The 256,418-nt window shown below is 37.4% G+C and overlaps 12 protein-coding genes across 25 annotated transcripts; 5 read left to right on the forward strand and 7 right to left on the reverse strand.

Annotated features, from left to right (window-relative positions):
- Positions 1-40,088: 40,088 nt before the first annotated feature.
- LOC116731499 (adhesion G protein-coupled receptor B1-like) lies at positions 40,089-57,936 on the forward strand. The gene is made up of 32 exons (XM_032581278.1): positions 40,089-40,616; positions 43,189-44,064; positions 44,882-45,031; positions 45,122-45,220; positions 45,313-45,474; positions 45,602-45,766; positions 46,826-46,990; positions 47,070-47,234; positions 47,332-47,433; positions 47,524-47,630; positions 47,723-47,917; positions 48,038-48,106; positions 49,040-49,148; positions 49,291-49,434; positions 49,525-49,594; positions 49,704-49,806; positions 50,209-50,252; positions 51,538-51,664; positions 54,431-54,534; positions 54,637-54,739; positions 54,837-54,987; positions 55,105-55,174; positions 55,265-55,331; positions 55,423-55,508; positions 55,618-55,789; positions 55,923-56,018; positions 56,128-56,167; positions 56,276-56,892; positions 56,992-57,027; positions 57,153-57,257; positions 57,478-57,528; positions 57,739-57,936. The coding sequence occupies exons 2-32, from the start codon at positions 43,362-43,364 to the stop codon at positions 57,934-57,936; spliced, it is 4,575 nt and encodes a 1,524-aa protein (XP_032437169.1). The 5' UTR covers positions 40,089-40,616; positions 43,189-43,361.
- A 10,923-nt stretch (positions 57,937-68,859) lies between these two features.
- LOC116731122 (ATPase inhibitor A, mitochondrial-like) lies at positions 68,860-72,454 on the forward strand. The gene is made up of 3 exons (XM_032580651.1): positions 68,860-69,061; positions 71,960-72,072; positions 72,159-72,454. Exons 1-3 carry the CDS (start codon positions 68,990-68,992, stop codon positions 72,298-72,300), a joined length of 327 nt encoding a protein of 108 aa, XP_032436542.1. The 5' UTR covers positions 68,860-68,989; the 3' UTR covers positions 72,301-72,454.
- Positions 72,455-73,321: 867 nt separating this feature from the next.
- LOC116731121 (heterogeneous nuclear ribonucleoprotein R) lies at positions 73,322-78,449 on the forward strand. The gene is made up of 11 exons (XM_032580650.1): positions 73,322-73,497; positions 74,187-74,347; positions 74,436-74,554; positions 74,653-74,760; positions 74,862-74,975; positions 75,205-75,381; positions 75,601-75,736; positions 75,850-76,055; positions 76,131-76,280; positions 76,366-76,487; positions 77,018-78,449. Exons 2-11 carry the CDS (start codon positions 74,191-74,193, stop codon positions 77,622-77,624), a joined length of 1,896 nt encoding a protein of 631 aa, XP_032436541.1. The 5' UTR covers positions 73,322-73,497; positions 74,187-74,190; the 3' UTR covers positions 77,625-78,449.
- A 4,321-nt stretch (positions 78,450-82,770) lies between these two features.
- dnajc8 (DnaJ (Hsp40) homolog, subfamily C, member 8) lies at positions 82,771-85,259 on the forward strand. The gene is made up of 9 exons (XM_032580150.1): positions 82,771-82,897; positions 83,261-83,362; positions 83,741-83,797; positions 83,956-84,022; positions 84,189-84,283; positions 84,370-84,441; positions 84,539-84,630; positions 84,741-84,816; positions 84,899-85,259. Exons 1-9 carry the CDS (start codon positions 82,826-82,828, stop codon positions 85,016-85,018), a joined length of 753 nt encoding a protein of 250 aa, XP_032436041.1. The 5' UTR covers positions 82,771-82,825; the 3' UTR covers positions 85,019-85,259.
- A 2,004-nt stretch (positions 85,260-87,263) lies between these two features.
- Positions 87,264-100,174, reverse strand: clk2a (CDC-like kinase 2a). 7 transcript variants are annotated; one of them, XR_004341399.1, is made up of 15 exons: positions 100,013-100,174; positions 97,920-98,107; positions 96,506-96,818; positions 95,342-95,432; positions 94,517-94,583; positions 93,702-93,818; positions 93,289-93,455; positions 92,336-92,430; positions 91,963-92,092; positions 91,454-91,536; positions 90,762-90,841; positions 90,059-90,149; positions 89,321-89,945; positions 88,266-88,349; positions 87,264-87,375 (listed from the first exon to the last, which is right to left on the reverse strand). XR_004341399.1 is itself a non-coding variant. In XM_032580148.1 (13 exons), the coding sequence occupies exons 2-13, from the start codon at positions 98,105-98,107 to the stop codon at positions 89,757-89,759; spliced, it is 1,578 nt and encodes a 525-aa protein (XP_032436039.1). In that variant the 5' UTR covers positions 100,013-100,174; the 3' UTR covers positions 88,677-89,756. The 7 variants fall into 7 exon arrangements, 3 of the variants coding, with proteins under 3 accessions (XP_032436039.1, XP_032436038.1, XP_032436040.1); XR_004341398.1 differs by having other exon boundaries at positions 88,266-88,352; XR_004341397.1 differs by lacking the exon at positions 87,264-87,375 and having other exon boundaries at positions 88,068-88,349.
- A 1,174-nt stretch (positions 100,175-101,348) lies between these two features.
- On the reverse strand, positions 101,349-109,056 carry LOC116731899 (histone-lysine N-methyltransferase SETDB1-A-like). Of its 2 annotated transcripts, XM_032581788.1 has the most exons (10): positions 108,989-109,056; positions 107,410-107,593; positions 105,570-105,679; positions 104,551-105,465; positions 104,102-104,248; positions 103,516-103,717; positions 103,331-103,404; positions 102,186-102,376; positions 101,983-102,105; positions 101,349-101,883 (listed from the first exon to the last, which is right to left on the reverse strand). In XM_032581788.1, the coding sequence occupies exons 2-9, from the start codon at positions 107,577-107,579 to the stop codon at positions 101,989-101,991; spliced, it is 1,926 nt and encodes a 641-aa protein (XP_032437679.1). In that variant the 5' UTR covers positions 107,580-107,593; positions 108,989-109,056; the 3' UTR covers positions 101,349-101,883; positions 101,983-101,988. The 2 variants fall into 2 exon arrangements, with proteins under 2 accessions (XP_032437679.1, XP_032437680.1); XM_032581789.1 differs by lacking the exon at positions 107,410-107,593 and having other exon boundaries at positions 108,989-109,034.
- A 987-nt stretch (positions 109,057-110,043) lies between these two features.
- On the reverse strand, positions 110,044-120,802 carry LOC116730842 (histone-lysine N-methyltransferase SETDB1-B-like). Of its 2 annotated transcripts, none has more exons than XM_032580357.1 (8): positions 120,519-120,802; positions 118,541-118,642; positions 118,075-118,419; positions 117,802-117,936; positions 115,786-115,987; positions 115,609-115,682; positions 113,493-113,683; positions 110,044-112,973 (listed from the first exon to the last, which is right to left on the reverse strand). In XM_032580357.1, exons 1-8 carry the CDS (start codon positions 120,523-120,525, stop codon positions 112,860-112,862), a joined length of 1,170 nt encoding a protein of 389 aa, XP_032436248.1. In that variant the 5' UTR covers positions 120,526-120,802; the 3' UTR covers positions 110,044-112,859. The 2 variants fall into 2 exon arrangements, with proteins under 2 accessions (XP_032436248.1, XP_032436247.1); XM_032580356.1 differs by having other exon boundaries at positions 118,541-118,645.
- A 4,656-nt stretch (positions 120,803-125,458) lies between these two features.
- On the reverse strand, positions 125,459-142,968 carry cers2a (ceramide synthase 2a). 2 transcript variants are annotated; one of them, XR_004341424.1, is made up of 12 exons: positions 142,523-142,968; positions 134,601-134,774; positions 134,410-134,527; positions 133,838-133,956; positions 132,621-132,678; positions 131,513-131,563; positions 131,334-131,426; positions 130,577-130,705; positions 129,030-129,136; positions 128,087-128,240; positions 126,787-126,969; positions 125,459-126,699 (listed from the first exon to the last, which is right to left on the reverse strand). XR_004341424.1 is itself a non-coding variant. In XM_032580358.1 (11 exons), exons 2-11 carry the CDS (start codon positions 134,771-134,773, stop codon positions 126,838-126,840), a joined length of 1,134 nt encoding a protein of 377 aa, XP_032436249.1. In that variant the 5' UTR covers position 134,774; positions 142,523-142,968; the 3' UTR covers positions 125,459-126,837. The 2 variants fall into 2 exon arrangements, 1 of the variants encoding a protein (XP_032436249.1); XM_032580358.1 differs by having other exon boundaries at positions 125,459-126,969.
- A 2,701-nt stretch (positions 142,969-145,669) lies between these two features.
- celf3a (cugbp, Elav-like family member 3a) lies at positions 145,670-215,481 on the reverse strand. 5 transcript variants are annotated; one of them, XR_004341547.1, is made up of 15 exons: positions 188,631-189,098; positions 186,541-186,693; positions 184,050-184,132; positions 165,430-165,478; positions 160,881-161,009; positions 159,159-159,238; positions 157,173-157,316; positions 153,518-153,662; positions 152,000-152,149; positions 151,707-151,766; positions 151,466-151,570; positions 149,789-149,932; positions 149,565-149,697; positions 149,074-149,175; positions 145,670-146,284 (listed from the first exon to the last, which is right to left on the reverse strand). XR_004341547.1 is itself a non-coding variant. In XM_032580764.1 (15 exons), exons 3-14 carry the CDS (start codon positions 186,683-186,685, stop codon positions 149,570-149,572), a joined length of 1,362 nt encoding a protein of 453 aa, XP_032436655.1. In that variant the 5' UTR covers positions 186,686-186,693; positions 193,501-193,724; positions 197,665-197,850; the 3' UTR covers positions 145,670-146,284; positions 149,565-149,569. The 5 variants fall into 5 exon arrangements, 3 of the variants coding, with proteins under 3 accessions (XP_032436655.1, XP_032436656.1, XP_032436654.1); XM_032580764.1 differs by lacking the exons at positions 149,074-149,175; positions 188,631-189,098 and adding exons at positions 193,501-193,724; positions 197,665-197,850; XM_032580765.1 differs by lacking the exon at positions 149,074-149,175 and having other exon boundaries at positions 160,881-161,006; positions 188,631-189,096.
- A 553-nt stretch (positions 215,482-216,034) lies between these two features.
- On the reverse strand, positions 216,035-224,189 carry ciarta (circadian associated repressor of transcription a). The gene is made up of 6 exons (XM_032581568.1): positions 223,958-224,189; positions 220,623-220,874; positions 220,467-220,542; positions 220,314-220,392; positions 220,066-220,219; positions 216,035-218,587 (listed from the first exon to the last, which is right to left on the reverse strand). Exons 2-6 carry the CDS (start codon positions 220,872-220,874, stop codon positions 218,210-218,212), a joined length of 939 nt encoding a protein of 312 aa, XP_032437459.1. The 5' UTR covers positions 223,958-224,189; the 3' UTR covers positions 216,035-218,209.
- A 5,799-nt stretch (positions 224,190-229,988) lies between these two features.
- mrps21 (mitochondrial ribosomal protein S21) lies at positions 229,989-231,637 on the reverse strand. The gene is made up of 2 exons (XM_032581847.1): positions 231,501-231,637; positions 229,989-230,532 (listed from the first exon to the last, which is right to left on the reverse strand). Exons 1-2 carry the CDS (start codon positions 231,581-231,583, stop codon positions 230,352-230,354), a joined length of 264 nt encoding a protein of 87 aa, XP_032437738.1. The 5' UTR covers positions 231,584-231,637; the 3' UTR covers positions 229,989-230,351.
- An 8,634-nt stretch (positions 231,638-240,271) lies between these two features.
- Positions 240,272-251,815, forward strand: crabp2b (cellular retinoic acid binding protein 2, b). The gene is made up of 4 exons (XM_032581838.1): positions 240,272-240,520; positions 248,593-248,771; positions 250,268-250,384; positions 251,487-251,815. Exons 1-4 carry the CDS (start codon positions 240,439-240,441, stop codon positions 251,535-251,537), a joined length of 429 nt encoding a protein of 142 aa, XP_032437729.1. The 5' UTR covers positions 240,272-240,438; the 3' UTR covers positions 251,538-251,815.
- Positions 251,816-256,418: the final 4,603 nt, after the last annotated feature.

A 256,418-nucleotide genomic window follows, 5' to 3' on the forward strand; every position in this document is an offset into this window, starting at 1 on the left:
TACCAAGTTAAAAACACTGATTGTACACCTTACAGAAATACATTTAAAATATTCATCTCTTTTCAACATCTATTAAGCTAAATGTTTAAAATCTGGGGATGACATTTAATTTGAACCTCACTCGCCTTTGCCTAACATACATAAATCAATGTTATGCTCTTGCTTTTTACATTTAAAGAACATTACCAATCTAAAATATGTTGTACCATCTTCTGAACTAGAAAAATCTTTTGGATTAATTAATTTCCTGCTCAGTAAAATAGACAAAGTTTCTCTCAAACATTTTACAAGTTATGCAGGAAGCTGCAGTGAAGTTATTAACACGTTCAGATAAGTGATGACATAACTCCTGTTTTAATATTCATTTCACTGCCCTACGTCTGAGTTCAGAATTCATTTTAAAGTATTGGTCCTGCTTCATTTCTACACATAAAGCAATGGATGGATGGTCATACATCCATTTAACTGTTTCATCTTTTTTGTAAATATCCTGTTTCTCATTCTCTCCATCTACAAATTCAACATTTGTTCTTTCTGCACAAGATCTACAACTACATACATTTTAGACAACCATCCACCTCAGACTCACTGAATCCTCCATACTGATATCTAAAATCACCCACATCTGTTATTTTACTGTTTAGAGCCTTTACATTAATGTTTTTAAATCCTTTATTTCTTATGATTTTTTGTTGTTGTTGTTGTAACTTCCACATCGCTTCTTTTTACATTTGTGTGTGAAGAGTGCTTTATACACAAATATTACATTACTTCATTCAACCTTGCAACAGCTCCGTTGGATGAAGTGGGTAAAAAAATTCGGAAGCACTACCTTCAAATGCTTCACCTCAAGTGAAACATAAATGGTTGAAATGTAGAAACTGTTTTGCATCGCAACAGGGTAGCAATACCAAACACTTAAAAACTGATTTTAGAATAGCTAAGCCAACGTAAATAAACTTCAATGCAATTGAAAATCAGTGGATCAAGTTTATAAATGCAAGCCAACAGTTTGAATTCACTTTACCTGTTTTAATAGGAAGAGTGTCAAAATAATGCTAGACCTTATCAAGGCTAGATAATCCACAATACATTCTGGAAGAAAATTCACTATTTTTTTTTAGAAATCATTGACATTTTGTTGTACCCAGCAAATAAAACAACTTAAATGCATTCTTCATCCCCAAAATATATTCATCATCTAATCCTACAGTAAATTGTGGTAAATGTCTGACAACAACTGTATACAGCACACAACTAAAACTTCATGCACTGAATTATCTTTCTATTCTCCTAGCAACATTGTAGTGAATTAATTTACATGTTACAGGAAATCCTCTGGATTCTACTTGTGAATAAATTAAATGTTTTGCTATTGCAATTTTTCTCTTCCTAACCAGGTTTTCACTCCCATCCTCCAGTACATCATTTTCTACCATTTACACTGAGAGATTCTTATGTTCTGCTTTAGCCATGAGCTCTTGTCTCCGTCTCTATTCAACAGTCTGAACCGGCTTTGCAGTGATTAACATTTTAAATAATAAACAAGTTGTGATGTGCAAACCACAAAAATCTGCGCTCAGACCGACGAGCACATATGTGCCTGACAGAAAGCACAGAGGTCTGCTGAGTCACAGACGAGGTGTGGAAATGAAGAGACCATGACGGTCTGCAAATTAGAGAATGACATTTTAAATCATCCACAGACGAGAATGAGGGGAACCTGAACTATGAGATCAACCTGTTAATCTGAGGGTGGAAGGGTGTTGGTTTCACAAGTCACTGTGAAGGATGAGTAGGGTGAATATTTAGTGCAGTACGAGTCACTGGTGTGAAGGTCTTGTGGGAGTTTACAGATGTTACTAGAAAAGACACATGCCACCTCCCGTTGCGTTTGACATTTTCTAGAAACAGGATCTTACATTATCATCGACATCTCCAATGGAGATTTCTCAGGAATGGAAGCTAAAATGACTGGAATATAATCGTATTAAAAATTATGTGCAGGAAACCAAAAAGGATGAAAGATGCAAGCTCCATTTCCACCAAGGTGCTTCAGAGAACTGGTAATTATCGTGCACACAGTAGTGAGAAAGCAGGTTGGAAGACCGGCAGCCTCTTTTCTGTGAAGCAATATTAAAAAGAAATGTTTAAGGTTCTGCTTCCTTTTAACACTGTCTGCCCTTGAATAGAGCAAAATGTAATGACTATTGAATTCAGTTAAAGAGATTAAGAAAAAATGAGACTCATTTTATGAGGATGAATCCATAAATTAAGCTTTTTGCTGACCAGAGTTATTTGCTATTGATTTTAACCACAGATGCAACCTGATGGGTCACATTAATTTTCCATATATCATTATGTGGTCGTTCAAAGCTACAAAACTCAGCCTCTGTTATTTCCGGTTTCTAATAGCGAGAACATAATATGACTCAAGCTGAAGGGCAAGCTTTTCTCTAAAATGCAGGGAGCGAGTATTGCTATGAGGCTCAGGGACTTGGCTGACGCCATTCATACGAAGGTGCATGGCGTTGTCATGGTGATTAAGGGATTTCCTGTTCTCCACTAAGAGCTCGGCCAACTCATGACCACCGCATTACCACAGGTGATCCCCAAAAAGTCACTTCTGACACTTTACTACAGGAAATAGCACTCAGAAAGTGTGGAAAATTCATAGTTTGTTGCAAATGACGTGAATCTTATAACATGAATTTGTCAGGGTGCAGGAACTCTCACCCTCTCTTTGTTGTCTGCATCCATTCTACTCTACTTTTGTGCTTTAAAAGAAACAAAATGCATATTATAAACCACTCTGCTTTCCATGTTGCTTATACGATATCTTTTATTCTCACAGTTGCAAAAATCACCAAAACATTAATTAGTTAGTTGTTTTGTCTCAACTTCTCTTGCAGCAAGTTGTGGAAAATAACTTGAATCAAAATCATTCACCAATTTTTGCACTAAAAAAAATAATTTGACTTCAGTCCCACTTTGTCCTAAATACAAATACTGTATAAGAGTTTTTCTTGCAGATATGTGTACATAATCAGTTATTACAAAAGAAGAAGGCGAGGCTGAATTAGTGCAAATGTGCATGGAATTGATCTTGGGACTGTTTTCAGTGACTTATTGTTCATTTATCTGTGCTGGTGGCCTCAGCTTGCATTTCTTTGTCAACAAAAGTGTCACCAGTTATGGCTGAAGCAATCTCCTACCAGGTTTAGCATATTATGTGGGTTAAATATTGATATTCTACATAGGAGTGGGCATTTATTATATTCATGTCATGTTAAATGTTTTGATTTCTTATGATAAAGAAACATTCCAATTGACCATGTTTAAAAATTCTAAATTCTTTATGATTTTGAATATTGAGAAACACAAAACTAGGATTAAATTCTGTTACTGTGCAGCTTTGTGATAAAAACCACATTTCTTTATGTAAATGATTGTACCTGCAAAAATAGGTATGTTTTTCAAGACCAGTATGGTGTTTGTGGGTTGTGATTGCTGTGACATCCAGTCACAGTCATATAGATACCTAAAACAATTGCAAATAAGTAATGAATAGGTTTTTATTATCACTTTTATTGTTTTTACAATGTTACCATTACCAGGTTTGAACCTTTCTGTCATCTCAGAAAGGTTCAAGGTTCTGTCATCTCAAACCAGGATACCCAGTTTCCTATGACCTCTGAAATCACCACCGCATCTTAGCTGCCCATTTCTAGACATGCAACTCTGGAAAAAAATTAAGAGGCCACTTAAAATGATCAGTTTCTCTGATTTTACTCTTTATAGGTATATGTTTTCAGTAAAATGAACTTTGTTCTTTTATTTTATGAACTACTGACAACATGCCTCTGAAATTCCAAGCAAAAATTTAGTATTTACTTGCAGAAAATGAGAAATTGTCAACAAAAAAGATGCAGAGCTTCCAGACCTCAAGTAACACAAAGAAAATAAGTTCATATTCATCTAGAAACAACAATACTAATGTTTTAACTGAGGAGGAGTTCAGATATTTGGTGGAATAACCAGGAGGTTTTCACTGGGGTTCCCTGCTGTGGACTCTTAAGATTCTCCTGAGCTATATCTTATCTTTTCTGGATCACTCTCCCAAGACTAAGTGACAAGTAAGAACCAATCAATTTATTGGTGTACTAATAAAGTGGCTGACTGGAGCCTATTTCAGGTAATCAGGTTTTTGTTTGACAAAAAAGTTCCTTTAAAAAATGTCCCAACCATTTTCATCCAGCTTTCTCTCTAATTGTGCATCCCCACTGATTGCCTCATAAGCCCTCTTGTGTCTGATTTACTTGTGACTGATTGCACTTCCCTCACCTCTCCTCCTTGTCAGTCTACCTGGTCTTCACAGCTATGGATGCAGTGAAGTCCTCTTTTGTTGCGTTTTTACCCTTCATGCTCAGGCTCAAGTATTTATGCTCAAGTTCTTTACTTTCTCATCATTCTGTCAGGAATGATCACTTGTACATTGCAGCTCTTGCTACTGTTCTTTAGTGGTTATTACATGCAAGTTGAAAACAATTGTCACTGCATGCATTCTGTGTTTTATGAATCATTTGTTATTGGGAGTTAATGACAAATTATTTCATTACTTTCTTGCTTCTACAAAGATTTAAGCCTCTTGATTGGACTTGCTGCTGTGTTATTATGTTATTACAGATCATTTTTGGCTGTTTAGCACAATCTTAATTTACCTTTTCTTCTGTTGTTGGTCTGAAAGCTGTAAGATCAGACTGCAGAGGGAGTCTGTTTTCTTTAGATGGACACTTTAAGGGAGAAGCTGTCAAGATTCCTCCGTCTGCGCCTGCAGGCCTAGTCAGAACCCATATAATATTGCTTAAATTTTACGACAAAACATATATCTAGAATATTTACGTTTCTTTATTGCAAGTGGTAAAAGCATCAAATGTGATCTGATGCTTGCAGCACAGAAATATTTCTGACAGGTTTTATTTTGTTAAAGAATAATCTTCCTTTTTCGATTGCTATGTTAAGATAGTTGCATTATGATGCTGTGAGTTCGGCTTGTTCACAAATACATCTCAGCAAATAATAACCAATTATCCAGGAGTGCTTTTAAGCTCGGCCAATTAAACTTGGCCCCCTAAAGAAAGATAGAATATAAAAAGAGTTAATAGAATGTTAATATGATGTTAAACAGTCGCCTGTTTAATGTCTGACCCATAGCATCCTGCCCATAAATCCCTGATGGAGGTAAAGAAGATAAAATAGAGGAATCTATTATCTTAAGGGTGTAAAAGATAGAGAATATTTAGTATTCTGGTTGAAGTGATTTTAATTTTATTAGGTTATGAAACAGACATTTCTCTCAGAATTGCAAAGTACGTCTTTTTTTTTTAAGATTCATCCTTTTATTCTGGGAAGAGCTTTTTATCATTATTGCTCCGCTAACCAGACAGTTGTTGAGTAAAGGCAAATCTTCCAGACAGATGACAAAATCTTTATTCTGATTCTCTGTCTCTGAGGACTAAGTCTTCCCAGAAGACACAAAACCATTCATTGATTAATAGGCATTGTGAATCCTAAAAATGGAAATATTGAATTGAATATTCAAATCCATCTGTTGGATCATGTTACATATGGTAACCAGGCCTTGTAATTACCATTTCTAATCATACATCCTTTTTTTTAACCCCCTGCTGTCTTCATTTTGGAATTTGCTCCTACATTTTACTGGGCGGAAAAAAAAGCCTCTTCTGATATGAGATTGCATAACTCAGAGGTCTGCAACCTTTAGAGACTAAAAAGATGTTTACACCCTCAGTCCAGCAAAATAAAACATTTTTACAGCTGCAAATGTTGCATAATATTTTGGAAAAATCAACTTAAAGTTGCTTTAGCAAACATCAGTAGGAAAGCTGTGGTCATTTTTAAAGAACTACCATTTTATCTGTATTTTTAAAATAAAAAAAGCCTAAAACATTTACAAAAAGAGGATAAATGCATTTTCTTTGATGTGATATTGATTTCAGGAAATAATTTAAACCAAATAAAACACTCTGTTTTCAATGTAATGAGATACTTGTGTCATTCTGTTGTGGAAATTTAATGCACGATTTATTCCATACAAAAAAACGTTCTAAAACTGGTGTATACTTTTAAGTATTTGTTGGTTCTGCAGCCAAATTAGCTAAATTATTAAGAGGCATTGTAAAAGATCCAAAGAGCCACTTGTGGCTCCGGAGACGCAGGTTCTTGACTCCTTGGCATAACTAGATAAAGAGACTACAGGAGGTGTTGCTGTGGAGGGCATTTAAAAAGATGTTTACTTTGTGGCTGTCAGGGCGTAGGTGTCAGTGTATCATCAGAAAAAGCTACGTTAAAACAAAAACTCTTGTGACAGCAGACATTTATTTGTGAACCCTAACACAGACAGCAAACACAAGAGCTGCTAATGACTTGGCAGGAGCAAAATGTGCCGTCTGCCTGGTGTGCTCATTAAAATGTCTGTCTAGGCTTTTTACGGTTTTTCAGACCTTTGTTCTTTCCCTTGAACAGTAAGCCTTGTTGCAGCATTTTTGACTGACAAGAGAAATTCCTATTCAGAAAATTGGCTTTTCAGTCACAAACCACTTTATGATATGATTGTTTGTGTTCGTTCTTTAGCTTTCTGAGTGTTGCTTATTTTACAAACTTAAAGTATAGCTTGTTTTAAAATTCAAAAACTGTTCCACTTACATTTTCATTGAAATGGAAGATGTTTCAAATAACTAAGCAGTTCAAAAGTGTTTTGTTTTTTTTTATTCTACTGCATTGAACAATTTAAAAAATTTAACTTAGGCTATCTGACCTGAAACAGGAAATGTTTAGTCTGATTTAACAGTAAGCTGTGAAACATGTCTCTTTATATGGTATATGTGAACATCTGGTTTTCTCCTTTTTATGAATAGGCCAAGCAAGTTTATAGCTTTTTTTCAGATTAAAAGCAATTCAAAGTTCTTTACGTGATAAAATTATAAAAGATTAGACGAACATTACATTGCAGTAGTATGATAAGGGAAAGTAAGGAAAAGTTGGAGTACAGACTACAGTAATGATGCTTCCTTTTTTATAAATCAAAAATAACTTTTAAAAATGAGCTTTTAGCCTTGATTTAAACTCAGTATTTCAGCATTTGGAAGTTTGTTCAAGATTTCTGAAGCATGGAAACTGAAAACTGTATCTCCATGTCTTTCCTCTTTGGGTCCAAAAACTATGACTTCAGGTTTGTTTCTGTCCAGCTGGGGAAAGTAAACATTGATTTGTTCTAATCTGTTCAGCACTTGAATGAAAATAACACTGTTCCTCCCATTTTAGATTATTTACAGCTCCAAAAATTATTTTGATTTCTTAAGTATGAGAAAACAGAAAGAAGGTTATTTTTTATTGTTGTAGTTTTCTTTACAAAAAAACATTTGCATACTTGAGCCATGGTTTTAGGTAATTGTTGGATCCTCACTCGGGACACTGATACTGGTTTTTGCAACTTTAAATTAAGAAAATGGAAACAAAATGTTCATACTAGTTACCTAGAGGCTTCAAGTTCACAGCGGTAATATTTTGAAGTTGCATTCACAAATGATGTCAACCTGTAGACATATTGTGGGTTGAGATGCATACGTATCCAATGAAGGAGGCCTTAAACTTCTTGAAGTTGCACCTGATCTGTCAGTAGGAATGGGCCAGATTTTCAGCAAACTATTATGAGAAGCTTATTGGAGGACTTCTCACAATATTTTATGCAAGTTACTGTTTAAAACTTATGCAAACAGTGGTTTTCGAAATATTTCCTGAGTTTTGAAAGTTAAGTAAATAAATGTAAACGTTTTAATTTTAAGATAATCCCTATAAAAACATAGTTGACTGTGTTATGTGAAATTTGAACTTTCCAAAGCAGTGACTTTGCTGTTTCTTGTATCTCTTCCTGTTTGCACATTTGATGTGTATTAATAGATTTTGTTTTTAATGCTGCAGCCTATTTCACCAAATATCCAATCTCTTCACCAAATGCGTAAGCCTCAATTTTATTTGCTGAATATTTTTCGAAGGTCCCACGGAAACGACAATATGAGCCTTTTTTTCTATTTTTGACGAAGTTAACTTTGCTGTTCAAGGAAGCTCTCCCGCTGGCGCACTTCGTCATCAAGTTTTATTTTTACATTATTTTTGAACCAGTTGGCCTGGCAACTGAGCATGAATAACATCCAGGCAGATATTTTTAATGGACTTACCCCAATGGTATTATCATGTTGCCTAGCAAGCTCTTATAAAAGAGCAGGGAAATCATATTTCGCACACAAGATGAGATCTCTCAAGAGTCTCCAGTCTCCAATTGATAAATCTTTTGTGTCAACCAGTGTGTCTGTTAATGGAAAACTCTTCGTAATGGTACTTTCCGGGGACCCATTTTTAAGTCCAATAAACATTTACGCAAAGACCAAATTTACACAGTTTATTTAATTATATTGGTACAAAACGGTCAGACGGTGGCTCATAAACTGTCCTCCCAGCAGGGAAGGCTGAGTCAAAAGCTCCAAGGCTTATTGTGACGTGAAGATGCTTTTTTTATTGCATGAGGCCAGTCAGTTTGGTTTTACAATGGCTGCAGGCTGCGCATAGGGATCTGAGATTAAATATAATGTAAAGCAAAAGGTTTAAGATCCCATTACAAATTATTAATAGTAGTTATGTCAAACTCGTTGCACAAATAAAAAATACATCTGTTGTGACAGGAATTTGTAAGTTTTCTGTGAAAGCTATAGGATTTATATTTTCTTAAGGTTTTATTTATTGGTATTCAGAAAGAGAAACTCAAAGTACTGGCAATAAAACCTCCAGATCAAGTAACAAACCTAGACATCATGTTTGATAAATATCTGGATTTCTTAAATTATATTAAAAAAGCATAAAATAATGTATTTTATCATCTGAAAGAGGGTTTAACTTTTTCTCTCTTAGTCCAATTCAGAGATGCTAATAAATAATTTTAACAAAATGCCACAATGATTACCATAATGTTCATCTAAAAGGAACATGTATGCAATTAACAAACTCATCTGCAAGAACATTCAAGATCATTTTAACTTTGTTTTTGCTATTTTTCTGATTTCTTTCTGTCAGTAACTAAAGACAAAACTAAAGCTCTTTGTGGCAGATCATTTTCTTATTACTCTTTTAGCACATTCTTACTAAAGACCATAACAGACCTGAGGGCAGTGATGTTTCTAAAATGATCTTTTTAGACTAAATTAAGTTTAAACTTCAGAAGAACAAACCCAAATTTGATTTTATTTCATTTGCAAATTTTAGTGTAGTACTATTTTGGTACTCAGCGATCATCATAACTTGAATTTAACTTTGGGATTTTTTTCTATTTGTCTTGAGGTTACAGCATTTTTATTGTTTTTTTATTTTTTTATTTTTTTAGTATTTTAGAATTTCACAATTTCATTCCTTCATACTGCTTAAATCTGCCAATCCTTTAATATTCATCTCATGGTCGACTTTTTGAAGTTGCGGTTAATGAGGTTTAAAATCAATAACATAGCAGGACACTGGAATATTCTAATGCTTCACGCTGAGAACTAACAGTCATATCAGCGAAGAAGGTTATTAGGAATGGATGATTCATCAGGAAGCTCCCATTCTGTTGTTGTTCACAGTGTTCCAGTTTCTGTGGGAGCTCACTGTGACGTTTCTAAAGGAGGTAACGTCATCAGGCGACTCCATGGCGAAGCAGACAGTTGTCTGACTCTCCCACTGTCTTTAGTAGTGGTGTCGTGTTACTTCTTCTTCTTCTCCTCCTCCTCCCCACACCCTGCTAGATAAGATCAGAGTCACTACGTGGTCTGCATGTTGGCAGCAATTTAATCGCCCACATCAGTTTTGCTATTTTAGTTTCTAATTACCGAAACATTTATTATTAGAATAAAGTTCAGACAGTTCATGACCCTGACAAAGAAACAGTGTATTAGTTGTTTTTTTTGTTTTTTTGAGCATCCAAAAGATGCCTGATCTTGCAGCCTGCACCAGCTGACCTCAACACTTGCCCTGCTTCTTCCTCTACACCCACCTTCCGCTTCAGACCTGGAGAGCCTCTTGGCCGCCCCTACACCGCGCAGTGGGCATCGCATGAAGGAGGCCCACATCGAATATAAAAGGCACACGTCTATGACGAATCGCAGAACATACCTAAAGACTCATGTGAAATGTATGAACGGAGGAGGATGAGTGGAGAGAAAGATTCATCATCCTGGATCTGATAAGAATTTTTTCCGGATATCTCTTTGAATGGCTGGGTCTCCTACACACATTCTGTTTCTGAAAACAGAACGGCTCTCGTGCTCGTGTGAGTGGGGAGGGATTCCTAAGAGATTATTCTGGGTTTCAGATAAATCATCAAGTGCTCCATGTGAAGTTATAAAACACACATTCTGTGGTATTTTATGTAATCGATTTGCTGACCTGTGTGCCACGACAGTTACAGATGCAATGAACAAAGATTCAGAAAGCAGTTTTTATTTCACTTAAAATCTTAATATCTTTCATCGATGAAGGATGTAAGGATGGAAAACATTTTTCACTTACATGGCTTGATACTTGGGCCTGTCCCAGGGGCTGATATGCAAAATGGGATGAAAACATTCAGATATTCTGCACCTCACTGATCTGATACTTCATCTTAATTTAAAGCTTCAGATGAAACATTTGGTGGTTTTGATTGATAATTTTGTAAAAGATCAGCTGTTCTATGGTGACTTGTGTGTTTTAGTGCTGATTTGGTCATTACACTGTTGTAAATTAGGTTTTAGGTCTTTGAAGGTTAGATAAATTAACTAATTATTGTCATTTTTATATTTTTAGAGCATATTTCTATTTTTATTTACTTAACTAAACTCTTCAGTCCACGCAAATGCTTATTTGGCTTTTGGATCCAGATGTTTGACATTTGAGCAACCTTTTTTAACAAATGTTTTGATGAATAATTTTGACTATGATGCACTGAGCCGGTAGTCATTTTGAGCAATGCACTCGTTGCATGTGGATCAGGTGCTACTTTTTCAGGCACCGATTAATTCAAACTCTAAGCTTTTGTTAAATGAGTGACACATAAGTGTTGTGGTTATGACACATTTTGAAGTTAAGTACATGAGGAAACTTTTACTGTAGGAACTGCTCCTGGTGTTCTCAACAGGCTACATGAGAGTATAAAGGTGTACTCATGTTTTTTAATTTTCTATTTATCTGACGGGGCTTTTATTATAAACAGTGAAGTGATAAAAGTGTCCTCCACATACTTGTTCAGACCTTTTTAGTTCCATTTCTCAATAAGTTATAGACAAAGAGAAATGCAGCACAATTCAATCGTTAAAATGTGCATGTTCTTTTGTGCTATCATAAAATTACAGTTTTAATATCGATAGGTACAAAACAAAATTACAGAAGCCACTCCAAAACAGAAAAAGTATAAATATTTCTTTTTGGTAAAGGAAATTAGATTTTTCTCAGTTAAACTATAGAATTACAACATTTTACATCATTACTTCGATCAAAAGTTTGTGGCAAGGACCCTTTAATTAGTACTCCACATGAATTTACATTGTGGTGTTGAGGAAAACTTGATACATTTAGGTATCCAGACACGGTGGAAGTAACTCATTGAAATTCAAACCAGAATGTGGAACGAAAAGAGATTTAAGTGATTGAAAGTGGCACAGTTTGTTGATCCCTGATAGGCTGTTTTCAGTTTTATCTACTTGGATTTTCACCAACAAGCATCTCTGGGATTTACAAAAAACAATCCAAAAAAGGTCAGAGGAGAAGTACAGACGTGCAACAACAGTTCACCACTTGTTGTAATCAAAGTATTCAAAATACTATCTCTGAACAAGTCAAACATTAAAGCTGCAGTCTGTCACTTTGACAAATTATGTGATTTTTACATATTTGTTAAAAGTGCCACCATGTTGTGAGAGTAACATAAGACAGATTACACTGGGTTACAAAAAATATTTTTTGGAAGTTGTCTATGTTTTTGTAACTGAATTACGACTATTTTACACCGCTAAATCCAAAAATAGCATCCATTTTCTCAATCAGGTCAGGTTTTTCTTCTAATTTTATTTAGAGAAATCTGATCTTCTGACTAAATTGATGACATTTTTGTGACATTATCAGTTCATTTCTGTTAATATTTCTCATGCAAAAAAAGGTTTTAGGAGAATCTTTTTTTCTTCTAACGGAGTGTATTAATTAACTGTTACAAACGTGGGTTTCTGTAAATAATAAACACTGATAAGGGTAAATTGAACATTACGTCTTCATTGTGCAAAATTCTCCATCTCTTTTCTGTCCTGACAGAATCTCTCCTCTGACTCATCAATCATTGATCCCAGATTCTCAGGAAACTGATCCATATGTGAGAATAAGTCATGCATTTTGATGCTCATGTTGCATCCATAGTTCAGAAAATTGACCTGACTGAGTAAAACCAATGTGTGATTTTTGGATTCAGCACATCAAAATGACCCTAAAACTGTTGGAAAAACCCCAGATAACTTTTTGGCTGCTGACCAGTGTAATTTTTGAAAAAGTCAAGCTCCTCCACCTCCAAATCAAACCTAAATCTTTTTGACATAAAGTTGAGAAACTATAATACAAAAATAAAGCAAAATTTTGAGGGAATCAAGAAACTAAAGTATCAATTGAACACTGATACCAACTTGCTATTGATATTATCAATGTTTTGGATTAATAAATCCAACAACATTCAGTTTTTTCCAATACCTTGTTGAATCTAAGCAACATAATCAAGATCCTCAAGTAAATAAGATCCAACCTGATACAATGACCCTTGAGCATTTCTTTGATTATTTGTCAACATCACTTTGAACCCAGAAAGTTTTCAGTATGTTAATTGATTTAATTTATTTATATTTCAGATCCCTACCAGATATGTACAAATTATCGATTAAAACCGGAATAACTAACTTACTGGAGTCAAATATATATATATGATCAAATCAGTGAAGACATTATCAAACTGTGGGAGGGGAAAAAAGTAACACCTTCAAAGTTAAATTTGATATTTCATCTTGTGAGTCACATCGATTGAATTATATGAGCAGATGATTGCACAGATTTATTACCCTTAAACCAGAACAGAAGTCAAAGTGAGTCAAGGTGGCAGCAGATGTGAATGAGTCAGACTCCTCAGCGCATTATCATATCTGCTGCTCCTGCATTTGGCATGCTCATTAGCTCATGTTAGAACAGACTTGTTTGGTCGCTTGGACAGATCACGCCACAGCACAATGACAGGACTGTACGTCACACATTAAGGCTGGGCAGGTGGTTTGGTCGCGCATTGATCTGGAAAAATACAAATGAAAAAGTCGGACAGATGGGTGGCACCAACACCTGTCCTATGAAAGGCCGAACCATCACCATATGGATCCTGTATTTTTATGTTGTTTACTGGGGAAGACCGTCTACTGTGCATCTTTAAAAAGAAATGTCAATGGAGTATGTTCTCCAGGAAAAAATAAAGATTGTTTTATTTCCATTGAAGAATATGCAACCATTTTCAGAGCTCCAGAGGAAAAGAGGGTCGTAATTCCCGTTGAGAAATAAACACGTCCATTATCCAAAAGGAGCATCACAATAAGAAAGAAGTCACGAGTCGAGGACAGAGTAGGTACCTGGATATCATGTCATTACAGGTTCTGATATTAGCACCCAGTACATGTAATTCAAGCACACAAAAGCCTGAAATCATTACAGGTAATCTAGCCACAAAGCATTGGCAGTCGCCTTGCACAAGACCTAAATCCACAGATTTATGCTTCTTGTTCAGCTGAGAAATAACAATAATTATTAGAATTATTAGTACAGAAATTATTTGATGCAGTAGGGATCTTTTAATACTGAAACTTACCTGAAAAGGATGTAATTTAGGACACGGTTTTGCAAGTTGCTTCATGTTCAGTTTGTTAAAAAAGTGCTTGAAAGTGCTAGTTGAGGTAATCATAATTTATTTCCAGCAACTTGTAAATATTTACCAGGCCAAGTTATATTCTTTTATGAATCTACAACACAATAATCCATCACAATTTTAAAATTATCTTATTAAAATGCTTGAATTAAGAGGAAAAACAGTAAATCAGAGACCAAAGATGGAGCAAGAACATCAGACAGAGGGAATAAGAGTAGCAAGCTATGCAAGAAGCTGGCAGGATTAAGAGGATTATATTCTGCAAGATGAGTCCAACTGGTTCTTCTCGCAATGAAAACAATAGAATCAAAGCTAAGTCAATCCAGTGATGCCCTTTTAATGTCTGCTGCAGCATTTGTTTGAGTTTACTCAGCGCTCAGCGTGCAGCTGGTTTGAAGAGCAAAAGTGGGTGAATCGTGTAAACACCAATGAGTTTGGAGATGTGCTCAGGTGTGGGTGTGAAGGTGGGCAGCTTAGCATGTAGTGCCTACCTTATCACGACAAGTGCCAAAAATATTGTTGCTCAGCAATCTCGAACAGGTTGTAACACTGAATGCTTTCTTACAGTGGAAGGTACTTCAATAGAATCAGATTGTATGCATTTTAATTCTGGACATATGTCAACTAGTTTCTATGGACTAGAAACTAGATTAGGTGTATGTGCAGCAAATCAGTGTAACAAATTATTTATGACTGTTCTCAGAAATTTGTCACATCATTTTGTTTTATTTTCAGAAAAGCTAATTTGAATCTGTTTTTTTATTTTATTAAATCTTCATCCAAAGTTCTCCAAATGACAAAATGTGAAAGATTATCAGCTGGTATCAGCTGACTGGCCTCCTTCTTCACGAGAAACTCCGTCAGTGAAATTAAAGCATAGTAACAAAAATAAAACCAAAACTTTTATTTTTAGTTTTTTTTAATTATTTGAATGCAGGTTGTTTGATTGAGACCCAAGAGCTAATTTACAAGATAAACCTCTTTTGGTAACACAAACAAAACACAGCAACAAATCAAGGAATTAAGAAATTTGAATCAATTAAATAAACTAAGAAAATGAGCTAAAAACAAGAGGAAGTTTCAAGGATCTATTGAAGATTTTCTAAAACACCCTAGTAGATTTTGATTCATAATTATCAGGTATATGTTTGTTAATATTACTTCCAGGTTGCCAAGTTGTCAAGTCAGAGGACTCCAAAGTGTTTTACACTACAATCAACCATTCATCTACTCATCCATACACACATTCACACACTGATGGCAGTAAACTACATCATAGCCTGAGTCTGAGGCAGACAGAAGCAAGAAGAATAAGTACATATTTTTAAAATTAAAAGATTGCAATAAACCTTAATCTGCAAGGAGTATAAATAATTTGTAAGTTGTATATAAAGATGCACTTCCTTATTTTTTTATGTAAGCATTCAAATGTTTGTGAAATCTCATCCTACGTCTTTGGTGGCTGTGTGTAGTTTCAGCTGCAACAGGAAATAGTTTTCTTTTCTCTTTTATCTGATTATCATGTTGTGCAACGAGAGAAGGGAACAAATTCGGCTGTTTGGGTCTAAAATCGAGGTCAGATTGTTTACGCTGAGTTACCAGGAATCATCACAGCTCTTTAATGTTCTGCCGTCATTTTTTTAAAAAACTGTTGCAGTCAAAGACAAAAACAAAAAACATTTCCAATGGTTCAGGGCAGAAGGAACTGAATCATTCTGTGCGCTTATTTCTCAAACATGGTGATTTTCCTTGAAAGTGCTACTTGAGATAAATTGTTTTATCCAGAGAATATTAAAAATCGAGCTCAGTGACAAGACCAGCAAGTCATCAACATTGCATCTCTGTGTTACAAACACATAAGGGAGCAACACAATCCCAGCGTTAGTACAAACACTTCAATTAGCAATTCTTCACACCTTAATACTTCACACTCTGAATGATGCAAACGATTGTTAAGACTTTAAGGTTAAGTAAAATGCCCACGTCACTTCTTTCTTTGAAGCCCTCTTTGCAGACATTTGAAGTGACTATTGCATTTATTTCAATGCGGCTTTCATCATTCTTCCATGACAGACGCATTAAGTCACATTGCAAATTAATTCGTAACACATCCCTCATTCAGACTTCAAGGAAAAAATGAAAAAACGAAGAATGTTAATAATACTTTTAATAGAAGACACGTTTGCCAAAGCACAGTCATCTTAGTTTACATTTTTAAACCAAGACTGAACATTTAGCGGTGTGTTCTGGGGATAAGGTCACCTGGAGTGTCTCACAGTTTGGCTACTGGAAACTTTAATTGTCCCAACCAAATCAGCAGCCCCAGCCTTACGCACATGGCACAGCTCAAACACCAGCTTGTTTGTGAAATTAAATCAATCACTGAGCTATTACTACATTTTCTCATCCAATTTGAATTTCAGTTTGTGCCAGAGTGACTCCAGCCACAGGTCTCTGTTCTGCATCCCTGTCGTTTGCAGTCAGCAGTGCTGTGTTCAATGAAACTAATTAAATGTTCCCTTTTAAGAAGGAAGCTACATGTGAGGACATACATTTTTTAAAACATGCTTCTGAGGAGGAAGCAATTATTAAATGATTTTATGTTTGTTGCAAGCCAGTATAGCGTCACTAACAACAGAAAAACAAAAAAAATCTACGTCTGTCTTCAGTGTGTTTTTATATATACCAGTAAATAAAGTGATAATTATGCATTCCTCTAACACAATGAACAAAATAATCCTTAGAAATTAACTTGTGGATACTCTTGCTGTGGTGTTGGCCCTTGTTCAGCTCTGTTCAGAATCCCGCCACTTAAATTATCTAACCTCCCATCAATAAAATGCAGCAAATAAATTGTCTCACAACCCTTTTAGCCAGGCATCTCATTTTATTCAAATGGAAATATGCTCATTCTCATTTACATAATAGCTAGCTTGGAATACTTTTTACTCATTTCAAGCTTGAAAAAAGTCAGATGCTCTCTTGTAGGTTCTTGCAAGATCAAGATGTTTAACAAGATCTTAGAATATTTAGGCAAAATAATTATCCATTCAGAAAGTTATTATATGCCCTCCGGGTCACTTATTCTTTTTGTTCTTTTTCTCTCTCAATAACGGAGAAGTACAGCCAGGGCAGACATTATCAGAAACTGCTCTGTCAGCTTTTTAGGATGTCATTGTTGGCAACAAACTTCTACTTTTGCATATAAGCTCTCTGCTGATCTAAAGACACTCGACTAGTCACTTGCAACATGTTTGTCTTTCTCTGTAAATCTTTATTGCAGCTGAATTTATATATAGGTGCAAGCTGTTCTGTGTAGGCCTGGCAGGTGTGTTAGAGAAAAAACACCTGAAAGGTCAGTGATGAAGTCATGGAGAGGTGTTAAATAGTTATGTTATAAAACAATATCCTACGCTTTGAACATCTTGCAGAGAATTGTTGGACAGGTTGAGTAGAGATCTGCAGATTAAGTGGGAGTATAAGTTTACAGGATGACTCTCATTGGAGAACTCCACAAATCTGGCCTTTATGGAAGAATTGCAACAAGAAAGTCACTGTTGAAAGAGAGCCATAAGAAGTTCATTGAGCAGTTTTCTACAAACCACATGAAGGACGCAGCAGAAGAAAGAAAACATTCTGATCAGAAAATGGGAAAATATAGCTTTTTTCCAATGTGCAAAATGCTGGGAAAATGTTCCACCACAGTGGAAACAAATGTCTTCTCAGAAGAAACCCTGCTAGAAGCTACAGAAAACTTATGAAAAAATATATAAAATAAAATAAAATATATAAATAACAATGCTGCAGAAAACTTAAAACAGAGATTCAACCCTAAAATTGTACACTACAGCTACAATGGAAGGGTTTAGATCTATTTATATTCATGCATCAGAATGGTCCAGTTAAAGTCCAGAACTAGACACAATTTAGAATCTGTTAGAAGACTTGATACACTTTCATTTGTTCTTCTGTACCGATAGATTTCTTCCATGTCAAAGGGAAAGCTGAAGGAAGCTGCTTCAAACACATAAAGAAGCTGACAGATTTCTGACTTCACAAAGTTGAAGGCTCGACGGAGCTTTTTCAAAACATTCATCTCATTCACATTAATGTATTTAAGGTTGACTTGTGTTGCGTGAAGTTTTAGCATTTCATTGTGAATTATTAATGTCAAATCTCAGCAGTTTCTGCAAATAGAAAAAAATAAAAAAGAGGGCTTTGCTAGTTCATGCATTCTGAAGAGGACTGAGGACATCAACTCTTACCAGCCTGAACCACAAATACTAATAAATGAGCATCTTTTCCTTCCACTGATTCCTCTTTCTCACTGATTTACTTTCTTCTTTTTATTATTCTTAATGTTTTCTGGAGAAAGAGAGCCACATTCACCTTTAACAGCCCAATATAATTATTACTACTATTCAGATGAGCTAAGAAGGAGATTAATTTCACTACCCAGCTGTGTCTCAGCAAGATCAAAACTAAATGTGAGAAACGTGCATCAGAAACTCCATCACATCTCATCAAGGACTGACCGCGTAATTAACAAAGGTAAAGTTAAATGCTCTTCTCTGTAACTCTTAACAGAAACTGCAAATGTTTAAAAATCTTGATGAACTTTATCATGGACTAACCTTTATCAAATGCAAGATTTTTTGTTGTGTATGTGTGGAAAGATAAAGAGACTAAAAACCTCTTTTACAAGAAATTTAGATGAAAATGACCAGAATCGACACAGATGTGTCAGGCTTTTGAGGGGAAAAATCGGGAACAGCAAATTAAATCTAAACACTTTTATTACCATCAATTTAATAAAATACTCATGCTGTTTTTTTCCACATTTTGTTTGGAAATAGCTGGTATCCTCCTGTTATCCTGCAATGGTGTAGTTTGAGTCATAATTTCTCAGAAGATATAGAAATAAAAAAATTAACGCTGCAACTTAAAACCATTGTGTTCTCAAGTGCAGGAGGAAGAAGTCATTTTTCCAATGTCAGTCAGTAAACCGGTTTAATGTCTTAACTCAGGGGGGCAAAAGAAAAGGAAAGGGTAGTTTATACTGTTACTCATCTTTCTCAACAACTAACCAAATCTGATGCATCCAGTCACGGAAAGCTGAACTCTCTGTAAAAAAGACAAATGTATAAATCTTGCTTTTTCTTAATAAATCAGGAAGAAAATGGAGACCTAAATATCACAGTCCATGTATGTTCATCTGTGCAAGCTAAGAAAGATGTTTAACATGAATGAAGTATGGTTTGAATTAGATCATTCAGTGCATAAATACAGGGACTGGCAAACATATTCACAACTTTTCTGCATTTTGGAAGATTATAACCCAAAACTTTCATGCGTTTTATTGGGATTTTATAAAACAGACCAACACTAAGTTGCGGTTAATTGAAAATGATACATGATTTAGTTTGACAGTAACCAGGACAACACTTACCTGACCAAACAATGTCATGTGGGAAGTTTAGGACAGAAGGGTTTATGATGAATAAAAAACTCCTAATGCTTCATCAAATAAAATCAGTTTCAATATGTGCACTCTTCCAAATCTTTGGCAAAGTCCACAAACACATGATGAGTGAGTTTGGTATGGAAGAACCTGACTGCCCTGCACAGAGTCCTGAGGTAAACTTTATAAAACACCTTAGGGATGAATTAGAGTGGAGATTGTGAGCTAAGCATTTCTGAAAGAATGATTAAACATTTCCCAACACACTCTTAACACCGTAGGAAAAGTTGAAGATGTTATAAGCTGCAAAAGAAGGGCTGACCTCATGGACTAAGTTTGGGCGGTCGCTTAAGTTTATACGTGTTTCACGGCAGATACACAAGTACTTTCAGCAACATAGTGCAAATAGTTTCAGCTGTATCATAAATGAATTAAGCACAATGCTTTTACTTATTTTTATTATTATTTTTGATGTACTGTTCTTCTGATAAGCATGATTAACTATGATGCATCACTGCTGAAAACTGCTGACTCTGCTCTTTACATTGTGCTGTGAGTCTTTTGAACACATCTGTCTGTATGATTTACTTTCCCTGCTTTTCTGCAAATAAAATCATCTTTGTTGTTTCAGCCTGTGGCTCCAGTCTGCATTGAGAGTTCAGTGACTTTCCTTCTGTCTTTGTCAGTCCATCTGCTCGTTCTTCCTGTTTTGTATTCATAGAAGCTTGTCAGCTGCTTAGACTCCCTGCAGTGTTTTTTTTTTTTTTCCAGCAACAATAATTAAAGACTTTCAGTCCGTCCGCCAGCCTCCGGGGTCTTCTTGTGTCCTCATCATCTGCCACTTTGCACCTGCGTGATATTAACGCATCAGTTTTGTGAATACGCCAATTTCAGTTGTTTTTTTTAACATGAATGATGAATTATTTACTACCTACTGATGGAGTTGTTATTGTTTGCAGGGCAGTCAAAACTCCTTCAGGAATAAGTCATTACAAAACAATTAAAGGGTTTTGCATAAAAAAATAAATAAATAATTGAGTGCGCTGCGTAAACAGGTTTAACTTAAAAGCATTAGGAAACAGATTTTGACAACTAAATATGAGGTCAAACGTAAGCAAAAGACTCCACAGCACCTCTGTAATAACTGTGATACACATATCCTTTTATTTTTAATAAGTAATAATGGTGTTCAAAACCTTTAAAGGAACTTTATAGATGTAGTACCATATTTTATAATCTTCCCAAGAAATAACAGTGACTGCTTATAAGTTGGCGATTCTAATTAAATTATTATTTTAATTAATACATGCAAAATTGAAGTAGATACTGTTAACAAAAACAGGAAAAAAAACTAATTATTGACTTAATCCCGCTCATTTCAGTGGGACTTAATGTGTCAGCGTCTCAGTGTCCTGCCTGTTTGTTCCTCTTCTTTCCTCTTGTTTTTGTTTGTGCAGTATGTAAATGGAATATCCTTCTGTCACAGCCTAAAATAACAACATGCCCATGCTGGGAGATGTTGTTCAGAAAAACCAGTGACGAAGACGTCTGCCCCGAGAGGCTCTACAGTGATGAAACCAACAGCAGGGAGTTGATGACGATTTATTTGACACCTCTTCCCACACGGCCCGAGGCTCAGGCCTAACTGTTGCTGTCCATCCACAATCTACACAATCACTTCCATCATGACATGATGGATGGGTCCATACACGTTTTTAATGACTGGTGCGTTGGCCATTTGCCCAGAACAGAATGGCGACAGCTGATAGGTCTCCTGTGGAAGGGGGACAGAGCTCAACTTAGTCTTCCTTCTTGCCAAAAAGTGCCATTAGGTCTGAATCACCAGTCAGTTCTGGCAAACTACAGCAGGGCTTCCCACCCACATGGTCACTATGAGTGGCTATGAACTCATACGAGCGGAGAGGATCTCACGGGGTGCCTCCTACTGTTCTTTCTATGCTTTATTGTGATTTTATTAGCTTTAGTCACGTATCGGAAACAGAAGATGTGGAAACATGCAGACTTGCAGCTCGTGGATCTTGAAGGGGTTTTGTCAACTTGATACTGTTTCCACTTCTGGATGCAAGCAGATGTGCTAGTGAAGGTCACAGACACTTTTATTAAGAGACATTTAAAGGAATTAATTTAATAAAGGGGGGAAACACCTACTTATTTTCAGCATCAATGTTATGCTTAAAATTGAGGTCAATGGACGCAAAGACATTTAAGACATATCCAATGGAAAATTAAGTAATTTTTGTAAAATATTAAGAAATATCTGGAGTTTATTCAGGCAGCAAAAGCATGAGACAGAGCAGGACTTATGGCAGATAACAGGAAGGCTTAATGGAGTACAAACAACTTGATTTGTTTTGTAATTTGAGCTTCTGTGTGTTGTGGCAGCCTTTTGCAAATCTCAAAATTAAAGTAGGATCTACATTCTGCAATAAATTTCTCTAATACAGCTAACAGTGTGCAAAGTAGCATCGCACCCAGTTATTTCTGCTTCCTAAGCTGCATTTTCTTTTAAATATGTTTAAAATTCCCATCGAACTTAGTCACTCTTGACAGAAATATCTACAAATGGGTGAATCCACAAATACTGGACCACAGACGGGTGGGGGTCCACTGCTGGTTGAAACTGATATCAGCTTGTCAAATCTTTACAAAAGTTGGAGGTGATAAATTGGCAGCAAAATTCTGACCAGTACTTTTTGAGTTAACAACCATAAAAACAAGCAGATGCTACACATAACCTATGGTAAAGTTTAGATGTAGTACAGTATGAATCCCTGGCATCTCTTGAAGTAAAGACTCTCCCAAGTTGATCTTTATGTATAAAAAAAAGAACTAGTTATTTAGATAAGTTAACATTTTACCAATGTCTCAAAAACTATCAAAACTCTGACCTTTAGACTAAAAGTGGTTCAGGGACAATTCAAGAACAGCTAAAGTTGCATCTCATATGGGACAGAAATTTGTAAACCTGATCAACTAAATGACTTCCAACTTTCAGGCGTGGCAGAGACATTGTCATGTCATTTTACTCATTATTAACAATCAATTTCAATGAACTCTACCAGACTGACAGAAATAGTAAAATATAAAATGAAAATCATGTTAGAGGTTTCTTAATGTTACCAAAAACAAGTGGTTGAAGTCTAACTTGTATAGTGACATTTTGGACAAAATGTTAGTTCAGGCATTCATATATATTTGGGCCTATATGTATAAATTTGTTTAAGTGCAAATCAATTCAAATTCATAGATTAATTCAAACCTGAGCATAAAGATGGGTAATATAAAGCATTCCCCTGAGGAAGAAAAAAAAAAAAGACTTCAAATCAATCTTTGAAAGGCCAGATTTAATTTTAGATTTATGCCTATAGCAAGTGTATTTAGTCGTCTAACCAGAAGCATAAATCATTTTTCTGCTCATTTATTCATGTGCTACTTGCTCTGACTCAGTAGAGGGGGTTGTGTCGTGTGTAAATGTGTCTTACTGTATAAGCTTGCGTCATGGTAAAGTGTCAAAAGGAAGGACTTGGTAACACAAACCCGTGGTTTAGGGATTAAAAGCAAAGCTATCCTATCATATTAAGCCAAATATATGTAGAAATGTAGATAAATTCATTATCTTCTGAAAACTTGAGGCATTGATTCAGCTGTGAGATAAAGGAGGTTTCTGATGTGTAATCAATCAAGATAAAAGACAGCAAATTTAAATTAAGTTTTGCTGAATGGAGGCAAATATACTGCTTCTACTCAGAGGAATGAAAAACAATTAGATGTTGCAGAGTTTACAGTTCTTGATTCCAATTTATCGGGAAAACCATCTACATGTAATTGTGATATATTTTATTTTACAGTCCATGAATTTGCTGCTCTGCATGACTTCATCTCAGATTGCAGCCTTTTTAAAATAAATTATTTAAATGACCCCGTTGTGCAAGCTTGTGTATAACGTCAACTTTATTATTAGGAGTAAAATGCAGTTGTTTTCAATAATAAAAGCGCTTGTTAAGATTTTTTAAAAAGATTTAATTTAGAAGGTTTTTTGTGATACTTTTTTCCAATAATTTTACTGACCCCAATCAGCTGATTACAATCCCAATGTTTGAACAATCACTTTAAATGTCAAATTTACAGAATTGCTTTAAATGTAGAAACCAATGGACTGAATCAAGTTTATAAGATGTTTAAGTTTGTTTTGTCTTTTTGCATGTTTGTCTTGCAGGTTCCAAAGTCCCTGTTACTATATTTTCACTGCTTAATCTTACATTTAGGTGCATTTTAGTAAATTAGAGAATCATTGAAAAGTTAATTTAGTTCAGCAATTTAATGAAAAAGTGAACATAAAGATTTTTTGCATATACGCAGCTTTCAAGTAACTATTTCTATTAATTTGATCATGCCTGAATATTGATTAGAGAAAATAAAAACCCAAAATTCAAAAATAGCAATATTAGATTAGACCAATAAAAGGTTGTTGTTTTTTTAATACAGCTGTACTGTGCTGTTGATGTGACCTATTTTCTGGGAAATTACTTCTCCAGTATAATAAGGAAGACTGCTGGCTTGACAGCTGTCCAATAGTCACTAACACCCAAAACCACAAAAGATGAATGCTTGTTAATCCGGCTGCTTAAAGGAAGCTTGTATCAAAGAAACAGAAAGGTGAGTGAAAGGGAAAGGTGTGGTAAAATAAAAAAAATGAACAAGCAATAGGGATATTTGCAGCCTTGAGAGTATCGTGAAGTAACACTTATTTGACCATTTGCAGTGAATCCACTGCAGTGTGATCTGGAGCTGGAATCACTGCCTTATGAACAAGCAGACATAAGCTTAAAACTGTCACTTTACTTCTGTTATGTCCCCCAAAGGCCTCTTTTAAAATAAACTGTACTGTATTCTGATGAAAAGTGTATTGAAATAGAGTCTTTTGAAATTATATTTTAATCTATAGAGTTGAACCTTTATACTTGCCTGTATTTAATACAATAGGAAGAAGAAGAGTTACTAAATTAATTGTAAATGGTTTTTCTTCATCCCATTTAGTCTACATCAAGTTCTAAAGAACGATTTTTGGTGGCTTTTTTCACGCTGTCATTCAGCAAAGTGCTCTTCTGCTATTAGGAGTTAAGCGTTTTGGACCCATCGACACCGGAAGCAGGTGGATAAATCATGCCTGCAATCTTAAAATCCTTGCAAAACTCACTGAATCACCTGGGTTTGCTGTGCTGAACTAAACACTACCGAGACTAAGATTTGCTGAATTCAGCCATTTTGACCATTTCTGATTTATTGTTATCTCTGCTACAAAGCTTGTATGACTTTATGCAAACAGGAAGAATCTCCAAAGCAACCTCATTAAGTTTCTCTTTCTGTAAGATTAAATCTTATTTTACAAATATGTTGCGAAATAAAACTGAAAAAAATGACTTGAGTGTGAAAGTAACCCTGGGTTGATTCAGTTTTAACTTCCCACTGTTAAAACTTGATGAGTGGACCATCAAACGTCGATTAATTATGAAAATAAGACATGTCAACTTGAGGTAATGTGGTTAAAAAGTAAATTTTATGGGTGTAACTTCTGTTGGAGAGAAGCCCACACAATTTGACAGAAAGACAAAATTAAAATAGGAGGCTTAGTTCATTGTGTGCAAATTAATTTTGTTCATTTTTCCCTCTGTGGTTAATCTGGGAGGGAACGCAAAGCTTCAGTCTGTACCAACACGTTAAAGCACTCAGAGGCTTTTGGGACTTTTTAACTAACTCAACCTTCAGTGTGCACTGTAAAAGAAACAGGGGAGTCTGGATTCAAATCGGAGAAAATAATTTCATTCTTTTAAGATGCATAGTATTCATTTTTCAGGGATGTTTTTTTATTGTTGTTGTTGATGTTTTCTTTTATCCAACACAGATTTATTTAGCTCAGTCTTCATGCAGGGCAATGGTTATGGAAGCTTTCAGAAACCAGTATCACTTCATCTAATGTTGCTGACAGTGTTATGTGTGTGTGCAGACGTGTGTGGGCGTGGGCGTGGGTAGGGGTGTGTGTGTGTGTGTGTGTAGGGGTGCGCACGTGTGTGTGTGTGTCCGTGTCGGTTTCTGCCAATCTCAGTAGTTGCAGCTGTCTCCTCCACTTCTGGCTTTCACAGCAGCAGCTTTCCTGTGAGTATGACAGAAACATCTAGAAGAGGATGACTTGCACAAAATCGAGCAAACCTGCTGAGATACCATACTGATGGAAAGGAAGAAGCGTCATTGTGAGATAATATCCTGCGCAGTGGATATAAGAAATACAAATGCACCACACATATGCAGTAATTACCTTAGGCTTGAGGAATATGTTCAATTTGAAAAGGAAAGACTGCTGTGAGAGTGTATGTTATATAAAATAATAGGAAGTCATGCTGTGCATGCAGTTACTGTACTCCTGTTTGAGTAAGAAACATTCTGATTGTTAACAACTTGAAAAAAATTTATTTTTCAGAAGGTTAAAGGACATATATCATCATTTTTACAATATACTTTTCTGATTTGAGTTCACAGTCAAGGCATTTTCATTTCCGTGACAGAAAATATACAAAACAGAGTGAAAGAAATTGTGGAAAAAGGTCTGGTACAAGAAGCCAACAGATATTGAAAAGTGATCACATGTAAACCAAACTCTCCAAAATCAATACATAAAATGATAACACCTCAGAAAATGTAGTGGTGAAAATAAAGTCTCTGACTTCAATTTATGCTTTCTTTTATTTATTTATTTAGTTACTTTTCAGAGCAAAGTATTACTCCTAGAACATTTTTTCACACCACTCAAACTATGTAAGTTTGTCTATAGTTACTTTCTCCACATCATGTTTGTTCTTGAGGTAAACCATGAACACTTTGCTTGGCATCTAAGAAGTTATTTAAACTTTTGCTACATGGATGAAAGGGAAGTTAAGACAAATATGCAAAAGTTAATTTTGCTCAGATACTGAGCAAAATTAACACTGTCAAAGATTATTATCATCAGTGAACATATATTTCAAACATATAGAGAGAGTTGCTTTGCTTTAATCTAACACAGTAATGTGTAGCAGTTATATATATTTTCGTGTTTGGGAAACATTATGCTCACAAACGCTCTGTGGCAATCTCTGTAGAGTGTTTGCCACAGAAGGTTCAGATGTGTTGAGTCTTCAGCTCTCAGTTTTGGATTCTTCTTTTCTGTAAAGTCTACATCTCAGTTGTTTTATCACCCTGGGCAAAGTCACGTTTCTTTAAGATAATGCTCAAGAACAAATAAGTATTTTTTTGCATGTGGCTTGAGTCAAATGATGGTAAGCTCTGTGATTACATATCCAATTGTGATCATCAGAGTTAGGCTCAGGAAATGGGAACAGAATAATAAAATAAGAATAAAAAATTTATAATTAAAAAACAAATTGATTAAAAAAATATTTGCACAGGAATAGACTGTGAGTTTCTTCTTTTATTTAGGGCAGAAAATTCAGTTTTGAAGAATTAGCTGCCATGAATGTTCTCATTGCCAGCATCAATATTACATGCACTTTGTACTGAAGGCTGGCTTAGTCTAATCAATGTCTGGTATTTGTGTGCTTTCATCCTTACACACAGTTTCTATGAAAACAGCAGATCTGCTGGCAAAAGAACAGATAAGAAGTCTTCAGAAAGTAAATCTGAGGTCATATAGAAAATTGTATGATTGGTCACGCTCTTACCATTTTCAGTGCTTTATTTATTCTTTTTGTAGAGATGTATGACCTTAGTGATAATCTTCCACTATGAGTCACAAAAAATAATTTATGAGCTAGCATTTGCTTAGACAATGCTTTCATAAAGGAGGCTTAGCTGTCTTTCTGTCTACATCCAGACAGAAAGACAAATTCAGAGCAAAAAACATGTTTTGTTTGTTTTTTTGTTAAAACTGCTCATTTTTTAGGTAGCCATCAATCTGCTTGGATAAATATTTAGAGTGAAAGTAGTATTAGAAGATATAAGATGCCAATTAATAATGAAATGGGCTTTAAGAGAAGTATGCTGAGAAAGACTTTGTTTACTCTTTCCATGACTGTGCAGCAGAGTGGATTATTTTATATGGGTTCTGCTTGAATCATGGTGAAGAAAATTTGAAGTTCTCTGAATAGATAAAGCATTGAAGAGCATTCTGAGAGATGATACAACTGCTGTTCTGGTCATGAAGAAACCTCTGTACTTTAATCAAAGGGCCTTGATCTGAGAATATCGCAGAAGAAAAGAGAAAGTAGGAAAAGAGCTCATCAAGTTGTTTCTGCAGTGCCTGCTCCTCTCCACCAGACAAGAGCAAAAAAATAAATAAAAAATGGATTTCCGGGAAGCCCAAATATGGTCGACTGATGATGAGGTGTGCAACAGATGAGTCATCCTACCAGACTCCCACACTCCCCCCAGCCTTACATGTGTGCAAGAAATGAAGAGCGAGAGACACGGGAGACTGCAAGAGAATAAGGAAATAAACGTGCTGCAGAAATTGTGTAAAGCAAATATTTAAACCAGGTAATGCTGTTCACATTAGTACTTCCCCACTTTTCCACAGAATAATAACGCCAGCAGAAGTGTCAGCATTGCATTAGTCTCTGCTTTCTGTGATAAGAGCTTTTTCCCCTGCATAAAAAGCCCTCGCTCTGTTGCACCTGAAAATGTTGGCTTTATAGAAGCCTTGCTCAGTGTGCCTGTTTGTATGCATTGTGTAATGCAATAAAACAGAGTGGAAAAGGGTCTGACTACCTGTGTACATGCATATTGCTGTTTTGTAACTAATGCACATTTCAGGGTTATTGTAAACATATTTGCATTATTTTATCAGCAGTTTTTGCAAAAGCATGCCAACAGACTGATTCTCCATCTGCATTAAAATATATTGCAGGAAGAAAATTCTGGGGCAAGACTGTAATATATTGAATAAGTGAAGCATGTAGAGGGAATTTAAGGAACTAAGCTTTTATCATTTATCATTATTTTATAGATATTACTTGTTAGACTTTAATATGGTCATATCATTTGATCTTAGATTTGTAGAATCCCCCATAAAACCTAAAATTGCAACTCTTCATATAGCAAGGCTGATATTTTTCATAATATGACTGCATGCTTCCTAAGGATCAAATTCAGCTCATTTCCTCAACTGTAGAGTTAAACTGTTGCACCTGCAACTGTTTTGTATTAGCAAAACAGTAATATTGTTATGGCCACATGCATTCAGTTAGCATGTGTATGAATAATTTTCTTCTTTTTTTTGACAATAAGTGGATAAAGCAACCAAAAGGTGGATAACCATATGCTCTTGTGCCTTAGGTTTACTCAAACTGATGTTTTCCGGACTGGTGACGACACAACAACGTCAAAAATTAAGAACATGTGTCCAAAACTGTGCAACATCTATGCAAAAAAAATAGAAATTTGGGTTCTCTGAAAATCTCATTTGACAGAAATTTGAGAACATAAGCAACAAACTATTTCTGATCTTTGATTCCTCTTTTAAATGACAGCAGAATACTTAAATTGCTCCGACTATTACCCACAGATGAACCAATATTGACATATTATGCTCAAAGGATGAGGATTGCCACAGAATATAGAATTTAAATGTTTACCACACACCTTGGAGCAGCATAGAGTAGCTAAGTATATTATTATCTGAAATGAGTAACATTTGGAAACAAGTGGAGTGACAGAATGCCTCTCTCGCAATTATGGCAGCAGTCATAGAAAACAAATAGTTGTTCAGAGTAAATACATTTAAAGTTTGCTTTGTTAAGTGTCTGCTGCCTGCAGCTCTCTAATGCAAACCACCAATCATAAAAGATAAATAATGGTTTTGTTTGATAGCCATTCGGTCCAATATAACAAAGAGTTTTAGTCAGCTACATCACCTTTATGAGTACCCAAAAATAGTCAAAATAAAATAAACAGTCAGAATCTTGGGTTGTTTGAGTTTGTTTTGGATTTTGTTATTATTTGTGTGCCATCGTTCTTTCTATTAGTTCTGAATTGTTTCTGTTTTTACTTCAGTTCCTTCTTAGTGACTCTAGTTATGTTTATTTCTTGTGTCTAGTCCTTTTCTTAGTTACTCTAGTTTTTATTATGTTCTTGTATCCAGTTATATTTTTAGATTAATTTCAAGGAATGCTCTCCCTCACCCCTTGTGTTACTTCCCCTTTCTTTCTTTCTTTCTACCCCCAGTTTGCTGTCTGCTCCCTCCACACACTTGCAACCAGTTAGCTCATCAATCCAGGTGTTTTGTTCAGCATTCACCCTCCCAGTACTAAAGCACCTCAATGTCAGTTCCTTCTTGCTTTTTCCTCCAGTCTAATCCTATTTAACCTGCCTAATTTTGTCACCTCCTTGTTGTTACTGGCTGCCTGTGTTTCTTGTAAGTTTTTATTTAATCATTTTTCATTAAATATTCAAAATCACCTGCTGCCTCGACCTCTCCAACTCTACACACATTATGACCTAATTTTTTTATTGCACTGTTAACCATAAATCTTAGTGCTTTTGTCAGATGAGGCTAAGTTTGAGTTTATCTGCAACATCGGCTGCATGTGGGTTTAACATGAAACAAAGTTTTTAAAAAAAGTGTGGAAAACCAGTTCATGAGAAGCAGGAGGCTTAGTCTAATCTAAGAACTACAGAGATTGTACAAAGAGGGATTCTCAAAGATCTCCAACTAAAACAGTTTAAAATCTGTCCATCCATTTTCTATGGGGAGGCTGGTACCTACATCCAGTTATTATTAGGAAAGAGGCAGAAAACACACTGGACATGTTGGTAATTCATTACTGGTCAACGCAGACACATAAGGAAAATCATGCATGCACTCACTCCTAATTACAACTTAGAGGAGTCAATTAGTCAATGAGGAGAACAGAATACCTTTAGAGAACCGATTCTTGCAAGAAAAGAGCCAGTAAATTCCCCAGATATGTAAAGTGATTCCAATCTACGACCTTTTTGAATAGAGGCGACAGTATTGATCACTGCTCCACAGTGCAACCCAATCAAAACCTAATTTCTTGTAATTATAATTGATAGCTGTTATGAAGTATCCACAAAACCCAAAAGAAAGCATTACACAATCAAGAATTGTCCCTGCATTTCTTGGCGAGTTTACTTGTGCAGGATTTGACTCTTGTTGGGAACAGAATGAACGTAATCCCCTTTTTAAGCCTGAACAGCTCATCACTCTGCTGTTTGTGTACAGAAAGACAGAATGTTATACTGTTATCATACTGGGACGTATGTCTGTCACAGAACTGCTTCCCAAAAAGAAAAAAAAACTACCAACACATGCATTATATTTTCATATATTTGCAACACCCATTTAGCTATAATTATAGTGACTTTTATACACCTGCACCCTGAGGATGATGATATCACTTCTTTTCTTGTCGTGTCTACATGCGGGAACAGCCAAGACAGCCTAGAGACAAGGTGCTATCTTGAGTGTTTGCTGGCTGGGAAATCTAATAGCATTCGTGTTTCACATTTACACCTTGACTTTATATCTGTTCCTTTATATTTAGCCTGTTCCAACCTTAAAATAGGAGCCACAGTTATTTCCATGAACATGTCACTGATTTATTTTCTGAAATGTAATACAAAAAGTCAAATAAATTCGAATTTAGATGTCATCTTTGAGAGTGACTTCTTTCTCACTTGATGTTTCTTTTGTCTGATTATTAATTAATAAAGAAAAATATAGGGGGGTTAAAATTATTCATTGATTTGAAATAAATTTGGGAGTTGTACTACATTCATGTGTAACACTATCAAAGCCTGCAGTAATTTTGTCTCATGGTTTGTGAGTTTCACATTCTTTGTATGCTGATCTTATCTTATCTTTTTAAAAACATTCATTAATTGTATCCCTCAATTTATTTTACCACTAGATTTAGTTTTAAGCCTTATGAAGCTTCCTATAATCTTTAAACCAAATATTTATCCAAAGACTAGCCCTCATTTTGCATATTTTTCTTAATATTCTTACTGAGAAGAGGATCCAAGAACATAATCTTTTACTCTCTTATGTCTGCTTTCAGATGTAGAAGTAGAATAAATAAAGCTATCCCTGATTAACACACATTCTTAATAATAAGCTTGGCTTCATAATCGATTAGAAAGGGAGACAATTTGTTAAAGACCCAAGAAACTCTAAGGATTCAATGTAATTTGCTTTGTTAACTTTGCATTTTAAAAGCTAATTTCCTGTAATCACCACTTTACAGTATCAGGATTTCATTATATCTGAATTTTAAATTAGAATCTACATTCTCAAATGTGGAAAGAGAAAAGGCAGCACAAGGATGTTGAACAAAATGATGTTTTAAAAACAAAACAGTGACAGTGCAATTCATTTCAGTTTCAAATTCTGTCCAAATTCAGTTAAAATCAACAAGATTATTTTTGTTCAACTTATATATTATTCGATTTAGGTTTAACATTTTGTTTCTTGTAACTGATTGTAATGAATAAATGAATCTGCAGCAATGTATTCAGCTCATTCCCATAATAAGTTTAATTTCTCTATAAGGCTCTTTTTTAAACATGAATCATTTTAGTTTTCCAGTTCGTACATGTTGTCCTCACGTCAACAGAGAAAATTATTGCACTATTTTCTTAGTTTGCAGCAAATTATGTAATTTGTCAGTAATTTGACTTGAAGTTAGTCACAGCCTCAAGGCCAGCTCTGTTTTGTGCAGGTTTCTACTTCTCTCTCGCTCTCTCGTTGTTTGGGGTTTACCAACACACTTACCAACAGGTAACACCATTTATGTCTTTCCTGCAGCTGAATCATTTTCCTTCACAAGACCCTGTTCTGGAGAGGCCTTCCTCTGGCACTCAGAGCTGTAAAACTACCGTGACTCATTCTGCTACATGCCCACAGATATTCCTCTATCTGTATGCCTCTCTCTTTTTCTCTCTCGTGTTTATTAAATTCACACCACCTGTCCCATCAACACCTAATGAAGCTAAGTCCTTTCATAGGCATGACGATGACTAAGATCAGTTTGGTTTGTGCTGTTTGCTCCTTGTGTTTGCTGTTGTTGTTGTTTTCACTGAAAGTGACAAACAGCAGGGGAGCTTCAGCTGGATTAAACAGGATGTTTTGTCCTTGGCAAATTACTATGTCTATCTTATGCGGATCAGCATGAAAAAGATCTGTGCACTTCTGCAAACGGCACACACGAACCATGCTCCTCTGTGAAGCGAGAGAAAAGAAAAAGGGATTCATTGCTGCTCTGCAGGATGTTTAACAAAAAAAAAATCTATTTCCTGTGGCAAAACTTCTTTCCTTTTTCTTCTCAGTGTCCAAATTGATCAGGAACGCCCAGGATGTTTGGCAAATGCAGCAATAAGCGGAAATTGAAGAGGGCAACAGGGTTTATGACCGGCTGATGAGCACAGTGGGATATTGATTACAAGGAGAGAAGCCGTTCCTCACAGACTGCCCTGCTGACTGCATTGTGTGAAAAAAGTAGACTTTGTATCTTCAAAATGTATATAAAACACTTCATTTATGCTGACACTGTCTTTCAAAACAAAAGCTGTTCACTTCTTTTACCCAAGTTTCCTAAAGGTTTAATTTTTTTTTTTACATTTCTTTTTGTTTTTACTATATTTGTCTGTAGTTCAATAGTTATATTCATTTTCTTTTCTAAAGTTGAGAGATATGTAACAATGCATAAAAAGAAGCCAAGTGTCATGATCTGTTGTAGATTATTTTTGCTGAATTCTGTGGTTTGGTTGTTGTGTTTTGACTCATTTAGCTTTCTCTGTTTCACAGTCTTACTGGAATTATAGTTATTGTTTCCCTCTTGTTGATTTTGCTCGATTCAGCTCTCCGTGTCTCTCACCTGTTCTACATCAGTATAACTTTTATTTATTTATTTCAAACAGGTTTTTAAAAACAAGAAGACAAACCATCAGTAGGACAGAGAAAACATGTGCATACATAACCAAGAGCAAAATATTTTACCACTACATTTCTGTTTGAAAAGGAGTAGGAAGAAGTGAAATCTTATTTAATCCTACCCCTTATCTCAATTTAATGAAATATATTCCTTACCAAATTATGTAATCAGACTAATCTCTTCCATGCAAGAAAATCACGCCCTTAGTCTGGCTGCTGACCTTACACCTGTTGTGGCAGTAGCAGGATTAGATTTGGGTTGCTGCTTCAAATGAGGCCAAATTTCAGAGTTTCCAATTATTTCATATTCCAGAAACAATTTTTTTTTTTAATGGAGGGATATTTGGTTGCAGAGGGAAGAGAAATCCATTTCAATGACTTACCAAAACTTCATCACTGGAACAGAAGCACAATATCTCTGTCAGTCCAACAGTAACAATGGTGTGCAATAATGGGAGCGTGTGCCTGCAAGTTGTTGCTCAAAATTACCTGTCAGTCTGTCTGTTTGTATTATGTGGATTAAGTTTAGTTAAAATAGATGGAATTGTTTTGAAATGACTCAATTTACTGACAGCAGGAAGTCTTCCTGTTTTATAGGTATAAACAAGAAAAATAGCTCGGAGAGCAAACAACAAACGAGGACGAAGAGGAAAGAAAAAAAAGTGTGGCAGGTCATAGGGAAGTTCTTGTCTTTAATAGGTCTCCTCTTTGTCTCCTTTCCAGTATTTCCCCACTTTAGTGCATGACAAATTTACTATTTGTAACCAAGTGGCTCCCCTATTCTTTCTTGTTCAGCCAATTTGTCTATGTCAGATCCTATAGCCTATCCTGATGCTCTTCTCTGTTCTCCATTTTTAGAAGGGCTCTTATCCTGGAGTGGAGGGACAGGGCACCCTGTGCTCCCACCAAAGCTCAACCTATTACTGTGTCTTCAACCACACATGAAGTATGGTGGCAGCTGGTCAGCACACAAAACATGGAGGCAGGAACCAAAAGCAGGAAGTCCTTTTATTGTAAAAGACCTTTTGCCTCAGTTAAGAATAATATTTATTATTATTCTTAGTGAAACCTCTGAAATTTACTTCTGGGGTTTCAAACGCTCAGTTTCAAAATAAAAATTGCTAAATCATTCTTAAAAGAATATTCTGCATCAAGAGCCATGATCAAATATATTCTGATTCTATTTTAAATTCATGTCATGCAAAGAACTTGGAAGACTTAAGCCTTGCGCAAACACCCACCATGGTTTCTGTTTTTGACTTTTCTTTCATGCTAACTTAGCCGACAGAGAACACAAGAAACACTTTAATACATGTGAAATCTTACTCTGTTTACATATAAACCTAAACATTTTCACATTTTGAAACATTTAAAGTACTTTGTATGTAATAGACCAATAGTGTGTAAGAAGAACAATATGTGTGTTGTAAATTTGTTTTAAATGTGAAAATTATTGAATGAACACACTAGCACACAATCCCCTATGAAACACAGTGGTGGCAGCATCATGCTGTGGGACCCATATCTTCATATGGGTCAGGAAAGTTGGTCAGAGCTGATGGAAAAGTGAACAGAACATTATTTTTACGAGGCATACAAGTCATTCAAGAGCCAATTTTGTGCCTTTTTCCAAAAGGCTTACCACTCTTTGTTCTTTGCACTTTAGTTAACAATCCAATATTACAGGTCATTATTTGTCCTGGTTCCTGTGTGGCTACAAGAACCTACTGAAACTTATGTATGCTTCATCACACCCAAATCATCCATATTTTAAAAAATCTATTCTGTTCAGTCATTTTATTCAAGTGTGGCACCCTTTGTTTATGTCAAAACATAGTGGTGTATTAGAACGGCCCAGTCAAATTCTAGGGCTAAATCTGATTGAGAATTTGGAACATGAGCTGAAAATTGATGCTCACAGATGCTTTCCATCCGATCTATAAAAGCTGAGCAATTTTGCAAAGAAGAATGTGTGAAATTATCAGTTTCTACAAGTGCAAAGTTTCTTGAGATCCCATCATTTTGCTGATTTCAGGAACTACTTGTTGCCTGCAAAACTGCACTATAGTTTGCTCCTCTTCTGTCTGAAAAAGCCACAAGACCTATTTTATTCAACACCTTTCATCCTGCAGGTCTTTCTCTTTCAGGCATATTAGAAAAAGGATGAAACTGCTGCACTTTATCTGCACTGTGCAGTTAGGAAGACTCAGACCCTTTTCAATTGAGTGACATATTGCTTCTTTTGTGAGAAATGGTTTGCAGGCACGGGACTTTGTAATTGGCTTTGGAGAAGCTCTTTTTCTTTTCTTGCCTTGTCCCTGTGCATGCCCTACTTCTGCTTCTGATTGTAGAAAAATGAAAATACTCACAGTAGCAGAAGATTGCATTTAAGATCAGGGCAACCTTTATTTTAAAAATGTCTCTTCTTCTCTTCCTCTTGTTTGTTTTTGTCAGTCATACTGAAACGAAGCACAATGTGAACAGCATTTTAAAACCTTTTAAGTCTTCCAATTCAGTATTTAATCACCTGCAGGAAATTAATTCTAAGGATCATTTTTCTATAGACTGAAAGCAAATGTGATTGAAGATGTAAAACATTGCATGATTATAGAACTGAACACAAAGCCTTGAGCTCCAGCACAAACTGCAGCAAAACTAACAACATCAACATGCAAACATCAGAGTGAAAGGTGTTTGGATCGAAATCAAGCAAAAATCAGCGCCTTCTTCATTTATGCAAATTACAGCCCCTGTTCACTAAAAGCAAACACAAAAACGGTGCATAACAGTGAAAAGAAATTCACCCTCATTTTCCAATAACAAGGGGAGAACATAATATTTCCTTCTTAAGGAGTTTTCTGCCATTTTAATGAAGAAATATTTTTTTCTTCTAACATGGCTTTTGATTGAGTGTTGCACCAGCACAGCCTGGGGCAGCTTCATCTAAGAACAGCTCCATCTAGAGTTCAGATAACAACATAACTACAACCTGAAGTGCAAGAGAAAGAAACATGTCGAGCTCAAAGTTACATCACTTTAACCTTTGCAGGGTTTGATTTAACAGAGCAAGCATAAGGGAGCAAATGCTAAAGGCTTTTAATCCTCCGTAATAACAGGTTGTCATGAGTTGTACATGTTGCAGCTTTCGGAACATCAAAGCAGAAGTACAGAGAAAGCACACCCACTTTATGCAGAAAACTCCATCCTGTGAGTAGGCCGTACGTGGGGATTTTCTGGCCCCTGAGAGTGGTTCACACAACCTAAAAACTACCTCTATTTCAAGAGGGCTGTCCTGGAAAAAAAGTGTGGAGGCATAAGGTCCTGCAGGTCCAATGGTAATTCCTCAAACTTTTGTTTTTTTCATTCCTCTCTCACATTGTCTTTTATGGACATTTGTTTATATAACTGTGCCCACAGCGGCCCACGCCTCCCTTGCAAACGAGCGCAGACACAAACTGCGCGGCCTCACAGAGCCCTCATCCAGATCTGCAACAATTCGGCCTTGCTCAGATGAACATCAGAGTGTTCGTGTTTTAATTACTCCCACATTAGCTGCATGCATAGGCACAGGTCGGTAAGGTTGTATTTGTGGCTGATTAGCAGTTCTGGGTTAGCAGCTGGAAGTTGAACAAACTTATGTAAGGTCAGTCCAGCAGTAAACAGTAAACAAGCACTCTCTCGGTGTGCTTTGGTGGCTACTCTGCGACTGTGCAGTGTTTTTCCAAAAGGCTTACCACTGTTTGTTCTTTGTACTTCAGTTAACAATCCAATATTACAGGTCATTATTTCTCCTGGCTCCTGTGTGGCTACAAGAACCCACTGAAAATTTGGTCATATAGGACAAATATCTCTCCTCAAATGCCCAGATGTTCTTTGGAACCTTTTGATTCTTCTAAATATATCAAAAAGAGAAACATGTGGCAATTTAAAGGGTTATTTGCAATATTCCTGTATGCTGAGCCAATTAACATTGTTTCAGACAGAATATTTTGGACATTTTTATATAAAAAGACGTTGCTGAGCTGATGTCAAAAGGCTTTTACTTGGAATCCGAAACCTACTTTACAATAATTAAATCCTCAAAAATGTAAACTTATTATTTCAACAAGTTTCCATGACCTTTTAGTGGCTAACAGCATTTTTTATCATTCATTAAGATCCATTTATAATGTACAATGTTTATTTGTAATAAAATACTCTATGACATCTTGGGGCTTTTATTTTGAAGAGTACATGTGCTCTTTATTTTGAAAATCTAAATTAATCCCTTGTTGATCACTTTAGTTAGTAATGAAAAGGCTATTATTGCAATAACTTTTGAAATAGTGGGTCAATTTGATTAGCAACGACTTCCATTTCAATAATAATAATAATAATAATAATCAATAATCCATTTAAATTATCTGTTAATAATTATGGTAGGTACCAGTGTCTTTGTTTTACAGTACAGTGAGCAGAAGTGTGTAGGATCCCATGCGTAATTTTTATTATCGGGCCGTATGGGGAGGACATTGTTTCGTGTGGTGACACATTTTCACTTTTGCGCATGTGTGGAAAAGTACAAATGCTGTTGTCTTTTACTCTTGTGGCCGACGTCATAAGCCCACTTGCTGACTTCAGTTCGAGCGACAAACACATTTTTCTGCTTTTTCATTACTTTCCTGCAGGTTTTCCCCACAACGGTCTGAGAGGTTATTACGTTTAACTCACAGCGGAGTTGTTTGTCTTTCCTGGCGATGAAAGAACACAATGCGGGTGCTAAAAGGAAATAACTTCAAAGAACAGTGACGCAAAATAACTTTTTCTCGTATAAATGTAAAGATGCGTTGGAAGAACAGGCACTGACACGTGAAAAGAAGGTTCAAAACGCTAAAAACCCATGCAAATCTATAGCAGATGTTAATTACTCAATTTAAATGTTTTAATAATAGAGGCCCAACTTTCCAAATAAGCAGTGGCGCCATCAAGGGGGGAGAACCAAACTCTCTTATTTGTATAATATTGCTAATTTATTGGAACTGAAGATAGCGGAGTGCAACAATATTTGGTTATTTAGTCAGATCAGATGTCCAGAACTTATGATGCTGACCTGCGAGTCTAATTGACAAGTTCCCGTATTAAACGTAATCCTCTTTGTGTCCAATTCTGGAATAGGAAATTACATATTCTTATGTGTAGTTTTGTGAAGTTTGTGATTATTCTGCCATGGGAGTGACTCCTCACTCCCACATCGCTTGAGTAAACCGAGAAACAGTGTTGACAAAAGAACACGGCTGATGATCATTGCTTTATTAACGTCCATGTTCTACGCTCCCTGACTCATGCATGCTGCTTGGCTTGGATTGTCTTTTTTTTTTTCATTCTAATTAGATTTTTGTTTTTCCACACGTGGATCTTGAGCTAGAGGAATTGAGCCAGCATTACACAAACAGTCAGACACCCACGTCAGGTTATCCCTTTCACACTTCGAGAACTACCCAGATCCGCCCACAAACCCCGGAGAGGGAGAGAAACCAACCAGAAAGGCAATGAAGGGAGGAGCGCCTGTTCCTGTGTGCACAAGCCTTGTTGTGTATGTGAGTGGGGGTTTCAGGGAGAAACAACTGAGTGAGAGACAGACAGGTTTGCATCATAGCACTCCCTAACGAGACCCAAAAGTGCCTGTATTACAATAAATGAATAGTTTATCGTGTATATATGTTATAGGTTGAATAAAACTAAGATATCATTATAGAAATGGGCCTGGAACTTATTAAATGCAGAACAAATAATTGAGTTAAATAAATTAATCACTTGTATTCACCAACATATATAATATTTTTGGTATTTATTTTCTTTTTTTTTTTGTGCATTTTCAAACAAGTTAAAATGCCACTGTAGTTTATCAAATGTAGACTAACTTTTTCCTGATTGATCTGCACAGCAGACCAATCATCTTGTCTGTATGACTTTGACTAGGTAAGTGCAACAGATTAAATAAATGTGCAGCAGGTGTTATATTATTCCTATTATATTTTTATACATTTAAATAATTATCATTTTGCATTTATTTAATAATTTCCTATTTTATTTATGTAATGTAATTTTCTCATCTGTAAAGAGGGAGTCATACATTAAGTCGCACACATAAAGCCATAAATGCATGCTTTGGAAGCCGGATCAATAAACATGTCGCATGTCTCTGTGCAAATGTTTGCAATGACATTCAGAAGTGTCGCATTGCCATTCATCTGAGAAAACAATTGATTTCTCTTCATTGCGTCCCCTGCTGCCTGCTGCACACCTATTCCGTTGATCCTCTTTCCGGTACCTTTGGCTGTGCGTTCATATCTGCGTAGTTTGCTCTTCATTATCGTTTGTCTCCCTGCATAGATCCCGCCCCTCCTCGCTCGGTCCAGCTCCCTCCCTCCTCCGTGCGCTGACACACTGCAGCTCTCACACGTCCACGCGCACGCCTGCGCACGCGCTCGCACACACACAGCCGCGTCTCCTCCGCACACTAGCCACACACTCTCCTCCCGCCCCTCCCTTCCCTCTCCGATGATGCTGTCTCATTCACTTCGCTACTCCATCCACGCACTGACTCCCAACTTCAAGCCAAGGGAGGGGCGGGGTGGGATATATAGCTCCGAGTGGAGGCCACAAGCTACACTGAGACTGGACCCACTTGCAGTGCAAAGACCACAAGCAAGAAGACTCCGAAGCCGGGAGTAGAAGTACCAACATTTTTGATTCTGGAGCTTAGAGAGAAACAAAGACAAACGAGAACGGACTTTCTGCTGGAGCTCCGACAACAACCAATTTGTCCCTTCGCTATACGCCGCTTCCTTCTTCTTGGATAGGCTATAGCAGCTAAACAAAGTTGGTAGTAAACTCTTTGGAGTTTGGTAAGAGTCGCATTCAATTTTTCTTTGCTTGTGAGAGTGGACTGCACTGAAACTTGGGATCGATCCCCGCTCTGGGGTTCGAGTGTTTGGACCTGGCGCATCCTTTCGGCGATCTCCACAGAACTGCGAAAGTTTTTGGCCAGGAGCGCAGATCTCAAGACTTTGAGGTCTAGTCAGACTTTTTCGAGAGACGAACTCAGCAGCTGCTGCCAGATCCGAACCGAGACGATTGGACCGGACCGGTTAGAGAGCCGCTGATAAAGACTTCAAAGAAGAATTTTCGAGGTAAGGAGAAAGTGGAAAGTATTTGATGAATCGTCTGAAAGTGTTTTATCTTCATGGTAAAGTCCTAAAGTGAGGATGAGTGATGCGAATGCGAATGCTTCCTCTGATTTTAAAGTTGGTGTGTCGCTGTCCGCGGTGCTGAAACTCTGAAACTTTGTCTGAACTGCCTCACATTGAGATCTGCTCCACTGATTTTGAATGTTTCAGCTCCTGTATGCATCAACCTAACAACAGCTTCTCATTTTAATGCAGTTTTGAATTGTTTTAAACCTGCACTCACACAATGTCACTATTAAAGTAGTACCGTGCTTCCCATTGTGTAGACAGATGCGGCAGAAGAAAGTTGTACTGAGGCAACAGGCTGCTTCATTGAACTTTATGGTTTTCCTTTCATTTTTGATTAAGTGTTGTTGCAGAAGACTGACACTGATTAGCTACAATGGAACAATATTAATACTAAGTCTTTAAGTTTAAAGAGGTATATTTCTCAGTCATCTGGATTGGATTTGCATGACTTATTCAGTTCATTTCATAGCTGAGCAACAAGTCAGCTTTGATGCAAACATCTTATTAAACCTACACACTCAGGTATTTTCTGCAGTATGCAATGAATTGCTTTGCCTTTGCTGAAAATGTTGGGTTTTTTCCTGCAGAGCCTTAAAGTGTACGTTCATGCACATGTGCAGATTTTTTGCAACGGCTGGAGCAAAAAAAGAAATACGAGCTTTTCTTCAGAGTAAAAATACATTACTAGGTGCAAAAACTGCTTCTGTTAAAGCTTTTTCAAGAGCAAGAAGCATGCTTGATCCAGACATTCTCAGTCTTTTTGCTGCACTGAACTGATATTATATCAAATGAACAGTCAGTAAAGAAAGTATAACACCTCGTACAACATTCAGGCAGTATTTTACTAACAGAACAACCCATACTGACTTTGAAGGTGCATTGATAGTACAAAGTTTGACTCTCAAAACTCAGTCTGTAAGATTTCACCTGTCACTTCAGTAATGACACATCCAAGCACTTTCTTTATTCTTTTACAGTGATTTGCTGTTTTACTTCTTCATCCCTTCATCTGTAGCTTCTAGAAAATGTGCACGTCACCAAGGACAGAAAGCATGTCACAGATGGCAAATGTGGAGATTTTCACACTATTCTGCAGAAAATAAGCTCTGTCTCCATAACAACAAACTGCCCGCTCTTTAGGCAGCCTGCTATGCACACAATGTGTTGTTGACGACAGCAAATGGACAAGCGAGAGGACCGAGGTAGATAGGTGTGGGGAGGGTGGAAGCAGTTGGGGAGGGGAGGGAGAGTTCTCCCGCCACAGCTGGACTTTTCTTTTCAAAGTCTTTCTCATCAGATACCCATTCATGGAGCTTCCGGTTGCCAAAAGGGTTGGGAGGGGGTAGAGGAGAGAAAGACAGCCACTGACACAAGGCAAAGGTCTCTACTGCATTGCTCATAGAAATGAGACGAGCTGAGAGAAGGGGTGGGGCGAGAGCAAGGCAGGGAGGCGGGAGAGATGAGATGGATGTAATTATGAGTACTTAACTTGAGTAGTGCAGGTGCTTATGACAGTCGCCGCATATGCATTCAGCGTGCTGCCGCTGCTTTATCTTTACGATGAACCCACATTTAAATACAGGTTTCTGCAGCAGACTCTGAAATAGCAATTAATTTGTCTCTAATAATCCATTTCCTGTTTCATAAACTGCAGAAACTGCCATAAACTGTGAAGCGAATAGTATAATAAAGACTAAGACGGAAAACATGATAAAGCAGAAAACTAGCTCTGTCTGAAAGTAAAACTTGTTGCTGAGCAACAGCTTTACTCTCTTCTGAGAGCCAATGAGTGTCTCCTTTATCCTGCTTTGCTTCAGTAATGCTGGGATTTAGACGGAGACTCTGCAGACCCTTATGTCTAGAAGAAGCATATTTGCAAGACAAAAACAAAAAAAACGATGAATTACTCATAAGCATAACAACCTTCTGCAGAATTGTAGAAAATGCATGCATTAAACATATTTTCTTTGAATGCATTCAACATAATGTGCAAAAGTCATAGTAATTAAGATCATTTTGCTTCATTCCCCCCTAAGCAATGCTGGAAATATTCCCCATCCAATTTCTGAAATGCCAGGGCAGGGTATGTAAATACCCCTCACCATGGCTGCAGATGATTATTTTATTTTTTTTCCCGCCTGTTTACTGCTTAATAAGAGGAGTGAATTGCACAAATAAGTTGCCAGTGGCGAAGCTTGCATGGACGTCAGACTGACGCACACAGTTAGGTGTGTGGGAGGAAAGAGCAAGAGCTCGGAGATACCACCTCGCTGTGAAGGACTGTAATTGCTCCGCCGCAGCAATTATTTTCCAGACAACCAGGCATTTTAGATCATTCAGCGTAGCCTGAAACACTGTGATACAGATCAGACAACAATCTCTGCTGCATAAATATTAGCTTAACAATGGCTCCAATTAAAATGCATTGTATTCTGCAGTTCGTACCAATAACTGTCAACATGAAAGCAGTCTAACAGACTTTTTTTATGTTTTTTGTTTCCAACAGATCCCTCTCTGAGATAACAAATAGTCTGATGCATTAAAGCAAAGCTAATCTTCAGAAGGGTTTGCGAAGATAATCAAGAGATCTGAATCAAGTGCAGTAACTTGCAACAAAGAAATCGAAGAATCAACAAAGTTAAACCCAGATTTCACCAATACCAAACCTAAGCCGACCCAATGGCGTGGTCAGCTCTCACCGGCCCCTGCGTGGCCCTAATCCTGCTCTTCTTCGGTTTGACCTCCTGCACTCCCTCTGGACCGGCCTCTGCAACCTGTGCCACCTTGGAGCAGAGTCGCTTCTTTGGCGTGTTCTCCTCTACGACCACCCTGCCTTCCGCTCCTTGCTCCTGGACCCTGCAGAACCCCGATCCACGCCGCTACAATGTCTACATGAAAATCACCAAGCCCACCGACTCCTGCGTGCCCCGCCAGATCAAGACCTTCCAGTTCGACTCCTTCATCGAGACTTCTCGCACCTACCTGGGTATGGAGAGCTTCGACGAGGTTGTCAGGCTTTGTGACGCTTCCACTGCCGTCACCTACCTGGAGTCAAGCAAGCAATTCCTGCAGATCCGCAAGGTGGCCGCAAGGAATGCGCTGGAGGTTGTTGGGCAAGAGCAAGGTGTCAGCGAGTTCAAGGCAGAGTTTCTGGTTGTGGGAAAGAGGAACCCAAGCATGCCCGCCTGCCAGATGCTGTGCCAGTGGTTGGAGAAGTGCCTGAACAGCAGCACCCATGATTATCCCTGTGGCATCATGAACACCCCCTGCCAGTGCTGGGAGGCCCCAAAGAGGAAGCCAGGAAGCTGCTACCGGGGCGGCGTCTACGTGGAAAAATGCACTCCTGTTCCCAAAGACAACGGACGTGATGCTGAGATTATCAGTAAGTGTGGTTTGGGTTATAAACTTTGAAAAGTGCAAAGGAAAAACACAGAAAACACAAGTCTCATGATCAAAACAGTTAAATTAACTGAGTAAAGGAGTCAAGTTCTCCAAAACTAAACAGCTCTGCAGGTTGCAATCTCCCACTGCTTCAGCGGTGTGTCTAAACAGCTGCTGAGAGCAATGATCCATGCCTGCAGAGCCAGAGTTCTTGCTCTACAACCGCACAAGATAATGAGAAGTAAATCAAGGCTGTTAGGGATATTTGATGTTGCATCCTTAGAGCTAAGTAGCATCACCTGCTGCACCTCACACATTGCTCAGCTTTGCACCAAGACTTGCACAGAGAGCCTGTTTGTATGTCAGGCTAGAAAGGAACACAAAGACCTCATAGTCGGCTGCCAGCAGAAATCGAAGATCTGCACTTGCTGTATCCATAGCAACAGGCACTCACTCTCTCACACACACACACACACCCACACGCACACGCACGCCCACACACACACACACACACCCCCACACACCGTGTGACAGAGGTTCACACCAAGTGGACAAAAGCAAACAGATGTTTTCAAATAAAACATCTATCCACTAGATAGCACCATTCTGCTGACAAAGAAACGTCCTTGCTCATTTCCTACACATAAAGAAAATATTACTCACTTCCTCCTCTTAAACCTGAAGTTAGACAACTGAATCAGGCTTTACACAAAGGCAGTAATAATGTTTCCAACTGCTGTAATTTTTTCTCAGCTCTTGTAGTTTCCAACTCTTCTTAACAAGTATCTTCTTGTTCTTTTTTTTATGTCTTCCTGCAGAGAGCTGGGCAGGCTGGGGCCGCTGGTCCGTATGCAGCCAGGAGTGTGGCGGCGGAGTCCAGGTGCGCAGCCGAACCTGCCAGCCCGAGGATGGAGTGTGTGAAGGAACAGTGGAGGAAGGCCGTGCCTGCAACCCTCAGCTCTGCATTGGTAAGCTATAATTTTGTCATTAAACCAAAACACTGCTGCAGGTGGCTGGGCTTTCAATCCATAATTATGCAATTCATTTAACTCTCACAGGCAAAGAGAGGAACAGAAGCCAAGGTTTGCGTGCCATTATTGGTCTGAAAAGAGACAACCCTGATGAGTCCAACCCAGGAGCTGTAGCAACTCAAACAGGTGAGATAACAACAAGGTACTGCAACAAATAGATGACTAAAGTGAAGCAATGCAATCCCCTAACCTTAGAGTGTTTAATGTTCTCATAACAGATGCAAAGACAGATGAGTGGGCCACTTGGAGCCCATGCTCAGTCAGCTGTGGGGAGGGCTCGCAGAGCCGTTCCCGCCTCTGTGCCACTTCTTCCTTCACCACCCAGTGCACCGGAGCCCTGCGTGAGAACCGACCATGCAACAACTCAGTTGTCTGCCCTGGTGAGTCTTTGGATCCTAGTATGAGCACGGCAGAAACTCTGAATGATGCCTGCAGAAGTTAGAAACTTTTCAAGTTTTCAAAGATAAAATAAATCATAAATTAAGTATATTTCTCACATGTTTGCAGTGAATGGTGCTTGGGATGAGTGGACCCCCTGGAGCCTGTGCTCCTCCACATGTGGCCGCGGTTACCGTGACCGAACCCGCACCTGCAAGCAGCCCCAGAATGGAGGACAGCCTTGCCGCGGCCCCACAAGACAAACCAAGTTCTGCAACATCGCTGTCTGCCCAGGTGAGCTGCATTTCTTGATGTATTACTTAAAAAAAAAATCTAAATATTCTCTTCAAAGCCTAGATTGTTCGGTTAAAAGTTCTCAATAACAAGCGCAGGATGTGATGCTTAACCCTTCATCTGACTGATTCATTTATGAGAGCCTAATTAAGTCACCTAATTGTGTCTGCATCATCACAACGGCAAAGGCAGGTTGCTATTTCATCTGACTCACCAGAATAAAAGCGTCTGTGGATGTTAGTCAGTGGCCTCCTAACAGCTGCCTGTGACTCACTCTGTGCTCATGGTCACTTGACCAAGTTTAAGTCGCTCTCCCATTGAGCCACCTACTCATGTGCAGAAAAGTTTTACCTCTGAAGTTACTGCAGCGCCGAGTAGATTTTTTTCCCGTGTCTAATTGTCGTCATTTACACGTGTTTTTTATGTAAGTGTATCTTTTTAAAATGGGTATGGATTTGTTGCAGTTTCACCTCATCACCACCAGGTGTCTCTGTTTAACAAAATAAAAAAGAAACCGGGAAAAAGCGAAAAGCAATTACTACAAGATGATTGTGTATTTTAGTTGAAACTCAAAGGAAATTAAGTTTGTGATTACCAACAGATTTGGCTGTAATAGAAACGTTATGTCAACATTCACTTTGGCTTAGTAATAAATGTAATTAAATTGTTTTTACATGTATTTTAATATGTCCTGAGCTTGTAGCAAGGATCAAATATAAATGACCAATTTATTTATCATTAAATGAATATTATTTTTTTCCTATTAATCTGTCACTCAGTTTAATTAAAAACTCAAAACTGTAATTGCATCCATAAATTGTCTGAAATGATTATCCAGTTTAAACTTCCAAATTGCTAATTAGAGTTTGAACTTGATAGTTGAAGGGCGCATAACAGAGATCCAACTTTCTGTTCTGCTTACGCTCAGCTTAACTGGGTCATGCGAGATGTTAATAGCATCAGTGAGTTTGTCAAGATGTCTGGTGTGGCCCGAGGGTCTGTCTTGTCCTTGCCATCCTCATAACTCTTCTTCATACACGCTCCTCTGCTTCCCTCTAGTGGACGGATCCTGGAATGAGTGGTCCGCCTGGAGTTCCTGCTCTGCCTCTTGTTCCAATGGCACCATGCAGAGAACCAGGGAGTGCAACGGGCCATCTTATGGCGGCTCAGAGTGCCATGGAGGCTGGAAAGAGACAGCAAACTGTTTCCTGAAGGATTGCCCCGGTGAGTTATAAAGTACATCCCAGATCCCAGTTTCGCTTTTTACTTAACAGGATCAGAATTAATGGTGTTTTGTCTATAGTTAATGGAACCTGGCATCCATGGAGCTCATGGGGAAGCTGCAGCAAGACCTGTGGTGGAGGCATCCAGCAGAGACAGAGAGTCTGTGAGGGGCCTTTCTTTGGAGGAGAGCCTTGCCCCGGTGACACCAGAGAGCAGAAGCGCTGCAATGAGAAGAGATGCCCTGGTTAGTGTCTGCGGCACAATAGATTAATGCCATCGTTTCACAAATCCAAAAGCAAACAGGAAACTCATCATGCAACAACTGGTTGTGATTTTTTTAGAGCCCCATGAGATCTGTCCTGAGCAGAACACCGGAGACATTGTTTGGAAGAAAACCCCCGCTGGAGATGTCGCTGCTGTTTCCTGCCCTGCTGATGCATCAGGTACTTTAACAGCCTGGAAGCTAACTTTATACTTCAGACTTTCAAATATCTATTTAAAACTAAACTAAGAGTTCTTCATCTCATCAACAGGTCTTATTCTGCGTCGCTGCACCCTTGCTGATGGACGTCTTGCTTCCTGGGAGAACCCCACTTACACCCAATGTGTTTCTAAGAACTACGAGAACATTCAGATGCTGGTATGCCCCCTAAAATTATCAATAAAGTCCTACTCATTGGATTTAATGTGAAGTAAAATATTAGAAATAACCTTTTAACTCTATCTCTGTAGTCAAGGGACTACACCTCCAAAGCGCAGATCGGGCAAAGCGTTGATGGCGTTGCCGAGGTGATTTCCCGCTTGAGATTTTCCTCTGATGAAAAAGCCAAGTACAGCGGTGACCTTTTGGCCATAATGGAGATCCTGAAGAACACCACAGAGTTGTACAAGGCAACCAGACTGAGGCTGAGCAGCGCTGACATTGAGGTAAGCTCCAACTGAGATCCATAAATTTGAAGTTAAACATTTTTAAGGAACAAATTGCATCTAAACAAGATGGACTCGGTGTCTTCTCACACCTCTACCTTTGTATTTGATGATCTGCAGAACTACGTCCAGACCATCAGCAACCTACTGAAGGAGGAACATCATGACAAATGGGAAGAGGCACAACTGGTATGTGATATCAAGGTGTGACTGTAAGAGTGCACAAAGGGAAAAGGGGAAAAATAAGTCTATTTTATTGAAGTTGCCTAAATAGGATAAGCAGGGTGGAGAATAAATCTCAGAAAATACTTACAAGAGATTGTACAAGTACCAACAAAATCAGGACATGGACTACACATACAGTGGAAATATTTATTCATTCAAACGTTTTAATTTAAGCAGAAGTTTCAAAACAAAAGTGTTAGATGAGATGTGCAGACATTTACTCATCCAGTTTGTTAAACTCAGATTAGACCGAACAGAACTTTGTCACGTTTGGCCAACTGTCGACAAACCACCTCCGCGCTCCAATGACGCTTGTAATGTTCCTGCAAGTTTCCCAAGAAAGACCAGCCTCCAAAAAAAAGTTGTAATAAACACACACTGTTATGCACAAACTGATCTGAGAGCAGGAGAGCGAGTTACCGAGGCCACTGCCTCTCTGAATCAGGGAAAATCACTACTCCCACTCTGCAATCTGTGCGTCTCCGTGCCATCCCACCTACTGACGGCTACTGCTGTATAGAAACACAGACAGAACATTGCATGCAGATGCACACGCGCCCACATCGCTGCTTCTCTGCGTCAGAGACACGCAAGTCAGGTGGCCCTCCCTTTTCACTGAGAGAAAAAGAGAAAGGACAAAAAAAATAGAGTATGAATCAACAGCCTGCCCTTTTATGGCGGTACGGAAGTTCTGGAGTTGCATAGCAGCAAGAATTGTGTGTTTTCCATGCTTTTTTATGTCAGCCTCAGTGCGCTTTGAAATAATAAGTACTGGCTGGAACCTGCACATCCATAAATAATCATTAAACTCGCTATGCTTGACTGAGCAAATAAACCAGATTTATATGCTGCCATATTTTAATGTTCTTCTTTTTGTCTCCATTTTCTCTCACTTAGATGGGTGCCAATATCAAGGGGTTCCTACGCCTTGTTGAGGAGTTTGTGAACATGATCGGAGTACAAATGAGCGGCTTTCAGGACATTTACGAAGTCACTGAGAATTTAGGTGAGCCCAGTTAATTTGTCTTCTTTTTGTTGTTCAATCAACACCTGAATGCATTAGTTATTCAAGTCCATCAGCTGCTAGAACCAATGAGTGCTTTCTGCTAACAAAGTTCCCTTTGTATATTATCATTTGTGCCTTTCAGTGCTGAGCATCCACAAGCGCCCAACAACCACAAGCTCCAACTTCACCTTCCCTGTGAAGGGCTGGAGAGGGCGACCGGACTGGGTCAGTACCTCAGAGGAGAAGATCTCAGTTTCCCGCGATGCTCTGTCCCTCAAATCCGCTGGTAAGATCATACAAACGTAACATTTTGTCAAACAATAAACCAGTGGTGGGTTTAGCTTGAAGACTGAGCGAGATTGTTTTCTTTTTTCAGATGCCAATGATGCTTTTGTGACCGGCATTGTCTTGTACAGAAACCTTTCTTCAATGATGTCCTTCCAGAGGTAACATTTCTCTGTTTAAGCATTAACACTCTATCTTCCTGCAGTCTAATTCACAGTCTCACACGTCTAAGATCAAGTTTTTACAGCGAGATGTGCTCTTCCTCCACAGCAACACCACCCTGTTCAACTCCAAGGTGGTGACCGTGATTGTCAGCCCCACCCCGACTCTCCTGTCAACCCCTGTCGAGATCGAGTTCCCCCACCTGCGCAACGTGAGTCCCTAATGATCAACCTAATGGAAAAATATCAGCCTCCCTGTGGGTGTTTGTGCAGCACAATGCAGAGAGACTGACATTTTCCTGACATTTGCTGCGACACTTTGACTTTTGCGTCGGCTTGTGGCAGCTGAAGCCCAGAGAAAATCTCATAAGCGACCAAACGGTCCCTCGATGATGAGAAATCATGTGCAATAATTAGAGTCTGCAGCTGATAAGTGGCTGCTTTTGGTTTCATTAATGCATCACAAAGCAAGGGGGTGAAAAAATGTGGGCATGTGGCTACCAGCAAGCTGTTGCATCTCACACGTTTGTAGTAAGGTGTCCCAGCCTACATGCTTTCCTTTTCTACAGAGAGATTCCTCACACTAACCTTCTCCATCTGCCTCTTCCTTGCAGGACACCATCAATGAAACATGCCTTTCATGGGATGAGAGTGAAACGTAAGTGTTAACTGATGTTTTTTTCCCTTGAATGTGCATCTGACCATCACTTTCATCTATTTTTTTCTTGTGAAAGGGATGGCCTTTCCAGTTAAAATGCACACATCTGTCACCATTTACACAAACTTGTAAAAGGGAAGGCAATGGTCATTCCAGCTTTTTCATGTCAGTCCTTTATGACAAGGCAAAGAAAAACCAGTACACGTGCAAGCTGACCCCTCAGTCTCAGACTTAATCACCTGTCTGACACACTTACAGACAGCCAGAGAGTCAAGAAATAAAAGCCCCAGTTACCCACAGAGGGTGGCTTCAAACTCATTTCAATCTTCACAGTTTCCAACAGTTTAAATCATCCGATTTCAAACTATTACAAAGGTAGACTTCTTGAGCTCTGAAAGATATATGCAAGAACAATAAGAGATAAAAATGCACAACAACCAGCCCTTGTCATACAGCAGCCAGAGCTGAGGTAAGCAAGATTAGGAAAGAAAATGTAATTACCTCGTAAACTTTCAGAGGGGGGCCCATACGCCTTCAGTCAAATTAGATTCAATTTAAACAGCAAATGTGATTAATGCACCAATAGAGACAGGATGAAGCACTGGCTAACAGCAGAGTTTGGGGGATGGGGACTCTTCATCTGAAGAGCTCCATTCCCAGAACCACTGAACTGCATCCTACTAATATATGCAAAACTCTGCAACTTTCTATGGGAATTATACAGATATGCATGCACTATGCAGTTTTACTCAGATGCTACTATAGATAATAGCCTGAACCTGCTGACTGTATGATGCCAATCAGATAGCAGATGCAACAAACAAATGCATTTGTTGCATATTGTGAGCTCTCAGATGAGGGAAAATGTCCATAATTTATAATCCATGCTCTCCTTGAGGGGACACCCTGTTCCTTCCTTACCATGAGCCTGATTTAAATATAACAAGGAAAGAGTGTGATAAGGATTATGCTCATTGTGGCATTTGTTAAGATCTGTCACTATTATTTACGATGAACATTCCAGTTAATCACATGCACATGGATCATGCATCCCAAGCTGATTAAAAACATGTATTATTTTAGCTTAGAAATTATTCTTACTATCCCTTTATGTTAATGGATTACAAAAAAATCTAGCTAATTTCTTCTTATTATTTATTTTTTGTAGATTCACCCTATTTTCTCATCACGCATATTTGTTTAAAAAGCCATAAGGAAAACGCTCAAATCAGAGATTTGTCAGAGCTCTCCTCTCCTAACTCCCCCTCTCCTCTCTCCTGTGCAGCTCCTCTCTTCTTGGCTCGTGGTCTGCTCGGAGCTGCAGAGCGGTGCCCGTTCATTCACACAGAACCAAATGCGTGTGTGACAGCCTCTCCACCTTCGCCATTTTAGCGCGCGTCAACTCCGACTCGGTAAGTCTCCCGTCTGTTCCCTATAAGGGCTTTTTTTTTTCTTTTTTCTCCCCCTTTTTCTTTGCATTGACACGATGTGCATGCTAAATGTCTTCTGCAGTGTGAATGCGGAGCAGCGGGTGAGCTGATAGGGACTTGTTGTTTTCTAGTGAGGGGCTTTCCGCAGCAGCGCTCCTTTGTCTCCGCGCAGGTGCCGCGGATCGGAGAACCTGCTTGTTTTTCCTACTGATAAAACACAATCGGGCAACATGTTGCTATTATATTTTCTACTAAAAGGTTAATGTTTACAGAAGAATGATAACGTTATGCGTACAGTAACAAGACATGCAGAAGTCACTTTAATCTTGCCAAAAGAAAAAGAAAATAGGCAGTTTCTAATAATTACTATTTTGGCCATATTGCATGACTGTATGCCATGCGCAAACACAATATAGACTGTGCAGCCTCTATCCGCTGTCATCTTGAGGCATGAAAACCGCCAAGCAGAGAAAAATACTCAGCTGAAATCTTCTCAACAAATATATTTTCTTTGATTTCCTCATTAATTTGCAGATCAACGCATAACATTGCACTGCGGTCTTTTAACTGCTAAAACCTTTGTGTTTTTATGCTCCAACTTGTTTGTGTGCATCCCAGATTTGACTTGACTTGCTGTTGCCAATCTGAACAACACCTCCCTCCACCTCTCATCACAGTAGAAAAGAAATTGAAAAAAAGGCAGCTGAGGCAATCATTCCCTCTGCCAATATCTCTGAATTCTCAATTACATGCACCCCACCCTCCTCCTTCTCCTGCTTCGACTTCGCCTTCTTTGGACACAGCAGCAAGATTTAAAATGCCAGAGAGGCAGACCAATGAGAAACAGACATCTGGTCGTGCACTGATGGCAATGCACTCCTTTCTTTTTCTTTTTCTTCTTCTTATCCCCACCACCACCCGCACATTGCCTGCCTCTTTATCTATCCTTTGATGTGCACTGTGGGCATTTTCAATAACAGCGTCTTCCATGAAGAACACCAGTGAGATTTGAGTAACAGAAACAGGAAAGAGGGGGGCGAGCATTGGAGGGAAAAAAAACAACCAGATGTTGCAGAGTGTTAGTTAGCTCTTATTTGGTGTACTTGAAACATAATGGCCCCATAAAAGCACCCCATATTCTTATAAGAGCAGGTACCCGTGACTACTCTTGATATATAATTTTAAAGTATAGGGGGGTCACTTAACACACTATTCAAAATGGGAGCACACGATCCGGTCAAGGACGTGCTTCATATCTAGGTCCAACTAGCTGTGTGGAGCTCACTTAGCTAAGGGAGCAAGATTCGACCCAGATACATAAAGAAAGGAAACAGTATCAACTGTATTACACCCCAGATTCCCTGCAAACCCAGGCGGTACGACAACTTACCCCTCTGCTAACTGCCATCTGGTCGGGAATGCTACTCATGTAGAGTTTGAAACAAATTTACCACACTAAATTAAATCTCATTCTGCCACAGGCAAAATTCCCCATCTGTGCTTTGATATTCGGGAAGCATCTTCACATTATGCTCATAAACTGAGATGCTCCAACCAGACTTTTCATGACCAGTATTTGTGATTTTTCTTGAAGGTTTAACCTGCCAGTTATGATTTTCTTCCTAAGGACCATAACACAAAAAATAGAAACAAATTCAAAAAAATTGGAAGTTTTCAGCAAAAAAAAAAAAAAAAAGTAGACTATCACTGTTTATCCATCAACCATAACAAAAACAACCATAAATGGTTCTTAGATTTAATGCATTTAATAAATATGAAAAATTTTTACTCCAGAACCAATGAAAAAAAAATTCAATTTTGAATTTTTGCCAACAGACTGCTGCATTTCTACGTGTAATGCTTAAACAAGCTAAAACAAAACCCTGCTAGTATATTTCCTACATATATTCTCTTTTCTAGGATATTTTATTAGTCACTTTTTAAGGACACATCACTGGTTTTCCATCTTTTCTCCCTGTTATAGTGCTATAATTACAGCAAGGATGGAGCCTTAATATTTCTCATCCTGCTCACACTTTGAGGTGATGACAACTGCATCAGAGGTGTGAGCTTAGCTCAAAGCCTCATTAAAAGCCTGGAGAGTAAGTGCGAGACGCACAAGCATGGGGAACCAGCAATTAGTCGCCGAGAGGGTTTTGTGAAGCTGAGATTTGTGCATCCAGGAGTGACCCGCTGGCACGTGCAGCAAGGCAGTGAAACAACCCCTGGCTCTGTCTAATCCAAACTAAACTCTGCGCCAGGAGCCATGTCGAAGCACAGAACGGGTCAGCGCCGCTGGCTGCAGGAGCAGGCGCTAAGTTGCTGTCAGAGATCAGAGGGGGCTGCTGGTGGCGGATTAATGCACAGGTGATAATGGTCCACCTGTTCCCCTGCAGTCCCCTGGAGGGGTAGAAGAGAAGCAGGTTGACATCAAAATATGTCCATTGAGGACATGCCAAACAGCATCTTCTCATCCCCTCCAAAGCTGACCGTTCGTTAGTTAGCCTTCCATCTTTCTGACACGTTCACCTTGGGGTCACCTTGCCTGAGCCGTGGCCCAATTGTGCCATTCAGCTGTTTGCCTTCAGGGAGCTGTCTGCTCTTCCAGATAGCGCTCTTCCAGAGGCATCCTATTCATTCCAGTGTTTGTGTGCGCGTGTAGCTGGTGTGCCTGGTGCGTGACTGCCTATGTGTGTTTGTAATCATCGCTAAGAGGCTTTTTTTTTTCTGTTTTTCTTCCCTCTACAGAACATGGATAGAGCAAACCTCCCGTCCGTTACCCTCATCGTCGGCTGTGGGGTCTCTTCCCTCACCTTGCTGCTCCTCATCATCATCTATGTCTCGGTTTGGAAGTAAGCACGCCTTCGAGCAAATCAACCTCTGATATTACATGATACGTAGTGATTTATCATCCAACCCCTAAACCTTTTTCATATTTTTTTTTTCATTTGCAGGTACATTCGCTCAGAGCGCTCTGTTATCCTCATCAACTTCTGCCTCTCCATTATCTGCTCCAATGCCCTCATTCTCGTCGGACAAACCCAGGCTCGCAACAAGGTAAGCCGCAATCCAAATCTAACCCACAGCATCAAGATCTCTTGGAAACAGGTTTCTAACCGTTTCTCTCGCTCTGCTTCATCCCGGTCCCTTGCAGGTGATGTGCACTCTTGTTGCTGCCCTGCTCCACTTCTTTTTCCTCTCCTCTTTCTGCTGGGTCCTGACAGAAGCTTGGCAGTCCTACATGGCTGTCACTGGTCGTCTGCGCAACCGCATCATCCGCAAGCGCTTCCTGTGCTTAGGCTGGGGTACGAGGACAAGTCTCCTATTGCATCTCATTTCTTATCAGCTCTGCATAACTTTTTCTGGTATAGCCTTTATCCTAATGGCACTAATTGTAATGCTTTATCTTTTTTGCATTACAGGACTTCCTGCTCTGGTAGTTGCTGTGTCCGTGGGTTTCACTAAAGCTAAGGGATATGGCACTGTCAGCTAGTAAGTTCCTATTCTCGCTTCATAGTTTTCTTCTTCTGTTTATTATTTGATGAAACAATAATTAACATCATCAATCCTTCTCTCTCATAGCTGCTGGTTGTCTCTTGAGGGTGGACTTCTCTACTCTTTTGTTGGTCCCGCTGCTGCTGTTGTTTTGGTTCGTATTAAAGACCTTAATTTCCAAGTTTTAATGTATTTCCTATCGTTAAACAGTTTTATTAACACATTTTGTTTTTTTATTCAAACAGGTGAATATGGTCATTGGTATTCTAGTCTTTAACAAGCTCGTTTCCAAGGACGGCATCACCGACGTGAAACTGAAGGAGAGAGCTGGGTAGGTCTTTTTGGTCTTCACCATTCATGCCGTTTTTACACTCAGCAATCTGGGAATGAGCCTTAATTACTAATCTGATGTTTTTTTTGTCTTTTTCTACATCCTCCAGGGCCTCACTGTGGAGCTCTTGCGTGGTTCTCCCCCTCCTTGCCCTCACCTGGATGTCTGCCGTCCTGGCCATCACCGACCGTCGCTCCGCCCTTTTCCAGATCCTCTTTGCCGTTTTCGACTCTTTAGAGGGTTTCATCATTGTCATGGTCCACTGCATCCTGCGTAGAGAGGTAAGAAGGCAATAAAACCAAATGAATTGAAAGGAATAAAGATAAAAATGAAAGTTAATTTTATTGTTTTTTATCAGGTTAAATGAGCTGGAATATTGTTAACAATTTCCTGAATTGTCTGTGTTTCCATTAGGTTCAGGAGGCTGTGAAGTGCAGAGTAGTTGACCGCAAAGACGATGGGAATGGAGACTCTGGCAGTTCTCATCACAATGGCCATCCTCAGCACATGGTGAATATCTTGGCCGATTGCCTTTTTAATGTCTTGAGTGCTTTTTGAATTTATTCCTAAATGAAAATATGCATGCATTAAGCTAATAGGATTTTTGTTCTTTTATCAGCAGTCTGATAATGAAAAGGATGGGGACTCAAACAGACAAGGTAAGCCCAGCACCTAAAACGTCTCGGCTTGAAACGAATTGATTTAGCGTTTCATTCAAGGAATTGTTCCGTATTTTTTTAAAACTGTTCTATCGTTTTTCCTTAAAGGCATGAAGAGCTCTTCTGAAGAAAAGATGCCTCCCCCTCAGATGCCACTTCCCATGGGCTCCAACTTCCACACCCTACCATCCAAGGGCAGCCACATGCAGGCCGTTCCCGAGTACTCCAGCCACACGCTCACCCTGAAGAGAGAGAAAAGCCGCTTGGCCGGTGGAGTCGACCCATCCTGCGGGAACCCCGTCTATGTCTGCGAGGGGGAGCTCTTTAAGCAGCTGGACGCGGACCTTGCTCTGGCTCAGGCCGAGGGCAGCATGTCCGACGGCAGCGGCTACGTCCTGATGCCCAACACTACATCCACCCTGAGGTCCAAGCCCAAAGACGACCCCACAAAGTACAACATCAGCGTGGACCAGCTACCACAGGCCAGGCTTATGCACCTCGGCGGACCCTTCGCTGAACCCCAGGCCGCCTTTGTGATGGGCTCGATCCCGCCCGACCAGGTCAGCGTGTCCTACTCGGAGAGGGACTCACCCATCCAGAACATCCACAACATGTCCAGCGAGTCGCACATCACCCACAGCAGCCTGGAGAACACCTTCGAGTCCATGAACTCAATGATGTCGAAGAGCGAGACCATTTCCACTCTGTCCATGAGCTCCCTGGAGGTAGGAAGAGAAAAGCTGCTGATTTATGCATTTTCTAAAACATTATCAACATGTTTCAAAGTCTAAACTCCATTTTTGTTCTCTGTTATTGATTTACAGCGACAGAAATCCCGTTATGCAGAGCTGGACTTTGAGGTAAATATACATTTTATTGTTATTATTATAGTAGAACTTGCTAATTAATAATTTCTTCCTCACGATTCACAACTCACATTTCTGGAGGTGTTAATTTTGGGAATATTGCTTTTTGTCTTCTCTAGAAAATCATGCACACCAAGAAGCGCCACCAGAACATGTTCCAGGACCTGAACAGGAAGTTGCATCACACTGAGAAAGACAGAGAGTCTCCTCCATCTGACAGCAAGGTAAGACCTCATCAGACTACTGTCTCCATCTGCTTCCACTGTCATTTGCAGGAAATAATGAACTCAATACTCAACAAAAGAGGCAATATTCCCAGAAAAAAAGAAGACATTAAGAAAAGAAAAATGACCTTATAAATAAAGAGCAACATAGTGTATTGAACTAATGTTGTTGGTACCTGGAGGTCATTTGAATAAGGATGTATTTTCTTCCTTCTTTCAGTCTGTGAGATGGAGTGTGTCTTCGGGAGGAAGTGACAAAACAAACCACAGCGTGAGTGTTTATATACAACCTCACATTCTCTAAATGTCTTCCCTGTAGATGAGACACACCTTCAGATAGTTCAATGCCTCAAAGCGGGAGTTATTTCTCCGACTCCCTTCATTAGAAGCTCATTTCACTTTTTAAAATAACATAATGGATTTGCTCCAGCTTGATGAAGTGACACCAGTCCTAAACGCTCCTCTCTTTCTGCTCCAACAGGACAAACAGCAGGCTGCAATGGAGAGGTCGTGGGAAGGAGTCCGGGGAATTCCTCAGTCGCCCCCTGCATGGGTACGCAAAGACATGGAGCCTCTCGCCGCCTCGCCTCTGGAGCTTCACTCTGTGGAGTGGGAGAAGACGAGCACCACCATCCCACTGGTGGGGCAGGACATTATTGACCTGCAAACAGAGGTCTGAGGGGGAGTAGGGGGGCCAAGCGAAGCCGCCTTGTTTCACCTCAGTCACCTTTTTTGGTTTTTGGAATGGCATCCTTTCATGGATGAAGGTAGCACAACCAAAAAAGGGAGGAAATGGGTCCCAGAATCATTGTCTTCAAACCCTCAGCCAGAGTGGGAAGGGTAGGAAGAGTGGTGAATGAGAGCGGGGCTGATGGCGATGGGAATGTTTAATGTAGCTTCTCGGTGCGGACTCTCATCAGAGCTCCTAAAGCTCGAAGAAGGGGTTGGCGGAGCGGTCAGTGGCGTCCACCGGCTGGATTGTCTGTGGCTCCATAGACGCTTCCTCCAGGGAGTTTTCCTGGACCCCCGCAGCCTGGGGTTTTCAGAAGATGTGCTCGACATGTCTGTGCTTCTCTTTTTTTCCTTCAAATCGACTTTGGAGAAAAAAACTAAGTAACATTGAAAATTTTAAAAGCGGCGTGTGTCCTCCCTGCTTCTCGGGAGGCACAGTCGGGACTCTCTTCCAAAACAAGAGAAAGGCAAAAGAAAGAAAAGGGATCTCAAAACTCCAATACTGTGCACTTTGATAGATGGGCGCACACTTTTTTTTGGTTTTTGTGCAGTGGGCTTTTTTTCCTCATATTGAGTTTGTTAGCACCTGAATCCAACAATTTCGAGCAGAAAATGAGACTCTTTGATGAGACTGAAACATTTCTGTCAAACTGGTTGTGCTAGTCATTGTGTTCGTCATTACTATTATTGATTATTTCCAGTGCGATGTCTATGTTTTTTATTTATCTCCCCTTTTAGTCATTACTATTGTTTTCTGTTACCTACAATACAAAAAAAACTGAATTTAGTGCATCCATAATGTGTTGTGAGCCCATATGGACTGCATCGGGAAAAACATACTGAGTGGTGATGGAGGCGCTGGTTGGTTGAATTTCCTGGTTTCTACAGTATTCCGCTTTGATACCAAAACACCAGCACAGGAATGAACACGGACTCTCGCACGGAAAGAGCAGTGCTTCTCTTGGGATTTGCTGGATGAATAACTGGCATAAAGACGCAGGCTCTTCCATGTCGTACATGCGGATTTTAAAAAGCCTTTTCATCATCGCCCTTTTTTGTTTCTCAGCCTTGCAGGACTCTTGGACTGAGCAGAGACTTCAACACATTTTGTGTTTTCAGCCATCAGTGTGTTACAGTGCAATATGATGGGCGCTTGATGCTCAAGCAATGACTGATATTATGATCTAGGCAGAGTTTTTTCCTACCGATATTTCGAAACTTTTATACCATCTTCCATATATATTTACAGAGCACATAGATGCTTTATGAGAATATTGTATTAGGAATTTATTCACTATAGATTTGTTTGCACAAGACTCCATATTTGGAGTTCTCTGTGAAAGTTGATTATACTTCTATATTTTAAAAAAAAAGGTAATACAGAGTGAATAAGCCTCTGATTATCTCCTAACTGTTCTTCAGGATATTTGTTATTACTCTCAGCTGTAAAGCAGTGAATAATAGAACCTCATGTCTTCTGTAACAATGTGTTACTATAACTCGACTGTATGTTCTACCAGCCAATTCCTAACGTACTTTTTTGTTTTGATTTATTTTTTTCTTTTTCAATTTTCTTGTCCTGCCTAAAACCCAATTTCAGTTACCTTTGTTGAGTATTTTCTTGTCAAGATTTCTGTTTTAAACTGTGTCAATGTACAGTTTTCACAGCACAATAATGAATGTGAATTATTTCTAATAAAACACATCTATATCAAATAATATAAACATTTTTCCCTTTTATTATTTCTTCATCTTTAAACCTAAAGAGAAAAAAAATACTTGTGTTTTAGAGTCTAATTGACTCACAAGTTAATGGCAATAATTTAGAATGGCTAATTCATTTAACTTAAATCAAAAAGTAAAACTTGCATTTTAATGAAAAGACAAAAATCAAAGTACTTAAAACAGGATAGTAAATAATGCTGCAATTCAGCATTTTTAATGTAGAAATCTTGTGATATGGCCATGAAAAATCATTCAGATGAATGCTGATACTCACTGACTCCTTCTACAAGAAGGGTAAGACACAAAATGTTATTGCTAAAGAATCTGAATGCTAGCAGAGTGCACCATCCAAGAAATTCAAAAAAGCTTAGTGTAAGGAGAAAATGCCAAAGAATTGCACAAGCAACAGAGATAACCTTAAACATGAGAGGATTGTGAAGCACATAAAAACGTGCATTATTTGGTCTCACATGACTGAAGCCCATTTCTTAGAGTTATCCCTGACCCTGTTGATCATCTCCCCATCCAATAGCAATTTATCAGATAATTAAATATTTTGTTGAGAAATGGGCATTCCTTCTCCACAGACAGTAGCAATAACCAAAGGAAAAAGTATGTAGCTTTCCAGAAACTAATTAACTCAACATGCATGCACATCTACAAGAGAAGAAAGCCAGATTACCTACAGATAACCCATGCAATGTGATATCCACATAGACAAAAAGTACAAGAACTAATACCTAAAAGCACAACTCCATGCTCAAGTAACACAAAAAAATGCCACTGTAAGATGTTGAACTCCAGCAGCATTAAAGCTTGAGGCGAACATGTCGCTCTGTAAATAGAGGTGTTATTTTCAGGTGCATAAAACAGCAGTCATTTAAGATGATGAAAGTGTAATTCTCTTCTGTTCTATTTCCATCCTTCGAAAGGCGGCACATCATTACCAAGAGAGAAACAACTTGTGATGTTGAGTAATGAGAATAAAGAATTAACAAGGGCCAGAATCGTTTCTAAAATTAGGAGTTGGCTCAAACTTAGATTTTCCTGCTTCACCTTCAATATTGTCTGATCCCGCTCTCGTTGCTCTCTGTAATCACTTCTTGTCCTTTTTTCTTAATTCAGGCATGATGTGGCTGCGAGGCATAAGCAGAAAGGAGATTTACATGATGCCTTTTAGCAGCTCTGCTCATTTTTATGAGGTCAATCAGAGAGCAGATCGGTCTGATTAAAAATGGTGCTTCACCTCATACGTTTTATTTTCACAGCTACCACATCATCACATGACACACACCATTTTCCTCTGGTTTCGTTTGCATAACTTTGGAGACTGTTTGAACATTTTGTGCTAATTTATTTCCCCACCACAAGTCGTCAATGTGAAACTCGGCACAGGCTGCTAATGATGATGACAATCAGCAACCTAATGTTGGAGAGAATTCTACAGTTTTTTTGCTTTGTCGCCTATCGTTTTTGTTTCTTTGGTGTCATGAGGTGCAGACTGTCACAATCAGCCAGCAAAAGAACAGAATGGCTGAAAATACAAAGAGGTATTAAAAAGCAGGGGGGGAATGGATGATGGTCTCACTTGAATTTATGTCTGCATCCCTGAAATGTTCTCATCCTCATAAATAAAAAGAACATGCATGTGGCAAACCATAGTAAAGAGTCATTTCTGAAACTAGGAGGCAAAGAAGCTAAGTAGATCACAAGAGAATTTAGCCAATCTAAAACTCAAGAAAAGACTAAAAACCAAGCTTAAAATACCTAAAGTCCTGAGTACTCATAATAGATTTGGGTTTTACCAGATCTGCAATAAATGTGGAAATCACTGTCAGTAAATATAGAAGAAATTTGCACATTTCAAGCTATTTTGCTTATTTCAGTCCCAGCGTTAATTCAATTGCAGTCACAGTAATTATAAGCAAATTCATACAGTCCCTGTATGCATGTTTGTTTACATCAAAATCTGAATCCCAAAGCTGATGACATCCCCAAGCCTCATTACTGAAACATGTGCACGCAATTCCCAATTCAACACCCAAACAACATGAATCCCAATTTTAATTAGCACCTTGGTGGAAAACAACAAGACTGAAGCGGCCTCTTAATCGGGTATTTTAGCAATGCATCATTAGACCCTAAAAAACATCAGGCTGGGGGGAAAAACAAGATTAATCGCTACTATTAGAACAACAAAACCAATGCGTGATAAAAAGAATAGCATCTTATCTGCAGACCATACAGTGTACAAAAAAGTAAGCAGAAAGCCGACATAGTGAGACATGTCCCACTATGTCGTTAGCATGATGTAAAGAGGTGACTTTAAGTCTAACGTAGTAGAAAGGCAGAATAATTTGGTAACGTAAGTAACATTACGGCTGCACATACAAATGAACTAACCTGTCAATTAGCATCTCTGCAACCTGGCAACTTGCTGTGCTGCAATGTAGATGCACCACATGCATGTCTATGCAGGAGGAAAGTACCACCTACTCCTCATTCACTTCATATCTACCCGGTGACATACCCTGTCCTACAAGCAAAAATGCTGAACTAATTCTCAGGGATTTCTTTTATTTGTTTTTTGAAAGACCAATAGCAACAAGGTGGTTTACATCTGGGAGCAAATGGTTAATGTCACAACAACTCAAATAATAACTTAACCATAGCTACAAATCAATAATAAGTTGAAAAAGATGTGATGTGAATCCAGAGTGGGAGTAAAGAGGAAGTTCAAACCATATCTTCTGTCTATCATAATCGGAAATGTGAGATTCCAAACAAGTTTAATGCTGTGGAACCTCTGGAGATTTGAATTTTTGACTTTCATTGCTTTCATAAAAATTATCAAAATGTTTCAAAATCAACAATGACATTCAGGTGTTTCTGTATTTTATATTTTGCTCTGTGAAGGTCAACAAACTTACTGTGGGTGAAGATTTCACCTGACCAAACACATTATTTCAATATGAGTAGCATCAGTTTTCTAATGCGCATTTGTGAAACTGTCTTAAAGGAGCATTTATCACTCAATAAAAATAAAAGTTAGCTCCTTACTAAAAATTTCTGACAGTACCTAAGCTGCTGGTACATTTTTCTTTCTTTTTTGTTAAACTGTGCATAATCGGAGAACGAAGCAGCATGAACTTGAAAATTATCATCTCCAGCTCAGCAAGTTTTAGATGAAGCTCAACTGTCAAAGTGTAACAAATACAAAACAAGACTTTATAACGCCTAAGCTTCTGTTGGTCCATTGCTGATGCAGGAACTCTTTGTCTTTGAGGCAATCACATAATCTTGTGAGAAAATACTCAAGTGCAAACTTGATAAGAGGAGATGCAGAGGAAATAAGTGGTCTCTTGCTGACCTTAAAAAGTAATGCATACATACTCACACTGACATATTCTCTTTTGCCCACACATCTTTTGATTTCCTTGCACTTTCCCTAGTGATTAGAAGAACTAAAGCGCCGGTGTGCATTTAGAAATGGACCTCCTTCTTATGTGGGTCTTTCTCTGAAAGGCAAGAAGTCAGCTGTGTTGGATTACAGCTGTGTTTGTGCGTCACACCGAAATGCCGACATGCTCTTGAGAGCTGGAATCCTGCTGTGCATTACTTCGTTCCCATGGTACGCTAACCCCATGGGCTGACTGCCCTTATGGAATCAAATGACTATCTTCAGTATTATTAGCCATGCAATTTAAAGTGATATTTTGCACCATAGAAATCCCCTGAACGGCCTATAGTTAGGCCATGAAAGTTGAAAATAAAACAAAATCATTCAGGAAGGAAAACGGACATATAATTTACATGATTTGGGTTACTTGCACCCACAAGGGTTTTGTTTTCAAAGAAAGTGAGCTAAGTTATTCCTTTATTTAGATATATGCATACATACGTTTTATGGGCCTTTTGTTGGCTTACCATCTGATTACAGAACCTCCGATTTGTTTGAGCCTTAGATGAATGGGTAGCATACAGAACAATACTCTCCATCAGAGGGTGAAATGATGGTTTTCCTCAGTTGCCTTGGTACATTTCTCATGTCACTATTAACATTTGCACAAGAGCTAGTGCATTTCTCTAAACAATTAATGCAACCTGCAAAACCTAGCTGCCAAAGCATGTCATTTAATTACAATAGTTAAATCCTCCAAAGCAAGTTTGTTTTCATATCTGAGTTTCTGTCATCTAAATGAAGAGTCTGACACCTTATTTATGAACAAAGGGGTCAAATTGTGGATTGTGCAGTAGGTAGCACTGTTGCCTTGCAGCAAAAAGGTCCTGGGTTCGATTCCCGGCCCGGGGTCTTTCTGCATTGAGTTTACATCTTCTCCTTGTGCATGCATGGGTTCTTTCCAGGTACTCCAGCTTCCTCCCACAGTCCAAAAACATGATTAGGTTAATTGGTCTCTCTAAATTCTCGTTTGGTGTGTGTGCTGAGCATAACTGTAAAGGTTGAGATTCACCTGAGAGAAAATGTTCAATTTAGGAGGCATTTTCAGGAAAGAATAATAAGAAACACATAGAATATAACTTTGGTATTCCCAGTATGAATAATTCCTTTAAAAAAGCAATGCATCTGTAAAAGCAGTTAGTGCCTGTAGAATGAATGCAACTTTTTAAAATGATTACAACCTGCAGTAAAATCTGTTTTGATTCAAAAATATGTGTTATAAAAATAAAAAGCCTTTACATTTCCTTTTTTTTTTTTTTTTTGCAAAATTCTCTTTTTTACAGTTTTCTCAGTTGCTTTGTCTGTCTCTCAGATGTTGGATAAAGCTACTTGTTCAGTCTTCAAATCACTGTGTCACATGCATGTCAAAAAGTTTTTTCACTTTTTTTGAAAATGTTGCATCAGATTTGGCACGTCCATGCAAGTAATGATGTGAAATTCTCTGCTGTTTCCTACATTTTCAATTGCATATGTCATGTTGATAAAATGTTGATGTCAGGAGGAACAGAACGACTGGACTGTAATTCTTACAGCACTGCAAGGAAGATGTCTTATGTTCCCATTTTTGCTGCAGTGCTGTCTTTTCCTTTCTGTATCATATTGACGTTTTCTGTCCACACCTTACAGTTTAAATGTGAATCTTGCCATTGATCTCCCAGAATTACAACTGACAAAACTTGTCATCAAAACTTTAGCCATAGTTGACATGCGAACATCCCACCAGAGTACACTGTTATGTTGATGACACACTAATCCATTTGACTGTCTTTTCCGTACACAAAGAAAGAAGGACTTGTCATTCTGATTTGCTGACATGTTCACTGACACAGATTTTCACTTTTGAGGAATGAACTAAGGATTTTGAGAAAGAGATTAGTTATGCAGGTAGTCGGTGGCGTTTTGCCGTTTGAATGAACTGTTTTGAGAAATGCACTTACTGTTTTGTAATTGTCATGGATGATTCGAGAAAACTTGTAATGTTCTCAGACAGCCAGCAGGTTCAGCATGTAATATCTGAGCTGCAACTCCATCGAAAGGACCTTGTATGCAGAGAACATAAAGAATCTGGACCCCCTCCTCCTTTGTCAGTCCTGGTAGTTGCCATAGCAACAGAGGCAGCAAACAGGCAGCTCATGAGAGCTATTAACACCAATGTATTTCAGCTCCAGCAGACCCTGAGAAAGACAAAGCCGAACGCACATGAAGCAAAGCAAGTTGAGAACTGAGCAGGGTTTATTCTCCAGATTTAAATGCTTACTGAATTATTCATCTTGGTGCAATTAAGTTTGCTGGATTAAATCCCTCGAATGTAGGTCTCGTATTATCAGAGGAAACATGCTGCTGTGGCTACTGATAGTTTTAGGAAACAGGCTGGACAAATAATACTCCACTTACAATGTGGAAAATGTTTAATTGAGATTATCCAAATGCGTTAAATGGCAGATTTTCATGCGTGAAGAGTGTAATTTTGAAAGATTATTACAATTATGCATTTTAAGAAACAATGCATTCCAAGATCTCCACACCAGCACAATCTAATTATCTCTTTCTACGTGTGTTAAAGTCCTGAACAGAGCAAAATGTATCAGCCTGCCTTTATCCTGCAGGTTTGACTGCTGAGATGTTCTTTGAAATTATTGATGCTCTGGCAAAGGAAAGCAGACTACAAGCTTTATCCATGACAAACATGTGAATTTCTAAAGCCTGCAGCAATAAAAAGCTCTGCTGATGGAATCATGCAAATTAAATTCAAAATGCTAGAAACAAGCTTTTTAAATTATTTAAATGATCATCCTTGCAGGCAGAAATTATGAAACAGGACCTTGGCATTGTACCCCTCTATCTCATCTGTATAACCTTACTCTGTCTTTGCTCAGGTTAGCGCTGCTGGCAGCATACAATTTCCTCTTGCAACACTTGAGCGCGCAGCTCAGACAGCATTTAGGTAACTGGCTGCTGTGCATCCGGTGGACCGGAAGCCCATATATGGTCATGGATAGAAAAGAAGAGCAAAGAAACATGGAAAAAGGTTGCAGAAACAAACTTTATTTAGTAGATATACAACACAGATTGTAACACATGTAAAACTAATGCAGCCACATACAATATGCAATTATACATTAGGTAAATTATGCAAAAATTATACATTTGCTGTCTTTTTGTTTTGCATCCAAAATAAACTGAAATTGAAATATTTCTCTCATTTCCATGCATTTATCAAATGCATCTGGAATTTTGTTTCATATGTAGACATCATGTCTTCATGTTTGGTCTCTCGCTCTGCACATAATGTTCTGCAAACGTGAAAAAAAAATCAATCTGCTTTTGTAACAAAATGAGAACGCTCTCTGTGATATGTGGCAGAGAAGGACAATATTGTTTAATTTGATTACTGTAATAAGCACTTGATGTTTTCATCATGACTGCACAAGTTAAAATGGAAAAACCTGGATGTGCATGTGTGACAACGCAAAATACATTTTGGCTGCAGGGTTTACAACAAGAATAAAGCATGACTAAACATATAGACATACAGTCAATATTTTAGTTTACTTTCTATGCATTTCACAGTAGATGCTCTCTGCTTGCACAAGTGCACACTGCCACCAATTGTTGCAGAGCTGCTACTGCCTCAGTTGGGCTGCTTCCTGTCACATCTGAGAAAAAGATGTCACTCAATAATCAGAAATAAATGTCGGAAAAGAAGCTAACAGCACAAGTATTTCTTCAGCTGCCCGCTCCTTTTATCCCGCTCTATTTCTAAGACCCAAGCCGGCCTTCAACCTTTCGGTCTTTTGTGTTTCTCCTTTCTTTATTTACAGACCAAGGATGCTGCACAAAACGGTGGGGCAGCAAAGCGCTTCCACATCATCAGGGTCATCTCTGGGCTCAATAGAATGACACAGTGCAGCACGTCATCAGCATAAAACCCCACGCCAGCACTGGCTCGTCGACCTTCACCTCCCGTGGATTCAGACGATGAAACTGGCTCGTCAGTGATGGTGAGCTCATGCGGCTCTGTGCTGGGCTGAGCTCTGTTGGGCTTTGGGGTGCTCTTCATCAATGGAACTCCAACATGACTCATCTGTACTGAACACCCACCTCCTGTCCTCGCAGAGCGAAGCCTGCCTTTGTGGTGCTGAGAGTGTCTCATCCAGCACTTGAGAGACGAGCACCCTCCGTATATAATTTGTATTGCTTCAAACGTCAGTAAAATGACATCAGACAGAGGGACAAATCTGTGAAAAGAAACAGAAGGCTGTTTTCCCACTTATCTGCGTTAGATTTGAAGGAATTCTTCCTGTGTGAATAGAAAAGATTTAATCGCCTCCACAATGGTCCGGAAGCTGAATTATTGCTTGGAAAGAAGAAAAAAATGTCAATTTCTTTGTTTTACCTGAGATGTAAATATTATTTCAAATTAAATCTCTGTGCAAACTAAGAAGGAATGTGCAATTATGAAAATATTCAGAAATTGTGTCCATCGGGAAAAGATAGTACCTTGCTAAAGTATTCATACTTCTTTACTGTTGTCTTTCTCAAAGGCTCTAACAAGTTTTCCTCCAGTATTTAGTATTGTCCATCTTCCCTGTTCCTTTGTAGAGGAATGTAGACTTTAGCTATCAAAAAATTGACAATCAGGAACATGTACAGTGGTGGCTAGTTTTACATTTTGCCACATTAAATTGAAACATTTGGTTAAATGATGTTTGGACTTTAGGAGATCGCCCACTGCAAAATAATGCATGTTTTTGAAGCAGAAGGAAAGGCATGAATGATTTTCTAAAGGTTTTGTAACAAACAATCTTTACAGTGCAGTGCATGTGCACTGTAGAATGAAAGTAGGGTTCTTCAGTTAAACAATATCACAAGTTTTATCTCTGAGCATTGTTCAATCAAAAAGAATGTGCCACAACTAGAAACTTTAAAAGTTGCAAAACAGGTTACCAGCCAATGGCAGGGCAGGGTAACACAGAGACATACAGAACAAACAACCATGCATGCACACACTTATATGTTACAATAATTTACAGAGACCAATTAGCCTAACAGTCTTGTTTTTGGAAGGTGTGAGGAAGACGGAGTATGCATGCATGGGGACAACATGCAAACTCCTTGCAGGTCGGAATTTGACCCCAGGAGCTTCTTGTTTAACAAGATAATGGGTAACTACCAACTATACCACCGTGCAACCTGCAATAAACCCGATTAAATACAATTAATTTTATGAAAAGTTCAAGGAGTATAATTATTTTTTTCTGCACTATTTATTTTCTTGATGATCCATGATGTTATGGTCACATGTTCCTGCAAGGCGCTATGTTATCATGCTGTTCATTATATACAATATAGTGACAGTTGGGTCAGGCACATGTACAGTGGCTAGTTTTACATTTAGCCACTGTACGAAATGAAACAAAAAATAAAAATGAACTGAGTTTGGAAATAACCTGATTCGTTAAAATCATGCATCTATTAACAAAACAGTGTTGTTTATTTTTTGGTATTATTTGGGTTTGGGTTTTTTTTTTTTTTATTAAAACATAATCAAGCACATCTAAATGTGTGTAAGTGCTCTCCATTACACAAATCTTTGCAACATTTTCAACATAAATTCCTCCACTGTAGTTCTCCCCCTCGCTATGTGGTGGCAGCGCTGAGCAAACACGCTCCTCTCTCAGTTGGAGTTTCTCCACGCCCAGTTTAGAGACGTTTACTTCAAATTTCCGCTTTTCTGACCCGAAGTTGTTGGGGTTGGAAGGTGGCCCAGGTTTTGCACCTTTTGAGGCGGAATTTAGTTGTATCTGACAGGTTCATGGCGCGACTGTTTCTGAGGGGAAGTCTGCAGAGGTGCATCGCCACCCAGATCAGGATGTCATCTGACCAGGTAAATGGGGAGAACTTGTTCCAGGAGGTTAGCATTAGCTCGCCTAGTTTACCTGTCACTCGACAACAAAGTCGATTTGCTGCTTTGACACTTGCTTTACACTGTACTTGTTATATTATTTGCGTCATGAGTGTTTGAAGTAGATTTTTTACAAGGATTTTACTTTTTAGCCAGTGCGTAAAAACCAATTACTTTTGCATTAAAAATATAAAATGAAATTAAAACATTTGAGCAATCTCTCCTATCTTTGCTTATTATTATTTAAAATAGCCGTTTTTGTATCCATAATTCAGTCCTGTTTGCCCAGCAGTCGATTGTTGCATCTTTTGTAGAGAGTACCTTCAAGTTTTCTCACACTGTGTTTGAACAGCCACTTTGGTCAGCAATCGATGCAAATCTGTTTGTTTATTACTAAATATAGTAAAACCAACAATAGTAAAGGCTGCATGCATGACTTTGGTTTAGCCTCCCCACCTCTGACACACATTTCAGCAGCATTACCGTAACTATCGGAACACAGACGCGCTTTAAATGTAATGACTTTTAACTTGACCAAGTAAATATGGTTATTGACCAAAATGCATGCTGTTGCGTTTACTCAGACATGAATCTTAAGATTGGGGGAGAGGGAAGAACCAAGTTGGACTTTGACCAAATAAGTCACACTTTAAACATGTATGCAGCCAATGTAAGAGGTATCCACCAAGACAGAAAAAACTGGACTGGAGCACATCTAACTGTGCAGAACTGTTCTATATGCATGCCCACTGCATATAAAATAGCAGTGCTCCTCCTGTCTGCAAAAGTAACAAGCTACAGGTTGTGAAAAGTCCACCTGTCTCCCTTCACCTTCATGACTTCGGCCCTCAGGAGAGGCCAGCATATGTTGCACTTTAATGATTTGTCCGCTGTTGTCAATGCAAGTAGTGCACGGAAATGCAAAATGACCCAAAAAAAGGATTTATCTGGTTAGTTTAACAAGGAATATTAACTGGTGTCTGGGATCATAGACTTAACAATAAGATCTACTAAAATAATTTATAGATACAGATTTGATTCTTCTTCATGCTACATTTTGTTAGCCTAAGCATTCGAATAATTTTTACTTAAGTTTTACTTATTACACCAAATTTCAATAATTGTTATTTCAAGGCACTGCACAAATGGAATGGTTGAGTTTGCAGAAATTCGTCGTTGTGTCCAATAATATGGCAGTAGTGAAGAATATCAGCTCCATTTTAACAAGAATGATAAAGCTCCATAAATGTTGTTGCTCTTGGATTCGCTGGTAGGCTGGGCAACATTTACCCTCAGACGTGGAAACTCTGGTTTACGGCATCTTGCTTACAAGTGAGAAACTCTGTATCTTTTGTTTGTCGTTTTGCACACTGATGAGGCTAACTAACATACTATAATCAACAAAATTATAGTATAGTCTACTGCACTCATATGTGAGTTGAAATGGACCATTCACATGCATCATTATTATAGTTTCTCTCTAATTACTGCAGGGAGCATTTGTAGGTTTCTTGAAATTGGGTGTTTGAAAGCAGGAAAAGCAAAATAATTGTGGCACCAGGTGATTGATGGCTTTTTTTAGGGGTACTTCTCTCTTGCCTATTAAAAAGTGCTGCATAGACAAGAGTCCAGCCTAATCTGCAAACCTCCACATGTAAGTCTCTCACACTGCTTTGAAGCATGCTGCTTTCTAGAGGACATTGTTTTTCTGATGATTTTGGGATCCTATTGAACTACAAATTTGATTTATTAAATCTCATAATATGCACAAGGTATGGGAAGATTGTATTTGTAAATGCTCTCACTAATTCAAGCCAACTGAGGACTTGAAGTAGTTGAGCAAAAACTGGGTCAGTGAGTAGCGCTTTTGTGCTCACAGTTCACAAGAAGCAGCTGCAGGTGGGAGCTATTCTTCATCATAATCCATTTTTTTCAGGTTTCTTCTGATTGATAATAGAGAAAGAAGGTCAGCTTTTCTTTTTAAACCAGAGAGGATAATTTCTATTTTTTAATCAATATTTTGGTATAAAGTTGGACAAGAGTCACAGATTACCTAAAGACAGTTTAAAAATCCACTAGAAAAATACAGAAGTAAGTCTTAATCTAACTTTTAAAGGGGCAGTATTACGTAAAATCCTCCTTTTTGAGATTTTACTTTGTGTTATAATGTTATTCCCTAATCATAAACATATCTAGAGTGTTGCTTTGATTCTTTAATGTATGTTTGAGAAATCCTTTTAATCTCCCGTGGCAACCATTCAGCTCCACTTTCAAGACAAAGCTCCTCAGCTTAAAAGCTGCAGTTTCCAAGCTTCTAAGTCACCACTTCTCCACAATTTCCCCACTCAGCTCCTTCAGACTAGCCAGCAGCGATTAGCAATCACCTGGTGGAATTGGGCATCTGCTGAGCTCATTGTACAAACTACTTCTCAGTGCAATGCTGGTAAAACATTGTTAAAGGATTAACAGAGGAGTTATCTTGCGATGACTTCCTGAAGGCGAAGTTTCAGAAAAAGCAGGAGTTTTTGAAGAGACAGAGACCCAATTTCAGGGTGTTAAGCTACAAAATAAAATTTCTTATGTCATATTTCATGTGTACAGCATTTTTATAACAAATGAAGGTAACATCGGTACTTATGAAATGGCACCATGCCCCTAGAAAATACATAATAATGTCCCTTTAATAGAGAACACTTGAGTTTTAAAAAACTTATCCATAACACAAAGTGTCAACTGCATAAAAGATTTGTTCTTTGAAAGGTAATATTAACTACTCATCTGAGAGGGACGTTTTATTTGTAATAGAATTAAGCCCCTATGGATTGTGAGACTCAAATAATCTAACAAATGATTTAACTGAATGCTTTTTGTGTCCATCAGCTTGGTGAGCTGGGCAAAGGTGCAGGGAAAGGTGGAGGAGGTGGAGGATCTGTGAGGTCGGCAGGAGGCGCGTTCGGAAAGCGGGAAGCGGCAGAAGAGGAGCGGTACTTCAGGTGAGCCACTAGTTATCCTTGCAGTAACTGCACTAACCTATGTGCCAGGTGAGCCTTTTAACCCTCTGAATTTTGTTTACTTGCAGGGAGAGGGAGAAGGAGCAGATGGAGGCTCTGAGGAAGCACCACGGAGAGGAGATTGAACATCATAAAAAGGAGATTGAGCGACTACAAAGAGAGATCGACCGCCATAAGGGCAAAATCAGAAAGCTGTCGCATGACGACTGAGGCAGAGAATCCTACTCTGACTTATTACCCGAGTGCCACCACTCGTTGAATTTCACTTGTTTCCTCTCCTGGTCAAGGCAGACCTTGTGATCATTAGTTGTTATACTGACCTCATTCTAAGGGCTGAAACAATAAAGTGATTCATCTTCCTGAATTGTCAAGTTGTCAGCTTATTTAGTGTTGTTAGTATTAGAGAAAACTCCAGAGCTGAGCTGCTAATCATCCATTGTCTATTCCCACTTATCAAAGATCTGGTGCACATCTCCATCAGTCATTGGTGAGAGGCTGGATACCCTGTGGCCAGTCTATCAGAGATGCAGGATGAACTACAGAGTACACATATAATCACCACTAAGGGCCATTTAGAGAGACCAATTAACCTAACATGCATGTTTAATGTATGTTTGAGAAACTACAGAAAACATGGTCTCCTTGCCAAGCTGTGTCATAGTTCGTCCCTTTTATTAAGGCCTTAATAATGAAACCCAGCTTTTAGCTTTTCCACAACTTTATCTCTGTCCTGTCTGCTGTGTTCCTTGGTCTTTGTGAAGTTGTTTGTTTACTATTGTTCAGTTTAGTTCATAAAGCAACTGTATTTGTATTGAGATTAAACTACAGATTTTACTAATGAGGTGATTTGTAAATTTTTTTAAGGGATACAAGAGTAAAGGAGGCTGAATACATTCATGCTGCATGTTTTAGATTTTTGTAAAAAAAAAAAAATTATCACAATACAATTTTTTCATTTTGATAAAATTTGCTTCTATTTGTGTCTTGGTTTAAATGTTTAATGCACAGAAAAAGTGTAAGAATGCACCCGTTTTAATTTTTACTTTTAAAATTGCCAATGTTTGTAGACGAGTGCTTCCGTTTAACGGCCACTTTCTTTGCTGCTGCTGTTTCATTTAAAGATGTTCAGTTTAATTCTTCGCCGCATGAGGGCGCCTGTATTCGCTTTCGATAAAATTCGAACCCACCATACACTCATTGCCCTTCATCAAGTCTCGTTCAATGTCTCGCGATGGTTGATGAGCGGCTGCGTTGTTCGGGCGAGCCGACGACGAGACCGTTGGTGTCTGGAAAATTGTCTCGTGGGTTCAGCACAAACACTCGTCCTTCTGCTGATTTACTCCGTAAGAGATTAAAAAAAAATTCACGTCCTGAAGTGCGTTGCAGTTGACTGCCTGAATTTGACCCGTAAGTTTTGCTAACTACCTGTTTCTGCGCCCTTTGTCTGTTTGGCTTGTGGACGGTGTCTCTCGGCACGGTGAGGCCTGTTAGCTTCCATACCTAGCTAGGAGGCTAGCGACTGGTCCTGCTCTCGGAGGGAAGATGGACACGTACTTGAACGCTGCTAATGTGCTGAAATATGATAAATAAATAATTCGATCGTTTGTATTTATAATCTAGGTTATATAGTATCGTATGCTGGGTAGATCTTGCATAAGAAACATGTTCGTTTAGCTTAGTAGCTGGCTTGCATGTGAAGGGGGCGGGACTGTAGGTGCCGATGGTTTCTCTGAGAGCCCGGGCTATTTTAACTCGAAACGGAAACCATACCACGTTGCTTACAGTTATTAAAACTATTTGAAGAGTTTGCTTTAAAGGTTGCTCCAACTTTCTTATTCCACACTTCTATTATAATTAAGAAATTCCAGATTAAAATATGGATTTTTGATAATTGGGTTCTTATAGCCATAAGCTGAAATTGTATTATAAAAATAAATTCTCTCTATTTTAAAGAAAATCATAAGACTTTTCTGAACCAGAATTTAAGATTTTTTTTACTACTACTGTCTTGTTTTTATTTTTAGGAATTTCTGATTCTACATTGTTTAGACCAGAATAAGATTTAATCACTTGTTTTTATTTTATTTTCCTTGCAGAAGAATGGCCGCCGCTGAGGTGAATGGCAGTTCTGCTCCAACAAAGGAAGAAGAGGAACCCATGGATGTGACAACAACACATACAGAAAATTATCAAACTCTGCTTGATGCTGGGCTGCCTCAGAAAGTGGCTGAAAGTTTAGATAACATCTTTCAGACAGGTGGATATTTAAAACTGAACAAAAGAAGAATACAAACATTCAAGTGTGTTTCATTTGATTGTAGCTAATATATAATTTTTTTCTGCAGGGTTGGTGGCATATGCTGATCTGGATGAAAGGGCTATTGATGCTCTGCGAGAGTTCAATGAAGAAGGAGCACTTACCGTTCTGCAGCAATTTAAAGAAAGTGACTTATCCCACGTTCAGGTACCTGCTTAGTTTCAGAGTTTTGCTTCAGCAACAGTTTTTTTACTTACTTTTTATTGCTATCTGTACTAATTTGTGTGGATATTTTTTCTTGGTAGAATAAAAGTGCTTTCCTTTGTGGAGTCATGAAGACATACAGGCAGCGAGAAAAACAAGGAAGCAAGGTCCAAGAGTCAACTAAAGGTCCAGATGAAGCAAAAATAAAGGTAACCTAAATGGAATTTATAGCGTAGAACCCCAAGAGTAAATGTTTACGTCACATTCCCCTGCAAACATAGTTTTATTATTCTTTTGTATGTACGTTTAGGCTCTGTTGGAACGGACAGGCTATACTCTGGATGTGACGACAGGGCAGAGGAAGTATGGCGGTCCTCCCCCTGAGAGCGTGTTCACCGGCACGCAGCCAGGGATCGGAACTGAGGTCAGTAGTTGGTCTAAAGAAATAACATCTGTATTGTAGCCATTATTGAAAGAAAAATTCTAATTAATTCAAACTTGAATTATCTATAACTAAAAATATTTCTCTTCTGTCAGACGGATAAGGAGAAACTAAGAAATCTGAAACCAACACTGTTAACCTCTGCCTGATAATAGATTCATCATAGATTTCAATATTAAAGCTTTAAACTTGTATTTTTGTTCTCATTCAGGTGTTTGTTGGAAAGATCCCCAGGGATTTATATGAAGATGAGCTTGTGCCACTGTTTGAATCTGCTGGTCCCATCTGGGACCTGAGGTTAATGATGGACCCCCTATCTGGTCAGAACAGGGGTTACGCTTTCATCACTTACTGTAACAAAGATGATGCGCAAAAGGCTGTGAAGCTTGTAAGTAGTTGTTGTGCAATCAAACAGAGTGATTTTTGTCGTTCAGCTATAACTAAACTGATGCTATTTTTTTCTAATAGGATGAGCAATGGCCATTTATATTTCTTTATTTTATTTTATTTTTTTTAGCCTTTAAACATTTTTGAAAAACTGCTTTGACTCAATCTCCTCTACGGGAGATTTTCTGTTAAGATTTTGCACATGTGTTTTTGTTTCCAGTGTGATAACCACGAAATTCGCCCTGGGAAGTATTTGGGAGTGTGTATATCTGTTGCAAACAATCGCCTGTTTGTTGGATCGATTCCAAAGAACAAGACAAGAGACAGTATATTAGAAGACTTTGGCAAAGTCACAGGTTTGTTCAGTTGTAAAGAATCAATTGTCTTTTAAAACCTCATAAGTTTGCAGTTGGTAATAATGATAGGCATTTGTGTTTGTAACAAAATATGTTTTTGAATTATGTTACAGAGGGGCTACAAGATGTGATCTTGTATCACCAGCCAGATGACAAGAAGAAGAACCGGGGCTTTTGTTTCCTCGAGTACGAGGATCACAAATCCGCAGCTCAGGCGCGCCGCCGCCTAATGAGTGGAAAGGTCAAAGTTTGGGGGAACCCAGTCACCGTGGAGTGGGCTGACCCTGTTGCTGAACCTGACCCAGAAGTCATGGCAAAAGTGAGCGGTTCACATTTAAAATCCATTCCCAGTCTTATGTTTTCCAGGAACTTACCATACTTACTGTAATCACAGGTGAAAGTGCTCTTTGTGAGAAAACTGGCTACATCTGTGACAGAAGAGCTTCTGGAGAAAACCTTCTCTCAGTTCGGGAAACTAGAACGAGTGAAAAAGCTGAAAGATTACGCTTTTGTCCATTTTGAAGATAGGGATGCTGCTGTAAAGGTAGGAATTTTTTTGGGTTTTGTTTGAAGGATTTTTGTGTATTTGATTCTGTTTAAATTAGTAATTAATTGTTAATTGTGTTCAGGCTATGGAGGAAATGAATGGTAAGGAGCTTGGAGGGGAAGAAATCGAGATCGTCCTGGCGAAGCCCCCAGATAAGAAGAGGAAAGAGCGCCAAGCAGCCCGTCAAACCACCAGGGGTGGCGGGTGAGTCAATCACATGATTGATGGGGCTTCAGCTAATGATTACTTCAGTAATCAATTACTCTGATGATTAATGGAATTTTAAAAAACTGGCAAATTCTGCACATTTAGCATTGAAGCACTTATTTTGTACAATACTAGAAATACATTAAAATAAATAATTCAAGTTTAAAAAAAAATATTTTATTGCCTAAAATGCAATAGCGTAGCATTGCTTCTGTGTATGCTAACCAGGTGAAGCAAAAACTGCCACTTGAGGAGTTCTGAGTAAACCATATTTACAGACAAAGCAGTTTTTTTTGTTTTGTTTTTATCTTTAATGCCCAACCTGAAACTTCCTTGCATCATTTTTGCTTAATTTCTACTCTGAGACTATTTTTCGTGCAGCAAATGGTCTTTTTTTTTTTTTTTTTTTTTTAAGTCTGTTTGCTCCAGTTAGCAATTAATCAATTACTAAACTAGTTGACGATTAACTGTTTCAGCCCTAATGATTGGTCAGTTGTTTACAGATCTAATATTTATGTCCCCCACAGGTATGATGACTATTACTACTACCCACCTCCTCGCATGCCACCACCCAGCCGAGGTAGGGGCCGTGGTGGCCGAGGGGGCTATGCTTATCCCCCTGATTACTATGGCTATGAGGACTACTATGATGACTACTATGGCTATGACTATCATGATTACCGTGGTGGCTATGAAGACCCTTACTACGGCTATGAAGACATGTACAGCATGAGGAGCCGTGGTACCCGCCCTACCAGGGGTGGGCCTCCTCCTCCAAGAGCCCGTGGCGCTCCTCCAACACGAGGCCGGGGCGGCTTTGCCCAGAGAGGGCCACCCCTCGGTGGCCCGCGCGGCGCTCGAGGAGGACGAGGAGCGCCCTTCCAGCCTCAGAGGGGCCGTGGTCCTCGCGGTGCCAGAGGCAATCGCGGGGGCAACGTTGGCGGAAAGAGGAAGGCCGACGTATTTAACCAACCTGACTCCAAGCGCCGTCAGACCAACAACCAACAGAACTGGGGGTCCCAGCCCATCGCCCAGCAGCCCCTGCAGCAAGGGGCCGACTATTCCGGTAACTATGGTTACAGTAATGACACCATGGAGTTTTCACAGGATTCTTATGGGCAACAGTGGAAGTAGATGCACCTAAAGGTATTTGGCAACAACAAAAAAAAGAGGAAAACTACAAAAGAAAAAAAAAGGAGATTGGCCACAATTTTTTGATTGACTTTTTATTCTTCTTATTCTTCATCCCTCATGAAAAAAAATCTGTATATACATATATCTCAGAAAAATGGACAGACTGCAGAATTGGCTCAAGACGATTGGCTGGAAATCCTTTTGGCTGAAGAAATGAACGTAACCGTTGTGGTCATTTCTTACTCCTGCGGTTACATTGGGACACATCTTTAAAAATAAGTACAATTTTATTGGAAATTTTTGTGCCTGGTCCTTTTAAAGCCAACAAAGAACACTGACAAAAAAAGCGGACGTTCATTCTCAAAAATTTGGTTGGACATTAAATACAACACATGGCCTTGCAGGAAGTTTCTTGTCCATGCTCCCATTTTTCTTCCCCTTCTTGTACTCCTTTTAATTTGTGGTTTATTATAGTAGTTTAGGATCATGCTTGTAAATAAATGCATATGGTTAGAGCTTCGTATTCATTTCTTTTGCAGTGGTGGAGAAAAGAATCCACCAAAGGAAAAAAAATAATAAAAGTTTTGTAATGTCCAAAGTGTACGCCTAGCATTTCTAGAGATAGATAAATTGTGTTTTCTTTCTTTTTTTAAACTGATAACATAACTTCCATGTTTTATTTCAACTTGCCCCGTAGGAATTGGTTTGGCTTACCTTAAGAGCCATAGCAGTTTGTTCTCTGATGTTATTTGTATTTATAACTTTTACGTTTGTTCCGTTTCAATAAAACTCAGATGAGCATCAGTCCATTGTCAGAACCTCAAACTCAGTGTTGTGATTTGATCTATAACTTCAATTCTTTGATTCAAAAGAAGAATTTTCTTTTTCCCAAGTCAAAATTTTTTTCCCCTCTAGGGAGAACCGCAAATAAACTTGAATTGCAAGAGTCCAACAGAACAGGAGACCTTGTCTGGATTAAACAGGGTTTTAACTTCTATCCTTCAAATGTTTGTTCAGTAACACTGCTGCATTTCCTGCACACACCGTTGTTGATGGTGAAATTAACAATTCACACAAACATTCCCCAAAATTGTTCCCATTTCTCAAACTGTTCTCTTAAACCTATTGTCATCTACCTTCTTCAAATGTTTTCTTCTGCGATTCGAGACACAGGAAGAAGCAGCATTTATCCCTCTGAAGAATATGTGCTGCTTATCAGGTGACCTAATCACATTTTCCAGCTGCAATTCCTAACTGACTTGATGGAAAAAAAAAAGACTTTTCCAACAGGTTTGTATTTTCTTTAAACTCCCTAGTTGTACACATTTGTTTCAAATATGAAGTTGGTTGCAGATGAACTCATATTTATTTTATGTGCACCGTAAAATAAATTAAAAGCTGAGAACAAGTTTGAGTAATGGTGAGCACTTAAAACTCTTCAATTCAAAGTGTGACGCACACTGACTTGGAATAGATCTTCTACATTGATTTGACTTGATCTTGTTGCTTTCTGAGAATCTATTGTCTCCTGTTAAAGATGCCAAGGATCTGGCCATCTTGAGGTTTATCATTGTTTAAACATAATCTCACTCACAGAACGCTCCACCTGAGAGAATGTGTTTACCACGACAAATAACAATTCTCTAGCCTTTACCTGTTGGTGTCATTGTTTTGTATTTTGTTTCATGTGTCTGTCCTCTTATTCCAACCTGCCTAGGTGGAGAAGCAAAGTGAGCGGCACCACTAGAGTGAGGAACTCACCTGAACGGTACTTGAGGGTGAGCCAGCCTTGCACAGAGTACTGCCTCCTCTCCTGTAGTTGACTATAATCACTTCAGAAGCTTGAGCATAAATTTAGTTCTTTGTTTTTTTTTTTTGTTTGTTTGTTTATATAATCTGTAGTTAAAGAAGACTTTTTCTGTTATTGATATTGCTGTGCAAAAAATTGAAACACTAAATCATAATTTGTTCCAATGCAGCTCAGACTTTCTTGCCATCTTTCAAAAGTCGTTTTGATCAACAGTTCTCCTGTCCTACCGAAGGATGCCTTGGAGTTGCTGTTTTTTTTTTTTTCTTTCATTCACTTTTAGAATCACATGAACATAGACTAGTAGAGAACAAAACGATTATCAGGCACTCAAAGACAGATTAACAGCATCTGAGAGTCATTAAAAAAAATGGGGAAAAATCCTGCAAACATTTGAAACCTGACGGATACTGTGTTTGGGTTGATTACCCAAGTCAAATTTTTGTCCGTCTGAAAACCTTAGGATAAGTACAGTTAGAGATACTAAACGGTTCTTCTGGACAGTTGCAACAGAATACATAAAGTTCCTTTTTAAATTAGGTTATTTTCCAAGTTGGAGTAGGGAAAAAAAAACATTCATTTGTTGAGTTTAGGAGCCTTTTTGTTAGTAATTCATCAATCATTTGGTCATTAATCAAAAATCAGCTAATTTTCCTTTGATCATGTCTGATATCCAAAACCAGAAATGAGTTATCAGAACACGAAGAAAACAAGACATTGGTACCTTGATAGATGTCTGTTTTTGTCTAAATTATTGGTAGAATCATGGACAAACAAAGCAGCAAAGCTATGAAGAAAGCTTTACAAGACCACCAGAAAGTCTGAAGAACTATCTCTTAAGACCACTTTAAAAGCCTATAAGAAAGTCTGGCTTCTTTGAAACGTTTTTGTTTTTAAAGATTATGCACTAAAATCTTTTGCACAGTAGAGTACCTTTTTATCAGGGTTCAAAGAGGACGAGTCCAAGTTTTCTATGTTTAGGCTATTTATAGAACATACCACCATTTCTTTGAATCTACTAATGTTTTCACATTAAAACAAAAACAAGTTTGAGAACAATTTTTAGGAATTAAATTGCCCTTGGTTCAGACTCTAATAAAAACCAACATGGCATACTGTCTTGGGTGTGGTAACCAGAATGCCACTGAAATCATGCATACATGTGTTGCATATCTTGGCTCACTGCACCAAAATCACTGCAGCTGTCTGCAAAGGCTTTCTGCAAGTAGGAGGAGCTGGACATTTATCCTTCTTGGCCACTAGGGGTCGCAGCTCGAATGCAACGTGACTAGTGATCCCTTTCTTTGTCCGAGGCAACTTTTATGAGATTGAGTTAATTATCAGCTCTGTTCGAAGCAGAGAGCCTTATTATCAGTTTTTTTTAGCATCATTGGAGAAACGGATTTAAATATTTCAGAGATTGACTGATTGCAGAACAATGACTGCACATAAAAATAGGTGTAATTAGCTTTCAACACCACCAGATGGCAGTATGTGGGCTGCATTAATTCACTGGTAAAAGTGGGGTGCGGGATGTGTGGAGAAATGCAACAAAAGAAGGCTAGTTGTTAATGCTGCGGTGTCCTTAAAGCACATTTTCATATCAGAACTGTGTGTTTATGTTGCCTCTTGTCACCAGGCAGTAAAGGAGCTGCCCACACCCATGTGAATGAGTTCACAGAATTGGAAAGAAGTGATTGGTAAGGCTTCATTATTAACTAATTCTCAGAAAAATCAAACATGTGCCATTTAAACTAATTTTAGATGTTTGTTATAAAGGGTTTGCCTTAGAGAAATAGAATCCAAAAGGGACAACTCCTCTTTCTGCACATGATCTGGTATTGATGCTCATGCTGATTCATCAGCATCTTTCTGTCTGTGTGGCCATGTCTTAGTTCCAGGTCTGAGAAGCGATTTCCACCTGGTGAAAGCCAGATCCATTGCAGGTTTTCACCCACCTCAAGATGCATCTAACAGAGCTCCAGAGTATTGGGTAACCAGATTTCCTAAAGGTAAGGGACAAGGGCGAACAACCTAAAAGCACTTATTCAGAGCAAGATTTACCTTTTTATCTATGTGTATATAGAATGAAAATAAAATATAAGCTTTAGTTTTAGAGAATGGGTCATAATAATAATGAGTTTTCATCTCTATATTTAAGGGAGAAAGGAGGACAAGCAGAGCCATCAACATGAAGAAATCTATGCTCCTTATCCAGATTCAAAAATTACTCTTAAAAGGAAAATCTATGGTTTTAATTGTACTGTATTTGTCTAAATTGTGTAATTTTTTTTTTTACTTCAACCTACATTATTTTTGTAACAATTATTTTTTTTATTTTAGAACAAAAGGGGAAATAACTCCCTTCACAATAACTATTCCCAACTTCAACCTAAATTTTAATACATGAAGGCATGAAATAGTCCTAAGTAATCAGTTGCACCTTTTTTTTTTAATTAAAAAAACTACTTAACATGGGTTGTCTATGGGATAAATATTGCCTTGTAGAAAGTGAAATAAAAATGAATTGTGCATCAAATTGTAAATACATGTTTCCTTCTGTATTACCGTGTTGTAATATTTTATGTTTATAAATTAAAAACCTTTTTTAAGACATGACTGTAACCTGATACTGGTATTTAGATATCTTTTTTTTTCTTTTTTTTTGACCAGTTAGCAATAATATTTGTCTTCTTTGATTATTGCAATTCGATGTAAATATAAGTAGGTATTTGGGTTGTATTGGAAAGACCAAGTGTGGATGTTTTGGCTTGCATAAAGCCATATATTAACTGAAAACATTACAACTCTGAGCATCCTCTTCAGTCAGAGGCTACTTCCTGGAAGACTGACTGCTACAGGGGAGCCTTCCTTCCCAAATCTCTTTGAACAAACCTTGGTAACTTAAATAACATTTAATGCCCTTTTGGGTTTCATAGTTTTTTGTTGTTTGAGTTGGCACTATGTAAAAATGATAAGCATTATAATGAGCATTCTCACAGAGTAGCTATAGATTTGTAAATGTTGCAGAACGTTCCAGTAAATTAGGAAAAAGGCAAAATAAACTGGTCAGTATACACGGGGAAGTGTTATGGCAACTAAAACATCTTATGAAACCAACTGCGACTTCTGTATTTTAGCATTTTCAGGCGTTAGACGTAAATATTTTTTTACACCAATGTGCAACTTTGTTTTGGAGACGGATATATGCAACAGAACAGTTTGTCAGAAGTTCAGAGAGGACTCGTATTTCGTCGTAAATCACAAGAAAAAACCTGAACTACGAACTGCGCTGTACCCGTATCATCTGACGTCATCGGACATTCGACGCCTTGCCCCTGGAAGGTTTTGCGAATCACGTGACCCACTACGTCACATGTAAACCGGAGCGAAAATGGCGGCCGCTGGAGGAGAGTCTTCCTCTCAGAGTGTGTCGGATGAATTATTTCAAAACTTTTACACCGAGGTATGAAATATTAAAACATTTTCAAAGCTTGCTGCTTTATTTGATTTCTACAAAATCCTGTGTCGATAACTCGATTGTTCAGGTCATATTAGGCCTAGTAGGAGTGAGCATCAGCTAACGACTAAAGCTAACACTTACTGATGGATTGTTTTATCTGCAAACTACTACTACACATTTGTATTATTTCGTACTTGTTTAAAGTAGAGCCGTCATTTAAGGTGAACATTTAGTGTTTCACCTTAGTTCTGTGTTAAAAGACTTTTCTCCATAGCAAACATAAACACAAACATGGTGATTTAAAAAAAAAATATATATATATATATATATTATGATGGTTTGTGCTGTGCATATGTTTTTCGATAGGTGAAGCAGATTGAGAAGAGGGACTCTGTGTTAACGTCTAAGCAGCAGATTGACAGGTTGCTAAGACCTGGATCATCGTACTTCAACCTCAACCCTTTTGAGGTAACACAGATATTTTCTTGTGTGATATTTCATGTTTTTACCGATTTTTTTAAAGCATATGATTTGTATTGTTTGATTCGTGTCAAATATTACCTTTGAGTCTAAAGAGTTTTGATTTGTTGGAAACAATATGACTGTGTTGGCTCACCTTTTGAATGCAATTTATTGAAAGGTTCAGTAAACGTGGTTCCTTACTTGGAGTTTAAAAATGATCTTAAATTACTTTTTGTACATTTGTAGAGCTGATTTTGAATTAATCATTTTTTGGGGTCTTATTCTGCCTTAAATCCAACCTCAACTTTATTAGGTTTTTTCTTTCTTTTTTTGTTATTTTGCCAAATGCACAGTAAGTGTGATTAGCTATTGGTTTTATTTCAGGTATTGCAGATTGATCCAGAAGCAACAGACGAAGAGCTGAAGAAAAGATTTAGGGCGGTAAGAAAAGATTAGTTTTTTATTTGTAAATTTTAAATGGAGTGAACTTGTATACCACTTTTCCAGCCATACTGACCACTCAAAGTACTTGACACCAGATGGATAATCAGGTATAGACTGGATGTTTTAACCTCTATCTTCCTCTTTTTATTGCATAGTTATCCATTTTGGTCCATCCAGACAAAAATCAGGATGACCCAGACAGATCACAGAAAGCCTTTGAAGGTACAAATACTCCTGTCCAGATATTGCTTGCTAAAGATTGTAGCATTATTCAGCTTTATCCTGCTGTTTGCTTTAAACTCTGCTGTCTCATTAACGTGTCTGTAAAAACAACAATTTTTGTCGGTGAAGCAGGTGACCCACACAGCTATATCTTATTGTTTCCCAGTTGTGGACAAATCATACAAACTCTTACTGGATCCTGAGCAGAAGAAGCGAGCAGTTGATGTGATCCAAGCAGGAAAAGAATATGTGGAGCATATGGTGAGTGGCGTCTGTCAGCTTTACCTGCAGACACATTCCATCAGTTCCCTTTTTGCATCTGCTCCATAACATTCTGTCATTAACAGGTAAAGCAGAAAAAAAAGCAACTAAAGAAAGATGGGAAACCGCAGGATGTGGAGGAGGACGACCCTGACATGGTAAGTCAGTCAACTTCTAAGGGAATATTACCTGGTTGACCAATTATAAATACAATATATAGATATTTTGTTATGCTTTTTTGTTTGTTTCTTCCAGTTCAGACAAGCTGTGTACAAACAAACCATGAAGCTGTTTGCTGAGCTTGAAATAAAAAGGAAGGAAAGGGAAGCAAAGGACATGCATGAAAGGTAGAGCGTCATGTATTTAGAACCTGGATGTTGTCGTGTGTAGGACTGCATAAAGGTTTATTTAAATGATACACGAGTTTTTATATTCTTAATAAATCCTTTTTAACCAGGAAAAGGGCAAGAGAAGAAGAAATCGAGGCAGCGGAGAAGGCAAAGCGGGAAAGAGAATGGCAGAAGAACTTTGAGGTGAGCTTTGCTGTGTTTATCCATACTAGGAACAATGAGTTGATTTTTGTAGTTTCAATAATTTCATTTTAAAATTCTGCAGGAATCACGAGACGGACGTGTGGACAGCTGGAGGACCTTCCAAACCAAAGGAAAAAGCAAAGAGAAAAAGAACAGGTCCTTCCTCAAACCCCCTAAAGTTAAGATGGAGCAGAGGGAATGATGCTGAAAAACTGTCAAAATAAAGTCATTTTCTGTGAATCCCCACCTTATTGTCTGCAGTCAGTACAGTCACATTCTGATGCGTCACATGACAGGTTCCTTATCCCGACAAATGTAGTTTTGTACTTCATTTTCTATTGTACATACTTGTGATTAGTTAGAGATGATGCATCTTCCATTAATGTAACTCAAAACGTCTTGTTTTTCAAACCCTAATAAAGCTTGATCTTCAGTCTACTTTATAAAGTTGGGAAATGTTTGTTTTGGTAGCACAAAGTTTGGACAATGCATATCTGAAACGATAAGTGTCAACTAATTTAGGATATCAGCATTTCAAGTGCTAACTGTACTATTGGAAAAAAGTCTAAAATATTTTAAAGTGTAGAGCGTAAATGTATTTGTCTAAATAAAGATGCCAAAACACTCATGGTGTAGTCTTTACAGTTTATATTTAATTAGAAATACAAACATTTCTGATCTGGTTCAGATTTTAAGCTACAAACCTGAAAATCTTTGTTCATATATAAAAAAAAAGCTACATTTATAAACTTATTGTATGATTGGCAAATGCATAAATGCAGTCCAAAGACTTTTCAAGTGTACAAACATGTCAAACGACATAAGCTGTTTTCCTTCTTTCCATTACAAAACAAAATCAGTCACTTTAAACAGATTTCTGCAGCAGGTCTCCTTGGTAAGGGAGCTTCCCAGAGCTGCTGACGGTCCTTAGCTGATGCACGTCACATAACTTTGCACTGCTCTCCGCCTGCAGCGGAGACTGCAGGAGATCCGGCGGCGCCTCCCGTCAGCCCGTCCAGACTGAGGCCCTGGAAGGCCCCGAAGAACGAGTCGTCCTTTGTGGGTGCCGGTTTCCTGCCTGCAGGGGTGTGCTGTTGGTAGGAAACAGTCACAATCAGGATTATAACCTATTAAACAAAAAAAATAAATAAATAAATAAAAATTCTTTATTTACCCTTGGAAGGCAGTGGTGGCTCCTGAAGTGAGTGTTCCGTACAGTTCTCTCAGCGTTCTTCTTGGCCAGCATAGCCTGCTGACGTTTCCTTTGGCAAACAGCACAGAGCCACATTAGGTGCGGCACATGGACAAGCAGCTTATTCAGGTACCGTACAGCCCTATCCTTATTAAGCTCAGTCTGCCTGGCAAAGAGTCTTAGCCAGATAAGACAGTAATGTATGGCTTATTTATACCGTCTAAAAATAGAAGATTCTAATAATAAATATTCAGAGATAAAACATTTCCCGTCCTTTCAACATAGACCAAACTTTTTGCCGTACCTCTCCTTCTTCAGTTCCTCCTGGTAGACCCTGAGCCAGGAATCTGGGACCTTCTGGCTGCTGCAGGGAAGGCTTCTCCTCCGGCTGACGCTCTTCCTGCGGGTGAAGCTGAACCTGCGGACGGACTGGCTCCCCTTGCTTCTTCCTCTCTTCTTGGTGTTTTTTGTGCCAGACACACAGCTGGTGAACTGCTTCAGTGGAGCTCCCAGCGACATGAGGGAATCCATTTCCAGAGTAGTCGGCGTGTAGATTTAGCTTCAGATGGTCTCTGTCAGACTTCAAAGCAAAGTCTACCTGTGGGGAGATGAAAATGTCCAGAAATGAATCAATAAAACACACCCTAACACAATCTATTCTAGTTTAACTGTTTTATTTAAATATAATTTACATCAGATTACTTCAATAAAAATAAAATCTACTGACCAGTGATGTATCCTGAACCGTTCAGCTCTGTTATATCTGTAAAAGCAGCATGTCCAGTTGATGAGCCGTTCCCTGTTGTTCTGCTTGTTCCTCCTCTCTGTCTGGACTTTGTGACGGTTCAACTGATGACTTTGCTGGTCTTGAAGGATTGATAGGATTATCTGAAGACGCATAAGACGTTCATCTCATTAACAAGAGTCACAAACAAATCTGTGCCGGAAAAAGACCTGTGTTTACAGCTGCCAAGTAAAAAAAAACAACAAAAAAACACTAACCTGTAAATCAATTTTGTATCTAAATGCTAACATTACTTTAGGAACTGTATTTTATTTAATCAATTTAGTTGAGCAAATTTAATATAAAAGAAAACTGACAAAACTGTGTCATTACAAGCCAGACAGATAAAACTTTAAGACACTCAAGGACAGAAGGTGACGCTTTGATGACGCAGGAGGGATTGTCTTTTTACTCCAAAGACGTGCGTTTTCATTGACTTGAGGCAATAAGCGCCCACATCGTTACGCTGAGTGACTCATTTCATTCACAGGTTCATTGACTGAAGGAAATCTGTTGAACTCAAGTCTGGAAAGAAATGACGTTGTCCTCACCTCCACAAATCCTCGGCAAAAGCCGTACAGTTCTGCTGGAGAGACAAGTCTGGCGTTATTAAAACTTCAAAAACTGAAGCTGCAAAAGTGAAAAGTGGACCTGCTCACATTTTGTTGCGCTACAGTTTCCTGGGGATTTATGGGACAAAAGCAAAGGAGAGCAAAGTTGTGATATTTCTTTCCAATGAAATCCTGAAAGGTCTGGCATGTATTTTTATTCAGACCCCCTCACGCCAAAATCAATAAAAATGAAAAACAGTTTGCACAAGAATAACAGTGGAAGAAGTTGCTCTGGTCAGATGAAACTGAAATACTTTTTCACCTAAATACAACCAACCTAAATGCCCAATACTGCGGCAGAAAAAGCTAAAAAATTAAATATGGTAGCGGCAGTGTCAGGCTGTGGGGATACATCTTGGAAGATGGATGGAGCAAAATAAACGGAAAACCAGAGAAAACAAAACGACGGCACTAAATTATGCTGTGGAATTATGGTGAAATGATTTCGATCAAAAGATATACATCTGTTAGAATAAAATCCAGGAATAATGGGCAGATTACCAAAGTTGGTAGAGATGTAATCCTAAAGACTGGAACTACAACTTATTGACTCCTGGGGAACTGTATAAAAAGGCATGCCACACATTTCAGTTTTATTTGTAAATTAAAACCATGGATCATTTTCCTTCTACTTCACAACAATGCTCTAGTTAATTTTGGTGTCTTGCATACATTAAACTTTACATAAAAAGGCTCTAAAAGGTGTGGATACTTTTACAAAGCAATGTACTTTTAATGCAAAGCTAAGCTTAAAGTAAAACCATGTCCAATGTAAACAAAGCCGGAAGGTGCCACCTCTAAATATTAAGTGAGTTATAAATAAAGAGAATGTGAGAGGTCAATAGAGCAACAGGAAGATTACCAACAGATGGACCAGGTGCGCCGCTTCCTCGACTTCTGCTGCTGCAGATCATCCACATTTCTTAATCCCTGGCTCATGACACGGCTGCTGAGTTTATTTTAGGAGAGGAATAAAACAGAAGTTATTTCCAGAAGGACTCAACAAGACACCATTGAAATAAGATTGTAATAATTACCGAAATATCTACAGGTTCAGACTTTTAAAATATCCTCAATATGAGCTTTGGATCAATTTTGAATTTGAAATGACTAATTACTTGCACCGTTTCATGATTACGGATTATTAACTTTTTTTTTCTTTTTTTTTTCTCCTTCACATTTAAAAAGCTGTCAATAAGCAGATGGACTCTGACACAGCATTTAAAGACTGAACATTCAAACCGCCAGAGGCTCAAACTGCTCAGAGCATCGGTAACCTTTGGCAAAGAAGACTTTAATTCTACACAATAATACATATATACAGCATTATACGCTTTCATTTAATACAAAAAAACAAGTCACATTCAGGAGGATAATGTGGACTACGACCTATAATAGGAACTGGAAAATAAATACCACCGACCGGAGCTGTGTGCTTAACCCTAATGTAGAGACTTCTCATGTGAACTGTGGAAAAGGCAGTTTTGTTTTATCTGAGAACAACCCCAAGAATAACGCTCAACTTAACTGTAGAGCTGAACATGAACGCATCACCCATCCCCATTCACATCAATATGCTCACACACAAAAAAAAACACTCACACTTAGAAAAACAATGCTTAACAAAACAAACGGGTAAATAAGTCAGGCTACAGAGAGGCCGATGTGAGGAGTGTCCAACGACCCGCCGACTGGGTCAGCTTTTGTAGAGGGGTTAATCGCATTTTTTCTTTTTAGACAAAATATTAAAGAATGCAAAGCAATGGCTCATTGACAACGTTAACAAAAACATGGGATGCATGTTTATGCTCCAGATTCCAAAGAAAGCGAATACTCTGTATAATATTTGCTCTTTTTAGAAAATTAGAAAGTTTGTGGCTGAGATACTGATCATACAGCTATCTATCTCCTTTTTACCCTTTTCCCGGACTTCGGCACTGGGAGAGATTTCTGCTTCCGAACTGAGTCGTGTTTAAGAGACGAAGAGTGTCGATGGTGTCATTTTCTTCGGACAGCAGGGAGAGAGGTGTTCCCCAGTCGACAGGAAGACAGAAGCTGCATAGAGGGCTGTTTGGGTACAGATCTCTCACCTTCAATTTTATTCAACCTTGTTTCTTGGGCTGTGATCACTAGAACTCTTCTCCAGCCTTGTACTGCTTATTTTGGTCTCTCTGCTGCCGCAAAAAAATAAAACATGCCACTTGTGCCGACGGGAAGAACAGGGGAAGGTCGTGCTGGAGGAGCAGGAAGTCAAGGGGTCCATGCTGTTATCTCCCACAGAACCTCCAGTCCAAGGTTACTGAACAGTTCAGCTACTGATCTCCCCTGTCAGTCAGTCTGTGAAGAGCAAAGGTCACCGGCTGATGTCGCGGTTGCCCTCCCAGTTCTTGCTGCCGGCCGCCTCGCCGGTGCCACTGTTCTCGAAGAAAGGGTGCTTGAGGGAGTCTGACAGCGTCAGCCTCTTGGATGGCTCGTACTCCAGCATGCTTTCAATCAGGTCAAACAACTGGTGGTGCTCCTCTGCTTCGGACAGCAGGTACCGCTGATGAGAAACAGAGAAACAGACGGGGGAGCAATGAAAGCAGACAGCTACAACACCAAACGTCCCCGTTAATTCAACGCTGCGCACCAGTTTTTGCAAATACTTCCACCTACCCGCAATGGTTTGCAGTTTTCTCTGACATATTTTCCCGCCGACGAGCTCTCATCCCAATCTAGTCGTCCGCGATAGAAATACTTCTGTTTCCTGAGGGATGAATGTGTGTGGGCAGCTTTAGGAATGTAGACAACACGCTACATGTAACAGGAGCAATAAAGGGGCAGCGCTGTGTATTTTCCAGACACATTGTGGTATAAAATGGCACCATCAAGTAGCTATGTTAACTTCAGTTGCTATAAAAATGCTGTATGCAGCAAATATAACATTTGACATTGTAATGTAGCACCTTGAAATTGGGCCTCTGTCTCTTTAAAAGCCCCTGCTCTTTCTGAAGCTTTCAGAAAGTTAGCATATCACTCCTCTATTAATCCTTTAACAACATTTTTACCAGCTCATAAAATTTTTACCAGCTCAAAAAAACCACCAGGTTTGCTAATTGCTGCTGGCTAGTCTGAAGGAGCTGAGTACTGCTCTGTGAGGCAGGAGCTCAGAAGCTTGGACACTGCAGCGTTGCGCACAGCTGATTGGTTGCCATGGAGATTAAAGGATTTCTCAAATATGCAAGACAGAATTAAGGCAAAAGTCCAGGTATGTTTTTAATGAGGCAATACCATTATGACATGATGAACAGCTCAAAAATGTTGATTTCACATAACACCGCCCCTTTAATGTCTCAAATAAACTTCTCAATTTTCTCACCTGGTCTTACGAATCATCCTTGAGGGTACTGGACCCAGGATTCTTTCCATCATGGCCAAATGCTCTCTGTTGTCATGAGTCTGGAGGAGAGAAGACAAACAAATTATAAAATTTAAGGAAAATATATTAATAGTTATGCTCTCGCAGAAATTATGCTTAAAAAACAAAGAGTGCATTCCTGGAATGCACTCTTTGGAGTGACTGGAATTTAGTTCATACAGTCCACAAGATTGTTTGCTTCTACAAACTGAAAGAACGCCTCACTCACAATGTCCATTAACTAATACAGACCTTATTTCAACACCTTCAGGATGAATTCAACCTTTTTGTCCAATATCACTGACTGATCACGCAAGAATAGTCATATTTCAGTAAAACACATTCAAACATTATGACTAAACTCTCCAGTTAGCTGAGGATGCTGCAGCTGCAAAGGCTGAAAAGGTAATATAGTGCAGTTTTCCCTGTTCATCCTTATTTCTTATTTGTACTTATTTCTTAAAAATTATTGACTTAAAACAATCTAATTTTCTTGATGAAAAGTTGTATGTAATTGTTGTCTTCTTTTAAATGTGACACTTGAAATTACACAAAAAATGCTTGGTAAGATTTAGTTTTTTGCAGTGCAACCCAAGGAAATAAAGTCATGGACACTGAAATTAATCAGTTTGCTGGAATGATCAAATGTTTACCTGAAACAAGGTGAAGCCCAAGTAGTACTCAAACAGGATGCAGCCGATACTCCAGACATCACAGGGGTGACTCCAGCCTAGTTCTAAAGTAAATCAATACAAGGTATTTAAATTAAAGACAGGTGTCATATAATGAGTAATTATTCAGGTAGACAGTAAATACATAAATAACTCAACATTTTATCTGCAAGCAGTAAAACTCGTGAAAGGAGTAAACCCTCTAAACTTTAAAACGTAGAACTTATAAAAACCCACCACAAAATATAATCACCACGTTGCCTCATTATTTAAGGTTTTCACTTCACTTTCAACAGAGAAACTATGATTCAGGGCGTAGAAGGGATTTTAAGTGATTCTTATATTCTTGTAACATTAAGAAAAATCTTTGTTTTTACTTCAAACATGGAAACAACTCAGTTGCACCACATCTGTGCATTTCCAAAAGCATTCCCATTGAGTATGTGTCTCATATACATACATAAACACAGTCATCTATTACATCAACTCACCTAATATCACCTCGGGGGCGCGGTAATGCCTCGTCGACACGATGGTGCTGTGGTGCTCGTGGTCAAAAGTGGCACTGCCAAAGTCCACGACTCGTACTGCGGTGCTTTTGACAGTTCGCTCTTCTCGTTTCTGCGAAACACGACAGTTAATAAATAAGCAGATGCCCACAAAGCTTAAGTTAGACAGGAGCCCCACGAAAAAATCATCTACTTATATTTAAAATAACATTTTCTTTAAATTTATGTGATGCCGGGCATCACAGGAAGAAGCAGTGGGGAGAAAATGTCTAACAGAACCAAAATGAACCCATATAGGCCTGAAACATCTGAATAGAGCGGCAGCTTTATTCACTTGTTCACCGTGTTCTCTTACCTTCTCAACGTTATACGTCATCGTGAAGTCAGCGTTGACAAACAGGATGTTTTCTGGCTTCAGATCTGTGTGTGTCAGTTTATTATCATGAAGAACTACAGAAAAAAGGGGGGAAAAAAGGACGGCTTATTTAGTATCTCAAATATGAAAAGCATTATAAAGTTATAATTTTATATAACAAATCCTCCTCCTCTTCTTATGAGAGAAATGTATTTGTATAGTTTATATTAAATCAGTTACCTATTTTTTAAAACACCAATGTTAAAAAACACTCACTGATAAAAATACACAGATTAAAGCATAAAAGTTTACATGCAAAAAAAGATAAAAGTAATAAAAAACTCCAAAATATAAACCATTGCCCGTTAATAATTATGGTTCATTTAGATAATGCATTTAGAAAAATAGTTTCACCAATTATTACCTCTGTATTTTATTTATCCCCTTACATACAGACAGAAAAAATAATAATTGTTTGACTGACTTTTATGGGATTAAAAAATGTATAATTTAAGCAGATTACATTCATAATCCTTTTTCAAACAAAGTTCCTGGACATTTTTCATTTAAAAATCGTTTCCATTTTTGGATAAACATTTTCCAGATCTCTGAGCTAATAAATAATGTACTTAATTGGGTTTTATTACGGCTGTGTTCTCTAAATCACGAACCACGTCACAGACTAAGGCTCCTGGTGTTTTACTGCTTTGTTTACTTCAAACAAAATCCAGTTTTAAAAATACACACATCCAGTCTAATGCTCAGATCTTTTAAAAATAAATGTTTTGACATCCTAAAACATGGAAAAATAGAAAAATATAATTTAGGGAGATACATGGCACCTAAAAAACAGGTGTAAGTCTGTAAAAAATGCTAGAAATTATTTTTCCATACTTTGCAAAACTGTGTGGGAACCCTGGCCAAAGATTCTCATGACAAAAAAAGTGACTTACATTTCACAGCAAGACAGAGCTGGTAGGCCATGTGTCTGACTTGACCAATTGAGTAGGGTAGATAGTTGTTTTCTTTTAGGAAGTCGAAAGTGCTCAGAGCTAGCAGCTCAAAAGAGATACACATATGACCGTGGTAGTCAAACCAGTCATACATCTGTACACACAAGCTGCAAAGCAAAGAGAACAAAACGAAAGATGAAGTAGTTATACCCCAGCACACAACTACAAAATAAAGCACTTTTAAAGAGAATTACACATCATCAAAATAGTTTCCATTAAAGATGGCTGACTTCTGTCAAGTTTATTCAATCTACCGGTAATCAAATGATAGTGGCTTTATCATTGTGCTTGCTGTTTCATTAGAATTTAGATAAATTTGTGTAAAAAAGCATATTTACTTGAAGAACACTTACAATCTGTTATCGGGATCCTTTTCATTTATCTTCTCTAAAACGTTAATCTCAAGTCGAGCTGCTTCCTTGTACTTCTCAACATTCTTGATGATTTTCAGAGCAATATGGGCTCCTCCCCTGTAAGAAAAAAAAAAGACAGCAATTAATAACAATCAAAATGGGCCTTATTTAACTGGCTCCCAAATGTTCTCTGTGCGATTCTTGCCAAAATCTCCAGTTCATTTTGTTGGTACTTTGGTGCATTATTGAAAAGTAGAAGGAAAAAGATGTGCATATGTTTTTAGACCAATAATCTAAAAAAAAATAAATAAATTTCAAACAGAATGCAAAGTATCTGTGAACACTGATTTTCAAGTCTTTCTACAGATTATTGATTAGACTTTGACTAGGTTATTCTAACACATAACCATTCCATTTTAACTCTGTATCGTTTATGATTTACAACATTTAATTTCCCTTTGAGATCAATTTTTGAATTTAAATTGTCCCTTTTCAGGTTTTCTTCCAGCATTGCTTCATCCATCTCCCCAACCACTCTGACCAGTTCCCTTGGTCAGATTAGAGCAGATATGTGCTTGTCCATTAAAATTAAGTTGTAACACAACACAAATGTCAAAAAAATAATCCAGGGTTGTGAAAACTTTTTAGGGGGCACTTTCAAGACTTTTAAGAATCATCGCTGTGAAAGACATGATGTAGAAACATTTTTATGTCTACGCTCTTTCCTAAATTGCCTTACAAAACTAAAACTGAATAAATAACACAGTAACTGAGGCTAAAAGTTGTTTTATTTCCTAATTACAGGAAAAACCCACCTGCGATGGTCAATGCAGCGCATCACCCTCCCAAAGGTGCCTTCCCCCAAAGTGCTGACAACCTCGTCTGCAACACAATGAAGATAGAAAAGGAAAAGACACGGGGAAGTGGAAAAAGAAAGAGCGACAGTATTAGACATGTGGACAAAGGGAGGGAAACGTTATGTTAAAGTGCAGACAGGCGAATCTGTGCTAGCGCCCATCCCCTTCCTATAAGAGCTGCCTGTTGAATCTGATTAAAATACGCAACATCTGTTTTATATAACAGGAGCTTTAGGGACCAATTTGCAGCTACTGAAGGTTATAGGACATCTTTTTTTTTAGATTATGTTGTCTTCTGTTAAAAAAAAAAGGCTAACATTTAAAATAAGATCAAAATACTCTTCTGAAAGTATTTCTAAACAAAATTACTTATACAAAACGTTTTGAATGTGTTATTTCTAAAAACAGATGTCCGTTTACGTTCTCCACTATAAAAAAAAATAAACCGTTGCAGTGAGGAAGAAAAGCTGACTTAGGTTACAGATCTAGACTCCGTAACTTATTATAAGCTAAATCAAAACAGAAACAAAACAGCTACAAATTGGATTCAATGTTTAGGGAAATCAAATAACCTGTGAAACACAAAAAGATGCTCCACAGTTTAAAATCCTTCTATAAATCCCCCTAAAAATTCATCAACAATTTGCAGTCCACCCTGCTACTTCAGCTAGAGCGGAGAGCATTCTAGCAAGGCATCATCATCAGGCACTTCCATGTCATGTAAATGCTCTATGATAATACTCATATGCAGAAGGGTTACGATAGAGTAGTGGCAGTGAGTACATCTCTCTTGCAGGACGTCCCCACTCCGACAGATCAGGTGCCCTTCCTCGTCGTCCCTCACACTCAGTGCTCGTGTCCGACTGGCGCTCCGCTGTTTTCACACCCGAACCGCCATCAGCAGGTCAGAGCACGGCCGCAGGGGCATTTCAGAGGCAGCCGTGGCATCAGGCGGCACAGGTGGATGAGGAGGGAGGAAGAGGGTGGTGGTGGTAGTTGATGTAGTTGTTGTGGTTGTAGGTGGGTTTCGTGGTCATGGGGCGATTCACGTTTGACACCACGTGTAGGAGTAATATAAAAACGATAGGGATATAGTGCAAGGGAACAAGTCAAAGATCACATGTTGTCCTCTGCTCCTCTTCCCCCCTCTAAGTTTAAACCAGAGTTGCTTACAAACAAGGAAGCAACCTGCATATCCATTCATCAACTCAAAACACCAGATAAGACAGTGATAAAATCCCAATGCATAACATCTGGGGCAGATTTCAGATTAAACAGCATGGAAATGCAGGAAACATTTTTAAAGCAGTCCCAACATTTCACTAGAGCAGATTCCATCCCCCAACTCAAACTACATTCTTATCTTCAGGTCTGATTTATCCACAAAAGAAAAAAAAGAGTAATATCAATAAATCCAACTATTAAAATCTAAATTTCACATTGTCCTTGGCAGAACATTTTCATTTTTTTTTTTTACAGGATTTGTTTAATTAAATTCTAATAATTACCAAAAATTTTTATCCTAATATTCCCAAAAGCAACTACAATAAAAAAGAGATAGTTTTAACATTTTATATACATTTTAAATATTTAGCATGAATAAAAGAATAAGGATGGAGTTGTCAGAGAATAAAATCTGTGTTCAAAGTGCGTATGGATGTGAAAGAAAAATGTAACTATTCCTCACAGAAATTTAACCAAAAATGAAAATGCTCTTCCAAAAAAAGAAGAAAAAAGAGAAAAGAAATAAACAGAGTAACCTGCATTAGCAAAAACCATGTAAATAAAACAAATACTGACAGATCAAAACAAATCATAAAGAATGTAACACTTACCAAGTCCATGTGCTGTCAAGAAAAAATGGTTAGAAAAAGACAGACAGAGACAGAGCAGAAAGAAACTAGAGCTGGAAGGAAAGGTTGAGGAGTTAAAGCGAGTCGTACTCACCGAGGACGAGGGGCTATAGGACCTGGTTCTACGCCGCCTTCGTTTGTGCTTACGCCTGCTGCCCTTCCGCCGGTACGAGTCGTCCCGCTCACGCTCTCTCTCGCGGCCGTGTCGGTAGTCATACATGTTCGGGGAGAAATCTCGAGGATAATAGTTTTCGGCTGCTCCGTGCGGCTCCCTGTCCCTGTCCCGCTCACGGCTCTGGTCCAATCGTCTGTATCCCTCATAGTATCTTCTGTCGAAAGGCCGGTGTTCTGTTGAGCGATTGTCATAGCTGCGGCTGCACAGAGACACACAGACAAAATGCTGTGTTCTAAAAACAGAAGAAAAAAAAAAACAGAAGCTTTTGCTATGAAATACAAGATTCACCAACAAGAGATGTTGCAGCTTATTTGCAATCACCAATTTAAGTAACACCTTCCAGATTACAATTCTGTTCGACTTCAAAATCTCTTCAGGAACCAACATGAGATTATTTTACTTTCTCCATAAACAAATAAAGTCTTTACGTTTTAACATGGTTAAAAGATTCATGTAAGTTTTTTTTTTACTTTAAAAAAAAGTCATAATTAATTATTTAGTTTTGAACCAGAGGAGGTAACCCCGTCTACAGAGAGCAGTCTGTGTTATACAGCTCTGCAGGTAAGTAGGATTTCACAAAAATCTCAGAACAACATTGTTGAAAGTTGGCATTTCTAAAAAGATGTGCATCATTTTTCTTCTGTTTCAAAATTAATTTAAACTGCAAGTAAGATTTGCAGTTTAAATAGGTTTTTAGGAACATTACTGTAGATGTGAAGTTTGTTAAAATTTGTTTATTTTACCTTTTTTTTGCTGTTATTTTGTCCTGACTTTTATTACTAACAAGTTATGTTAGCAATGTTAATGTTAATATAATATTTATATTAACATTAGTTAATATAATATTTATATTAACATTAGTGCAGTTAGAAGAAGTAAACCTATACCTCTCTTTGTATATTCCCTGTAAACAGAACCTTAAAATAACTAAGATTTCAAAAATATTCAAAAAAATCCGAACTCTTCAAAGGACAAGACAAAATAACTTTGCTGTAAAGCATGTTTCTTCCTAGTTTAAAAGTAGGTCAGAGTGAAAGAACATTTGATATGCCAGCATTAAAATGGCTTTCCTTCCAGCAGCTTCTTAAACATTTTGAAGTTCCCCTAACATTTTCAATCATCCACTGAAACTGAAAGTAGTTTAGCTCTGTTCCCACAAGGAGTCCCATTATCACCCTGACACGCTGCTCATCAAAATTGAGACTGCATTTCTAATTTCCGACCGATCACATTCAGGGCCGGTTGAAGATGAAACCGAGCAATTCTGGTCACCGTCTAACTCCTCTTTTACAGCAGAACACGTTGAACACGGTTTCCACTATGCAGCTCATACCTCCTTGAGCGTAGATAGCTTCCTTCTTGCCGGTGCCCTCGTCCCCTTCTGTCACGATCTCTGTCACTACTGGTGGAGTTAGTAGGTGTCCTTCTGTGTCGATGTCTTCGTCCTCTGTCTCTGTATCTGTCTGGATAGCTGGTTCGACTACCTCTATCTGAAGATGTGTATCGTCTATTGTGAGGCATCTAGGGAGTTGATTGAAAGAAAAAAAGTATTTTAAGGTTAAAAAAAAAATCACTGACAACAATATGAAGCCAAAATTGCACTGAAATACATTATGTAATGTCAGCATCTGAGATATAATATTAGGTCATTGAGGGGTGCTGGACATTTCGCCCCTTTGTTACTTCCTACATCTACAGTTTTGGTGTATTCATATTCACATTTTAATTAAAAAGAACTCGTGTCAATAGGTGCTGCTTTGAGAGCTGTTGATGTAGAGTAAATGTGTACATGGGGTTCTTTACTTTTAATTTCAGGTTCATAATTTGTCAAATTTCATAAGAGTCAACTGGTTCAAACTAGGTAGATATCTGGAAAGAGGGTCATAATTAAAACTTGAATTTCCCCATTTAGGGACAACATAGGCTATTTCTACTCTCAAACAGAAAATCTTCAGAAAACACATTTATAATTACATCTATAATTTATTAAATTACTGTAAAACCAAAAAAAAATAAACTAATATCCCATAGTTTAAGTACATTGGTTACAAGATGGCTATGGGTGGGGATCAACTGACCCACACTCCCTATTGACAAAACCAATCCAGCCAAAATAACAATGTTTTCAAAAATATGCACAACAGAAGAAGATAAGTCATTGGGTATCACTATTCATTTATTTACAATACATGTACATGTTACATTTCTAAATAGAAAGTTGGTCACTCAGTCCTGGCCTCTTATCGCTCATGTATGGCAACAACGTCATTGCAATATCACAGTTCCAAATGACTGCTTGTATCCAATATTTGGTACAATATTTCAGATGCCATGAAGGAAATTTCTGCTTGCCAATGACGTTTGGCTGCTCGGATGGACTTTCAAAGTGCTTTATTCCCAAACTTGAACACAAAGCAAATGTGTCATCTGCTTCAACACGGTCACCACCAATATTTATTAATAATAATATCAAAATGTCATGTTTTCCTAATATTGTGCACCACTAACTGATCACTGGATAAAAATTCTTAAATACTATTGGTAAAGTTTTGGATTGCCACCCCACTGGAGAACTTTCTAGATGCGGCCCTGAGAGGTTGCAGATTATATTATAAAAGTAAAGAAACCGGATGGAAAACTGTCATTACACACTTCGTTCGTTGGACTCTACTGTCAACAAGACGTTAATCGAAACCCAAGTATTACTCAAAAACAAATACAAAACTGTTCCTCATGTTGAAAATTTAGTGTGTAGAATAATACCCTAAATATTATTTTTGTCTTGTACAAAATCACATCTCACAGCAAACCCACGCACCCGTCTCCACTGCAACCTCTTATCAAGTTGAAGCAGAGAGCCTGGGAGCAAAAATAGCAACTGCTGGAGAGGCATGTTGGAGCTAGACTCGCAAATATGTGGACACATGCAAAAATGCATGTATATATATAACCCCGCTGCATGTTTTAAATAAAAACAATTTTTGAAAACTTCACAGCTTTATACAAGTGTAAAGAGGGAACATATCCCCAATGTATCGATTGGATATTTTAACACATATTTATGTGGACATCTTTAATGAAATAGGATTCATTTTCGAATCCCTGGCTCATAAAATAACAAGAGCTTACAACCTATGTGTTTGCCGTACCGCACTCTAACCACTACATTTCGCTTCAATTTTATAAAAAAAAATAATCAATTTGATGCTAATAATATTAGCAAGAACCATAATATGAAACATAAACACAAAATATAAGCTGGCTGTAGAGCGAAGCAGCAGCAGCCTAGATGCTATGCTAGCCACTAGCTAATGTAAATAATTTCACCGCCATCTTAGCTCCACAGCAACTATTGCTAGCGGATGTGCTAGCGGCGGTTTAACTGGTGTGAAACAGGTTAGAAGAAGATCAAAAATAGGTATTGACCGTTTTCGCAGCGAGGCCTGTGCGTTTGTCCCATAAAAAATCCGTGGTGGCGTTTGGGTTTCTCCACTATCTCGTCACTGGCCCGATGTAAAGCGCTACTTTGCTATCGCGTAGCCAACGTTCAGTCCAGCAAAGCAAGTTCTGGATCAAACTGGTAAGGCTGTAACGCCTCCCTGCGCTCAGACACAGTACTGTTAAAATACGGATTTCAAATATAAGCTACAAATAAGGTTTGAAAAAAAAAAAAAAAAACATATCTAGTTTTAGGTCGGATAGAATGAACAAAAACAATACTTATTTGCAAAATGCCACAATAATGAGAGCTAAAATGCCAGAAATTTCTTTATTAATGTATTCAAAATCATAAGTTTGCATACACAATATTTGGTTGCATTGTCTTTTTCCTTTCACAAGCTTCTAACAATAGTTTGCCAAAATTCTGCCCCTTTCCTCCTCACAGAACTGGGGTAACTTAGAAGACCCTTTTGCACCCAAGTTTCAGTTTTCTGGCTTATGTCTTGAGATATTGCCTCATTGTTTTCTTTCCTCGTGGAAATTCATTTTATGAAGTGCACCACTTCCTCTCGCTTCAAAACAGCCACACACCATGATGCTGCCATCCCCATACTTCACTGTTTGTATGGCTTTTCTCAAAATATAATTGTAATTATGGCTAGGTGGTTCCCCTTTGGTCTCATCGGATCAAAGAACTATCTTCCACTTGACTATGGAGTCTCCCTCACATAATTTGGCAAATTCTAGTCAAGTCTTGATATGGGTTTTCTTCAATAGTAGCTTTCTCATTGCCACTCTCCCACAAAGCTTTAAATGGTGAAGAACTCAGGCAATATATGTTGTACGCAGAGTATTGCAACTCCTTCAAGTATAATCGTAGGTGTCCTTGCACAGTCACTCAGTTATGTTCCTTACAGCGATTATAAAAATAACCGCTGTAAGGAATTTAATTGAACTGAATGGTATATTCAGTGCTTTAGAGATCATTTTGTATCCATTCCTTAACTTACACTCATCAATAACCTTTTCTCTGATTTATTTGGAGTGTTCTTTAGTCTTTATGTTGCAATGGTAGCCAGGAATACTCTTTAACCATTGAATGGACCTTCCACACATTAGATGTTTGTATACAAGTCACTTGGGACTCATTCACTGCACTATACTGATCTCATTCCACTTACTGTGAGACTATTAGCATCAATTGGCTGGACCTCTATTGATTTAGGTCAGTCACTTTAAAAGGGGTGAATATTTATGAAAATCACTCATTCTAAGTAAAATATTTTTATTTACCGGTAATCATAATCATTTTGTAGAAATGTTCACTTTGACAATAAAGAAATAATTTATTGTCAAAAATGGCAGATTTGGATCGATTTGTTAAAGCAAAAACAACAGAAAACATCCAAGGGGGTGAACACTTTTTACAGATGTTGAAGGAAAGTCTTTATACTACACAAAAAACAACAGTTTTTATTTAACAACACAGACCACACAAGTATGCTAAAAAAGCATTTGCAATTGAACAGAAATAACTCTTATAAAAAAATTACAAGTCCTCAGCTGTTTTAATGAGGTAGAATCTTCAGAAGATCAATAATACTATTCCAATCTACAAATACAGAGAATGTAATTTAAAAAATGTATGTAATGTAAATTAAGCTTCCTCAATGGTCCAAACTCTCAGATGACTCAAGAAAAGCTGGAAGTGGAACAGCCAAAGTCGCATAATGCCAGAGGAATTTTGAAAAACCACTGCAGTATTTCCACCAGGAGCTTGGAGCGCCAGCAGGAAGCATGCTGTTCACCTTTCCAGACATGGTTCTTCTCAACCCAATGTGCTGATTTTAATGATCCTACAGAGCAAAACAAAATGAGTAATAGAATTTGGATTATCATAACATATTATTGCGATCAATTCCTAAGTTTGAATTATCTAAAATAAATAATTTTACCATTGACTAAAGAGGTTTCTTTGCCGATTCCGCAGCCTCCTTCTTCCACATGCTGTACCTCATACTGACCATATGTTCCAGGCGTAGCGAGCCTCGGTAGAGCCACTCCTTATGTTTATCACTCTGAAGGTGAAAATGAACAGAAACATCTTGCGCTCAAAAGGAAAAAAATGATCATAAGTACTTAATAAACATCAACTAACCTCAAAAATGACCTCAACCAAGCTGCAGTCAACAGCGGTGACCTCACACTTCTGCATGACACCTTCATAATCAGCCTTTATAGTCTGTCCAACTTTGTACTGGGTCTGCGGTGGGTAAGGCCAGACTTTCAGATACTCCTTCATGAAGTCCCTGTGAATTTCATCAGGAATGTCATCTAAAGGATTGTCCACTGTCAAAAAAGAGAAAAAAGATTCACTGTTTTTGTGATGGTAAGACGACAGATGCTGTGTACAAGAAAGTGAATAATTTGAGATCTGAGTTATACTTTAAGATCGGCACACGATTTTGATATTCAGTTAGATTTGGAAATGGTATAACAATATTTCATATTGTACAAAAAAAAACTTTATAATGTACTTTGGTCTAGTTTCTAGAGCATATATAATAAAATGTTGATTTCAGAAAATAAAATGCAGCCACATGTTAATTTTTTTCTGGACTCATAATATGGATCTTTTTCTTAGTTGGGATGATAGCAGTAGCTTTCTTTCTTTATTTTAAAGTTCACTGGTATAAAGAGCTTTTATACATTGTTCAGGTATAATCAGATCAAAATTTTAAATCAATTCTAAGTAGAAATGTGAATCTTTCACTGTCTAGTGAGTCGATTGGTAACCATTTGATTCAGAAACTATTTCTAATTCAGAAACCAAATTTTCTATTCAAACGGTCTCGAGATTCTGTTTACGGTCATTTATTTCATTAACAGGAAAAAAAGATAGTGTAAAACAAAGAGAACATTTATTTAAAACAATTCTATGAGGTGCCATACTCAGTTCACATTTAAACAAAAATAGGTTTGTGCATAAAATTCTTTAACTTAAATTACCAGTATTAGCTTAGTTGCTTGTCTTTTTCTTAATTAAAAAAATATCAAAGAATAATTCAAAATAACACACGGTGGGCGAGACGATGTGAAGGATACTCACAAATAGGAGCCGCAAACATGTACAACTAAAGGGCATTTTAAAATAGATTTGTTAGCATTTTGAATTGATTCAAAATACTCAGGAGTGGGAATTACAATACTGATTTTTTTTCTGCACCTACTCCTTCTAAAATTTTATTTAGTGTCTTTTGTCAATAAGTTATTAAGTTGTTTAATTTGACGACACAAACTTACATGCTCTGTACACCAGATGGAGTGCAGGTAAGCCAATATACATGGGGGTGTGGTCATCAATATACACCAGGAACCTAGAAAAGACCACGCATTTTCATCAAATGGGTGAAGTAAATTATGTTCACTTTCAAGTAGAAGAAATTAGTTTTATATAAAGGTTTTTAAGTTCAGTAAAAGATTCAAACCTCATGCGATTTTTTCGGCTAGGGAGCTCGGCCATTATGCCGGGCTTGTACTCCACTTTCTCATTTGAAATCTTGACCACCACACGACAGCCTATAGAAAGCTCTTCCAACTTTGGCATGTTGTCAAAGGCAAGGTGGTGACCGGACACGAGGATTTTACCCTTTTCCTCAAAAGTGACCTTGTATTTCACCTTTCCACCTTCTGAAACGAGAAGAAACAGCAATATCATACCAAAGTTAGGCATAATAATCAGACTTGAATTGATAATTAAACAATAAAGCTAAGATTTTCAGACTTGTTTTTGTTTGGGTGCACAGTCAGGGAAGTTAAAATCATAAAATATCCCTTAAGAGACTCAAAATAAAGCTGCTTTGGACAAACTTGTTTGGGAAATAAGAGCCAATTTCTTCTTCTGTCCAAAATAGGTCAGAAGAAGTCCGACTCATATTTATGGAGCCTTAAGTTTAAACATAAAGTTTCCCACAACAGAGAAAATTATATTTTCAAGTGAGAGAACTCGGCTCCAACTCATCAGATCCATTGTAAACAAATGTTTGGACATACATACAAACCATAAAGTCTTACCTTTTGTTATTATTTCTGCAACTTTCCCTCGTTGCCAGCACAAATGTTGCTTTCTCGCCAGGACGTTCATGTTCACTTTGATTTCTCTTTTGGGCACGCTTGGAGGAGCAACGGTCATTTTAGAGGACTGCTGGCTGGCAAAGGAGTCTGCAGTCAATACAAAAAGCACAAAATGTTACTAGTAAATCTGACATATGAGAAGATTATGAGAACGTATAAGAATGGTTACGTCTTCTACACTAACAATGTTGGAAGCAACCTACAAGATCCCGTGAAGGTTAAGGACTTCTATATTTAGAAAACAAATTATAAACATATCATGTACAATTTTCTTCCATAAGTGTTACGCAATAATGCTGAGTATGCAAAATAAACTATTTTATATCAGTAATAAATTTAATATAGAATATAACAAAATGATATGAGTGTTTGATCAGCTCCTGGCTTACTTTTTGTCTCTGCAGGTGGTGTGATTGTTTTGATCACAGTCTTAGCACTGACTGTTTTGGACGGCTCTGTTGCTGACACCGGCGTTTTGGACATCTCTGTTGCTGACACCGGGGTTTTGGACATCTCTGTTGCTGACACTGGCGTTTTGGACGGCTCTGTTGTTGACGGCGGTGTTTTGGACAGCTGTGTTGATGGCGTTTTGGAGGATTCAGACGTAGTGTTTGTTGTGCTGGGCTGAGCTCTCGTCTCTGTAGTTTTGCCAGGCGTTTTTGTTGCTACTGTTGCACTGGTTTGGGATGTCTTTATTGTCTTGCCGGAGAGCCGCATCGTTAGTTTTGTAGAGAGGGACCGAAGTGCTGCAGCATTTTCTTTGCTGCTTTCATCATCACTATCTGAAGTTGATGGTAAGCTTGACGATTCCGAGACGTCACACTCCTTGTAATTGGGTTTTTTGATGGTAGTTGTTGATCTCATGCTCCTTCTGGTTGTTGGCGAAGACATTCTGCTTCTTTTGGAAGCCAAATTGAGCTTTTCATGTTTTTGTTTGTTTTTATTCATTTTTCTCTTCTTCTTGGATCCAGTACTAAAATCTGAGAGTGAACAGTTTGATTCACTCGTCTCTTTGTCTGGTTCCCACTGCACACCGGACTCTGCAGAGCTTAAATTTTCCTTGTTATCGCTGCCGGAGTCAGACGAAAGAGGGGGCATACTGGCAGAAATCTCAGAATTTGTAAGTTTACTCAAAACCACCAAAGCTTCTTTGCCTAAAGCAACACCGGGGGTTTTTTGACTAACAATTTCCTCCTGATATTCTTCAAGTTCTGACACTGGTGACTGTGAAGCTGAGTCCCTGGAAGCTGAAGGTCTGTGAATACGATCCCCCGAAGAAACAAACACAAATGGTAAAGTACGCCCTAAAAAGTAAAAAAAAAAAAAACAAGAAGCAAATCAGTGGGATTCAAATCCCAGTTTCAATCTCAATTGTTTCAATTTGTGAGGTGATTGATTTCCCTCTTACTGCAGCTCATGGGTTCTTCATCGTTCTCACCATCGGAATCCAAGTCAGTGTACTCCCATCCCAACTGAGAGTACAGTTCTTTCACAGTGTTCTCAAATATCACAACAGACCTAAAATATAACAGAAAATAATGTAAATAAAACAGAGTCCAGGAAATTACACCCTGAATATAGTTTTTAGGAAGTGAAGAGTCTCTAGTTGGTTCAGATTATGCTTTCTAATGAATATCAAAATGTAGAGTATACATAAAATGTCTCAACACACTTATAAGTTGATCACATTTGTAGCATAAAATATCCATCATATTAAATTAGATTATATCTTCTATATTCACATTTTTTCCTTAAGACAAACTCCAAATTGCCACAAACCAGATCCCCGTCACAGTAAACATGTGCAAGATAATGCTCCACTCAAATGAAACCAAACTTGAGGCGCAAAACAGCTACAGTTTTATTTACACGACTATAGATTCCAAACTTTTATTTGTTTTTTAATCTCCAAACAGCCCCCCCTTTATCAATCAAAATTCAGATTGCGAAAAACACTAAACATCAGTATGTTAACTTCAATCAATTCAGTAAAGTCTATAGTACATGATTAATGTACCCGGTTTTAAAAACTGTTGACTTATCATGTGTACATAGTACATTTAATCAGTATGAACATGGTTGTATTTTTTGGTTTGTTTTCTTATGACATTGTTTTATGTGATGTTTTGATGTTTTCCTAACAGGTCCTCGTTGAAAACGAGAATTTGATCTAAAACAACTTACAAGGTAAGATAAAGCAGGGTTTCCTGGCGGCCCGCCATGCTTTACTAGTCCAACATTAAGCAAAAATTGCTTAATTTTCTTTTTCTTTTAATCAAGCCGGATTGCAAGCTTCTCTGTTGCTCTGAGCGTTTCACTGGCGGAGCATATTTATGCCTGTGGTTCCGACCCAGCCCAGTTTTACACCTACTTAATGCACAGACAGCAGACACTGAAGGCTGTTGACGAACATGTCTTCACGGCAGATAGTCACTGCAGTGAAGAGATGTACAGAAGGGGCTTCATTTATGCCTATGAGAAGCAAAGAAATGAAGAGCAACACCAGGAAACCACACCTAATGTGACGGTTTCTCCAGCTCCTCCTCTCTAAGATTATTAAGGTGCTTTCGGAGAGGAGCTACAAATTTCTAACTTGGCTGAAGAAAATATCCCTGATGAGAAAATAAGCGAGCTTTTTGAGGCTGGAGAAGTGTAAGTGTCCGGGACAGAACATGTGTCCTGATGGGTTCAGTTACTTACAGATTTGCAACCAGAGACACAAACATTTATAGGATAAAAGGGTAAAAAGATTTGACAGATTTCCTGGCGGCATGTTTCATTCCTAACAGGAGGTTGTGGTTATTTTGAAGCGATCTGATTGGCTGGCAGGTCTTAGCATTGCGCTACACTGCTCCCTACGGGTTTGGCATGTGTAAAACAACTCTGAGGGGCAGATTTGTGAGGATTCATGCGGCTGAAACCAAAAAGGTTAAGTAAAATTGTTAAATTGAATTAGGATGCATCAGAGACACACCAGAAAGGTCCAACTATGATAAGTAAAAAACCAAGTTGTTAACTCTCTAAAACAAGGGAGAAAAGGATGAGGGAAACGCTCAGCTTTGTCACCAAGTTTGTGTCCCCAAAAAAGAAATTTTAATTTGTTTCCCAAGATACAAGCCAACAACCAAAAGCGTTTTTATAATTTCTTCACAATGAAAAATGTCATCAACGTCACTGTGAGAACCTGTCTTTTATGAGTGCAAGAATATGGCAGCAATATGAGGAAGACATAGATTGACAATACTTACTGACAGAGCTTTAAAAATCTGGTTGCCTGTGTTTGCCTTCTTTCTAGTAGAGACTGCAGCAGCTGGTATTTCATGAGAGTGCTAGCAGTGGACAGCCTGGCTTTGTGAACCTCATCTCTGATCCAGCTTTGGAGCTCCTCTTTGCTTATCTCTATTTCTTTTCTCTCCATCCGCACTGCAACAACTCAAGGGTCACAAGTGCAGAACACAAGTGAGATAAACAGGTGTTCCACACAGCTTCCTGTTTCCCTCCCTGTCTATCTTATTGGGTTCTACACAACGTTGTGTATAACTGTTAAACTGAATTGTACTTTGTAATTCTCATCATTTAACAAATTAAAATTGTAAAAGTACGGTATTTACTTGCATTCATCCTGATTTACGTGTAACCAAGTCCAACCAAATACCATCTGAAGTCACTTCATTAGTAAATAGAATCCACAGGCATGTTATTTAGTCTCAGAATAAATACAGCTGTAAACTTCAACTCTCCTTGAAAACACCAACCTCACAATGAAACACAGAATCATCCTGTGTAGATATTGTCACAGAGGAAAAAGTCATAATCGGTAGGAAGGGAGACGAAGCTAAACACAGGCTAATTTAGGGAGAAAACCTGGAAGAGGTTGTAAAGTATTTGAGATTGGGTTACAAGGTATAAAATTAATGTTGAGGTCCAGTTTGCCATAAATGTAGCTGTTTTGCAAAGATGAATGTGGAATATCTTTAGTTTCTAGATGGGTAAAATGGACATAAGATCTTTTTACAACTCTGAGGTGGGATTCACCTTATCTTTAATGGTGTAATTTATCAGAGCAGCAGCTCATCGGCAGCTGAAAGGAAGGGTTAGATAAGCTCAATAGAAAGGCCAATAACGTACTTTACGCATTGTTCGCGCGTCGTCTACGCATGACGTGAAATGCTCAGATGTATGACCCTGAGGGGTTTCCATAGGCCAGCTCCAACTTAAGAGTGCCCCAGTTAGACAAAAGTAAGACACATTTCTGTTACCTTTTTAAAATGTTTACCTTTGTGTGCATATGCATGGTCCTACTTGCCTTAACTTTATGATGTGACCCCTGAATTTCCCAACTGGATGACAATGAGTGATATGTATATTATATTCTAATTAACTTCTAATAAAATGTCATTTGGGCTAAAATTTTAAGTATAAAATTATTTTTTAAGATAATACTTAAAAAATACTTAAAGCCAATCTCCCAAACCTCTCCAATAATCAGAGCGAGTCGATTGCTGTTGTATCGTAAACGAGGGATGCTGTCGACGAAACAAAGAAAACGTTGCCTTATCAGATGGTCAGATTGTAAATAACCGTCTGACCATCGAGCTGTTTACCTCCATCGAAACCTTTGATTGAGAAAAATCTTTTTTTTTGCGTGACCTTTACTTATTTGTGCTTCTTTACAACAAACCGTAAAAGATATTAGAAGCGTACAGCTTCTAACATTTCGTGAATCAAATTTTACATCTGGCCTGAAACTATTTAAATCGCTACCCATACAAACATATGTCTACGATTACCTCATGACAATAAGTTTCAGAAATGTACACATCTTACCAGTAAAACAGTTTTTCTACAAGTCAATTGTAACTTCCTCTTCTCCTCCTTCTTCTTCTTCTCCCTCTTCTTTTTCTTCTTCTTTGGGGAGTAAAACTGGCGCTTTTGGATGGCAAGTGATAAGGTGGCGCCACCCATCGACATGAATACGGCGCCACTTGCCACCAGTGGCTATGGAATGTTCTTCTCCTTTTCCATAATGGCGGATCGCAAGCAACTTCAAGGTGCATACCGCCACCTACTGTACATGAGTGTGTATGGAATTTTAACGGTAACAATAATAAAAGCCTTAAAACTGCTATATTTGAGTTATTTTGCGAGGAGTACAATATTAATTTTCTTTTGGTAATTTTGGTCAGTAAAAACATTACAATCTTCTCCACAACACTTACACTAGTTTTTTTTTCCTTTCTCATTTTAGTCTAAACTTAGCAAAACCATCAATTCCTCTATGTGTCCGTCGTATTTAGTTGCATCTCCTTTATTTTTATTAATTCATTTCTAGATATAGTGGCATTTGTTGAAGCCTTGTTATTCTAGATAAGACTTTTAAGCATATTGCATTATTTTTCAAAGGAGTTGGGGTCAGGATCATTGTCAAAGTTTATCCTGCTGTATTCATCCCAGAATGCCATGATGCATGTTTGAGATCCCCAATATACTATGCAAGTTCTGGGTTGCTCCCTAACTTATTAACCAATTTTATTTCATCTGTGGATCATTGTTTGAGTTGGATGCTACACTTGGATGTGATTGGGTGTCCAATTTAAATAAAGTACAAGAACCTGAGAGCGGTTAAATATGAAGCCAGAACTATGACAGAAGCTTGTTGATGTTTACAAAAACTCTGGGGTTTAAAGTGAAATTTAATGTGTTGCCAGATTTATTTTTGAGCATTGAAGTAGATTGGTTTGATCATGAATACTTTGATCTGAAGATAAAGAAATTCAAATCTGAAAACATCTTTATTCCTAATTTTCACCCAGCTGAGTGAATCTCACCAGAATAGTTTTCATCAAAGAGAAGATAAAAAATCAAGTAAAACATGAAACAAGTTGTGTAAGAAACTAGTTTTATTGCCAGCCTTTGAAAATTAGGATGAATAAACAAAAATGACCAAGAACCAAAATTACAAAATATTTAAAAAGAAGAGTCAGAAATGGACACGCACACAAAAAAAAATACGACAACATAAACAATTAACACTCGTAGTTCATTTGGGACAATTAGAGGGAAGATTGAGTAGATAATTAATATTTGAGTTGCTTGCGCTTCTGTAATCTTTCACAAAGAGGTATATATAGTCTAATACAAACACCGCCTGACCAAAAACGTTTGTCAACTGGATTTAACTAAGCAAATACCTTGTTGGCTAATTACTGCATCTTTCTGCTGACAACACATCATTTAAGAGTGCTGATTTATTGAGCAGCTTGTTTCTTGAACTATCATAGTGAAAGATGTATCCTCTGGCTGTGGACAATATGTCAGTCTCTTTAAGAAGGGTCAAATCATTTGAATCAAGTTTCAACATTACAGAAACTACTGAAATTGGGTCAATAACTTATTGGAGGGAGAGTGAGGAAACATCGTCTTTAAGAAGAAATGTCATGAATGATTATGATGGGGGTTATCTCTTAAACATCACTGAAATCAAACCAAAGAAGAAAAAAAACAGTGTAACTAAGGGCTATGGCTCATAGTGAAAGTAAGCATATTTTCCCATGCAAAAAGTCAAGGGATTGGGACTGAACAGCTGTACAACCATAAGAAAATCAATAATCAGTCAGAAAAATTGAAGAGAAAGGCTTCAATTTGCAATAGAGCAAAAAGACTAGACTCTGGAAGAAAGTCATATAATCTGATGAGTTCAGATTTACCCTCTTTTTTCAATGGTTGGACTCTCTCCATCATCAGTACAAGATATTGGCGAAAAATGAATACGACACTGGATGGAAATAAATCTTGTGACCCTGCAGTAGCGTATCGAAACAATGCAAGAGCAAAAATCAAAGTTAAGGCAGACCAACAAAACACTAAAGTGTGTGACCTTTTTATTGGTGATTACCTTTTTTGGCCAGGTTCTTTTATCTTAAATAGTAAAGAAAATAAATAAATCTACAACAAAACCTGAAGGAAATCGAACATGTACAAAATAATCTGTGTTAAAAGTTAATGCATGAGTTTGATTTTTTTATTCTGATGGGGGATATTAGAAGCATGTCTCAAATCTTTTTTGTTTTTTTCTCACCATTTATGTAGTAATAGCAACTAGTGAAACTCTACAGAACTACAAACTTCATTTGGCCTTCAGAGTAGCTCAAGAACAGTAGATAACTTCATAAAACAGGTTTCAATTGCAAACAACTGGATGCAAGCCTTACGTTACCAAGTTGGGTGTGGTGGTCTAAAGCATGATAGCACTCTAAATCAACAGAGACATGTTCTGAGTGAAGAACCATGACTCTTTATGTGGCAATCCAATGTATTGATTGCAATGTATCTAGTGCAAAATTGTGTGGGTTTTTAATAAAGCTGCAGGATATAAACACATTTTGGACAATTTCATAACCCCAACTTTCTGGAAACGGTTTAGAGGTGGCCTCATCTTATTTGACACCTTTAGGATGAATTAAGAGCATAGAAGTTGGACCTTCTTGCCCAACATCAGTGTTTGACGTCACAAATGGTTAAACATTCCCATAAACATGCTCTTAATCTTTGTGGAAAGACTTCCCAGAAGAGTTATTGTAGGTGCCAACATCCTAAACTGCACGGATTAAGAATAAGATGTCACTCAAGTTCATAAAGGTTTAAAATCAAATGAGCAAAACATTTGACAACATAGTGTAGCACTGCAATTCTGTTTGTGACCACACAAGATTACCTAGAATGATTTGTAATAGATTTAAGGATATATCTTTCATATTTCAAAAACATATTTGAAATGCTAGAATAAGGAAAGCTTAATATATTGAATTGAGACCTCTTGATTAATAGTTGGATAATAAAATGATTGGTTAACATGAAAAAAATCCTCCAGCTTTTGGAGAAACTAAGACTCAAACATCACAAGGAAAAAGGTCAGAGTGTAATGACATCAACAGAGTAGGTAAACGGGAAGCAAAGCAGTCTGAAATGATGCATATTGTTGCACCACAGGGGAAAAAAAAGATTTCAGGAGCTGTTGAAGAGAAGATTGAGTGAAACTGGTTTCTACATTAAGTATCAAATCAAAAATAAAATAAAACTTGTTAGCTAGCTGGCAGATTTGCATCACAACAGTAGGCAATGCCTGGTTTCCAGCATGAAGGTACAATAATGTTTAAAAATGAAAACAAAAAAATGTTAGCAAAGATTTTTCAACTTCATCAAGCAGAGTAATGCAGAGCTTCCACACATTGCTGCACACTGCCATTCAGCTTTCTGAAGGGCCATAGGGCTTGTCACTCGCTCACGGAACAAATTCAGCTGTTTTTGGAAATATTTACGTTACATTTTAAATTCATGCTGCCATGAATAGTGTCCAGATGAGATCTATAGATGATCATATCATCAAACATTGCTTTAAAAGTTCCAGGTACCTGGTTTCAGCTCCAAAAACATACTCTGGAATCTATGGGAGTGTCTTGCATTTCAGTTTAATTAATATAAGTACATTTGTAGAATTAGGGAGCAGGGGAAATTAAATTCATTTATCGTCATGAAGAACAGGGGAAGGGTTTGTTTGGGTAGTCTCTTTTCAGTCTTTTAATAAATTTGATTTAGGCTGAAATGTTACAAAAACAAAACAAACAAAAAGGACGCATCCCTCTTAGGAATTTGTATTTATCATTTCTACATCTATTTTACATATACCTGCATCTATGAATTAATCAGAGTCAGAGTCATCCTTGGACTCTAGCTTGTTCCTCTCTTCCCACAGTCTGGCAATGTGTTCCAGTCGCACAGAGCCTCTGAAGATCCACTCCCTTCGCTGATTTTCCTGAAAAGTAACAAAAAATGTTAGGAACACAAAATTAAAGGAACTGATGTAAGATGCCAATATAGTTTTGCGCTTACTCGTGTTATTATAAATAAAAAAAACCTAGTGCTGAGGTAAGGATGTATAAAAAGTAAATATAAAATTTTTATTCCATTTCATTTTGAATGTATTTTACTTTGAGTTGATTTGAGTTTCTAAGCAGGTTTAATAATACGTCACTTCCTGACATGATGTCCATTTTTCTAAGCCATTTTGCAAGATTGGAAAGACAGGCGAACATGCCATTAAAAAAAAAACATCAGATCCTCATTGGTTAGGAACCAGAAACAATACAGATACTTCTCAACACTTGTTCCATATGTAAAAGTTTAAATGTAAGGTAGGGGAGGTCAAATTAAAAGTCTTCTCTTTACAAATTCTAAGAAAAGACTGAAAAATAAATCCTTCACAGATAAAGTCTCGCATGCAAAACTGTTTAAAGACATGTAAAAAACAATAAGCAAAAGAAGAAACACTAACCTGAAAAACAACTTGCATTAAGCTGCAGTCGATTACAACAACCTCACACATCTGCATGACTCCATTAAGCTCCACATTAAAGCTCTGTCCAGCTCTGTACTTGTTTAAGTGAGGGTACGGCCAGTCCTTAAGGTACTGTCTCATAAAACATTTGTGCGCTCCGTCAGGAACGTCGTCCAAAACATCTTCCACTGTTGGGAAAAGAGCAAAAGATTAAAGTCTGATACGGTATGAACAGATTCGTCTGAAGTAGATAAGGAAGTAAACTTACACCGTGTTCCAAATTATTATGCAAATTGGATTTAAGTGTCATAAAGATGACATTTTTTGTTGTGCTATTAAATTAATAGATGGTATTGTGTGTCCGGGCTCTTTGAATCACTATAATTAATTTCAGAGAGCTGGTTGATTAGTTTGTCTGGTGAGCTCAATTAAAGGAAATCTACTTAAGAAGGATGTTCCACATTATTAAGCAGGCCACAGGTTTCAAGCAATATGGGAAAGAGGAAGGATCTCTGCTGATGAAAATCATCAGATAGTGTAGTGCCGTATGACAAGGTATGAAAACATTAGATATTTAACGAAAACTGAAGCGTTATCATCGTACTGTGAAGAGATTTGTGTCTGATTCAGAACTAAGATGGGTTTGTACAGATAAAGGCAGAATGAGGAAAGTTTCTGTTAGACAAATTCATTGGATTAAGAGAGCAGCTGTTCAAATGCCCTTACAAAGCAGCAAACAGTTATTTGAAGCTGCTGGTGCCTCTGGAAGCTCAAGGTGGAGGATCCTCCAGAGGCTTGAGGTGCGTGAACTATTCGGCCTCCCCTAACCAGAGCTCACAAGCAGAAACGGTCGCAGTGGGCCCAGCCGTACATGAAGATTCATTTTCAAACAGACTTGTTCACTGATGACTGCTGTGCAACCCTGGATGGTCCAGATGGACGCAGTAGTGGATTGGTGGTGGATGGCCACCACATCCCAACACGGCTGTGACGTCAGCAAGGAGGTGGTGGAGTCATGCTTTGGGCCGAAATCATGGGGAGAGAATCATTGGTCGGCCCCTTCAGAGCCCACGGAAGTATGAAAATGACCTCAGCAAAGTATACGGACTTTCTGACTGATCACTTTCTTTCATGGTTCAAAAAGAAGAGCCGTACCTTCCATAGCAAAATCATCTTCATGCATGACAATGCACCATCTCATGCTGCAAGGAATACCACTGTGTCATTGGCTGCTATGGGCATGAAAGGGGAGAAACTCATGGTGTGGTCACCATCCTCCTCTGACCTCTGACCTCAACCCTATTGAGAACCTTTGGAGTTTCCTCAAGCAGAAGATCTGAATGCAGTTCATATCAAAACAGCAGCTCTGGGAAGGTATTCTGACATCCTGCAAAGAAATTCAAGCAGAAACTTTCCACAAACTCACAAGTTCAATGGATGCAAGAATTGTGCAGGTGCTGTCAAAGAAGAAGTCCTATGTTAACATGTAACTCGGTCTGTTAAGATGTTTTTGATTGAAATAGCTTTTGATTTTAGTACATGTGACCACTTAATGCTGCACATTCAAAGAATGAATGACCGTTTGCAGTTCTTTATAATCCACAAAATGTTTAGAAAATCTGCTGTGCATAATAATTTGGAACAGTGCATTTTGAGTTTTTTATTTTTGAAAAAAATACTTTGCTCATGGGGAGTTTTATTCAGTAAAATTTGATTTATACTGTCATAGTTCATGACTTGAAAATTATACTGACCATCATTTGCATTGACCATTTAAGAAAATCTGAGAAAATATTACTTGCATAATAATTTGGAACACGGTGTATACTACAATCAAAGAACAGGTTCAATCTGTTCTTGGCATGCAAAGAGGAAACTAATGACGCTTGAGATGTGTTAGCAAGCGATTATTATGCAATGTTAATATTGTGCACACCAATGTTGCAATTTGCAAAATATTCCTCATGAATTAAAAAAAACCCAAACAGAAATCTGATGATACAAGTACCTTACACAAAAATCTAAAATACGTAAAAACAGAGAATGTGTTGGATAATGTGACAAAGCATTTGTTTTCTCCAGAGAACATGAGTATTTGTTGCTGTGAACTTACAAGGTCTGCACACCATGTGAAACAAAGGAAGCCCGACATAAACTGGTGTATGGTCATCCATGAACATCAGAAACCTAAAAATCAAAACAAATGAGTCAAACAAACAAAAACTAGCGTCACATTTTTAAAGGTGAAGCCACATATCGTTTGTATTTTTCTCTTATTAAAATTACATACCTGAACTGATTCTTCCTGCTGGGCAGCTCAGCCAGTATTCCGGGTCGGAACCGGTACTTATTATTTTGACAGCGGACCACCACTCGGGCGCCGATGTACAGCTGCTCCACCTTGGGCCTGCTGTCAAAAGCAATGTGGTGTCCGGACACGAGGCACGTCCCTTTATCTTCAAAGCTGACTTTGTACTTCAACCGCCCATCGTCTGTTAGGAGAGAAAAGTAATAAACTGATCAGTTCATCAACACACTTTAAACATCTTTCTGCTCGACTGCATCTCAAAAATGCCTGAAGCTTGCTTTTTTTTTTTCCTTTCTTTTTTTTTTACATTTTGTTGTCTGACAGAGTTGTAAAGTTATAGATTTGGAGTTTTTTTGACTAAAGAATTTTGGGATTTCAAAAAAAAGTGTCATGTTAGAAAAATGAACAGTGATGCAAGAAAACCCAGACTATTCAATAAATTAGAATATTATTGAAAAGTCCATTTGTTTTAAAAACACATTAATTAGATTAATTACACACAGATGGATGATTGAAAGCCTTTGTTTCTGTTAGTTATGGTGATTTTCCAACGGCTAATAAAAACATGACATTTAAAATTAGGATATTACATCAGACAATTAAAAAAGCTATTTTAAATGAAAGGTATGTTTAATACTTGCTTAAAGGTTGTTACTTTCAATAAGTGCTTTTAGTCTGCCAGCTGAAACTCATCATAATATATTTATTGAATGTGACTGTAGTTGGTTTCACTTTAGATCAAAAGACAATTACAAGCAACGGCATGACCCAAAGATAAGGGAACAACCTCTTATGCGACACTTGCGCTTGAAGCATCAGGTTTATAAATTTTAATCAGGAACAACCATCCTGATAGGGAAATAGAAATCACTACTGAGGTCATCAGGGTCATATGAAAACCTGACCATAACCTACAGTCAAGTCCCTGTAAGGGTCATTGGCACTGACGATCCTTAAAAAAACCCCAACAACGCTGAACACGCGTTGTTTTGGTCACGTGTCTCAATGTGAAACTGCCTGGAAAGACGAGACGATGTTCTCATAGTTTTCATGTTTCACACATATGGCTCAAACCATCTGTCTTCCATGTCTAAAATGACCACGTTATTATTTTATTTGAGTGTTGACCGGATAAGTTGCGTCATCTTCATGTGTTTCTCAAACTCATAATGAATAACCATCTTCCTCCGACTCCTTTTCACATCTCCTGACCCAGTGGTGTCCAAACCTTTTTGCCACAAGGGTCAAAATTACTAAGTTGAAAAAACATGGAGCCACAACAGTTTTATATTTTTAAAATCAAGTTTTTGAGGATTTTTTAAATATTTTTTTTTTATCTGCTCTATAATTAAAAAGAAACTCTTTTCTGTTCACATATTGTTTATCTGCTATAGATATTTACACACACAAGTCATTGTGCTTTACTGATCAAGGTCGTTTTAAAACATAAGAAATCAATCAAGAAAATTTTTTTTTGTTTGTTTTTTTTACAGATATGCGTGGCTGGACATTACAGCTTTTGGCAGCTTTTTTACTTGTGTTTTCACACAAGTAAAAAAAAAAGTTTGCAGATAAATGTAAAACAGACAGTACTCTATGAGAAAAAATTGTTTAATTAAACCCCTAACTGCTTTAATAAGTTATAATTATATTTTAAAGAAGCATATTACTTGTGTTTTTGATGCCAAGTATATGTTAAATTAAGTAGAGATTGGTTATACTACATACAATGGATACAACTTGTGTATTTTGTAGGCAAATTAGTGAAACTAGAGATAATTAGAAATAACTCTACAGCACTCAAAAATAAGTGGATGCACCATATTATAAATTTTTTCAGTGAGATTAGGCTACTGTGATGTAAGATTTATATATTTTTATTTTATTTTTCCATCTTTATGAAGAAGGTCTAAAATTTACCAGTAAATATTGAACTATCCAAACCCTTTTTTGCACGTTTACCCTCAGAGTGTCAATCAGGATTTTTTTGCATCTTACCTTTTGTAATTATTTCGACTATTTTACCACGCTGCCACCTCATAGGTCTTCTACGAGCAATAACCATCATGTCAACATTAATTTCTTCTTCGGGTAAGTCGGGGCGGATCTTGTCACGTGAGCAAAGGGAGATACCTGCTGACACAGGAGGGTTATTTTTACTACGGCCGGGAAAATACAAGATACCAAATGTTGAAGTCCTTCAGCATTTTGCAGTATTTACTATAACTTAAGCGAGACGTAACGTCCTTGCAGTTTTATTGTTGATCTTACCGTTACAGTTGTGACTGGTTGTAGGCATCCTTATCAGGTCACAATTGGAGGAATTTGAATATTTGAGTTTGCTGTTTATGACCCAGAAATCCGAATCGCTGGAATCCTCCTCTGATTCCCACTGCGTGTCTGAATCCGAGCTGCTGAAGGATTCGTCTTCGCTGTAGAACTGCGGAGGCGTCGGGGGTCTCAACGCGCCAATTTTATATTCGGGCAGTTTAGTCAAAACTACAACTGCGTCTTTTATAAGAGTGAGGGAGTCGCAGCCATTTTCAAACTTTGTTGCCTTGCTGGGTGTCTCGTGTGTGGAGGGAACGGAGTCCCATGGAGAATCAGGCTTATTTTCTACCAAGAAGGCAAGTTCAGGTTAAAAGCTTCAACCAGTATAAATCACAAAAACTTTCTCAGTTCAATCATTTTCAATCCAAGTCATACTTGCATACTAATGTGCATTAACGGCGATTACCTCTTTCTTTGTCAGGATTCGTTTTTCTCTTGTTTTGTTTCCTCCTCCTCCTCGACCTTGAAAGCTTCTTTGTTTTCGTCTTGAGCTTATCCACCTCCATTGCTACTGCAAACACAGCATATAAAACAAAGGAAGGGATGTAATAACAATAATAGGCAAAAAATATATACATTTTTAACTTATTCTCAAGCTTTCTTTTAGCCACATTTCTTTTCCTGAACTCACACAAGATATCTCTGAGCTCAACCTTTAGAGGCATAAACAGTGTTGGTCAAAAGATGTCTAACAGTTCCATGATTCAGTTTTGGTGCACCCAAGTAGAGTTATCATGAATAAACTGAGATTTTAGGCATAACATTCTGGACATGCGCATAATAAATGCAGGAAGTTTAGGTTTGATTTTGGTTGTAGTAATTGTAATTGTAGTAATTGGTCTGCTACCACCAGAGCAGTCACAGGATGATACTCCTGTGACTGCTCTGAAGAAGATCCAATAAAACTTAATACCTCTCTTTCTGTTATTTCCAAGTATATTAACATTTTCATAACATTTTAGACAGAAGAAATTCCTACATGCTGCTGTAAGAGGCATAGATTGAATATAAATAAATGTCCTCTTTTACAGCAAATTCTAGTATCAGGGAGGGGTTTTGAGGATCTTGTACAATCTAAAAACAGGGTTAGCAACAAATCTTGATATAATCAGCTTTAAGGTCTTTTCTAGATTTATTAATATGAATACGAGCATTTTCTTAAGCAGTCCTAAAGCTGGTGAATATTACCTTAAGATGTTTTTTTTTGTTGTTTTTTTTAACTCACAATATATATTGGAAATACTGGAAAACAATACAAAAGTTAGGGTTTAAGCTAAGTTTTGCCCAAACCCCATAAAAATGATGAACCAGTAGAAATGCTAAGAGCTTTACCATAGTTGATACTTGTTTTTAAATGTTCGCTCCTGATTCGGTGACTAAAAACATCATCACTCCTCCACTACCGTGCTTGTCTGTGCATTACAAAACAATATCTCTCCTATCGACGTCGCTTCAGATGGTTCAAAGTAAATAAGCAAGTTTGCAAACCTAAATTGTCCTTCTATGGCTTCTGAGAGAATCTCTCCCCTGTAAACCTTTATAAAACAAAAAATGTTTAAAATTATTCTGTCGTGCCATTAGAGCAGTCTGGCCTTGTGTAGTTTTCTTGGGTTGCTCGTTAAAGGCTGCCTCAAATGTTTTTCCATTTGTCAATATCCTTTTTTTTTATTATAGAATAATAAACTTTAATCTGGTTTGATAGCTTTATAAATATAATGGGAAGCAACTCACAGCTGAAGTCTTCTCCCCTTTGCTGTGTTAAAAAATCTGGATGCTCCAGATCTGATTATTTTAAAGATTTGTGTAAAATTAATCATTTTCCACGCCTCTGTAAAACTGTTGATTAATAAAATGCCTCTGATTAGCTGTATCTGGTTGCTACTTTTGCACTAAAATCCTATAAAAACAGCACATGGATTCTCAGGTTTGGCTGTGTATAAATCCTAACAATGTAATCTGTTCTGTGTATTTTTACACTAAATGGCACATTTAAATGGTAAAAACAGGCCTTTATTGTGTTCTGTAAGTTACAGACTAGAGGATGTGCCTTGTTTTCACAATAGCTACGTCTGTCCAATATTTTGTCAACCAACGTTCTTGTTTAGTAAACCCGTACACATCACTAGGACAATACCATTAAAAATTCAAAAAGTAATAAAGTTTGGAGTCGGTCAATTTGAACAAAAATAATCTATAAGTTGGGTAATGCTTCACATTGATTGAAGCATGAAGAGGATTTAGTGAAATGTTCACCGTAAGCTCAGGAGTTGCTTCATTGTTAGCTTTAGCTTACTTGTAAAGCAAAGCGACGCGTTTCTACTTTCAACTTAAACTATTACAAAGTGACTAAACGTGCAATAGGTAAGACATGACGCCACACTTACCTTTCATGTGTTCAAGCAATCCACCTCGAAAGACAAAAGGTCTTTAAAACACACACACACACAAGCAAAATACGGTTGTTGTTTTTTTCTCTCTTTTTCTGTCGTTGCAGTTACTTTCAACCGTTGATGCTAGCAATGAAGCTAACGCGATCGACAGTGACCCTTAAAAAATCAAAGGGTTGAGGAAAAGCAATCAGCTGTTCAGATTTTACACAAGAATTTAACAAAGCCCCACTTTGGATACCTCCGTTGTTGTTGGTCTTCTTCCTTGTTTCTGTGGGTTATGGGTGTGATACAGAACAAAACGGTGCGACACCGCCATCAACTGGTAGAAAAGCAGAACTGGTGTTTACTTTCAATCAATAACATACATTTGTTTAGTTTCAAAAGCATACAGTAATAAAACAAGCGACTTCAATATGACTGACTGACAAAAACAGAACTTTTTTCTTAACTGTCTTTCTGTATGGAGCTCCATTAGTGCCACATATAGAGAATCTTATTGAGATAAAGTAATCTCTGATTTGTTTCTGGAAAATAAACTCAGTTTAGATTTTTAGCTTACACACAATCTCACTGAAAGAAAGTTTATCATCTATTATCACACCCAGGCTATAAGAAAAAAAGCTATATGACCCTTGAAACTTTGATTTTCAAGAGTTAACAGCATGCAGACATAAGAACAAAATATAAACTTTAGGGAAAATAAAAAATATACATCTGACTAAAAACAATACACAAGACATCAATTTATTGCAGCAACCTCTATTATATATATTAGATCTTGAAACAAGGTTGGAGAGACATAATCTATCAGCTAAATCAAATATTTCAACTTTAAGGGGCATTCCAGATGAATTATGTGACTAAAAAACTTAAAATTCCTTCTTTTAAATACTGAAACTGTGCACTGTTAGATTTCATGGATTTTACACAGTGATGATTAATTATTAAAGCCAATTTTTTAAATTCTTTGGACAAAATTTGAGTTTAATGGACATATATGTACATTAAAACGCAATTTAAAATTTTCTTAATGCTCTGATTGATGATCAGGGCCAAATGATCTAGAAGCTGGAAAAAGTTATAATTACAATTAGCAACTTGAGATAAAACTACAGTTGAGAAAATTTACTGTACTGGAGAATTTGCCATTTTAATTTGATATTTGAAATCCTAAGGAACTAGAGAACAATAGTCAACTTGCTTTAGCAAGATATATGGCATGACCACATTCAGTTGCACTGGTTTCCTGATGGAGGGCTGGATAACATGTGTGATTTGTGGCTTCTTTAAGTAGTATAGCAATCAAGTCCAAAATATGTTTTAGCAAAAGTAATTATAATGTTATGCCTTACTAGTGTGTAGTTTAATTGGAAACTATTGGCTTTAAAAATGTATAAACATGAGAGACTTTCTTTAACCTTCTCAGAAACTAACCTTTAGGTCATTAACTCCCATAATCCTCAGAAACTTTGATGCAACTGATATTACAAACCCATTCATGAGTCATTAATAAAAACTTGGACTATAAATTCACAAATACAACAGGATATCAGTTTTATAACTTCTTATGTGGCTCTCTGTCCTTCAGTTAGTGCTCTGTGTATTATGCTCACGAAACTAAAAAGAAGAATATTCCAGTTGGTGGAGTTTGAAAGTACAGTTCATGCTGCAGAGTTTTTCCCACAAATCTCCCGTCAGAGTTGAAATATGACTTCTTCATTGCCTTAGTTGATCTGCTCCTCCTGGTAGGTAGAGGTGGAAATCGAGCCGTAAGGATCCACCACCGTCTGGGCGCAGCGCACCACCGTCACCAGGAGAAAGAAACACAGCAGGAAGAGGAAGAAGAGCGCAAACCCGAGGTCCACATCCACCTCGAAGGGCGGCGCCTGGTACGGAGGCTGGTCCATGTGGACGATGCTGATTCTTCTCAGATGAGCTCTCTCACCTCAAGTCTGGGGTTATGTTCAGCTGAGATGAAAAAAATCATAGGAAGGTGGTTAGAATAATAAAATTCTTCTTAATAAAAGCACAGAATGTCTTTTTCTGTCATCCTAAATTGCTACCCTGAAAATTTTAGCAGTTGAAGTATTTTTTTTTCAGTTTCTAATTTAGTTCCTGATCTAATCTACGTGATCAATGAGCTTGTCTAAAACTGATCAGATTACTGTGTGAATATCTTATCACCGCAACTGCGTCTATCTGCTGATATAAATCCATGAAATTCAAGCAGAGAGACAAGAGAAGATCACCTTCACAGTCGAGTTTTATGTCATGTGGGCAAAACAGAGCCGTCATTTGTTAGAAAATACACCTTATCTCTGTTTCACTGAGGGAAAAGTACAAAAATAAAACATCAGGCATGAAATCTGAGGAATTTGTTGTTATTTTAAGAGCAATGTCTCATTGTTTTTGGACAATCACAGAAACATAATTAATAAAGATATTGATAGAGCTATTCCTGCTATAAACTAAATTAACTCCGTCTTATTGTTCAGTAGAAAGTATTCCTCACTCAGTGTTTCTTTCCTCAGCTCTGCCAAAGTGATCTGCTTTATTTACCCCTTTACAGATTTCTCTTGTCTTTGCGTTTAATTATTTTTTTTTTATCCTACTGACATTACCACAGAGGACTTTAGGCCCACTTTTCTTTTCAGTGTTACTTAAATTAAGTCACAACATCTCAATCAATCAATTAAAATCTTAAATTTTTCGTTTTTATTTATGCAGAACCTTACACCTAATACATAAAACAAACAAAACACCTTTTGGCTGCTTTTCTGGTTACTGCTCTCCATGTCCAGCCTGAATTAAAAGTTTTGGCAGGTTTGAAGTGTCACACAGGTGGATACTGTTTACTTATTCACTGACCATTTGGCTGAGAAACCAAACACAAATGATTTTTTTTTTTTGCAAAAAAGAAAGAAAGAAGTTTTAATACAATGCAATTATAGTCAAAGTGCTTTACTTTACACCAGAGCAACATTCACACACGGATCGACATGTCATTATTTGCTGCTATGTGTTAGTCTATTTTATAAAAGATAATATTCTATTAAAATGAATGCACGTTTATGGTTTACGCCCAAGTCTGGAAATGTGAACACTTTTGAAAAACATTGTGTACCACCATGATTTGATTTTCAACAAGGGCAATCTACACATAATTACCTAATAATATATTTTGTTTCAGAGTTGAAAGTAGATCATCTTTTAGTGAAAAGTTTAAAGTTTTGCAAAAACAACATTTTCTATACAACAAACACGGCAGCAAAGAACCTCCCAGGTTTTTACAGCTCAGAGTTTTTGGCTTTAAAATAAAAAAAATATTTATATATATGTATATACAGTATATATACATGTTGTCCTGATAAAATTAAAGTTAGCATTGTTTATTAAAAAAATATTAATCTGGCCCTGTAATAGGTTTCCTGATACAGCTATGCTTTATGTGAGATGAATGAGCTTTAAAAGTTTTGAAAAGTCATTTGAGTTTGACTAAACAGAAACAAAACCTATAAATAACAAAACGCCATTTATTTTAGTTCTAGCATCAACTCTGGGAAATTTCAAAGCCAGTAACTCACCATCCTGGAAGCATTGTCATCTGGGTTTTGTTTGCCGAGGAGCCAAAACCCCAAACCTCCCAAAAGCTGTCATAGTTAAAAGCTTATAGCATCAGAACTCTGTGTTGCTCCAAAGTTTCCTTATTAACGAGGCTACACTAGACAGTAATCTGTTACCAAAGCCTTTACTGTCGTCCTCTTGCAATATCATTACAGGGAAAATGAGCAGCCCACAAATTAGCTCCTGCACTCAGGAGATGCATGGATGAAAGATACACAAGCGTGCACTCACACCTCACGACCTCCCCCCGGGTGTAAAGCCTTTATTAATACTTAAGCAGGAATTGAATAACGGTCTACACAGTTCACAAGTGGATCAAACACCCCCCTGCTTTTGTTCTCCTGTCGGGAGACCTTTGGTTGGACTTCACACCGTCCTGGCTCACGCAACCGGGAGGTTTTGCTTCACAAATGTAAGAAGAAGAAGAAAAAAGACAGGAAGAAATTAGGAGAAAGAAGAGGCAAAGTTAGGAGGAAGCAGGAAAACTGGACACAGAAAATCCAGAGAAACTGGAGCCGCATTAGCAATTAAATTGCAGAGCCAGATGCTGGAGCAGGGTGGAAATTGACCCCGCTGCTTTAAAATGGAGATTGTTGCATTGAGGCTGCCTGGTGGCAGGAACAGTGTGGAGGATAAAGTGGAGCACAGGATGGTAAAGTGATCCCGCTCCATATGCAATTAGATGAGGAGGACTTCAAGCCTGCAGCCAAAATACAGTAGAGGAGGGTGGGGGGGAAAAAACTAGAAGGAGTTTTCTTTAAAAAAAAAAAAAAAAAAGCTAAAACTTTCCACCAGTAATCCATTGAGAATCATAAAAAATGCAATCATGGCCAAATCTTCAACATTTTGAGCAGTATTCTTTTGACTAATAATGTGTTTTTTTTATTACCCCAGATTCCTCAGATTTATGCAAAGAGTCAAAAATTACAGTGTTAACCAAATTCTGATGGATAGTGACCTTTTTTTTACCTCATTAGTATTTAGGTCAGGATTTATTTAAAAAAGCTAATCCACCTGCTTTTTGAAAGTTTCATATTTTAAAACTATAAAAAATGTTATGGCAATATGATCCTTTCTTTTTTGTACCTTAACTACTTCTAACATGTTATTAGAGCAGGTATCACATTACAAATATTAGTTATTTCATGTAAAACTTAAATCACATCTTGCATTTACCCAACCAGTCATACTGTCTACAAAATACAAAGAAAACACAAAACAATCTTCAATGAAAAAATGTTTCAGTTTAGAAATAAAATCTATTAAAACATTTCAACATCATCTTCAGAAATAAATACAACAAAAAAAGATGTTTTTCTCACAAATTTATATCATCCATGTTAGAAATGTACAACTCAGGAAGAATAAAAAGATTTCAGCAAAAGCAAAGTTAACAGAGAGCTGCATGTGATTGGTCAAGAAGAAGATTTTGAAATGATGAAGGCACTCGCAAATAACGTCTTAGAAAATGTAAACAACAATTTGGCGTTACATTTTGTTTTTTTTTTACATCTTTACTCACTAACATCTTTCTTTGTTCCTAGCTAAACCAAAAACCCTGTCAAAACAAATGAATATTCAAGTTAATAATTATATAAAAAAAAGGGTTGAAATGATTTTTTGAACCTCCAAACAAATAATGATTTGAAATCTGAAACAAACACTGTAACTAAAATGATTCACTAGTTTTTCAGTCAATACTGATCCTCTAAAGAACCATAAAGTGCATCTCAAGATGACTGAGACATAAATAATAATAATAATAATAATAATAAAAAGAAATATACTAAATGGATATGCTTTGGATTATTCCAGCCAGAAAAGAATCAACATTTACTGATCGACTTAATCAAACGCTTTGCTCCCAAATTTAAACTTTTTGGCTGCACTAAAAGAAATAAACGATGAAAGAAAGGTGATAAAACTTAAAAGATTTTAAACAAAACAAACATTTAAAACAAGCCATCTCTCAGAAAAGCAAGTATTTAAAGACACATTTCTCCAAAGGCACATTTCAGTTTGTATGGCAGGCTAGGCACGTTCACTCACACTATTTAATTATTATTGTTATTTAGCAATTGTTTCGTCTTTAACCTCGCAACGTTTAACCGAAAAGAGCTAGAGCGGCAGAAATGCAGCAGAAACAGGGTTTTTTTGTAATTGAATAAAACTTTGGACTTAAGGGGATTTATGGTCCATAGAAGAAAAAAAAAAAAAAGAAATCACAGCCACATTTACAATAGTGCTCATCACATCATCTCTGGCATCTGTGCGTTTATTTAGAGCAAAAATAAGTTACGTTTTAGATCGACAGTTAGAATTAGAAGAGTGTTAATGAGTTGTAGGGACGGGAGAAACCATCTGAAGCGCCGAGTTTCCAGGAAATATTCCCATCAAGAAAACATGGGCAGGCAAGTTGACAAAGAGGAAAAATATAGAAGTGGGAATTTGTTCTGCTGTTTAGAGGCAAACGGGATCAAAACGGCTCCTTTTCTATCTTAGTGTAATCCACAGAGAGGCCAAGTGATCCCCTCGGAGCTGACTGCGTTTCCTAAAACGTAAAATACAAATGAGAGTAAATTTGAGTGTGATGCCTGCTGCATGTTCTTCAGCTTCCAGATGAGGGCGCCATTGTCACCTTTTCTTTCTTTTTTGTTTATAATCAGCCAGTCTCTCTCTTTCTGACCAGTCAGTCTCTTTTCTTGTGGTTGTGGAGGACAGAGTGACCGTTCTGCACATGGCCGTTCTTCGGCTTGCTACAGTCATCTTCGTCGTCCGACTCCGTCTCCTCTTTGTCACTGCGCTCGTCCTCCACGATGCCCTGTCGCAAAAACACAAAGCAGAACAGAAAACGTGTTGAATTTTGGTCGGCTGATGCGACTTTGTTGCAATCCTTTCATCAACTCGTCCACATTTTGTACCCTTATTTGAAGACTTTGAATCATTTATTGAGTTTTCATGTGACAGATCTACACAGTTGTATATGCGTGTAAAGGTCACAATTTTACAGCTAAAAATCTGAAAAGTGTGGCATGTTTGTGTCCAATTTGACAACAACATGCAGACTGCTGCAAAGTGAACCTAAACCCCAGATCTTTAGTAGCCTGCCAACAGATTGTTATTCTTGTGCAACCATTTCCACCATCATCATTTCTGGCAGGATCTGCCAGCTTCCCGCAGCATGATACTGCCACCACCAAATTTTGTCATGAGGATGGACTTTTAAGAGTGATATGAAGGTAGGCCTGTCACAATAACCAATTTTCTTGCGTTAAACTATGATATTAACCTTTAGAGGGTGAACTTGCATTATTATGTCAACATAATAATGCAAGTCATTATGTTATTAGCTTTAATAACAAAGCTACATAATTTTAAAGTTTAATCAGTAATACTTTTATAACAAATATATGTCGGATCATGATTTCTTGGTTAATGTCAAGTTGTCATAACAAAGACATTTTGAATAACGTCAACTTTGTATTAAAAGTGTCATGATTTACCGAATGACACTTTATGACAGTCATAAATTTACTCATGTTCATGACAGGTTGTAATGTCATGTTTATGACGGTGTCATGACTGTCTTATTCACAACCCGTCAAATAAAGTGTTACCTTCTAAAGTTCTGGATTTTCAAACAGCAGCAACAGATTCTTCCACCTGAGCGGAGGATCTCTGCAGATCCTCCTCCAATGCTGTGCTCTTCCCTTTCTCATAAGATGCTTTATCTGTTGCCGTTTCTTTCCCAGAGTCTCCAACAAACCTCTGACAGCTTCACAGAACAGCTGGATTTTTATTTTGGGGTGTCAGAGTGAAAGGGGCTACATTTAGATTTTTATGTGTAAAGAAATGCGTTTGAAACCACACATACACTTTATTCCACCAAAAAAAAAAAAAAATCCCAATAAAACACTGTTTTCTGTTGCTTTTCTTACATTTCCTGGCAGAAATTTGATGACCATGCGCAGGATGAGTCCCGTCCAGAAGATGTGCAAAATCAGCAGCACCACCAGCAGCCCGTTGAAGAAGTAGAAGCCGAAGAAGGTGGGGTAGAGAGACAGCGGGTACACGCCTGTTGCATATATGATCCTAGAGAAAGAGCAAACAAAGGGTCCATTCAGAACCGGCGTCAGTAATCCTCTGGAGCCTGTTGAGAATGGGCCGGGAACTCAAACAAAGAACTGTTGTTTGAAAAAGGGGGGGAAAAAAAAAAAAAAAAAGTTGTGAAAATGTCAACAAATTTATATTTCAAGTAGGGATTTGCTGCTTCTTTAGTGTGAAGAACATAATCTCTAGCTGATTAAACATTAATAATCAGTTTAAAATGGCGTCTCAGCGATTCCTCCCACACTGTGCGACTCCTTTGAACAGCTGCTTTTGTGACAAAGTAGGAAGTAACATCCAAAGAATGAGAAAACTCACACCAACTTGTTTAAGGGAGAATGAATGCTGAAGAGACATTACAGAGAAGGAGAATTATCACCAAATCCAAAACACTAAAATGATCAAAACTCCAAACTGTCGTTCTCCTAAATGTTTCCAAACTTCCTGATGTGTTTGTAAATAAAATAATGTCAGGAAAATATCAATTTTTAAAAGTTAAGCAAGAAAAACAAAATAACTCAAGGCTCACAGATAAGTACTGGTTATTTCCATTTTTAAAACTAAACAACTTGGCTGATGGTGTAGAAAACAAATGAGTTTAATTAACCTGGGATAAATATGACGATGGTACCAAACGTGCAAATAGAAGATGAAAAGAAAAACAACAAAAATATACAAATTCAGCTCGGCAACCACCACTCGCACATTCCTATTAAACGTTGCATTGAATAAACATGTGTGTGATGCATCATCCATGATGTTTTTCTGTTTTACCAGAAGGGGAAGATGATGAGGCGGGTGATGATGAAAACTGCAGCGAACACAGTGAAGATGAAGTTGCAGGTTTTTTTCCAGCCCGCATAGTTAAACATTTTGGCCGACTAGAAAGAAAGCAGAAGAAGAAAGGAGATTTTTAAAATATTTTTTAACCTCTAGAGGGCAGAAACTCTCTACATACACCTGGGCTGCTCAAATATCAAAGAAATATTATTTCTGCTGATGTAAAACTGTTCAATTATTCTATCAAAGAAAAGATATTTGGGAAAAAAATGGCAGAATGAATTGTTATTCTTCTGTCAAACAGTTAATAAATCATTCTCACACTTGTAATTTACACTCAGTAATAAAATTGTACAGCATGGATTGCTCCATCAGTGACAGGCTGCTGCGTCCCAAACACACAAAGCAACATTGTTGCAGGTTGTTCCTACCAGTAGATGCTAGACTATTTAACGCAGCTCTAAAAATAATTAAAGAAAACGTTAGAATTACCTGCACATTTTTATAGTTTCTTTTAAAAAGCATTTTTTTGCACAAATATATCTCTCTACACATATAAGCTTATTAATATTGTGTGTTTGTACCATTTACATTTATTAATAACTGTAACGTTCTTACTTCACGTAACTGTACAGCTTCTATTTTTATCATTATTACTTCAGTGTGCACACCTGTTTGTTTCCACTTACCTGATACTTTGTGGCTGAAATTTACCCAATAACAGGACAAAAAGTCAAAATGGTCTATTCCATTCCCAAGAATCACACAACCAGATCAAATTCCAAGTACATACAAAACCAGTTTATACACTACAAAAACACAAAATAGTACTGAGTAGGTTTTGTCTAGTTTCTAGTGCAAAGATCTTAGTACAAATGAAATAAAACAAGTATCTTTTCAGCTAGATATAAGAGCTTGTTTTCAGTTAATAATTCCTTAATATTGATTTTCAAAAGAGTAATAGTTCTACTTATACAAATATATTCTTCCAATGTTATAAGTGAAATAATCTGGCAGTCGAACTAGTACGTTTATTTTAGTGTACTAAGGTATTTGCACTAGAAAATAAGAGTAAAAATACTTTGTTAGATTTTGTGTTTTTGCAGTGCTGATTGGTAAATCCTCCACAAGTGAGATTAACTCTGAGGTTTTCTGCAACAAATTATTTAGGTGTGTCTGGTGCGAACCAAAGGCTGAATATGTGGGAAAGCACAGGTACAGTGGAGGAGGTGTGATGCTGTGGGCGTGTTTTAACAAAACACAGATCCATCTCAGTGTGACATGGCTTAATTCACCTTGAAAAATTAGGACATTTTAATAAGAAATCTAAAAACTTCTGTTGGTAAAATAAAAATAGGTCGTCGGTAAGAATAACAACCCAAAACATAATTAAAATCAACTTAAAAATGGTTCACCACACACAAAATCCACCATCTAATCCTTTTTTATATTATTTTGGTTTAACCCGTTGGATTTTATAACACATAAATTTGTGAAAAAGCATAAAAAACAAAAACTTTTGGCCTTTGGACGTGTCATACCTCCATAAGATAGTCAGAGGCGTCGTGCACCAACATGATCAAAGTCCCGGCTCGGATGTAGTTGACCAGCCAGGAGAAGCTGATGAGGAGGATGGTAGCCACATGGTGAACAATTTGCTCTTTGAAATCCTTGAAAGGAAGAAATAGGTGATGTTAAAAATCCAAATGCACCCAAGGATTGGTGACTTATTGATCGAGCTGTAAACATTCCTCACTAAAGCAATGCTCCTTTTTTTTTTTTTTAATGATTTACACTCTGCATAAAGCAGAGCACACAGCTAGAGAAGCTTTGCTACATTTAAAATCATTTACGTTAAGATAAGACGTTTAACTGGAAATGACTAAACAAATTCTCAGATTAGAAAGGAGATTTCAACATGGTGGCATTCTAATGAACTTTGACCTGCTTTCTGCTAAACCCTGTTTTGGTTTGACAGATTAGCAGCTTCCACTGGCTCGAGGTTTGCAGCTTTAGCGCTTTCTGAACAACATGTAAACCTCCTGCACACATTAACCTGACATGCCACACATGAGCAGAGCAGGAGATCATCTTTACCGGGAGCTCGAACAGCCGACAGCTGCAGTCGATACAACGTGTCAGGATTTCACGAGCAAATCAATACCCAAACCTCAAAACACGGCACAAACACAAGAGATCATTTTCAGGCACTTAGGAAATTATCACTCTCAATGGACAGTTTCTGAGGGTGAAGGTGTATAACATCAAACTATTTAGACACGATGCGGCTTCACTTGCCTTCCGCTTGACATCTGATGCTACGCTGAAAATCAGGGAGACGTAGAAGCCGAGTTCGATCATGTAGTACCAGTACTGGGAGGTCAACAGCGGCTGGAAAAACAGTCAAATCTTGCTCAGTAAAAACACAGGAAAATATTCACAACTTCAGGAGAAACATCTGAATAAACGATAGTTACCATTTTGGGGAAGTTTTCCCACACCAGCTTTACATCGTGGAACCATGGTTTCTACGAAGAAGCAGAGAAAGAATGATTTAAGAAACACAACAAGGACGTTTATAAATATTCACAAATCTACAACTGTTAGACCTGTCGCAAACAAACAATAAATCAATTAATCACATAAAAAATTTAAAGAAACTCAATAATTTTCGTTTGCTTGATTTGTCATTTTTCTCTCTCTTTTTACCAAAAACTGAATAATAAAAGTCTTCAGTTTGGTGCTTTTTTGTATCAACTAGTGAGACTTTATAATTAATTTCATTCCTGTTGTTTTCTTTATATTTTGGATATTTAAAATGTCTCCCAGTTCCAGTGTTTAAATGTTAATTAGAATTTAACGTTTATTCGTCTTTGAGAATGTCTTTTTGCATTATTAGGTCATTATTACCATTATTTTACTTGAAAATGGTCTCAAAACAACAATATTATCGTTCATCGCAATAAGTTCTGTGACAACTTATCAGCCAGCAAAATTTGTTATAAACGAGAATATTGTTGTTCAGACTGTTTTCAAGTGATTTAATGGTAATGGCATAATAATGTAAGTTTACCCTCTCAAAGAGCAATAAATGTTAATTTCTAACAAACATTTAACACTGGCAATAGAAGACATTTTAAATATCCAAATTAAACAAAATCAACCGAAATAATAAAAGATTAACACTGAAGATTCTGTAAAATAAAATAAACAGGAAAAAAAAGGGCTACTTGAAACAAACAATCATGCAAGTAGAAATGATCAAGCTCATTTTAACCTATGTGATTGATTGATTTATTGCAACAGGCTTATTCTTGTTATCACTTTTACGGCACACAAAGTTTCCATCAAATAAATGTCTCCTCTGATCATATTCTCTCTTCTGGTAGAATACGTCTTTGCCTGTTTGATAAACTGCAAACTTAGTGGAGGTTGAATGTGTTCAATTTGTACAAGTGCAGACTTATTTGCTGCACATTCACTTTTTTTCATTTCATGTCAATAAACTTTCACTTGCTCCTTAATGAAAGATTAGTAGCTTAAATGTTGATCATCTGCACGACAAGTTTTGGGTGCACTACTTACATCAACAAGGACTGCCAGGCCAGCAAAGAAAGCAAGAAGGTAAAATGTAAACCTCCAGCTGTAAAAGAATAAAACAATTATCTCAGAAAATAGGAATAGTGTTTAATAGTGTGGTGCTTTATGTAGCAAAACATGAAAAACTTGACTCAACAGTGTTCAAACAACGGTAGAAAGCCATTGTTATTACGAGAATTACAAGGAAAAATAATAGTTTAGCCATTTATTGTATTGTCTATCATTTATCGTGAAAAATTTCTTGTCACAATAAGAATTTTGATTAATCGTTCTCATGATAAATTTCAGTTAATTCAATTTTCTTATTTTTACTGTTTTCTCTACTACTTTTGTTCCCGGCGAGCATCAATACATATGAATAAATTTGAAAATGTGATTAAATGAAGTCTTTATTTGTAGCGTTAGTAATAGAAATCACATTTCAAAAGACCAACACATCCACCCTCAATCAAAAGCTGCATATTTGTGGTGAAGTAATAAATAGTTTTTTATCGTTTATCATTATCCCAATAGCACTCCAGAATATCGTGATAAAATTCACAATCCATATTGCCCACCCTGATGCTGGAGATCATTAAATTAACCAAACAGTTAAAAAGGATGTAATAGTTTTTTACTCTTTATGCCTAACAAGCAGGTAAAAAAAACAAGTAAATCCCATGATGAGCTACTGGGACGGACAAACGGCAGCTGGGAAACAGCTGGCCTGCATTGGTTTTGTCGTTCACCAGATGTCAGTTTTTTCCTTCCTCTGCAACAGGTTTAGTGAAACGCTTCCTCCCACTTTGTGGGTGTGGCTTGCAGTTTGAAATGGAGCCACTTGTGATGAAATGATCATCTGTGCCGCGTGGAAACAGTTGAATACGATGCAATTAAAGCGTTAATGTGCGACAGGAATGTCTCTCACAGCGGCTTTACAACAACAACCTCAATAAATCACTGTTACTGTTTTACTACGGCGGCTGCTGGTGGGAGCTTAGAGCCGCGCTGCCCTGTGGTTTTGGTGAGAAACAACTTCCCCACCAAGTATTGCTGCAGGGTTTGCAAGCTTTTATGTTGACACACTCGCAAGAAATGTTTCATTTGCGAGAGAACATCATGACCTCCAGAAAAATTAAACTATGTGAACAGTGGGACTCAAAGGAAATGTGGCTTTGTTCGGAGGGAAATGAAAGGATTTAGAAGCATGGACGTAAACCAACCTCGCTTCCTGAAACTTTTTGAGCTTGCTGGGTCGGTCTTCATTTCTCCGTCGCCTGAACCACCTTTGCACCTGTCGCACCGAGCATCCCGTCTGTTTACTTAAACTCTCTGTGGAGCCCTGAAATTAAACAAGACAGTGCTGCATTCGGGTTGTAATGCACTCAACTCCCCACATCAGAATCTACAAGCAAAACTTTTATCCATTCTTGGCAGGTTTTCATGTCATATTTGTATTTTTGTCCAGGTTCTAGTTTTGAAAGTCTGGATGCATTTTTACCCTGTGGAAGGACTGAATGGATGGACGGACAAATGGATGACAACTGGACAGAAGGACGGATGGACAAACAAATGGACACTTCAAATGTAAGGATGAGTGGATGGCTGAACAAATGTTGGATGGACAGACAATCAAACTGACAGATGGGTGAAAGGACGAATGACAGACGGACAGATGGGTGGATGATTATTGTGGAAAACCTTTGGATGGGTAAATAAACTAAATCAACATTCATACAGTAGAACAGGGAATAACTTCAGCAGCTGAGAGCGCTGATGTTTGCAGTGGGAGTACCTGTGTGGGATGTTTTGATTTGCTACAGAAATGAGACTCCAGGACGGGATTAGGCGACACACAAACACGATGCTTGTCTCTCACTCCCAGCAGAGTCGCTAAAGGAAGTGCTATAGTCCTGTGGAGCAGAGAAGCAGACTTAGCGTCTCATTTAGTAGTACTCGGAAGCAACAGAGATTAAAATGACTCACTGCTCAAATATCTGTCTGATGATGAGGAAGCAAAGTGCGACGGGGAGAACCGCCCAGAGGTCCCGAGTTTTAGGGAAGACTTTCCCATCGTGATCCTTCAGATCATCCCAGCCGTAGCCGTCTGGGAACCAGATCCAGTCGGCCCATATCAGCTCATTTAATCGAGATAACATCCTAAAAACAAAACACAAAGGAGAGTTAAGAAAACAAAACTAAGGCAGATATTAAAATGGAGGATTTGGTCACTTCATTGATTGGCCAACAGCCAACCAGGAACCGACTGTGTATGAGTCGACTTCTTGATATCTGACCACTTCCTTTTGAAGCTGATCGGAACCAATGATAGATAATTTCTCTAATGTAATAAGCAACACGATCAAACAAAAAGGGATGAAAGGCTTGATTCGTAGGCGTTTCGTAGATGCAGGGATTCAATAAGAAGCAACAGAATGTTTTAGTTTTACAGAAAATATTATCAACATCTGCATTCAAGTTTCATAGTACTCATTGGATTCTTAATGTTGTGGTTATATGAATCTAGAGAAGGAAATTACACAACTAGCAGAGGATGTGGGTATAGTCTGTTGAGCAACATATCTAAGAAATGTCTCCTGTTATATTTCTACTTTATCATTTGTAAAAAAAAAAAAAGTTTTTCAAATGCTAACATGATTGGAGTACAGTAAATTGCCTAAAGTTGCATGATAAATAGAAACTGCTTTATATAAAGACAAAATAACTGAATATAAAATATTTCCAAAAGGACTTCCTGCATGTTTAATCAATAGTGCCAACTTTGTGCAAAAAGCTCCGTCCACACAGAGACAATTTTAGGTGTCTGTCAAAGTTTTTGGTCGTTTCAATCCACACGGATTAAGCGACTCAGAGACCAGAAATGAATATTTTTGAAACCAGGTTCCAGAATGGAGAGATTTCAAAACACAGTTTCCATGTTTCCATACGAGCTGCATCTTTTTTAAAACAATGATATCGTCCATCTCTCTCTCTCTCTCTATCTGTATCCTGAAAACGTTTCTCTCAAATAAACACGGCGCTGTTCTGTTTTTTGTGTCGTTCTGTGGCAGCGTTACAGCGCAACCGATTGGCGCGTTTTCTGCGGTGTTGCATTCTGGCGAGTGGACAAACTTTTCTTATTTTCCTTAATCGCTTACAAAAAAAAAAAGTCTCCATGTGAAGGGCCTAGGAGTCTGGAAAGATTTGAAAATAGGCCTGTCGTAATAAGCAATAAATTAATTAATCCCATTATATTAGGTACTTGAAAATGGTCTCAAAACTATCGCTTATTGCAATCACTTCTGGGAGAATTTATTGTCCAGAAAAATGTGTTATCCTCACAGGTCTAGCTGAAACTTAAAATTCTTTCTAGCTCCATTCATGATCCGACTGAAACCGGTTTCAAGACTCGGCGTACCTTTTGTCCCTCATCTTCAAAAAGTAATCGATTATTTAATTGCCACCGTCAGTGGGTGGAGAGGTATTTATTTCCCTTTGAATTTCTAACATTGCAAGCACAACGCCTAATTTTAATAGGTTTTATGTGACATTTCTACACCATTTTATAGATTTATAGACAAGAAAATTGATTCAAATATATATTTTTCATGTAAAACATTTACAATTTTTTCACTATATTTTGTTGGTCTATCACAGAAAACTCCATACAGTTAAGTAATTCATATCCATTTAGAAAGTACACTTATTTCAGAATAAGTCATCTTAAACATCTTCTTAGTCATTAACAAAGTGCACCAAATGTTTTGTGCTTTGTACCGAACAAACAAGAGACTCAAAGCATTTCTGAGGTTTGAATTAATCACAAAAAATCCCCACAACAATCGCGCCTGCTTTGAATTAAAACCGATCACATGCTCTCAGGCTAGATCAGAGTGAAAAATGAGCAATAAGCAGATTGGAGGGTGGGCTTTCATTTCTGCATTGTGTGAAACCGTCGCTTGAATTTGAGCGGTCCCATACGATTCGCTTTTCGTATGGTGGTGAGTCACCGGCCTTCTGATGGGAGAGTACAAACAGCATAAGGGTCGCTCGTTAAACCGGGAGGATATCAGCGGAGTTACCGGCAACACCTCAGCGACTTGCTCGGTCATCAGAGAAAAGCTTTCAAACGCCACATCAGCAGGTTTTTAGTGTGAGGGTGATTATGTAACAACCTTTGTCCCGATGTTGGAGTCTCTTAAAATTAAACTCTGCGGTTATTCCACCCGCTTCCTGCATAATAAAACGAGTCTGGAATGAGCTGCCCTTTTCTCAAAGAGCTCATCAATTTGCAACCTGCTGGTCAGAACGAGTCTGTCACCTGCTTCAAAAAGAACAATGAATGGCCTCTTGGCTGATTGTGTTAAATTAGGTCAATGGTTTCAGGTTTGCAGTCGGTCCTCAGAGTTTATTCTGGGATTTGAATGAACCTGCAGAGACACTTTCTGTCCAATGGGAGAACTGCAAACATTCCTCAAGGCCGATTAGTTGTCATGACGTGTTTCTAGGTTCTCAAGTGCAAAATGATTTCTCTGCCTTTGGCTGATCTGAAGCGAGCGCCTTACTTCAACATGCAGAAAAAGACAATTGTGAAATGAGAAAAACGAAAGCAAATAATTCAAACATGCTATAAAAATTATGCATGTTGAATTATCCTCCGTTCTTAACCACAGAAATGGTGACAGCTAAGCGTGCACCGATGGCAGTTTTCTGGAAGATTACCGATCTTTAAATCAAAAATCAAATCAATCGAATTTTATTCATATAGCACATTTCAGCAGCAAGGCATTTCAAAGTGCTTTACATAATAAACACAAAAACACAAAGTTATGCAACATAGAATCAACAATCGAAACATTACATTAAGTCAAATGCCAACATTAAATTCGTAATTGATTACGTTTCAAATACAACTCTAAACAGGTGGGTTTTTAGATTTAAAGGAACCTGCTGGACCGGAGAGTCTGACCCAACTCTCCAGTCGATTCAGTAATATGTCATGGTCGACGGTGTCAAAAGCTGCACTGAGGTCCAACAGAACCAGCACTGTGGTTCTGCCACAGTCCGTATTTATATGGATGTCATTGAACACTTTTACAAGAGCGGTCTCCTTGCTGTGGTGAGATCGGAAAGAGTCAAAGCGGTTGGTTCCTGGAAGCCATTTAATTGTTTAAACAGCCTTTTCAATAACTTTGCTGATGAATGGGAGGTTGGAGATCGGCCTGTAATTCTGCATTAGTGATTTGTCCAAATTGTTCTTCTTTATCAGTGGTTTGATAACTGCTGTTTGCAAAACCTGGGAGAAAACACCTGATGAGAGCGATGAGTTTACTATTTGGATCAGATCATTAGCAATGACAGGCAGGATTTTCTTAAGGAAATGTGTGGGTAGGACATCCAGACAGCAGGAACTTGAACTTAATTGACTCATAATTTCTTCCTACCAGACACAACCTTCACTTTAATGATATCTGAAACTTTAGACTGAGAGTCATTTACCAACTTATCTACATCATTACAGCTTAAGGGCAAGGAAGAAGAGTGGATTTCATTACATGTTTCTGCTGCGTTTTCTGTGAAAGAATGTTCTGTGATAGTAGCTGTTTGTCCAAGTGGGTTAACGGATAAACAACTTTCAAAGATAACAGCAAAGTGATCCGACAGGGAGACATCAGTTACAGAGACATTGTAAATATTCATACCCTTACTGATAACCAGGTCCAGTGTGTGTCCTTGAGTGTGTGTTGCTTGTTTGACATGTTGTGTTAGACTAAAATTCTCTAATATATTAAAGAGCTTTTTTGCCCCTCTGTCTTGGGGGATGTCAACATGAATGCTGAAATCACCGACAATTATTAAACAATCATAATGAGATAGAAACTCATTCAAGTCAGTAAAGAAATTTTCCACGTATGTTGGAGTTTTGTATAAAGTTAGTGTCAAAGTTTGTTTGGGTCATTTTACTTTTTGAGTATCTTGGAATTGAGGTAAAAGGCCACAAAGGGATTTTACTACAGTTTATGGTATTCTTAAATATTGAAGCCAAGCCTCCTCCTTTTTTATATTTTCTATTCTCACTTAAAAATTTTAGTTAGGAGGCGCAGATTCAATTAGTACGGTTGGTTCAGTATTGTCATTCAGCCATGTTTCTGCCAGAGACATAACATCAATATTGTGCTCAGTGATGAAATCATTAATTAATAGAGCTTTAGCACAGAGAGATCTGGTATTTAAAAGGGCTAGTTTAAGTGACTTAGTTGGAGGCCGAAAGTTCTTCAGTCTGAGGTTCCTTTAGGCGGCGGATCAGTGTGAGGTTTGAATTAAGACTGCTGTATTTTGTATTTCTGTTTTTTGTAAATTTTCTTGTAGTGATCCGGACAGGTAATGAAGTGAGGTTTGCTACGTGAGCGCTAAGGAGAGACGTGCCAAGGCGAACCTGTTGATTCATCCCATCTGTAAATTTGAGAAACTCTGGTACAAAAGACATGTCTTCATAGACATTTGTGAATGCAGTGAATGAGTTAAGGAGCAGAGAGGAAGGGGGGGAAGCAGGAGGGGAACCGGTCGCTCTATCTCTAGTGGATGTTATATCAGCTTGTTTTAGAACAGTTTGCTCCTGGGTTCCATTATAGTCAGACATCCTTGAGCCTGTTCTTCTGAAGCGATGATAAAATTGTTGTCCTTGTTGATAAAATGAAAAAGGTTTGCAGTGAGTAGCTTTATCCCATGTTTATTAAGATTGCGTCCGCCTCTTCCAAAGAGGGGAAAGAGCTGCCAATAGATCCAGAGGTTATCGATGAAGGTCACTGAGCTGACAGAGCAGCTTTTAATCAGCCATTTGTTTATCATGTCCAGCCTGGAGTGTTTTTCGTCTCCCCATTGAGGTGATGGAATTGGACCACTGAGAAATAACTTCATTTTTAATTTTCCCATAGTGTTCAGAAGAATATTAAAGTCCTTTTTCAGAATCTCAGATTTTTGCTTTGCCAGATCGTTGGCTCCAACATGCACAACTAAAGTCTCAATATTTGGCTGATCAGTAGTTAGGGAGAGTACTTTGTTAGTTAAATCAGAGACAGTGTCACTAGGAAAAGAAATCACTCTCATTTTCTTGGCATTGCAAACGTGGCTGATTCAATTTACTGCCTCATCTCCAACAATAAGCACGTTCCTGGGTGAGCTGCTTGGTGCCGGGCATACGACCTCTCTGTTGATTTGAGGAAGAGTTGTTTCATTTCCACAGGCAGCATTTACCTCAAAGTTCACCTCCAGCCGTTGAATCTTCATTTCTATAAATTGAAGTTGTTTTTTGTCTGAAATGTTGCTAAATATACCAAGGAAGTTGCCAAGTTGGCAACAGTGGGGTGAAGTGCAAATGTGCAGACATATCCTGTCTGTCAGTCGAACCTCTCTAAAAGGAGAGCAGAAAAGGCCAGTGGTTGATTTTTAGATCTTTGCTGAGGTAGATAAGATCAGAGAATAAGATCGGCTTCACATATAAAAATCTGTCAATCACTGATTTCCCAAAATAAAGGATAATTGGCATCAATAAATGGGCTGGCCAATAAATTGGTGCACCCCTAGTGACAGCAGATTAATGGACGGAAAGCTGAAGTGGTGCTGTTTATGATTCATAAAATCCTTATTTTAAATAACTTAAAGTGAAACAAAGTGTTAACATTGTCAACAAGTAGGTAAAAATATTAACTTTTTACATTTTACTCTGAAATACTTTGAAAATGCTTGTAAGGTCCTAAATATAGCCGATTTCTTTCAAATCAGTTTCTCTGCCTTGGAGATCCAGCTCATCTACAAAATTGACCACATATTTAATTCCACTGACATATTAAGATACACTGAGGCACAATGATGTGTAGACATAATGAAACTAGTACTCTGAACTTCTTCGCACTTTGCTTCTTTGAACCAAATTTCAAAATTATTCTGGAATTTAGTAAATAGAAAAAAACAAAAACGAGAAAATTTTATTCTGATTTGATGTTAAATAGTGTAAGAAATGTTACACTAATGCATAAGTCTCTCTTTACGTAGTGTGTGAAAACTTCCAGATTCAACTGTCATTAGTCCTTACTCATTGTTGTGCAAGAATAGTGTAGCTACACTGGGCTGAATTTGTTACTTTGTACAGAAAAGTTAACTCCTACAAAATAAACGGCAATGAAAAAGTGCTCCCATCTCTAGAAACTCTCCACAATTTGTCAGATTACACCAAATATTTATATATATTCATGGGATCTTATGTGACAGTAGTACCATTTTCTAGGTGAAAGCAAAATACTGTACATGCTTTTCAAAATGTCTCACAGAAATGTATTTAAAACTCTCCACAATGAGACAAGTCTGGATTTACAGAGCCTGAACTACACACAACTCCTAATTAGATGAGTTCTCAGAGCAGACCGGTGCACCAGACCTTAAAGTGTTGTGAAAGTGTTTGTCTCCTTCCTGATTTCTTCTTCTTTTTTTTTTTTTGCATGTTTGTCACAGTTCAGTGTTTCAGAGCATCAAACCAGTTTAAATATTAACCAAAGACAACACAAGTAAACACAAAATGCAGTATGAAAATTAAGCTGTTAATTATTAATGGAGAAAAATACGTAACAATTTACATAACAAACTGGCAGCAATGCCAAAAGTTAATAGGTTCACATCTGTCTCCATGTTACAATTAAATATTTGCTATGAATAACTTATATTTCCGATTTTTTAAAAATAAATTACACACATTTTTGTAACCACAAAGAACTGCAAGTATTTTCAAGTATTTGAAAATTATGAAGTTATGGTATATTTCCTTGGGAACTACATATTAAACCTACCATACATCAGTTCATACTTCAAGACATAAAGGACTATGTATTAATGTACTGTAATCTGCATTAGTAAAAATTATTTTTGTATAATGCATAGGGCACCAAAACCGGGAGCAGCCCAGGGGCCGACATCCTTGTAAATCCGGCCCTGATAACACTAACAGAAGTAGTTGATCAGTCAATGTTTACAACATTTTTAAAACTTTAAAAATGTTGACATTTTTAAAACTTTAAAAATGTCAAATTAAGGTTTCACCCAAAATACATAAACTGAACAGAGGTTGTTTACGTGGGCACAGTCAAAGTTTAATTTTATTTTTTGTAAATCTAACTTGATCCTGCTCATTGCCAGTTTAAAAACAACTTTTACCAAAACGCTTTTTTTTAAAAAAAGTTTCCAACAGTCTTAAAAGTATCTGTGTCGATTTTTTTTTTTTTTTTTTTTTTTGCTTGTGTTGCTAACGTGAACCAGGGAAGGGAGCGGCAACAGGCGGGGCGCATCCGGGATATATAGCGGAACAGACTACCTGACTCTCGGATGGAGCTTTCAAAAAGTTACCCAACACTTAAAAAGCCGCAAACTCGACACAAAAGAGGCTCTATGCACATCCTCCTGATCAATGAGTGTACAAAAACACAGAACTAGGCGTCGCAACACTTCTAGCTAATGTTTTAGAAGTTGTGACGTGCAGCAGGAACCGGGCTGAAAGTTAGCACCCGACTCCAACTTCATTACAGAGTGATTTTAACCAACCTAGATGAACTTTAATGTTCTCGCAGTCTTTCCTCTCCTTGCTCGTCGACAAAAAACCCCGCTAAAACCGAGGCCTGCTAGCTAAACTTTGACGTGCAAACGTTTTTTCCAGCGGTTAACTTCCAGAAGATGGTGGAGGGTGTCAACGACGTTTAAAACTTCCTATAAACCCTGCAGGACCCACACTCTCGCGTTTCACTCTAAAATTAGCGCTCTAAATCAAGTGTGCTGTGATTTAAAGCTGTAAAACTGCCGAGGAGAGCACGTTTTGTCGAACAGATGCTCCTGCATGTAAAGGTGCTGCCTACCCCGGCGCTTACCTCTCGTCTCTTCGCCGTGTGCTGACAGGTAATGCGGGCTGAAAATGTGCTCATCGGGCGGGGGTGGATTCACGGCTTCTGCTTCTTCTTCTGCTCCTCCTCGTCCTGTGTGTCGTAGCCGGGAGGATTTCATGAATATTTCGCCATTAAAGTAGCTCCAAGTTACACATAGTCCAGCAACTGAATCTTTAGTTTCCTCCCTGTGTCAAAAAAAAAAAAAAAAATGTCGCACTTTCTTTCTCAAAAATCTTCTCCCGTGTCGTTATAAATGTGGGGGAAATAAATTTAGAGTCGCTTTTCTTTTGTTTTGTTTGTCCCCAACGTGGTTCTTGATGACTGTGGATTGCTGTCACGGATCAAACATAGAGTTCAAGTGACATAGTGGATTTTTATGGTTCGTTGTACAAGACGATGGAAGAGAGGCAGGCTATTTAAAGTGACGTCCGGGTATGAGGGGTAATCCATGCCGCCTGAAGAGTCCCTCCCAATCTGTTACAGCAAATTCAGCAAAAATCCCATATTGTACCTTTAGAGGGCACTGTTGCTTCTGCTTCTGTCCTACACCTCAAATTACATAATATACAGTGTCTTCAAAGTATTTTCTCCCTTACTCCCTTTTGTTTTGTTTGTCCCCAACGTGGTTCTTGATGACTGTGTATTGCTGTTATGGATCAAACATAGAGTTCAAGTGACATAGTGGATTTTTATGGTTCGTTGTACAAGACGATGGAAGAGAGGCTGACGTCCGGGTATGAGGGGTAATCCATGCCGCCTGAAGAGTCCCTCCCAATCTGTTACAGCAAATTCAGCAAAAATCCCATATTGTACCTTTAGAGGGCACTGTTGCTTCTGCTTCTGTCCCACCCTTCAAATGACAGAATATACAGTGTCTTCAAAGTATTTTCTCCCTTACAAAGTTCATCTGTTTCTTATGAAGGGAGGGCCGGCCCAAGGCACATGCAAGTTAAGCGGCTACCTATTCCACCAATGTCCCCAAAAACACCAAGTTAGCACGATAATAAAATACATTGACAAATACAAACTAAGTGCTTTTACATAAGGAAAAACTATTTCTGTTATTGTTGTAGTTGTTACACAATGAATATGCTAATTTCTTCTTGTTGCCGTCTGCTGTCACTCTTGGGGAAATACAAAATATCAAACTTGTTAACTTGTTAACTGTAAACGTTGTGTTCTTCAGATGATGTTACTTTCAATTAGTTAAAATAATATGACACACTTAATACCATTCTGAATTTCAAAATCCAGATATTTTGGGGATTTTTGTTTGCTGCTCCTGTAAGAGTAAAATCAATAGCCATAGCAGCACTGGTATGGTGTAAGTCCAAACAATGCTAATGATAGTAGCCATGTTAGACACATAGCGTAGCTTTGGAGCGATAAAACATCTGTTCTTGACATGTTGGTGAGGTGGATCCCAAATGGAAATCTGCTTGGGACCATTAAAAGACTTGGACCGCCCCTGTATGGAGGCATCAACAGTTTTGTTTAGTCGCATTCACTGACTTGTGTCTGTGTTAGGGAAACATTTCCTAAAAAATGGTGTTTGTGTTAGAATTTGTTTTACTCCAAATGTACTGGACTGAGTGTAGGAAAAATATTAGAGCAAAAATTTAATATTTTGTGACGTGTAGAGTAGAATATAATTTCCCGTACTGAAGAATCAGTGAAGGTGTAACAGCAGCTGTGTGTCTCTGAATGATAAAAACATATTCACAAGTTATATTTTTCTGACATGTATGGATTTGTTTTGCACCATTTGCTTTGGATCATTTGAGGCAAAACTATAAGTTTGAGTTTTTTAAAGTGTGATTCAAAGAATACTTAAAAAATGTTTCCACTGTTCCATTATTTAACTTATAACAAGACTTTTTCCCCACATTACAGGTGAAATAATCTGCCAGTGGAACTAGTACTTTATTTATCAGTACTAAGGAATTATTTACTTCAAACAAGCTCCTATATCTTGCTGAAAAGTTACTTATAAGTTAATTTTGTCTTATTTCAAGTGTTCAAGATATTTGCCCCAGAAACTAGACAAAAATACTTAGTAAGAGTTTGTGTTTTTGCAGTGCAATAGGCATTTATTTTTAAGTCATACATCTATTTATCTAGAAATTAAAGAACATTTTGAATAAATATGGCCCTGTTTATTCTTGAGCAAGAACAACTTGTAGTAGGTCAAAACCAAAACATTAAGATTGCCTCATAAAAACATCTAATTAGCTAGTGTAATATCTTGCGTTTGATTTTGTGGCTATAAATGTAGTATATTATTTTCATACATTAATAAAATGTCACTAAAGCCAGCAGGTTATAATGGAAAATTATGAATCTGCAGCCTTTTTCTGCTGCTATTCCTCATTGCTTTAACGGCTTTGTGTGGTACGAATAACCCGCCATACACTGGCATGTCAAAGAAGGCCAAGGCATGTTTAGACTCATGAGACAAAACCCAGAAGGTTTGTGGCAGACAGGCTTAATGCATACCGAAGCTGCGGTTACACACTCACACACACTTCACCCTTTTCTGTCTTCCACGTGCCTGACCTGAATATTTCAATCTGAAATGACAGAAAAGTCTTTTTTTTTTTTTCTTAAATGGCAAGATATGAGGACGTATTTACGCAAACACTTCTAAATGCTTTAAAATATGTTTCTGTTTTTATTTCGGGGTACTAACAAAGTTCCTCTATTTTGATGTCGTGTAGATTTCCGCAATACCTCTCCAGTCCCTCAGGGGGCGCCAAAGCTCTCTAAGGAATCACGCTTATGTGTTTATCCAAACTCTTAAAAATTTTTTCTTTGGGATAAAATAAACATAAAAGTTCAACAACATATTTTTTTTTTCTAAATTGTACTTTATTTTCTTTTAAAGACATATGTTTTAAAACAGCAATTGTAGAGAATAAATAAAGAAAAATGTTTTTTTGTTACTTCCATAGGTACATTTATGCAATTAAAAACTCTATAATAATTGTGTTCATTGTTGTAAAGACCACAGGAATCTTCTCTTTTCCCCCCTTCATAAATAAAAAAGAAAGAAACTTTCACATCACCCTCGCAATCGAATGGATTACCAAATAAATTAAACGTAAAAAATCAAGATAGAAAAATTCCCAGCCCTTCCTTCCGTTTTGTTTTATTTTTAAACGTAGTGGCAGCAGAGAGTGTTACTTTGAGAAGTTTTTAAGTCCTCCATTTTTAAACCAAGGTATATACAGCGAGAGGAAATCCATGTCGCTTCCACTTTTAACCACTCCATGTTTTTACTTTACTTATAATTAATAAAACTAACTCTACATAACAATATTACCAATGGCAATCATACAGAATAGTATTTTCTTCTGCCGCCGACTGTGTAGACTGGCCTTTTCTTGGCGCCATAGACCACAAATCACACTATACATTAGAACCCTGTTCAGTAGAATAACATCATTGATATGCTTTTTTTTTCTTAACATGTATATCTTGTTGCCGACGATAGAGTATGTACATAATATAAATGGAACCAGCTGTGGAATGATAGGAACTCTGGAGCACTTCGGATACTGTGTGGATGCGGAGTCTGTCGATGAGTTTGTTGCTGGCTTTACAGCGGTTAATGTTGTTTCTGTAAGCGCATACACGGGATACTGCTTGTTGTGAAGTGTTGCTCCTGTGCTATACGGTTGGTCAAAACAACCAAACAAGGCTGGGACGTCCCCCAAGTGGTTTTCTTGATTGACTTCTTACGTCGTCCTGAAAATTAAGAAGAAATAAACCCCGGAGGATTTCGTTAAACCAAATCACAAGAATCAATCATATCATTGTAGTTTATTTGGGTTTTTTTTTAAATCAGGAATCTTGCAATACACACAGGACAGTCATTCTGCTGCAAATGTGCTCACAATATTAATCATCTCTCATCTCCTAAGCAAGGCAGCTTATTTCAAAACATGCAGGGTAGGAATTCTGGTAGGAATCAGCTCTTCACAGTTTAGAAAATTGCCCAATAAAGATTATTATAGCACAAATTATGCTGTACTGTTATTATCAGTTTACACTCAACATCTCTAATGGTCCGTGATAGAGGATGTCTTAAAAACAAGATCAATTTTCACTCCAATCATGGGAATAATTCAGGATTAAAGCAGTAAATATAATATTATGTGTAGATAGAGCAGAATAAGTATCTAAACCTTTTAAGAAACACTGATCCTTTCACTTTTATATGCATATAAAATAAAAATATTACATGAAACATAGGAAGTATGCTAACAAAAATTAGTTGTAATATGAACAACTAGTTCCTCCTGAAGCCAGATGTAGAAAGTTTAACATATTATGTGAGGAGTCTGGACCGCTTAACAATGGCTCAAAATTAAGTTTGTTGTTGCTGAGTCTCTGAGGAGTTGTGATGAGACTCATTTATTCTGCTGGTAGTCGCTAAATGTTCTTGTTCTGCATCTATTCAGAATTTAAATACAAAGATAGTAAATTTAGAGTAAAATCAGAATCTTAAAAAACAAAAGGATTTCATAAAATCGAACTGATAGATGATTAAAAGAAAAGGTTTGGCAAATTAAAGACGATGGATGTCAATTGAATTTAAATTATTGCAATGACAGCATTTATTCTTTGAAATTAAACAAAACTTTTAGATAACAGAAAAATTTATAAAATCAAATGTCTTTTCAATTCTGCATTTCCGTATTTATTCAGACGTGCTAAGAGGTTCTACAAATTTTTTATATGTAATAATTCCAATGTTTTCCAGACACAACTGGAATAAAGTTTTTTATATTGTAAAACTTTATTTTACAATATAAAATAAAGTTCAAAATTTACTAAAAATGAAATGGTGAATGAATGCAGGCTACAAGAAAGGAAGAAAAGGATGGATAAACACAAAGAAAGAAGGGAGAAGTAACACAGAACATAAGAAAGGAATGAAAGAAATGAAAGTGAAAACAAAAAAGAAAAATGCTGAAGAAAAGGACACAAGCAAAAGAGGGAGGAAGAAACAGAAAGAAGCACACAAGTAAGAATATAATGGAGGAAAGAAGGAAGGACTGACTGAACACTGCAAAAACAAAAATCTTACCAAGTATCTTTGGTCTGGTTTTAGTGCAAATATCTTAATACACTTAAAACAAGACAAAACAAACCCAGAAGTAACATTTCAGCAAGATAAAAGGGCTTGTTTTACATTAATAATTATTTAATGCTGATTTTTAAAAAAGTACCAGCTCCACTGGGAGATTATTTCACTTGTAACAATCATTTTTTCCCATGCTATAAGTGAAATAATCTACAAGTCCAGATTAAGTACTTTTTCATCAATATTAAGGGATTATTTACTCAAAAAAGCTCCTATATCTTGCTGAAAAGTGTACTAAGATAATTGCACAAGAAACTAGGCCAAAATTACTTGGTAATATTTTCTGTTTTTTGCAGTGAAGAGAATAAAAAGAAGTGAGGATGGAGGGATGAAGAACGGAGCAACACAAAAAAAAAGCAGAAAGGAAAAGGCAATAAGAAATGAAAAAGGGAGAGGAAAGGTGCAAAGATGGAAAGACATAAGCAAGGACACAAGAAGATAAAGCAAAATATAAATATTTTTTCATACTTTGCCAAACACTGAAAACGCAGAAATTGATTTCCATACTCTGTATGGCTGCTACGTTTCAGAACGCCTAAAATAGTGGTATCAGTGTCACCATACGATTAGAGTCTCACACCGACCCGATGCCTATTTTTAGCATGCATGACTTATGATTTGTTATTCATTTGGAGTCCCAGAATTCCTACAGAGGAATGCAGCTCCTCAACCAGCAGCACAGAAACCAAACAGCTTCACCTGAAACCTTCTAAAATCAGGTTAACACCTCACAGCACATCCACACACTCATATGAACAGCAGGACTGTTTTTCCACATCTATCATATATAAAAAAAAACATAACCACGTCTAGGTTTGATTTCACACACAAACACTAAGCTGTGAACCACCTGACAGGGTCACATTTAGGACATTTTAAGTCGTACGGAAACCCAACGAAGCTCAGGCACAAAAAAGGTCACTTGGAAATAAGTTACATCAAGACCAAAATCCAGCACAACTACCACACTAAACAGAAAGGAGATGTAAGAATGATAATCATGACAGACAAAATAAAACTATTAAACAAAAAAATGTTTGGAGAGAAAATCTAAAAGCTTTATATTTGATGCCTAATGCTTTTTTAACTAACAAAAAAAACCAAAACAGAATGTCATGATAATCAGTTACTTACAGAAGCTTAGGTAAAGTGACATTTATCAATCAGTATTTTGCAAGGATATAAAAATCAGGACAAAAATAATTTTAAAAGGAAACTCACAACGCACCAAACACAGTTCACAGTCGCCACTGTAACCCGCCATGCGGTTCAGCATGGCGAATCAAGGCAACGGCCCAAAAATAATAATAATAATTAAACAAAACTGCTAATGGCAACCATCACAGGCAATATCGCCACAGCAACCAACACAGGCCATTAAACTTACGACGCTCTGAGAAGGAAGGGGGCGGGGTTTAGCGACGTCTCCACGATATACGTTTGGCGATACAGTCTTGAGAGTGTTTTTTTTTTTTTACTACTCTTTTTTCTTTTGTTTGTTTTTGCAGGAAAAAATTGCATGTTGCACAGCACAAAAACAATAAAAAAAGAAAAAAATTAATGATGGACAGCTGTTAACATTCAACCCTGTGACAGAACAGCAGTTAGAACATTTAAAACAGAGTGAAAATCTCATTTTCTGCATCTTTCTCATCAGATCTCACACATCAAAGGCATCTTCTAGACGTTTTCATGTTTTCAAGGTGATGCCCACATCATTAAAGTTAACCTACTGAGTTGTCATTGACTTTCTTCAGTATTTGAAGCGTGAGCTCCAAATTACAGCCACTTTGTATCCCTAATTCTCCCCACTCACATTTCCAGCTGTCAATCAGTCACTTCCAGCCTTTCCAAACACATTGATTTGCAGTCACTCACCTCCTTCAGTAAGGCCTGTTGGCGTCCTTGGGCCTCTTCAGCTGCACCTTCAGCCTCTTCATGCCGATCTGGAAGCCGTTCATGGCCTGGATGGCAGTCTGGGCGCTGGATGGGTTGTCAAAGCTCACAAAACCTGGGGTGGAACGCAGATGCTTAAAATGTCAGGAAAGGTTTGCATTATTTATTAAAATCCCTTATCTCCAGCCCTGTTCTTTGTGACTTACCAAAGCATTTACTCTGGTTGGTGGCTCGGTCGACAAAGACCTTTGCAGAAATGACATTTCCGAAGGGCAGGAACATCTGAAGGATCTCCGAGTCGGTGAACTCTTGCGGCAGGTGGTAGATGAAGATGTTACACCCCTCTGGACCTGTAGGCAAAGAAAAGAGGGTTGACGTATAAATAGCCAATCGATTTTTTCATTCATTAAATCTCTTTTTTTGAGGTATATCTTGTATTTTCTACATCTGTTACCTAGCAACAGACCTGTTACCTGTTACCCCTTATACTCATATACAATCATATACAGATTATAACCACAAACTATATTTATTTATCTATCTGGGAATCTGCATGTGTTGACTATTAACATGTAAAGAAAATAACTTTAGCCTGAAATAAATGTGCATATTTTCAGCTAGTTTCTTATATAGAGATATTTTCTAGGGGGCCGACGTTTTCGACTTGTGTACTTTTCTATAAGTTGCATGTAAAGCCAATGATTTGTTCATATGTTACAACAAACTGTTCTAATGCTTAAAAAGTTAAAAATAAATGCTTTTCATTTGACTTCTTCACATTCAATTAGCTCAGAGTTCAGCAAAGTTTATAACTCTAAGAGACATTTTTTGTTGTTGGTCCAGCTAAAACAAATTAATCTGTTTAGAGTCACAGAAGCTACATGAAACAAATTAGCATATTTAGCGAAGCCTATTTTAAAAAAGTGATTTTAAAATGAAAGATAACACTTTTATTTATTTTGTTTAGGTTTTATAACAAAGAAAATTGTATTGAATTTTTATACTAAAGGAATAGGATTTTTCAATTTTAATAAAAGTTTATTTAAATTTTTTTTTAATTTGTCCTCATATTTTGTTTTGTTGCATGTTGTATTTTAATACTAGTGTATGTCTTGGGTCATGTGTAGCTATATCACTGGGACAATGCATCTCTAACTCATAGGTTAATGTATATTGTACATTGTCCCATTTTAAATTATTTGATTCATTTAAAATTATTTTTAAAAAGCAAATTTTTCACAACCAAAAGACAAAAAGTTACTTTTTAAAAAACAATATTCCTTACACTATCAGTGTCATTCTTTGTTAAAATGTTTTGCACATTTTACATAAAAGTGGCTTGCATTTTTGTTTATTACCTTTACATTTTAAAACTAATTCTTTTGAATTTTTGATGAATTGTGGATGATCTAAAGAGCCACAGTTTGCAGATCTCTGAAAAACAATTATTTTTTCATTAATTTGTTGGTTTCAGTTCATTATGCTGCACATAGTAAGACTCAATGATCACACTGCTGTGTACTCCAGAAGTGTTATTACTTAAATACAGAATAATTCAGTTTAAATCATTTAGACATTAAGTGTTTCTGGTGCACTTGTCAAAAGAGTTCAGTCTGTATTTTCATGCATTTAAAAGGTCAAAGATTGTGTTTATCTTTGTTTTTACAAAATTATCATATCTACTCCAGCATTCAAGCAGAATCAGCCAAAGTTTACCCTCATATCATGAGCTGTGAAAAAAAAAAAAACCCACAAAACAAACCTCCTTTATCTAAACAAGGTTTACAAACCAATGTAAAACATGATAAATGGCGGTCGACCCAAGCTTAAAAAAAGAAGCACACGCTGCAGTGTTTGTCTAAGATAGTTCTGTTTGAGTTTACCTTCTCTTTGCTGGAGCTGTTGAGGCTGCTGTGGCTGCTGAGCCACCAGGGTGGGCTGGTGGGGGAACGGCTGCCCCACCAGGCTGTAGGCAGCAGGGTAAGTGGCTGATAGAGACGAACGACAGACAGAACAAATTTAAACAACGTTGTTCTTCAACAAACATCCGCAGCAGTTCAATCTCTGTACATAACCGGTATCTTGTGACTCAGTCATTAGCATTAATTAGCCTGCAGGGCTAACCTGTGTAGTGCTGCATGCCTGTGTACGCTTGCTGCAAGGGATCCAGGACCGGACTCTGAGCTGTAACACAGCAGACGTATGCATTGAGTATTTGAAGTCAACAAATGCTCAACGCATAACAAAATGATTCAGAAATGCTATTCAGGGCACATCAACATGCTCCAAATCACATTTAGGACTTTAGATTTATCCAGTTTAATCTTAATTAAGCCCTAATGTGATGCTTCTACATGAGTTAATAAGTAGCAGCATTAAGCTTTGTAAACTAATTTACCAATCCACTATCTCCGTACCTTGATAGGCATGAACCCCGTTAGTGTACAGGGTTTCTGTGGCTGACTGGCCATTGGGTGGAGCTGCCACAGTGGGGTAGCTGTTCACCGCGATGGGAGGAGGCAGAGCAGGAACGGGCGTGGCCGCGATGGAGGGAGGAGTGCTGGTACCTGTAGAAAAGTTTAAAGAAAAGGAAGCAGTTTGTTTTTATTTAAAGGTGACCTACACAAAACATGTTCATTACTTTTTTTTGCACAAAATCATTCTTAGATTATGTTATGGTCAGTTTTGCCTATTTTGAGCTCCTTTCAGATTGAGTGTTTTAGGGCATCTTGTCACTTTAATCCCAAATAAGCTGCTGCTGGCCACGCCCCCAATCTCAAAGTTTATGCTCAAACATGAAAATGGATGCAAACAGTTGCGCAATTAAATAACCGCACATCTTCGAAAAGCAGAAGTGGAACCTCCCGCACAACCAACAAGAATGCAGATAGTGGTTTCTGAATAAAAAGTCAACAACCGAAGACTTCTCTTTTCCAGCAGCCATCTGACCAAACTTGCTGGAGTTCTGCTTTGGTCGCTAGGTGACAGGCAGCGCTCCTCTGGTGTTGCCAGGTAACGGGATGGGCCTTGCTGGGGTCGCTAGGAGAGGGATAGTGCCTGCTGATTTGTGACGTTATATTCAGAAGGTTTTTGAAACAAAGTATTTTAATCCAGGCATTAACTTACTGCCAAAAGACAGTTGGGTATTTTTTTAAAGCGATTTCTAGAAACAGTTGAGACCCAAATCCAAGTACAAAGATGTGAATTTTGCACAATAGGTCCATTTTAAAGTCCTGGTGATTGGGGTCTAATGTTCACAAAACCAACTTTGTGAGGACTTTTTGTTTATCTTTTGCACTGGAATTTTCTGGATTATTTTGAGAATAGTTGTAATACTGTGTTTGTTTTCTAAAACGGTTGAATTTTTTTTTCTTTCCATTATTCTGGATCTATTTTCCACCAGACTGTAATGGTACAAATTTTTCACCTTGTGAGATTTCACTTCCAAAAAGAAAGAATTACGCTGCTTGACTTTTCTGCCACACTATTAGCGGACATTTAATCGATACGATCCAGATCAGCAAACTGCTAATACAGAGGTATTAGCAGTTTGCTGATCTCTCTTTTAGAGAGGAGCTCAGACTTTCTGATGATCACTTAATCAATATATTTGATCATCTGAATCTGCTGCTTTACTCTCTTTATTCTTCTAGAGCTCAGAACATTATTTTTATTCTTCCTTCTGGATTTTTATTTAAAAAAATAACGCCATAATGTGATGTGTTGATATTTATCTGATAGCAACTGTTAAACAACTAATCAAAGACAACAACAATACAAAATAATGCAGAAATCAAACAAAAAAACCCCAACAACTAAACAAATTTGCTGTGCCTGTCCTCTTGGGTCCTACTCTCCTTGTGCATCTGTCCTCATATTTCAAGCAGAAATCTAATTAAGGCCAGCCAGGGCCAGACATCTCTGGCCCTCATTACCTGAGGACGGGGTGATGGATGCAATCGGCGTGGCGATGATGCTGCTGGGGTTGAGCGCGGCGAGCTGCTGCATCTGAACAGCCGCCACCGTGGCAACAGGAGAGAGGTAGGCCGACTGAGCCACCAAGGCCTGCTGCTGCATCAGCTGCAAGGTGAACAGAAACACCAGTTTGCGATGAAGACAGAACAAACCAGGCAGGAAAGAACATGTCTGCAATCTTATCAATCTTATGTCTATATTTTCAGAGTTACATCTTCAAAATACAACTTGTTCAAATATTCCTAACACCTACCACGGTGATGAAGGCTTTGAAATCAGGAGTCAGCAAGTTTGAAGGTGACATCTAAACACCCAACAATGTGACACAACTCTCTGTAGTAACCTGTTCCAGTTTTTCAAACCGTTTTCTGATCCTTGTAATCAGTCATGAAGGCCACTAGGGGTGAGAAGAGGGGTCTCTTCACTTGGCTGAATGGTCTCTAGACAGTAAGTGTGTAGATTATACATGGTATAGTTAAAAGAAACCCAGCAAATGTCACCTGTCACCTCCTTTAATCCCCTTACTCAAAATCTCAAAATGTCCTTGTCGGATCTTTTAGGCTATGATCACACAGCAGGTATTGATTCTTTAAATCCAGATTTTTTTCTGCATGTTTGTTCATATTACTAATTAAATGTGATCACAGTGAGACTTCTGCGTGACCCCAAAGTGACCTGCATGAACATTGTTTATGGAAGTAATCATGGACGGAGCCATTTGTGAACTGACTTTAAATTTGATTCAGCAATGGGAACTGAACTTATCATCACAAAATCATACCAACACAAAGGGAGATGATAAAACAAAAAACTACGACTAGTGGCAATGATCTTTTTATGAAACATTGACTGCAAGTTCAGTAGAGACGTTTGCTTGGATGCAAAGTCAGAGCTAAGAGTGGCGGGACTTTTTACATAATGTCATAATTAAAATTTTCAGCCGTTGTTTACCTGAAGATTTGGCTTCTGCTGGTGCACAATTATGATGCATGTCTCACGTCATCAGTGGGATAAAATGCAGCATAACCGCTCAAACAGCAGACGCTTTGAAAATGATCGGATATGCATCCGACTTTGTACCACAAATCAGACGTTTTGGGGTGAAGAGATAGGAACTGGGCCGTTCAGACTGCCGTGAAAAGTTGCGTATTGGTTGCATACGGGCAAAAAAAGTGGATTCTACTTGTCTACTTGCGATAACCTTGTAGCCCACAAAAATGGCATCGCAGAATCTCCAGGTTGTGGATGTTATTATGACCTCAAAGTTTCTTTAACACACACCTGAAAAGTAAAGCAATCAATTCTTCCTTCACTGGCAGTTCTGATGTTGGAAATGGATGAATTAAAGTTCATCCCAAACCTTGGTTTAGTTCTTGCCCCCTTCAGGTTAATAATAGTTACTAGAATTTGTAATTAGGCCACAAAAAAACTCCATTTGACACACCAGTGAACTTTTGATAAAAGTTTGACTTTAAGTGGAGATGTTGACAGAGTATGAGAATTTATTTATCTGGATTAATACAGTTTACATGCCATATTCGTACTACAGTTTTCTGAAATCATATTCTCCAATTATTTGATTTTTCTAGGTTGTTTAACTGCATTTGTCTAAAACTAAATAGGGTCACATCATCTCCTCGCACCACAAACTAAACAGCTGTAAATAAAGCACAGCTAAAACTATTTGCAATCAATTAGTGGATGCAGTTTTGCACAAATTTAAAGAGCGATTTGCAGTTGTTCTAAGTAAAAACCATCTAGTTAGTCGAGATCATGTCATTCAAATGGAGCATATCTCATTTAATGAGTTGTGCCTTCCAGAGAGTTTGCTTTATCTCTTTCTGAAACAGATAAGGCCAGTTTCCACTTCAGGAATCTTTCCCAAGAACCAGAGCAGTTTCCTTCGGCTGTCTGGGGAGTTGAACGGAGTAAATTCTTCAGCCGATCCCTTGGAGGAATTTTTTATTTCTTTTAGAGTATGATCACTTTGGAGAATCTTGAAATCATTGATTCAGGTCCTCATGTAGTAATACTGATTACAGCTCTGGTACAAATGGCATTAAAGGGAAGGTTTGCTTTGATTAATTTTTGATTGTCATTTTCAGCATGTTTTTTCCTCACACACACATTAGATGGTTAAAATCACAATCAACAAAAATTTTATATTGACTACAGTTTCAGATTTCCACAAAATTTGCCTTTTTTAATTAATGTTTTTAAACTGTGACCACTTTGAAACTGGATATACATGAATGGCTGACTCTAAAATTATTTTAAATTATTTACTGATACATGTTTCTGCAAAATTGGTTTTTTTTTTATACATATGTTTTATATAGTGGTAGGACTCGATTAAAATTTTTAATCAAGTTAATCAAAATTAGTCGCATTTTAATCTAAAACCATATTATTGACAAAATGAGCAACATTTTTAATTCACAAACCCTTTTCGCTGCTAAATTATTGACTAAATAGACAGCTGAGATCAACGACAAAGATATTTATAGCTTTTAATCAGGTTTTTTTAACAATCAGATTGGTGCAAAGTGCTATTATGCCTCAGTTTTCAAATGTTTTAGGAAGCCCTGACCAGTCATGTAACTTCTTTAAAAAATCCTTCTTCAGAAATCTGAATGCCGACATTGTTGTTGGGGACGTCGGTGCAACATGATTTGCATTGAGATGGTATTTTAGGTTTGAAAAGGTTCAATGACAGGCCAACTCCGTTTTAGTACATGATAGTCTTTTCCGGTTTTCAATCAGATTGTTTTTTTGAAGCAAAAATCAAGGCGGACAGAAGCAGCTTTTTCATCTATCGTTTGCAGATGCTGCTAATAAATCAGATACAAACGATACAAAGGTTTTATTTTAGGGCCTTTGAATGTAAATAAAACAAAACAAATGTGATTAATTAAAATATACATAATAATTAATCAAAGTTAACAGCATTAAAGTCTCAGCTCTAGTTACTGCAACTACTGTAAAACTTAAACTCCATGAGCGACTCGGTTTAAATGTTTCCAAACAAACTGGAGCTTAACAAAGCAACAGGTATAGATGATCTCTGGTGGATGTAGTGAACCTCTTTGTGTTACTTTTTTTATATTACTGACACAGGCAGAATTGAGAAGGAACAATCTACTCAGTCAGTAACATAATTTACTGAACCAGAACCGCAGATGAAGCACAAACAACAAACCAGCGGGGGAAAATTGATACTTCAGAATAATCAAGTTATGTACAATAAATGGAAGCACAGCTATACCGTGTTCAATAGATTGTCCACTTATATGTTTTTCTTTTGTTTTAAATAAAACAAACATTAGTGAGGGCAGACCTTTATATTTCTGATCCACTTACAAACTTCTATTTACAATGCAAATGCTCCTAACAAGCAATTAGCATGCACTCAGAGGGCTAAAGTTACACAGGATGTTTCCCATTAGTTATAAGCATGTTCACAAATCAAGGAGCTGCCTCTGCTTATTCTCCATTCAATCAAACATGGCTTCATCCGGCAGGAAAAGACAGGAGACGGAGAAAGAAGGAAAGAGAACTGGAACTAAAACTTAGATTGTGTTAGGAATGATTTTGTGTGCAGTGTGTGTTGCTCACGGCCTGTGTGTAGGCGTTGTAAGCCCCAAGGTGCAGGGTCATGGGACTGATGACCCCCAGCTGAGAGGCCACCTGCTGCATCCGCCTCAGTCCCCGCTCCTTCTCCGAATCGGCAAACTTGACCACCAGGCTGGACGAGGCGCCCTGGGAGGGAGTCATAAAAAAAAAAACACAGACTCATCCAGTAAGAATAAAACAGAGACTTTTAGCATCATGTGATCATCTGATTATTATTAAAGGTGACAGAAATTGGAGGTTGGTTTTGTGAAACGAATGCACACATTTGCAGTCAGTCAATATTACAGGCGTGTAATTATCTAGCTTCTATGAATCTTCATTTTCCTTCTAAATAAGTTCAATAAATACAGAATGCAGATGAAGACATCGGCAACAGAGCAATGACAGAGTTCAATAACTAAAATTTATGTCTAATCGTATGCTGATGATACTCTCCTCTCTAAATCAGTTGCATTGACAAAAAAGAAAACTATGACAATAGATTCCTCACTCATAATGTCAGCCGTCCATCCACAGATTTTAATTTACATAAATCTTCTTTTGTCTTTTTTTTTAAAGATTTTTATTGATTTTAAAAATATATTTAGCTGAAACGTACAGACTTTTATTGGCTGAATAAAATTTTAAACACGGGAAAAACAGAAAATCTTATCAAGTATTTTCAGTCTAGTTTCTTGTGCAAATATCTTAGTATACGTGAAATAAGACAAAATGAACTTTTCAGCAAGAAATATGGGCTTATTTTAAGTCAATAATTACTTAATATTGACAAAAAATTTACTAGCAATAAGTGAAATAATCTGCTAGTTTAACAAGATATTATCCCACATTATAAATTAAAATGTCTTCTTCAAATGTACATTTATTTATCAATATTAGGAAATTATTTACTTAAAATAAGGCTATATTTCTTGCTTAAAAGTTTGTTTCGTCTTATTTCAAGCATACTAAGGTATTTGAACTACAAATTATACAAAAATACTTGGTAAGATTTTATACTTTTGCAGTAAACAAACTGCCTGCAGTTGTGTGTGTGCATAAAAGTAAGGACAAAAATAAATAAATGGTTTAGATTATCAAAGCTCTAGTAGTTTATATTTTAAAACCATTTTAAAATGTTATTATCATGATGTCAGGGTATTTTTACTCATAGTTGTACCCATAAAATCTCACACCGGACCTTGACGTAGAACCAGATGTAGAGTAAGCAAATTAAGGTGGATTCAGACCATACTGACATAGAAAGTATGAAGGAGTAATTAATAATTAATGTCACTAATTAACAAGTTAAAGCAGTATTTGATGTTACAGTGTTGGTAATGTGGCTTTCAAGAGCTGTAATTGCTAAAAAAAATACATATAGACACATAATCACTGAATTATATTCAATAACTTAGCTGCTTGTCTGCAACATGAACCGAGTTTGACCTTTAAACGGGTTGAGTGGCAGGTGTTGAGGGCGTCTCTGCCTGGATCACTTTTATTACATGAGCAGAAAAGTAACATTAATGTTTTGCTGCTTTTAAAGTTTTTTAAATATGAGAGAAATGGTTTTTACAAAATCCTCAGGTGGGGGTTTGCTGCAGTGAAATGATTTCTCCAGGGGAACTCGGTAATTTTTGCTCATCATCAGACTAAAGTTTCTTATTGCATCAAATTCTTCTGGTGTTTTTTTCTGCTTTAGATTTTCCTTCTGAATTTTTTCAGTCAATCTGACGTTGCAACCTTTCGGCATATGCTGTTTCATTGCATTTCCATCACTAAGCTTAGATTTTCCTTCTTTGCATAAACAATTTCAATCAAATACAACTAAATTATCAACAGGGCGCATGATAGATAAAATGTGCTTCATTTCTTTCTGTTTGTGATGAGTGGGAGAGTAATTAAAAGTGGTGAGTCACCATGTAGCATATCTAAAAGGAGTGGGTCGCTCTGATATATAACGGAGCGTATTTGTTAGGAACTTACAGGTAAGGTGCGACTCCCGTGCAGAGCGTTGATGGCGGCCTGGGCCTCTGCGTTGCTCTGGAACTTTACAAATGCACACCCTGCAAGAAACGACACATCAGTGAACACACACTCACACCCACATCCACACACGCATAAGGATTACAAAACTGCTTCCCTTTAAAAATACATTAGAAGCCGTCTTACATCCAGCGCTCCATCAGTAACCGTGGCGTCGTTAAACACGGTCCGCAGAACATTCATTGCTTCATCAATCATAACCCCGTAAACCACCTAACGCATCATTAGCCATGACCCATAAAACCTATAGGCTCATTAGTCATGCCTCATGCAACAAACGGAGAAAAATCTAGCATCTGTGTTGGAGCTGTCGCTGGACTTTGATTTACACGGCAAATATCATTAGCATTGTTGTTAGTGACAATAGTAATTTATACCAAGAGAAGGTAATGTGCCTCAGGGGTTACAAACAGTTGAACAAAGTCAATACCACTTCCACATTCCTGGCCCAGAGGCCGGTCTGAATAACCTCCTACGGCTGTATTTAAACACACATTTTGTTATAAAGTTGCTGGAAATTTTGTTGCTTACATCCTAAATTCACAAACATTAATCCTTCATTTTGACTTTAATGTAGTTAACTTACTCCGAATCAAAGAGAAAATTGACCAAAGGACACATTCGACTGATCTGAACAAAAACACAACTACTCTGCAGATTCAATGGTCCCCCTGGTAAAGATATAAAAACCATATAAGTTAATAACTAGTTATGTGAACTCGGTGAACTTTTTCCTCCTGAACTGCAAAAACACAAAATCTTACCAAGTAATTTTGTCTGGTTTCATGAAATAAGGGTAAACTAATTTACAAGTAACATTTGAGCAAGATATAGCAGCTTGTTTCAAGTCAATATTCTTGAATATTGATAAAAAATATTACGTCTATTGGCAGACAATTTTTACTTATGACATGAGGAAAAAGTCTTGTCTTCTACGTTTTTTAAGATAAACATGGATCCTCTTACATACTCCCATAAAGCTATAAAAAAAATTTAATTATTGCTCTGGCTGCTGAAATTAGTAACTAATTTTATTATCTGAATAATGTCAATATGATGTGACATATAGTTCAGCCTGAGAACGATCTGCATAAATTAAAAAGTTTTATTTACCTTTATTTATTAGAGGTGCCACTGATTGAGGGACCAGTAATTTTGTCAAAAACTAGTATTCTCTAGCATAAATCTAAAGCGGCGTGGTGGTGCATTTGCAGTAAAAATGTCATGATCACAATATTTTTTCGGTATTTATCACAATAACAAAAGTAGGAAAGTACACGGTATATAAATATCTGGTTTTACAAAACGGTGTTACAAAAGTAGTGAAGGGTGAATGACCGCAAATATGAATATTTAGTATTATTGAACACAATAATTCCTGATTTTACGTATATCTGTATAAATAAATGCAACTGTTTTATTCACTTTATCTTTAAATGTTCATTTGTCAGACTGAATGAACTGAGGAAGTATTGTTGAGAAAAACGAATGCTTGAATAGTCTCAATTTTCCTGCAGAAAACTTGATATGACATGTAAAACTTTTTTAAAAGTTTGTGAAGAGACAGAGAGCAGTTTAACTTATTATGTTTAAAGTAAAGCATATTAGATTGAAGTGTCTTTATTTCTAAGTGTCGTGTTTGGTTTTCAATTTTGCTGTTACCTTTGCTGGTCCCATCAGGCCCGCGCAGCACCGTGCACTCCTCTATGCTGCCGAACGGCTCAAACATTTTCCTCACATCAGCGTCCGTCTGCTGTTTTCCCAGCATGCCCACAAACAGCTTCCTGTCTTCTGAGGGGAAGGAGGTCGCCAAGATTGAAGGGAACAAAGCAGGACGGTGCATGTGGGATTAAGAAGACAGGGGAAGGTGTTTTATGAGATTATTATAAGATACATAAATGAGAAACAGAATGGAGGACGCAATGCCCCAGATCGCCACCAGAGTGCAGTAACAAGAGCAGCTCAGCAAACGAATAGCATCTGGCCATGACTCAAATGTTTGTCACCCACTGAGAAGCAGCTCCGTCTGTCTCTGAAGGATCAAACCAGAAATGTATCCGAATGTTGGAATCCGTCCACAACAAATCGCCACGATTTTACATTCCTCCACATTATTCTTCTGCACACTGAGACATTAGGAGAGCTCCAGATACCATCAGTCACACAGAGCTGATGTCGGTATCTGTCGCTCATTTACATACAGCTTTAAATGTCAGCGAGGCTGCAGATGAAAATGTGGTTTGATTAGAAACACCTGCCTGCGTGGAGCTTTGGGTAGGAAGAGTTTAAATGCCAGATAATGAGGCTTACCAGATTTTTTTTTTTCAAACTTCAGTCAGATAGTCAATGTAAGAAGCCAAATATGTGGCAAAATTCATGTTTTGTATTAAGCGTTGGTTTTAAATTTGGCAGTTTTGGGGGCTTCCCACTGCTTCATTATTGCCAATTGTCTTAATTAGAAAATAATATCAAGTGTTACGTTAAATAAAGCAAATGTGTCTCCATTAAGCTAAAATGCATGATAATTAAACAGCCTGCTGATACTAATCTACTAAAACAGTGTGCTCCCTCGTCTAAAAAGATTAAGATGATGTGTTAAATGTAAACACAAGAAGGAAAGCAATGCTCTTAAAATGATCTATTACAGTAAATAATTATATTGTTATAGTTAGATTGCGTAACTTCCTCATATTGATGTGAACTGCCTTCATTTGGCAATTTATACATACAAAAATAACACCAGTGCAAATATTTGTCAAGTTGCAGCCCTTCTTGTAGCCAACAAGAAGGTGCTGGCATAAATGTTGCTGAATATTTGACCTTCTTCTTACCAGAGTTTACTAGAGTTTACTTAAACTGTATAGTTATAGAAATTTTAAATGTTATTGCTGAAGCTTTAGAAAAACAGTTCCTAAATGTCAATACTAATTGCAAAACCAAATCTGTTGTGTTTTTAGGATCATTGTCCTGTTTGAACACCCAGCAGTGTCCAGGTTTCAACTATTGTCAACGACAAATATCCAGCCAGAATTATGGATCCTTAGGACATTGTTATTCTAGTTGTCTAATTGTTCATTATTCTTACTTCACTAATTAAAGGTTTTTGGTATTTGTCATTGTAATTTGCATACAGGTTGTATAATTTTGTTTCTGTATGGATCTTGTGTAAAATCCAAAGGAATTTTAAACGTTTGGAGCCAAATCTTGTTTTAAAAGTTCATTAAAGTCGTAGGTTGTAACATCAGTTTGGTTCCAACAAAAAACTGTTAAAATGAAGCATTAAAAGCCCAAAATTATTTTGACATGTATAATATGTGCATGTAAATTTCAGCCAGACACTGTCGCACAAAAATAATCTAACCTTTGAAATCATGAATGCTTTTCTTTAGATTCAAAAAAGGAAGGGTCTCTGAGATAACGTTGCAATATTTTACAGCATACATTGCTATGGATTTTAGAATTAAAGAATTGAGTCAAAGATGCATTGAAACAGGCAGAACCATATTATTTCTTAAAAAGTGAAGAAGGTTTAAGTTAAAAAAAAAGATACAAGTTTAGAAAAGCTGCTGTGCCGTGACTTCTGCTGACCACTGAGGAGAACGAGCGTCTCGCATGTTTTCAGCAAAGAGGTCAAAAGCCAGCATCTGTGATGTTATGGGCTGCTTTACAAAACTTGGCACATTCAACTTGCACATCTGTGAAGGCCTCATTAACCCGCTGAGATCAGAGGGAACATGTGTGTGTATATATCACTCTGAGATCTGGAGCGACTGCTGCACGCCTTTCTGAGGAGCAACCATCACAACACGACCATTTTGCTCCTTCACTGAACAATATCGACGAAAAGACTTTTTAAAAAATGTTTAAGATGTTAAGTAGATGGCTACATTTAGCCAAGATTAGCAGGAATTAATTAGCATTGCTCACATTGGGAATGAAATTCAACATCTCTGCATTTAAAGCATATCGAAGTCATCTCCAACAAAACAAACCTAATGTACAAACGTAGCGACACTTTCAGGATATAAGACCTGCAACTCAAACTGTGAGCTGACATTCATGCTAAATTATTGCCACTTCTTGATACTAAAATGTGGTGATTGTACAAACTTCCAGAAAATTGCAAATCTTAAATCTAGACTAGCAACTGTTTTGAGTTGCTTTTAAACTGTAACAAAAACGAAACACTAACCAACATTTTGACGTGTAACGACAGCATTTAGCAAAGTGTAATGTTTCAATTGTCAATTTTCATGTTTTTATGATGTAAAGCACTTTGAACTGCCTTGTTGCTGACACACATTATACAAATGACTGAGTTGATTGATTGACATAAATACATGTATTTCTTACACATTTTCCTGGAATTATCTTCTTCAGTGAAAGGCTGAGGCTTGATATTTTTATAACATACAGTACAGACCAAAGGTTTGGACACAACTGTGTGTCCAAACTTTTGGTCTGTACTCAGTTCAGACCAAAAGTTTGGACACACTTTCTCATTGAATTCAATGAGAAAGTGTGTCCAAACTTTTGGTCTGTACTGTATGTATTGAAGCAACACATTACAAATGCACTGAAAACTATTTCAGCTAAACAAAGTTAAGTTTTATTTGACATGCTAACATTACAAATAATTTCATTGGCATTTGATGCAGTTTTCTTAGATTGGCAACTTTTTACTAACTGGTCTATACATTAGGTTTAATTTGATGCTCCATAACAGAATTTGATTAAACTTTGTTTGCTGTGACTGAAATTAACTGAACTGGTTTGATAATTATTATGTAAGGAACTTAATGATGTCTTTTGATTTGATCAGATATGTTACCTTTGTTCAAATGATTTTTGTAAAGTTAAAAATGAGATCCAGATAAATAAGAATAGTGCAGTGAAACCTGGTTTAAAACAAAACAAAACAATTTATTTAGGTGTAAAGCAAAAATAAAAAATAATGTGGCTGCATTATTTCTTCTAACTGGGGATGCAGAGTTAAGAGTTAACCACAATTTTATAACTCAAGAATCTTATATTTCAAGAGGCTTACAGTAAATTAAAGGAGCTGCAGGAATTTCACAACATGAACTGTATGTGACAACAATAAAAACGACATTCTAAGGAACAAACCTGGCTAAATATCAAACATTCATTGCCTCGTTAAAGCATGTACAAAGGTGAACTTTTTGGCCTTAATTCTAAAAGGTTTTGGAATAAAAACACCACTGTTCATCCGCCCAAAAAAACTCAAAAACCAAAATCTACAGACGAGCATAGTGGTGGCAGCGTCATGCTTTGAAATTGTTTTCCTTCAGATGGAAATGAGACCTTAGTGAAGGTGAAAGAAATAATTAAAAATTGCTTTATCTTTGAGCTAAGATGCAACCCAAAGCACACATCAAATTTAACTCAATCTGATACCAATAAAGACTGGAGAAAAAGTGTAGTAGCCTCTTTCAGCCAGCTGACTGGCAGTGCATAACATCATGTGAGAGAGGTGCAGCACCGTGGTGCTCATTAAAATGAAACCGAAAGACTGAAATTACTAGACTTAACAGACTTGTCCTATGTTGCTTCTTAATTCAGTTTTTTTTTTTAAATCTAATTTGTAAATAAATGTAATCCTATTTAAAGAGTAGTAGCAACAATTGTTGTTTTGTTGTTTTAAATCAAAGCAGTGAGATCAGATTTTTCTGTTTAAAATGTTTGCATAAATACCACAACACCATGATATTTTAACAGAAAGTCAACAAAATATGAACATTTTACATAAAGAGCTCTGGAAAAAATAAAGAGTCCACTGCAGTGAACCAAATTGAAAACCTTCTGATTATTCCATCAAATATTGATTTCTGAACTCTTCCTGAGTAAAAATGTTAGTATTGTTGCTTCTAAATGAATATGAGCTTGTTTTCTTTGAAATATCATTTTACATTTTCTGCTAATAAATACTACATTTTTGCTTGGAATTTCAGAGACATGTCAGTAGTTCATGGAATAAAAGAACAATGTTCATTTTACTCAAACATAAACCTATAAAAAGTAAAATCAGAGAACTGATCATTTTGGACTGGTCTTTTAATTTGAATATGTGATTTTTGCTGTGCAATAATATATTTTTTCAACATTTAACCTGCTTACTGACTTGCTAGTGTTTGTATTTTTAGTGTCTGACAAGGCGATGGGTTTCTGAGTAGGGACAGGTAACCCTTACCCCCTCTGCTCTCACTGTCCGCCGGCTTCACCTGGATCGGGCGATTCATCTACAAAGAGAAGCAGAACAGAAACAGGTCAGCATGTAAACAGTTAAATGGAGAAAAACATTTGGAAATAAATCCCAGTAACTGTTTGCAGCATTACATTTACTTAAAATATAAATGACTTTTCTGTGATTTTCACAAAATACAATTCTTAAGTTATTCGTCATGCAAAATAATTACTATTGACGTATATAAAGATGCATGTTTTGTACACTTCTCCTGTATATTTTCTCTTCCCACTTCCCCTTGCAGACCACAGCTGACACAGATATGTGTCATATTACATTTGCAGTGTCATACAGCTCCCTCTTCCTCTCCCCGCCCCCCCCTCTCTCTCTCAGAATCTGCTCTAATCCTGCCGTGCACCCCACACAAAAAGAAAAAAAAAAACACAGGAAAAGCACACACCCACGCGGGATTGGGGAAGTGATAAGATTAAGAACACTCGTCAGCTAATCTGGATTAAAGGAGCACACAGCAGCAGAACACAGAGAGTTTCTGAGCCTGACGGAGAGGCAGAGATGGATGGAAAGATAGCCGTAAAAACAAATAAGAGGAAACGAGGAGACCACCCAACACTGACATGAATTAGCTAACCTTTTCATAATTCATTAAGAGCCAAGCTGCTGAAATGCCATTTCTCCTTCACCTCTCTATTGTCCTATTTAACTAAAGCTCTGTGTGAAATTGTGCACACGTCAGTCCCTTTACAATCTTGCCCTTCAAATGTATGGAGCATGAAAACGGTGAAAAGAGGTACTGAATGAAATTAAGACAAAGAATGAACAAGAAAGGGCAGAAAGGGGAGAAGGGCGGGATTGGGAGGGATTGAAGGGAATAGAAAGGAGCATATGGAGCAAAGGAAGGAGGTGGGGGAGGTGCAAGCAAAGAAGTAGGGAGGGTTGGCTGACAAGTCGAGGTGAGAGCAACAGAGTGACACTCTGTTAACTGTGGCTTAATGAAGGTCTTAATTATGGGGCTGGTGACATTTCAGCCAGTCACTGATCCCATGCCACCGATTGATCTGCTGTGATCGGTCACCGGGAGATGATATCGATCTGTTCAGCGGTCGCGATCCTGCCGGCAGGTCCTGCATGAACAAACATCTCTGAGCTCCTGCTCAGCTGACCCCAGCCGACTGAAACACCAGCAGAGGCCTCCTGCGTCTCCATCATCAAGAACGTCAAATTGATTACACCAATTAATGGGATGATGGAGGGGGTGAGAGGCATCCTCAAATCAGTCAGACGAATGGAGGTTCGCTCCTGTACTCACTGACTTCTAGTTAAAATTATTTGTAAATGCTGTTTGGTGTATCACTTGGTAGTATGAGAGGGTTCTCCACTGTTTACCACTGGAAAAAAGTCACTTATTATTCAGCCTGCACACCTACAACACACATTTACTGCATTTGCTTCTACATTTGTTCATTTAAAAATGGTATTTATTGTTTTAAACCTATTCTTTTGACTTAAGTAGTTTTAGAAGAAAATAGAAGCTTTAGAAAGGCAGTCAAATTTCTTTTTTTGTGTATTGACTATTGTTATTTATTTATTCATTTATATTCAGTCATATTGAATCACTTACGTCACACTTAGGTATATATATATGTAATTTTATGTCTTATGGTTATATTCATATGATTAAAATGTAACATCTTGGGGATCAATAAAACACATTCTTTTCTGTTAGCATTTCTTTTATAGTTTGTCAGAATAACAAGTGCAGATTCAGTCTAAGCTGTAAAATTTCTGCTCTTGTCCTAAAACGTAATTTTGTAATTTCCTGTTGATGCTAACACAGTGCTTTTGTTAGCTTGGACTAAACAGAATCTGTCAGACTATAAAAAATAGATTAGCTTTTTTTCCCATCTCTGTTAGATAAACAGATGTTGTTTTCTGTAGATTTAGGGTACAATAGAGAATCTGATTTTAGTTGTGTTATTTATATTTCCATCCCAAACAGCTACTTTTCATTTTAATAGAGCAGCTAGCTGTGCTGCAATGCTAACACACTAGCATGTTTGTAATCTATAATCACAGGCTGTAGAAAAAAAGTCCTCGTTTGCATTCATCTTTATTAAACACACAGTTTTCTATTTTTTATTATTTTTAGAAGCAACAAGTGGAGATTCTACTTCTGCTGTGTTATTCTCATTTTTATATAGCAGCTAGCTAACACGCTAGCATGTTTGTAAACTGGAATAATTAGATTGTGGGGAAAAACTAATCTTATTTTATCTATTTTATTAAACACATTTTTTAGATTTTTTAAAGCATCTTTGAAAACAACAAGTGGAGATTCTGTTACTGGTTGTGTTATTTTTAATCAATGTTCTATGCTAATGGCTAACACAAGATTGTAGGCTACATAAACTGTAACAACCACAGAATAAAAGAATAAAAGTATTGAAAATTTATATAAATATGTTTACTTTCGATCTGTATTCTTAGGAAACTATTTATAGAGAATCAGTCTTTGCTCTGTTTTTTTCCTTTGCTGTAAAGTGCTACTTTTTTGTCATCCTGTAGCAGCTAGCTATGCAGCAGTGCCAGCTTGTATATGACCTGAAACACTCAGATTGTTCATTTAAAAATATGTAAAGTTATTTTTAAACCCATCCAGTATTTATCTTTAACTATAATCCTTTTTTTAAGGATAACTGCGAATTCAGTTTCAATTTTGCTACCGTCAAAAACTGTGCACTGGTCACATACTGTATGTGTTTAATATATCTTTAATCTTTACCATGTATAATCTTTGAGACAATTACTTTCAACTGTGTTGTTTTCATTTCTGTATTGAAGTGCTATTTCTGTAGAAATTTGCCGTGCTCCAACACTGATGCTAATTCTGCTGTTGCTTGCTTTAGCATCGGTGTCTCTGTTTCTAATAATGTATTTACTGAATTCATTTGCTAAATCCTTCAGCCACCACAAAGGGGGACTGCACCCATGATTGCTCCCTAAATTTAATAATCTAATGTTTGAAAGAAACTGTGTTAATCTGGAACAAAGATTCTTCAAATTAAATCTAACAAACGCGACGTCACATTGAGGCAGATTTTCTAACCTTATGACTTTAGTTTATATGACAACTTTGATTGACGTAATGGAAAATAAAACATCCCTCATCCAATATTTTACCGCAGGCTGCCAAACAGCGAAGGCAGCGGTGGTGCTGATAAGGAGAGGAGCAGCAGATGGCTCAGGAGATTGGAATTAGAATATACAAGAGGGAAAACAGGGAGAAGTGGAGGCCATAAAGGCTGCACCACTTCAGATCAGCACAGCAAATAGGGTTACCCTGAGCAACATGGGGAAGAGATGCATGGGAAGGAGGAAAAAAAAATGAGAAGGACAAAAGGTGCCTCTAGGTCAAGAGATGGTGGGATTAGATGTTTGAGGGGGAAGAAGAGGGAGGGGAAAAATGAAAGACATACATTAAAAGAAAAATGAAGAGATGATGAAGGGAGCGCTGATGCCTGTTGAATGTTGGCGCTGCCTTGAGAGCAGATGCAGGAGCAGGAAGGAAAAAATATCTCTCTCTAAGCCTGAACCGCTAACACACACTTTACAGTAATTTGCTCTCTCCCTCCTCCTCCTGTTGCTCCCGTCCCCTCCCCTCGGCTTGTTTACAAAAACAGTCCCATACTGAGCACAGGCAACACAGAAGCAAAAATAAAAAAAAAACCTGATCAAAAACTCCATTATACAAGTGTGTTTTCGCTACTTGATTTTTTTTTTCCTTCACGCCGTCTCCAAACATTACATACAATCATCCTCCAACTGAACAAACAGTTTCTGCTCAAATATACGCAGTCCGCCTCCCATGATGTATCTGGGGATTTGACGTGGATTACGACATATTAAATTCACGGATTATCCAATCAAATCATAGCAATGATTGCCAGCATGACCACCACACCCATGCAATCCACACTGACAAACACAAAGGTGCGGCAATCTCTCTGTTTTCTCACATAAATAGGTTTTAGACAGAGGAGGAGTCAAGCAACAATGACATTTTTCTCACCCTGCTGATCATTACCTCTGTTTTCTCTCTTTCTGTTTTTTTTTTTTTGCTTCTACAACACATTTCTGACGTCTGTTTCCTCTCCTGCTCCAACCCATTTTGTTTGTCTACCCTGAAAAGCGGCTGCTCTGAATGGTAAATAAATCAGCAGAGCGCATCACCCCTGCTCTTTCAAGAACATTTCAGCGGGGAGGCTGAGCTGGGTGGGGCATGTAGAGAGAGAGAGAGAAAGAGAGAGAGCGGAGAGAAGGGAAGGGGGGTTTACAAAGACAATTTTTCTGTCTTCACCTCCCCTCCCCTCCCCTCTCCATCACACAGCGCTGGTCATTGCATCGTGCCGGTCGCATAGCAACCTGGCATCCCTCGTCCCAGCCGTCTCCAGGCAACGAGACCTGCGACCGTAATCAACCTGCCACCTCCCCTGCCTCTACACCCCCCTCCACTGCTGCTGCTGGTGCTTTGCTTTTGCTCCCTCGCTTCTTCTCCTCCATCCGCCTCCTCGTTGCGAATGTGCGTCTTAACGCTTAGATACACATGTGAATTCCCTCCATGCAGGTGGAAATTGGGTGTATATTCGCAAGCAAAAAAAAAAAAAGAAGAGTTAAAAACAAAGAGATATAAGCAGGAGAGAGCGGTGATAATGTATCCACACGTGGATGAACACACAGATGTACGCACACATGGACAGACGGAAAGAAAGCAGAGACAAACCCTCTCTGCTGCCAGACAGTTGCTAAATCAATCAAACGCAAAGAGATGGACAGCACAACGCTGCTACAGTTCGATGATATTTAATCAATGAGCGAGTATTCAGAGTAAAAGCTGCTTCCTCCGGTGTTGTCTCCAATCTTACAGGGTTCAATAGCTTGTCCAGCCTTACAAAGGAGCTAGCACGCGGCCGTTTCATCAGACAGCCAACAAGAAATCCCTCAAAGTGGACATCAAAGCGTAAATGTAAAACAATTGTTGAGTCGCTTCGGATTGTTAAATATTCATGTCAAGTGTTGTCTGACTCGACACGGTGGAGAAGACTCGGAGGGGAACTAATTTAAAGACATTTTTCTCTGTCTAGGGGTTTTTTTCTATTTAAATTTAATTTAAAAAATTTATTTGTATACATTTTCATCATCTATTAGAATTGAGAAAATGATAAATCCTGGAAGTATGAAGGAAATAAATCCCCCAAACCCTTTTTGTTAGTTTTCAGAGCAGATGAGAAAAAAACATTTTTGAAAGGCCAACTAAAACAGGAAGCCACAACCATATAGGAATAATAACAATCTTGGGACATATGGTTTTCTTAAAAAAAAAACAACCCAAAAAACAAACATTTTTGTTAATACATTGTAGCCACTTATTGGTCATATAGAAAAAGGGAAGTGACCACTTTTAATATGAAAATAAATTATGGGTTAGCTCATCACCTAACCCACAGTTAACTAAAACAGTTCATTTGTTGGCAAATATTTCCCCTGCAGAACGTGAAAAAATTGAAATACTAGATTCATAAGAAGGAACAACCTAAATTTAAGGTGCAGGAAGTAAACAGCCAGACCACTGAGGAAACTAACCTGAATTGTTCTTGAGCATAAAGTTTATTACGCAAGAGGTGTTTTCTTTTACCAACAGTATTTCAGCATCACATTTTTCTTTGTGTCTGAACCAAATGAAGGAGAGAACTGCAGATAATGTCTGAGTTTTCTTCCCTTCCCCCTACCCTTTGTGTAGCATTAGCTTGAACCTTTTAGGGCCAAACAGCATGTTGCGGGAAACTAACTGCAGATGGACTTATAGAGTGTTTAGAAAGTCGCAAGAGTAGCATTTTGACAGCTACATTACTTTGGTCTGCCGTAGCCTCGGAAGTAAAACATGGTTTGATTATGTGAAGAAAAGTGAGACTTGCTCAACCACTGCATGGCGCCCCAAAATAAAGTATTCTGGTGAACACAGGTGTTAAGAAGGGCATCAGAGTAACAACATTGAGCAAAAATTGCAACTGCTTTTTATCATAGGAAGTCATTATCTACTGGGAATTACAGATAGACTGACCTTACCATGAAGTGCTTTTGTATTCCCATGTAGGGTGCCAGTTTAATAAGTCTCCAAACAATTCTGCTGAATTCATTGGATAAACTACTTTAGAAATCTTCAATTTATGAACTCAGATTTGAGCTGGTTACTTTGCTGTCACTACTTTTGTCTTGATAGCCACTATGTTTTGAATTGATGCAAGTTCCATAGATTACATGTTTTACAGCTTTCAGCTCTTTGCTTTTTCTTTTATTCTTTAATGTTTTTTTTTACATATTTCTCAATTGCGGACATGAAATCAAATATGACAGTTTTGAGCTAGCTTGACCACGGCTGAAGAGGCTACAGCAAAATTGACAAAATCGATTTTATTGATTAATAAAAAATTTTTGTTTTCGAAGATTTAATTTTTGGAAAATCAGAATTTTTTTTCACCAATGGACTTCTCGGGTTTCTATAGTGTAGAGTGACGTTATCGCGCCCAGAGCCGCCATCTTGATTGACAAGCAATTTTTACAGCTTCTATTTATTTGGGCTTTAAATTCAGGTCAACTCTATGACAAAATATAACGGCCGGGCTAAGTTTGTTTTATGACAATAGAGTCAAAATAGTAGGAGAATACAGTCATAATATTACCAGAATAAAGTTGTAATATTTGGAGAATGAAGTAGTAATTTTGAGAGAACTCCAATACAAACACACACACAAAAAAATTCAAATTATTCAAGCATTTTCTTCATTAAAATAACAATTTTCTCATAATTTTAAGGTCTTTTGGAAAAATTGCATCTATATTATGCTAATATAATGACAACATTTTCATAATTAACAAAAATTATTGTAGCTTGACCCTAATACTTTGTCGTACAACTTACCGAAGGGATGGTCTATAAAAGTCGTTTTTTTGAATTTCTTTCTGTCGGTTGTATTTTTTTTTTTTTTAGAAAAACAGAAAGAAAATTGATTAAAATCACAAATCACTCTGATATGAAAAAAATCAGAGATTTTATTTTTAAGCCATATCTCCCAACCCTAATATCTTTCCATGTTTATAGCCTAATGAGACTTTTGAGACAACGGCTCGCACATCGAGACGCTCTCCAACCCCCTAAAAACACCACACATCTCTCAGTGACAGATGTCTGTATCTAAGCTGATAAACACACTGCCTCAGTGCACCTCCAGCAGCACCCCACCTCCACTTTCATTATTTCAAACTTTTCATTCATTTCTTCCTCTCCTCCCCTTTCAGCCTCATTATTGCACCCCCACACCCATTTTCTCCCTAATTCACACCCTTTATCACCTCCGTAAATCTAATCTGCATTCATCATTACAGTTGGCCCAGAGTGACGTACAAAGGACAATCCCCCCTCTCTTTTTTTGTCTTGCTGCTGTTGATGTCAGCCTGCACCGCCTGTCCAACGTCGTGCCCGTTTATACGCACGCATATGTAAATGAATCGATGCATGAATGCACATTTAACTTCGCGCAGATTCATCAAGTGAAGACACTCGCTCCAAGGCGCTCTAATTGCCATCATCATAATCATCCATATCTCACTGAGGTTAGGATATAAGCTACACATGAAGGCACTACTTTCTCCTATTATTGTCAGACAAGTGAAGTGACATATTGCAGGTCAAATAGTCACGTCATAAAAGCATGTTTTAGCACTCGGAGAAACATCAGTTTTCGCTTGTAGCACATAAAATGACCATTTTATCTCCTTGCATCATAAATGGCAGACTGAAATGGAGCAATGCTAACAGGTACATGGGGGAAGATAAGTTAGTGTCATCCTGCAACTGATGTTCATCTACAGTAGACTGTTTGCAGAGACATTAAGGGAACAAATTATGGTGCTCAGCATTACAACTTCCTATCTCATATGCTGCGTAAAAAGCTCGGGCTATATTTAGTTTATGCATTTTTTTTTTCTTCTTGTCTGACTATCGATAAAACCCCTCTGTCTGCACCGCCTGAGTCCCAATGTCTGAGTAAATGTCAGGATTAGTCAGATGTTCCACTCAGAGAGAGCTCTTTCCTCTCATATGGAACGCTTAAATGCAGAAGCACAGGCTTCATCTTCACACATGCTACAGACTGTGAATTAAGAAACCTAAGAGGACATAATAATAATAATAATAATGATAAATAATAATAATAATAATAATAATAATAATAATAATAATAAACTTTTGTTCATCCAGCCATCTTGTTGGGTGCTCTCCACGGAAACACTACTGCACGAAAGCAAACACACAGCTACACACAAAAGCACACACACCCTTCATTAAACTGTGTTAGCGTGAACACCTGCCCTCCCTTCCCCCGCTGAGCAAGCAAACACACAAAGACAGAGCTCATTTTTCCCCCCTATTTGTCACCATCAAATTCAGATGGCAGTTTGAAAACAAAGACTTAGGCATATATATATATATATATATACATATATATATATATTTTTTTTTTTTTTTACAAAGCTAACAACAAGAAACGTCTTTGCAGCCCAGTGAGACAAACAGTTTGCCTGACTGCTTTACGGTGCTGAATTCGGAAATTATAATCTTCTAGTCAACTTAACTGCTATTAGCAACAAACACTAATGGGCATGTAGCCGAGCATGTGTTTTTTATCTATTGGATTCATCCAAGTGTCCACCGTAGCTAAAGCTAATTGATAGCATTGGCACCTTGCCACTTTTATTCTCGATAAACACATCTTTTGTAGTAAGGCTAAATAAGTTTTAAACAGTCCATATATAATTTAGGCAATTAGCCAAGTGATATAAACTACAGAAGATTGGCATGAGAGACACTTTTCTCACAAGGCCCAGTGCTCTGCACTGCACTGCCTGTGATTGTGTCAGATTTAAAGGTGAGGTATTATGCTTCCTTGAACAGGTTAGGTTTACAGACTATACAAAACATGTTCGTTACATGTTTTGCAGAAAATCATTCCTAGATAGTGAGGTTTTAGTCTGCTCAGTTCTGCCTATTTCCATCTCCTTTCAGAATGAGCTGTTTAATATTTACACTCGCATCTGAAAATGGCTGTAAACAAATGTGCAATGATACGACGGTTCATCTTTGAAAAGCAGACATGGCGCCTCCTGCACAACCAACAAGAATGCAACTGGTAGTTGGATGGCAAGTCAACAACAAAACACTTGTCTTTTCCTGCAGCCGTTCAGCATACAGCGGTAAACCCAGCTGACCAGACGTGCTGGAGCGTAAATTTGGTTGCTAGGTAACAGGCTGGGCTTCGCTGTGGTTGCTGTGTGAGTTGTAGTGCCTCCTGATTTGTGACGTTTTTGAAACAACTCATCTTAACATTAATTTATTGCTAAAAACTGTCTGGTTGGAATTTTTTAAGCGCTTGGACTGTTTTTAGAAGAAGTAGTACAGACCCAAATGGAAGTACAAAAATGTGCAAATGTGAATTTGCATAATACATCCCCTTTAAGGAGTTCAGATGACGCATGACTCATGAGGTACAAGGATGGGTTAAAACTTCTGCTCCAGGAGTGAACTGGAGAAAAAGTAGAGCAGGTTTGGTTGTATGCCAGCAATTGTTCATCATATCAGTGGAGTCAAGAGGTTTTTACAGTAAGCCAGTACAGAAATATTTTAATTCCAGACAAAATTTCATACATGACACTATTTTTTTCAAGCAATTAAGTGGCACAATAACTCTTTTTAATAAAATATTTTTCCTTGACTTCACAGAATAAAGTAACTCACTATAAGAGAAGGTTGTACTGTTCACACAGCTTATTCAATGAAGTGCATGTAAAAGTTTCTTACTGCAGGTGTCACCACTTTTTAGGCCTTAGGAAGCCAAAATAAGCTGTAGTGTGGGTTCCATTCAAATTTGAAGCTATGATTTCTTCATGCTAATTTAACTCTGTTTGCAAAATGGGAACAAATACACACCTTTGCCACCACTGGCATAATCCTTTTTTATTTATGGACCCTAATTCTTATTCTTAACCCTGTGCTGATCAGTAATAAGCCATTCCAACCCTTTTGAGTTATAAACAAACAAACTGCTTTTGCAGGAACACAAGTGGAAACAGGCTAGGAAGTGGAGGTTCAAAATACATTTAAAAAAAAGTAAATATTTTCTCATTTACATTTTCTATAAATTATGCTTGATATGACTGTCAATAATACAAAATTTCTCAATCTAAAAGTACTTCAATTAACTGTTAGTCAAAGGATAGGAAGAATGGTGATGGAGTTCAGCATAAAACAGAAGCTAAGGGAAAAACTGCAACACAAACTAAAAACAATTATCAGTTGTACTAAGGTTGTGCTAAACACGAAGTAATATGCATCTTCTAGTCTTCAACACAAAAAAAACAAAAACAGAACCTGCAAACGAAAAAAGAGCCAGTAGAAGCTGCTAAGCTTTTTATACATTCACTTTTTGTAACATTTAGAATGATAAAAATTAAAACAGCAGCATCTTTCCAGTATATTTTTCCAAAAAAAGATACTAATGAACTCCAGCTGAATCTTTAGACATACTGATCAAAGAGAATAAACAATGATAATTTGATTTATGCTGTATTTGTTTTTACTTTTTTAAATCACAGAGTGAGAAACACATTTTTAACTCCTGACAATAATTATTCTACACATGAATCCCTCTAACTGATGTGCATTGGTTCTTAATATTTGTCATGAAATTCTATTTTACCTTATTTTTTTTAAACAAAGATAATGGGCAGAATATCCTCCATGGTAGAGATTGAAGTTAGTTTTTGCAAACACAATTATGTTGTTTCAACAAGGCCCAGGTTGCTTTAGATACCTTTTCCCCTTTAATAAATAAAATTGCCATTTGAAAATGCCTTTTTGTATCTACAAAGGTAATCTTTGTCTAATATTAAAATTTGTTTGAGAATCTGAAACCTTTACTTGTAACAAAAAAGTAAAAACAGAAGAACAGTGAAAGGTTGTAAGGTCTGGTTAGGGGTTAATTTTCTAAATCTTTATGCCAAGCTGAGTTAGCCTGTGTTTCACTGCAGGTTAATTTCGAAACAAACCCAGTTAACAAGCTTTTGTCCTAAAATCACACTTTTCATTTGTTACAACAAAAATTGTATCCATTTCTCATAAAACCCTGAAATATGTTCTGTTTATAATCCCATGTAAAATGCTAAATTTGTCTTTGTTTACTTTGTAAAATGTTCCTACAAAGGTTAGTGGATTGTAAAAATCGCTCCGATTCATTTCCAGCTATGTTAATTATGCAAAAACATTTCAGGTCCACTATCCAGTGGTGAACAACTCTGTTTGGTAAAACACCTCGACTTCATGTGGCACACTGAGGATGTTACTGTCTCCACACAAATGGGCTAAGACAGGAACGAATCAGCAACAAGAGACAGGGAGAGATGCCCAGGTCGGACAGAATGAGTACAGCTAAAGAGAAAAATCTCTCTTCCAAATCTCCACACGCCGAGAGAAATTTGGTTTATTGCCTATGCCTGCTTTTTTTTTTTATTTTAACAGCTCCACTACTCTCATTTCCTTACCCTGCCTTCAGCTGCTTTTTCTCTTCTCACTTAGAGCCATACTCTCTCACCTGAAATTAAACACAAGGCCAGGTGCCACTCTGATACGTCCATCTGCTGCCTGGCGTCTATCTCTTCCTTTCTTTTTCCACGTCTTTCTTCTTTTTCATTGTTAGATGAGACAAAGGAGCCGTAAGAGTGACTCTTTCTACCCAGAAAGAGAGAGGAAAAAGGCAGCACTGAAAGTTAATGACATCTTTCAGCTTTCTCTCCTTTCAGGTGTGCTTTCATTTAGGATTTCCTTCTCTCACTCCTATAATTGCTATCATGTTATTCCTTTTGTATCACCCCGGCCATGAGATGCCAAAGTTAATTATTCTCTGGCAGCGCAGGTGCAATTACATGACAATTACACCACAGCTGGTGGCAGGGGTGGAAGCAGATCTTGTCCTTGTGGGCGTGTTTAGAGCTAATAAGATGGTTTTCTGTCTTTTTTTTTTTTTCTCCTCCCCATCTTTGGCGAGTCAGAGCTCGAAACGGGGGCAGGGACGGATTGGCAGAACACAGGAGGGTTTAGCTTGTTCCACATGGCTTAGAGGTAAGAGGTTATGAGGAGGAGAGCTGCTGGAGTAGGAGCAGACGGGGGGAAGAGGGCTTTATCACAGGCGCTGGGCCCTGCTGATCCTGTATGAGAGGTCAGGAAGGGTTACCCTACTGTCACGCTAACAATGGGATTTCTTTTATCGCCGTCCTAATAGCGTCCGCTCTTTAAAACTGTCTCTACGTCCCCCAGCTGCTTTACGCCTGCAATTACAACAAACGTCCAGTCCTGACACCTGATTGGAAATGAAAAATAAATAAATTCACCAATAATGTTTTTAGGTTCAAATATTGTCCCTGGTCCTTCTATGGAAAAGACACAAAAATATCAATTCTTTAAAGCAGGGGTGTCCAAAGTGTGGCCCTGTTGATGACTTTATTTGGCCACCAATCACAATTCTGCAAAGGAGCAAATCTAGTCAAAGGAAAATGTTAAAATGTTAGAGGAAGGGCTGGACAGTAAATCAATAACAATATGTATCGCGATATACATGTGATCAAAATCAACAGATAATACGTCTGGTAGAATATTCAATATTCAATATATGGAATATTCATTAAACTCCAATCCAGAACAGTGCAGCATTCTGGGAGATGTAGGCAGAGGAAAGGCTTTAGCTGCTCAACTTCTGACGACCAGCTAAGCAAAGTGAGTAGCTTCAACTAACTCACTCACTCTGGTTACCTAGCAACTCACTTACTTTTTGGTTACCTAGCAACAACTTGTTGAGTCACTGGCTCAACAAGCAGCAGTTTAAGGTTTTGCTGTTTAAAAATGAAATCGACAGCATGGAGTGAAAACTGTGAATAAAAGAGGAAAGGTCACGCCACCAGTTTGGTAGTATGTCAGTTATTTAAAAAAATTTCAATTAAAAAATAATTATCAATATCGACTGAAATTAAATGCTTATATTGTGATACATTTTTCAGCCATATTGTTGAGACAAAAATTATTTCTCATTTATTAACCAAGTTTCTGGGTTGATCTTATTTTTGTTGTAAACAGCATCAAAAACATCCAGCATCTTTAATAGAAGAGACTCCGCTAGATTAATCCAGAGAGAGCAACTTCCTGTTCTTGTCGCTGAGCTTAGACTAAAAAACAAAAACAATCCACCCAAAAAACTGTGCATGCTTGTCTTATATTAATTAATGTTTTGCATCTACAGTCATTTATGGATGGGTTTTTCCCAAAAATCTGACAATTTTGTTAATTCCAGTATATTATAAGTTGATAAAATAAAAAAAAAGTGCTTTCAGCTTCATAATTTTGGCCCTCAAGGCAAAACATTTGGACACCCCTGCTGTAGAGGGATAATAAAAAACATAATTTTTTTAATGTAAAAATAAAATTAAAGACGTTCGTTTATAAAACAATATATATAAACAGTAAGTAAAGCAAGGATCCAAACCACACAATGAGATTGTAGCTATATTTCTAGGAAAATGGATAATCCTCCTTTTTTTTCAGAACCTGTATTAGAGAATCTGTAATCAGTGTGGAATAATCCAGTCCAGATTTGACTGGTCTTTACTGCAGCAGTTTTTGATATATGCAAAAAAAGGCTCTCGGCCCAGGGCGACACAGCCCAGGGACGGCAGTGACAGAACTCGAGAAAAAAAATAAACATATTATCCTCCTGTGATCAAGACGAGTTGCTTATTTTAAGGTTTTGTCTTTTCTTTTGGATATGCAGCATTAAATTAAAGGGTTTCTTTGAATGAATTTTGAAAAAACATCCTTAAATGCACAGATTATTTTTTAAGCTTAAGATTGTGTGAAAAGCTCCATCTATATACCGGACAATATACCTGGACTGAACTACATTGATTAAAGATTCTTTTAAAAAAAAACTTGGTTTGGTTCATTTATTTCTTTTTGTTTTCAAATGTCTGAATAAAATATTTGATAACAAACTAGGCTGCAGGAGAGCAACATTTATCCAAGAGGCACCACTTAGTTTGTAATCTTAATCAAATACTATGCTGTCAAGTATTAAAAATGTTTCCTCTTTTTGTTTTTACAAATTTAATAATGGTTAGGTGTCGTTTTTCTATCAACCTAAATAAACAGAGTTGTGAATCTGGTTGCTTTGTAGTGTCAGGGGTAGAATTGCTCAACAACAGGGGGTAAAAATGACATTCCCTCTGATGCATCATGGTTTTGTTAAGGCAACAGATTAAAAAGGCAAAACCAATTATAGAGAGACAGAGGAGATAAAACAAATGGAGAAAAAGGAAAACAACAACAACAGCTACAAATAAAACAAAATAACATAGGAAATGTTCCGATAATTATAAAAGAAAAAAGTAAGACAAAAAGAGAAGAGATACACACATGCACAGATTGATTAAATACAAAATTGAGATACAAAATTAAAATGATCAGTTCTCTGATTTCACTCTTTATAGGTATATCTTTGAGTAAAATGAACATTGTTCTTTTATTCTATAAACTACTGACAACACGTCTCCCAAATTCTAAGCAAAAAATGTAGTATTTATTTGCAAAAAATGAGAAATGATCAAAATAACGAAAAATATTTTTTATGTTTTTATTTTTTCCTACCCCACAGGGAATGCTGCCTTGGATGGTGAACCACATCACCCATAATAACAACCGACACTACTGATTGTATATCACTAATAAAGGGTATTCAATGCACTTTTTCAATTATTTTGAACTCCATTTTCTTAAATTAAAGAGGAAACGTATGCCTCTTTCCCACTGCATCATGCATCACAGCGCTTTATATAATTTAAAATAACTAGGCATAATCTAGTGCATACGGAGGTGTTAGACTTGGGTTTGATTTTTGCCCTTCAGAACTTTCTGCATGTATTCCTCCTTTCGTTCTGCCTATTTTCTAAATACGGTGGATAAAAGCCTGTACACTTTCTAAAGTCAAGGTGTGTTTGGCAGCTAACACAGAGGAAAACAAGTTCTACGTCTTTCGCTTTGCGTGCATCTGTCTCCACCTAGCCAGCTTTTTTTTTATCATCAGTCACTTACAAATGGGAACTTTTAGCAGGATTTAGTCAATGCTGTTTCCTTCTTTTCTGATGGCCTTCACACTGATGTGAAAGGTTGTGAGGGCAATAAAACCAGCGTGCTTTGATAGAGTTGGCTTACGGATATTGCCAATCTGTGATTACAGACACTTAGGTAATTTTATCGGGCTATAAAACAAAAACCGATATTGGTCATGGAGCGAGGAAGTTTTGCTGTAAACATGGTGCTGTTTTAACGATGCTCCCTGAAGTAACCCCATAAAACAGCAGGTGTATATACCGAGAAAACAATAGTGCTACTCAGCAAGAACGGCGGCAGAATTAAAGTGGTGCAGAAAATACACTCCTTAAACACAATCGTTACCATAGATACGGAAATTGACTCTCTCAGTGTGTTGCATGGAGACATCAGCGAGTCAGCCATGTTGGAAGGGGGACACAACGGCTAAGGCAGCCTTTTAATTCAACAGGGGAGCTCTGGTTTTAACAGGATTAGACGAAGTTTATGGTTTTACACCACAGAGGCACCGATCAAATTATCAGATTTTCTTTTGAAGGACTTTAAAAACTGACAATCAAATTCAAACAATCAAATGTCACAAAGATGAGCTGTAGAAGCTGAAATGTGCCACATATTCACAAAAAACATCACCAACCTTTCCTCTGAAGTTTTCCGAAAATCGAAACAAAGAGCAGGAAGAAACATCATGTGTCCTGATTCCTCAACAGGCAAAAAAGTGGAAATTTTCAATCTTACATTGAATAAACAGTAGCCTGCTGATTTTGATCTAATTTGTAATTTGAAAAGCAAATTTTTAATGAAGGGATTTATTGACTATAGAAACAGTGTTTAACAACAAACCAAATCAATTTAAAAAATGTACTTGTGTTATTTAAATAATTCAAAAATATTCCAATACAAGATGGAGCCATGTAATTTACCACATTATAGAGCATTGATTAGTTTTTTTCTCGTTGAATTACATACTTACTTTTACAGATTTACTTTTACCTTTCATACACTTTTACCTTTACATACAGTTCTCCAGTATTTGATAGCAATCCCTTTAGACTATATGATTTGCGTCAAACTATTTGGGTTTCCATAGTTACCTGTTTGAATTTTGTCCCATTCTTTATGACTGAGATCAGGGATTTGTGATGGTCACAAAAAATTGACATTCTTTTGTCCTTGAGTCACTTTGTAGCTAACTTGGTGATTTGGTTAGTTTCACTGTCCATTTGGAAGAGTCATTTGTTTCCCAAGCTTTAACTTCCTGAATGAGATCTTGACATTTTGCGTCAATATTTCCACAAAGAGTTCTTCCCTCCTGATGCTATCTGTTTCCTGCAGAAAAGCACCCACACACAACATGATGCTGCCACCTTCGTACTTCACAGTTACAATGTTTTTCTCAGGCTCAATGGTGTTTGGCCATAATGGTCATTATTGTCCGATTTTAGTTTCATCAAACAACAGCACACGTCTCAAAACGCTAAGGTCTTTTCCCCTGTGTGCATTAGCAAACTGTAATCTGCCTTGTTATGCTGCTTGTGGAGTAATAGCTACTTCCTCTCTGAGTGGTTTTTCAATCCATGCTGTTGCAAGACTTGTTTCATTCTGGATAAAAACACTTTCTTACCAGTTTGGACACCAAAACACATTCATCTCTGGGACACAGAACCTCTCTTTTTCATGAGCAGTATGAAAGCTGGCATACGTAAGCAGTGTGTTTGAGGGACTGCCTTAAACGCATCCACAGGTGTGCCTCCGATTATGTCAAATGTTGTTAATTGACATATCAGAAGCTTACAAAGCCATGGTTTTATCATCTGGGCATTCCCAACCTGTTTAGAGCCATAATAATGACATAATTTTCTCTTATTTGGTAGACTCAGTTCGATTGTAGGGCCAAAATTACAACATGTGTCACATTTTCAGCTGGTGCGGTTCACTTTCACACTGCACTGTATCAAAAAACCCAGTAATTGAAAAAAACAGTTCCCCCTCTCGCCTGTGGTGGCGCTGCACCAAGAACTACTAAAGGAAAAGACACAAAACCTCTGAAGAAGATACTGAGCCCAGCTTCCTTTTTCACAAAATGTAAACAAAAATGAAGTAACATCAGATTTTAGGGGTTATAGGACTTATCTTTTGGTTTTGGTTAAAAAAAACCCCAAAAAACCCCCAAACAAACACAAGCCATTTCTCCTGCTTGTGCCAGATTAGCATGTTGCATTTATCCTGCTTTTGGAACATGCATTCAAACCGCACTACAGTACCCTTCAGCCGAACCGAGACCCAGGTTTGTAGACAGACAAGAGTTTGCTTTTTGGTCCCCATTAGAGTACAATTACGCTTTCACACCTCCCCAAACGAACCGGACTTTCTAAACACAAACAAACTAGAGTTTGATTAAATCCGGCTAAATGGAGATCGTGTGAATGCACCTTAGCAAACAGAAAAAAAAAATGTAATCCTAATTGACCTAAAACAATAAATTTTTAGTCTGATTTCATGCCAATGATATAAGTGTATCCAACTAATTATTATCTACCATTATATGAGAAATAATGGCAGCATTTATTTTACAACAACTTGTTTAAGATATTTTGATATTTTTATTTTAACATAAATTATGTGATACTAAAAGTAATCTCTAGCTGCAACCCTAAATTGCACATCCTCTTCTCTCTTCCCTCAAAAGCTACAGTCTTGTCTTCACCTGACATTCCAGAGTGGAAAAAAAAAAAGACGTGAATGATGTAGATTTGAACAAAAATAACCAAAAGGAAACGGGGGTGATGCCTTGTTAGTAAAAGAGGAAGCACAGCACAGCAGCAAACTCTGGGAGCGCACACTCTGTCTTAGTAATTCCTTGCCTTGTCGCTTTGTCTCTCATATAGGCGGTTATTATAGAGACGCGGCTGTCATGTCATATTTAGCTCTGGAAATGTCATTTGGCAGCACACCTGCTGCCTGGCTATGCTAATAAAGCTAGGTTTAACTTTGATTAGAATCCAGAGAGAAGAAGTGGGGGCAGAAGAGAAGAGGAACGTCAACGAGATTAAGAGCTGAAAGAGTCACTCCAGCGGTGAGCCTCATGCAGACATCTCTCTCGACCCGTGACATGTCAGTGCGATGACTCATGCCTTAGCTGGATAGATATGTCTGGATGCATCACATATGAAACATAAGAGGGAGAGCAGCCCCTGACCTTTCCTGGAACATATCGGCTAAAGGGTGAAGTCAAGCCCACATGTCAAACTTGGTTTAAATTCCTTGCGTCCACACGCGTCTGTGTTTGTGTGTTCTGATAGCCCGACCCGACAGATAGCCCGCCTGAAAAAGACAACGACACACTTACCCCTGGTAGGGTCTTCTGCTCGTGCAATGCATTCTGGGCTTTGAGGGCTGATTCTCGTGCACAGTACGTGAGGAAGGCACATCCTGGAGAGAGAGAGAGAGGCAGGAGGTGGAGAATCACATGCATGCTATGATTGAATTCAAATCAGTTGAGTTTACAAAGCTGAAACAAAAATCATCTCAAGGCACTTCAAGGTGAGCAATGAGGACTTGAAAGTTTTATCACGATATTTTGTGGTACAATTGTGATAACGATAAAAGTGACAAAAATGGCGTTTTAATTTAAGTAACTGTACGGCGGTGAGGGCATGTCACAGCATGCATAGCTCCACAAATACAAATGCTGCTCTTGAAAAACATTCCCATTTTTAATATGCTTCTTTAGGACACCAGTCAAATAAATGAGTTTGATTTATATCATTAAGCTGCACCTAGTAATTGCATTTAATCATATTTTCAAATTGATTGATATCTATTGATGAGAAAGAAAATGGCAGAGAAGCCACGAAGTTAAAGTTATCAATAGCTATGTCCAAGAAAGAGTCAGGTCTAAACATTGTAGAGCTGACCCGGAAGAACTTTCTACGTAGAGAAAAGAAAACGATTGCTCTCTGTGGCTTTGTCCTGGAAAGCTAAACACAAAAGTGATGTGGCTGGTCTCCTTTCTATGGGAAAGACCAGAGGTACTTTCTATGAGAAAGAAAAAGAAATATTACACAGACTTAATCGTGCCAATAGCTCTGCCAGTGGATTAATCCAGGAAAGAACGACACAGCCACAAACTCAAATATCTTAGTGTACTTGAAATAAAATCAACTTTCACGTAATTTTTCAGCAAGATGTTTGGGTTTGTTTTAAGTAAGTAATTCCTTAATATTGATACTGGCAGATTATTTCACTTGTAAGACATTTTTCCTGTCGTTGTAGGTTTTGTAAGTTACTTTTGTCTTATTTTAAGTGTACAATTATATTTGCAGAAGAAGATAGATTAATATAATAGTGAGATTTTGTGTTTTTGCAGTGCACCTAAGCAGAGAAGCACTGATCCATGAATACTTTCTATTGACAAAAAAAAACAACTTTAACGACTTAATAGTAGCTGTAGCTTCTTCAATGTCTTTGTGCATAAAAGTGCATAAAAGATACAGCTAAAGACTAAACTAAGAGGTACTTTTAGTATAAATGGTACAACTCATTCAAATGTTCCGTCCAACAAAGAAACATCAAACACAGAGTACTTTCCATGGGGAAATAAAACAAAGAAAGTTCATACACTGAAAGATTTAGCATTTTTTATGCCCAGTATGTTGTTCCATAAAAGAATGTTGACTGAAAACATAAAGACAAACAGCTCTTAGTTTTTAAAGCCATGTGAGATGCCTGATCATAAAGTCTGGAGATACAAGTGTGAGCTTTTAATATCACTCCGCTCCAGCACGATGTATGCAGTCCCACATAATAGAGAAAGGCTTTCATTAACCTTTAAAGCTCCCTCACATCATGAATATGTAAATATATGCAGAATAGGTGTTATAGGTGTTGGAAGGCTGATACCACCTGGCCCATACGTCTCCCAAACGACTGAAGCTTTTTGTGTTGTTGGGTTTTTTTTTTTTTCCTTTTTTAATTGAAGAGCCTTTTTGTTTTCCCTCCATCTGATTTGCATTAGAAATGACAGTAAGGATCATTGTTCATCTTAGATCGCTTCCCCGGCCTCTGTCCATCTGTCAAATGAGATTTGTTGATTTTTCTTGCAAAATATGAACAGCCAGCTCACCATGTGATGAACTGGTGCTTTCAGATTGTCTGAGTGTTCAACTTTTACAAAAGATTTTTGAATTAATTCAGCTGGTCCACGGTGTGAAGGATGTTGTCGGTGAGCAGCAGCTAATAAGGAGAAATGTTTGTGTTTAGAGGTAAAAATGTAACATCGTCAGCTAAAAGTAAACTCTGTGATTAAGCCCTGAGGCAAAAAATCCCTCCTTATCTAATAGTCCCCTTTTTGGCTTTAACATTTTTATTCAGCTGTGTCATTTTCAGCATTAAATCTGGACATGACAAACGGACGAAGCCTTTATGTGCCTTTGATGCTAGAGTTAGTGTTATGCTTCTTGTTCTCAGTCACGAAGCCAAATTAATATTCCTTTTGATGAGCATCATCATAAAAAGGACTCCTGCACAATTTCAAACATGGTCTTGCCTTCATTTATTGATCAATTCTGCACAATACCTTTTCTCTGACCTCAAAGAGATGAGTCATCTTTAATGAAACATGGGTTTTTTTCTTCCCCAGAATAAGACTTCCCAACAGAGTCTGCAACCAATTTAGGGGTCAAAATAACACCATAGATCCTCGTTAGATCGATGATGCATTGTGTCTTTGGTGAGACAGTCATTTAACGTAAATCATATTTAGCGGAATCCATTTGCAAATTAAAATAATAGCTGCGGACAATTTTGCAACCTTACACTTTGTTCTCAGAGGCATTTACCTTTGTGCATCCCAGTGTACTTGTCCTTTATCACCGTTAACTCGTAGATCTTCCCAAACTGTTCGAAGATGGGCTTCAGGTCCTTCTCCTCCAGGTTTCGGGGTATCTGCCCGATGAAGAGCTTGATTGCGTCAGGCTCCTTCATTGAGAAGTCTAAAGAGGAACAAAACACACACACACACACACACACACATATTTATAACAGAAACATAGAGTGGAGGCGTTCAGGAGCCTGGAGGCTTAAATTCACACTGCACAGGAGGTGCAAACAGGAGGCCGGGGATGGAGGTGCAGATGGGAGCGTTCAGTTGAAATGGCTGGCTGAAACGATGGTTTGTACTTTCTCTGTGAAATGTACATCATGATCCTAATAATGTGGATTCTGGCAAGCACGAAATTCACCAACAAAGTTGCATCATGTTAAAACAAATGTAAAAAATCAGTTACTACAGCTTCCTAATCAGAAAAGAAAGGCTTTGATGCATCGTATTTTGGATGCTCTGCGTTCACATTCAGAATGCAAATTATATATTTAGGCCTGTTGACTGACTCCTGATATATAGCTTTTGCTAAAGCTAACAGAAAAGTCCACATGTCACGATGGGCAACAATGAGTGGAGCTGGAAAATGCAAGTTAATCGTGACATTCCCATATTCAAAATAGCACGAAATGTTGCAAGACAGTGATCAGCAAATAGCACACACATGAAACACAACAACCTTACAATGCCAAACATATCACATTTGATATTTGAGGCCTACTCTACCTTCTTAACAAAGTTATTACATTTTGGTAAAGACAATAAAATGGCTGCAAAAGCCTAATGTAATAATTATAAAACAAAATGTAAACATTTAAAGATTTTAAAGACTTAACCTCTTGTCATGTCTGATACAATTATTTATCTGCTAAAGTATTTTCCTCAAAAATCTGCTGCATCAAGTAAATATGTTTTTTAATTAGTAAACGCAAGTATCAATCAATGTTGCGTTGCATAATAAACGTTTTAGGTTATCTAACGATTAAACGAGCGCAAAAGCCTGATGTACTGAATACAACACAAACAAATTTAGAAAACAAGGCGACCAAAAACGGTTTCTGTTGAATAACGAAATACATTCAATACTTTTTTTAATCTGAATTTTCTGATAATTGTTTATATTATCAAGCTTTGAACTGACACCAGAGGTGTCATTTTTAATACGATTATCTTCTAGACAGAAAAAAGTTAGCACTTTCTTGAAAATCCGCATTCAAAACATATTTTTGGTTCTACAAATTAAATAACTGGAAGGTCTACTTCATCAGGTATCTGACAAAAAATAATTTACAAAATCCTATTTGGTGTAATTTTGTTGTCTTGCAAAGACACCCAATAAACTCTTCTCATTTCATCAAAATTTAAAACAGTATATAAACGTATGAAATCACAGAAATAAAAAAGAACAAGCATATACCATTGTACATAAAACAGAAGTAAAATAAAGCAAAAAATATAGACAAATATAGTAAACTGCATGTAAACAACAGCAAAACTGCCAATATTGAACATCAGTACCACAGCTGCATGTTTTTCAGTCTAGGATGATCACATCAGAGGGATTTTAAAACCTACAACAAAAGCTAATTTTATACACATAGTCATAAAGTTTGCTTCTGGGAGAACTGCAAGCTATTTCTCAATTTAAAAATAAAACTTCAAAAGCGAAAAAAGCCACAGTTTAACAGTATGCTTTGAATAAAAACGCACAAAAAAAACAATCAGTAAAAAATATATGCTTTTCCCTTTTAGGGGATTTTTTTTTCTTTTTTTTTGTATGATAGCACATCCGCTCTTTTCCCTGCAATATAACCATATTTTTATACGATCTTTCCATTACTGTAGCCTGAACCAAATCCTTCCTGTGGATTTGTGGCAGATTTGAGCTCAACATGACAGCGTGTCAGTCAGCACAGCTGGAGAGCTCTTTGTCAAGACATCGGTGACAACAACAATGACCTGGACGCGATTTCACGCATTTGAGCATAAAAACACTCATTAAAAACACACACACACACACCCAAAACAAAAGAGTTGAGAGAATAATACCTGTGGTGCTGGTCGTGGCGTTTAAAAAAAAAATCGGAGTGACCTGCTTTGACGTGTCTTCTTCCTTCCTGTTGTTTGGTTATTATTATGTCTCAGTTCATCTGTCCGCCTCTGAATCCTGTAACAAGTTAGGCCCGCACGCCCCCTAAAACAACACAACTAACATCCAGCCGAGGTCCTTCATTCGGCATGAGCGAATTTTACGAGATCTTGGTTTTTTTCCACTACTGTTTTTCACACAGATGCCCTGGATTTCTCTTTTCTTGAATAGGGGAAAAAAAAATAAAAATAAAATAAAATAAAAAATAAAACAAATCTCTTACTGGCGTGGCTAAAAAGAGGGTCTTGTGACAGATGAGTCTTTAGACTTCCCTAATTCAGCCGACCGTAGGGAATTGGCAGTCTGGCTGTCCTCTCCTCTTCCCTGTGTGTCTGTACTCCTTTGACGTCGTAAGCCGGTGTCTCCCTCCCTGTCCATCTCAGCTCCATCCCTCCCCCTGGCTGCTTGAGCCGTGATGTCTGCCGCCAGGGGCCGTCGCTAAATTACCGGCACCGTGGAGGAAAGTATGTGCTACAAAAACAGGGACGCTCCTGCTCACGATGTGTTTGCGCTTACTAATCTACACTTACATGCTTCATTTTGCATATATATATATTTTTAAGTGGAAATTAGCAATGACTACTGAGATCGTTTTTAAAAAGTCACAAAACGTTACCATGGGATTTAAGTGTGGCGGATGTTCATGGAGGAGCTTTAAATATTAAACATGATTTTCAGTTGAGGTGGATTTTAATGCGCTCCATTTAGTCCGCTAATACACTTGTGTTTATAGACGGAAATACAATTTTGTACAATTTTATTAGTTAAAATTGAAGGAGCAAAGAGAGAGACAAGGACAATTTTTATAATTGTTTCCGTTTTTGCAAATTCCACAAAGTCTGACTAGCTTGTGTGGTCAGTTTTGTTTTTCTTACATTTTTTAAAAAGCCTTTAAAACTAAACAGAGGAATCTGTATCCCTTCTGCATTTTTTTGTGCCATTGACAAACCTTTTGATGTCTCCTTCCTTTTCTATAGTAAAATTACATTTTATTTTACTATTTTATTTTAATCCCCCAATTTTCACTGGTGTAAAGAAACACAATTGAAAAAATCTTTCAAATGTTTGCACAAGTAATGAAAAAAAAATGCTTTTGTCCTAGAAAAAATCCTAGAAATCAAATTACAAATCTCATCTTTTTTCTCAACAAAGACTTTAATTGTTGAAAGTTAACATTTAAAATGATTATGCACTGTGAGAAATTAAGATAAAATTGGCATTCGTAAAAATAAACATAAAAAAACAAGATGATGCAAAACATAATACTTCTACAACTGTCAATCTTTTAGAACAATGTGTGTCCACCTGATCCAGTTGGAGCAATTTATTGACAATGACTAAAGACATGAAAATTACATTGAAGCAGAATGAGTTCCTGCAAATAGTCAAATAGTTGACATGATTTACAAGCTCTATAAAACATTTTTTTTTTTTTATCTAATTTGCATACATGGGATGAGAAAGAAATATATAAAAAAAATGATAGTCAGCAATAAACCTAGAATCTGATGTGGTGGGAATAATAAATTAAGTAAAATCCTTTAAAAAAAAATCATTTTGATGACATTTTGTCCATCCCAATCTTTGCACAGGTGGAGCTAAAAGAAAATGGAGGTAAACAGGACTGGGTTACGCTGAGATTTTCCTAATTCACACGTAAAATTGTGTTCCTGAGAAAGAAATAACATCTTTTAGGTTCAGGACACAACCTGGTGGAGACATTGTGTTCAGAAAGGTAGCGTTTCTGGTTTTTTCTTCCTGAAGGTTTTCCGTTTTTCCCTTAGCCTATAAAACGCAGTCGGTCCCTGACATCAAGCGCTTTCAAATCCGCCTTTTGTTCTCGCCGTGGAGCTGGCCGTGGTTCTGAAATGAATCCTCTCAACTCGTGTCACATCACCGGGGATGAAGGGAACGTTCTCTGAGAGGGACGAGTGGGGGGTGGGGGAGGGGGGCAAACAGCAGCAGCAGCAACAAACGTTATTTAAATGTTAAATGTTATTTGACGACACGCACAGAGACTCTCGGGGCTACACGCCCTCTCTGAGATTTGGGCAGCATGTAAACAATGAGCCCACATGACAGCGGGCTGCACACACCCCGGCACACATGCGCACACGCAGAGACTTCAAAGGAGTCACGATCTGGACGTGCGGGGCTCAAACCGCAAAAAAAACACGACGGTGGTTATATTAAACTGATTCTACGCGCACAAATCTCCCTCTTTTTTCGATTCATTCCTTTATTTCCCGGCGCTATAGTTCCTCTTTAGCTCGCCTCGGAGGTTAAGAACCGCCATCTGCCATCAGTCACCAAATCCGGTCTAAGCCTGGTGCCGCAGTTGTTGCCGAGACCCGATTCTTGCACAGTTGATCGGGTATTAATTGTTCATGCAAGTGCTTCGGAAACGTGATCTGTGTCATATAAACGCGCAGCGGTCGGAGGTTTGAAACCAACACTGACATCTGGTGACGAGCTTTATAACCCACACGATGACGGCAGACGAGCTTTCATTATTAATATCCAGCGTACGAACAGTAAACAGATGTTGTGTGAGTGGATTTTGCTGTTTTGTTCGCTTTTAATAGCAGATGCACGGAGTCAGAGCTTATAAATGTAATGCGGAATACCTTAAACGCCCTAGCAGCAATAAAGGATTTACTAAAAGTAGTACACGGATTAAATTAGGCTTTTTGTGGCTGCTTTTAAACTGCGTATTACCGCAAACACTGGTCATAACTCATATATGACGATATTTCTCCCTTGATTTGCACATCAAGATAGATATTTTTTTATTAAAAGCAGAGAAAAATGATATAAAAACATACCTAGATTGCATCATTACTCTTCATGTAACTAATAATACAATGACAATGAACTTTTTCATATTTAGTCACAACATGCTTTGATGGGTTTCCATGAGATTTGATGTGCCAGAGGTCCTAAAGTGCCACCGTCTTATGACTTTTGGATGCATTCCTGCTCCAACAAACCTGAAACAAAATCCCCAATGACCTTACTGGCATGTTAGCAAGTTTTACAAAAACCTGATTATCAACCATTCCTTTGGTTCAGGTGTGTTGGAGCAGGCATGCATCCAAAAGATGCAGGACAGCGGCATTCAAGGTTCTGAGCCGCAGACCCTTGTCGTCGTTGTGAATAGGCCTTTTGGTTTCTTTCCTCAATAATGCTTATTTTAAATGAAAATACTACAAGAAAATTACATAAAGATAAGAGTCTGTTCACTAAATCAATGGGGAAAAAACCCACAAAAAAAATCTTACAGTAGCTTTTACTGTGTAAAACTGGCACAGTTTTACATTCATGAGTCTTAGATCTATGACTTTGTTTTCCAAAAATCAATACATTTCTCACCTAATTGTGATTGAAGACATTTTTTAAAAACAATGTCTTAGTCAGTAACAAATACGCAACTGCAAAGGAAAATGGAGAAAACTTAGAAAAAGCTAATTTCCCTTAGTGACAAATTTGAAACATTTTGCAGCAGGGAATTTCTTTATTTTTATTATTTTTTTTGCTGATGATTTGGGGAAATTTGCTCACAAACAAAAGAACAACCTTGAATTTTTACGGAAGTTTGATTTTAATATGAACATACAGGATACATTAAATCAAAAAGTAAAAAAATGAAAAGAAAAAAAGGAAAGAAATATTTGCATCTTACGGACTGAACAAAGCATCCGATCTACAACATCTCCTTCTTTGTTAAGCACAATGTTAAAATGTTTCTTCCAGTTGATCAGCAGGTTTGGACACATCTCAGGAGGCATTTTGGACATTTTTTCTGTTCTTAGACTCTTTCAACTCTTCACGTTTACCAGATGCCGCTTGGCAACGCAAAGCTAAGCTGCTCCGGGATCCTAATGTGATTCTTTTTAAGTTTTCCCCTTAGTGCTGCATCTTGAGGTTTCCTCTGGCTGGTAGAGAAAATCTAGAGAAATCTTCTGATTGAAAGTTCTCCACCAATATTTAACAAGAAACATTATTTGATAACAATGCGACCAGACTAATATGATTGCTGTACATACAATTTTAAAAAAATAAACTTGAAAGGACGGATTTGTGGTGGACTTCCGGATCTAACTCTGCCTGAGGATCCATAAGTAAGTTTGTCATAGTAAGCAATAAATCAATTAATTGTATGATAAATTAACATGAGAGCAATAATTTCCATTATTTGTGTAGTTTGTTTAATCATTAAAGAGTTGTTACCCTTTCATAATATAGAAAAGCCGCCATTTGACAAATGCTGCAAACATTTGACACATGGTACAAAATAGTTTATTTGACAAAAGTCCTAACTGGCAGTTTTGCCCATTTTCCACATCTGAGCCTAAAGATGAATACATTCTGAAGGGCAATTTTGTCTACAGAGCCTATATAATACAGTTTATTTATTGTTTTATTTGTTTTGTTCATTTACTTTAGGTATTCAAAATGTCTTCCAGTTCCAACGTCAAATGTTCATTAGAAATTAACGTGCACTTGCAATATTATGCCTTTGTCATGACATTGGTTGAAAATGGTTTCAGAACAACAATATTATTGTTTATTGCAGTGACTTCTGAGACAAAATACCGTCGAGCAAAATTAGTTTTCACCATAAAACTTTGGGCCAGCCCTGGAAACACCAACCAAACTCAACACAAGCCAAAACCGAACTCAGGAAAACCTGGGAACACCCAACTCCAAATGACATTTTTGCCCAGCCTGTCTTTGATTGTTTAGATTTTTCCCGCTTTTGACACTTACTGTGGTTTCTGAAGGGTTGGAAACTCGGAGCTTGCTCAGCCTGCCGCGGCGCTCAGCATTCGTTACAGACCGTGAAGAGCCATCATCACCGGGAGCAGAGCAGGATTCAAAGAGGGCCTCACTTCCATCAGCTAACATGTGGCACAGCAGAGTTTTTTTTTTTTTTTCTTCCCCCATCTTCTTCTTTTCCATCACATCAGACACATCAAAGTGGCTCTGGATCCCTGAGGATGAGAACAGGAGGGGGGGAGGAGAGAATAGTGTTAAAATTCAAGGAAAGCAGGTCTATTCCAAAAAAAAAAACCAACACTATCTCTCACTTTGTCGTGCAAAACCTGTGCTATACTTAAGCATCCTCCTGGTGAAAACAGATGTAAATTAATTGCTTCATTTCTTTCAGAGTCTGTGATGTAAAGGATCCCAGCAAGGATCTGCTGACACCTGAACATGTGCCTCCTCATCTACTGTTCCCAATTAGTTTTACGATTTCGTTTCTCACACATAACTCTCAAAAAACCCCAATGTTTCCCATTTACTTTTATTAGCATGTACCTTTTTTTTAACCATCTCATCTGCTTCCGTTTTTTTTTTTTCTTTCGTCATTATGTAGTTAAAGTAGTTCTGACTGCAGCTGATCTGTAAAACCCCAGCCTAATACAAGATCATTTTAATTATAAGAAATGCAAAGAAATGCAAAATAACATCCTCAGGAGTTCCAGGATAATGTAATGATTACATCATTACCGGTTTGAATTTAAAATAAATGACCTGTTAAACAATTAGGATTGATTTAGATCCTGGACCAAACCATTTTATAACCTGTTCCTGTTTCTGAATAATTGGCTCTACTGAAAAGGTAATTTTGGTCATTTTCTGGGCTAATTTAACACACATGTCCAGAAACCTCAACTTTTATGCAACTAATTACAGCCAAACGAGAATAGCATGACAATTTGCTCCCTTCCTGGTGAGTAGAAAGTGATTTTTGTGGCCAAATTAAACGAGATCAATACACACACACACACACTGAAGTGTGCATTTATAGCTGAGCATTTGCTAAACTCCAAATCTAAAAATGTCGACTTAGTAGAAAATGCTTTTTTTCTCAAGTAAAGCAGCCAAACAGTAAAAAAAAGTTAAACCTCTTATTTTCTAAGTTGTTTACATCTATATTTTTAAGAGATTCTTATATTTTTATTTTCTTAAGTCCTTTTAAAGTTTTCCTTGCAATTTTTTGACTAATTTTTTTGCCCATTTCTAATATCTTGAGTGGACGATGCATGGTTCTGGGATTAGAAAGCAAAAGTTTAAATGTACATATGTAAGAATTAGAATTAGATTAATAAACTACCATACAGCAAGTTTTCAAATAACTTTTATTTTAGGAATCATCTAATTAGCATTACAATGATTTTCTGCCTGTTAAACTGTTGTCTTTGTTTTAATGATTTAATGATAGACTTCTGGTAAAGTAACAAAACATTCATTCAAAACTGGTTCTTGCTGTTTGTTCAAAGTAGAAAAATACTGATCCATCTTAGTTTAAGAGTCTCGTTATTCCTTAAAAACATACACAGTTATGACTGAACTTTAGCAATGTTCTACCTGGACTCTGAGGTTTTAGAGGCCCTAAACTGGACTAAAAATGTGTAAAAAAAAAAAAAACTAAATTAATAAATAAATAAAAAAGAAGCTGAAGTTCAAAAAGTCTTCAAAAAAACCTAGAGGAATAATGATCAAGTTCACTTTAAAAAGGTTGAAAGTAAAATTGATCATCCTGATGGCACAAAGTATATAGGGGACGTCTCAAGACATCTGCACAATTCTTTATGTACAGTTAATAAAATAATTATTACCTCCCCTTTGAAATGTGAATTTAGAAAAAAAATTATGAGGAAGAAATAAAATTTCTAAATGAACTAGTTTTTTTTTTAAAAAAAGAAGCAGAAACACGGTGGTGGAAATATTATGCTATTGGGTAACAAAATGGAGGAAAAAATCTGACAAGATCAGACCTTTTTATTGAGGCATCGCACAAACTACTGCTTAACTCAGTGCTGTTGTTCACAAAGCAGGCCAGGGTCATGAAAATAAATCGAAATGGTCTTAAATTTCAAACGAATCATCATTAAGCTAAACATTTCAAAGCGTTTGGAAAGAAAACTAGTGAGAGATCCCTCTAAAGACCCCAGAACAACTGCTAAGATAGTAGTGAATGATTAAGTCAAGTCAGGAAATAGTGTCAAAGATCATTAGAGCTCTGTGCAGCAACAGACTCTGCAGAGGTGACACCTCCAAGCCAGACTGAAATATGTTAAAAGACAGCTTGAAGGAGATTTAAACGGGACTTATGCTTCCTTGAACAGGTTAGGGTCGGTCTACGAACTTTACGAAACATTTCCATTAAATTGTTCTAGTGCAAAATCCTTCTTAGATAAGATTTTGCCTGTTTTGAGCTCCTTTCAGAATGAACTGTGCCAAAGCTCTCCCAACTCAATGTTTACACTTCTACGTGAAAATGGCTGTGAACAGATGCTCAATTGTCTTCGAAAAGCAGAAGTAGAGCCTTCTACACAACCAACAGAAATGCAGCAGTGGTTTCTGAATAGTAAGTTAACAACAAAGCACTTGTCTTTTCCAGTAGTCATTGTACAGCACATACAACCGTAAAACCATTTAAAATTATTCAATTTGGGATCAATAAAATATTTTTGAATAGAATTGAAAACCAGCTGACCAAAGATCCTGGAGCTCAGCCTGGGTTGCTAGGTGACGGGCTGGGCTAGGCTGGAGTTGCTAGGTAACGGCGCAGTGAAATGAATGTGGCACAACATTCTGGACGTTTATGAAACGGCTGATTTTTCAGACACCAAAAACATTAACTTATTGCCAAAAAACTAAGTTTTTTTTTAACCTTTTTGGTTTTCTAAAGAGCTTAGGCCGTTTTAGGAGCAGTAGAAACCCAAATGGAAGCATAAAACCGTGCCAAATGTAAACGTCGCATAACAGGTTCCCAATAGCAAACAACCGCTTTGTCTTCCTACATCACAACCACCAGAAACCTGCCGCTTCACCTCAGAAACTACGTCTGGTAGACAAATGTAGACGCTGTAAGCAAAGACATGAAGGAGAAATCAAGATAAAAAATCCAGAAGGTTACAAACTCTGAAGGACCTGGGGAGATTTGGTGCAAAAGAAGAATGGGCCGGGCTTCAACATTAGACGTGTCAGAGACAAACGACTGCAGGTCAGAAAAGTTAATAGATTTAACTCGTTTCTGTGGAACCATTTTATTTCTGCGCGTAAAAAAACAGCAGTCGAAAGCTGCATGAGGGGGAGGTAATAATTTAGACAACTGTACCCTCCGTTACATTAGAAAATTCCCTAGTGTATTATTTTAAAAAAACTAAGTCTAAATTTAAAACAAACAATAAAGCGTAAAAGTTAAGAGAAAAGAAACAACACACAATTCAAACTCAGATTTTTATTGGTCAGTACAATGACATAAAAACTGATAATATCTTCACCTCCTGCAGATATTTACTCCTCGGGGATGTTGGTGTTGAACGATGAAGGAACAAAAAAAAAAAACACCCAACGCCTCCCACCTTTCTCGATTTGCGGCGATCTCCTTTTGAAAAACTTAACTGAGACGTAAAACTATCGCTGAAGACATCTTGGCGCACTGGCTGAAGGAGCATGGCTTCACAAATAGGACATTTCCAAGTTTGAACAATAAAAAAAACAAAAAACGATTCACCAAATATGTTGTCGGAAAAAGCAACTTAATATTTTTCTTTAAGCACACCAAAATTGATTAAAGTGGGATTTAAATGAATATTTGACAAAAATTACTACCGCTATCCTGCGGATTTGGAAGGCAAAACCGCTTGATGGGAACTAAATTAGAGAAAAAAACATGACAGCAACTACATTTTCTGCTAGTTGGTAGCAAAATTAATGATCGTCATAGACCTGGAGGAACAGAAATATGAGGGACGGTCCGTGAGGAGTAAACCTACAGCTGACTGCATGTGAACTGATTCAATCTAACCTTTATTAAACTAACGGTCCTTTACAAGTTGAACATTTAAAGTGGTGACTCATACTGGAACAAAAACAACACAAAAAGTGAATTACATATGTATATATTTATATATCCACCTCTGATTTTCTTTAATCTTCTGTCTTCACAGCTCAGCAGCCTTCTCGGAGCGCCCCGGGATCTTGTCCGTTTTTCCTTCTTCGCCGCCATTTTTTTCCATCTCGGTTTCTGAACTGTCCGCTGATGCCCACTGGGATCTGCACAGCTTTAACAGAGTTTGGACTTCAACTCTCTTGACTAGCTACTGATTCAAGTTGGAGCTGTCAGTACCGTGGGGGTGGGAAGGGTCTTTTCGGAGGGAACATCGGACCCCCTCCTCTCGGGCCGGGCCGCTTGCCTCTGAACCTCGGGTCGGGGCCGTTGAAACGAGGGAAAGGCGAGAGAGGCAGGCCTCTGGGGGGCGGATGCCGGGATAGGTGTGGGGGCCGAGGTGGAGGGGGCCGCTGGATAGGGTGGCGCATTTCGTGGCGAGGAGGAGGAGGCCGCCTCGGCGCAAACTGACGTGGAGGAGGGGGATTGTGCTGCTCATGGGCAAAGTAAGGGTCCTTTGGAGGGGAGAGCGGAGGAGAGAGGTGCCCACGGCCTCGTGGGTATGGGTGGGGAGGAGGAGGGCGAGGAGGACTCCCCGGTCTGAAATACGCATCATCAGGTGGATAGTAGGGATCGTCATGGAGGAAATGCTCATCATCATGGTAACGCATATCCTCCTGGTGAGGTTGCTGCTGGTGATGCGGGTCATGGAACAGGTCATCCGGGTAATGCAGCGACGTATGCTGATGGTCATGAACCACCATGTTGCTGAAGCTGTCGCCTCTGCTCCCGATGTTGGGTGGAGGCTCCTGCTGAGGGGGGTTCATCAGACCACCCACTGGGGGAGTCAACAGGGGTTCGAAAGTAAGTGGTGGTGGAGGCGGCACTTTTGGGACTGGAGGAAGAGTAGCTCTAAAGAAAGCAGGGGCGACAGGCGGAAGCTGCTCCGGAGTTTGCTCTTGTTGGTATGGGTATAGTCCTGTTGTGTTGTTTCTAAGTCCCGGCGCTAACATGTTGTAGCCGCCAGGCTGCCGAGAGCTCCCCTCGGGGTGGGGATCACCAAACCAACTCTGTTCGTTTGTCCTCTGAAAGCCCTCAATTGTCTGTGAGCCCCCAGCGCCACCTGCAGCTCCAGGCCCTCCTGGATGCATGGGAACATGTTGGTAATGTGCAGCTGGCGCAGGAATCCCACTCTCCAACATCTCCTGATTGCCAATGGGGAAGGGCTGGAAGATCTGCCCATTTTGAGCCAAGCCTGGCAGCGGGTGAGCTACATGTCGGGGGTTGTTGGGGTTCTTATTCTCAAATGCTACAGGAAGAGCATTGGCTGCTTTGTCAACAGATGACAGATTCTTCCCAGAAGGGAACGGGACCGCCACCGGCTTGTCCATGATTTCATCTTGAGTGGGAGTGCCTCCTCCCTCATCCCTCACTGGCGTTCCCTCCTGGTTGTCTGTGCCAGTTACCGGGCTAAAACTCTCCCCTCGCACAGCCGGGTTTGTTGGAAAACTCTGGTCGAACACACTGAACGCGGGGTTCCCCTGCAGGAAGTTGTGTATTTTTGACTCTAAGCTTGTAGAGGAAATAGATGGTTCTGGATCTGTACTCAAATCCATATCTCTGTGCAGAGCCTGGACCAGGGCAGAGGCTTTGGGGGCTGGTTGAGAGTTCTGCTGTGCAGAATGCACAGGTGGTGGAAAGGAGAAAGACGTGCTCCGAGGAGGTGCTGCTGATGCAGATGAGGACGGGTGAGAGGAAGCAATCTTGCCTGGAGGGAACGGGTCTGGGGCCATATTTGGAGACAGTAGAGGAGTGACACCTAGATGAAAAGAGAAACAGAGAGAGAGAGATAGAACACAATTGAGTATTTACCGCATGTTTACTGCTTTCAACATGAAATCTAAAATAAAACAGATGATGACCAACCCTTCAAACTGCTTTGGCTCTGAACTTTGGACAGGGCACTCAGAAGGTCTGCAGGACTCACATCCACCTTGGAGAGGATGTTCACCAGGGAACTGGCATCCTGAGGGACTAAAGGAGCGGCGGGTTTGGGTAATAATGGTGGAGCTGCAGGACGACTCTCCACTGCAGCTGCTGCAAGACAGAACAGGCAGGACAGTCACTCATCATGTGAATCCACAGTAAGTCACTCATTAATTAGATAAAATGCCTGGCTAAAGAATCACCTTACAAAGACAGACTTTAACCTGCTCTATTGGGATTTTGTTATAGAGCAACACAAATTAGCAGTAGCAGTAGTAAAAATTACGCTTTCATGGTTGAAACGATTAATCGGTTTAATCAATTGTTGAAATAATTGTGAACTACTTTTGTAGTCGATTCATTTTTAACTGGAATATACATCCTCAAAAGAAAAAGACACAGTCATCGCAGGAATGAAGCCAAAACTGTACAAAGAAATTCCACATTTTGCTTTTAAAATGAAAAAACCCTTCTGTGTCTGTAAATACTGGAACATATTTACTTGGAACATTGCTACGAAAACAATGCATATTTGTCTGTAAATACAGATGTGTGTGTATTTTTGTATTTATTTGTCATTTTACTTCTGTTTTTCATTTTGATTATTCTTAAATGAAAAAAAAACACTTTTGCAATAAGTAGGAATGCAGACATTGTGGAAAATATGCAAAAAAAAAGAAAAAAGCATATAGTTGGCAACCTTAAAAAAAATATGTCTATAGGAATACTTCATGTCATTTTGTTGTGGAAATTCAATACAATTGCTATATAAAAACATGAAAAAACTGCTAAAACCTGCATTTTTTTATATCTACATTTAAAAACAACAAGCAGTTCTTTGTCATTTTTAGCCAAAGCTGTATAGAGCCATTGTGGAAGGTATAAAGAGTGACAGGTTGCACTTCCCTAAGCTAGGTTTACTTTACTTTACATTTAATAACTGACGTTCAGAACAGTTAAAACATCACAAAAATGATGCTCAAGAAAAAAAAGACCATTACTCACTTGTAGTATTTATGACTGGGCCCAAGCTGTTGAGGATGGAGCCAATTTTACCCAAATCAACACTTTCCAAGGCAGCTGCAGGAACAGCTGCAGGAGCAGACGAAGGAACAGTTGAAAGGATGTTTGTGGGAACATCTGCAGGTGACGGGATGAGCGAAGGAACGGCTGAGGAATCAGTTGTTGGGATGGTCGCAGGAACAGCTGCAGAAGAAGCTGCAGGAGTTTTGACCTGAGGCTCGGTTGCTGCTGATGGCTCACTCTTTGCAGGGATTGGAGTAGACACCGCTGGTTGGGTGAGGGATTGTTTTTGCTCCTCAACTGAAATGAAAGAGGTGATAGAAAATATCCAGTAATGATGCAGTAAAGGCATTTTACACACATCGCAAGGTCTTTACTATTTTTTTTTTTAAACAATGTAGCTGAGATATTCGTTTTTATATTGTACACAAAGTCCACACGAACCTGTTGAATTACACCAGTGAGCATTGTTATAAACCTGCCAAATCCATAGGGGGCAGTGTAGCACAAAGCTAAAACTTATGGCAGCCCTTGAAAACAAACACGACTTCCTGTAATGAATGAAATATGGTGCCTGGAGGTTAAAAAAAATAAATAAAAAATAAAAGACCAAAAAAAACGAACCAACATAGAAATCAGAACCTGTCTAATAATTCCACTGCATGGTCAAACAATAACAGTGGTCACATATGTGAAGTCAGCGCTACATTATTTGTTGCAGATGGTAATGAGCGGACATCTAAATCTCAGGTCTCCAATGTACACACATAAACGCAAATAAGAAGAATTGTCACATGTCCAGTTTGGTCGGAGTTTTTATTAATAATCGATTTTAGTGATATTAAATGTAGTTTATGAGTGCATATAAAATTTATTCGGTTTCCAAGATATTCGGCTACGTGTGGAGAAAACCTGAATGTGTCATTGTACGTTAGCTTCCATTAATTAAATCACACACGTAACTAAAAACCCTTTTACCTATGATCCCACCACTGTCCATTTCGTCCTCAGAGAGCTCCATGTCCTCCACTTCCCGGTTGTCGTCCTCCCCAATGAGCTCCGCTTGACTCGGGGACGCTCCAGGAGAAGACAGAGGACTCGGGGCCGGAGGCTCGGCGTCGTCCTCCATAACCAAACCGTCCAGGTCTGGATCAGGGTTGGCCAAGTCCAGGCCATGGAACGGAGACTCGGATCCGGTCGGAGACGGAGCGTCTGCGGTAGGCGAAGGTATGGGCGACTCGTCCAGGTCCGGTAAGTTGGACTTCAGGGCATCCAGCTTACGTTTGAGGTGGGAAACCCGGTTTGCGAAGGTTTGGTAGGCCTGAAGAACACAGAGAAAGTTATCATTTATGAACAAGCTTACAGAAATTACTCAGTTTGGGAGCAGCTTACAAATATGTCAATACATTTTCATTCCTTTGACATTTTAATATTAACATAAAACAAATACCTGACATCTAAGACGCTAAATACTTACATTGGCAACAATCTTGACCTCTTTGTACTGCGTCTCGTAGAAGATGTCTGCATTCCCAAGAGCTTCAAGAAGCGCAGGGGCGGTTTTGCTTTGTTTCTCAAAAAACTTGACAAACTCGTGCAGCTGAGCACTTCCCTCCTCAAAGTCTCTGGAGAACTTCTTTCCTCCTGCTTTATCTGCAAGAATGGATCATAAAAGAGTAATTGTGAGAAAAAGATGACTGAATTTCGAGGTAAAACCGTTTTAGACAGTGCAGCATTGAAAGTAGGCACCTTTGAGTTTCCTGAGAGCGTCGGAGCTGAAGATGTCCACCCTCATGGCAGCCAGCTGTTTTTCTCTGATGTCAACTTCCTCCAGAGATCTCTTGTACTTGGTCAGCTGGTCGATAAAGGCTTGAGGCTGAAGCAGGAGGAGTCATATTCTCAGATTGATATTTAGGTTGAATGGACACAGAAAGATCTACTGTGCTTGTGGAGGTCTCACTCACCACAAACTCAGCAACAACCTTGGATCGCAGATCAGCTTTAGACTCAACCAGAGCTTTAAAAACATGAAAATTAACAAACTGGACTTAATAATCCACATTTGTAGTATACATCAATTACAATTAAATTTAACACAGATATGAAAAAGGATTAAAGTATAAAGATATTAGGGATGGGTTTTATTGGGCTTGTCATGATAAATTTTGCTGGATGATAAACTGTCCCAGTAATTATTGCGATAAATGATAATATTGTTTACCACAATGTTATTTTTTAAGTAATATACTGATAGTAGCAAAATTGTCCTCTCAAAAAGCAATAAACTTACATTTTTGAACACTTAACACTGAAAATGGAGAATATTTTATCCAAAACAGAACAACCAAAGACAATAAATAAAATGTAAAATGGTACAAATTGGCAGATGTCACTGGTCTCCTGATGTGGCCCTCCTGTAACTCAAACTTTTGGCCAGGAGAATTAGATTCCTCTTTTTTAGGCTGGAAAGATAGAAGACTTGTGGCTTTGTGCCACTTTGTTGAAGGGAACACCTTTAAAACATTTGAGCAAAGGAAAAGGGATTATAATCTTGAGAACAGAGATTTATTTAAATATTTTCAGGTAAGACATTTTTTATAATACTAAAATAAAAAAAAGGTGTCCCTCCAGAAGGTAATGCTATTGTAAACATTTTTGCAAATGCTTATATTCACCTCCCATGTAAAACTGTTTCCAAACTCTATAAAAGGTTGCAGAAACATAATGGAAATAACACCTTGAATATTAAGTCTAAATGGGAAAGGGAACTGGGAGTAAAAGTTACAGAGGGTGATTGGCTTTCAATGTGTGTGACACAACAGACATCTACCAGTTCTAAAAGATGGAAGGAATTCGGATGGAAGTGCTTAATTAGATACTTTATCACACCTCAAATTACTAGTAGACATAGAGGAGAAGAACAGCAATGTTGGAGTCAATGTGGCCATCAGGACGTCAATCACTCTCATGTATTTTAGTCCTGCCCAAAGTTGGCACCTTACTGGGATGGAATCTGTCGGACTATCGGGATAATTTTGGGGTATGTCATCCCCAAAGACCCCAGAATATTTCTGCTGGGGCAGATATCTGGAGAAGTATTTCAAAAAGAAGATGAGCATCTTTTTAAAGTTCTATCAATTGCAAGCAAAAAAGCTATTACACGCTCTTGGCTAAAGAAACTCCCTCCCCAGCGAGACCATTGGCGGGAAGTCGTGGAAGAGATTCACTCAATGGAAAAACTGACATATCTTTTACATATAAAAGGACATTCTTACAACAAACGCTGGTCTAAATGGCTGACATACAAGAACAAGGAAGCATAACTAGGTGTAACATCTTGTAATATATATATATTTGTTTCTTTCTATTTATCTATGTATCAGTGCCCCAAGTTCTGTGTGTTTTATGTTTCATTTTAATGAAAATTTTAAATAAAGAGTATAAAAAAGAAAGTAAAATACAGAACACACACACACAACCAAAACGGTGAATTTTACGAGGTCTCTGTGAACAAAATTGCTCTTCCAAAAGTATTAATCATCAGAAAATGATCGAGCTCATTTTAATTTATCAAACAATTGATAAATTGCTTATTGCAGCAGGCTAAGGCGGTACGGAATTAGAATTTTACCGCAACATTTTGTGGTATTTTATCGCAATAACACTAAAAATTAAAATACAATTTGTTACGTCTCTATAGGTAAATGTAACTGAGCTCTCATGGAACAAATGGTGGAGAATAAAACTGCCAATCATACTATCAGATTGTTTTATTTTAATTAACATCATTAATTGAAATGTACTGATACAACAATAAATCGAAATTCTTATCATGATGAGAAATTTTCCACAGTAGATGACAGAGGTGGGGACTCGAGTCACATGACTTGGACTCGAGTCAGACTCGAGTCGTTAAAATCACGACTTGAGACTTGACTTGAAAAAATGCTCAAAGACTCGGACTTGACTTTGACTTTCATGCCATTGACTTGGGACTTGACTCGACTTGAAGCTGTTTACTTGAAAAGACTTGATATTTTTTACTCAAAGTCTTAAAATTTAAAACACATTATTTATAAAGTGGCGTCATTAATTAATTTCACTCATTCCGTATCAATATGCGCAGACCGTCACTATGTTTTTCCTCTCTCCTTATGTATGTATGTGTACGTAGCTGCAGCACAACCAATCAAATTAACAGGATTTGGACGTTTAAAAAAACGCGGCAAAGCTACAGAGCTCAGGGAACGAAATACGAAATAACCGCTCGAATATGCTTCCGCGAGTAATTTCTTTTGGCTACGTAGGTTATGAACTTTCGACTAAAAAACGAACTGCAACTTGTAAAACATGCAAGAAGAGAATATCGGATGGAGATGCCACGACGTCCAACTTTGTCCGGCATTTGAAGCTTCACAAAGATCGGTAGGTGGCACTTTTCTTTTGCTGTAAGATAGTTGACTTTAGCTAACTTCGTGTTAGCATGTGTACTCCGGGTTAAATTGGTGATGATTTACCATAAATCCGGTCCTTCAAATGCCTCCACAAATAATGTGCACCGTGTTAGCTCAGGAAGCCGGTGGATAGTGAGCGGGGCTCCGGAACAGAAAGCAGATTCTGGACCTGAACACAGGGAACAGAGTCTCTCTGTCCCATCATGATGATGAGCCGGGTCTAGTATCATCTAAGGATGGTTGGTGTATTTGAAGACATCTACGTTGGGAAATTATATTGACAATATATTGTTTTGACAGGTCAGAGAAAAGAGGAAAAAACTGCTGTTATGGTTCTTTGTATTGTGCTGTGGAAATGTCAGCATTTTCGTCTTTTTTTATTGAATATCAAGTTTAACAGAACTGGGCAATAAAGTGGTCCAATTTAAAAATGTTTTTTATACTTTGTGTTCAGCTACACATGTTCTATCATTTGAGATAAATACATATTTTAAAACGAACAAATGGTCTATTATTTGAATTTTTTGTATAATTGCAAATTATAAAAAAAAAATAAAATAAAAACGACTCGAAATGACTTGAAATTAAAGGTTCCTGACTTGAGACTTGACTCGACTTTTGCCTGTCTTTACTTGAGACTTGACTCGGACTTGAGGACAAAGACTTGAGACTTACTTGAGACTTGCAACACAGTGACTTGGTCACACCTCTGGTAGATGATAAACAATAGAATACACGTAGCCAAATTTAGAGTTTGGAGGATTCATGAGTACAAATGTTGAGCTCACTTTTTTGCTCCACAGGCGTCTCGGGAGGCGACTCTTCTTTGACCAGGATATTCCTGAGATCAGTAACAAGCGTCCCTGAGTAGACATCCCTCTCCTCCCAGATGGACACAATCCTCTCCACGGATTTAATCGTCTTGGGGTCACCCTCGAGTCTGGGGAGAAAACAGAGAGGCGAGACCAAAACAATAGTCATGGATGTTAGAGCTGTACGAGTACAGACCAGTTTTACTCAGACCCTGCATATCTATATGAATAAAACAATCCGTGGAAGTCATTTTATTGGAGGCACCAAAGACGCTTTGAGCTTATTTTCAATCAACTTCAAAATGTTCCCTTGCAACACCAACATATTCGGTATCTTAGCAGCGCCTTCTTGCAGTGACCTTACAGGAAACTCTCAGACGGTGGCCTCACTGTCTTTAGATGCGTCTGGTTGAAATGATTGCATTAACTCCACATAAGGTTTGAAATAAATTCCCCATTTATTTCAAGTAGGTGTGTGACAATGAGCTCTGGGAAACCAGAGTAACAAACATTCACCTAAGAATCCAACATATCTTGTAGATACAGCAGTAGCAGCTAATGAGTATTTTTAATTTTGTTTATAGTCCAATTTTCATTTGGTCAATCATGCCAGGTTCAAAATTGTTGGTTAAAACCAATATGGACATTTTAGGACCTGGCATGTGTCCTTCAGGGTGTTTTCACACCTGATAGTCCGGTAATCTCGGTTCGATTGGGGAACAAAGTTGTATATTTGTAACATACATTTTCTGAATATATCTCATATCTTCTAATTTTATGTTGCCATGGGTTTTGTGGTGGGAAATTTTATTATCTGATGTCTTTAGCTGATGTTTTTGTCGTACTACCTCACAATGACATTTTCCAAGACAATCTCCTCTTCTGATCATAAGAAAACCTTTAATATTTTGTATTTTTGATACAAAATATTACCAACAAAAAGCTTTTTCATGTTTCTGTTTTAGATGTCCATGTATTGCAGTAGTGCTGCTGTAGAAAGAGAACTCTGCTTTCCACTTTGCTGACAGACAATGGAAACTCCACAGGCTCTATAGCCTCTGTAGTGCAGCGACAGTAGCACTTTTTGGTGTCAACATATTTTTCTAGTCGACTTTGTTGATTAGGTTTCGCTGCTCCCTAATCGACTTATTTAAAAAGTGTTCGGTTGAAAAGATCAAACTAGTCTAGCATGACTCGTCTGCCATGGAAATCGCATTAGCGAAAGGCATCTTTCATGAAATTGTCCCCAACCTGTGTATTTTTCTTAACCTCAAAGAGGTTTGTGAGCATCTACCATCAGTTTCAGCCTTGCTGTGCAGGAGGAAACATCATCCACATTTTTATTTCTAGAACAAATATCACAATCAAACAGGGGAAGAGAGTTTTTCTGCAGAAGCCCGACGACAGCCAGTCTTCTTTGTTGCCAAAAACAACTTACTTGACCAGCTGGAAGGCGTCTGGCAGCACCTCGGCAAACGCAGTGCGGTAATTAATGGCGTTCTTCCTTTTGCAATTCTGAATGACATCGTTGGCGAGGTACAACAGGTTCAGTCTGTGGGAGGGATTAGCTGCAGAGGAAAACATGGAGGACAACATTAGTGTGACCTAAAGAAACTCCTCCTTTTAAAAACATTTAACTGCTTTCAAAATCCCCAATCTGCCAACGGTAACTACTGAATCAGAATCATAAAATCTCATGTAGTCCACATAATATAATATATAATTTGTGTGTTGGGCTGGCAATAAATCAAAGATGAAAACAAATGTGATTTAATGAAAAAAAAAGAAAGAATAAAGAAATGTAAATGTAGAGGTTTGATGTAGGGGTGGGCAATATGAGCTTAAAGTTTTATTACAATATTTTGAGGTACTATTGTGGTAACAATAAAAGCGATGAAAATAACTATTTATTACTTCTTTATTAGGTAACTGGTGTGGCTGTGATAGCATGACGCAACCATAAAACCCCACAAAAACAAATACTGCTCTTGAAAAACATTCCCATTTGTAATATGCATCTTTTGGACACCAGTCACATAGAGAAATTTGATTTTTTTTTTAGCGTTAAACTGCACACACTAACAGCATTTAATGATATTTTCACATTTATTGCCATTTACTGACATTCTCATTGAACAAACAGTGGAAAAAAATAGTGAAATTAGAAAATCCCAACAATATGGAGATTTTTGTTGCTTTTAAACATCAATAATTAGACTTTATTGTGATTAAATAATAAATCTAAATTCTCATCATGGTGAGAATTAATCATGAAAAATGATAAACAATACAATAAATGCCCACTAACCAATAAATGATTATTGGTTAGTTTCCCTACAAAGAAAAATTTTCATTATTTTAATACCCATGGGGAAAATACTGTAACAAATCAGTATTTTTAGTCCCAATTTACTAGCTATAGTTATTATTTCTAAAAAAAAACCCACCTGAAAACACATTGCTTCATTATTAATTAATAAATATTGAATCAGTGGTTTTATTGTGGGTTTAATTTAAACAATTTTAAACAGACAATTTAGTTTTCCAATGATTACTTTCATCAGAACTTTAAACTACAAAGCAGTGACGTGCGGTGAGGTTCATAGCTGGTGAGGCACTGACGTCATCAGAATCAGATTTGCAAATAGATGCATAGATTGACAGCAGTTTACAGGTTATGTTTCACTTCTGCATCCTTACACATACAAACTGTAGCTCACAAAATCTATCGCTGCACTTGACTTGCTTCCCGAATCGTTTAGCCTAGCTCGCTGTCACTTACTCGGCAGTTGAGGAGTGAACAAGACGAACGTCTGGGATCTTGAGCGCCCCCTGCCATGAGGCAAGTGAACTGCCTGCCTCACCTCGAACCTGTTCTCTGCCGTTTATAATCGCTCATTACACGAAACACGTTACACAAACACAGTTGGTGACAAAAAGCACTGTACATTATATACATAAGCTAAATTATTGGAAATAAGTTCACATATTAAATTTGTTTAAACCATTTTATTGACGCCGTACAGCAACATGCTCTCTCCGCTTAGCAGCCAGCGCAGAGCCAGGGGTTGCGCAATCCAAGGTGAGGCAGAGCTCGCTGCTGCCTCACCGGCATCGCTTCCAAGCATTTGAATGGGAAAATAAGAAAATTCAGCGATTTTGAACAAATAAAAATCGAAATTGGTGAAGCTACATGAAAAATAAATATTTTTTAGTACAAACCACCGGATGAATATAACAATTTAAATTACTTTATGATTATATATTTTCTTTCTTTCCATGATGGCTGGTGAGGCACTGCCTCACCTGCCTCCCCTGACCGCACGTCACTGCTACAAAGTTATATAAATCCAAACTCAACAATTTGCAGAAAAGTGGTAACATTGCCACAAACAGCATAACAGCCATAAGGTTTAAGATGGACATGATATTTTACAAATAGAGTTTAAAATTCCTTATTTCTTCACCAGTTTCATGCACAGAAAAAAATCAGAACACATATTTGGTTAAAACGTTATGACTAGGCATTCAGGAATAAGAAGTTTTTAAAAAAGTTTTAATGCATTCAAATATTCTGTCACAGTTTCTAAAGTTTAAAGTCTTTTTTTACTGAGAGGCCTAAAGGGTAACTGAGTAATATAAAGCATAATCAAGCTTGAAACTGCAAATTGTTGTCCTGTAGCCACACTTTTGTGTTTTGATGCAAAAAAGCAGAAAATCCAGCAATTAAATGACTCAAAAAGACAGATCAAAACATATGTTTGCTAGTAGAAACAGTGACTGCACTCACAGAACAGCAACTAAAAACTATAAGGTCCAACAGTAAGCTCAGGATGTAACCAAAGGGAGCAAATCACCAGATAATTCAACCATAATATCTTCACTTCACTTTTAGACATGATGGAGGTCATGAAAACTCAGCTCTGGTTACACCAAAAGACCGTTTAATAAAGTGGATATCTGCACTTGTAACTCTGACATGTAAACTGCACAAATTAAATAAAAAACAAATGCATTTGAGAAAAAAGGGACAAAAAAAATGTAATAAAAGCAATAATTTACAGGAACGTTTAAACCACCAAATGTTACATGTAGCTATAAATTAGAAATAAAGATAGATAAACAATGTAAAATGTGTCAACTGTGGAAAAAAACTGTTTTTTTTCTAATTAATTGAAAACAATAATCAACCCTTAAAACTATTGTATAATAACAATTAAAAAAAAACCTCAAGATCTTTATCTACTTGACTCGGGCATTCTAATGAGATCCCAAGAGCTTCAAAACAAATTTTATCTGAATATAAATTATTTTTTAGATGCATCAAAATGAGAAGCTTATAGCTATGAGAATCAGTTGTCAAAATAATCCATCCGTCCATTTTCTACCTCCCTTGTCCCTTGAGGGGTCGGGAGGTGCTGGTGCCGATCTCCAGCTAACGTTCCGGGTCAGAGGCGGGTTACACCCTGGACAGGTCGGCAGTCTGTCGCAGGGCTGTCAAAATAATGTTAGAGAAAATTCTGATGAAGGGTTTAATTTCAGATTTTTATAAACTAGTAATATCCTAAGTTTCAATTTATACAGTTTAAATTAGAGCTGAGCGATAAATCAATTAAACCTTCTCTTTTTCAAGATTTAATGTTTGGAAAATCTGGATTTTTTTTTTTTTCCACCAATGTACTCCTTGGATTTTCATAATTCAGACTGATGTTAGCACACCCAACATCAAAGTCCAACTTGATCTTGTTTGACAAGAATATTTAACAGCTTCTGCTTATTTTGACTCTGAATTCAGGCCGACTTTTTAAAAGATATTTTCTGTCATTTGTAAATTTTTTTAAAGGAAAGAAATGAGGCAGAAAAAAGCCGTTAAAATTGGAAATCGAATTTGGTATAAAACGTTAGACAAATTGGAGATTTTTTTTTTTAAGCCACATCGTTTAAATGGTTAATGTGCATGTATAAAACAGTGGCAGATATAAATATAATGGTGATGCTATGATGTGAGCCCAAAATGTATAAATCAGAGGTACATTACTACATTGCACGTGGTTCTGTGAAAAAAAACAAAAAACAATGCTTTTTTTGGGAAAAGGTCAAAGTGGTGATGGGAAAAAATACTACTAAACCCGTCAATATGGACCTAAAGCAGCTTCTGTTTGGGCTTTATCTCGGATTCACAATTACACAAAAAATGAAAAGATACTGTTGGATCTAGTGATACTGATTGACGTATATCACTGCACTGCAGGAAGTCCCACAGAGGAACAGTAAATCAATGACAATGACAAATGACATCACTGGAAAGGATTGCATACTTATTGAAGGGTGAGATGGACAAATTAGAAACATTTGGAGGCCTTTCATTTCATTTATCAAAAAGGTAGAGGCAGAAGATGCTCAAATCCATGTAGACGAAGAGGGCACTTCTTTGTTTTTGTTTGTTTATTGTTTACACAGAAGTACAGTATATTTCACACTGCAAAAACATAAAATCTTACTTTTGGTCTAGTTTCTAGTACAAATGTTTTATTGCACTTAAAATAAGACAAACTAACTTAAAAGTAGCATCTTAGCAATATACAGAAGCTAAAAAGTAAATAATTCCTTAGTATTGATGAAACAGTACTTGTTCTATTGGCAGATAAATTAACATATGGGAAAAATGTCTTGTTATAAGTGAAATAATCTGCCAATGGAACAAATATTTTTTCACCAATATTAAGGAATTATTGACGTAAAACAAGCCTCTATATCTTTCTAAAAAGTAGAAAGATATTTTTTTTAGTTAGTTGTGTCTCATTTCAAGTTTACTAAGTTATCTGTACTAGAAACTAGACCAAACTACTTTTTGTGTTTTTACAGTGGTATTATCAAAAATGATAAAACAAAAAACAAGAAAAAAAGAATCAATGGGAAAAAAAAATTATTGGGATTAGAGAAATCAGGCCCTGCTTCTAAATGTTGACCAGTTTTATTGCATTTTTTATTTTTAATTGACCTTTGGTGAAAGCCTCCTTGTCATCACCCTAATCTTTAGCTCCGACTCTGACTGGAGAGCTACAAAAAAATAACTTCTAGTGAGAGGAAGCATGTTGGTAAAGATTACTTTAGATCAACATGAAATCACTAATTCAAAAATAATGTTGTGTTATTGCAGCTTTTTTTATGCTTTTCTCTGCTTTCAAATGAGCTACACCAGATAAATGTTGAATCAGAGGTAGAAAAAGCCAGGAAATTATTTACTGTGGTCTTAGTTTTTCACGTCATAAAAACCCGAGATTTTAAAAGTGTTTTGCAAAGGTTTTGTATTCACTGTAGCCATTAACCAGACCAGATGAAACAACTCTCTTTCAGACCTGAAAAAGCCTTTTCATTTAAATGATGTTTTAATTATCGTATGTACACTTCTTTTTCTAGAGATAGAAAAGCTACTTGTGTGGACCCAGATAATTAGGATTTCCAGAAGACGGAAAGTTTTTCTCTTTTCAAACAGGAGTTTATAATTTGTGGATAAATTGTACAATATAGAAAGAATGAAAACAAGTAAAAAGCAGAAATATAAAGCCACAGAATGTATTTTACAGACAGAAAATATTTTCTTTTTTTCATTAAATATTGATAACAAAAGCCAAAGTATGATAAATCAATGGCTAATTTAGTGTAATCTGTAATTGCTATGCATTCTGCAATGCATTCTGAATGCATTGCTTTGCATTCTTTTTGATAAAGTTAACAAACTTTATCAAAAAGCCATTTCCTGAAACTTATTCATCTTTCGAAAGTATTTATCATCTTACAGTCTCGCTTACTAAAATAACCTCACCAGTCAGTAGCTTTATAGAATCATAATTGACCACTTTCACATTAAAAAGCATCTTGACAGGTTAATGGGAATTTATTCTTTTCCATTCACTCAAATGTCCCTACTTTTCAGGGACATCTGAGTGAAAATGTCCTAGAAAATCAGAGGATACGTTTGTTTTTTAGTAAGTGATGGTTACCATCGAGCAATATTTCCCCGCTGTTGCTTTTATCATCAAAATGTCCTCTCTACTCTGAAAGCTTTAACAACTTTTACTAAAATCTGTTATCACATTTGAACATAAAGAGAGGAAAAGTCCAACAAACTCTAATGGAAAAAAAATAATAATAATTACAGTTTTTCACATCCTGAAAACGGTCAGAGTCAAACAAGGAAAAATTGTTCAATTCTGATCTTTGGCCAGTCAATCAGTGTGTTACTAAAACAGAGACAATAATTAACTATAACTTGACTCCTCAACTAAAGACAAATGTGTGCTTTACAGAAGCAACTGAGTGACTAAATGAAACCAATATTCATTGATAATCATACATTGGGAAGAAATGAATGATTTGAAAAACCTAAGCCATCAAGCAGCACTTTAAACAGTTTGGTTTTAAAATGTAAGTCGTGCACTGACTCCTAGTTATACAAAACCCAAATGAATTGTTCTTGTCAAAACTATTTTCAAAAGCTCCAACAAAACCAACCTGATTTTAAAATGTTTATGCTGTAAAAGCAACCAGAGTCCCAACATACTACCACTAAAAAGGTCTTCCTCAAAAAAAAAAGAGCCAATCTGAGCCTCTCCCCTGGACAGCTGTCACATTACCTAACCTGTGATCAACAATGGTTCACTTCACAACTCATCAATAATAATAAACTCATCAATCAGAAAGCCATTTAACAACCCCTTAGTGAAAAATAATAACAATAACAAACTCAATAAACCTCATCTTCCGAAATTATAGTAAACATTTCAGCACATCATAAAGAAGCAAAATGGATCTATAAAATTTCTGCTTGGAAATTGGAACAATCTGTGTTGTTGTAGCAAGTTGCAAGCAATAATTGTCCAAAACATACAATTGTCTTGTGTACACCCTCTTACATAGAGCTACTCCAGAAGACATCCTGAGATTTTAAATTATTAGACATAATTTAAAACATTTGCAAAGTCTTGCATGAAAAACACTATATGCACTCTAAGGAAAATTAACATTACATTTTTATGGATTAGAGCGGTGCAACCTGGTTCTCACCACTAGCGCACAGTCTGACTGAACACATTATTTACATGGATGATTTATTTTCAAAAATCTTCACGTCATAGTGGCTTTGGAGGTTTGGATTAGATCATCCCAGAGATTATCTAAACCGCCAGGTGATGCTGGGCAAAAGTGGAAAAAGTTCACAGGACAGATGTATAAATAAGAGAATAAGTGTCTAAACTTTCCTTCTTTCTAGTAATGTGACAGGAACTGGACACTGTCCCGATGAGGTGAGGAGTGGATAGATGGAAAAATGGATTAGTCGATGGATGGACAAACAGGTAAGTTGGTCAACAATTAGACAAATCCTTTCTGTACACCTCTTACAGTTTGGTCTCAAAGACAAAATTTTTAAATACAGTTATTTATAAATATCTGACTGGCTTAGCGCCAAAACACATTAAAGACCTGCTGTCGTCAGCTTCCAGAAACTCAAGTCTTCTGGTTCTGGTCTGCTTTGCATCTCCAAGATCAGAAACAAACATGGAGAAGCAGCATTCAGTTTCTATCCTCCACTAATCTGGAACAGACTTCCAGAAAACCGAAAAAACTGTTGAAACACCGAGTTCTTCTAAATCAAGGCTAAAAACTCATTTGGTTGATGATGTTGCCTTAATAATAGATGGAACATCATTTATTTTAGTCTCTATTCCAACTTTCCCGTTATATCGCTGCAGTGTAATGTTTTTGCTTGTTTGTCGGATGTTTTGTTTACATCTTGTAAAGCAATTTAAATTGCCTTGTTATTGAAAATCAACTTGCCTTATGCATTTTCTCCTTTCAAAGTGATTCTGACCAGAAAAAAAAACCTAATGAAGTTCGAGACTGTAGAAACCGAGTGTAAGTAACTTGGACTTTAAACAAGAACTGACGAATGCTAGTAACTCTTTAAAAACGGTAAAATAGCCATTTCCTGAAGTAAACCTAAAAGCAGATGAAAACTTCAGCCTAATCTTTACACATTGCAGTCGTTACATTAATAAAACTAGTTCCGATCAGGTAAAGTGGGCTTCAGGTAGGTGGTAAAGCTACTCACATTTCCTCAAACACTTCATCCACTGGCGCACAATGAGGCTGTGGTACTTCTTGTTGTCTATGCACCATGTTGACAGTCCCTGGATGGAGTCCATCGTGTTGCTCAGACCTCTGAACCTCTTGTCCAGTGAGGCTTCCAAAGATCCTCCTGTTCCCGCTGCCATGTCCACAGAAGCCAATCTCTATCACTCCAACATTAACTTAGCTTGGGCTAGCACTTAGCTTAGCATGCTAGCTCCACCTTACACAAACAGCATCGCGTTCAAAAGCCGCTCGGCAGCCTCCTGCTGTAATTTCATACAAAATTAAAATTCGGCTTAGTTCTTTTTAATCCTCTTTTCCCGTTTAAAAGTTATCCAAAGTGAGATTCTTTCCCAGAGATAATTTGTCAAATCATTTAACATTTATGGTTAAAACTTAGCGCCTTGTGACATCCTGGTACGCGGTCGAACATTTCCGAAACACGCTGTGCCTGTAGCGCCCCCTGGTGTATAGGAATGTAATATGAAATATGGAGCCCCACCTCCTGCGTTTTATTTATAACGCAGGACTATTTTTTCTTTTTCTGCGCCAAAATAGTACCATGTAAAATGCCTAAATCATGCCTAATGTCTTTATTTTTTGCAATGGTGCTAAAATATATACATTTCAAAGTAGTTTTAGACGCTTCACGCATAGATATGAGTTTGGAAAACGGACATCGCAACCAATGCTTTTCTTCTGCTTTACGGGAACAAGTCGGGAGTGTAGCTGAAATACGTAAGGAGTTTCAGCAATAACATCAACAAGCTATTGAGCGATGAAGAGAGCAGAAAACAAATGAACAGCCAACTCTTTTTATTTTTATTAATAGAAAAGATTTAAGCCCATATACCACATTCCTTCAACTTCAAATGTATTATTTTGTGTTGGTCTAACCCCACTAAAGTCTGTTTCTGTAATGTGGAAAACTTCAGACTGTATAAATAATCTTGCAATCCATGGTGTTTCATTAAAAACTCTTAACCAGAAAATGGAGTTGATAAATCATTTCAGTCTTTTAATATCCAAAAAGATTTTTCAAGCACTCACCAGTAAGGACAATATGATTTACAAAAAACAAAGAAATGGCCTCTACAAAAAACAACTGGACTTTTTTAAAACATACAACTGCAAAGAGAGAACTTTTGTCTTATTTCACAAATATAGTCATATATTACCGTTTAACAACAAAAACACTAAGTTTCATTGTACACATTTTGTTCTCTGCCTTGTGCTTACTGTTTCTACATGAAGTAACATTGAATTATCCAAAATGATGAAGCCTGAGAAACACCTGCACAATAAGCACATCTGGTTTGCAGTGACATGTTTTTTTTAATTTTTTATTATTAGTTATAAAATTATGCACTTGATTTTTCTTTGTTGTATAATTTCCACTGTTATGTGTGTTTATATGTAAGGCTCTGACAATGACAAACCATCAGAGACGGCATGCAACATGAATATAACTTCACTAAAATGTTTTTAAAAGAATAAAAACAATGAGTTCATAAATGGAAATGGTTCAGTTCCTTTCATCTTTACCACATTTCTTATTGCACTTACAGTGTTGCCAATTTTATGAAATAATAGAGTGATGAATCCGTCAAAATGAGGCACAGCAGTTGGTTTTTACTTCCGCATCATGATTGGTTTTAGTATATATTATACTACTATTCTTCAAATGTTGCCCTGCACAAGGATACACGTTTATAATACAAGTACCTCTAAGGTGTAACACAAACCAGCCGATGGAATTAAAAATATCAAGTAATGCTTTTATAAATAATCTCACAACTTTGTTGATGTTCACAGACGTGTAACATTTCCTCATTTTCATCCAAAGTGCAGATACACAAACTCAGATGCACACAGGCATAAATATGTTAAGTTGTTTGCTACAAATTTCCACTGCAACATATTTCCAATAAAAGCAAAAGGTGGCAACTCACAAGATAAATAGCACAATATGCAGAATCAAATTCAGCTCAGTATTTATTTTCTTTTTTGCTCAAGTGTTTTTGCAGATAAACCCTTTTCCTTTTCATAGTAAGTGGAGAAACAAAGATAAAATAAATAAAAATATTTGTGACATCATTATAAGCCATTTACAATTTGAAAATGCAAAAATGTCTTTGTTTGGCACATCTTGGCAGAAGTTGCACGTCTTTCCTACATCATTTAGTTTCATCTGTAAAAACTCTTGATAGTATGAGATAATGTAAGTCAGCAAGATGACAAAATCTACCAGAAAGTAACTTAATCGTAGCTGGAAGCAGAAAATGGGCAAAGGAAGATTCTTTTCAATTTTGGAGTGTCTCCAAGTCACTTAAAGAAAACTATATGTCAAATAGTCAGAAAGATCAGCTTTTGAAGGCGATGTGAATGAAGAGAACTTGTCTTCTTGTAAATGTAATATCAATACAGTAAAATTCTCTTAAAAATCCAAGGAAGCTGCAAAAAAATTTTTTTACTTTTACAGTTTGCCAGAAATCAGCAATGAGGCTCATTAAACTACTGCAGGACAGAGTAAAAAATACTAATGGTATGTGGTATTAGACAGTGTTATCCCACGTCTAATACTTTTATTATCATTTTTTTAAAATCCTTTGTCATTACTTTTTGGGCTGCCTTAAAATATGTAAAAGTACAAAACAGTAAAAATCTGCTTTATTGCACAAGAAATATCAAATATTTCTAAGCTATTTTAACTCAGTTCTCCACAAAGCATCACCTTCCTACAAACAGTAGTTCTAAAATAATAACAATAATAATAAAATCATTATTGGTATTATTTTCGGAATGATGTGCTGCTACTTTTCAGGCTGTCATATATTATGAAAAAAATATAAAAACAGTAAAAACGGCTTTAACACACAAGAAATATATATATTAAAAAAATCCAAGCTCCTTCAACTTAGTTTCATAGAAAAACATTACGTTCCTGCAAACAACAACAGCTCCTAATAAAAATAATATAACACAGTCACTTTAGGAAAAGAAACCCAGAGAGTCGGGGGTTAATAAGTATCTTCCTCCACCTCCTCTGGTTTAATGTGCCTTGCAGGCATGGCAGACTGGCTTCACGCCAAGCCTTATACTTATGTAATTCGGTCCGCCCTCCAGCTGAGGTACCTCCATGTGATAGCAAGGTCAGCCTCAGCCAGTTAAGGTGAGTCAGTCGTAGGAACGCTGTTGCTTGAAGATACCGAGCAGTCCTGCGTAGCTGGGCTGCGGCACGAGGAGGGCAGAAAGACCTCAGTAAGCTTCGGGTTCTCGCTTTCTCTCCTGCTGCATATATAAGCCCTGCTTAAAGGGCCAGTGCTGTCTGTAAACCTTTGCCCTGCTGAGCAGTTATCCACTTCTGTGTCAGCAGTTTTCTCCTCTGACGTGATCTGATTTTCTGGAGATAGAGGAAGACATGTCGAAGCGGTGTCGAGTGAAGCGGCAGCGTGGCACCTCTCGTGTTCACTGTGTTGACGGTGGCTTTGCTTCGCCGGGAGTCTGTCAGCAACATCGGGGTCTGACCAGCTCAGCTTTCTCTTCTGGAGAGGAAAAAATAGAACCAAATGTTGCTACTGTAAAAAAAAGTCTTGGAGGAAACAACATGCTTGAATTACAAAAACACCACATCACGGATAACAGATGTATGAACGGGATATAGGTAAACATAATTTGTTTCCCCCTAAAGATGATCTCTGTTTAATAAACTGTTCTTAATATAAAATGACAATAAAGTATTCATACTCCTTATATCTTTTCACATTTTAAAGTTATAATTACAAACATGAATGTATTTTTGTTTTCTGTAATAGACCACCACAAAGTTGTGAATAATCAGAAAGTTGAAAGAAAAAGACACATGGTTTTCAAAATACACAATACATGATTTTAGGCATACATCTGTATTTGCTGCCACCACCATGTCTTTATGAACGATAAAGACACCATCTCCAGTTTTTTGCAGATTTTCTTCCAAAATCACCCTTTATTTAGTTCCACCCATCTTCCCAATAACTCCAAGAGGCTTTCCTGGCTGTGCAGAAGGAACCCAACCTTGGAGCATGATACTGCCACCACTATGTTTCAATATGAGGATGTTGTGTTCAGAGTGATGGGTTGTGTTAATTCTCCACTACACAAACGTCTATTTTGTGCAACCTCACCATGCTTCTCCACAGCTTTATCATTGATATGATTGTTGTTGGTCTTCATAATTCCCTAAAGTTACTTTAAAAGAATATCTGGATTTATACTCAGATGAAATTACAGACATGAAAGACATGAACTGAAATTTATTTCGTTACCAGAGAAAAGCTGGTAACAAACTTGCCAACATTTTTCAATTTCATTGGTTTAAAAAACTGTTTATTATTTTGCATCTACTTTGCATTTATTCATTACTTTGTGTTGGTCAGTCACAGGCCTGTCAGGATGAGAAATTATTGCAATAATGATAATATTGTCATTTTTGACCATTTTTAACAAATGTAATGATAAAGGCATTACACCCACTTAGAGGTGAATAAACTTTAATTTACAACATTAGAACCTCTAAGACATTTTAAATATCCACAATAAAGAACCAAAACAATAAATAAAATGGATTATGAAGTCTCTGTATATAAAATTGCCCTTCAAACCATAATAATAATAAAGCTCAGACAAACAAAGCTGCTAGTAAGGACTTTCGTAAAATAAAAAAAGTTATACTGGTTATCAAATATTTGCAACATTTTTTCAAAATGGCAGCTTTTCAATTATTTTAAAGACCAGAATTAAGCAAACTACACAAACAAGAATGCAAATGGTAATTATAGCACTTCTTTTAATTTCTCATGCGATCAATTGATTTATGGTTTATTGTGACAGACTTAGTCAATCATATGAAACCCAAATACAACATGGTGAAGTTTACAGAATGTCAACATTGGAAAAAGTTTACTGGTGTTGTTTAACATCAGTAAACTTTCCCCATTATTTCTAAAGGCACCAGCCTGTATTAATGTCATTTGATTCTCACCTTGACCGGCATGTGGAGCTGATTTTTCTTCCGATGTAAAGCTAGTGAGGCAGTGCTGGTCTGCTTGGATTTAGCCTTGGACTTGAATGACCCCTGAGGGAACCACACTTTGAGCAGCATCTCTATCTGCAGCAGATTCTGGAGGTATTTCTCACTGCAACACAAATCCATGTCAAAACTATTAGTAACAGCAATAATGACATATTTGCTGGAGTTGTTTAATTTAGAAGCACTTTTTTTTTTTTTACCCCATTTCAGGTTTCTGCAAGATCCCAAGAATCCGCTGTAATCTGTCGATGGCAACACTCTGCTGGAAGCTGGTTAAGCCTATGAACATACATCAGAATGTCAGACAAGTTGGTTTATTACACAGCAATATTTGGTGTAATTAATCCACAAACCTTTGTCAAACCGTCCAGTCTTTAATCCCTGTAGAAGCTCCAGCAAAGGGCGGATATAGCTGTGCAAATCAGCACACTGAAAATATAGACAGATGCGTTTGTTATGAAAATTAAACACCAGAAGGACAAAGCTTGTTTTAGTGAAACTGTGCTCACTTTCTTAGCAAAGGTCAAGTCTCCTGGAGTTGATGACCTCAGTGCAGCCGCTTCAGGAGACAAATGTTTTGCTTCTTCGGGGTATAGTTCACATTGATCGCCATTAAACTTTGAGTTCATGGAGCTTTTTAATACACCGTCCCCTTCTCCCTCAGAGAAGATGTCTGCCTCGTCCTCGCTGGGGGGGAAGCTTGAGGTGGAGGGAAGCGAGTCATAAGACGGCCATTTGGAAGATTTACCCAATGAATTCATCTGTGGAAACATACAGAGTTAGTGCATGACAAACTTATTTCACTCCTAAAAACTGCAGGAAAAACGCAAAGTATTTCAAATACTGACAGAGGTAGCTAGGAACATATTTTTTAATACATGTCACTTTCAGTGAAAAAGTTTCACTAGAAAAGAAAGAAAAAGCAAGTCGCCATAAAAATGTCCGTGTTTGTTGTGGCATTCACTCCAGTTCACTCCTTAAAAGTCACAATAAACAATCATAACTGAAAATGTCACCAGTCAAAAAGGAAAGGACGTCATATTTTGGGGAAACATGAAAAAGTATATCAGGGTTTACACCAGCCTGGTGGGCCACCAGGCTTTACTTGCATTCCCTCCAGGCTACGCATTGTTTATTTATTTCTTTTAGGTTTTTTTATGTTTCCCCTTTTTGAGACTTTATAGTTGATGTTTAGGTATTGTTAGTAATGCTTAGTAAAATTTCCTGTCACCTTTAAACTTTTTTTTAACTCAAAAACAGTTTGAGTTTTTGAGTTAAACTCAAAAAGTCATCCAGCGCTACGGCTGGACGACTGCCCTAGCGCCCCTAACACTGGGCTTAGCGAGTTTTCTGGAAGAAACCCTGTATATAATTTAAAAAACTATAGAATATTGATGAACACTGAACTGCAAATGTACCATTACTTCAATATCACTAAAAGAAAACAACTGTTGTAAATGCTAGTTATTATTTAAGCACAATGAATTCAGTATCTTTGTACTTGTAATTTAAGCATTGGCACTTGCTATTTAGTGCAACATAAGAAGTTTTAGAAGACAAAGGGGGAATAAGGTGGTAAAGTCACAAATAAACTACCACTAAGTTGGTCAAAAGAAATACTTTCAATAAATCCTTAAGATGTAAATAAGGCTTTTGTTCACAATTAGCTGGATAAACAACTATAATAATAATCTAAAGTCTACGTTTACTATATATACAAAGCAGAAAGACATTTACACTGTTTATTTGTTTATACTTCAGAAATAATCACATAATGGTGGTTTTTCTAATTAATCAATCTATATATGGCACAAATTTCCACACTGCTATGTGCATATTACAACCAATATCAGTATACCAGTTGTAAAGACCTGGTGAGTAATGTCTGGCTCGTGTTTGAGCAACCATAACATAATGAAGATGAGATAAGTGATCAATTTTGACAGTTTATTACACCGGGACGCAGCAAAAAGAACATCTGTACCACATCTGAATGAACTCATGAAGTGCCAGAGACGTCAACATAAAGACACATAAAAGATACTTTCTGTTCTACTACAAAGAGATTTAAACTTTCTCTGTGTTATTCTTATGAGGATGGAAAAAAGAGACTGCATTATGTCAATTTTGATTTTATTAGGAGTTGACAAATTATTAAACCTATTATTCTCATCATAAAAAGAATATTTATTATTTTACAAATTTCTATAGAATATAAATTATCTAAACTATTTGAAATTAAGACAAAATTGCCTACAAGAACCTCTCTTTAGTCTTGCCATTGGTCTATATCTGTAATTCTTTAGTATAAAAACAAACATACATGCAATATCTTAAATCCAGTTCCAAACCATTTGGAAAGTTTATAGACTAACTGAGATGTTTTCGAAGTTAAAGCTAATGTAAAAGTTTTACATTTTAATTTTAAAATGTTATCACTTAATTTAACACAGGATACTGTGACATCTGACTTGTGACACACCAATTTAAAACAGAAAACTCCCACTTTTTTATTCTGCCAAAGACTCAATCATCATATAGTTTATTTCTTTTGTTTTTATTTTGAGTTCAGCAAAACACCGAAATAGGTAATTAAGATATAATTTGGTCCATAACGGGGAACCATCTTGTAACAAATTTTCTGTTGGGATTATGTAGCACATTTTTCTCCATTCATGGTCCAATTTTGAGAAAAAAGGTTGAGAAAAAAAAAGTTTACATAATTTTGTATGGCTAAAGAAGATTGAATAGGCTAACGTTGGAAAGCACAAAGTCATTTGCCAACCAAATATTAGTATCGTCTGGTAATGAGAGCAAATATTGGAATTGTCCCATTTTCCCATAAACACCTCTGATCGGTAATCAGCAGGTCAGACACTAAAAATAGTGGTCTTTTTCCCCCACTGGTCGATCAGAACTAAAAAGTTAGAAAACTCATATAAATGTTTATACATATGCAGAAGAGAAAGAAATATTGTAAAAACCTTTCAGTAATAAGCAGTAGGTTCAACAAGGACTTGTTAAAAGTCAAAATGGGGGACTGATTGCATATTAGGGATGGACAACACCTAAACCTTGGTTTCTGTGATTTCCAAAATAAATGTGCAATTTACAAAAAACTACACCAAAGGTTTTTCCACACATGTACAATACACCTATCAACAATTTCACACACAAAAACACAAACTAGAATGTGTCAACATTGACCCACCAATGTTGTATATGTGGAGGAACTGTCATTAGGAAAAACGTGTATAAAAATATGGGACTGACTTTGTATAGTTAAATTTAACAAAAATGGAAAGACCCTAACCAGCCAGTCAGTGGTCAGTGGACGGACAATGAAACAAGTTTACATAATGGAATAAAATCTGCAGCTGAAAATTGATTTCTTCATTGGAGATGGAGGATAACTCCTCAGAACTGTATTTTTATTTGGGAGGTGCCGTGTCAGAAATTGTTTTCTTTCTAGTTATTCTACATATTTTTGCAGTACAAAGTATTAAATGGGGGGAAAACTGTTATACAAGAGTCACAAGGGGGTGCCTAAAAAGTTCACAACAAGCCTGGAAATAAATCATTTGAGACACGCACACTCTTATACAACACTCCTCTGCTCGTATAAAACGTATGTCCTCATCTGTCAATGAGTTTCCTCACATTTTCAATCCAGTCAAGTTAATAGAGAACAGCTTAATCCATTTTTTTCTTTTAGAATGAACCACCAATGTTTAAATATGACTGTTTTAAGCATATTGTCTTATAGTGCTTCTCCACCTCCAAATATATATCTGTGTACGTCAAATATCCAGACATACAAAGACGTAGAGCGAATAGTTCTTACCTTTCTGCTTGAAGAATCCAGAAACTGACTTTGCAAACTATACTTTGAGAAACTGTTCCCCACAAGCTGAGGGAACTTGAACACAGAGATAGCGTTGAATAAACTCAGCTGTGAATCCCGTCTTGTTCTCCGGTTCAGCTTCGGCTCCTCCCTGCTCGTCCAGTCGTCTGTGTCTCGCTTTTCCTCTACTCACTCCATGTATATCTCCGAACAAACAGTACCAGCACGGAGCAGCTCAACGGCCGCCGCACGTGCGCCAAAGGGTACGGCGCTGCGATTGGACGAGAAGCAAGCGCGCTCTCATTGGATGGAAGCCTCAACCAATCGGCGCTTCGGGTTGGTCTGTACACGCGGTGGTACCGCCTCACCTCTGAGAGCCGCACGTGTGAGTGTTGTGGCTCGTTGAAAAGGGGAACTGCACGCGGCTGCTGCTGGCAACTGTTAAAAATTTAGCTTTTCATAACAGGGTCACATTTGGCCTCTTCCAATGGATATAACGCAACAAATGAATAAGAGAAACAGCAGGTCACGTTTAGAGTGTATTTATTCAGACACACTCCATTAAATCAGTGTTTTTACCTTTTTGTCAGCCAGTCACATTATCCAGTAAGTTTCCAATTGTGGAAATATGTAGACTGAAGATAGCAACGTGACTTCAATAGCACTGTGAAAGAAAAAGGCTATACATCTATAATTTTACTTTTTTCTCATTTACAAGTCAATAGATACTGCATGGTATAAATTGTCTTCCTTGGATTGAAGCTTTAACTTTAATCATTCATTAATCCCAAGTATTTATTCATAAATGTGAGCTTCACTGTAAAATATTTTGAAAATGTAATGAAAGTTTCTTGTGTAAACAGTTTATTAGCTATTCTTTCTGTTTCTACTTACAATTGTTGCATTGTTCTTGTGTTTTTGAATATGCTCATTTGGAGTTTTAAAACTTTAAAAGCAAAGAAATATGCTATTAATGACTTGTTTTGCTGCTAGTTGGTAGCACAACATAACAGCTATGCTTAGTTTGGCTCTGAACCTCAGATCTGGGATTCACGTTACGACCAAGTTAACTTGTTTTGTTGTATTGGTTTGTTTTGAACCTTAGACATTTTTAGTCCTTTACTGTTTTAGTCCTTTCGTAACTATTTTGGGAGAGGGTCAAAGTCAAAGTCAAAGTCTGGACTTGAATCCGTGTGAGATGCTGTGGCCTCACCTGTAAATAAGTTGTTCATGCCCAAAAACTCTTCAATGTAACTGAATTAAAACAATTCTGCAAAAATAGAGAGAGTCAAAATTCCTTCACACTGCTATAAAAGGCTCATTACCAGTTGTTGCAGGCATTTGATGGGAGTTGCTGCTTCCACCTGTTGTATAACCAGTTGTTACCTTCAGAGAAACAACTACCTCCACACATTTAAGCTTGTTTTTGGGTAGCTTTTGTAAAACTTTATGTTGTGTTTGTTCAAGTTTATCTTCATCTTATATTGAACAGTATTAGATGACCTGAAGCACTAAAGTGAAGTGAAATCTGTATGAGAAAGAGGATGTTTTCACATCACTTTATGAAATAAACAATGCATATTTAAACATTTTATTTCTATAAAGTTGTCATTACTCATAATAAACTTCACAAGATTGGAATACATAGTTTTGCAGACCATTTGAAGTTTCCATAGAGAGGGCTCTAAATTAAGTCCAGCAGAATTACATAACAGACTGGAGGAGTGAATCACTTCTTCAGTGCACATGAGATACTCAAAAGAAAGGATGTGAAAACTATGTAGAATAAAAAAAAGAACTATTCTCCTAATAAGGATGATAATTAATAAAAGTATAAAGTCAATATGACAGAATAAAAGGAAAATGAACTGCTGCTAAAATTCTGAGTGTGAAAGAGAAAGTTCAAACATCGTTAACTTTTTAAACAGTAGCAATCAATCATACACGTCACGTGAAAGACCAGAGAACCAGAGTTTCCTGTTAGACTGTACAGTAGAGGCGTCATGTGCATTTTTATGGCTTTTTGTTGCAGCAGGCTTGACAAGCGTTTTGATATTTGCACAGGAACACTTTGTTCAGGTTTTTTTTTTTTTTCTTTTTGATTGCGACACAGCAGATATTGTAACCATGCAAACACACACAGTCACAGCAACCTGCTGATAAAGAACCCAGAGAATCAGTACAGTATGGCCATTACCAAAGGCTCTGTCTGCAGACAGAGCCTCAATACACAGAGTGATACTGAGGGAATAAACCTCCTGATTTGTTGAAATCTGTCTGAATTTCTCAGCATTTATCACAGAAAAGACCTTACACTGTCATAGATAAAACGCTGAAAATAAGGGAGACAGTAAACTCCTCTGTCTGCTGTTAGGAAACAACTAACAATGTTTTCCCCTCATCAAAACTTACCTATGATGACCCACTTTAACCTGATCACTCAAAAAGATTTGAGTTACACTTTACATCATATGAAGTCATCCACCTGTTCCCTTGACATTATACCTACAAGTTTATTCTTAAAGGTCTCAGATGTTTTTGCTCCTGATTTTTTACAAATAATTAATAAGTCACTCTCCTCTGGAGTCTTTCCTCAGGCTTTAAAGACTGCGGTAGTTAAACCACTTCCCAAAAAGCTTAATCTAGACTCATCAATTTTAAGCAATTATCGACCAACATCAAACTTACCTTTTTTTTATCTAAAATATTAGAAAAAATTGTTTTTCAACAGATAAATGGCTCTCTAGCCCTGAACAACTGTTTTGATGTCCTTCAGTCAGGCTTCCGTCAACATCACAGTACTGAAACTGCTCTTGTCAAAGTATTCAATGACCTCCTGTCTAAACACTGACCATAATAAAATGTCAATATTAGTTTTACTTGACTTGAGTGCTGCCTTCAATACAGTCGATCATGATATTTTACTATCCCGATTAGAAAATTGGATTGGCATTTCCGGTATGGTTCTCAGCCGGCTTAAACCTTACCTGTCCAACAGAACCTTTTGTGTGTCCATAGGCAACTTTAAATCCAAGCTGAACGAAATTACCTATGGAGTTCCCCAAGGTTCCATCCTGGGGCCGCTTCTTTTCAATATCTATATGCTTCCATTAACTCAAATTATACAAAATAATAAGATAGAATACCACAATTATGCCGATGACACACAGCTATACATTAGTCTTTCACCAGGAGACGACAGTCAGGTTCAAATACTCACTAAATGTATTGAGCAGATTAATGTCTGGATGGGCCAAAAGTTTTTCCAACTAAATAAAAACAAAACTGAAATATTAGTGTTTGGACCAAAAGAGCATAGATTAAAAATAATCACCCACCTTCAGTCCGTTGGTTTAAAATGCTCTGACAAAGCCAAGAATCTGGGGGTGATCATGGATCCTGATCTGAACTTTAATAACCACATCAAATCTATCATAAAAACATCATACTACCATCTAAAAAATATTGCTAAAATTAGATGACTCATGTCCCCACAAGATTCTGAAAAATTAGTTCATGCCTTTGTTTTTAGTAGACTCGATTACTGCAATGGCATTTTTACTGGATTATCAAAAAAAGCAGTAAGGCAGCTCCAGCTTCTCCAGAATGCTGCTGCAAGAGTCCTTACTAAAACAAAAAGAGATCAGCATATCAGTCCAGTTCTAAGATCCCTGCACTGGCTGCCTGTTGCTCAAAGAATAGAATTTAAAATCTCCTTAATGGTTTACAAAGCACTTCATAATAGAAACCCAGACTACATTTCTGATCTTCTTCAACCATATATACCACTCAGACCTTTAAGATCATCAGAGTCAAACCTACTAACTATTCCGAGAGTCAGAACTAAACATGGTGAAGCATCTTTTAGTTTTAATGCTCCAACACTCTGGAATAAGCTTCCTGCTCATTGTAAGACTGCCTCTACCTTGAGTTTATTTAAAACAAGGTTAAAAACCTTCTTATTTGACGTTGCCTGTTTAAAATTTTTTTTTTATTCTATTCATTCACTATATTCAAAATTTTAATGTTTATTTTTAATCTGCTTGATTTATTTTTTATTTTTATGTTGTTTTTAATTTTCTTGTACAAGCACTTTCAATTGTCTTTGGCTGAAAGGTGCTATATAAATAAAGTTGCCTTGCCCTTACATGCTGTCTAATCTATAGATAAGTGATGATAGCCTAAGTTTTCACCTTTACCTCAGTTAGGATTCTGTTGCAAGACTTGAAATTGTTTTCTCACAGGTGTTCTCTGACATAACAGACATAACCCACACGTTTTGAGACATTTTTCTTTCAGCTCACAATTATTACAATATGTTTTTTTGTCTTTAACAAAAAATGTTAAAAGTCTATGTATGTTTTTTTAAAAAGCACTATACATTCTTACAGACTGCTTAAGTTACAAGACAATTACAAGGTTTTTGCAATGTGCATTTTCCAGAGATAAATGAAGTTCAAGGAGAAAATGTCTTTGTTTTCTTTCTTCTTCTGAATTTTTCGATTATGTTCTTGGTCAAGTACAGCCTAATGAAAGACCATTGCATTTTGTTTTCCATACTTACTGCATTTATTGGAGATGAGACGTTGAAACTGTTCTTTTTCAGAGCCAGATATTTTTTTTGCTGAACAAATGGCAAATTTCAGAGTACCTTACCTTACATTGAGAAAATTGGAAAATGAAGATATGAAATGGGAACTGTAGTGGATTTGAGTCCTTATTACTGTAACAAAGGAAGTAACTTGACAGATTTTTTCTTTCAGACAGCTGTTCAAAAGTTCTGCTCCTGTTCAGACAGAAATGTAACTTTCAATTTTGCATTCTCTGCAAACACGAGTGACAAAGTTCAATTAAACAATGACTCAGAAACTAAGATCATGTCAGACCTCTTTGATGGTTAAAATTTATTTTAAAATTAAATACATTAACAAGTTATTTCAGTTATATTGCTGTGTTGCTTATGTAATGACAGCATTCTTCTTGAGAAATATGTAAATGTGTTGGCTCTGTTACAACCTGCACACAACCGTGCAGGGATGAATGCCAACTGGATTTAGGTGTGGACTTTGACTGGACCATCCTAAATCATGGGGTATGTTTTGATCCAAATCATTCTATTATGATTAGGATCACTATGCTGCTGGAGACACATTTAATAGACTATTACATCAGACCAATAAGAAAATGAGAGATTAATAGAAAAATATATTTACTACTTATTATGAGGTTCTTATTTTCAAAACGTACTTTCAATCTGACAAACAAGCCTCATAAGCACACATTGTTATTTATGGACTACGACTATAATTTATTTAAAGACTCCAGTTCCAACAAGTACATTGTATTCTGACAATCTATCTTGCTAGCAAGTAACTGCCAACAGGTTGTTAAACTAGGAACAAGCAACAGCAAAGTCTCTGTTCAAAGTCAATTTCATGTTAGTTATAAAAATTTATTCCATTTAAATTGTTTCTGACCGTAACGAGAACTAAACAGGTATTAGCCTTTTATATCTATATAGCATTTTCAAAATTATTGGCTTCTTGGTAAAAATGTATAAAAAATTTAAACTAATTGATCTTGTTTGTAGCAGCGGCAATCCAGCTTTAATTTGAGCACATTTATTGAGCATTTCACGACTGCCAAGAGCTCCACATCTGGGCAACAGAGCCGATGTTCCACAGCAACTTGTCCTGACATGTAATCACAGCTGTGAGATCAGACAAAAGCTCAAGTTGTTCAACTGTAACAACACTGACATTCATAAGATATTAAAACGTACAAATCCTTCACAGAAAATAATTATGAAAATGTTTTCTCAAATCTGATTAAAATTTAGCATTTTATATGTGAAGGGAAGACTGTTGCACTATTTCTGCTTGATCCTTTTTTTTAAAACTTGAACAAAACTTTAAGTGACTGGTCTGGAAGCATAAATGTAATCAACAAGGCTCTCTCATGTTTGGTTTTACCAACAACTAAAAATTATAAACAAAAATTTCTCATAAATGACAAATTCTTCAAAAACAAGTGATCTCAGATAGTTATTTTATTAATACAACTTTAGATGACATGAACAAAATAAAAGGAGACAAGAAAGTATCACATCTAGATGGTCTTCCTGTGGCTGCAGGGGAGAAAACAACCACAACTTGGTAACACCAGAGATTACTGAGTGTGGATAAATGCTCATATTTCACAGCTTAGATGAAACAAGAAAGTTGCAGAAAAACATCAGTCTTTTTTTCCAAATGAATGAACATCTAAAAATTTTCTTCAATTTGCTTTCAACCATTCCTATCAGATGTAACACCTAGCTAGTGTTTGTGTAGCGATTCTCTTGTCATCCCTGGATGTTTGAATGTGTCGTCCTTTTTCAACACATTCAATCTCCCTAGCAACCGAGCCAGGGGTCCTCTCTGTTTGTCCTGGAAATAAAAGCAATCTTTCGTGCCATTTCCATGTGGTAAATGCGCCTGCAGTTCTCAAAGCTTTTCCGCCGTCGCTCTTGGCAGGGCTTCTCGAAGTAGCGTTTGCGCTTCACTGCGTCGATGATCCCATCCTGGGTTAGGATTCTGGGGAATGTCGAGAAAAAAAGGGTGGAACAGCTAAGTGAGGAAACACTAAATTCAAAGCAAGGAGCTCTGGAAAGGGATGCTGTCAGTTTCCAGTTTCTGCATTTCCCAGGTGGCACAATTGTCCACCATGAAACAATCTCTTTAAAATAAATCTAACTTACACATTTTAATTTATACTATACTTACTCAGACATTTTGGAAACAAGTATGGTGGTTAAGAATCTATTATGTGTGTGGGCCTGTTTTCCCTTCCAAATAAGCTTTTGTTACATGCAGAATAGATTACTGGTCTTCATGAAAATCCTGGCAAGACTACCACAAAATGTAAATGTCTTTGCATTTATAAATTATTTTAAGGCTTGTATAATGTTCTTACTGTGGCTTTCACCTTTGTAATAGCCTTTCTAAACACCTGAGAGAATAAGGATGAAGGAATAAGTTAAATTTAAATAATTGTATTTAATATACTTCACTATTTTTGTTTTATTGCAGTTAAATTTGATGTGCGTTGTTTGAATGACATAAAAGTATAGTTTAACTATTTACTTACTAATTTTCATTATTTTAAATCAAATGTCTTGACAGCATAATTAACACCAACGACATACTTAGCTCAATAGATTTGTGCGTGTGTGTTCTTATTGGCTTCTCTAGTTTGAAGAACTTCCTGCTGCCCTCTTTGTTCATAAACAGTACTCCATAAATAGCTTGTCCCTATAAATTAGAGTATTTTTGGAAACCAGGAAACAGACACATTTCAAACCCCTTGTCAAATACATTTAAAGTTATTTATTGATCTTGCGTAACAAAACCGAAAGAAATCCCAAAATGTGTCGCCTTTCCTGCGCAGTCGCACTCTGTGACATTGAACTCCTAGCTCGCGCTAACCTGGCTAGCATTAGCGTTCTGTTCCCATGACGACAGCTAAACTAATAATGAAATCAACACGAATTTGTGAATTTAACCTGTTCAAGGTCTTGTACGCGGTATCGACATTGCCATCTTGGACCATCACCGTCCGAGCTATGAAACGAAGGTGCCGCGCCATGATGAGGCAGGAGCTTCACCAATTTGTTTCCGGAGCGCAACGACTAACTGGGAAAGGTTCCGGATTCAAGAGTGCGGGATTAAACAATCGCTAGGTGGCGCGTCACTCAAATGACCTCCCTATTTGAGTGATATTAATATAAAAACTCGCAATTCTAGTATTATGTGGCTAGTTACTTCTGTTTTACACAATATTCTTGCAATTACTCAATATTTTTGAAAAAAGTATGATTTGTAAAGTTTGTGTTTTTGAATCTATTCAGACCGTTTTTCCAGTATAAAATGTCAACATGTTAAGAAAACATACTGACTTGTATGTATGTATTAAAGATTACTGTGATGTTATACAAAATACAATGACTGACGGAGTATTGAATGATGTTGTTACCATAGTAACAAGCAGAAGGATTAGATTAAGCTATTTGTTTCCAGTGGAATATGTTTATCCATATTTTCAGACAGACTGCCAGTGAATTGTATTTCATTTCACCCATACAATGCATACATTGACGAGTCTGTTTGTGATTCTTTTTCTCTCACACTCTCTCTGCCAGGACTGTTCCGTCAGGTCTGGATCAGATGGGACGCCTGTGGAAACATGAGGCACACCATTCACCTCCCTAAAGGACTCATGATATCATCTATTCAGGTTGGGTAAGCTTCTCCCCAAGTGGCAGCAACATGGAGATACAGTATAATCCTGTTCGATTGAAACTATTCTCAAATGCTGAGCTTCTTAAAAAAAACAAAAACAAAAACAAAACAGGGTGGGGGGAAGGGAGCACATAAAACACTCACCAAATTGGACAAACATGACATCACTACCTAAACTGGGACTCAGATAAAAATACAACTGTGGCAGCTTTGAGTTTAGAAGAGGATGGGGATAATGGACTTGATGATACACTAACACTGGACACTGGAGCGTTTCTATGACAACAAATCTGGCCAAATCTCTGCTTCCCTCATAGTGATCTTCTATTTTCATAGGCTATAATAACAAGCTGCTAATCAGAACAGATCTAAGTAATGTGTACAGAGTGGGACTAAATCTGTAGTTAACAGAGGAGGAAGTCAAGATTTGAAGCCTTTAATTTACCTAATTTTTAATATGTATACTTTTAATAACACAAAGAGACAAAATATCTAATAAGACATTTGACACCAATGTAAAGTCTAGACTGAAGACACTTTGTTTTTGTAAAGCAGTCTTATGAAGAGGATGCTCAGGGTTGTCCATACTATTTTTGATTTTACACTGTTATCCTTTGCTGTATTTTCTACAGCTAAATACCACAAAATGCCCAGTAAAACTACCGTAAAACATCTTTACAAGTAGTTACTGTAATTTGCATTGCATTATGGGTATAGTACATAGTATTACAGTAACTTACTGTATGTTTTGAATTTGCAGTAATTTACTGTTTACACATTACAGTAGTGGTACTGTACTTATAATATACAGTAAGAATTATATTTGATTCCCAACGGTCATCATACACTGTTAGCCTTTGCTGTATTTTTTACAGTTAAATACCACAAAATGCCCAGTAAAACTACCATAAATAGGGTGACCATATTTTCAGTTGGGAAAACCAGGACACGTTGTAGCGGGGGGGGGAGGGGGGGTCTGAAAGCGGGGAAACTCTTTTATAAATAGTAGGTAAACATACATTTGCGCTTTCGTATGTTGTTGGCGTACTGACAGCCACGCTATCTATCTTCTGATTAAGAACAGGGCTGCCCGCACTGACGCGGCTCAGGGATTACGTCACACGCAGGGCCGTGCGCAGTGCCCTAGTGCCTGTAAATATAATGGTCCAATGAAGGTAATTTAAAAAACAGGACATTTCCTCACTTTCTAAAAAAAAACCCGGGACGCCCGGGACAGGACGTGAAATACGGACATGTCCCGGGAAATACGGACGTTTGGTCACCATACCATAAGACATCTTTACAAGTAGTTACTGTAGTTTGCATTGCATTATGGGTATAGTACATAGTATTACAGTAACTTACTGTATGCTTTGAATTTGCAGTAATTTACTGTTTACACATTACAGTAGTGGTTCTGTACTTTTAATATACAGTAAGAATTATATTTGATTTCCAACGGTCATCATAGCTGTTTCATCGTGGTTCCCTGTTTCTGTATTTTTACTCCTTTAGTGGTTAACATATTTTTAAGGCAGAAAGAGAGAATGTACTTTTGATTTTTCCACATCCTAGCTAACATTAATATGCAGTTTATCTAGCTACGTCATCAAGCGTGGCTTCGCTTCCAACTGTTTTCTGATGACGTTTGTTTTAAACTCCGAAGCTTTTTCTCTCCAAGTGCAGCTCTGTCTCTGTGCTGTGGGCTCACACTGCTTCAGCTCTTCAAGACAGGTAAAAAAACACTTCTTAGAAAACTGATTGAAGCCAAAACCTAGTCTGGAAATGTACATTTTAGATGGAGTTAACGTAACTTATAGCATCATGCTATAACTTAGCATTATAGCATGAGCTGGTTTGTGCTGGTTAGCCTAGTAACATAACGTTACCTTTACGTTACTAACTCTGGTGTTTTATATAACTGGCATATTGCAACCTTATAAGTTACGTGTCTGTAAATGAGGTGAGAGATAGGAAAATATGATGTTGTTATTTTTTGAGCTGGTTCGGAATTAACATTAGCTAAGGTGCTAATTTTACCGTTGAAAGTTTTAGCTTGACTTTTGCCGCTTAATCTTCCTCGGGCGGCTTTGGGTTGAGATGAGTTCAGTGCTGAGTGTCTGTTAGCATTGTTGTTACATCCTTTGTCGAACAATATAACCTTAACTAATAATTGATCCCCCCCTTCTCTTTTTTTTTTACATCTAATGACTGTTCATTTGTTTAAACCATGATCTTGCAAATGTTAAAAGTGCAGATTAGCTACGTAGGTCAGCAAGGATGAATTTCTAACATTGTTCTTTTTTTTTCTTTTCTTCAGATGACCTTTTTTTGACTCCCAAGCTTTTTCCCTCCAAGTGGCTCTGCAGTTCTGTCCTGCTGACTGCTAACATAGCTTCATCTCTTCAAAAGACAAGACAACAGGTAAAAAGACAGCTCTTCAAACATATTTGAAGCCACAAAATAGTCTGGAAATGTAGAGGAGCAGCTAACCTAATCTATAACTTTGAGCTTGCTACAGCTGGTTAGCCTGCTAAAGTACCATTACATCTCCAGCACAGTGTATAAGAGTCTGTAAATGAGGACAAAGGTGAAAAACATTAAAGTAGTTTCTGTTATTTTTTGAGTTTGTTCAGCCACAGTGGCAGGTGGACAAAAAAGTTAATTTCCAACCCTGGTTACATATAAGGACTGTTCACATGTTTAAACCATGCTCCTGTAAATTTAAAGTTAAGTCAGTACTAACAGGTGCAACTATGTACAGGTGTAAATTCTGCAGCATTTGTACTTCAGAATTTACAGAATTTTGTAGTCATGTGAAGAAACATCAACACACAGCTAATTATCGGTTTGCATGTGGAATAGAGCAATGTCCTGCTTCCTTCAGAACATTTTCTGCATTCAGGTCCCACATGCACAGGAGTCACCGCCATTGCAGAAGTCAGACTGAACACTTGTGGAATGTAATGCTTTAAAAAATGCATTTAGCCCCACAAACTGTCATTCACATCCGCTGTTTCAGAGTGGTAGCAGGATGTAGGGGTAAAATCTAGTCTAGTCTCCGGGATGAGGTTCTCAAAAACCTGTTGTAATCTGGGTGAACTGGCCCTTTAAATATAAATTACTACCAGTAATTCATATTTAAGAGAGTTTTCCTTTTATGTTTTAAAGGTATCTTCCACCAAGATGTCTGTTGAAATGGAAATGACCTTACCCACTACACCAAGGGTAATCATGCTTGGTAAGAGGAATATTTTCTATCACTATAATTTTTTCGTAGCAATGTATGTAATTGTTATGGTAGTCTGTACTTTTACTCACTAGCGTTAGCCTGACAAGGGTTTGTCTATTTTAGGAAATAGCTTGATGTCTGCAACCCGGTGGATGGTCAGTATGGAGGAGAAGGTATTTTTCCAGCCTGAGCAACTACATGACTTTGCCAGCGTCCTTGCTGTCTTTCTTGGGTCATATTCTGTCTTCAATCTGGAGTATCAGGAGTCAGCATCCACCACGCTGGAGATGATACAATGGCAAGTACTCTACACCAAGCCATTTATGAATTAAATTTAATGACAGTTTGACTGATGATGAAGAACCATAGCTGATTGCTGTATTGTACGTCTTCATTAAAAAATACAATTAATATATTTTATTTCTGTTAAAAGATTCTTTGTGAGGATCAATCCAGATGTTGGTACCAAATGCACAGCCAAAGTCGGTACAAGCCGCAAGACGGGAAGTCTTGTCAAGAGGAAAGTAGTCAGTGTCAACTTCCAGATCACCACCTTCTTCCAACGACTTGCTGAATTTGAATGGAGGACTTCCAACTAGGTAAGTATTTTACCAAATGTAAATGTTTATTATTTTGTTGTCTTTTCCTCCTATCTTGCATGCTCTGACTTTACTTTAGCCTTTTTAATCTGATTTTAATGATTATTTATAAATGCCATGTGATTCCTACACAATAGCCCTTTAGAGTAGCCTACATCTTTTCTGTGTCCGTGGTAAAAAGTGGATGTCGCTGCATCTCTTAATAAATCACAGAAATGTATAAGTGTGTAGTCGTTTAAGTGTGGTGTATTTTTATACTATGCAGTTTTCAGTTTATTAGGCACACCTTTGCAGTAATCCGTCAGCACCAACAAAATGACTAAAAAGATTGTTGTACTTCATCGTCCCCTTGGGGACATTTGTAGTACGCAATCTTTTGAATTACTGAAGACTGACTGACTAACTGCTTTTGCCATAAACAATCCAAAAACCTGAAGTGAAGCCAGTTCTGCTCATTCTTTATGCAGCTTCTATTATCACTTCAGTCCAATGGATTTTTTTTTAAAACAAATTATCAACTTAATGCTGCTTTATGACAAAGATTTTATGCATGTGAACATTGTCACTTCAGCTTAATTTGTCAACTTCCTGTCGATTTGAAAATGTAGATAACTTCCTGACCATCTCATGACCTCCCACATTGTCTGTCTTATTCTTTACAGTTCAGCTTCCACAAGATGGATCCCACTGATTTTGTTTGACGAATGGAATAAAAGTTCTTCTGATGTAGGAAATGTGTTCTATGGTTTTGTTGTTTTATAGCACATTATATTGTATTGTGACATTGTTTTTTATGACATTGCGAATATGTAAATGGATTTTATTTCTACAAATCTGCTGAAAATAAATACCTGTTATTCACAGTACTTGGACTAAAATTTCTTTTATGAAATCTTTCGGTTTATGGTAAAATATTCTTATCTTAAAGAAATGTAAACTTTAATTTACAGTAAAACTCTGACATTATGTTGTGAAACAAGTTTACAGTAGACCAGCTTTACTATAAAATACAATTACTGTATTATACTATAAACTACATTTACAGTAATGCAGTTATAACTGTAAAGCACACTCACAGTAAACATTAACTGTGAAATATCATAACAGTAAAGGTACTGTAGAATGGTAATTACAGTAACTTACTGGCAACACTGTTGCCAGTAAGGGTACTGTTGCCTTACTGGCAACACTGTTGCCAGTAAGGGTACTGTTGCCTTACTGGCAACAGTGTTGCCAGTAAGACTACTGTAGAATGGTAATTACAGTAACTTACTGGCAACACTGTTGCCAGTAAGAGTACTGTAGAATGGTAATTACAGTAACTTACTGGCAACACTGTTGCCAGTAAGAGTACTGTAGAATGGTAATTACAGTAACTTGCTGGCAACAGTGTTGCCAGTAAGTTACTGTAAAATTACAATAAAAGGTCTAACAGTGTATGAGAAATTCTTCTTTGCACAATAACCTTCACATACTGTACATATGTCTATATTTGAATGGCTCTCAAAAGTTTTTAAAATCAAGAAATTGAGATCATCATACATTTTTTAAAAAACCTTTTCCATACATAATACAGCATTTATCTTGTACACTTCAAACAATAATCAAATAAGAAGGGAGAAAATAAAGAAGATATTTTTATTACTTTGTTGGAACACCATTTGATTTAATTTCAAAATTCAATCTTCTTTCGCCATAGTGGAAATTATTTAATATTTTTCTCAAACTTTTGCAAACTTTCTCAAAATCTATCAGATTATAAGAACTTCTGTTGTACACAGCATTTTCAGGAAATGGCAGAGATTTTTTTAGGTTTTGTCCTGGATTCAAGCTGGTAACTTAATTTCTTTTCTCATCAAGTTATTCTTTTGATGGTGTTTGGACACACTGTGACACTGAAAAATAACATCTCATGTTCAGCTTTTAGCAGACACCTGAAGTATTTTGCACTGGTATTTTAGAACTGTTCATAACTTCATTGGTCAATGAAATCCAGCTAGTCTCATCTTAACTGATCAAATTTTAAATGACAAAATACACATGTCCAAATGTTTTATCTATGTGGATAAAAACAGGACGTAGAGGAGAAAAAGTTGACTCTGTATCCATTTAATTGATGTAAGGAGGGACAGTTAAGATGTCGACAAACGACAGCAGCTGCTTTTGTTTCTGGTAAGTAACTCTTGTTTTTATTGAGTGTGTGTACAACTGCTGGCTGCAAAGTGTTTGCCTCCTGGGGAACAATAAAACCCCTTTGAAATGTAAAGCCTTTGTAGAACCTAAAGCACATGTTAAAAACCTCTGATGCACATTACTGTGCAATTGTCAAAAGCTACCACTCATTTTTTCTAATTTACCTTTTTAGTAATTTAATGATTGTTTCTGTTTGTGTTGATTCCTGCAACTATGAAAATACATTTATTTTCCTCTCAAACATCAGTGACAGTGATAGTTTATTATATTCAATAAATTAGATTAAACTTTTTAGGCAATTATAATAAAGAGCTTGATGAACTTCAACTTAACCATCTGCTTTGCAAAATTTTTGTGCAAAACTGTAAGTGTAAGATTTTTTTTTTATAACTTAAAAAGTACAATTTGTGTACTTGTCCTTAATAATTTCAAGAGGTGTAAGTGTTGTTTTGTATTTGAGAAAGACTGAAAAGAAAAATCTAATAGGATTTTTCTTTTTGATTTCAACTTCACAGTTGCAAGGCTACACCAAAAATATCTCCATAAATTTTTCCCTAATATTTTTTAGATTTGCATTCCACAGAACAAAAACTGTCAATTTGTGAATACTGAACTACGAATAGTTGTAGTTCTGCAACAGTCGTGCTTCAAAATGCTCACTGTAATTGTAAAAAAAAAAAAAAAAACCCAAAGAAACTGGAATTCATTTGGTTCTTGGAACTCTATTTTAGACTGAAGATGCTTGGAAAGAATAAATAGACTTACCAGATGTCAAATGTGTGCCATTTTTCTAAGAGTTATCCCTCATCAAACAAGTTTTAGCAATAAACATTGGGCCACTTTTCAAGTCATATATAGACACTCCTATCTTTGGTTAATTTTCAGCCCATTTTTATATGGAGACCATATGGAAATGTTGGCTGATTTATGATATTTTAAAGCCACAGTTGATATTTCACGGTCAGAATTGGGCTCCTGACCCCAAAGCTGGGGTCAGGAGCCCAATTCAAAGCTGCTTTGAGGGCTACAAATGCCCTTTGACTTAGGGTATTTGTAGCCCTTTGACTGAATTTGCGCAGTCCCCAAACTGCAATTCAAGAATAACAACTAATTGTCCTGTCCAGTTTGAGTACTTGATGGAAATGGAGAATTTTTATTTGTAATAAGGGTAAAATTATTACTGACATGTTTTTTAAAAAGGGAAAACGCTAAAAACAACACAAAGTATTTGTCTTTTTATAATCAGGTAAATTATAAGTAGAAACATGTTTATCCAGAGACTTTTACAGAAAAGCCGACTTTAACTGCAGCCAAACCAGTTTTTAATCTGATTTATTAAACTTGGCTAAATATTGGCTAAATTAGGTCACATGTTAAAAGAAAGTGACCCCAATCTCTTTTTTATACTTAGAATAAATTTGTTCAGTCGAGCCAAAAACAAAGTGAAAACTAGATGCTTTTCTTTTAATACAAAATCTCTTTAAAAAAAATTTTTGGATCTACAATCAATAACATAAAAAGGACAACTTTATTTGCTTGATTTTAGGGACTTTTTAGTATTATTTTAGTACTTTTGATCCAACAGTTTTGGCCCATGCGATAAAAGGTTTGATCTATCTGATCTATCTCCTGTTGCAGTGATGCCACCTGCTGGACATCTTATCTTTTGCTCTTCCAACGTTCCCACTTTCCAGCCTGCAAAACAAAACCTTCACACCGGATCTGATTTCACATTCCAGCTCTTCAACATTGAACTGTTAATTTTCCCCGTTTCTCCTTTCACGAGTAATGTCTACATGTGGAGTTCTCATTTGTGCCTTGCGTGAACACGGCTATTGACAATGCACCATCCATCCAATAAAAGAAATAAAACAATTAACACATTTCCTAGCTGTAAATCAGCATCAAAGGTCTTACTGGAAGTGCATTTTTCCAGCTCGTATCCAAATCTTTCACCACTCTGCAAGAGGTGGAGGGTGTAGTTGGGCTCTGGAGGGTTTGGGGGGAAGTCCCTCCCCACCACCTTTCTCTGCATTGGCTGGGTCAGCATCAGATTCGACCGAGCCGAGGGGCCAATGAATGGAGGCGCAGATGCAAGCGGAGGAGACGGCTTTTTAGGAACAGACTCACACAGAGCGGAGTGCTCACAATCAGACTGCTGCTCTAATCTGCACCGAAATGGAGAACAAAGTGACAGATTTCTCTGGAAAATGGAAAATGAAGTCATCGGAAAACTTCGAGGAGCTTTTGAAAGCTCTGGGTGAGTTATTAGTTATTAAATTTTGTTATTGTGACGCATTGCTCTGTAATTTGGATAAGCTTTCAAAACCTGCATGCTCACAACTACGGAACTATCAAGTTGCAAGCTTTGTTCACGTTTTTAATGCTGCTAATTATTCATTAATTGTTTTCTAGTCCAACCCTACATGTGCAAATTTTAAACTACCCCTATTTTCCCTATACGTTGTTTCCATCTTACCAATTTATTTTGAAAACCGATTAATCTGATCTTTAGTTCGCAGTTTTCAATGTTTTCTGAAGTTCTTCTAAAGTTTCTTCGTTTTCTTTCTTGTAGTGAGAATGAGCCAAAGACCTCTAGAAAATTTGGAAAACTCAAGATTTTTTAAGGCATTGCTTTAAAATCTGTACAAGAAAATTGATGACTCTCATTGCAAACAAAATTAAGCGACCCTTTCGTGAATTTTAATTGTAGAAAATCCACCGGGCTTTGAAGTAAACAAAAATCAAGTGTTACGGTATCTCTTATCTTAAGCTTTGAATGTCTTGCCAGAATCCAGGTATATGTCCTCAATGCAGGGGACAAAGGTCGAACGAGGGCCACATCATGGCCTCCGTTAAAAATCTGAAGTCAAATTTCCTGTGGACAAAAGTTAGATTAGACTCATCTAAAGCAGCGTCCTCCTCATGTGGTTGTAATTACAGCCAATGTAAACTGAACTAAGCCTTAACATGGGCCCCAGCAGCCAGCCAACGCTGAGCCTGACTTTCCTTCTTCGTCTCCCTAAGGCCCCGGGGCAATCCTGAGCTTTTTGTGTGTGTGTGTGAGTGAGTAGGTTACCTCCTCTAAGTACCAAAGCATGAGCAAATATGGTCTAAACTGAATCAGATATCAGAGTTGTCTTGATCCCTCTGAAGTGAGGCCAGCCGACATGAATGAGGCAGAAGATTAGGTGTATTTTTCATCATTAGACAGCTAAAAAACAAACGCAACAATTTGAGAATGTTCTGTATTGATACATTTTAATCAACATGAGTAAATACAAAAAGTATTTTTTATTTTTTGGAGGGGGGAAAATTATTCAGAATAGCCAGGTTTTAAGTAAAAAGTGAATTCCCTCCACTTGCTAACTCTTGTATTAACTACACTGCAAAAAACATAAAATCTTACCAAGAACATTGTCTAGTTTCTGGTGAAAATATCTTAGTACACTTGAAATAAAACAAAACCAATGTACAAAGAGCTTTTCAGCAAGATACAGCAGCTAACTCTTGAATATTGTTTAAAAAAAAAAAAGTACTAGTTCCACTGGTAAATAATTTCACTTATGTAAAAAATGTCTTAAGTGAAACAATTCAAATGACTTTATTGACCCCAGAGGAGTCCCATTTCATTTCATTTTTATTATCAGTATATGCAATGATAAACATTTGATCAATATCAACAGTAGATATGTCCGATAGAATGTTCACTGTACTCTGATCCAGAACCGCACAGCATTCTGGGGGTGGTAGGCAGAGGGAAGGGAAAAACTTTATCTGCTCAATCTCTCATAGCTAGTCAAGCAAGGTTGGTGGAATCAACTAACTCGCTCTGTGGTTACCTAGCAACGTGTGGTTACCTAGCGACGACATGTTGAGTAACTTGCCCAGCAGCATTTTAAGGTTTCACCACAGTGCCTCATAACTGCTTAAAATAAAAAACAATGGAGTGGAGTGAAAACTTTGGAAAAAACAGGAAAGATCACATCACTAGTTTACCAGTACTTTAGGTATTTAGAACAAAAAACTAATCAATAACTATTGCTATCAACTGATATGAAATGCTTATTGCGAAAAGTTTTTTAGCCATATCGGCCCTGTCCTACTTTTTTTATAATAGTCTCTTATTGTAAAATATCTGAAGGTCATATGAACTTTGAGGCCTTTTTCACACTTTTTGCCTCAGTGTTTCCTCATCTTGGTTGGCGTAGATGTTTCTATGTCGCTCCATTGACTCGTTTTAGATTGACATTATAGATTCCTACTAGTAGTGCCCACCAATTTAAAGCAGGCTAGTGAAATCCAGGAAGCATCCCAAACATTCTGGCTAAAACAACTAGTCCAAACCCATCTGAGGCTTTAAAGGCTTGTATTAGTCATCTGTGGATGCTCTTACAACAGCTTTAGTTCGCCAATGCATATCTCACTCTGGTTTCTAGGCTTCCATCTGGGGTACAGTAGGTTGTGTATTTGCACAAGAATTAAACCAGAATGTTCCCAACCTTATGCCAAGAACGTGATTTTTCTACAGAGAACCGAACACAAACACTTTCTGATGATGACATTTGGTAAACATCCTCAACACAGCCTCACATTTTCAAGGATATGCAAAGTGTAATGGTGCTGTTCTTTTTGCTTTTGCATCAACATTCCCAGGTTTTTCTCATTTTGTTTCATACAGAATTCTTTGTCGGACCTTTAGGGTGCTGGAATATCTTCTATCTATCTTCTATCTATCTCTTGCATTAAACCGGGGAGGTAAACATCATTTTGTTTTTCATAGAAAGAACATCTGTTACCTTCACCAAAGTGAAAAAAAAATTGGGAGAAACCAACCCTCTTTTCTCTTTGCACAGTATTGTTTTATTGCTGTTTCTGTAATTTGTGGCACATTGAAATATACCAGATGTTCTGCCTTGTTCCTATTTAGCACAAATTATGGAGACTAAAAAGCCTTTTCGAAGCAGATGATTGATTTTAAGAGGTTCATTTTTGGTTTTGGTTCATTCTGAGTAATAAATCACAAATGATTATTTCCCTTCGCTGCTAGCAGTTGCAAAAAAACATTCAGAAATTATGCAAGATCACAGGTCATTATGGGAACAACCAAACCCTGAGAGGCAGACATTGTGAAATTTATTTTGTTGTTGCTTTATCAAAGCGTCTATTGACTACCAAAATATCAGATTGCATGGTTTCATTGAGCCCAGGGCAAGAAGGAAAATTCCATCCATTCTTTGCTCAGTGCTTTATTACCACATGATGCTTTTATATGTGCTAAACTTTCAGAAAACAGAACTGAAGGCAGCTACTGATTCATTCTGATGGATTATTTACCAGAATAACTTTGAAAACCACTGGCATGCACAGCTGTGATTATACATTATGGACCACAGCTTCCAGTTTGACTTTAGCTCTATGTGTAACCCTCCTATGTTCGTCCAATAGGTCGACTCCACGACAGACACATTCAGGTTCGACGTATTTATTCTAGGAAAAGATAAAATCAAGTTGGTGGTTAACATCAGTCCAGCAGCTTCTGCCCCACAGTAACAAACAGCAACAGAAAAAAGTTGGAGGAGCTGTCGGTTACTGGTTACTACAGTAACCACCAACTGTCAAGGGCGACATAACAGAATTTTCAGTTCAGTTCACTTTATTTTGGCAAATTATCAACATTAAACACAGGAGACAAAAACAATAGTTATAAACAAACTCATAATTTACCATAAAAGGAATAGGCTGAAGCCAGAGCTTACACTTGCCTACTCCGTTCATATACTTAGCAGCCTACCATTATAAAAGATATCTTCTGTCCATACTCAAACACGCACGTATATACATGTACAGTACAGTAGCCTGCAGAGAGCGGGGGAGCTGAGCAAGATGGCGGCGTGAGTGGTCGTTCTTTGTAAGCTCTCCCGAGATTGTCTGGATAGGGAGCTGTTATTGCTGCTTTAACGCAGGGAAGCATTTATTCTGAGACCTGTGTTAAATATTGTGCTTAAAGCTGCTTAAAAAAGACGTCCTGAAAATTTCAAAGAATGGCTGCAAGTGGTAAGCGCAAATCCGTCAGCACAGAAAATACACCAACTAAGATGTCGGCTAAAAGTCACAAATCGACGGAAGTCACAAATCAACGGAAGACCGTGACCGTGAATTTGTATAGGTTTAGACTTCTAAAAGGCTCTTTTTGTTCCATGTTGTTTACATTTTCTTTTTCCAATTCTCCCTTTAATTAATAAATGTGGTTGTCTTATTTTCTGTTTAGAATTAGAAATAAAAATCTTACAATGAATGAACATGAGTACTGATGTTGAACGTGGGGGAAGCCGGAGCACCCGGAGTGAACCCACACCTACACGGGGAGACGTTTCCCACCGTGCAGTCCTAGCTTTTTAATATTAAAATGTCCAATTAACAACAACAGTAGCTCTTTTTCCAATTAGCGCCAATCACCCAACCAACACATGGCCCCACCCCCCTTTTAAATCGAACATACTGGAGACATAAATTGATGTCTACGCTGGATGGACGTTACTTCTGTCTTTGAACTGGCGCAGACATGATGGAGTTAAAGCCTTTTTGATTCGCCTCCACAGAGAAATCTTTTTCATGGGGCTCTCTTCTTGTTCAGAGACGTTGTTCTGTTCAGCTGACTCTTCAGCTGCTTGAGTCTCTGATTCCTGAGTTGTTGTTTGGATTCCATCTTCGTTTAATGCAACCTTTATCTGTGGAGGCGATGTTCTCTGTTTTTCTATGAGACCACTCTCCCCTTCTGTGCAAACTACAGGAACTCTACCTGTTACGTCTTCTGAGACTTTGTAAGGTTTTGTCTCTATTTGCTCAGAAGCTGTCTGTGGGATCTCTAGTATTTCTAAATTTGTTTTTGGTGTCTCAGAGTTGTGGATCAAGTTTTGATCTGTCTCTATTGGGTTTACAACGGTTTCTAGTTCAGCTTTCATTGCCGTCTTTCTCTTTTTCATACATTTTGATTTAGTCAATGGCCTTTTCTCATCTGGCTGATCCCCATTCTGTTGTATTTCAGGGACCATTTCGTCTTCAGTCGCCTGCTGTAGTTCACCAATCACTGTTTCATTTCTATGAACCTCAGTTATGATGGAGGCTGTATGATCCCCCACTATTTCAGAAAAGAAGTTTTCTGGTATTGAAACTTCTTCTTGTTCAGTGTCTTCCACAGAAACTTTATCATTGTTGAGGGTCTCCAGCACACAGGCAGCTTTCATTGCTGCCTTTCTTTTGTTACTACGTTTATATTTCTTTGATGGTTTTTTGTCATCTTGCTGGTCCCCACTTAGTTGGGTTTCAGAGACCGTTTCTTCTTCATTGATCTGCTCTGCTTTAGCGATCTCTGTTTCAATCATATGAATGTAAGTTTTAATGGAGGCTATATGATCCACAACTGTTCCTAGTATAGAAACTTCTTGTAGTTCACCGTTTTCATTGTTGAGGGTCTCCAGTTCACAGGCAGCTTTCATTGGTGACTCTGTCCTGTTCTTACCTGTAGATCTCTTCGTTGGTCTGCCGATCCTGATGCCCATTCAGTTGTGTTTCAGAGGGCTGTTTTTTAGCAATAAAGAGAGCTCAGTTTGTGTCGAAATTGTTTGATAAGCTGGTTTTAATGGATAACTGGTTTCCAGCACATCCAACTCAGTTTGGGTTGAAGTTGTTCGACTGACTGGTTTTAATCGATAGCTGGTTTCCTGTAGATCCATCTCAGTTTGCGTTGAAGCAGATTGATAATTTACTGTTTTCTGCTTTGGGATTTCTTGCGAATCTGTCTGAGTCTGAACAGAAACCATTGACTTCTTGCTTTGTCTGCTCTCTGAGAGTACTTTCCTCGCCAGATCTTGCTGCTGTCTAAGTTTAGCATTTAGTTTTTTATTTGTATCAAACATCTCATCAAGCTGTTTCATTAAATATTTCTGCATTTCGTTGTTCGACGGTTTCAAGTTACAACTGGTTTCCAGCACATCCATCTCTGTTTGCGTTGAAGTTGTTCGACTGACTGGTTTTAATGAATAGCTGGTTTCCTGTCCATCCATCTCTGTTTGTACTGAAGCAGATTGATAATTTACTGTTTTCTTCTTTGTCTTGTGAATCTCTCTGAATTTGAACAGAAACCATTGAATTCTTGCTTTGTCTGCTCTCTGACAGTAGTTTCCTCACCAGCTCTTGCTGCTGTCTAAGTTTAGCACTTAGTTTTTTATTTGTATCGAACATCTCATCAAGCTGTGTCATTAAGTATTTCTGCATTTCTTTGTATTTCAATTCAGTCTCCTTAAATCTGGCAAGACACGAACAGTTTGCTTGACTTGTCTTTTCAGAAGAGTGGGGCAGATTTTGAATTTCATTTAAACACCCTCTTTGAACATTTTCTGCTGTCTGATCATCAGGAACCTCAGTTAAATTGTTTGTCTGGATGTTGTCCTTGGGCTTAACCGTAGATGGACTTTTCTTGCCTTTTTGATCCAGTGTCTCCAGCGCTTTGGCGATCAATTCATTTTCAGTCACCAGTGAAACGTCCTGCGGTTCGGTATTTTCAGCAGAAACCTTAAGCTCTTGCTGCTCCAACCAGACTGCAAATGGCACCTTCTTCTTCTTGCGCTTGAGCGGATTGGGTGGCTGTAATTCCCTTTCGACAATGTTGTCGGATCCAACGTCTTCGACTCTAGGTTGGTTGGAATCCATTGTGATCTTTGCTTGTTTCAGGTTCTAAGTTAAAATCACTTCTCTAGAAACTCGGTAAAGATTTCACGTTAAGCTTGATGTAAATCTCCAAACGAAATGTGCACCAAACAAAGTTGAAAGTCTTACTGTGAACTGCTAAATAAATTCTCAAGAGAAACGTGTCAACAATGGGTGCTAATGGCAGCCGGTGAGGCAGCAGCCAGGTGAGCCTCACCTTCGACTGATCAACCTCTAGCTAACTGCCATTCGACGAGAGCAAGTTCCTCCTGTCTGTACGTCGCCAATAAAATGGTTAAAAAAACATTTCATATATGAACTGCTTTTCCCTAATTTAGCTTATGTATATAATGTACAGTGTTTTTTGTCACCAAACACGTTACACACACAGTGTAACATGTTTCGTGTGCTGAGGAGCGATCAGAAACGGCCGAGAACAGATTAGAGGTGAGGCAGGCAGTTCCCTTGCCTCATGGCAGGGGGCGCTCATGATCCCAGACATTGTGACTCCGCAACTGCAGAGTAAGAGACAGTAACAGCGAGCTAACCATGGAGCTAGCCATACAGTAAAGTCAAGTGCAGCGATATGTTTATAGTTTTCTCCTCTTACGACTGCAATCACTTATTAATAAATGCAAAATAAACATTAAGCCTAAAACCATGTTACTGCAACAGACTGAATGTTCTGCTCTTTGTGTGGGAAATATTTCAGTGTTGTTTTAGGGACGTTGTTGTCAGTTGCTATGGCAACGAGTCTATGTGTAGTACAAACATAATTTTTTTTTTACAAACATGATTACACAATACATACATCTACATAACAGTATAAGATTTTATCATTTTACATTTTAAAGCTCTTTTAAATCTCACCACGAAAGGACATAATTTTAAGTCATCATTCAATTCATTCCAGAGTTTCACGCCAAGAACTGAAACACATCTGTACTTTACCTGGCTCTTCTCTTTTGCATGTTCAAACATAAACAAACCTCGCAAATTCTATTTATTCTCTCTTAACTTAAATCATGTCTAAATACCAGAAGGAAGACTTTTGTTCAATGCTTTATACATTATTTCTAATATTTTTATATGTACAATATTTTTAAATTTAAAAGTACTACTTTGAATAAAGAGTTTATTAGTTGGTTCACGATATCCCACTTTATTAATAAGCCTAATAGCTTTTTCCTGCCACTTAACTAATATATAAATGGCTGAACAATAAGCCATTGATAAGGCATAACCAAAGAGGGCTATATATTATATAAACCTTTAACATTTATTAAATTTTTTATTTGATACAATATTCCAATAGTTTATTTCTAATATCTTTAATATGAGGCTTCCAACTAAGTTTATTGTGTAGAATAATCCCTAAAAGTTTTGTCTTATACTATATCAATTTCAACTCCATTTATGCATAACTTTACATTATTATAGAGCCAATTACCATGGTAAAAAGCAAATTAACAGAACTTAAAACACCAATGAACGACTGAAGAAGCAACTTCTTGACTAAACAAAATGAATTCAAAGAATAAATAAACAAATTTTGACAAACTTCACATGAATAATATTTTACATATTAAATTAAAACCCTGTTGCATATATGTGAATCTGTAGGTGTTAATGTGTTCCTGAGGAAGATTGCAGTGGCGGCAGCGTCCAGCCCGGCAGTGGAAATCACCCAGCAAGGAGAAACCCTTTCCATTAAAACATCCACCAGCGTCCGCACCACCAATGTGTCTTTCACCGTGGGTCAGTCCTTCAACGAGGCCACAGTTGATGGACGGCCCTGCACGGTACACATCTTTTTGCTTCTCATAAAGCATTCCTCTATAAAGTTAATATTGCTTGCATACCAGAATCCGCTCAAGGACAGCGCAATTGGCGGCAGCTCTGCCTAAAAGGTAACATATGGAAATAATTTTGGGTGAAACTCAAGAGTCAGTCTGAGGGATTTTACAAAGAGATCTGTTCTTCATTTCTTTGTGCTGAATGAGTGATGATCATGGTTCCTGACAGCTTGTAAAGTTTTTTCTCACAGAGAGCGACTAGCAGTCTCAACCATGCCTGATCAAAATTAAGTGTCAAAGAGGCTTTGGGTCAGTTTGTCCCTCTGGTAGCTCATATATTAATGTTTTATTGTCCTGTTTTCTATTTAGTTCTGCCATGAAGACAACCATGTTGTACTAAAACTATTGCACTCTCTGCAAAAACACACAATCTTACCAAGTATTTTCAGTCTTGTTTATCTTAGTGCTCTTGCAATAATAAGACAAAAATAACTTGCAAGTAACTTTTCAACAAGATAATTCCTTAAAGTTGATTAAAAAGTACTACTTCCACTGGATGATTATTTCACAATTTTTTCCAATATTATAAGTTAAATAACCTCCCAATGGAGTTAGCAATTAGTAATAATGAGCTATTATTGACTTAAAACAAGCTTGTATATATTGTTGAAAAGTTAATTGCAAGTTTTTGAAGCACACTAAGATATTTGCAGGACAAACTAGAGCAAAAATAGAAGATTTTGTATTTTTGCAGTGTATCAGTTCAAATTGCACATACAATTTATTTTAGTGTTAGTCTAAAATTTCCTAGGATTTTGGACTTCATGACCCCCAATCGAACCAACCTAACTATTAGACATCTTCTCCTGGTTTATATTTATAGTACAATTGTACAGTTAACACCAAAATTATTCATATGTTTGGCAGATTTAGATTTGAAATTATGTCAATTTAACCGAGAAGCTTATTTGTGAATGGTAGTAGCAGAGGCATCTTCCAGATGATAATAGAACAATGTCATTTAGGGAAAAAAATGTTTTCCATTTACATTTTATTAAAAATCTGACATCTTAGAAATGATTTATACCCTCCTCAATAATAAGTGGAAAATCTTTATTGCTATTACAGCAATAAAATTAAATTCAGTTCAAAAGTTTTTTATTAATCCCAGAGAGAAATTAAATGTTGTTATAACTGCAGCTTTATTCAAGGAGTTGTTGTAACAGCCTGTGTTCCAGCGGTTCTGAAAAAGGCCTCGGTCTTAAGACACTGTATTAAAACTGTTTCATGAAGAGGGTGCTCAGTGTTAGGATAATTATACAAACCCTGCCTATAATTATTATCTTTAGAAGTAAATTACTTTAAACCTTAGTCTACCAGAGGAATGACTAATTTTGCTTACATTATGTGAGCAGATTATAGAAAATTCTAGGTTATGAACTTACACACACTGTGTTTCAAAGGTCTGGTTTAAGTTTTTCTTCTCTTTTAAATCCCTGTAGAGTTTTCCAAAGTGGGAGACAGACCGAAAGATTAGCTGTGAACAGACTTTACCAAAAGGTGATGGACTGAAGACTGCGTGGACCAGAGAACTGACTAATGACGGAGAGCTCATACTGGTAATTATTTTGTCTACACCACAAATACTACACAACTTTACAGAGGTAAATAGGAAAACTAGACGCCTAACTACACTTACAACTGTAAGGTAGTATGAATTATTCTGTGGTCAGTTATTCGATTGCTTTTAGAAAGCTAAGTTTCTAGTTTTCTACATTTATTTGTTCTGGATTCATACATTTGAAACCAGATATTTATATAAAGTGAACAAAAAGATGTTCTAGTCGCAGACTGGGATCTTTCTGCATGGAGCAATTAATGTACAGTATGGGTTATTTCAATATGGATGTGCCTTAATTTTTGGAGACATGTCCTGTGGTCTCATTAAGCTAAAATCTAAGTGTTTAGTGTGGCAGCATCATGTTGTGAATCTGTTTTGCTGCAGGAGAAAGTGCTGCACTTCACAAAACAGATGGGTTAATAAGAAAAGAACATTATATGGAAATACTTAAGCAAAAAAGGTCCTCTTAATGTGGGCTAAGGGGAAAAAAAGCCAGTGTTTTGGAGTGTCACCACAACACCTTCACCTTTGTCCCACTTTAGGGACTGAGAAGGGGGAGGCAAACAAGATGGCCGTCAAACATGACTTTCTTAAAACAGTTTTATCAGGAGGAACGAGCCAAAACACCAGTAAACCACAATGAGAAATTGTTGAAGGATTCCCAAAATGTTTGATACAAGTCAGGGAACTTCAAAGGAAATTGTACTATAAAAATTATGAAAAAAATATGTCACAATTTTAGCATTTAGCAAATAGAAATAACCGTAACAATCATAACTGACCTAAAGCAGAAAGACTTTGCCTGATTTAATTCCAGACAAAAAGAAAAGGGTGTTACATGTCTTTTTATACTATGTACATCTGATTTCAACTATATGTTTCTAAGATTACCAATATGTCAAACGAAAAACATCAAAAAGTTACTGCTAGGGTGTGGTGTTAAAGAAAACACTGTGTGAAGTTATACAGTTTCTACTACAACTTGGCAACTTAGGCCATATACTCAGATTTTCTTTGTATTTTAAATAATAAATTAAACAACTATGTAAAGAAAGTCTCAGAAGTGAAACCCTTTGCTCTTCCTGTCTGTTTTCTTTTAGACGATGACTGCTGGGGACGTTGTCTGCACCAGAGTTTATGAAAGGGAATGAGGACATTTTTACTGAGTACTGTCATATAATACTTCTGTTGGCGTTTCATGCATGGTTTCCATTTACTCGGCTTGGTTTCTTCATCCTCATCATCCTCCCAGCCATTGAGTCCTGGTCAAGTCTTTCCCAACCAATGAACTGGACAGAAAGGCAAGAAACTGCTTTTAACATGAACATTTTCTCCTATTGTATGGTTTAATCATGATATACATTCCATTTCATTTCTTTATCCCTGTACCTTTATTCTTATGAATTTTAATAAACAATTTTATATGATTTTTAATGTTTACTGATTTTTTTTTTTTTTAGCTTTTGCTGCTGCTGTTGCACCTTCGTCACTTGTTTCCTTATAACTTGTCATTGCTACCCTTTTTTTTTTCTTAAATCTCCAGAGGCGTTTTTCTTCTCATTTCCATAGCGTGTCCTCTGTGCGCCCTCTGTCATCAAAGCTGACTACAATGTGCACTTGATTAGTACCAAAAACTCCTGAGGATGGTTCATATTTTCTAAACTTTGCAACAAGACACTTGGCACAGGCAAGGGGAAAACAGGGAGTGGAAAGGAAAATGAGCAAGCGAAGGAGAGAGGGTGGCCATGAGAAAATTAAATCACTGCATCTGGAGTGGTTATGCTTGTTCTGTAACAAGAAAGTATTCAGTGAACTCTTTTTCGCTCTACTCTCTGATTTTTCACACAAGTATGAGGAGTTATTAGGCCTCCTCATACACATACCTCAGAGTTAGACTCGTTTTGGACAACATGAACGCAAATATTTACATAATTAGAGTTTAAATTTTAGATCTAACAACTCTAACAGTCCTTAATTTTCAGACAAACTCTTCGCCTTTTATGAAAAATTAGCCTCGGGGGTCTATCCGGCACTTCCTGATTGGAGGACTGCAACTGTTCACAGGCAGTGATGGTTTTTCCAGGTTTTTAAACAGCATGCAGACCAACTCCCCTGTGTTCTGTTTCCCGAGAATGTGCACACAAAATGCTGAGAAAGCAGCCAAAGCTCACAGCCTCCTTCAAGCTGAATATTCGCAGACACATCAGTGGTTAGATGTGTTTGCTTGACTGTCTCCAACGCCGCTCTGACTGAACATTCGATCCAGGTAAAATACATCTGTGTTATTGTGTGATCTCTTTCAAGAGTCTGAGATTATTAATGAGGCGGAAAGGGAGAAAAAAGTTACAAAGCAAAACTCTGCATGTGCTGGACTTTGTTTGCGATCACTGCAACGCATGGCAATCGTGAATTTCTTTGGTTCGATACCATAAAATCCAAGATGGTGTGATTTGCAAGTGGCTCTTTGGACCTTCCAGAATGACTCTTAATAATTTTGGCTAAAAATGAAAAGGCACTAGTTAATGTTTTTAAATGCAGATATAATAGCAAACTTTTTAAAGAACTTTTCAAACTTTTTTCTGCAATATTTGCCCCGATTTACCACAAAGAAAGACATTAAAAATACCAGTGATATGTTTTAAGCTTTCAGTGTCAATAGATTTGAATAGTTTTTTTTTTTCCCCTTTTATGTTTATCTTTACTTTAAGTCCTGATAAAATATAAATAAAATGCTGGTTCTTTAAAATGATAGGAAATTTCTTAAAATATATATATTTTTGTAAAAAAAAAAAAGCAACTTTTCTTGGATCAGACTGAAAAAGAAGGACATCTTGGTTCTTCTGGCCTTGGATAAGCCAACAATGAGTAAAGGGTGGATTTATAGATGGCATATTGTTATTTTGCAGTGTCCATTTCTTTTTCTTGCCATCTGCAAATATCCTGCTGCTCCATTAAAACTGAAAAGAAAACTCTTCTGCCAACTCCAACTCCAGTATCACTGTTTCTGCTGCTGTACATACAAAACCGTTTGTGAAAGTTGTAGCTTGTAGTCTTGAAACTGAGTAAAAACACCTAACCCAGCAGTTTTCTTTCAACTAGAACTCTCTTAGCTCGTCATTCCAAGATTCAAGCTCTTAGGTCTGACACACAAACTGTCATCATTCTCTTCTTTGGTGAGATAACGTTTATTAATGCATGTTAACCTAAATGTTTGTAAACAGTTGTAGGAAATCAGAGTACTCGCAGAAAATCAAGATGTGCATGGGAAAATCTTAAAAACGAAGCAAAGGAAATTTCTCTGCAGAAATGAAACTCTGAACCTTTTTTTTGTACAGAGTAAAAGTGGTAACAGCCACATTGAGAAAGAATGAAATTGCTGTAATTTTCAGGAATAATTTGCATGTTTCTAGCTCAACTTTGTTTTCTTTTTTAAAGTAACAACTACTATGTAGTCAAAAATGTCTTAGAGGTTGTACACCAAACGTACACTAATAAGTTAGGAGTTCAAATGCTTAAAAAAAAGTATAAGTAATCAAATTGTGCAATGCTTTCACAATCTTCACCATCTTCAGCATGTGTCACAGCCAGAAGCTTTGTTTTCAGTGGTGTCGCTGAACCCCATATTATTGTGTAAGTGCTCATCAAAACCGCAGTACTTGGTGTACAGTGCTGCACTCTGATGTCGGTTTCCTGGTGTTTGCTCAAGAACTGAACCAGCCACATGTGTTCACTCCCCCCAAAAAACTCCAAATACAAAATTCTACTGAAATTACCTCTTTGACAAACGATTGTGTGCCTCAGTGGAGCAGTTTGGAGCTGTTCCTCCTTAGGCGGGTCATTTTCCACACACAACTGTTATGCCAGTTCATTCCTCAGGCAGTGATGTCATGGGGAACTGCTTTGCTCTGTTGGATGAGGTGGAATGCTGCGGTTCCAGGACAACGATTGATTGAGAACCAGATGGACAGATCGGGAAATGTTTAATGACAAAGAGCGTGGTAACCGAGAAACATGAGATCAAACAAACTTTTGACTTCTAATTGTTCATCGGAACAATTGTGATCAAGCTGTGGGATGAAATGTGAAAAGTGTGAGGTGTATTTGTATATATTATTTTATAACTGCGACTCTTTTGGGTGTATGTCTTATCAGTTTGGTACATCTATGGACTGAAATATCTCATATTAAGTCAGATTGGATGTAGTACATCTAGAAACATTCATTTTTCTCAGATTTGGGCCATTCTAAAACATAAAAACACTTTATTCTCAATCATTTCTTTGTAGTTCTGGTTATACGTTGAGTGAGGTTGGGTAGGGGTGAGTTGAGTACTCAAAATTTTTACCTAAGTTAGAGTATCACTACTTTAATGTATTTTTACACAAGTAAAATTAAAAGTCTAAGAAATTACTCAAGTAAGAGTAAAAAAAAAAGTATTTGGTAAAAAAAAAAAGCTACTCAGACACTGAGTAACTGATCGAAACATCAATCATCATTTAATATTTAAAAATTACAGCATCCGACAGAAAAAAACATAAAGTTATGAGGAAGTTTTGGTATTTTAAAGCCCAAAGTGAAAATAATTTATAGAAATAACATAATTGCAAATTCATAAAATCAGGCAAGTGAAACATTAAATTGTTTTTCAATGTAAAACTTATTAAACTTTAACATAAACTGCAGGTGTGTGTCTCTGTCTGGTGAATTTTTGGTTAAAACATGTTTGTTCTTTATTCAGTGAAGTTACTCACTGTGTGAGTAACTTCTAGAAATTTCATTCAAGTAAGAGTATTTCATAATAAAATTACCTAAGTACAATGTAGTAAAAATACTCAATCCCCACACCCCCGCAAAAAAAACAAATTACCCAAGTAAATATAACTGAGTAAATGTAAATTGCACTTTGTACTCCATTTTCTAAGTAGAAGACTATAAATTAATTAGGCAATGGATTTTATTTCTGGGGATAAGGGTAAAAGAGGCTCAACAGAAAATGCTATCCACACTTATCAGATCTTAATAAAATAAAATAATAATAAAAAGAAAAAACTATGTATCGTTTTTCTTTCACATCACATTGATTGATGCATGTGAAGAGATGTCCCATAAGAGGAGAGGTAAATCATATAAGCAGGTTTGAGGATTTGGAACATTTGGAACAAAATCTCATGACCGTCTTCATCCATGTGACCCCATGTGACTTGTTGGAGAAGAAGATTAAAAGAGAGTAGGGCTGATTGTCCGAGGCCAGCAGGGCATGAAATGTGGATAAATGTGCATAAACTGGCTGCTCAACCTGAGATTATGGAGATAATAGATGAGGAGCTATACTGCTTTTCAAAGTTGGTGAGGTTTTTTTTTTTATCGCAATAACATTTATTCATAAACTGTAAGAACTTATAAAAAGTGTTTAACAGTTTTAAATTAAGGGGCAGAGTTCAATTAAACTGGGTGTTTAAATCTCACTCGTGTCTTAAACAATAAGCAATGAACAAGAGGGACATCTACTGGTAAAAGGGATAATTACCTTTTTTGCTATTAATCTAGTTTGACATTTAGGTGTTCTCTTCCTCCTGCTCTGGTAATTATGACACTATTAGAGTTATGAGTTGTTTATAATCATAAATTTCAGATAGCATTACATAATTATTAATAGTTTTACAATAATTAAATAGCTCAGTCGTAATTTGGAGATAGTGATATATAATTTTAATTACGGTGGCTGAAATGGGTCTCCAGCATGGGTGGTCCTAGACAGGGGCCAACGGGGGCCAGTGTACCTTAGTAGAACTGGTCGTGGCTACTGCTATTGCCCTTGTACTGAGGAGATAATATGAAATCATTTTCTTATGATTATATGTGCTGGCAGAGAAACTGTAAATAATTGGTCCCTTAGATTGCTTTCATCTTTTACCTTCACAATTTTAACTTTAACAAAGCATTAAAAATTAAAGGGTGGCACTTTTAGCTTTAGCAGTTAGGCTACTGCTCAGTTAGGGGTCTGCAACCTGCAGCTCAGGAGCAACAAGTTT

This window comes from Xiphophorus hellerii, chromosome 13 (genome assembly GCF_003331165.1).
Source record: "Xiphophorus hellerii strain 12219 chromosome 13, Xiphophorus_hellerii-4.1, whole genome shotgun sequence".
Taxonomy (NCBI): Eukaryota; Metazoa; Chordata; class Actinopteri; order Cyprinodontiformes; family Poeciliidae; genus Xiphophorus; species Xiphophorus hellerii.

Coding starts and splice junctions, on each gene's coding strand:
- LOC116731499 (XM_032581278.1), top strand. CDS start 43,362: ATGGCGTGGTCAGCTCTCACCGGCCCCTGCGTGGCCCTAATCCTGCTC. Junction 47,434..47,523: donor CTGCCCTGCTGATGCATCAG/GTACTTTAACAG, acceptor TCTCATCAACAG/GTCTTATTCTGCGTCGCTGC. Junction 54,535..54,636: donor ATCTATGTCTCGGTTTGGAA/GTAAGCACGCCT, acceptor TTTCATTTGCAG/GTACATTCGCTCAGAGCGCT.
- LOC116731122 (XM_032580651.1), top strand. CDS start 68,990: ATGGCGCGACTGTTTCTGAGGGGAAGTCTGCAGAGGTGCATCGCCACC. Junction 69,062..71,959: donor TCAGGATGTCATCTGACCAG/GTAAATGGGGAG, acceptor TGTGTCCATCAG/CTTGGTGAGCTGGGCAAAGG. Junction 72,073..72,158: donor GAAGAGGAGCGGTACTTCAG/GTGAGCCACTAG, acceptor GTTTACTTGCAG/GGAGAGGGAGAAGGAGCAGA.
- LOC116731121 (XM_032580650.1), top strand. CDS start 74,191: ATGGCCGCCGCTGAGGTGAATGGCAGTTCTGCTCCAACAAAGGAAGAA. Junction 74,761..74,861: donor CAGATGAAGCAAAAATAAAG/GTAACCTAAATG, acceptor ATGTACGTTTAG/GCTCTGTTGGAACGGACAGG. Junction 75,382..75,600: donor CGCAAAAGGCTGTGAAGCTT/GTAAGTAGTTGT, acceptor TTTTGTTTCCAG/TGTGATAACCACGAAATTCG.
- dnajc8 (XM_032580150.1), top strand. CDS start 82,826: ATGGCGGCCGCTGGAGGAGAGTCTTCCTCTCAGAGTGTGTCGGATGAA. Junction 82,898..83,260: donor TTCAAAACTTTTACACCGAG/GTATGAAATATT, acceptor GTTTTTCGATAG/GTGAAGCAGATTGAGAAGAG. Junction 83,363..83,740: donor TCAACCTCAACCCTTTTGAG/GTAACACAGATA, acceptor GTTTTATTTCAG/GTATTGCAGATTGATCCAGA.
- clk2a (XM_032580147.1), bottom strand. CDS start 98,107: ATGCCTCACAATAGACGATACACATCTTCAGATAGAGGTAGTCGAACC. Junction 95,433..96,505: donor CCTATAGCCCCTCGTCCTCG/GTGAGTACGACT, acceptor GTGTGAAAACAG/CGGAGCGCCAGTCGGACACG. Junction 92,093..92,335: donor TGACGTATAACGTTGAGAAG/GTAAGAGAACAC, acceptor CGTGTTTCGCAG/AAACGAGAAGAGCGAACTGT.
- LOC116731899 (XM_032581788.1), bottom strand. CDS start 107,579: ATGGAGAGAAAAGAAATAGAGATAAGCAAAGAGGAGCTCCAAAGCTGG. Junction 105,466..105,569: donor TGAAGAACCCATGAGCTGCA/GTAAGAGGGAAA, acceptor TTTACTTTTTAG/GGCGTACTTTACCATTTGTG. Junction 102,377..103,330: donor CCATCTGGTGTACAGAGCAT/GTAAGTTTGTGT, acceptor CTTTTTTGACAG/TGGACAATCCTTTAGATGAC.
- LOC116730842 (XM_032580356.1), bottom strand. Junction 118,420..118,540: donor GAATCCTGACAAAGAAAGAG/GTAATCGCCGTT, acceptor CCTTCTTGGTAG/AAAATAAGCCTGATTCTCCA. Junction 115,988..117,801: donor AGTCGAAATAATTACAAAAG/GTAAGATGCAAA, acceptor CTCTCCTAACAG/ACGATGGGCGGTTGAAGTAC.
- cers2a (XM_032580358.1), bottom strand. CDS start 134,773: ATGTTATCTCGATTAAATGAGCTGATATGGGCCGACTGGATCTGGTTC. Junction 131,427..131,512: donor GGGAAAACTTCCCCAAAATG/GTAACTATCGTT, acceptor CTGTTTTTCCAG/CCGCTGTTGACCTCCCAGTA. Junction 128,241..129,029: donor CTCATCATCTTCCCCTTCTG/GTAAAACAGAAA, acceptor CTCTTTCTCTAG/GATCATATATGCAACAGGCG.
- celf3a (XM_032580764.1), bottom strand. CDS start 186,685: ATGAAGGAGCCTGACGCAATCAAGCTCTTCATCGGGCAGATACCCCGA. Junction 152,150..153,517: donor ATCCATCACCCCGTCCTCAG/GTAATGAGGGCC, acceptor ACTTTTCTACAG/GTACCAGCACTCCTCCCTCC. Junction 151,767..151,999: donor CGGGGTTCATGCCTATCAAG/GTACGGAGATAG, acceptor GCTGTGTTACAG/CTCAGAGTCCGGTCCTGGAT.
- ciarta (XM_032581568.1), bottom strand. CDS start 220,874: ATGAATTCATTGGGTAAATCTTCCAAATGGCCGTCTTATGACTCGCTT. Junction 220,393..220,466: donor GACTGGACGGTTTGACAAAG/GTTTGTGGATTA, acceptor GTATGTTCATAG/GCTTAACCAGCTTCCAGCAG. Junction 220,220..220,313: donor TTGCAGAAACCTGAAATGGG/GTAAAAAAAAAA, acceptor TTTGTGTTGCAG/TGAGAAATACCTCCAGAATC.
- mrps21 (XM_032581847.1), bottom strand. CDS start 231,583: ATGGCGCGGCACCTTCGTTTCATAGCTCGGACGGTGATGGTCCAAGAT. Junction 230,533..231,500: donor GCGTACAAGACCTTGAACAG/GTTAAATTCACA, acceptor GACATTCCCCAG/AATCCTAACCCAGGATGGGA.
- crabp2b (XM_032581838.1), top strand. CDS start 240,439: ATGGAGAACAAAGTGACAGATTTCTCTGGAAAATGGAAAATGAAGTCA. Junction 248,772..250,267: donor TTGATGGACGGCCCTGCACG/GTACACATCTTT, acceptor AAATCCCTGTAG/AGTTTTCCAAAGTGGGAGAC. Junction 250,385..251,486: donor ATGACGGAGAGCTCATACTG/GTAATTATTTTG, acceptor GTTTTCTTTTAG/ACGATGACTGCTGGGGACGT.